Consider the following 248,828-nt stretch of genomic DNA (forward strand, 5'->3'; position numbering starts at 1 on the left):
TCGCCAGGGCTGGGGGTGGGGGCCAGGTCCTGGGCAGGGGGGCTCCCAGAGGCCCGGGGCTGAGGCTGGGCCAGCACTGAGCACTGCCGCCTCCTCATCCAAGGCCCCCGAGGGCCGGCGGATCTCCACGGGGGCCGGGCCTGCGGCCAGGCTGGGTCAGGGGTCCTCCCGCCCGACACAGCCTCGGGGACCCACGTGCCGCGTGATGACGCCTCAGTGAGCCCACCACCTCTCGACCCTCAGGCTGAGGGCCAGGGCCGCAAAGACACCCTCTGCACACCCACCCCACTCTCAGACCCCATTCCACAGGCGAGAGCCCCTGCCCGGCGTCCTCGGCACGGATGCTCTGCGGCGGGTCCGGGGCGGGGGGGGGGGTGGGGGGGACACTAGAGGAGGAACGGGTTGGTTGTGCCGGTGGCCTGAGCTGCCGACGGGGGGACGCCCAGGCTGCCCACCATGTTCACTGCAGCGGGGCCCAGCGGTGGCAGGGAGGAGCCGCCAGCCCCCAGGGCTGGGTGGGAGGCTGCGGACGTCATGGAGGCCACAGCCACGGGCTCCACAGCCGGGCCGGGCCCGAAGGACGCGCTGCTCCCCAGCACCGGGCTCCCCCGCAGCTGGTTCAGCGTCGGCGGCTGCGGCTGGTTCACCTGGAAGGGGTTGACCGGGGCTGAGGCCGCGGCGGCACCTGGCGAGAGAGCGGGCAGGGTGGCCGCGGTCAGAGCAGCAGCATGCCCGGGCCTGGGCGACTGCGGCACAGCAGCACCGGGGCAGCCCGCCCGCCCCTCTGGGCCTGGTGTTGGGACTGGGAGAGTCAGGCCGTGAGGAGCCCAGCGAGGGGCCAGGCTCGCGGGGCCCAGCTCCTCCTCCGGGCGGGCACCCCGGGCGCCCTCCCTCGTTCTCTCAGCCAGCCAGCCAGCCTAGCTCTGCGACCAGAGGGAGAGGGGAGAGGAGAGAGGTGCGGGGAGAGAGGGGAGCCACGGGGGAGGTGGGAAGCGCAGGGCGGCCCGCACCTGGGGACCCTGGCATAATAAAGGCTCTGAGAAGTCCTGCAGTCTAGAAGCAGATACAGCGCCGTCCTGCCCAGTGTTTCCGGAATTCCTCTCATACCAGAAACCCTTCCCCGAGTTCAGCAGAAACATCTACTGATACCCTGGCCAAAAACCACGGGCGCTGCCGGCACTGAGTCTCCAACTCGGCCCAGCCCCTGCTCACAAAGGCTGCCAGGAAGGCACCCCCAGGTCACCAGAGGAGATGCCGCCTGCTCTCCACGAGGGCACCCCAACGCTCTTGCATCAGTCGCTCCTCGGAGCCGTGGGAAGAGGGCTGTGCAGATCAGATCACCCCGGCTAGAGATGAGCAGACTAGACCACAGAGTAGGACCAGAAAGGGGAAGAGCCAGGAGGATGGCCCTGGAGGGCCGGGGGGCTGCCGGAGCCTCCTGCGTCTTGGCTGTAGCCCCCAGGCCCTGACCGGCCCCCCACGGCCTGGCAGTGGAGCTCCTGCAGGGGCCCTCGGGGCAGACCCCTGGCTGTCGGCCAGCTCTGCCCTGGAGCCACTCCCACTGGTGGCAACCACGTTCCCTACCCACCTCAGGAGCGCACGGCCGGGCAGGACCCAGGCGTCACACACACACCGCTTCTGTCAGAGGGTCCCCGACCTCAGCCTGCCAAGTCCTCAGGTCTGAGGCCAAACACCTTGAAGGTGACCTGTTCCTGCCCTTGCGGAGCCCAAGGCCTTTCTGGGAAAACTCTGGGGAAGGGCAGGGGCTTCCTCAAGGAAAAGGGTTGCCCGAAATGAGAAGCGAAGGGGGTTCCGAATCCCCAGCCCCGGAGAAGAGGAGGGAGACATCCCGGCAGAGGGAACAGGACGTGTAGCGGGGGGGCAGAGAGCGGCCCACGCAGCTGAGGGGCTGAGCGCACAGGGGGCTGGCGTGGGCGGGGGCACGGGACACGGAGGCCCTGGCCACTCACTCGAGGGCTGGGGCTTGTCCTGCAGCCCACGTGGAGCTCCTGAGGGTGGAGAGCCCACCGGCAGGGAGGACGGGCTTGGGGGCAAGGGTGAGTGCCAGCCCCAGATAAGGCAGAATCCAGCAGCAGGGGCGAAATGAGGGCTCTTGGGGTCCCTGGAGCATGGCCCAGCAGAGAGCCCAGTTACCCTCAACCTGAAAACAGGGCTGCTGGGCAGCAAACCCAGGCTCCTCCCCTCAGCCCCAGCACTGTCCGCCTCCAGCTGACCTAAAACTGGCGCTCGCTAAAGGGTCTCCCTGGCTGCTGGGGCACCAAGTCAGGGGCAGCTTCTGCTCAGCGGTCTCAACTGAGGACAGGGTTTGTTTTCCAGCCCCCGAGTCCCGAGAGGCGCGAGGGCTGGTCCAGGATGCCCGGCGCTCCGCTACTGCTCAGCTGGGGCCAGCACGCCCCGAAGCCTGGTCCCCGCCTGTGGTCCCCGAGGGAAGAGTCCCCCGCAGAGGTGGAGGGGAGGTCAGTGCCCACGGGCCTGCCCCAGAGCCGCTCTCAGGAAGGGCAGACGGCCAGAGGAAGGCCGGGAAGCAAGCATACCTGGTGCCAGGAAGGGGTTGAGGGACTGTGCCGGCGGGGCTGGCTTGGTCACCAGCGAGTCCAGGTTCACCAGGGCTGCGTTGGGGCCCAGGAAGGACTCGGGGGTTTTCCGGGTGCCGCTGGGCTTGCTTGAGGCCACGGTCGGGGCCTGGGACTCAAAGGGGTCGGGGCTGGTAGTTCCACTGTTCTGGGCCGGCGGAGACGCCGCCTTGGCTGCAAGACAAGGACACACACGGGCTGGTGAGCCTGGAGGGCTCACCCAACCCCGAAGCGTCCAGAGCAAACCCCGACGTCCCCGGACGCCGACTCGCCGGGGATGCGTGCGGCTGCCCAAGGAATGGGGCGTTCGCTGCAGTGCTACAGCCCCAACCTGGAGCCACGGTCAGCCACAGGGCAGGGCAAGTACAACCAGACCTGAGTCCAGGGACGGAAGGCGCGATGAGGAAGGAGCAGGGACAGAGCAGTGCAGCGCGACCTCCACAAATACTAAGCTGGCATTTTGGGTTGGTGGCCACACAGGAGTAGCTCACATTTTTTTAAATGTTTTCATTTTCTAAATTTTCTACAGTGAACATGAATTGCTTGACAGTAAGAAGAAAGCAAATGACTTTTAAAAGTTCAGCCAACAGAGGGTGTGCTGAGGCAGGCCGGGAGTGTGCCAGGCTGCTCTGCTCTGTGAGATGGTGATGGGGACACGGTCCCGAAGAACCATCGATTCTGCACTCAGCAGCCCCACGTCCAGGAACCCAGACTCGGGAGATAACGCAAAGTGTGAGCAGGGGGTTAAGCACGGAGATGTTCGCTACAGCATTATTTACTTTAGCACAACTTGAGATCAACTTAAAATGCCCTCCCCCAAATTAACGATTAAATATGGGGTTGGCCAAAAAGTTCGGGTTTTCCCGTAATATCTTACGGAACCCAGTAACTTGTCGCTGAGCCCTACAAAGAGATACTACAAAGCTATTTCTAAAGAATTTGTAACGTTGAAAGAATATGTTCTCAATCCGCTTTTCCACAAAAGCGGTGGAAAAAAAAAAAAAGTGGTGGGGGCAGGATTCGACTCCCTCCATCCGTAAGAGCTCAGAAAAAGTGCTGGGAGGGCGCACAGTGGCCACGTGTAGATGGAAGAATGACAGATGATTTTCATTGTCTTCCATACACTTTCCCACACTTTCTACAACGGGAACACCTCCAGAATTGGGGTAAATACGTCACAGGCCCAGGGAAGGGTGCTTAGGCTTCTCCCTGAGGGGTGGGGAGCGAGCAAGGACAGTTAGGTTGTACTTTGGCCTGTGTAAGAGACACACGGAATCTTGTTGCTTTTTTAATGCGGCAAAAGAAACCCGGGGAAGCAGCAGCTCTAAGTTGCTTCTGGGCCCCTGGAGCTGAGAGGGGCGGGGGGTGGGGGTGGGGGTGGGCGGTGAGGGGTGCCAGGCTGCTCCTACCTTAGGCCAGCCCAGCCCTGCCTGCTGGGGGAGGCGGGGGAGGGGCAGTGGGTAACGGGGAGCGGGGAAGCCAGGAGAGGAGAGAGAAAGGAGAAAAGTTGCTCGGTGCAGCTGGGAGGGGTGGCCCTGAGGAAGGCAGGCGCCACCTGACTCTGTCCCCAGCCCCACAGGCCTGTGTGAAGAGGGCATGCAGCCCCCTCCCTCTGCCCCTCGGGGCCCAGTCTCCCTCCCTGCTCCGACTCTGACCCCTCCCAGCCCAGGGGCGCTCGGGGAGGAGCAGGGTCTTCTGCAGAGCGTGCATGTGTGTGCGTCACAGATGCCTGCCCACACAGAGAGCCGGGTGGTCTGGAAAAGGGGGCGCCTTTGGGGAGCCGGGAAGAGGAAGGCTGGCGGAGACGGCAGGGCTGCGCTGGGCCGGCCGGGGAGCCAGGGCAGTGGGCTTCCGCCAGCGGCCACAGGGCCCAGGGCGCGAGGCCGAGGAACAGAGGTGGCTGGAGGAGAGGAGAGGGTGACAGAAAGCTCAAGGGCATTCCTGCCGCTGCTGCCCCGTGAATGTGAATCCCTGAGTCAGACCCCCGGCTCCCAGGTCAGACACGTGCACACGCGTGGAATCGCCAGGTTCCTGACTGTGATGCCTGCGGCAACGGGGCTGGTCAGGGGCACAGGACGGCACAGAAACCACCACCACCACCGCCGTTACGTACCTGCTTTTTTTGAAGTTCGGAGGTTGTCAAATTCAGAAAAGTCATCTTTAATTGTACCATTCAAATTACTGAAGAGATCAAAAGCCCCTGGGGAGAGAGCGGCAGTGGCTGTGCGGTGTCTCCACTTCTCTGCCATGTGCTTCCCCATCGTGGGGGACCAGAGGTGGGCCGGCGTCTGTAGCCCTCACGGGGGAGAACCCGGAGAGTCGGGGGGCAGCGGGGGTGTGGGGTCCCTGGGTGGGCAAGGTAGGCACCGGGAGGGGCCTCCCCATGCAGAGCAGGGCTCTCGGCTGCCCCTGCCCCACCTCCCCCTCCCCAAACTGAAGCCGAGGGGCCAGGGGGCGGGGGGCTCACCAGAGGGGGATGCGGGCTTGGCGGCCGACGCTGCGGCCCAGGGGTCAGCGGCTTTCCCGGCACTGGGGGCTGGCTGCTGCGGGGCGGCCCAGGGGTCAGAGCCCTTGGGGACGGAGCGTGTGCCGGCTCCGGTGGGCACCCCCCATGGGTCGACGGAGGTGGCTGGCTTGGCACCTGTGGGAAGGTGGGGTCGGTTCAGAGATGCTCCCAGAAAGGGCTGGGCAGCCAGGGTGAGAGGGAGAGGACCTGGGGCCACAGGAGCACCCTGGGGGGAGCCCCCGCGGCCTCCACCCCGGCAGAGCTTGCCCAGCAGCGTCCTCCCTGCCCGCACGCAGCACACACGCGGTGCGGCATGGAGAGGCATCAAACAAACAGCTGTGCGCTAACACGTCCACTCCCTAAAGGATGGGACAGACTCCAACGCCCGGGCCTGCGCAGGGGGGGGAGTGGGTCGTGCACGCGCGCGTGCATCCGTCCACCTGCACAGGGCACCCACGCACCTGCTCCCCCCGCGGACCATCTCAGACGACCACCGCATGGCCCCCACGCCCCACCCCAGTCGTCCACACCTCCCTCCACGAGCTCCGGTTTCGCCACGGAGGGGGCCGAGGGGGCGAGCGGTGCCGGGCCCCTGAGCCGTGTGCTACCAGACACAGCGTCGGGGTGCTCTCGGGGGCGGCTGTGTTCACGCGGAGGTTTATCCGGGAGACTGGGCTGCGCTGGCATGCAGCTGAAACGTGCTGCTTACTGCTGTCTGACACTTCACCCTGCGACAGAAGGCGTGGCTGGCGTAGCCGTCGCTGTGCTTGCACGCGCGGCCCTTCACCGCAGACACGGGCACCAGCCTGCCCCTTCCCAGGCCCCTCGCGCCTCCCCTCCCACCAGGGGCCTGGCCCCGTCTCTACCCTCCCCTCCCACCAGGGGCCTGGCCCCGTCTCCACCCGCCTCCCTCGGGTTTTTTGTTGTCATTGATTTGACGGGTTCCTTCCACGTCTGGGTGCTGATTCTCTTCCTTGAGTTCCAAACACCTTCTCCTAACTTGTGGCCTTTCCCTTCACTCTCCTCATGGAATCTTTTGATGAACAGAGGAGTTCTCACTTGGATGGAGTAGAACGCAGCAGGATTTCCCTCTAATTTGTGCTTTTCGGGACACGCAGGAACTCCACCTCCACACGCCCTCGCACGTGGCCCGGATCATACTTTTTACTTTATCCTTTATTTCCATGAGGGATTTATACAACTTTAGGGACTGGCATATTTTTAAAACTTCGTTTTCTAGTTACTTATTACTATGCAGAGAAACAATTTAATTTCGTATACTAATTTTTGTATTCAGCAATCTTGCTAAACTCTTAATTCTAATCATTGAAATACATCCTATTTATTCTTTTTTTCTTCTTTAAAATCTTTATTGGGTGTTAAAGAAGCAATGTATAATGGCTTTACATTGTTGTGTTAGTTACATCCTATTTATTCTCACAGTAATTCTAATAACTCTTAATTCCCATCACCTCATTTGCAGAAACTCTTTGGGAGTCTATGTACACGGTCACATGCCCTGAAAGCGATGACAGCTTAGTTCTTCCAAGTCCCTCATTTTCCCGCCTCGCTTTGTTGGCCAGGACCACCCGTCCCATCGCAGAGCAGGGGAACGGACTGTGTCCACGTTTTGCTCTTAAACGTATACCGTTAAATGGCACCATTTACCACAATAGGCGTTTTTCCTTTCAGAAGCTCTTTATCAGGTTATGGAAGTTCCCCCTTATTCCAAGTTCGCTAAGACTTCTGCGATAAAGAGCTGGTGAATTCTGTCAGCCTGTTTCTGCCTCTAATAGGATGATCACGTGATTTTTCTCTTTGGGCCTGTTCATATGGTACATTAATACATTTCCTAGTGATCTGGTCCTTGCAAACAATGTTCTTCATGAGGTACTGTATCATTTTTATATTTTCCTCGTTCCGGTTTTACAGTTGCTTCTTTGCTTAGGGTTTTTGCACCTATATTCCTAAGTGGGCCTGGCCTGACCTGTTTGCTCTCACACTGTGTATCTTCTGTCTGGTTTTGGTGTTAAGGTTATGCTAGCCCACAAAATGAGTAGGAATACTCCCTTTTCCCACCCCCTGAAGGAGTTTGTATAAAGTGGAGTTGTTTCTTTCTTTTTTGTTTTTAGTATTTATTTATTTAGTTTGGCTGCGCCGGGTCTTAGTTACGGCACGTGGGATCTTCGCTGCGGCACGCCGGATCTCTTAGTTGCGGCACGCGGGATCTAGTTCCCTGACCAGGGATCAAAGCCGGACCCCTGCATTGGGAGTGCGGAGTCTTAACCGCTTGGACCACCCGGGAAGTCCCTGGAGTTGTTTCTTGAATGGCTTGAGAACTTCCAGCAAAGCCCTCTGGGTGATTGAGGGAACGAGAGGGAGGTGAGTGACTTACTCGGCTCCTTTAATGATTACAGGACTTTCCCTATTTACAGGTGTCCTACTGTTCTTCCGCCAGTGTTCTCCGCTTTGCAGAGTCTTCTTTTTTAATTTACCCGTTTTATCTAAGTCCTCAGATCTGTCAGCACAGACTTGATCAAACACCTCTTACTCTGTGTGGAATCTCGGCAGGACCCGCACCTACACTGCTTGGCCTTTCCTCTTTACTTTTCAGAACTACTCTTGCCAGAGATTTCTCTATTTTATTCCTCTTTTCAGTGACCAACTTCGGGGTTTGTGGATATTACTCTGTCTGTGTTCTTAACTTGTTAGCTTCTGTTCTCCTCACTGTTTCGTTCCTTCCACCTGACTTGGGCGTGACACCATCCAAGCCTCAACACCTCATCAATCTTGTACCTTTCTTCTGGACTAATGCAAACATTAAAAGCTCTAAATTTTCCTCTTACTATCACTTCCATTGTCCTATGTATTCTGATGTGAAAATATTTACGTTATTATTTGGTTCTAAATATTTCTGTCACTGTAATTTCTTATTTGACTCAAGAATGTAGAAGTGTTTTTAAAATGTCAGGTGTGTGGAGTCTTCTACTTATCTTTTTGCTACCGACTTTAAACTTGAGTGTACTGTGGTCAGAAGGTGCGTTCTATGTGATCCAGTTTTCTGACTTGGCAGAGGCTTTTTGCCTAGCACGCAATTGATGCTTTGCATCTCGCGTGTGACTGGAAAGAACGCGTGCTCTCCAGTTGCTGAGACGACACCGTCACAGGCTTATGAATCACTCTGCTCCAACTTTCTCATATTCTTATTTAAACATCTTCTCCTGCCTAGTTCTGTATTCCTGATATTCTCCATTCCTTCCCGAGATCTGAGTTTCCGTCTGGTTGTCTTCCATGTCAGCTGGAAGAACTTCCCTTGGCAGTTTTCGTGGGGCTGGAAATGGTACCCTTTCACCCTCATTCCTGAAGGATACCTTTACCGGATGCAGGATTCTGGTGGGTGAGGTTTTCGGTGGTTTCTCTATCTCACCGTTGCTCTCAGGAAAAGGATGTTCTCCCGGTGGGCCCTGAGGACGTCATCCCACCGCCCCGACGTTCTCGTCACTGCTGGGACTCCGCCGCCGGCCTGACTGCCGCTCTTCCCTGCTCCCGGGGGATCATCTCTGATGTCCTCTCCCTTTGCTGTCCCCCAGTCTCCTGACTGCACGTCTGGGTGTGGGTTTCTCTGATTACCCTGTGTAGGGCTCACTAGGCTCCCCAGCTCTGAGAGGAAGCCCCTCGCCACAATTCTTGAAAGCCCTCCGTCGCTATCTTTTCAAACATTACTTTCCTGGAACTCCAAAAAGCCGCATCCCCATTCTGCCTGCACGCACCCCCAACTCCTCCAGAGCACTCTCCAGAAAGCTCCGTGGCTACTCGTTTATCAGGAGTCTCCCTGGGCAGCGAGCTCCTGGGGGCACCAGGCGGGGTGAAAAGACCGGGCACTGCTCCCTGACGCCCGTGGACTCAGCGCCCAGGGCCCGTCCCCAGGCAGGGCATTGCACGGGGCCCGGCCGTGAAAGGGGCTCCTTGGCTTTGAAGAAGACGCACCGCCGCCGGCCGGCCTCCCCCAGGCTTGCCACGGCAACCAGGACGGACGAGCCAGGGCAGCCTCACACCTGTCACCCACTGGCGGCCGGCCAGCTCTGGTGTGGACTTGGGGCTTCTCCAGCCGCCGCCCCCAAGCCCACAGCCCTCCTGAGGCTTCCAGAAGCTCCTCCGACCTTTCACTCCCGTCTGCCCAGTGTCTCACGCAGAACAACCTCCCCTGGGACGGACCCCACTCTCCCGGGCCCACTTCGGCCAGCGGGACACCTGGTCCCGGCTGGAGCCACACAGCCGGGGTGCGCCCTCGCTCTGCCCCCAACACAGCACCTCGGGGGCCTTGGTTTCCTGTCTCAACTGGAGGAAGCTGCCAGGGTGGAAACTGCGTCAGGGAGGGAGCTGAACTGCAGGTTAGAAGAGCTGGGACGTGTCTTCAGAGCTGCCGAGAGGCAACGGAGAGGACGCAGGATGGGGAGGTTGCAGAGGACCCGGACCCGGTGCCAGGCTGCTTCTGGCTCCCGCGGGGCCTCGACCTCCCCCGCTCAGCAGCGCCCGCGAGAACTGCGGGCTCACAGCTCACGTCCCAGCGCGTCTGTGCCCAAGGACCCGGACTGGGAGCCCTGCACTCCTCCCCTTCGCCTGACCGCTGGGCAGACGCGCCCCCATCGGGAGACGCTCCCTGGTCACCTTCCAGCACCCACCTCCTCTTTTCTGGAGGGATCCCCTGATCTTCCTCGGGAGAACTGTCCCCTCACCACTCCCTAGTCCCGGTCTGAGTGGGCGGACCCTGCGCTGCAACAGGGGAGGGTCTTCACCAGCCCACCCCCAGTCCCAGCTCCCCACTCCTGCATCCCAGAGAGGTCCATGAGGTCCAGGGAGATCCTCTCCATCCCCGGGCTGTGAGCAACCAGAGCCGTCACCCAGGCCTTGAGCTTCTGAGGCCAAAGGGAGAGGGGAGGGGCCCAGTGGGTGGGGGCAGAGCAGGGGGCCTGGGTCTTGGTGACACCGGCTCAGCCACTGGGTCGAGCTGGCCTGAGGGCAGAGCTACCCGTCCCCACTGGGTACAACATGGCGTCCTTCCCATCAGACGGCCTCCCCGGCCCGCTTGGGGGCACGGTCCCCACCCTGCAGCCCCCTCACGGGCACCTGCTCACGGGGGCCGAGCTCACGCCGCTCTCCCGGGCCTCAGAGAGGACCTGACACACCAAGGTGCTGGCAACTGGTGGGGCCTGAGGGACCCACAGAGTCTCAGGGCTGCGGGGACCCTGCGGTCACCCCGACTCCCACCATGGGCACCGTCGATGCTGGAGAGCACTTCTGGGAGGTTCCGGGTAAATGTCTGACTTGGGTGTAGAAACACATAGCTAGAGCTGCCCCGACTCTGCACAGCCCACGCAGAGAGTCTGCAAATGCCTTTGATTCAGAGGGATGCACTCACCACGCAGCTCAGGGGGCACCAGGCCAGCGGTTCTCAGCTGTGGCTCTTGGGAATCCCTTGGGGGTGTGAGTAGAATACTGACCCCCGCACACACAGATGCCAAGGAGGGCCTGGGCATGTGCATTTTTAGAGGCTCCCCGAGCAGCTAGGATGGGCAGCTGGTGCGGGAGAACCACCCAGCTCCTGGGCCGCTCGGATCACAGGCTGGATGGACAGACGGACGTCTGGTGCGGCCGGACCCTGCCATAGACAGGCGGCCCTCAGCACCACCTCGCTCCTCTGAGCATCGTTCGGCCCGCACGGCCCAGGCCCAGGCCCTGCCCTGCAAGAGGAACACGGCCCCGGCGACTGTACCTAGCATGCGGGTCACGGGCAGCCGGCGACCACGGGGAAGGAGGGGTCCTGAGGACAGGGTGACCCCGTCTCCCCGAGCAGGACACCCGAGCCATGTTTTCAAGCGCAGCCAGGCGCTCACTAGCCGAACAGCAGGACACAGCATCGCGTGAGGAGCCGGCAGGTACGGGGGGCCAGGCTGCCCTGCCAGGCAGAGGCCGGCTTGGAACTCCTTGGCCTCCCACCGCCCCGGGCCTCGGGCACTGCCCTCTCAACTGCACGTGGGACACGACGGACCCCGCTGTGCTCCGCCCACCACAGCCCGGCAGGGCCACACACCCGACAAACAGGCGCTTGTTGAGGGACTGAGAGGAGGGGAGGCTAGGACCGAGGGCCCATTCACAGGGAGCGTGCCCGGCTCCCCCCGAGCCCCACGACGAGCCTCCATGGGACAGGGAAGCAGTCACATGGCGGGTCATGGAGTGAGCGGGGGCGGGGGCTGAGCCGGCCAAGGCCGTCGGAATCACAGGCCGTGAGCCCTGCTGTCCCAGGCGGCTGCTTTGTGCCTGGCAGGTGCAGGAAGTGCCCTGCTGACCTGGCAGGCGCCGCTCTCCCTCCTCCCAGCCCCCAGCATTTCCTCCCGGGGCCCCTTGGCACAAGCTGGTAAAGGCAGGGCTCGCTACCGAGGGCGGCTTTCACAACAGCGCTTCTTTCATCCAGAGGGCGCATCCCACAGTGCTGGGGAAGAGACTCTGATCTTTCTAGCTGTTTCGGGGCAGTGGGGTGTTCCCCAAACACACACTGGCAGATTCTACCACAGACTAAGCAGTAAGCCCGACACTGTGTCTCGCTCCAGAGCGGTGTCTCAGAAGAAGGAAGCAAGTTCACGGTCACCACAGTCCAGTGAGCTTGGGAGCGGGGCTGAGGCCGCGTCCTGCAGCGCTGCTGAGGGCAGAGCGCTAGCACTGCCCACGGGAGCCGACGTCTAGAGCTTCGACTGATGCCTGGAAAGACTCCCCGTGTACGGAAGAAAGAAATGTCTACACGTACCCACGATGTGACCCCAACCACGTGAAAACACACAGGCCCAGGGGACGCAGAAAGCAGACAAGCTAACATTTTAACACCGGTTCTCGCTCCCTGTTGCAGTCTGAGGGGACCTTTCCCGGACATGAGCAACCACAGAAGGCCTTAGCGGCAGTCCAAGATGGCGTGATGACTCCAGGACTGGGGGCCACGAGCACTGAGCCTGCCCCTCGCTTGCTGTGTGACCTCAGAGGAACGAACAGCCTCTCTGGGCTTTGATGCTCTGTTTTCCCCAAGTCACTGGTAAAAATGCCAAGTGCACCAGAACCGAGGAGACGGCCCTGGGTTGGGCAAGTAGCAAAAGACGGCAAAGTGGCAAAAGACGGCAAAGTGGCAGTCCATGAACCAACCACACATGGCCACTGCAGGTGCATTTTGATTAGCTCCAACCATGTTCTTAATTTTTAAAATTCATTGTCAACATTTAAAAATTTGATTTCACAATCTCAGGTTTCAACCTTCTCTTACTGCTCAATGGTTATACAAAATGTGGTATGTCTATAAAATGGAATATTATTCAGCCATTAAAAAGGAACGAAGGAGGGATGTGTGCTATCATGTGGGCAAACTCTGAAAACATGCTAATTGGGAGTCACAAGGGCCATGTGTTGTGTGATCCCATGACAGACGTAACGCCGGACAGGCAACTCCAGAGACAGGAAGCAGACTGGTGGTGGGGGAGGGGCAACAGGGAGTGACTGCCTAATGGGAAGGGGTTTCCTTCTGGGGCAATGGAAAGTCCCGGGATCAGTACTGATAACCGCACGCTATCATGAAGGACTAAGAACCACTGAACTGCCCACTTGAAAATGGATAAGATGGCGAATTTTATGTCGTGTAAGTTTTATCTTGATTAAAAACAATTTAGAAGAGCAGAACCACGTGGGCGGGATTCCCATGTGACGTTCAGCTGCCTCTGGGCACCAGCCGCCTCTCCCCGGCCGCTGGCTTCCGCTGCCTGCAGGTGTGAGAACTCCAACCACTGGAGGTGGTCCTGCCCCACCCGCAGGAGACCCCCCCCAGCTCCCCGCGAGGGTCAGGTGCCTGGTCAGTCAGGACACCCAGCTCCAGGGCCCAGCCCTGTCCACCAGCCAATGGGAGGGCTGGGCAAACTTGCTGGTTGAAAACATATGTATTCCCTCTCTCCTGACCAGGTAATACTTACCCCTGGTAAATAAGTCAGACAGTTAAACAAAAAAAAAAGGTAGAGGGAAAAGCCTGTCTCTCTCCCACCACTGCGACCCCCAAACCCCTCCCAAAAGCAGCCGCTGACTGGACTCAGTGCTCCTCAAGCCCTCTGGCTTCACCAGCTCCTGGAGGGACCACGCTCTCTCCCCGGCACTGAGGAGACCGCCCATCTGCTTACTGACCCCATACGACTGTGAAAGGGATTGAGAGTCTCTCCTGAAGAACACCCCACCCATAACTTTACACAAGAACTGTTTTCAGATTTAAAGAAAAGTCCGAGACGCTGCCTGGAAGGGCCCGTGTCCCCATGGGCAGAGCCGAGGGGCGTTTCCAGCAGACCTGCCTCGTGTGGCCACGCGTGCTCCCAGGGGGGTGCACAGCACACAGGCGGGGCTGCTGTGGCCTCCAGTGAGCGACAGCTCTAGGGCACTGGCCTGGGTCTGCCCCAAGGCACAGAGGGCTCCCACCAAAGCGGGTGTGGGGCTCTGCCCAGCCCTGAGGCCAACAGCATCCCCCAAGGACAAGTGCAGGGACGCCCGCCTGGCCCTCCCCTTCCCCACCTCCACCCCTGCTGCCCATTTCACACCAGCAGGGCCCGAGCCCTGGGCCCACTACAGCACCGCACGGCCTCACACCTGTCATGAGCTGAGCCTTCTGCGGGAACACCCACGCCTCCTCGGGGCCCGGACACGCCTGCTCCTCCCTGAAGACTCCTCCAAGACGCACGCCTCACGCCCGCCGGACTGCTGCCCCAGGATGGACGCAAAGACGGCCCCCGGGGCCCTGCCCACATAGCATTGCTACTAGGCTGGTGGCCTGACTCGCCCACACCTGCCAGGGCCTGGAGGGCAGGGCCATTACCTGCTCCTGTCTGGGTCCCCGCACGGCAGGACAGAGCCTGGTATTCGGTGCACTTTGGCAAACTTCCAGGGAACCGAGCCGGATACAAAAGATGGTTCTGGTTTGGGGAAACAGAGGCCCCAAGAGACACGAGCAAACTGGCACAAAATGTACATTCGAGGTTGCAAGACAGGAAGTCCACGGATCAGCCATGGGCAGCAGGGTTGATGGAGCACCCGGGGGGCCTCCCAGAGCAGCAGGCTGGGTGGGAAACCAGCCCAAAGCCTGGAGGCCAAGCCCCGTGCCCAGCGATCCGGAAGCCCACGTGCCCAAGATCTCGGCCCAAATTAAACAGAGGGCGCCACACTCCTGTCTGAATCTCCTATCACAAGTTCACCTTGCATTTGGCATTAAACAGAACTTTAAAATATCCATTTAGCCTCGTAAACTGATTTGCTGTTGCTTAAATGACAGGTAAGAAGAATTACAGTAAACGTGCCCCCTTTTCATTAGCGATCACTTAAGCACGCCGTAATTTCTGGCTAATTACAGCACGATGATTTAGACGTTTCACGCTGTGTATTACGGTTTCTTAACCTGGGGTGCAATTCTGAGGCTGAGAGAGTTGACGCATGTCCCGGAGGAGGGACAAGCCCTCTCCGAGGCGTGTGGGCAGCGGAGAAGAAATCTCCCAAAGCAGAAAACCACTCACAACAGGACGAAGCAGAGCCCTGAACCGCAGTCCTCAGGGGGGCGCTCCGGGTCCTGCGGAGGTCTGGACACCCACCCCCACCACCCAGACCCACTCAGACCGCTGCCAGGTGAGAGGGAGCTGCGCGCCCTGCAGCCACTCCCCCGTCCAGCAGGCGGGCAGGGGAGACGTACGAGGGAGGTCTTTACCGAATGACGGCCAGGGGTCCGAAGTGCTGCTGGGGGCTGCCGGAGCACCCCAGGGGTTGGTCTGGCTGGCTGAAGCGGAAGGGCCCCAGGGCTCCGCCTTCGGGGCAGCAGGGCCCGCGCTGGGCAGAGCGTCCATCAGGTCCAACAGCGTGGTCTGCTGCGGGTGCGAGCCATGCTGTTGAGACGAGGACCGAAGACAGAGGACAGGTTCACCCTGCTGCCCTTGCGGCCAGTGTCCGCCTGTGCCCCTCCCAGTGCAGAGGCCTTCTGGGGGGCCCAGAGGACCCGGGACTGCGCCGCCCCACATCCCCGCTTCTCAGTAAGGACCAGGCTCCACCCACACCAGCTATTTGCTGTGTGCCAAGCGCCCGCCGTCTGTCGACAGGTCCTTGGGGCTTCCCAGGAGAACAGGGGGTTTGCTTCCCTCCGAGACACGGCCCCCCAGCTGCCAGCGTCATCCAGGCCTCTCTCCCGGGGGCCGTTACACCCTCCTGCTCCCACAGCCGGCCTGGCTGCCCTCAGGGACCCCGCAGCACTGGAACAGGGAGGCCACTGGAGCCCTGGCCCTGCGGGAGGGTCTGTCTCCCGACAGGATGACGAGGTTGTCAGGGGCAGAGCCACGTCCAGTTCACCTTTAGGTCCCAGGGAGGAAGCCCGGCATAGAGTAAGGAGGACGCCGGCTTACCCTGGGCCAGGAAACTGTCCCAAAGCACTTGACGCTTAGCGGCTTGTGGAGCAGCGACCGGAGCTGCGCGGGGTGGGGGTCGGGGGGATGGAACTGAGGTGGGGTCAGGGGAGGGCCCAGCCCCTCGGGCGGATGTGTGTGTCACCCGCCCTCTCCTCACTGCCGCTGGCTGTGACAGCCACTGGGGGTTGGGCTCAGGAGGGTCTCACACACTGACTTGCCCCCCACGCCCAGCCCGTGGAGCACTCACCTCTTTTTTTTTTGGAAATTTAACTGTGTCTCTGCGGCTTTCTTCCAAGGCCATCTGCAACCTGAGGTCATCTCCCCGCCTGAGGCGCTCTTCCTGTAGAGGACAATGGACCCTGAAGCTGGTGGTCACGGCAACGACATCCCCAGGAGCCAGGCCCTCCTGGCCAGAGCCGGAAACCAAAGCCGTATCGCACGTCACTTCAAAGGAGGGTCTGGGGACGACGTGGACATGAGCCTCTCCCACCCCAAGGTGTGCCCGATGTGGGGGGGGGTTGCCCACCCAGATGGCGGAAGGGAAATACTTGTAAAATACTTTTTCTCAAAATGAAAATGACTTCAAAATTCTTTCTAATTGTAGAAGCAATATGTCTCCTTATAAAACACAAACAACCCAGAAAGGAATTAGAAAGAAGACAGAAATCACAGGTCATTCCACCCTGCCCCCACTGTGTGTGCTTCCAGAAAATGAGTGTGTGTTTACATTTTATGATTTCTAACAGAAATGATTCGTTATATTTAATTTATATTTATTCAAGGCACAGTCAGCATATATAAAAAGACTGGGCCGACCTAGCTTTTTTATACAATACAATGATTAAATGTAAGTAAACACACTCACTGCGTCTTCTTTACCATAAGACAGGAGCAAGGAACTACAACGGGCTGGCCCGTCCGTCTGCCCCATTTTCCCCATGAGAGTTCTGCACCTCCCGTCGACGGCAGGCCGCACGTCCCGAGTGGACAGAGGGGCCCTGCCGGGAGCTGGCCGCTACATGGACCTCTGGGATATTCCAGTCACCGCGGGACCCACACCTGCCTCTTCCATCCGACCCCCCGCTGTCTCTCAACAGCACTGCCAAGGGAGAGGGGCCGCGGGCCTCGCTGCACTCCTTCGCCTTTTTTAACCAAAGGGCAGCAAGTCCGGCCTGAAAGCGGCAGCCAAGGGCCGACCCCTTTGAAGGCTGCTCCTTTCCCTTACTCTCCATCTCTTTTGTAAAAACCTGTTTTTTTATTAATTTATTGTTTATTTATTTATTCATTCATTCATTTATTTGGCCGCTCCGTGCAGCATGCATGTGGGATCTACTTCCCTGACCAGGAATCAAACCCGGGCCCCCTGCACTGGGAGCACGGAGTCCTAACCACTGGACCATCGGGGAAGACCCTCTCCTTCTCCATCTTAACGTAACGTGTGCTTATAAAAGAAAAACTGCACACATGCCCACATCTGAATGTCAGACTCTCATCTCCTGGGCGTTTCCTCCCAGCCTCTGTCTCATCCTTTTCTGGGTCCAGATGCTCTCGACCCACCTTGCAGATTGTGGTCTGCACTCGGCGATGAGGGCTGTGGACACTTGGCTTGGAGCCCAGCCAAGCGCGCGGGAGCGCTTCCAGGAAGCACCTCTGACCGATGCGTCCCCAGGACCAACTAGCGAGAGCCCCTCCTCCGTGTGAGTGCGCCCGGGCCCCGCCCCACGGGGGCGCGCGTCCCTGCTGGCACCCACCTGCTCGGCCACCTCTCTGCTCATGGCCAGCGCCAGCTGTAGCTGCAGCTCCTCTTCCCCGCTCGTTTGCGGCCGCGCCTGCTCCAGCTCTGAGGACACCCGTGGGGAGGTGGCTGCGGGGGAGGCAAAGTCAGCGTGAAGGACCAGCGCTCCCTGGCCAGCCGCCCGCTCCCACCTCACACCCACAGGGCCACCCTGGCTGGGAGACGGGGCTCTGCGAATACGCTGCGCGCACAGCCAAGGAACGTCACACGCCGCCAGCCACGCAGCGCTCGCCAGGACAAACGCCCTGGGCGGCCAGTTCAGGCCTCTCAGGGCTCAGAGCCTATCTCCACTGCACGGCTTCAAGCAGAGGGGCTGAGTTTTTACAACGTCGAGAGCACAGTTCTTGAAAAGCTGGGTCAAAGATCATTCAAAGAAGGACATGGCCTCTGTGGACTCGCTCCTCTCAAGAACCCCCCTCGCATGTGTAAGAATGTCACCGTATCTCCCGGTCCTAAGGACATGGAAAATGAAGACCAAACATTTCTGCAGTAACCCTGAACATTTTTGTTTTTTAAGTAAAACTGCATGTTGACTTGAAAAACAAAACACACACAGCCATTGTTTGCTTAAGTACTTATCTAGCTTAAACATCTGAAGCAGCACCTGCTTTGATGAAGCAGCTCTGATGAAGGGATGAGATGTGAATTCCCAGCTGGTTCCCAAAGAAAGGGGTCTTCGCACAACCCCACTGTGGCCAGGCTGGGCCCCACACGCGGAGAACGCGGGGCTTACGCACCATCACGCTTCCTGCGCCAGGGAGCCTGGGCGCCCGCAGAAACCAGACGTGAAGCTTCGGGAGCAGCAGCCCAAGAGTGCGCCACCCCTGCCCGCCGCCCCCCAGGACAGGAAATCTCAGCTTGAGCCCTGCCACCCGGAGAGCTGCGGAGCCACCGCCTCGGGTGCCCCTGCCCTGTCCTCCCTCTGGTCCTCCGGGGCCGGCCTCCCGCCAGCGCTGGGTCAGCACTCCCTCTCTCCCAGCACCCCTATTCTGCAGTTTGGTGGGTCATGTCAGAAGGTGCTCCTAGGGAAGGCCCAGGCTCGTCTTCCCACCATCACGTCCATCCGCAAAGTCTGACAAAGCAGCTGGCAAACACCCACTGCGTGGATAAATGGGCAGATGGGAGGGACAGGCAGATGGAGGATCCCACTGCATGGCCGAGGGGCAGTTGTTAAAGATGCTCTGGCTGTATATTCGTCTGCCCCCTTCTTCCATTACATCCCTTCCAGCAGACCCAGCCCCCAGCACTCACGCAAATGCTGCCTCTGCCCAAATCTCCAACCTAAGCTTGCCTCTTAGGACCTACCTCTTTGGGAGAGGGTAAACAGTGGGGAATGATGCCTGATACTGAGGTTTCTAGACGGCTGGGCTCTGGCTACAGTGAGTAAAACGGGAGAAGAGGCGAGATGCAGTTAGGGTCCTGGAAAAACCCACAGGAGAACAGGCGAGGCTGCAGGGGCAGTGCAGGGCGGGGGCTGTAATCGGCATCACTCTGTCCTACGATTTAGGAAAGACACGGCAGTGAGACTTCGTCTGGGACAATCACATGGCCTGAAGCACAGTGTCCACTGTGATTTACTGTCAACCAAGAGAAACATTCAAAAAAAAGCCAGCAACCAATTGCCTCATGTCTACTCTAAGCTAGTGAGCAGGTCGAACAGCAAAATGCTGCGGTTATCCAAAAAACACCAACATATTTTTCTAAATAAAATCAAGTCAAATCCCAGCCTAGTGCATCGCCCCAATTACATTTTCCGAAGCATTTCTTAGGAAATAAAGCTAGATGGTAACAGAATGTCCTCAAATCTACCTTAATAATTGGATTTCTTAACAATACAGCAAAACAAAAGCACGTTTTGGGTTGGCTTGTTTCCAAACCTCACCTCTGCCCGTCACAGGCAGCAGCTCTGGCTTCCTCGTGCCCTAGAAGCAACATCACCACCCAGGCTGGTGGGAACAAAGGAAGCTGGCCAGCCATGGGGGACAGTGTGGGGGGACTCCTGTGACGCACGCGGCTCTCCCGTCCAGGTCACAGCCCCTCAGGCCGCCCGATCCCAGCCTCCTTCCTGGTCAGAGTCTCTGAGGCTGCTTCACTAAGCCCTCGGCTTACAGCAAGCACGGCACATCCGACACCCTTCATTTGCTCCCAAACGGAAAGCGGGAGTGAAGAAAGGAGGAGACCTCAGACCCCATTCCACACCCCAAAAAGCCCCCTGAACAGAGAGCCCCATCTTGGCGGGGAAAGCCGAACCTGGCCTAACGGTGGGACCGGGATGAATGGGCCGGGCTCTGCGCAGGGCCTGCCAGAGACGTGGGGCCCCCCTGTCCCCCGAGCCTCTCAGCACAGCTGCGAGGCCAGCCCAGCTTCAAATGCAAACGTGCACGTCTGCACCCCACACAGCTGACGCTGCTGGAATAACGTGTGGCCGGCACACACGGAAATAGCTCACCACATCAGTATGGAAATTAGACAAAGGGTATTCCCCTAAACGCTGCGGTTTCCATAGGAGGAGGCGCGGCTCTCAGTCACGCAGCTGGAAGAATTCACAGCCACCAGCCCGCGGCGTCAGCTGAGCTGTGCACCGCGAGGGAGGCATCCGGCGGAGACGTCCCTGCCTTAGGGACAGCGTCTCGTCTCCACAGAGGGCCTCTCGTGCCCGAGGACAGGGCAGTGGACACAGAGGTGGTGCTGAGAGGGGCCTGAGTGGGCCCTTCTGACCCCCGGAACCTGGCCCTCGCCCCACTCTGACGATCTGAGGGTCTGAGGGTCCACAACTCACGGGGACAGTGGAAGAAGCAGGGGTTCAAGGGGCTGGCCGCTCTCGGGTCTCAGGCTGCTTTCTGACCCAGCACCCTCTCGAGGGAAGGCCGGCACCATGCGCACAAGCAAATCACTCCACGAGCACGCGTGTCACCACCCTTCTCCTGCAGCTGAGACGGGCCCGTGGGGAGAAGCACGAAGCCTTCATCTGCTCAGTGGGCCCCCCGTTCACCCTGTCCAGTCTGCTACCCTGGCTGAGAAAGCTCGGCAGGGGAGGTTGAACAGGGAGCCTACACAAGCCCAACAGCTCCCGCAAAATACAGGTTAAGATGAGAACCAAAAACCCCGCTGGCGTCTACTGCAGGGCCTCCCGACCTCACCCTGCTCGCCTGCTCCAGGGACCGGCCGACCCACACGGGTCCCCAAACGCGCCCCTAAAACAAAGGCACTTCAGATGGGCACGGTCGGGGAATTTCAAAAGAAGAAAGCAAAGCAGACAAGGTAATAGAAAAACAGGAAATTGCTTCTTCTCGCTGGCTACGTTTTTCAGTGTTCCTAGAAAGCACATAAGCGGTGTCTGCAGTCACAGACGCCGAGTGAAGGGCACAGACTCTGCAGACCCAGCTGGCCCAGAGGCGGCTCTGCACGGGGACTTCTCGTATAGCCCTGGCACGCAGGCTGTCGCCGGGGTACACGAGGCACATCTGACAACCTAGCAAGAATGCAAGGTCGCCAGGCAGCGGGGCTCCAAGAAGACCCCATCTGGATCCAAGCACTGCCACCACCCTAACAGCCCCGTGCCCGACAGCTGACGGGGATGCCAGGGCTCCCGTCCCGTCCCCACCCTAGAGCAGCAGGGGGACCGCACACGAATGGCCACCTCTCTGGGCTTCTGCTTCCACGTCTATGAAGTGTGGGGGAGGGAAGGAGAGTCAGAAGGACCCAAGACACAGCAGCCCCCCAACCTGGGGGCCAGGCCTTGCCCAGGTCACTGCTCTCCACTCTGTCCACAGCCACCAGACGGCCCCCTCCATCTGGCACGGCAGAAGCCAGGGACTGGGACGCGCTCTGGCCCCGGGCCTCCATGGGCAGAGGACCGTGGCTCTGGCGGCCGGGGCCTCCGCCCTCCTCTTTCTGTCGGTCTCTGAAGGAGGGGTTGGGGAGCCGGCACTGAGCCCAGGGCCAGCTTCTGCCCCCCAGTGACTAGCTCCCCGGTCCAGCTAGGCTCCTTCCTTGTTACTGAACTGCAGCGAAGGGCATACTGGGTCTTCCTCAACGTGGCGACAACCTCCTGTGTTCCACCAGCCGTTTCCCAAGTCACCGATGACCCTCGGCCACCAAGGACACTCCCACACAGAGTGGAGGCTTTTGAGCACGTTCCCCAGGGAGACCCTCCAGGGCCCTCCCTCTCCCAGCTCACAGGCAGAAGAGGAAAGACTGCTTTTAGTCAAGCGAGGCAAATGAGGAGAAAATAAGCTCAAATCACCCCAGGTTAACATTGAAAGAGAAAAAAACCATAAATACGTTGTGGAAAAGCCAAAGAGCTGCAAGATGTGAAGCGCCTAAAAGACCACCACAGCTGGGTGACCATCAGGACGGGGGGGTGGGGGAGTGAGACTTCATAACGGAGGGGGGACGTGGCCAAGCCCTGCCCGTCGCCCACCACCTGACGGCCCTGGCAAACCCCCCCAACTGGATTTCAATGCAGACTCCACATCTGATTCCAGTTCACAGAAGTACAGGGCGAGGACTGAGGCAGCAGGTGGACAAACCCAGACCTCGGGCCACTCTGCAAGATGGCCAGCCCAGCGGCTCAGCACATCAGGGTCGTGAGCACAGTAAGACTGCAGGGACAGGACCTCCGAGCGACCGTGCTGCTGGTGGTCTCGGTGTAGACAGTGGGCAGAAGGGCACGCGGGCGGGGGTGAGACAGTCCCAACGGCTGCTGTGCACTCTGCCAGGTAGGATGACAGACAGCCTGTCCTCACCGCCACGTTGATGGGGGAGGGGAGGTGCCAGGGCCTGTTTTAAAGACTTCAGCGTAAAAGGAAGCGAGGGCCACCCCTCTTTTCCTGCCCCCACTCCTCTCCCCAGAGGAAACAGCTGTTGACATTTTCTTGCGATTCCACCCAGAAAACACAAACATGTGCTCTTCCCTGGCACTCACCCACGGGCGTCTACTCACTGCCATGCACGGGCCCCACCCAGGGTGCTGTTTTGGCCCCGGGAGAGGGGGCGTCTGCGAGCATGGGCCCAGATCCAGGCCCTGCGGCTGCTCCATCCTCCACACCGCGGCTTCCTCACCTGCAGGACGGAAACAGAGTCCCCACCGCCTCGGGCTGTCCTGAGGATCAGACCAGTTCCTGTGGGAGTGCCTGGCACGTGACAGGTGTACCACACCTGGCGCCTCGCTGGACCCTCGGTCCAGGCGGGGTCCTGCCCCCCAACCCCCGAAGGCCAGGGCTGAGGCCCGGAAGTGAGGTGGCTCGCCAAGGTGCCCCAGCCACGAGGGTCGAAGGCTGATCTAAGGCCTTGCTCTGCATCATCGGTGCCTCCCACAGAGGAGGGAACCGGGGCCCAGAGAGGTCACAGGGCCACTCACAGCAGGAGGAGAACTCAGAGCCAGCCTCAGAGCCCACGCCACACCCTCTCAGAGCCCTGAGGTGCTCTGTGCGCTCAGTCGTTGACACTCGCACACGCCACGCCTGGCGCTTCTCCAGGCCTGAGGCCAGTCCCTGCTCTCCTGGAGCTTGTGTCCCAGTGAGGGGGACAAGACACACACACACAGAGGGGAGGTGGGTCAGGGTGGGGAGAGCCTGTCCTGTGCTCAGGTCTGACAGAGACACTGCAGAGGGGCCTGGGCGGCAGCAAGGACACCAGGCAGAGAGCAGGTGGGGGCTTCGCCTGGGTGCAGGGGGAGGGGCTGGCATAGGCAGAGCTCCCAGAGGGCCATGATGGAAGGGCCCTGGCGGTGCCGGGGGCTCTCGGAGGGCCTTCAGGAGGGTGCAAGCCGAGCAGTGATGCCACCTGACCGGTCCAGGGAGGATGGTGGGAGCTTGGGCCAGGGTGGCGGCTGTGAAGGAGGTGAGACGCGGCTGGTTTCTGGATGGGTTTAACTGAGATTCTATTACACCTGGCAACGTTCCTGGACCATCCGGCCCGAGGTCACGAGAGAATATCTGGGGCCCCGCCTGGCCTGGATGGTGCCGACCCCCGGCAGCCCAAACTCACCCTCCCACCGCAAGTGGCCTGTACTACCGCCCAGGCGGAGACTCGGCCCACAGAGAGCCTTCCCCTGACCCGGGGCGGGGGCACAGCTGAGCCCCAAGGCTGCGAAGTCCTGACCCCTGGGGTCGGGATGAGAGCTTATTTGGAAACAGGGCTGTTGCAGATTCATTTGTTAACGGTTAAGCTGAGGTCACACTGGAGCCGGTGGGCCCCGACATCCAACGTGACACGTGTCCTTACAAGAAGAGAAGAGACGCAGGGGTGGACACAAGGGGAGGGCAGCAGCATAGGCCATGGGACACCAAGGACGGCCACCACCAGCAGAAGCAGGGAAGCCGCAGGCAGGACGCTCCCCTGCGGGTTTCAGAGGGAACAGTCCTGCGGACACCCTGATTTGGGGTTTCCGACCCACCTCTGGCGCTGAAGCCCCGGTGGGCGTCGTCTCAGGCCCCGCCTCCCTGCACACAGGCCTCCACTCCCCAGGGCGGCTCACCAGCCCCTCCCCCGCACCTGGCATCTGCTCCGCTGGCCGCAGAGGGCCCTAGAGTCCTCCAGTTCCTTCCTGCTTTCAGACCACACTCCCACTCCCGCCCCCCCTGCCCCTCCCTCAGGGAGGAAAGAGAGCCTGGGTCTCCCTGCTCACCCTCCCCAGCAGGACGCTCTGTGGGCAGGGGTTCCTCTTGGACACCTAGAGCAGGGCAGGTGCTCTGCGGCCCCAGAATGGGGACCTAGGCCTTCTACACCCCAGACGCGCCTGCGGCCAGGAGCCTCCCCACCCTGGCTTGTTCCAGGCACAGAGCAGGAGCTCAGGCCCCTGTGTGTTCATTTTCTAGTGTAGTTTCCAGCGAGCACAAAGCTGTGACTCCCAGGGGCACAGCTCACACACGCGTCACCACCACCCTGAGACACGGGTGCTGCCACCGCAGCCCATGGACGCGGAAGCCAAAGCCCAGGGAGGAGGGAGCCAGTGCGGGAGACAGACAGTGGGGACGGACGGGGCGGGCACAGCAGAGACAAAAGGCTGCCCTGTCATCTGCTGGCAGGACTTAAGGCCCATCCTCTGCCTGAGAGAAAAGAGGGAGTCTGTGCTGCTCTCTCTGGGCTGCAGGTGAAACCCTCTCCATTACGAGATCACCAGCTGGCGAGGTGGGGAAGGGAGGGCTTGTCCAAAACAGCAAGGGATTGTTTCTCCTCACCCGTTTCCTGGGGGTCCCCATGGTCCCTGGTGCTCTGTCTACACCCATGGGAAAGTCGACCTTCACGGGGAGCATTGGGGTGAGGGTCGCACCCACAACTCCCCAGGCAGGAGCTCGGGAGGGAGGAGAGGGCTTGGAACACCGCAACTTCAACAAAGACGTAATTTCTCTCCTTCTTTATTCAATCATAAACTTAGGTTAAATGCCTACATCAGTTTCTTAGGGTAATACTTACAGACAGGAAAATCACTTTTTTTTTTTTTTTTTTTGCGGTACGCGGGCCTCTCACTGTTGTGGCCTCCCCCGTTGCGGAGCACAGGCTCCGGACGCACAGGCTCAGCGGCCATGGCTCACGGGCCCAGCCGCTCCGCGGCATGTGGGATCTTCCCAGACCGGGGCACGAACCTGTGTCCCCTGCATCGGTAGGCGGACTCTCAACCACTGTGCCACCAGGGAAGCCCGGAAACTCACTTTTAAAATGAGTGTTTTACTCTTGCACTGCTGGTGGGAATGTAAATTGATACAGCCACTATGGAGAACAGTATGGAGGTTCCTTAAAAAACTACAAATAGAACTACCATATGACCCAGCAATCCCACTGCTGGGCATATACCCTGAGAAAACCATAATTCAAAAATAGTCATGTACCAAAACGTTCACTGCAGCTCTATTTACAATAGCCAGGACATGGAAGCAACCTAAGTGTCCATCATCGGATGAATGGATAAAGAAGATGTGGCACATATATACAATGGAATATTACTCAGCCATAAAAAGAAACGAAATTGAGTTATGAGTTATTTGTAATGAGGTGGATAGACCTAGAGTCTGTCATACAGAGTGAAGTCAGTCAGAAAGAGAAAGGCAAATACCGTATGCTAACACATTTATATGGAATTTAAGAAAAAAAAATGTCATGAAGAACCTAGGGGCAAGACGGGAATAAAGACACAGACCTACTAGAGAATGGACTTGAGGACACGGGGAGGGGGAAGGGTAAGCTGTGACAAAGTGAGAGAGTGGCATGGACATATATACACTACCAAACGTAAAATAGATAGCTAGTGGGAAGCAGCCGCATAGCACAGCTCGGTGCTTTGTGACCACCTAGAGGGGTGGGATAGGGAGGGTGGGAGGCAGGGAGACGCAAGAGGGAAGAGATATGGGAACATATGTATATGTATAACTGACTCACTTTGTTATAAAGCAGAAACTAACACACCATTGTAAAGCAATTATACTCCAATAAAGATGTAAAAAATAAATTAAAATAAAATAAAATGCGTGTTTTGATGGAAATTTCCATCTCTTGAACTAGAAATGATCTTTCAAAATATTTCAGTACCCATTTTGGGCTCAGGGGCTATCGACTGAGCACAGTCGGCCACCCGGCTGGCGGCACTGCACCTGGGCCTGGCCCGTTGGGGAAACATTTACCAATTTCAAGAGACAGAATGATGCTCATACATTTTCCCCACTACTTTCACTTCTGGGAATTCTACATTGAAGACAATGAAGAATCTCAGAAAAGCAGGCGTTCTGCCCAAAGACGCTGACCACGTGGCTATTTACACTGTGAGAACCTGGAAACAACTGTGACTGGCGTGGGAATGGTGAGCGAGCCCTGTGAGGGGCGGCTCCCTCAGGCACGGCAGTGTGTGCAGCGCCCACATTAGCACAGGGGACACACAGGAACCCAGAGAGCACTGCCCCGTCCCCACCGTATGGACGTCTCACCTATCCAAACTTTAACCTATGTAGCAACACGGAAAATGCACGCAGGAAGTGAGGTGAAAAATATCAGTGACTGTAGTATTTGTCCTGGGAATCTGGTGGTAAGGAGTCAGCTAAGGGGTGACCACTGGGCCACTGCACCCCGTCCCACTGCACGCAGGGTTACAACAGCCTCGGACCTGCCTGCCCGGCCCCCTCGGAGCACTACACGTGTCGCACCGTGAAGGTGTCCGCCTCTCCCGAACTGGAAGCCCACGGAGCGCGAGGCCTCAGCTGCCGACCGTGAGCCCTCACTGCCCAGCGCCGGCCCCGGCACCCTCGGGCTTATGAAGTGAGCGAACGAATGCACTCACCTTCTGAGAAATGTGCTGTGGAAATGTCACGTGGTTATGAACAACACACGTGTAATGCTTTTCTACTGTCTGCACGGCATGAAACATGAGATTCCGTCTGCTCTCGTGGAACACACTTCACACCTGTGATCCGGATCTGTCCATACAGCCGCCTCCGGGGATGTGGGTCTGATCTGGCCTTCGCTTCCTCTTCAGAGTAAGGACCCACTGGCTTTGCTCACAGACAGACGGCCACGACAAAGCCGAACCACCACCCATTCCCACAGGCCAGGCAGCTGGGGGGTGACGACATCATGATACAGAAAGCAGGGACGCAAAGCTGCATTTACAACACATCTGCAACCCTAGAAAAGAAAATGCTTAGAAAAAATGCCCAGAAGGACATACACCCACATGGGAACAACAGCTGCCTGTGTGACAAGATTACGGAGTGTGTCTGCCTTCTTTTTGCATTTTCTACACCATCGGGAATGGACAGGCCTTATCTTTATCATGAAAGATCTAGCAGAGTTCTTATTTGCCGCCCAAGCCGCGCTTACCAGTTAGACCTGGAGACGCGGGCCACGGGGGCACTGGCCCGACGGGCTGGTCACCACACCGCCAGCTGCACCACGCTCCCCACCAGCAGGCCACGGGAGGAGGCTCAGCCCGCTGCAACACCCATTTTGAGCTGCTGAAAGTCGGTGAGTCGCCTGCTGACCGTGACTCTCTGAAACAGCGTGGCCGCCGGTGGTCAGCGGAAGCGACCGGAGGAAGGGCCCGCACTGACCAGGCCCGGAGCCTCCGGGGAGCTTCAGCGCCATGCTGCCCGCGCCCGCCCGAGGCTCCGACCTGTCAGATGTGTGCCGGGGCTCTGGGACACCTCGGGGGATTTAAAAGCTCCCGGGCAGTCAGCTGGAGCCAGTGGCTTAGGGAACAGAGAAAGGGCAGTTGGCAAAATCGGGAACAGCATTTTATCACCAAACAAAATCTAACAGTTAGGAATCACACTGTTCTAAACTCAAAGTCTCAAGATACGGGACAACATTTCCACATTTCTGGAAAAGCCCACAGAGTGTATTTGCAAAAGGCTAACAGAGGCAGACACCAACGGAGATGAGCACGTCACATCAAAACACCACCAAGAAAAAGAGAATTCAGGTCGATTTAGCATTTGTTCATTCACTGCTTACTGAGCACCTCGTGGGTCAGGCACTCGGCCCTGAGCACGGGCTCCTGCTCTGTCAGTGCAAGGAGACAAAAGATAAAAGAGAAACATACTCTGAAGACAAACACAGAATATGCGATATACAGAGATTATCCATAAATTATGGGGTCTACTTTCCAACACAAAGAAAAATTAACCTTAGACCTTCCCTCTTATTTTTATTTATACTATAATTTTAAATGCCCCCTTCCTTCAAGCTGGCCATGGCAATCTGGCCACCACGCAGCCATGAATCAGACATGGCCCTGCTGTGTAACTCTTACTGAGCCTGACTCAACCCCCGCTTTGCTTTTTTCACATCCACTACTGACAGTCTATAAAACGACACTTTGTGTACCTACACTTTTACGAAGGATGCTTTAAAGACGAAGGGACAGGTGTAGCTATTGCAGCCACACCTTCCATCTTCCCTGGCACACGGCAACATCAATAGCCTAACTGACAACCGACCCCCATCAGCAGCTCTGACAGCTGTTTCAACCTCACCCTCTCTGACAATCAGAGGGCCCCGTGGAGTAACCAGCGTTACACGAGGTGGACCACACAACCGTAAAATTGCCAGGGCTCTGGGTTCAGATCCTGGCCTCACTGCTGCGACTGAGTGGATCTGGGGGGGCGAGTCCATCTCAGTGTCCTTGCCAATGACCCCCGCCCCGCCGCCTCCTACAGGAAGTGAACGGGGACCGTCAGCCTCCGGCTGTTGCAGGCACTGCAGCCCCGAGCAGCCCAGACACGCGGAGGCCTCTCCACGGCACATTCAGACCCTGCTGGGGGCCCAAGTCCAAGAGGCAAGAACGAACACCCTTGACATTTGCCGCCTGGACAGACGTGTCACTACAACTGCCACCTCCGAGGGTCTGCTGGCGCTACCAAGCAGCCTCCTCTTGATTCGATTTCCCACCTGAAGACGGGACGGCCAGCGCCGGCCTCTGCCGGACACGCACTGCCACTGAAGATCCGGGCTCCCGCGACGTGCAGAACACACCGGCTCCGACGAGACGGGCTCCTGAGTGAGTCCCGTCTCCCGCCAAACTCCTCGCCCAACCCCTTTGGGAGCAATCAGCCGACATGGGGCCCAAAGCCGGGTGGAAGGCCCCGGAGGTCTGGACACACTCCCCACCAGCTGGCTGGCCCTGCCTTCCCGATACCGGGGACCACTGGCTGGCAGCCACCAGCTCTCAGCCCTGGGCGCACCCACCCCGTTCCTTTAAAGTGTGCCCAGGCATCCTCAGTCCCATCAGGTCCAGCACCGTCCTCTCCCACCTGGGGAAAGGCAGGGGTCTCCCACCAGCCTCCCTGGGCCCGCCTGGCCCCCCACACAGCCAGAGGGTCCTCGTGAACCTTCTCACCCTTCAGCAGGGTCCAATCCCTCCTCGGTTCCAAACCCTCCCCTGCTCCCAGCTAACTGAGTAAAAGGCAAAGGGCTTTCGATGACCCGGAGGCCCTCCACCCATCTACCAATGTGTGGCCGCTCCCCGTCCCTCGGGCCCAGCCTTGCCACTGCTCCAGCCCTCCGCCCTCCACCTGCCTAGGATGCCCTTCCAGACCTTGCACAGCCCAGCCCTCCTCCAGTCCAGGCTTGTTCTGGGCCTTCCCAGCACTCGGACCACCCTCCCCACTCCTCACACGCTGGGCTGTGTTGGGTTTGGGGTTTCCAGAGCATTCATGGTGCAGCATGCAGTATAACGCTGACCATTCACTGTCTCTCTCCCCGTTAGTGGGATGGGGGCACACGACAGAGGCACACGGTGGGAGCTCAAAACGCCCTTTGCTGAGGGAATGAGGGACTGTGGGTGCCCCAAGGCCGGCAGCAGCATGGTTAACCCGGCAGGGGGAGCTGTCTGTGTGTCCAGGGCTCTGGGCTGGACCCTACAGGGACCCCTGGGACGGAAGGGTGCTCTCCGCGAGCCGGGATCAGGGCATCGTTTCTAAGAGGGGGATGGGTAAGCAGGGGGAGGCTAAGAGCAAGGAAAGCAATCTGAAAGCGGGCACTGAACTGCAGCCACGCGCTGCAGGGGAAGGAAAGAACTCTACAGCTGTGTGCGGGAGACCCGGAGAGGATCCGACGGGCACAGCTCAGGACAGGAAGCCCTCCTCAAACACGATCACGGTGGGCAGAGCAGCAGCTGAGGCCAGGAGTTGGCACCACGCCCAGCAGGCCTCCCCTGTGGGGCCTGGGGTCCGACCTGGGCCCCTCACGAAAGTCTGCTCTGAATCACAGCCCGCATTTCACGAGACCAGTTTCCAACAGCCAGGTCAGTGGGACTCTCCGTGCTGGATTCCGAGCCAGTGTGTTCAAAGCAGAGCCTCCGTGTGCCCACGTCAAGCCCCCACCTTATGCGTGGCACTCAGGTGAGGGCTCAGCAAGGAGTCACGGGACAGCCCCCCCGCAGCCCCGCAACAGGGAGGGTGTGAGATACGGAGAGGAAAGCACTCAAAAGAGTGACACCACGTAGCACGCGTTTGCCTAAAACTCATTCAGGGTTTGAGAAACTGCCTAAAAACAAAGTCGCTCACCCATTTTACCCTTAATTTCTCAAGAGCTGAAGGAAAAGAGAACTCCGCGTGGGCTGCGGGCCGAGCAACTTGCCAACGTGCGTATGCGCGGGTGCCGAGTGGGGGGACCCACGGGCCCAGGCGCGGGGCGGCCCGGGCCTGGGCTTCACGTGCAAGCGTCCCAGGAGAGCTGGGGGCCAGAGGGACACAAACAGACTCCCTCAGTTACTCAACGGGTAGGTCCCGGGGGCACTGGTAACTGCGGGCGCATCAGCGAGCCTTCCGGGGAGGCTTTGCAACACGCCTGCCCGTCTCCCAACAGTGCAAAGCCGGTCCTTCCTGTGGAGTCCAGTCCAGGCCGCGAGGGGAGCACAGGCGCGAAGGAAACATCCCGGAGCTCAACAAGGCGATCACACGGGCACCTGGGGGCAGGGGTGGGGGGCGATGTGTGTGAGGCACGATGAGCGGAAACCGTTTCCAGGTCGTCGGGAAGCGGCACAGAGGCGCCTCGCTGGCGCCCCTTCCGGTAAGAGCAGAAGAGAAGGGAAGACTTTCTTCTCTGAGGCGGGGCCCCTGGGGACTGAAGGCAGATCAGACCGAGAGCATTTCCTTGTGGGCAACGCTGAGAACTGTTTTCAGTTTAACCTGCACCAGCTGTAGACTGTCCGGGATACACCATTAATCAATCCAAAGAGAAGCCTCATTTTCGTTACCCATTGAGTTAGGGACCTTCAAACACCATGACCTAGAATCGCAGCAGAGCGAACTCTGTTCCCCACGGTCACAGGGATCTCAGGAAGGACGGCAGTTCGCCGAGAAGCAAAAACCATCCCATTTTGTCCTCCACCCGGCACGTGTCCCTGCACTGCAGAGATGGCTCCCGGCCACCGGCGCCAAGGCCCGGGTGTGCCTGGCGGGGCGAGGCTGGAACCACGCACTGCGGCCAGGCGGCCCGGTCTTTCCCACGCCCGGGTCTGCGGCCAGCATGACCCCCTCCAATTCCTCAGGGAGCGGGACGCAGGGAGAGCCCAGCGGTCCCCTGGCCTTAGGTGAACAGCACCCCCCACCCCAAGGCCCTGAGCGCACAGAGCCGCAGGCCAGGCCACGGGCCCAAGTGAGGCAGGGCTGGGCCCCGGATCCAGTGCAGCAGGAGGGCAACCCCGGGACGGCGGGCAGGGCAGGAAGGGCGGGCGCTGGCTCAGTACCAGCGGCTCCTTGCTCTGACCCTGCGGGGCCTCTGTGCGGTGCTGGGGACACAGCAAGGCCTCCGGTGCTGTGGGTCACAGACACACATACACACACACACACACACACACACACACACACACACACACAGTGACAGGCCGTTAGAGGGACAGGCAGAGGCAGAGGCCGGGCTCAGCGAATGGACCCTGAACATGCAGCTCAAGCTCAGGGTCTCAGGGGATGAGCCAGGACCACAGCAGCGCCGGGATGGGCCGGGGAGGCCAAAGCCGGTAGGACCGGACCCGAGGCCCCACCCACTCCTCCCTGCCCCGGAACACCCTCGGACCGATGGACGGGCCGCCGCCTCACCTAGATGACAATGAACGCAAAAGGCAGGCCAGAGGAGCAGCCCCCAGCGCCCATACAGCCCAAACGCGGCCACTTCCCCAAGAGGAGGCCTGGGGCCCGGGACTCAGCCCACCTGCAGGGGCCTTTCTCAGGTGGAGAGGGGCTCCCTGAGGGTAACACACAACTTCGCTTCTTAAGGGCAATCTTCCTTTTATGGTGCAACCTAGCGCAGGGGCAGCCCCTAGAGCCCCTGGGGTGCAGGTTCCATTTCTTTCAAGGGGTTTCACGAAGGTCACAGACTTTGCCTAAGCAGAGCCGTTCAAACTAAGTGGGAAAACGACAGGAACCAGAAGTGGGACAAGAAACGCTGACCTCTCTGAGCTTGACAATCACTGAGAATTCTTAGAGGCAGGGAGTCTGCCCTTACTATGCAAATCCCCTATTTGACACTTCTCAAGACGCTACTGAAACCTGCTGAACTAAGCAAGGTCCACAGCGGTTTGTCAAACTGCAAACAACTGCCTTAAAAAAAAAAGTTTTATGCTGACAGTGTTACTTATTCCAAAAACAAAGGGTTCGGTGACCTGCACTTTTGTTTTCACAGCAGGAAGAGACAGTTTCTGCATCCCCCAGCCCGCAGGCCGCCCAGACCCCCGCCTCGCCACCACACTGCAAAAGCAGAGAGGCGCCATTCCAGGGACCACGTCGGCGAATGACAAGGATGCCAACGTGGCTCCCGGACCAGCTTCCGTCAGGCCCTGAACCCCACTTCTATTTTTTGAGGTCTCCTCCAAACGCTGGGCAAAGACCCAGAGTCATCGACACGCAAAACGAGAAAACAGAGCAGGCCCTGCCAGCACGGACCCAGCCGTGCGACCGAACGACTCTCGATCACTGGCAGGGAAGGCCTCGCCCACGCCGGCTACTGCAGAGGCTTCTGCCCTCTCCCTCTACAAGTGAGGCAGACACACGCCACCTCACCCCAAGATGCTCAAGCAGAACAGACACTGAGCCGGTCAGGAGCCCCACAGCCCAGTCATTAGGAAGACACTGAACATGAGGTTAAAGCAAGCAGGTGGTCCAGAACAGCCAACCCCCGTTGCTAGGCAGCAGGAGCAGGCCAGGCCCTTCGCTGCAGACCTGCCCCAGGAGGAAGCGGCGACTCGGCCTCCACGTCCGCCTCCCCCCACCACCCCCGGGCCAGCCCTGCCCACGCAAACAGAGTCAGAGCTCAGAGCAGCAGAGGCTCTCAGGACCCCCGAGCCAGAGCGGCCCGGGGGCCCAAAGCGCCTCTGGGACCGCAACTCCAGGCGGACTGAGGGCGCTGCCGTCGGCTGCCAGCAGCGAGAACGGAGGGGCCGCGAGCTCTGGCTCAGCCCCGGTGCCCAGCTCTCGGCCACTACTCACAGCCGTGGTAGGAGGCCGGCGACCCCCCGGCCTTGCCGTACTCCTGCTCCGAGTAGCTGGTGGACAGGTTGGGCTGGCTGGAGCCCCGGCCAAAGGTGAGCTGGCTGCTGCCCATGCCGGTGGCCACCTGGGCCATGCGTTCCTTGGTCTTGAGCGCCTGGGCCCGCTCGGCCTTCAGCCGCTCCTCGTCCTTCAGCAGGGCCACCAGCTGCTTGGCCTTCTCACGTACGTTGACGCCCTGGTCCTTGCCGTCGCGGTCGACGTACTGGAAGTCCTTCAGGGTCTGGATGGCGAAGATGTTCTCACGGCACTGCTGGGCCACGCGCTCCGAGCCCGTCTTGATGAGGTAGTCGAGCAGCGTCAGCGCCTTGTACACGTGCCGCCAGTTCTTGCCGTGGTCGTTGAGCCGCTTCCACACCATGCTCATGATCTCCGAGAAGGCCACCACGTTGTAGGTCAGGTCCGCGATCTCCGTCATCAGGGAGCTGGACGGGCCCCACGGGTCGTTGGAGGTGGCTTCCCGGACTTTTATTTCGGCTTCCGAGTAATTGTTCACGATGTTTTTCATCTGTCGTCTGATAGACGAAGTCGTCATCTTTACTTTCTCTGTGACAAATGTAAAGCCCTTCAAAGAGAGAAGCTTCCCTGTCCCAGGCAGGTTCGCAGCCCGTGAAGGTTCAGTCTCCGTAATGGGTCTGGAGCAGGGTCCCTGATGGTCATTTCCTCTGTTGGAGCCTCAGGTCCGAGAAGCTGGAAGCCATGACCTAGAGAAAGAAGACAAACGTTACTGTGCACGAGCCCCCCACCCCCGGGATGGCAAGCATTTTGCAAACAGCAGGCACTGGTCAGCCGGGGCGGTGAGTGGATGTCCTCCAGCCCCCAAGGACAAAAGAGATGCCATCTTCCCTTCAAAACTAAGATGAGATCGATATTACAAGTTAAAAATGAATAAAGTTTGGAACCTCCCTGGTGGTGCAGTGGTTAAGAACCGCCTGCCAATGCAGGGGACATGGGTTCGAGCCCTGGTCCGGGAAGATCCACATGCTGTGGAGCAACTGAGCCCGTGTGCCACAACCACTGAGCCTGCGCTCTAGAGCCTGCGAGCCACAACTACTGAGCCTTTGTGCCACAACTACTGAAGCCCGCGCGCCTCAATGAAGAGTAGCCCCTGCTCGCCGCAACTAGAGAAAGCCCACATGCAATGAAGACCCAACACAGCAAAAATAAATAAATTTTAAAAATGGTTAACTTTAAAAAAAAAAAAAGGAATAAAGTTTAAACTCAAGTTTAAGCCTCTGGAAGGAAAGCAGTAACACTGTAGCTATTGCTCTATTTTCAAAACACGTCCACTGGATCGGCTCTGCTGCGCTTGTGTTTTTTTTATAAATTTATTTATTGATTTGATTTGATTTATTTTTGGCTGCGTGCGGGCTTTCTCTAGTTGTGGAGAGGGCGGGCTACTCTTCGTTGCAGTGCGTGGGCTTCTCATTGCGGTGGCTTCTCAGGAAAGTCCCCGATTGTATTTTGATTGTATTTTTCTTCCACCACCAGGCAAAAGCCAGCTAGAACAATCTAACGTCTGTCTACACTGGCTTGGGCACCATGCTTCTAACTGCGGGGGATTCTCCGTGACCACCTCTTCTGACTTCTTATAAAGGCTCCCAACTCCCCTTCTAGGGCAGGGCTCGGGCCCTCCACCGGGCTTTCAAAAGCCTCCGGCATCTGGCCCGAGCTGTGCAGTACAACCTTACAAATAATCTGTTCTACCCCAATTTCCTCACTTCCCAGAGGAGAAAACTGAGGGTTACACATTCACAGGACACCCAGCCCTTTGCCACAAACACACCTCTCCAGGGAAGAAACTTCTGCGGAGCTGGAGTGAGGTCCACGCCTCTGGCCATGGGCTCTGGTCCAGAGTGTGGGGATCCCAGCTGGCTTGGTCACCAGTGAGCGCCCAGCACTGTGCCTGACGTGGGTAATAAACACTGCTGATAGATTTATGAAACAGATTAGAAACAGGGTCCCTTCCCTCAGGAAGGCACAGTCTGGCAGGGGACAGAGGTGAGCACAAGGCATCTGAGGATGCAAATCCAGAACAACTCGGCCGGCTGCTGGGGCCGCAAAGGCGGGCATGGAGAGCACTTTCTGCACAAGTAACCTGCAGGGAGGTCTTCAAAGGGGGAGACTTCCGGGAGGTGGCAGGGGAGTGGCTGCTGGGTGATTCCTCTCCTCCAGAAGGAGAAGCCAGGCCCAGAGCCCGCAGGGGCCGCCAAGGACAGAGCAGTGCAGCCGGGCGGGGACAAAGCCAGCAGCTGCCCCACACCCCACCCCACCCCAGCCGCCTCTGGGCCTCTGGCCTGGGAAGGAGCCGGGTGGCCTCGGGCCCGGCTGTCCACAAAAAGCCTTCCAGGTAAGGATCGTTCCGGCCCTGGTGCAGACGGGGAGCCCGGGCCCCCAGGGAGGACCCGCCGCCTCGCCGCAGCCCCTACGCTGGGCTGCTCCTGCCAGAGGGACGACTGACGGCCCCCACCGGGCCCCATCCACAGCCTCAGAAGTGAGGGAACAGAAGTGTCAGGAGGGGAAGCCGCGGGAAATGCCCAGTCCGCACAGGGTGCCAGCGGACAGGGGGAGCACAGAAGCCCACCCTAGTGACAGTCGTACACGTGCCCCTCAGCAGGCCAGGAAGCCTGCTTCCTTCTGAAGCCACAGAGTGTACGGGCTTCCGCGTGGGTGGGCACAGCCTGCCCCCCTCACTGACCAACCGGCTCTCACAAGCCCTCTACCGTGTGTCCCAGGACCAGGGCCAGGCGCTCTGATGGGGACCTGCGTGCGTGATGTGACCAGGCTGGCCGTCCACGCCGGCGAGAGGACGGGCCTCCAAGGGGAAGGGCTCCAATGTCCCAGAGCAAACGCTTGCCAACGTCACACCAGTCACCCGAAGTCCCCAGGGCCCAGGCCCACCCGGCACTTTATCTGTCACCCACGGGGTGCTCGGCAGGCACGAGCGCCCTGCTCCTGGGAGAAGCAGGTGGGCTGGAGAGACCCCGGCCGCCTTCCTCCAGGTCAGGAGGCACTCCGAGGAGGCATGAGAGCAACGGTCCTGGTAAACAGGCCTCAAATGGTTAAATATGTAATGAAAAGAAACCACGTCCTGGGGGAGAGATGCTGCATCGGGCTCTGCTGCCCATCCTCTAGGCTGGTGCCCTCCCGGGGTAGGCCGCGAGGCCCAGCCAGGGCACCCCCCGAGCCTCCCAGGCCCTTGGTGGCAGAGAAAAGGCAGCCGTTCCCGCGAGCGAGGGCTGGGTGCCTCCGCCCTCCCAGACCCAGGCTGGGAAAGGAACCCGGACAGCTGAGAAAGAGGGGCTTCGGCCCAGCTTGCAAGGACACCAGTTAGCAGTCTCTCCGAGATACTTCGGCTTTGAGAGGGGAAAAGCTAATGAAATACTTGTTACAGTCAGAGAAAGCATAGGAATGTGCTGTGAACAGCTGTGTGCTGTTTTCCTAAAGCTACAGAAAGGGCGAGATGGGGGTAAGCAATTCCTGAAGGGGAAGGGGACCCAAAGGCGCCTCCGAGGAACCATCCTCAGGGCCCACCTGCTCCGTGCCTGCCTCACCTGAGACTGCAGGGGAGTCTCTGACGCTGTGAGGGGCCTCCTGGGCCCTCAACGGAGGGTGCGGGCACTGTGGGTCCATCCCACTCGCCCCGCAGACCTCAGACCTCATTTTCCCATTTTAAAACCTCCCCCCTCCACCCCAGGATTGCCTGTAAACACCCAGACATCTTCCTGCCAGCAAACACCCGCTGGGGCTGCCCTCAGAGCCCCGACACTCCCCAAGTGCACACCCAGCCCTGAGCTCTGCTCTCTTCTTGCTCTTTCTGAACAGCTCGCAGGCCCCACTCTCCAAACCTTCCTCCTCGGTTTGCCTTCCTTTCCCAGCTTGCTGAGCCCGCAGCGCAGCAGGCAGGAGCCAAGGATGGAGCCGGACAGGGCAGGACACTGCCTGAACCTGCGGGCCCACCTGGGCCCGAAGCCCCGTACCCTGCGCTTCACAGCTGCAGGAGTCCTCGCGGCCACGTGTAACCGGCAGCCTGTGCGCTCCGTCCTGGGCAGCGGCCAAAGAGCACACTCGGAGCCTCCAGGACAGGTGTGGGGACTCCAACCAGGCCCCCAGCCACAGCTGACCCGCAGCCCAGGCCGACCGAGGAGCTGCATCCCTTAGTCCTCGACACGCAGTTATCCCAGCCAAACTCTGGGATCATCACTCTTTTCCAAGAGCAGCTTATAATGGTGACCGTAAAGTAACCACTGGATCACATTTGCCGAGGACAGGCTAGGGCAGAAAAATTCTGGCATATCTGAAAACACGACCAGAATTCCACTGACAGTGGAGACTAGAAATAGACTGAATAAAACAGCAAACAGAACAAAACTAAAAAAAAACAAACAAAACATTCCAAGGCTAGAGTGATGCCCCTGGAGGCAGGAAGAATTCCATAAAAACATGCTCCGAGGGCCTGCAGAGCTGGGTGGGAAAATTCCTTCCAAATCTGGAGTCCCGGACCAACTGTGGGAGGCAGAAGCTCTCCGTGGTCCAGCAGCCCAGGTGGGTCCCTGGTCAAAGCCCACGTGTGCCTCGGCTATCGTGCTTCTGTGATGGGGCACGGCTGGCCAGGCGTGGAGAAGATGCAGTCGGTCGGGGTTTCCACCAACCCCCCACGGAGATTTCGGGGGCTTTTCAGGGATCAGGGATCATTATCAGGGACCAGGACCAGCTATGAGGGAAAGGCAGCAAACGCCTCTCGCCTCCCCAAACCGAACAGTCACAGGCCAGGCCAGTCACGAGCAGTAGATCCCACTGAATGAATGTACCCCAGACGGTAGCTCACACCATCTGCATCTGGCAGCCTCCTGCGACTTCCTCAAGGCAGGTGACAGCCTTCACACCCACAGGGGGAGCGGAGGGCCAGCCAGAAAAGGAAACGTCCGTCCTCCTCACTCACTGAACATGGCATCCATATCCCAACGACTCCTCGCTGGGTAGAGAAATCAAATTTTGTATCTCTATCCCAAAAGCGGGCTTAAAGAAAACTTTGCATTCATGTACTGAAAGAATTGCAAAAACGAACGTGACACTTAACTTCCAGATGATAAAGCAGGTACAGGGAAACCGCCCACACAGGAAGAGCCCCGGGGTGCCAGTGAACTGGCCGTAGTGCGGTCTGACGGCCCTGCCCCCATGCTGGATGACCCCTGCCCCCTCTAACCACCCCCCTGCAACGAGCCACCTGGGGGCTTCTCCCAAGACACGACAGTCGCGGAACAAGCAGAGGAAAATTCAATGTCAGACACCCTCCTGTGGACTTTACCTGTTCTTGATTTTTCTAAAAGTAGAAATCAGTACTGAAAACACACATGAGGAATTTCGTTTTTCTTTATCAATGTGGCCAATCATTCAGTCTCTGGGAAGAGCAGCCCTGGGCGCAGATTACACAGGTGTGGAAACGTGGTCATTTTAAAGGATGATGTGAAGCAAGGACCGGAGTTGGGAGACATGGTTCTGGCCATCCGACAACGCAGTCACTTAGAAATGGGGGTGTGACAAGCTGCACCTCCCTCACAGGGTCGAGGATCAAACACCCTGACGGCTGGACCACGTGGATGCACAAACGTGCCACAGAGGACAGAGTCCCTTAGCGCTCCCCCACCTCTGCCACTCCTCAGAGTAGCTTTGCAAATGACCAACCACAGACAACATTCTTAAAAACTCCGGCCAGCGTTGTCTCCTTCCTGACTGTCCTCTGTGGTTTGTCTGTGAGACCTGCTGATAGCAATAAGTCTTCAGGAAATGCCAAAATCGGGCACCGTGCCCCCCAGTTCAAAGATATCAGCCCATCTGACTACAAAGGAAAATAAGTTGTGTTCTTCTTTTACCCTCTTGACTTCACCTTTGTGTGCCCCACGGAGATCACTGCTTTCAGTGACGGGGCAGAGGAACTTAAGAAACTCAACTGCCAAGTGATTGGTGCTTCTGTGGATTCTCACTTCTGTCACCTGGCATGGATCAACACACCCAAGAAACAAGGAGGACTGGGACCCATGAACGTTCCCTTGGTATCAGACCCCAAGCGCACCACTGCTCAGGACCATGGGGCCTTAAAGGCCGATGAAGGCATCTCATTCAGGGGCCTTTTTATTATTGATGATAAAGGTATCCTTCGGCAGATCACCATAAATGACCTTCCTGTTGGCCGTTCTGTGGAGGAGACACTGAGACTAGTTCAGGCCTTCCAGTTTACTGACAAACATGGGAAAGTGCTCCCAGCTGGCTGGAAGCCTGGCAGCGATACCATCGAGCCTGATGTCCCGAAGAGCAAAGAATATTTCTCTAAGCAGAAGTGAGCGCTGGGCCATTTTAGGGCCAGGCTGCAGTAGGTGGCCATGAGAACAAAACCTCTTTTGTACTACTGTCATGCTTAAAACACAAGACCTTCCACTCAGCCCTGATGTGGTGTGGGACAGGACAGGCCTTTCCGGCAGGGGTTGGGGAGGCCAGTCTTTCTTCCTCTGGAGGGAATGGCCCGAGCAGTATTATGGGGCAGGCAAACTGATGTGTATAGTAGTAGGGTATCACTTTTGGTCTTTTGTAGTTTTATTACACTTGAGCTGAGGAGAAAAAAAAAAAAAAAAATCCAGCCAGAAAGCGAACAGCGTGGAGCGGTAGAGCACACAACCAGGAGCCGGGAAAGCGGGGATCAGGCCAGGCCCAGCCTCCCGCCCCTAAAGTGACGGGCAGACCAGAGCAGACGAGCTGCCCAACCCTCCCGTCCCCAGGCCCTCTTTCTGACAAGTGGCTCAACTCCCTGCCGTCTCCGTGGTGTCACGGGCGGCCCCTGCCCCAGGTCAGCCACAGAGAGGCTAGAGTTCCGGCAAGAAGCCTAGCGGTGGATGTTTCTTGGGCCTGTGCGGCTTCCTGGGGACCGTGGAGTATGAAGGGCAGCCCTCACAACACGGCCCCCCTCCAAGGAAGGCAGCTTGCACACGTGTGACCCCCGGGCCAGAGCCTCCATTCTAACATGCTGTGACTCTGCTACCAGAAATACCCACTAATGGTAGGTGGCAATGCCACCCAGAGACTGGGGGGGGCAACCGACGGCTTCAGACCCACCCCACCGGGCAGGCCCGGCGCTGGATTACAGTCCGATCAGTAGAATCTTCCAGCTTGAGCCATTTGGGAAAAAAGAAGAGCTACATGGGAAAATTTAGAATTCCCATGATTTCATGCTTAATTTAGACCTGGCTGGTCACTGTGGTGGCGCTAAGTGCTGGGCTGTCACCATGTCCTGAGGAGCCCGCGGGAGAGCGGAAGCCAAAGGGGGGGCTGTGGACCCCGCAGCCAGAATCCTGGTTTCAGGCTCAGCAGCCACCTGACACTGTTCTCAAAAGGAGCTCAAGACGCTCGCTCAGAGGAAGCCCGCGCAGGTAAGGAACAGGTGCCTGCACGCTGTGTAAGTGCAAACCAAGGCCGTGAGAAGAAGGGGCAGTTGCTCACCTCGGCCCTTAAACCAGCAGGGCCGGGAGGTCATGTCCGACTCTCCCCACGCAGCCGTGCAGGAACGGGGCTCCCACGGCTTCGGGGAGTGACGGCTGATGTCCACGGGTCCTCACAGGCCCAGCCCAGGCCGCGCAGGGGGTGAACCAGAGCCCCAGAGACCAGAACACGGGCGCACTGGGAAGGTGAGCTCTTCACGTGCCACCCACGTGCTGCGCCCTCTTCCCCATCATGTCCCTGGTCCCTGGAACTTCCTGCCTCTACCTGCTGTCTCCTCCACCTGCCGTCTCCCCGCACTGCCGCTACACCGGCTCTTTCTTGTCAGCTTAGACCTCGCCTCCTCGGGACCACGCGTCACTCTCTCAAGTCACCACCTTCCACGTGTGGCGGAGCCCCCCTCTCTGTTGGACAGCTTCCTGCTTATGCCCCGTTTGTCTGCTCCCCCTGCGAGCGCCGGGCCCTGCCCCTCTCTTCACCGCTGTGTCCTCGGCGCCGAGGACGGAACCCGACCCCGGGAGCGCTCTGACGTGCGCTGAGTGAATGAGCACAGAAGGAAAGAAAGGAAAACAGCATCCCCGCCCCCCCCACTCAGACACCGGGGTTCACACCTGGGGCCAGTCTCCCACTCAGTCTCCCTCGGGATCTCTGTCACTCGGGGCAGAACAGCTGCTCTGCTCACCAAACACGCAAAACCAAACTACGTGGTTAAAAGCTCACGACGCCAGACCTGAGGACAGGGACAGACAGCGTGCACCGAGCACACGCCAAGGGGAGTGGAGGCCCCGAAGCCCCACCAGCCTGGCCTCAGGAGCAGCAGCCTGGGCAGCGTGCGAGGCGAGGGTGGACGCCTCCTGTCTGGCCACAGGGACCTACAGCCTGCCTTTCCAGCGGTGACCGGAGGCCAGGGGACGCAGTGAGGACGGCCGCTGCTCAGCGCTGCATGACAGGGGTCCAGACACCTGCTTGCTCCCGGCTGTGCCAAGCTGAGTGTGTCTCTGAGGGTGCTTCTCAGCAGCCCCCCGAGTACAGCCTGGAGACAGCATCCACGGCGGGGGAACAAGCCTACAGAAGCAACCAGGGCCCAGGGAGAACGCGCTGGGCAGGAGGTGCCTGACCACACGCACAACCTTTAAACACGGGCACCGGCTCCAGCTCCTCTCCTGTGTGGCTGGCATTTCCAAGCAAGGTCTCAGATGTGCTAACTCTCTGATACTAGCAGTCATCGTAAGAGAACAGGCTTAGAATAGAAACCGAAAATAGAAGAGGCTCTCTAAACAGAAACTGGAGAATCCTGACTGAGCCCTGGCTGTATGCCAGGCGTACCTACTCCCTGAACCTTGTAAGAACTCTACAGGGAGTAATTATTCTTCTTACCCTCATTTCATGGGCGAGGAAGTGCAGGCACAGAGAGGTTAAGTAACTGGCCTAAGCTACAGGCCAGCAACTGGTAGGACCAGGATATGATCCCAGACCTCTGGCTTCTGGTCCCACCCTCTTAATCTCTATTCTTATTCTGTTTAGCTTCAGACAAATCCAATGCTCAAAGTCACGAGAACAATGAATTTTTACTCACTGAATCCAGAGGCCTAGAAGGGCCCCTCCTGTCTAGGTGCTGAAAAGGCCAAAAGATGACAGAGAAGCAACTGTTTTCCTACCCCCTGTTCAGCTGGCCACAGGACATCCTGTCCAGCTCACCAAACGAAGAGGGCAGGAGCAAAGATGCTGGAACTGGAAGGGGCCCAGCCCCCGCCCACGTGCGGACGCTAGTTCTGAGCTGTGTGGTGCTGTCCTGGGATCGAACCCTGGTGTTCCCAGCTCCTTCCAGTGCAGCCTACAAAGAAGGGGGCCTTTAACGCTCTCCAAGAAAGCTTCACCCTGGGACATGTCAGGTCCCACAGACGGCAACACGACGAAATCCGGCAGGGTAGGAGCCTCGGGTGCCAGAGACTCCAAAACGATTTAAAAATTAGCCCTTCTGGAGGACTTCCCTGGTGGCACAGTGGTTAAGAATCCACCTGCCAATGCAGGAGTCACGGGTTCGAGTCCTAGTGTGGGAAGATCCCACATGCCGCGGAGCAGCTAAGCCCATGCACCACAACTACTGAGCCTGGGTGCCACAACTACTGAAGCCCGTGTGCCACAACTACTGAAGCCCGCACACCTAGAGCCTGTGCTCCGCAACGAGAAGCCACCGCAATGAGAAGCCTGCACACCTCAACAAAGAGTAGCCCCCGCTCAACGCAACTAGAGAAACCCCACGTGCAGCAACGAAGACCCAACACAGCCAAAAATAAATAAATTTATTAAAAAAAAAAATTAGCCCTTCAGAACTCACACCCTTAAGAAATGGTACCTCTTTGGCTATAACCGTGTCTTCTGCTAAATCAGCCACACGGGCTGTAACAACCCGAGAACGCGGATTATTCCTTTAAAACAGCTGCCATCTGAAACACCACCAGGAAAAACCGGGTCTCGGTGATGAAAGGTAAGCTTCCTCTTTTGGTTCAGAATAAAAGTGCAACTTCCCTCCTTCCCCTCTGCTGGAGACCTGCCCAGGGTGTTACTCTGCAACACTCAGCGGGCTCTCAAATGTCACGGTCGGCCCAGAAAAGGCGCACCCGCCCGAAGCTCTTCCTGCCGCTCCTCTGTCCTCTTAAGTGTTTGTGACATGCTGTTGGGCATATACAAAAGCAGACGCACCAACCACATGTGGGGCCCAGACGAGGCACCCCTGTCACCCAGGCCCCTTCCCCCTCCCCCACCCCAGCAAACAGCTCGGGTTCTGAGTTCCTCCGTCCCTTGCTTTTAAAAAAGAAAATGATCTTACCACACATGTTGTACCACTGCCACAACCTGCTCCGGCGTCGACACTACGTGTCTGAGACTCGTCCACACGTGTGGCTGCGGGTCTGGGGTGGCTCATCCGCGTCCCTGCTGTATGGCAGCTGCCTGTGCTCACATGTAACAGTCTCCCCACTCATTCTCCTGTCCGTGGACACCTAGACCGAGCTCACCTTTTCACCATCGTGAACAGTGCTGGTGTGCGCATGTGTCCCCTGGGACTCGTGCACCCAGTGTTCTAGACCACGTCCCTGGGATCAGAACTACTCCGCAGGGTGTACGAGTGTCCTCTGAACTGTGTTTTGAAAATGCTTCTGCTCTTATAACATCATTTCATCATCACAGCGCAAAGAGAGATGAACGGTTTAGCTGATACTAGATTCAACAAGCACTTTTCACACACTCGGTGCTTAAGGACCGGTGCTCACAGGGAAACAAACATACGACGCGGCTCCTCATCTGGGTTGGGACATCCGCGCAACCAAGGCAGAGCCGCGGGAGGGTGGGGGGACCGCAGGGCACGAGGGAGGCGGTGATGAGGCACTGATGTCTACGGGCCTCACTCGGCGCGCTAAGGGATCCGGACCTGCCGACCTCGGTCACTCACCTTCCAGATCTCTGCCAAATCCTCCAAGTAACAGTAATAATGGTTAACATGCACAGGATGTCTCCAATGTGCCAGGTGCTTTCTTAGGAATTCTCTCCAAGCTGCACCATTGTTTGCTTAATATTTTTCTTCAAATCAATTTCCTTTTTTTTGGTCATGCCTTACAGCTTGTGGGATCTTAGCTCCCGGACCAGGGATCGAACCCAGGCCCTCGGCAGTGAAAGTGCTGGGTCCTAACTACTGGACTGCCAGGGAAGTCCCTAAATCAATTTACTTTTAAACTCAAATACCTGCATTAAGTAATAACGTGCATGAAATCAGGTATCACTGTTATGGCATTTGGGGGAGGGGTTGTTTTTCTATTGTTTTGTTTTTATATTTCTATTTGTTTTTATAGATATAAAATTCACCATTTTAAAAGTGTACAATCCACACTCAATTTAGCACCCTCACAGTGTTGGATAACCGTGGCCGTGGTGGGCATTTCTCATCCCTCCAAGGAGACCCTGCATGTCGGCAGTCACCACCCACTGCTCCTTCCACCCGGCCCCCGCAGGCGACCAGCAGCCTGCTTTCTGTCTCTGTGGATTCACCTATTCTGGACATTTCACATACACGAAATCACACAGTATGTGGCCCTTTCACTTAGCGTGTATGTATATATATATATATATATTTTTTTTTTTTTTTCCTGATATGCGGGCCTCTCACTGTCGTGGCCTCTTCCGTGGCGGAGCACAGGCTCCGGATGCGCAGGCTTAGCTGCGGATGCGCGGGCTCAGCCGCTCCGCGGCACGTGGGATCTTCCCGGACCGGGGCACGAACCCGTGTCCCCTGCGTCGGCAGGCGGACTCTCAACCACTGCGCCACCAGGGAAGCCCCATCACTTAGCATATTTTAAAGGTTCATTTACACTGCACTATCCATCAGTACTTCATTCTTTTTTATGGGGGAGTAATTTTCCATCGTATGGATAGACCACATTTTATTTACCCACATGTCAGCTGGAGGACACCTGGGTTGTTTCCATTTCTTGGCCGTTATGCACGCTGCTGTGAACTCTGCGTACAGGTTTTTGTGTGAACGCGTGTGCTCAGTCCCCCCGGGCAGATACCGAGGGGCAGGGCTGCTGGGTCCCGCGGTAGCTCTCTGCTGGGCTTCCTGAGGAGCCGCCGAGGGCACCACGGCGTGTTGTAGATAAAGAGCTACTAAGACAGTAATGTTCAGCTGCTACCACTTAAAATTATTCTGAGATACACTGCTAAACCCACTCCTCAAAGCTACTGGAGTGGGTTTGCTGTCCGGGGGCAGAGAGGTGGCGCCGTGGAGGCGGGGCTTCTGCAGCACTGATGGAGCCGCAGCAGGCGGACGGCGGGGCGGGGGCGGGGGCGGGGGCGGGGGCGGCAGCACACGGACGCCCACACCAGAGGCCGGCGGGAATGGCAGGGACACAGCGGCACCTTTCACAGGATGTCAAGGTGCGGAGGGTGAGCCGGTTTCAGGAGAAGGTAAGAGGCAGAGCAAGCAGTTTCATTTCAGAGGAACGTAGCTGGAGGTGCCGGCAGGACAGGCACGGAGGGTGGAGACGGCCAAGGAGCAGCTAGTACTGAGGGCTGGGCGGGGCGCTAGAGGAGCCCAGGAGAGCAGGGGTGAGGGCGCAAGTCAGAGGAGGTGAGCGGCCATCAGTGAAGTCCAAGAAGGGCCAGGAGCGGGGCAGAGACACAGGAGAACCATCCAGTGCAGGGGAGGCAAGAGCTGAGGGTCTCAGGGAGCGGTGTTAACTGACAGGGATGCAGGGAGTCCAGAGGATGTGGCAAGAAGCCAGCCTCAGGCTGGGAGAGCTGCACGCGTCCCAGTTACGCCGACCAACAGCTCAGACACCCTTGTGTGGGAGCGCACGGCCCGCCCAGGCCTGCTGCGTGGAGGCCCAGGCCCCCGTGGCAGGACACTGAGCCCGGCGCCACCACCTCCCCTTCCCTGAGCGCCCCCCGCCCGCGCGCGGCCGGCTTCCGGCCCTCCCCCGCCTCTCCCTCCTTCCTCCCCCCCCCCCCCCCCCCCCGACCTCTGGACTGCGGGCTCTCGGGGGACAGAGGCCCCGACTGTCTGCGCACTTGGCTGCCTCACAGGGCCTGGCGCGGAGCCGGGCACACATCTGCCGCGGGAAGGAACGACTCGACCCCACCTGCTCACACGCCGCCCCCGATCTCGGCGGCTCTCCCCACCCTCACCTGATGCCCAAGTCCAGGACCCACAGACGTCTTGCGGAGCAGGACACACGGCCTACGATACTGCTGCGGTTTAAAAACAACAGCTGGTCGGAGCGGAAAGATGGCTGGCCCCAGCGTCACGGGTGGTCACCTCCTCCGGGAAGCACAGTGGCTGCCTTCGAGGCCCCACAGATGACGACCTGAAAAAGCTGCGTGGACAGAGGTGGAACCCTCCGCTCCTCCTACGGGTCCGCAGTGCGTCTCTGCCGGACCCTCCTTGGCCCCGCGGTCCCCCGCCACACCCTCCAGGAGAGGCCGAGGTCAGGCAAGGCGGGCACCGGGTCCATTTCACACTAAGTGAACAAGCAGAAACAAACCGCGGTTTCCATACCGTATGATTTTTTCCAATTCTTAAAAGATGAGAAGTACACTGCTAAATGTCAAAACACAAAAGCCAAAAAGAAATTAAAGTTGTTATTTTCCTTTCGGTTTTATCTCCATTAGCCAAATGCTTCTGTTCAAACAATGTTTACATTGCCTTTGTGCTACTTTGTTTAGAAAAATAATAATAAAGGAGTGCGCTTCCAGCACTGACCACGGCGCATACGCAGGTCTGTCCAGAAAACACTGCATTTTAGGGGAGAGCTGTCTACTTGCCCCAGAATACTCACTGGCCACCGGCCTCCTCCTCCCTCAGCCAGCCTGGGGTCACCAGGGGGAGGACAGGGCGGTCCTTCGGCACATCCGTGCTTCCCAGCGAGGATGGACCAAGACCCGGGGAGGCCGGGCCCATGCACTCAGTGACCACAGGCTCCACTGCTGCTGGCCAAACTCACCAAGGTGACAGCTGCCTTTCGTAACAGCCCACTGTGTGCCACATCCCGCAAGGGAGGCATTTTACAGGCAAGAAGAGAGGGTGGGTGAGCTCTGCGCTGCCCCTGCTGAGCCCCAGCGCCTGCCGGGAAAGCTCAGGGAGCCCGGTCCTCAGCCCGGGAGCCTAACGTTCCTTCCGTGAGGCTGCCCTTGTCCTCTCCAAGACCACCACACACTTCTAAGCTGCTCCTTGCAAGACTCAAGGTCTCTCCACCAACCAGCTTTCAAGGAGGACCCATCAGTGACAGGTAACTCTCACCCTGGAGCTCCACCTTGCTAGTGACCCCTCCAGACAGGATCCTTCCCCTCGGCCCCCGGATGCCCGCTCCGCCTCTCTGCAGTCATTAGTTCTGTGCACCAAACATTTCTAGTCCGCGGCTTCCAGGGCCTGGGACAGAACTGCATTCCCCACCCCCGTTCTGGGTCAGCCACGGCCCTGGCCAGTAAAATGTGGCAGAAGTGACGTGTGTCGCTTTGTGTCCAGCACTTTAGAGGCCAGTGTGCATTTCTCCACGTTCCTTCCCCAGCGTGGGGGTGGTGCAGGCCTGTGTCTCTACCCAAGAGAAAGGACACGGTGCCCACGGAGCTCACAGCAGCATCGCTCTTAACAGCCAGAAAGTGGAAAAAGCTTCCCTTCAACAGATGAATGGGTAACTAGAATAATAAAACGTGGCATATCCATACAGCGGAACAGCATTCAGCCTGAACACGTAAGGAGGTGCAGGCACCTGCTTCCACACAGGGAACTGGGAAAACACGCCGAGGGAAGCACACACGCAAGGCCACACATCGCTCCATTTCTACCAGTCGTCCAGAGCAGGCAAGTCCAGAGACAGAAAGCAGACCAACAGCGGCCAGAGGCTGGGGGACGGGGGGGAAGGGGGTGACCGCTTAGTGGGTACGGGGTTTCTTTTGGGGCTGATGGAATATTCTGAAGTAAGATTACACGGATGGCTGCACAACGCCAAATACACTAAAAGCTTGTGAACCATATATTCCCAACGCGTGAACCTTACTGTGTGGCACATAAATCACCTAACCACAAGGCTGTGAGTAACAACCAAAAGAACAATGGCCTTCCATCAGCCGGCTGCACGAATGATGACGGTGGCCACACACCCTGGAAACGCAGCCGCCGCGCAGAGGCAAACACATCCAAACCACACTGTATGCCCATGCTGAAAACCTGTCTGGGGCCAATTAGCTTCAAGTCCTGGAAGGAAGCCGAGGTCACGGTTCTGTCCCAATAGGACCAGACTCCATCCCAAGGCCACAGTCTGAATCTTTAAGAGGAGATGGGGGGAAAAGAATCTGGCTAGATTAGAATAATTCCTAGCCTGAAAAAATATTTACATGGACTTCCCTGGTGGTCCAGTGATAAAGAACCCGCGCGCCACAACTACAGAGCCCACGTGCCCTGGAGCCTGTGTGCCACAACCAGAGAAGAGAAAAACCTGCACGCCACAGCTAGAGAGAAGCCCAAGCGCCCCAACAAAGAGCCTGCGCGCCGCAATGAAAGATCCTGCGTGCCGCAACTAAGACCCAACGCAGCCAAAAATAAATAAATAATAAAATTTAAAAAAATATTTACAGCTCATTACACAATGAACCAACCTTCCAAAAACATAAAGAACTCACAGAAATTGAGAAGTAAGCAACCAATAACTCAAGAGAAAAATGGGAAAAGAACTGTCCACAAAAAAATGTAAGTGGTCCCTAAGCATATGAAATGATCAGCTCACATTTCAGAAAAATGCAAACTAAAGCTACCTCGAGGGCTTCCGTGGCGGCGCAGTGGTTAAGAATCCACCTGCCAATGCAGGGGACACAGGTTCGAGCCCTGGTCCGGGAAGATCCCACATGCCGCGGAGCAACTAAGCTCATGTCCCACAACTACTAAGCCTGCGCTCTAGAGCCCGCGAGCCACAACTACTGAGCCCACGGGCCACAACTACTGAAGCCGGCGTGCCTAGAGCCCGTGCTCCGCAACAAGAGAAGCCTCCGCAATGAGAAGCCCGCGCACCACAACGAAGAGTAGCCCCCACTCGCTGCAACTAGAGAAAGCCTGCACACAGCAACAAAGACCCAATGCAGCCAAAAATAAATAAATCAAAATAAATAAATCAAAGAAAAGTACATTGAGATACTCTTTACATCCGTCAGGTTGGCAAAAATCCAAATGTTTGACTCTACCTTCTGCTGGTGAGGCCCAGGGGGAAACGGGCTGGTGGGAGGGCAGGGTGTGGTAACCCCTGTGGACGGCTTTGGCAAAATCTATCAAAATGACAACTGTGTATTACCCTTGGACCCAGCACTGTCCCTGGGGAATGCTACCTGCAGATCCACCTGCTTACATGGGGAAGGACATGTAGGTAAGATCGATCCTCTCAGGAATGTTATGTAACAGCACGTGAGGAACAGCTGGAAGCTGCCGTACACGGGATGGGATTTAAAACAGTACAGGTGGGCTTCCCTGGTGGCACAGTGGTTGAGAGTCCACCTGCCGATGCAGGGCACACGGGTTCGTGCCCCGGTCCGGGAAGATCCCACGTGCCGCGGAGCAGCTGGGCCCGTGAGCCGTGGCCGCAGAGCCTGCGCGTCCGGAGCCTGTGCTCTGCAACGGGAGAGGCCACAGCAGTGAGAGGCCCACGTACCGCAAAAAAACCCCAAAAAACAGTACAGGAGGAGAGCATCACAGCACTACGCTCACAGAGAGGACATGGCTCTCCAAGTAGTGACACGGAAAGTCTCTAGGCTACGCTGCAAGTAAAAAAGCAAGGGGTAGAATGTGTACAGGGTGCTATCTTTGATTTAACACAAAGGGAGAAATAAGAATATAAATTTGCTTTTGCTTTATTTGCATAAAGAACACTGGAAGGCTATTCAGATACTAAAAGGGGTTGCTATTAGGGAGAAGGGGGTGGGGCAGGGGAGGTCAGAGGTAAAGGGGAGGATTGCTCAGAATGTATTTTAACACCTTCTCAGTTCAGAACTATGTGGATGTATCGCCTATTCAAAAGCTCATATATTTAAGAAAAATAAGCCCCATCCTCATTTGGCCAACAGGTCCCTTGGCCAGTGCTGGGACAGCACCAGCACAGGCATCAGCCAGGGCTGCATCCTCCCCCGTGAGCTGTCAGCGCTCCACCGCCGGCCGGGGCAGCTGGAGGCCACACAGGCTCGCGTCTCCCCCTTCCCACCCTCAGCATCCACAAGCCCACCTGACCCGCTCCCCCCGCCCCCGTCTGGCTGGTTGGAGTGGCCCTTCTCCCCACCCTCCCCAGCGTGGCCCAGTCTGGCCTCACCCACCACCAGGTGCGGCACCTGTGTCCTCCGCGCCGCCAGATGCAGCCCCTGGCTGCAGAGTGCTCGCGTGGACACAGGTGGATGGCGCCCCGGGCAGGAGCCTCCGGGCCAGGCAGGGGCGGCGTGCGGGCGGAGCCCGCTCCCAGCAGGACAGCTGTGACCACAGCCCGCAAGCACAGAGAGGGGCACTCGGGGTCGGCCCTAGAGGCCAGCGACAGAACTGCACCCTCCCATGGGGCCCTCCCCCGGCCTCAGTGAAACTGAGAGAGACACAGAGCTGCGGGGTGAAGGAGAGGCCCTCAGAGCATGACAGCACTGGTCTGGGAACTTCCCTCTGAAGTGACCTGATGCTCAGAAGGCGCCAGATCAAGGGATGCCGTGCTCCTTCCATGTCACCTCCTGCGAGGAGAGACACCTTAGGGTGCCCAACTCCAGATTACATTCTGTGAGCCTCGCGGGGCAGTTTTTTCTTTTAAATCTCATTTCTGAGAGCTTGATTCAGAAGCAGTGTGCTAAAGAAGTGGGTTTTTTTTAAAAGAAGACAGTATTTGTTTCCCTCTTCCTAGTTTGAAACCAATTTTCTTTTTCTTCCCTTGCAGCGGCCTTTAAATTTCCACTGCAAGGATTTCTTCACCATCCACCGGCTGGCAGAGCAATGCAGCACTCAAATCGACGCACACCTCCGTGTGACAAGCGCGCCAGGCCTCCCCCAGCCCGGCGCTGCGCTGGCCCTCACACGGCAGGCCCGCCGCCCTCCCGGGAAGGGCGGCCTCGGGGGCAGGCTGACATCTCCTTCCTGCGGTGACTCTGGGACCAGCCAGGCGGGCAGGGAAGCGGGGACCTCTCCCCAGCGCGGCAGAGCTGCTCACAGGGCAGAGCTGCTCACAGGGCCTCTGGCTGGGCACCAGCTGCGTCCATGCCAAGGGCCCCAGAGGGGGCTCACTCGGCACTGACTTGTCCTGGGTCACCCTGAAGTGACCCGTGGACACACAGCCTGGACTGGAGCAGGTGGAGCCCGTGAGCCTCGGGCAAGCACATTCCTGAGGAACTGGCCTGTTTTCTCCCCTGGAGACTCCCCAGAGGAGACACATGAGCAGGTTCATTCAGAAACACCAGAACCACGGCGGCCCGGAAGTTGCTCTCAGACACAGCACCCTGGCATTCCGGGCCTGGGAGGCCCTGGATGTCACACAGTCCCACTCTCTGAGCTACATCATAAAGGGGAACCTGGGCCCAGACAGCAGCAGGTGACTGCCCAGGGGGCCGCCGGCCTACACGCCCCATCCCTCCCTCCCTCCCCGTCAGGGTGCCCTCTTCCCCCCAACATCCGACTGCTGAATAAGCCCCTCGTTCCCCACAGCCTCTCCCTCCCGCCCTCCAGACCCCACCACCCACAGCAAGGGAGGAGGGGACAAACCACAGGGGGCAGCTGGCCTCTTCCCAGCGTGGCCATTCGAGGGTAAGCTCTGTGCCACCCCGTGACAGTCACACAGGCCACAGAGACCCCTGGGCACTAAGCAAACAGCGACTCAGAGAAAATAAACCAAAATATTAACAGCGATCACAGTGACAAGGCTAGTTCTAGTTTGGTCCTTCCTACTTATACGAACTTTCCAAATTTTCTTACATGACCATTAAAACAGGCGTCCTAAACATTCCCCCTGAGACTTGGTACAGAAGAGACACCCCGCTTGGAAATCCTATATTGGAAATCCTATATTGTATCATCTATTTCGGTAGAGCTCACTTTAGTCTTTGGAAACTACTGATAATCAGATGGTAAAGAGGAAAAAGAGTTACCAAGATTTTTGTTCAAAGTTAAAAGAACTAAGTGAAAAAAACCTGGGATTTTTTGGCGGGAGGGGGAAGAAATAATAAAAGGTTTGGTTTGGTTTGTTTAAAGAAACATTTGTTTCTCTTCCTTCAAATGTTAAAACCTACTAACATCTTGCAGTCAGGTTAGATAGTGATTTCTTGTGCTACTTACTTTATTCTTTTCTTCTGCCAATAAAGTATATTTTTAAAATCAAGAACGAATGTATTTTCTTTCATAATTTCTTGTTTCTCTTTAAAGCAGGGACAATGCCACTCTAACGCACAGGTGGGATCAGATTAGTTGCGAAGACCATGTTCTAAATGCTCTCCTTATACACTGGGTCTTTTCTAGAACTACATTCTATAGCAAATGGTATTAAGCATGACTGGGTCCCATGCACGGGCTTGTGTCCTGAATGGCCCGTAGACGTTGTCACAAAGCCGTGCTCCCACCAGGCAGGCCCAAGGCCCTCAAAGCAAGATCTCCAGTCGCTCATCCCCAGCCTGTCCAGGAGTTGAGGCTTCTGCAGCGCTGGCCAAGGAGAGCTTTCCCCCTGGTTCCACTGGCAAGAGAACGACATGATCCACTTGACTCGGCTTCTCTGAGCTCAGACCACCACCTCTGGGTCGGCTCTCCTCCGCGACTCCATCCTTTTTGTCTACTTATCCTGCCTTGTTGCTAAAAAGATGTGAAACGGACAACAGCGGTGGCCCCCAAGCCCAGCCACATGCTTGAATCTCTGGGGAGCTTTGGAAACACACTTATGCTCAGGCCCCATCCAGCAGAGTTAAAACAGAAGGCGGTACAGATCCAGCATTTGAGAATTACTGGCCGAGAGAAAGCCAGGGAACATAGTGAAAGCGAGTAAATGAAGAAACCCAGGCAATAGGGAAACAGAAGGGGAGGAAAAGAAAGCTGGGCCGGAAGGCAAGATCAGAACCCAAAGTGCAGAGACCACACCAGAGCTGGGACAGATGACTGGCTCTGCGCTGAGCTTCCTGGTGGACAGAGCAAAAGTGATTCACACTGCCCACAAGACAGAAAGAAACCAGATTCACAGGAGAAGCTTCTCCTTGTCCTGGGACCTGAGATGAACACCTCTCTCACGTCCTCCAAAAGCACACACACAGCATGAAGAAGATGAAGGCGTGCTCCCAACACCAGGACTGGAACCACCTATGAAGCGGCCAAGGGTCCCTCTGCCCCCAACACAGCAGCCCTTGACCCACACTCAGCAGCTGGGCTGCCCACTGACCGCTCGCCGGAAGTAACCTCCTACCAGCCATCAGCGCCCACATGTACACCTTGCTACCGAGTCACTGCATCGTGCAGCCGACCGCCAGGTGCGTAACCAGCCATCCTGAGCTCAGCACGTGGTCACGAAGACACAAGGGCACCGACTCTGACCAGCTCACTGAGGAACATGAGGAAAGGCGCCGACCCCCGTGCCAATGGCTCTCGTGAGAACACTCAGTCTGTCCCCGTCACTCGGGGGGCAAGTCCCACACCTGCCCAGCACTCCCCTCACCGCCATGCTCAGAGAGGCCACCGTTCACCCCCAGACCCGCGGCTGTGGCCACTCAGGTCGGGAGGGGCAGGGCCTGTCCTCAGACGGCAGCCTTCTGAGCGGGCCTCGAGGCCACCGGAAGCAGAAGACGGCCACGCGGGCCTGGGCGCCCCGAGCACGACGCTGCGTGCGGTGCGCTTCCCCGATCCGTGTGTCACGCTCAGCAGTGAGCTCCTTTAAACGTGTGTGTTAAAATCAATGGAGTCAAGATTAAGTCACCCTCCTGCCCACTCATAGATGCCATTTTCTTTTTGATCCACACACCACATTTCAAATTAAGTACTGACAAGCTAACTATTCACAACTACCAAAGGTGGAAACAAACCAAGTGTCCATCGACAGATGAACAGATAAACAAATCGTGGTCTATCCACATGATGGAATATCATCCAGCCATAAAAAGGCAGGAAGCGGGCTTCCCTGGTGGCGCAGTGGTTGAGAGCCCGCCTGCCGATGCAGGGGACGCGGGTTTGTGCCCTGGTCTGGGAAGATCCCACGTGCCGCGGAGCGGCTGGGCCCGTGAGCCGTGGCCGCTGATCCTGCGCGTCCGGAGCCTGTGCTCCGCAATGGGAGAGGCCACAACGGTGAGAGGCCCGCGTACCGCAAAAAAAAAAAAAAAAAAAAGGCATGAAGCCACTGACACTTGACCACAGGGGTGACCCTGGAAGACACGACGCTGAGTGAAAAGAAGCCAGACGCAGAGGGCCACGTGCTGCGTGGTTCCAAATATGTGAACTGTCCGGCACAGGCAAGTCCACGGGTGCCGGGTCGGGGAGGGGAGGGAGAGGGAATGACTGCTGATGGGCACAGGTTTCCTTGGGGTGACGGAAAACTCAGAAACTAGATGGTGGTGATGACTGCACAACACCGGGAATGTGCTTAATGCCACTGAGTTTTTACACTTTAAAACGGTTACCATAGTAAATTTTATGTTATATGTATTTTACAAAAAAAAAAAAAAAACGAAAATAGCAAAATTCTCATTGTTTTGCCTTAATAGAAGTGCTAATAAAATTCAACCCACACCAGGCTTCCCTGGTGGCGCAGTGGTTGAGAATCTGCCTGCTAATGCAGGGGACACGGGTTCGAGCCCTGGTCTGGGAGGATCCCACATGCCGTGGAGCAACTAGGCCCGTAAGCCACAACTACTGAGCCTGCGCGTCTGGAGCCTGTGCTCCGCAACAAGAGAGGCCGCAATAGTGAGAGGCCCACGCACAGCGATGAAGAGTGGCCCCCACTCGACACAACTAGAGAAAGCCCTCGCACAGAAACCAAGACCCAACACAGCAAAAATAAATTAATTAATTAATAAACTCCTACCCCCAACATCTAAAAAAAAGGAAAAGGGAAACCTCAAAAAAAAAAAAATTCAACACACATCCAGATTTTGTATAAATATGATCATTACTCTACAACCGAAAAAAACAGCTTCAAACTCACAGGGTACGAACATCAGAATAGGACTGCTGGTGGTCAGTCCTCACATAAAAATAAGTTTCCAAAGAGTCCACATCTGTGAGCGATACACATTGAGGCACTTATCAATGAAGTCAAGTCTGGGATTTGCTTTGAAATAATCTGGGGGCAGCGGAGAGGGGGAAGAGCCTACATTACAACAGTCAAAGCTGAGTGATGGGGGTTCACTGAACTATTCTATTTTTATAAGTTGAAAATCCTCCATAACAATAAGTCTTGCTTTGTTTTCAAGCAAATTTCCAAAGATCTCTGACCTGCTGGATCATATTCTGTGTAGACAAAAGAACTAGATGCCCCTAAGCTGTCAAACCCCAGGGGCTCAACCCGGCACCCTCCACCTGGGCCCCACAGCACGGGGTCACCTGGGGGCAGCCCTGGCCACAAGAGGCCACACAAAGGACTCCCCGAAAACAACCAGAGCCCCAGGTCAGACCACCGGGCAGCAGCACACAGAGGCGTCCGTTCTGGTCCTTCACACTGCCACCCAACATGCCATCTGGGCCCCGAAATGCCTGCCCCAATTCAGCTGTCAGCTGGGGTCCAGGCGACGCCTGCCAACACGGGGAGCTTCCACTGCAATGCTTTTGCTGGAGCCCCGGCACCTCGCAGCACTGCAGACGGAGCTCGCCCCCAGGCCAGGGCCCGAGCAGCATGGTGCTGCCAGACCTCCCTCCCGAGACGCAGGAGGAGGCCCAGACTTGTCTCTCTTTCTCCCTCTTCTAGAACAAGGTCTGCAGGGGAGGCGAGGCAGGTATCTGCCTCCACCTCATCCCGCATCATATTCCCAGTGTCTAGGAAAGCACGTGGCACATGGCAGATGTTCAACTAAATGCTGCTGTGTCGTCCTGACTCGATGGATACGGCTCCGAAGGTGCACTGGAAAGACCTGCTTTTCACAAACGCCAATGCAAGAGATAGGATGGAAGGCACCAGGATGTACCAGCGTTGGGCGCCAGAAAAGCAGGGGACAGGAGACGAGGAGTTATGGTACAAACAATACCACCTAAAATAGCACCAGAGATGCTCTGGAATGTAGAGCCTGGTGGGGGGGGTGGAGAGGACGGAGGGGGTGCGGGACAGGGTATGGAGGTGGGGGAGGGGAGTCTCGCAGGGACAAGGAAGAGGACACGGCAGAGGGAGGTAGGAAGCTCCACCACCCGGAGCACGAGCCTGCCATGACGGGACTGTGTGAGGCCTTGGGTCCCCAGAGCAGGGCCCAGGACACGAAGGGAGACGAGTGGGCACGACGGGAGGGGTGGGGGCTGCAAAGGGCTGGCGCTCACAACCCCATCCAGAGATGGCGCCGACCCTGGCACTGACCCAGTGTTGCCAGGCAACAGTGCAGGCCCTCGGCCGCCAAGTGTTCTGATTTGTCAGTGAAGCCGCAAGTCTGGACTGCTATGTAAGATCTCCTGATTTTCACGTCAGCATCGGGGTAGACAGAATAATGGCCTCCCAAGATGCCCAATCTTGATCCCAGTTACATGGCAAAGGGGAGTTACAGGAGCAGATGCGATTAAGGTTTCTAATCAGCTGACATTAAAACGGGGGGAGGATCCTGGATGATCCGGGGGCACAGTGTAACCACAAGGGACCTTAAAGTACAAGTGGGAGGCAGAAGAGCCCGTGTCAGAGGGACGCGGTGTGAGAGGGACAGGACTGGCTGCCGCTGGCTTTGAAGAGAGAAGGGACCACGAGGCACAGACGGCCTCGGGAGCTGGAAAAGGCGGGGGAACAGGGCTCCCCTAGAGCCTCCAGAAGCAGCTAACCCTGCCTACACTGTGACTTTAGCTCCCTAAGAGCCGTGTGGACTTCTGACGCATACAACCGTATTGCTTTAAGCCACTTCGTGTGTGGTAGTTTGTTACAGCAGCCATAGAAAACCAATACAGCAACCAAGTTTAATTTTTAGCAAGAGGCACAGTACGACCCAGACGGAAAGCATCGGTGGGCTGCATCGAGCCCAGGGACCACTTTTGCCGAGGGCACACTTGGAGGGCTGAGGGCCGGGCCATCCCTGGGTACCCAGCACCAAGCCTGACACACAGCAGCCTCTCACATGCACCTCAAGGTACGGCCGGGGTCCCTCACCTGTGACAATCTGGTCACAAAGGTGTCCAGGGGTTTCTGGAAAACAGAGCTGCTTGGCTGTCAGGAGGCCTTTGCCCAGGGGACCTGCTCACCAGGCGTGAGGGCGCTGCCTCGGCCGTCCCCCCGCCCCCCGCCCTGGGACCTGAGGAACCAACCTCCAGTACAGGTGGGGTGGCTGAGAACCCTCTCCAACCCCACCTGCTGCGGCAAAAGAAAGGAGTGTGGACGTTTCGGGTACCCAGCCCGCCCCGGCACCACAGCAATGACATCACCTTCGCTTGTCTCAAACCACAGAGGACCTCCTCTCATAGGAGCCTTTTCAGCTCCCCAGGCGCAGACAGAGCAGAGCTGCTCTGAGCACCCACGGCCCGGCCGCTCACTGCCAAGACTGTGTGAGAAGCACGGCGGGCTCCCAGCCCACTCCCGCCGCCTGGGGCCCTCTGTCCCCCAGAACGCCCGCTCTTCTTTCAAGACTCTACTTATGTACCATTTCCTCTCTGACACCCAGGTGCATTCTCAGTGTCTAACACCACTTTCTAGAGGTCTCTCTCTCTCCCGTGTCAGGAGCCACCCTCTGCATCTTGGGGCTGACACTGTCCCATGTCAGCAGCCACCCTCTGCAGACCATCAGCTACATGAGGGCAGGAACTTACTTTTTTTTTTAATTGAAGTATAGTTGATTTACAATATCATGTTAGTTTCAGGTGGACAGCACAGTGATTCAGGTGTGTGTGTGTGTGTGTGTGTGTGTGTGTGTACTTTTTCAGATTACTTTTCCTTCTAGGTTATTACAATATATTGAGTATAGTTCTCTGTGCTACAGAGTAGGTCCTTGTTGGTTATTTATTTTATATATAGTCATGTGTATATGTTAATCCCAAACTCCTAATTTATCCCTCCCAGGTACTTACCTCTTGTATGTATTCCCAACGTACAGTACATAACATATATGTGTTCAATAAACATTGAATAAAGATTGAATGAACTGGACTGTAAACTAATCTTTTCTGGAAATATCATAAATGATGATATTGTGGTATGTGTTAAATACACCAGGTAAAACCTCACTTCTGATCTTTAATCAATAAAGTGAATCTACCTCAATTAGGAGCCTTAAATTACAACTACCTTTACTGTAGTTACTTTAAAGAAATGTAGTCTTACATTTTACAAGTAGTGTCTGTTGCAGTCATTACAATCAGGGGTGCAGGAAGGAACCTGGCTCCCAGGCTGGACTGGCCGGTAAGGACCGGTGGTGCCTGCTCCACAGACGTGGCTAAGAGCCAGGCTCAAGGAGGTCACCAGACTGGTGGGCCACAGTCTCTTCTGCCCTCACCTTGCTGGCACACTGCTAGCCCAGCCCCGCCCTCCCAAGGTGGTTCAAAGGCAAACCTGGTCATCCTGCCCCTCCTCCTCTGGCACATTCCACCTAACCTGCCCCCTGCCCTCCCCTGCCCTCCGCAGCAGCGCAACAGGAGCTCCGGGCCCCAGCACCCCACACACACCTCACGACTACGAAGGCCTCCTGCTCTCTCTGGCTCCAGCCTCCTCCCACCTCCTAATCCCTGGCACTCCCAGAAGCTCCCTGAGCACACAGTTCAGCCTCTCAGCCCACACAAAGCATCTGAATCAGCTGGAGCACTTCTAAAACACCACTGGCTCCCACTCCACGGTCTGGGGCGGGGCCGCATCACAGGCGTCCTGAAAAAGCTTTCCAGGCCATGCGATCTGCAGGTGCAGACAAGGATACGAACCGCAGGCTGGCGAGGCGTCGCAGCCACCTTCCCGGCCGCAGGAAGGCCCCGAGGTCCTTGCCTCCCCCACTCGCTCTGACACACACCCTGGGACTGGCTCCGGGGCTGGGGCCCATCCAGCCCCAGGAGGCCAGCCTGGCCAGGCCCTCACCCACGGGAGCTATGCCACGCGGCAGGCCCCGCCAGAGGCCCCCTCGCTCGGGTCCCTACTGCCGCACCCCCCAGTCCCAAGGTCGTGGCCTCATCACAGCCAGTGGCCGCCTGGCCACCTCGGCGCTCGCTGCTCTCAGCAGGCATCGGCCCAGCAGAGCTGCTTCCGGAGCCTGCGCCGCCCACCCCCACCCCCGGCCCCGCCCCAGGCACCCACCCACGCCCGCGCCCTCTGCTGCCTTCTCCCGGACGCAGCTCCCTGTCCTGCCAGGTCCAGCTTCAATCCTACCTTCTCCCTGACTCTTCCAGACTTTTCTCCATTCCTGACTTCCTGACCGAGAAAATCAACATCACAACTCAACAAACCACCAGCTTCTGTCTCACTGATGCTGACTGTCTTCTCAGTTAGACTGAGCTCCTGGTGGCGAGAGCCATGGCACCTCTCAAACACCCAGCCCTCTGACCCTAGAGACTACGTGCCGTATAACCCCAAGGCTGACGCTGATCTCAAATGTCAGCCCTATTGTCAAGGAACTGCCCTTGATTTGTGCCCACGCTTCTACATCAACCAACGGCCTCTCATAAAGTGGCCCAAAAACTATTTCTCTGACCATCATTTCCCAAAATTTTGGATCCAAAGTACACTCGTTATACCCCATGACAGCTCTGGGTATCAAATGGGCACTCAGGGCTTCCCTGGTGGCGCAGTGGTTGAGAGTCCGCCTGCCGATGCAGGGGACACGGGTTCGTGCCCCAGTCCGGGAGGATCCCACGTGCCGCGGAGTGGCTGGGCCCGTGAGCCGTGCCCGCTGAGCCTGCGCGTCCGGAGCCTGTGCTCCGCAATGGGAGAGGCCACAATAGTGAGAGGCCCGCGTACCGCAAAGAAAAAAAAAAAAAAAAAAACGGGCACTCAGGGAGGACGTACTTTCAAATAAAAATGTGACTTCTCAGCCTGTCAGTATTCCTTTATTGCCATGACTTTGGGGGAGGGGGACACAGAGAAGCGGGCAGACTCTGGATAGCAACTTTTTGCTCTCATGATTTAGTCACCTCAGAGTCTTAAAGAGGTTACAGAACAACAAATTCGAGTCCAAACCTCCCGGGCCTCCCAAGAGGGCAGGGCACGTACTGACACATAGCTGTCTATCAGCCCTTGCTGGGGAGCTGCAGGCAATCTTCAAACCTTGGGAAAGTGAGCACACCCCAGCCTCCTCACCCTTGGTACGACCAGAAAAATGACCCATTTGCTAGAAGTCACGCATGAACTGCCTGCTGAGGAAGGAGATGCTTCACGTTTTTACTTACACGTGACGTTTTAAAGCTACCGAGCTCTTCAGCGTGAATCTGATCACATTTTAACAGCATTACCAGACCATTCTTTAGTCCTAAATTCCCATGTGTCATGTTTACGGAACAAATGCGCAGAGCTTCACGATTACAGAGCAAAAAGAAAGAGCCCCTTCTCTCAAAGAGCAATTTGGGCAATGATTTTAACACAGCTTTGCAAACACAGAAACCCTTACCAGCCACAAAGACTTCCTCCCGCAAGCCCAGCTGGGGCTCCCCCAGGGCCGTGCTCTACACACCCAGGCAGCTTCGGGTCTTAGAACTGACTTCTGCAGCCCTGGGCCGGGAGGGGAGGTGTTGCCACAGAAACAGCTTCCTGAGCTCCAAACTCAGGCCCGCATGGGACTGAATGCAGGTCCTGCCGGGCACTGGGTGGGTGCATGTGAACAAGTCCGAGCCCTCCGAGCCCCAGCTCTGCTCCCCTGCGAAATGCCTGCGGGTTTGCCGTAAGCGTACACTGAGGTAGTGGGAGCCTAACACGGCTGCGGGCCGAGGCCATGGAAATAGTGTGGTTTTCAATCTGACACTGGCGGCAGCAAATACCAGCTGGGGCGCTGACTGGCTGTGTGGCCTGAGGCAGGCTGCTGAACCTCTCTGAGACTTAGTTTTTGCACAGGCAAAAAGAGCAGTGGTGACAGGTCTTGGAGGATCACAATGAAAATTAACTACTGGGCATAAAAGGAGTCACACAGGGCCTGGCACAAAGGAGACACTCAAAGACCATCAGGGCTCACACACACCCACGTGTTTGGTTTTGATGGACAAGCTGATAATTACCTACTGGAGGAAATTAATTTTTTTTCCAAACTCTAAACACCAAAGAATATGAAATCACTAGGAATTGTTGGAGGGAGGAGTGACTTCCATTAACACCAGTGGCCGCCCCAGTGGCCCCGTGGGAGTCTGCTCCATGCCCAACGCCACACCCCCTGCCCTTTCCCAGCTGCATTTCTAAAGGGCCTTGACAGTGAACATCTCGCTTGATGTGTGGGAATGAAGAACCAGCTTTTCAAACAGGATCCTGGATTTACTGCCTCTTTGAAGGGCACTGACATCTTACGTTCCCTTCATGAAGGAAAACATCCCAACTAACCCACAGGGTCACGACGCCTGTGACCACAGCCCAATTACAATCACGTAAGAACAAGTGAAAACATTGCTTTGAGAAAACCAAATTCCCTTCGCAAGGGTCATGCCATCATCTGAGCGATACACAGAAGCACCTGGGGGGCAGAACAGGTGAAAACATCGCTTTGAGAAACCAAATTCCCTTCCCAAGGGTCATGCCGTCATCTGAGCAATACACAGAAGCACCTGGGGGGCAGAAGGGAGCCGCTGTTGGTGAGCCTCCGGCACAGCTGGCCCTCGCAGGCTCCCCACACGCCTTCTCACTCTGTCCTCTGGGCCACGGTTCCCAAATCTGGCCCCAGAACCAGCAGCATCAGTAACACCCAGTAACTGGCTGAAAATGCCCATTTTCAGGCCTCACTCCAGACCCACTGAATCAGAAACTCTGGGGGAGTTTCTGAAACTCTGCGCAATGCCGATGTGCACCAGCGTCTGACAAAGACCACTAGTCTGTCTGCAAAGTGGTTATTATTGGCCCTCTTTAGAAGCAAGGAAACCAAAGCTCAGTGATTAAAGTGCCCGAAGCCATCCAGCCAGGAGGCCAATTTGTGCCCACATCTGATTCCAAAGCTACTTGTCACAAGGCCTTAGTAGCCAAACTATCTGTACCATTTGGTGTCCTCAGCTACAGAGCCACCGAGATGTGACGATGACACTTCCTTAAGAGGGGAGGGTGGGAGTGAGAGGCGCGACGAAGCCTGCGCTCAGAAGTGATGAATTATAGATGCTTTTAAATCCACATCATGCATCAGCCCTGGATGGTCAGCCACCCCGCAGGGCAAGCCTGCTTCTCCCTGCTCCACTTGTTAGCTGGGTGCCATGAAGAGGACACAGGGGTCCCTCCACTGACCTCTGTGCCCCAATTTCTACCACTGCTTTGACCAGAGAGAGCAAGAAGCTACCCTCCCTGTCTCTAGAGGGCTGGCGCATTCCGCCCAGATCAGGACTAACAGGAAGGCACAAAGCAGCTCCAGCACCTGGGTGGGCCGGGGCTGAGTCACCAGAAGGAATCCCATGCACATGCAGGGGGTATTATAACAGTGCCACAGATCTGCTTCAAAGGAGCCAGGCCAATTTTTAAAACCGAACCCTAAATTTTGCTGCGATCAAGCAGTCCACGAAACTCTTGATATTCAAACCTCAGCACCTTCACAGATCCTAAAGTTAGGAAAAAGACAGACATCTCCTCGTTCACAACTCCCAACCTTCTAAATAAACTTGATGACTTTCAGATCACAAGCTTATCCTTCAACTTAAGTGAGTACTCATCGTCACTGCTTTCTGCAGTGGCTGGTGGAGTAGCAGGGACCCAGGTTTGGTAATCACACAGACCTGAGTTTGACTCCTGGCTGGGTCAGTTCCTCAAAGGTTACCGAACCTCTCTGGGCCTCAGTTTTTCCATTCATGGATGGGTGACAATCCCTGTGTTACACATGGATGTAAAGACAAAATGAAATTATGTTCAACAGCAACAACAAAGTCTGCTCAAACAGCTTTGTATTTTAAGACATCAAAATCCTGGAAGATAGGTGTGGTCAAACGGCCCGTGGACAGATGCTACTCAACACACCCTCTCAGCTTCACAGACACTTACTTCATTGTGTTTGTTTTTCTAAGTTTCTATTTTTAGACACCTTGAACAAGCTAACTAAGACCAAAGAAAATTCCATTGACAAACTTATCAGAAAGCCTGTCAATTTTCAAAAACTCAACAGATGGGGATAAACAGTCATTTCACAATGCATCTGACAAAAGCAAAACCTGCTCTCTCCCACCTCAGCAATCTTAATCAGGTCACCCCACAGTACTCCGTCCTCCTCCAACTCACAGCTGGGCCTAGAGTGCGTCTCTTCACCCCAGTACTCAGTTTCTCAGATGAGGTAACAGGTGTCATAATATTTGGGGATCCAACAGCCAATAGGTGAATCCCAGCCCCATCACCTACTGGCTGTGTGACCTTGAGCACAGGACTGACGCTCCTGGGCCTCGGTTTCCTCACCTGTAGAAAGGAGATAATACCCACGTGACTGACATAGGCCTGCTGGGCCACCAGCAGCAGTTTTTGCAAGAGCAAGACAGAACAATGGAGCCTACAGCAGGGATGGGTAAGTGTGTTCCCTGCCCGCCCCCAGGACTCCTTGCACACCTCACATCTTCGTGCCTGCCACACACCAGAGACTGAGCTGGTGCTGGGGAAGGAAAGGCAGGGCGATCACCGGCCTCAAAGACTTCACAGTGTCACAAGAGCCCCAGATACACAGACAGCGTGCTAAGTACTCCAAAAGAATGCCTGGGGTGGTGAGGCTCAGGGAGCAGAGCTGGAGGGGCCCAGACGCTGGGGGAGCTGGCTGGCGAAGGCTGGACAGAAGATCTGTTTAAACAGAATGCTTGAGTGGAAAGCCCAGCAAACAAATGGGAGGGTAGGACTAGATAATTCCTCATACCCTCCCAGACTTCACTCCCCCAAATCCAAGCCCTTTGATTTCTCCAAGGCTCAGGGTCAACAGGTCCTCATGCCATAAAATGTCAACAACCACATTCATCCACACCCCACCAATCCAACAGGAAGATTCTGGGGAACAGTGAGAACAGCTCTCAGAAAGCTTTGAAAACTTTAACACGCTTCACAAGAGTATGACAATGGGGGCTTCCCTGGTGGCGCAGTGGTTAAGAATCCACCTGCCAATGCAGGGGACACGGGTTCAAGCCCTGGTCCGGGAAGATCCCACATGCCACGGAGCGGCTAAGCCCGTGTGCCACAACTACTGAGCCTGAGCTCTAGAGCTCACGAGCCACAACTACCGAAGCCCGCGCACCTAGAGCCCGTGCTCTGCAACAAGAGAAGCCACCGCCATGAGAAGCCCGCGCGCCGCAACGAAGAGTAGCCCCCGCTCGCCGCAACTACAGAAAGCCCGTGCGCAGCAACGAACACCCAATGCAGCCAAAAATAAATTAATTAATTAAAAAAAAAACTCAAGAAGCAAATAAGCTTTAAAAATGTAAAATAAAAATACAGATATTGGGCTTCCCTGGTGGCGCAGTGGTTGAGAGTCCGCCTGCCGATGCAGGGGACACGGGTTCGTGCCCTGGTCAGGGAAGATCTCACAGCCAACAGAGTGGCTGGGCCCGTGAGCCATGGCCGCTGAGCCTGCACGTCCGTCCGGAGCCTGTGCTCCGCAACGGGAGAGGCCACAACAGTGAGAGGCCCGCGTACCACAAAATGAATAAATAAATAAATAAAAATACAGATATTAAAAAATATATACAGATAAATATGAGAAGATCTTGGCAACTTCTCCGACACAATCACCTGTCCCAAAGATAACTGCTGGAACAAGTACCATTCAGAAACCTGCAGGCCCCTTGGCTGTTCACTTAAATACAGAAGAAAACTTAATTATCAGTGCAAATGCAATCACTGCTGTGAGGGACTGGGTATATGATTGGCCAGCACCTACCATCCATATCTAGAGCTACAGGAGACACAAGTTGTCTGCCAAATCTTCATTATCCTACATAACTGGGGGAGTGCATGGACAATTAAAAACTAAAATTCACCTTTTCAATCATTTTAACCTCCTGTTCCAATCCCTTCTTTCACAGGGCATTTCCTGAGGTGGAAAGGAAGCACTCACACTTCTCATCTTTTCCTGTCCATTTTCTTACGTGAACGTTGAAAAGTGGAAGGGGATAACCCTAAACATCTCTCTAAAAATATTCTGAAACACCCCGGAGAGTGCCCTGGAACCCAAGCATCGAGTTCTGGCACTGACACTGTATTGCTGCATGACCTCGGGCCAATCTCTCTGGGCCTCAGTTTCCCCCATCTGAACCCTCACGATGGTTAAGCCCCATCCTCCTTGCAGCACAGACTCAGATGCGTCCGCAGGGCAGCAAAACAGTGAAGGGCCCCAGACGGAGCCCCTGGGCGGAGGAATGGGTTTCCACAGGCCCCTACCGGGGTTTCTGGGGGAGCAAGCTGCACCTCCCCCGCCCCCCCCCCCCCCGCCCCCCGCCAAGCCACCGGACCAACTCCGATCGCAAACAAAAACCTGTTGGCACGGACTCCTCTAGGAAGGGCCGGCCTCTCCCAAGGCGCTGGGCTCCTGGGGAGCCGCCCCACGGGGAGAGAGAGGAAGGGTCTCCTGGAAGACGCGGCCCCGCGCACCCAGTCACCCACCCGACCAGGCCGGCAGAATCGCCGGGCGGGGTCTCTGCCATCCCACGCGGAACAAAAGGCAGCTGGAGCCTGGCTCTGCCGCCCCCGATCCCGCTGGGCTGTGGGGCGGGGGCGGGGAGGGAGAACCTGGTCCCTGGGGAAGGGAGGGGACCCGCGGCAGCCCAGAGAGGGACGGCCGGCATCCTGGACGGGGGATCCCTCCCCCGACTCCCGGAGGGAAGGGCCGCCTGGCCCGGGGAGGGGAGCAAAGTGCCCCGGGGAGGAGGCGCGGGGTTGTTCTAGGCTTAAAGGTAAACGGTGAGGCCTGGAGGGGCTCCCGGATCTCGGGTGGGAGGAGGGGGCGCCCCAGGCTCCGAGGATACGAAAGGAAAAGCTCCCCGAGGGGAAATGGGGGGGGTCTCTGCAGCGGAACGAGGGATCCAGATGGGGAGGGGGCCGTTCTCCACCTCGTGGGACGGGTAAGAAGGGGTCCCGCCTGAGGTGGAGACACGGCTGGGACTGCGGGGGTGCATGCTCTGGGGGACGGCTGGGGGGGCAGCGCTCTGGGGGCGTCCGCCCGGGAAGGGGCAGGGTCCGCGACCTGGGCCCGCTCCGGCCCCCGAGCCCCGTGGCCCCAGCTCACCTGCGCTCCTCCGGGCCGACCCGGATGCGCGGCTGCGGCCGCCAGTAGCGTTGGGGAGGCGGGAGCGAGGGGAGCCACCGGAGACGCCGGCGCTTCCAGCTCCGTTTGACACCCACACACCAGCCAACATGGCGGCCGGGAGGGGGCGCGCCGACTGCGTGCGCGCGCCCGCCGCCCCGCCCCTCCGCCAGTCCAGGCCCCGCCCCGTGTCCCCGATGCCCCGCCCCTCCGCTCAGCCCAAGCCTCAACGAAGCCCCGCCTCGCGCTCCCGAGGCCCCGCCCCTCCGTCCAGCCCAGGCCTCGCAAGGCCCCGCCAGGTGCCCTCTGGCCCCGCCCCGCGCCTGCTGGCATCCCACCCCGACCCAGCCAGCCCAGACCCCTCGTTCCCCGACCCCAGGGCCTCCACCCGGATACCCACGACCCCACGCAGACTACCCAGCCCTCCCACCGCGCCCCACAGCCTATGCCCCAATACTCTACAAATAACTCCCAAACCCCACACACGCGTCCCAACGACCCCAAACCACCACACAAACCCTGGCAAATTCATATCTGAATCCTCGCACACGGCAAACTTTACTCAGACCCCACAAATCTCCCCACGCCTCAGGCACATCTCACAGCTCCACACACCCTCTCCACCCCCCACACACGCACAGAGCCCCCAGCCTGAGCTAAAAACACGCTTCCCCTTGCAGTGTGCACTTGTAAACATCACCAGGTCCAGGAGGTGGAGCTGGACGAGCGGGGGCTGCTGGGGCGCTGGGTGCTGGAATAGGTGTGTTCCCTTTGTGAAAATTCACTGATGTACACTTTAGATGTGTCACTTTAACGTACGTGTTCTACTTCAATAAAACACACTCAAAAATGATTCTGAGGATGGTGCACGGGCTTTGCTAAACTGCTAAAGGGGTTGTGGCACTAAAAAGGTGGGGCTCTAGGGTCACCATCCTCCCGTGAGGGGCTTATAGACCCCCTGATTCAGGATCACCCCTTCACAGGGCCTTGGGCTCTCACACAGGACCCACCTGTCCCCTTTGGTTCAACCAGTGCCCACGAGACACCTCCTGTGTCCCGAGCACCATGCTGGAGGAGGGGCAGACGCTGGAGAGGTGCCCAGAACCTCACAGCTGCCCAACCTGCTCCAGTCAGGGTGGGGTCAGCAGAGACCCCCTCACAGCAGGGTCTGGGGACAGATCAGGGCTTGCTAGGTTGGTAGACAGCACCATCCCTGTGGCCTGTGTTCCAAGGAGGGCCTGTTTCAGGGAGGCTGTTTCCAGAAGTCCCGCTCTGCCCTCACTTACAAAGACACCTAAGGCAAGTCACTGCACTTCTCTAAGCCTCGTGTTCCTGCTTCCTGTCAGGGAGCCAGATGCAGGAAGGCATCCTCTGTTCTCCAAGCTGGGATCTAGACTTCCCTTCTCTGGCAACAAGTAAGAGAGAGAGAAGATGGGGGGAAGGAGAGAGGAAAGGGGAGGGGAGAGGGGAGATTGAGAGAGAGACACTAACACATGTGCAAACCCATGGCCATTATTCCTTTGAAAAGTCCAACGCTGGTACTTCTAAAGGCTAGAAACCCCTTCCTGCAGTCTGCTGCCCCACCCCAATGCTCGGTGCTCCTTCTCCACCAGGACAGTGAATTAAGCCCTACGTGCCTGCCTTGAGGCAGGAACCTGAGCTCCCCATTTTGAACTTGGTCCACCCCCACCCCGGAAAAGCCCCTCTACCAGTGCAACCCTCCTTGGGAGCCCCAGCTCTCTGCTAGACCTTCCTGGGTCTGCAGGAGAGCAGAACTTTCCCTGAGATCACGGCCCCTGCCCTCAAAGAGTTTGCAGCTCCAGATGAACTTATGCCAACATGTAGCGGGTGCCTAGTGCAGGCTTGAGCGCTTTCCATAGATTGTGCAAACCAGCACTGCCGCTAGAACTTCCTGGGATGATGGAAGTGTTGTCCAGCTGCGCCGTCCACGTGTAAGCACTTGAAACGTGGCCAGCGCACCCGAGGAGCTGCTTTTTTAAGATCTTATTTAACTTTATTTGATGAATTTGAATAGCCACATGTGGCTAGGAACAGCCCTGGCCCCAAACCTCACCACAACCCCTCAGGATGAGTCTTCTTACTGTTTGCATTTTACAGGAGGCAACTGAGGTTTGGAGAGATGCTGGGCTGGGTCACTCAGGCAGAGCCCAATCCCTTCCCCACGCAGCTTGCAAGTCTGCGTAAGATGCGGGTTTAGGAACGAGAGAACTGGATACAGATAAAGAGATGATGAGCCAACCACAGCCCAGGAAGTGAGTTGGACAGCAATTCAGGGTATCGAGCCAGGCTGGGGAGTAGGGGAGGGCCTCCTGAGGCCGGAAGACCATCTCAGCCTTGCAAGGTCAGAGGGGACATTCCTGCATTCCTCGAAGACATTTCTCCTTCCTGCACCCCCTTTGAAGCCTATCACCCTCTTGCACTTCCCTCTCTCGATTCATCCCCCCATGAGGAGCCACTGAGGCCAGCAGCGCTATTCCCATTTTACAGATGAGGAAACAGAGGCAGGACACAGCAGTGCTGGGATTCAAAGCCAGGTTCTACCGAACCCACAGCATGTAAGTTGTCTCGCAGAGGAGGATAAGCCACGTGCTTTGTCCAAGGCCAAAGCTGACCCGGGGCACAGGCTGGAGCAGGCATGCCCACCTGCCCTTCCTAGGGTTTGGAGGCCGGTTTCAGATAATGAGGCACAGTGATGGGGGCTGCTCAGGGTGGTGTGTTTCAGAAGCGGAAAGAGATGGCTGTGCAGACGGGGATGTCTCTGGGGTTGGGGAAGGAGGGCTTCAAGGGGGAGGCACTACGGGCAGAGAGAGATGGCATGCTGTGAAGACAGCATGCACCTTCTCCTAGTGAAGAGGCAGCGGGTCTCAGGGATCTTCCACCAAGGTTTGAACTCTAGATTCAAAACCACTTGTCCAGCAGGAAGAGCCTATGCTGGGAGCCCCACAACAGCTAACTTCCTGTCCACCGGTTCGTTGCCTGACCTTGGCCTGTTACTCCCCCCAGTCCTCAGGTTCCCCATCTGTGAAGAGTAATAATCCCTCCCACCTTGAGGGATTGCATTAAAGTTCATAATGAAAAAGCAGAGTAGGAAATGCTTTGGAAGCTGTAGATGGGCGTTAGCAGTGGTTCTTATTAAGATACAGAGATAAAGCTATCCTGGTCCCTCCAGGCGCTGGAAGTCTAAAAGAGCAGAGGAGTCAAGAACACAAACTGAAACTAAAACGCTGAAGTCACATAGGAAATCATAAGAGAAAGGGCTGTGAGAGCTGAAAAGGAAACTTCCTTCTCTCTTGCAGAGAAGGAGCGATCAAGGCCGACTTCCTGAAGTAGAGGTCCTGGAGCTAGGAAATAGCAATAATAATAATAACACCAAAGCAGCAAGCACTGTGCAAACGCTCTGCATGGATTATCTCATTTCCTGTTCATAACAACCCTGAGTTTTAGACCATCGTTATCCTTAATTTACAGTTGAGGCCCAGAGACATTCAGCGATTTGCCCATAATCACACAGCTAAAAAGTCGCAATGCTAGAAAAGTCAGGCCTGATTCGAAAGCCAAACTCTTGAGAGGAATTTGAGTAGACTGAAGGGAGATATCCCCTCTCCCCTCCAGCTCCAGGTACATTATCAAGGCCAAGCCAATCAGTGCATCTCTCCTGGTCATAGTGATTGATTCAGCAATGGGCATATGACTTAAGATGGGCCAGTGAGACTCAAGCCCTGGACTTCCACAGAAACCATTGAAAAAGAGGAGGTTGTTTCCCCGCCCCATCGCCCCCATCCCCATCAGGCAGCTTCGCACTGGGAGAGCCAGGCTGAGAATGAAGCCAACACAGAGGGGTGAGGGAGGAGAGAAAAGACAGATTTCTCCTGACATTGTTTGAACACCTGGAACCAGCCATGCCTGAAGTTTTAACCCTGGACTTTTTAGCACATAAGCCAATACATCAGTTACAACTATTTCAAAAGAAAACCCAGCTCAAACTGGCTTAAATGATAATCGGTTTTAATTGGCTCATTTAACTAAAATCTCCAGAGCTAGAGCTTCAGGTGATCAAGGTTCTGGCTCCATTTCTTTGACATATACCTCCTAAGCATGTCATACTTTTCCTGGGTTGGTGTCTTGATTGGCTCTAAATTGGCTGTAGCAGATCCATGCCTCACATCCGTAGCCAGGATAAGACAGTGTCTCTCTCTCCAAACCAGAAACTAATACCTGAGCCTTGCTCTGATTGGAAGAACTTGGATCACCTGCCCATCCCTGAGCCAACTGTGGGGAGTTCGATGAGGAATCAGGGTGATTGGCTTAGGCCCATCAGGGCTCCCCCCTGGACTTGGGGGGACAGTTACAGGAGGGGAACACACACTGGGGAGGTGGACAGCACGACCACCACTCGGCTGAATTCTCTTTTCTCCCTCAGCCAGTTGACTTGGTACCCAGATTCCTGACAATGACAGTCATCAACCCCATTTCCAAAGAGTTTTCATTTTTTGACGGCTCTAGGCTTTTTTTTTTTGGCCATGCCACACGTGGCATGCGGGATCTTAGTTCCCCGACCAGGAATCGAACCTGTGCTCCCTGCATTGGAAGCGCAGAGTCCTAACCACTGGACCACCAGGGAAGTCCCTCCAGGCTTTTATATTTGCAGTATTTACTGATAATTCTGTTGAGATTTGCATAACACCTTTCTTCCAAACCTCTCATCATGCCTCAAAAACAAGTTTCTATGAACTTCCTCAGATTTCCTCCCAAGGGCATGAAGTGTAAAAATAAAAAACAGCATCAGCTTAATATATAGTTTTCAACCTATGACCCAACATTTGTAGTTTTTATTGGCCATTACTCTTCAGGCTTTTTCCCCTATAGTGATGAACACTGCAAACAATACAGGCTTTTTTTTTTTTTTTTGCCACACCCCACAGTATGTGGGATCCTAGCTCCCCAACCAGGGATCAAAACTGCACTCCCTGCATTGGAAGCACAGAGTCTTAACCACTGGACGGCCAGGGAAGTCCAAGACAGGCCATTTTTTGGGGGGTGGGGGGCGCGTGCTGCGTTGGGTCTTTGTTGCTGCGCTTGGGCTTTCTCTAGTTGCGGCGAGCAGAGGCTACTCTTGGTTGCGGTGCACAGGCTTCTCATTGCGGTGGCTTCTCTTGTTGCAGAGCACGGGGTCTAGGTGTGCGGGCTTCAGTAGTTGTGGCACGCGGGCTCTAGAGCACAGGCTCAGTAGTTGTGGCGCACAGGCTTAGCTGTTCCGCGGCATGTGGGATCTTCCCGGACCGGGGCTCAAACCCGTGTCCCCTGCATCGGCAGGCGGGTTCTTAACCACTGTGCCACCAGGGAAATCCCAACAGACCATTTTAAATTGTTTTCTTGAATCTACACGGACTGAAACATCTTACATGCATTATTTCAGTAAACAGTCACCACTGCCCTGTGAGATAGGTAGGCACTCTCACCATTTTACAGAAGAGCAAAGTGAGGCACAGGGAGGGGAATAATAACTGCTGGCCCAGCTGAGGAGTGGCAGGGCTGAGCTTTTCACCCAAGTCCAAGGGAGTCAGGGACTGGCATCTCCTACAGAGCACCCCTTCCTTGGAAATGTGCATGATATCTTTCTGCTAGAGACTGGCTGAGTGCCCTGAAGAGGCCATAGCTCTTCTCTGGCCTCAGAAAGGTGCTGTTTCTCCTTCCTCAGAAAATTTCCGGATGAGTTGGATGGCCTCCACCTTCATAAAGCTTTCAGCTTGGATCAAGAGTTGAAACATAATCACCCAAAGTTATAACTCAGAGACATCTGCCCAGCCAGCAGCATTTGAGCTGGGACTTTAAGGGTGGCTAATTATTGGTTATGAGGAGAGCAAGGAGAGCAACCCTGGGAGGGGCAAGGTTGAGCAAAGGACCAAGCGGCAGGCATCACGGACCAGTGGTGCGATTTAGCTGGACCGCGGGCGGGATGCACAGAAGAAAGCAGCAGGGGGTGAGTCAGGAGAGAATGGCTGGAAGGAGCCTGGTCTCACGTATTTCTGCTAACTCTGCAGCTGCTGAGAGCAGCCTTCTCCATTAGCAGTCAGGGGCAGGCGTATCCCTGGCTGGCCAATGAGAATTTGCATCTCCATGGCCATAGTCATTGGTTCAGGGCTGGGCATGTGACCCAAGCCCAGCCAATAAGAGCCATCCCCAGGATTTTAGCTAAAACCATCAGAAAAGTGGCCCTCTCTGCTTCTGAGATTGTGGGCACCAGGAACCATAAAAGCTGGAGCTGCAAGGAGCCCTCTCTGTCACCTCACAGACACAATTCTTAATTGTTCAGACCAGTTCAGACCAGCCCAGAAAAAAGAGCTGTTGAGTCAGGCTGGCGTCATCCTAGCTTTCTTAAAGGACATCTCCACTGTTGCCTCAAGCAAAGTTTTCTTTTGACAGAAACCTCAGTCTTTCATTCCTTTTTCTCTTCTTTCATCTATTCTCACCCTCTCTTCCTTCTCTCCTTCCTTCCTTCCTTTCTCTTTCTTTTCACATCTCTTTTTCTCTTTGTTCCTCTCTCTCTCTTCATTATTTTTTTATTTGATAAACATCTTTTAAAATAATCCTTAAAAAATGCATGCACACATTCTACAAATACCCGGCCAGTATTTTTCAAAACTGCCACTGTGTGAAACACAAGAAAGACTAAGAAGACAGACTTGAGGAGACTAAGAACACAGGACAACTCAATGCAATGTGGTGCCCAGTCATACCTGCTTCACGGTACTGAGATGATGGAGAAAGCATTTAGTCCAGGGCCACATGCAGAGTGGGTCCTCATCCGCTCAGGACTCAGCATTGCTGGAAGAATGCCAAGGGGGCTGGCCTCGGCTCAGGAAGGGGCCCTGGGCCAGGGCTGATGGAGTGGCGTGTCCGGATCTACCAGTCTATCCAGAGACCTGGGAACACGGCTCACCTCTGCTCATTCATGCAACCGTCCTTTTCTGAGCCCCTCCTAGTGAAGCTGGGGCTGGGGCTGAAGCAGGCTTGTGCCAGGGATGCCAGGCTGTGGAGAGGCTGACACAGACACAGCAGTTAAAAGGCCAGGACAGAGGGGTCCCAAAAAAGAGGGCAGGAGGCCAGTGACTCCAAAGGGTGAGACAATGCAAATATAGGGGCCACTTGGACCAGAAAAAGGCCAAAAAAAAAAAATTCTCCCAATCCTTTTCTTCCTTCTGCTTCTTTCTCTTCCGTATTTTCTTCCTCCCCTCCTTTCCTCCCTCCCTCCCTTCCTTCTTTCCTTCCTTCCACTTTTTTCTTTAATTTCTTATAAGAAAAAAAAAAAGGCGGGTACATAAAGCAACTCTGTTATCAATTTTTGCAAATGTGCCTAAGAGGTACTGAACGGAAAGATGAGAAAATTGCATCTTTGTTCTCCTCATCTGAGTGCCGGTTGTGAGCTGCCCACACACCCAGACAAGGGCGGGAGGGACAAGTGGCCAGCTGGGACCTGCCAACCAGCCTGGGCCCTCCCAGGCCTCTCCCCATCGCTGGCCTCTCTGCTTCCCTGTGCTCCGCACTGGGTGGACGAGGATACTGAGCTCCAGGGGACGGGAGGGGCTGCCCTCTCCAGGCTCCTCGGTGGGCACGGCTCCCCCAATCCTGCACTGCAGACCCACCCATCACCCGGGGTTCCCCAGATGGCCTGCATTTGCTGGCCTCTGAGCATCCGTGTGTGCTGTTCCCTCTGCCTGGAGCCCCCTCTCCACCTTTTGGGATCCTTCTAGAAGTCAGCCTGGCTGAGTGCCCATAGGCTTTTAGGATCCAGTGGCCACCCTGCCCTGGGAGCCTTCCTGGATGCCACAGGCATCCTGGCACCTGCCTCCTGGACGGTGACAGTGTAGGTTCTGCACCCTGTGGTCAGCGGCTTCTTGGAGAGGGGGAGCTGGGACTGGCCTTTCTTACCTGTGTCTCCTCCCCCTGCACAGTTCGGGCATAATTATGCTCAGACAGAGCATAATGTCCGAGTATGTTTGTTGAGAGTAAACGATGGAAGACAGGCCGTCCCTGGGGGAAGGCACTCCGCAAGCCCAGGGGTATCTGACCGTGGTCAGGGGGTGGGGGGCACTTGTAGCCGCACCCGGCACCCCGCACAAAGAGCAGTTTTGGGAGCCAGAGTCCAGCCGCCGCTCTGTGCTGGTGACTCCAGACCAAGGCAGCACACAGGGACCCTCAGAGCCTCAGCTTCCTCAGCGCAATTCGGGGGCGGGGCTGCCGTGCCTTGCTGGCAGGGCTGCTGGGGAGACCGAATAGCGTCACCCCTCCCAAGCCCTCCAAGGACTTTGCAGCACACTTAGAATCAAATCCACAGCTCCGCCCCACCGCGGCTAGAAGGCCTTGCCCACCCTGCCCCCGCCCCATTCTCCCCTCACTGTTCACTGTTCCCTTTGCCAGGAATGCCCTTCCCCACACACCCGGACGCCCCGTGCTCCATCCCCTCAGTCCGTCTCCCCAGCGGGCTTCCCCGGCCGCTAAAATGGGGCCCCCTCCTCACCTCCAACCCCGAAGCCCGCTTACCCTACACGCCTGCCCACGTTCCTGCAGACTTGAGTCACAGCCTGCCCTGTCCACGGGGGAACTCCAGGGCTGTCTGAGCCAGCCTGGCCTGGGTTCCGGTCCCAACACCACCGCTCACCAGCTGGGAGACTCTGGGCGACCTCCAAGCCCACCCTGCGAGTCTCCCATCTGTGAAGTGAAGTGTGAAGCACTGCCTGACAGGGCGACTGCAAGGATGGAGCAGGTCTGGGAGGCCACCTTCTCTGGGCAGGACCACTGCACACCCACATGGACACCACCACGGCGGGCCCCTCTCCTAAGCACTTCCCTGTTATCTCCTTTAACCTTCACACCGATCCAATTGGAAGTCACCCTCAGGATCACATTTCACCAATGAGGAAACTGAGGCACAGGAAAGCGAAGTGACACAGCTAAGAGGCGGCAGCCGGGGGCTTGGAACCCAGAGTCTGTGTCCTTACCCACTCCCTGCACAAATGGGGGCTGTAAATAGCATTTAGAGCCTGTCCTGCGTGCATGGGAACTGTGCGCACGTTCAATCACGTTCGAAGACTCACTGACCAAATGTCTGCATTTGGCGCCCCAGAAGCCCAGCTAGAACAAGGATTCAAATGGAAGCTGTTCGTTTGGATGTGACCCCAGGAATCACCTTTAGGGGCGTGGGGAAATGAGACAGGGAAAGGGAGGAGCCCACAGCTGTGGGTGCCTGACACAGCCCTTTGCTGTGTGGTCCTGGACCAGCCACCATCCCTCTCTGAACCCAAGTTTCCTCTTCTATAAAGGAGGCCGCAGCCACCCAGGAGATAAAGAGTGGGAGGTCTCCCGGGACTGAGAAGGGTCCCGGCTCGGCTCCCAGCCCCAGTCCGAGCTCCAGGAAACAAAGGGTGCCCCAGCGAGGGCTGTGTGTGGGCGCAGAAGCCACAGGAGGGCAGGCACAGCGCCCGGGCTGTTACCACAGGGGCTGCAGAGAAACCACATCACAGCCACCACAGCCTCCACCATCCCACGGCGACTTCCGCTGCTGCCTCTCTGAGGGAGCGTCTCCTCCCGGCAGTTAGCTGTCCCCTCCATCAGCACCTGCCCCAGGTGGCCCAGCAGCCTTACCAAGGAAGGCTGGCCGCTGTTCCAGAGGCTGTGCTGCTGCAGGCCCGCTTTAAAAAGTTACGGACACTCCTGCGGTTGAGCTCACGTCCCTGCGTTCCAGCGCTTGTGACCTCGGGCCAGTCACTTCCCCGCCCTGTCCTCAGCGGCCTCCTGACCTAGTCCACTGTCCGGCAGCCGAGCCTCCTGCAACCTCTTGACTTTCAGCCTCTGCACTTGCTGTTTCCTTGTCAGTCGTGCAATGCCCTTGAGCGACGGGGCGGGGGGGGGGGGGGGTAAGCCCCCACTGGCCACCCTCCTCAGACTAGCTCGGCACCTTTCGCCTCCCCTCACCTACCCTCCCTCAGTAGCTCTGAGCCAAGGTTGTGAGGTAGTGCTTACCCCTTCGCAGCCTCTGACTCCCCCACTGCAAAGCCCATGAGAGCACAAACTTATCTTGCCTCCTGCCAGACCTCAGGGCCTAGCACAGGGACTGGCATACAGCAAGTGCTCAATAAATGCTCATCAAATATATGAATTACTGTCTGAAAGACCTGTCCTTGGTCAATGGCTTGGTCTCCCAGGACCAGACTTAAATGTCACCTTCTCCAGGCAGCCTTCCCTGATTGCTTCCGTGATTCCTTTTCTAGGTTTTCAGAATCCCCCGAAACTTTTTCCATTTTCCAAATCACAGTCGCCTAGCCTGTCAGGCATTGCCACCCAGTTACCGGGACCCCAGCCTGCCCCCCATGCCCCCTTCTCCAAGCGAGGAAGAGAGAGCTGGAGGGAGAGGAGGGAGGAGGCGCAGACTGTGTAGGAGGTGGCGCGGGTGGCCAGGCACTGCCCAGAGTGGAGAAGTGAGCAAGGCCCGCGGCCGGAAGGAGGTGGGGGAGGGGCGGGGAGGTCGGTGGTGGCGTCAGGCCCGCCGACGGCGTTGGGGGGTGTGTGTGTGTGCTGGTATTTCCTGAGGCTGCCCGGAAATGCCTGGGGCCGACCTGGGGCCCCAAGAGGGGGTGGCCGGGGAGGTCCACACCCTCCCTCCACGCCAGCCAGGCTTAGATCACTGCGAGCCTTCCAAGCAGCCGCAGGCATGTTGCGGGCGTGTTGTTCGGTGCCCGTCACAGACAAGAGGAAACTGAAGCCCAGAGGCCCAGGCTGCGCCCTCCAGGCACCACACCGCCCCGCGCCCCGTCAGGGCTGCCTCAGCCCCAGCCCCTTCATCCCACCAGCGGGGAGGGACCAGACACGGAGGTGGAAGGGTTGTTGGTTGCGTGGCTGAGCCCTGGCCTGCTGGGCCAGCAGAGGCCAGCTCCTCGCGCTGGTACATCTCCGCCCCCACCGGGACCACAGAATGGCAGGCTCCCGGCGCACCCCATTTCACACGGAGACTGAGGCCCCAAGAGGGCCAGGTGGAGGAGTCAGAGTCCATCCTGGGCTGGACAGCTTCTACCTGAGTTCAAATCCTGTTGCATCTCCTGTAGCCGTACGGCTGGACAAGCTGCTTTGCTTCTCTGAGCCGCGGTTCCTTCCCCTATGGTGGGGATATAGCCGGGCCTGGCTCCGAGGACTGCAGTGAGAAATAAGTTGATCTGTGTAAATCGCTGTGTAGGGCACATAGTGTGTTTTCAGTAAATGCCAGTTATCATAGAAACATGATCAGGCCTCCCCCACCTCCAAAAACAAAGCCTCTCCCCTTGACCTTTACCCTCCACAGACTCCTGCCTAGCCTCTCCCTTTCCCATGTCTTCTGAGTTCTATCAAATACACATCTTCTATAAACTTAAGCATGTGTTTGACTACAAAAAATAGAAAACAGATCAGAGTGGCTCAGACAAATAGGAGTGCATTTTCCCCCATCCCAATGAGCTTGGAGATCAGCTATGGCTGGCGTTGCTTTACCAGGCCAGTGATGTCAGGGTTCATAACTCTGCAATTTCTTGGCTTTTCCCTCTTGTTTGCAAGATGGCTGCTAGTGCACCTGGTGTTGCACCTGCATTCACATTTAAGACAGGAAGGAAGAGGAATGGTTGAGTTTAGGGTGAATTGAAAGCATTTGTCCCTTTTATCATGAAGAGAAATAATTTTCCACAACCTACCCCTACCCCCCCCAACCCACCGACTCCTTAGATCTAATCAGCCAGAACTGTGTCACATGACCACTCCTAACTGCAAGGAGACTGGGAAGGTGAGTCATTTCTCCTCTCCAGTCTCTTAAGTGGAAGGCAGCAGGGGAGCGGGTGTTGGGGATGGCAGATAGGTCAGTCAGCTGAGGTGGCTGCCACACTTTCCCTCCATCTCCCTCTAGCTCGGCCACTCCCTAGGCCGTGCTCTCCTAGTCGCCCTGACCGTCTTCCTCATCCAGTGGCCACCCCATTTCCATTTCTCTTTGGAAACTGGAAGCTCTGACAACTCTGGGTCTGCCTGCACTTCTGCAGGGCAGCAATCTGCTGACGCTGAGCAGGGCTGCCCCTTTAGGTAGGATATGACTGTTCACCTCAGTCTCCACCACTCCCTAATGTCTCACATGTATTCATATTTCTTGTCTAGCTCTTGTTGGTGTTGGAATTTGCACCCCTGAATTAATGTATTCATTTTCCCCTCCCTGACCTTATTTCAGGGAAATAACACACAAAAACATCCTTTTAGGTATTTCACAGGTGTGCAGCAAGAAGTCTCCTTTCCACCACAGACCCCAGGCACCCAGTTCCTCTCCTTAGGGATAATCAATACCTTGTTTAAAACTTTATTGATATTTTATACACATACAGGCAAATCTACCTATATTTCCCATCCCCCAACCCCTTTTTCACTCAAATGTGAGCATATACTACTACACGTGGTTCTGTGCTTGGTTTCCCCCCAATTTACAGTATCGAACAATATCACTTACAGATCACTTCCTGGAACTTCCCTGGCGGTCCAGTGGTTAAGACCCTGTGCTTCCACTGCAGGGGGCACGGGTTTGATCCCTGGTCGGGGAACTAGGATCCTACATGCCAAGCATCAGGGCCAAAAAAAAAAAAAAAAAAAGAGAGATCACTTCCTATCTACACACAGCCACCCTCTTCATTCCTTTTTCTGGCTGCAGAGCAAGTGCCTCTGTTTCTTCCTTCATAGAGGGGGTCTGATAAATAATACCAACCCCAGAGGACCAGTGGGAGAATTCAGAAACATTGGTTTATGATGTCTCTGAGTCTGGGAGGCCAGGTTTATTGCATACCCTGCTGAATGTGAGGTGAGAGTTTCTGGAACCAGGAGAGTCAGAGGCACCCAAGGGGAGCCCATGGAAAACCAGCAGTCAGGTGCTTTATGTGTATTGTTTTATCTAATCCTCACAGCAATCTTCTAAAGGAGGTGCTATGATCATCTCCATTCTACAGAAGGGGAAACTGAGGCACAGAGCAGCTAGGTGACTTGCCTGGAATCACACAGCAGAGAGGGGTACAGTTAGGATTTTAACCCACAGCTGCCCTTCCAGTGCCAGCACCCAGGCAGCTGGGCACCATCCCCTGACCCAGGGCTGACCGCCCACATCCAGATGAGCAGTCCCCAGGCTGAAGGGGGCCCTCCAGGTCACTCTGCCTGGGGGGAGACGTCTGGAGCCACATTTGTCTCTGTGCTCAGAGCAGGCAAGGTTCAGGGTCTCTTTATCCGTGGTATGGGGCTGGGTCACTCAAGTGACCTTAGGGACCCAGAGGCTCTGGAGCCAGACTGCTCCATCCCAGCTGCGTGGCTTTGGACAAGTCACTTCCCTCTCAGAGTCTCAGTTTTTTCATCTGTAAAAGGGGACCAAAAATTGCTCTTCAGTCATGGTATTGTTGGGAGATAACTTATCTAATAAATATATTCATCATTTAGGAAAGTTCCTGGAATATAGAAACATCAAAAAAAAAAAGCTTATTATTATTATTATTATTATTGACAACACTGTCCCTGGAAGCTCTTGCAGCAGAAAGTGGGAGGGTCACCCAAGGAGCCAATCCTTCCTGCTGGCCTTGGACCCAGGACCTGGAAGGGGCTTCAGGCCACCCCCTGACACCCCGTTCTAAGGGGATCAGACTCAGGCCTGGGGAGAGGCAGCCTCGGTGAGGCAGGCCCGGTACCGGTACCGGTACTGTAGGCACCCCCCTGCCGGGACCCCAGGCCCCCTCCTGCCTGGCCCCCTGCCACCCCTCCCCCATCTCTCCAGGCTCTCAGGATGAGGTCACCTCAGCTTCTCCCCCAGTGACCACAGACCTTCCAGCCGTGCAGTCATCCCCTTGACCTCTGACCTGCAGGGACTCCAGGCTCTGACCTCAGGCTGTGACTGAGCAACGGTTCTGCCCTCATCACCCTTCCATGCGGAGCAGGCAAGAGGGCGCTGTGTGGGCCTTGGGGACGCTCCCTGGCAGGAGGTGGACCCCACTGTCCAGACCTTCCCCGGGAAGGGGAGCTGGGGCCTGGGGGGGTGCCAGCAGGGGGGCACCCCCGTGGGAGCACCCATGTCCCCATGTCCACGAGCACCGGAAAGGCTAAGCGCTGCGCCTACCCCCGTGCCTCCACCCCTTGGGGCCTGAGCACGCATCAGCTCCGGGGGCCACTCCTGCCGTCCGCCCAGATCGCCACGCTCCGCCATTTGCGCGCTTCCCCAGTCTTGGGGGGCCTCCCGGGCCTTCCCGCCCCTCCACCGGCTCCACCGGCACCCCCGGCCCTGCTCCAGCCCGCCACCCACTCACTTTGCGGGACAGTTAAAAGGTCACCTCCTGGGAAGCCTGCCCTCATCCTGCTTCCCTCCTCAGGCTGGTAAAGGTCTTCCTGTTCCGGGAAGCCCGCTCCGGCCGGATCTCCCCGCCCCACCCGGTGCGGACGCTCGGGTCCTCTCCCGCGGGGTCAGCGCTCCAGCTCCGGGCGCCCTCTGGCGGCGACTCTCAGATCGCAGCGCCCTCCGCCCGCCGGGGACGCAGCCTCGGCACCTCGGGGTGCCGGTGCTGAGCTGGGCCCTGGGATTCGGCAGATCCGAGGATGAGCAAAGTCACCGCCTCAGGACGCAGACAGGGCCTCACGACAGTCAAGCCTCACAGGGTGCGCTATAAAGGCAGGAGGGGGACGGAGCGTGGCCGAGGAGGTGCTTCGGGTGGGGCATGCCGGGGGCGGCCTCAGAGGGAGGGGAGGACAGTGGTGTCCCCGCCTCGGGCTGTCGTGGATGGCAGTGTGTAGCACACGCGTCCCTCACTGCCTGCAGTTCTCCGGGCTCCTCGGCTGGTTCCTCCTCCTCTTGCTGGTCTGTTCATGTCGGGGCGCCCCTGGCGCACCCTGGGCCTTTTCTCTGTCTACCCTAACTCCCCGGGGTGACCTCAGTCCAGAGTCTCTAAGCACCAGCTATGCCCTGACATTTCCTAAAATATCATCCTCGGACCTGGCCTCTACCCTGGACTCCAGGCTCATGCATCCAACACCCCCGCATCTGGAAACAAGCTCCCCGTCTTTCCACCCACCAGCTGCTCCATCTCTAAGACCTCTGTCCTGCCCATCGCTCAGGGCAAGAACTCTCTCTCATTCCCTGCGTTGGGTCCACCAGCGAATCCCATTGGCTACCAGCAGAGGGTACCTGGAACCTGACCCTGGCCCCCTCCCCGCCCCCAATGCCGGTCACCTGGACTACGCAGTGCCCTCCTCACCTGCCTCCTGTCCTCCACCCGTGTCCCCAGTCTGATCCTCACCCCTAAGTCGGACCTCATCCCTCTGCCTCTCAGGACCCTGTCTGGGCTCCCAGCTCGCTTGGAGTCTTACTGTGGTCTGTGAACCACCCTCAGGGCAGGGCCAGGTTTTGTGGGGCCTGAAGCTTCTGTAATATAGGAGGCCTTCTCTATGAAAAATAATACAACCTTACAAATACAAAACGAGGGAACCTGGGAGGAAGGGGGAGTCAGAGTGGCAGAGATGTTAACATTAACATTAACCAGTTGTGATGAAGACAGCTTGCTTGTCTGGTACAGGCTCTTCGGAAAGCAGAATCTGCATTGTGAGGACTGAGGAGGGTGGTCACCCCGGGGACATGCTGGCAGAAGCAGGAGGCGGGCAGGGAGCTGGGCCTCTGTGGACACTCCTCGAGCCCCTCGTTTCTGACGTGGGCCCTTTCCCGTAGGCATATGCTACTTCCGTAGAAACGTTTCCTAAGAGGATAAAATGAATTAAATACAGGAAATTAATGAAATAGTATCAAAGGAAACATATTACATCTCCAACCTGGGTTTCTTGCAAAATGTTTAAATTGCCTTTTTTAATGGTTTGCTGTGAACTACGCGGAGCTCCAGGAAAGGCACTTGCACATTTTACAAAAGCTGTGACTACGTGAGCTCATTGCAAGGTCCCTGCCAGTGCCTTGGACACCTGGGCAGCTGAGGGGACTGCAGATTAAGCCTTGTCAGCTTCTCGGTGAATGTGCCCCCATCCCCCTGCCTGTCGCCTCCTGGCTTCATCCCCCACCCCTCACCCAGCGGCCTCCTCGCTGCTCCTCAAACCCCCGGCACACTCCCACCGCAGGGCCTTTGCACCTGCTCTTCCCTTTGCCTGGAATGCTCCTCCCCCAGGTCCTGCTTTGGCTCCCTCACCTCATACTGTTTGTGAGAAACAGTATCCAACACCATTTCATAACTGTCTTGGTTTTATCGTAGTTTCCTTGTTATTATGTGTAAAGAGACACTAATTTTCCACTTAAGAGTATCGATGTGCAAGTTCCCCCTTTCAATACATTTACTGACATTTTAAAAGACGTCCTCAAAAAAAAGTCATCTGTTCGTGGAACCGTTTTCAGTTTTATTAATTAGTATTAATTCAGGGAGGTGGGGTGCAAGTCTGAGAGTTGCACGAACGACGTGAGGGAAAGGCCGCCGGTCCTGGCCTGGCCCCGCCCCGGTGGCTCGGCCCCCGTGGGACCCCAGACCCCGCCTCACTTCTCAGACAGGAAGGCGGCCTGCAGTTCCGAGAGACGCCGCGGGACGGCAGACGCGGCCGCCGACCGAGGGATCCGGGCAAAGAAGCTGCGGCGCCCGGAGACCTGGGTTCGATCCCCGGATCCTCCGCTACCCAGGCTGCTCTTTAATCCCTCCCCCGGTAAAACGGGTTCCTGCAAAGGTTAAATACCGTGACTATAACATATAGTTTCTGAACCCGTTTTCCCCCCAACTTCATCTCAGATCGGAACTGCGGACCTCCCGCAAGAGCTGGGGGAGGCCATTTAATGAGCTGGAATAATTTAAGGAATTTTTATTTAGCTGGTGTGTGTTACGGAGAGCGTGGGAGCAGAGAAACGACGTGATTAAACAATGCAGAAAAAAGAAAAGAGAGAAAGAAAAAGAAAAAAAGAAGAAACTGCACTTAAAGAAAGCTACCTGTAATCCTATTTCTCATCAATACGCATAAGGGTATTGGTATAAAGCTTTGTGGTCTTTTAAATTTTTTAAACTGCAAACACACAAATATAAATATATGAATATTTGCCCACAGACTCAGGGGTGCAAGAAATGTCACGTTAATTCATTAAAATTTTTTCTTTAACTAATGACTTGTTTTTATAAAAGTAATACACGCTCAACAGAAAGAAATCCAAGCAATCTAAAAGTACAAAGAAAATAAGCAGTAGAAAATCGTCACAAGTGGGACTGTATATTTCATGAGTATGTTATAGAACTCTCCCTACCCAGCTTCACTCACTTCTACAGGATGAATGAATAGATGGACAGATGTGACTATTAAGACTGGGGTGGTCGTGATCCATGTTTGTTTGTTTTTTTTTGGGGGGGGGCGCACCACCGTATGTGGAACTTCCCCCACCAGGGATCCAGCCCGTGCCCCAGGCAGTGGAAGCGCACAGTCGTAACCACTGGACCGCCAGGGAAGTCCTGTGTGTGTAGTTTTAAATTAATTGATAGATTGGGGGTGGCGGTTTTAGGTTTATAGAAAAATTTAACAGAAAGTACAGAGAATTCTCATATATCCCCTCACGCTCCCCTCCCCCATTTTCCTATTAAAATTTTGTATTATAGCGTGGTGCTTCTGTTGCGGTTGACGAGCCGATATTGATATGTAATTATTAAATAAAGTTCATAGTTTACATTAGGGTTCACTTTTTGTGTTGTACTTTCTGTGGATTTTGACAAATGTGTAATGACATGTATTCACCATTATAATACCATGTGGATTAGTTTCACTGCCCCCCAAACCCCTGTGTTGCATGTATTCATCCCTCCCTCCTTGAGCCCCTGTCAACAACTGACCTTTTCCTGATACCTTCTCTGTAATGTCATATAATTGGAACCATACAATCATCTAGATTTTCTCCTATGATAGCAGCCTATGCTGCTCTTAAAATAAAAGTCTTAAAATTAATTTTATTGCAATTTAGAATATGAAGAAGAACAGTGAAACTGAATAACTTCTGGATTTGCGATCAATTTTTTTAACCATAAGAAATGTGAGTTCCAAAACGAAAATAAAATGAGAAGGGGGAGGGAGGGGAGGAGAGGAGAAAGGAAAGAGAAAAAAAGTGAGTTCCTTCAAAAGGATCCCTGTATGGTTAAGATAGAGTTTGTGAAATTTATTAACACATTGCAGTGCTTTTTTTTTTTAACCATATATTTAAAATTTAAATATGAGTGTCTCTCTGCAACAAAAGATAAGGTGACTGGATTTTTTTTTTTTTACACTGAACCCTGGCAACTTCTGTTGCTTTCACTTTGTTAACATTTATAACATGTTCACGTTCCGTTCTGCAGCCCTGAATCTCCCAATTTTGTTCTCGTTCTGTGTTACAAGAGATTCAGTACTCACCTTCAGTCCTTTTCTCGTGGCTTTTCTGTTTCTGAGTTCTTTATTTCAATTCCTCATAGGTTGGTCAGATTTCATTACTGAGTAGTTTTTTCAAGAAGGTCCACATGGTGCAGGATCTGCTGAGAGTAGCAGTCATTCCCCAATTGCCTCCTGAAAACTAGCCTGCCTACAGTTTCACCTGTGTCTTGACTCTTCCCCTCTATGCGTTACCTCCCCGCAGAACCGACACTGTTCTTGAGAGACCTTTAGGCTTGAATTTCTTCGCTCTCTGTTGCAAATGAGGTCAGTCCCTTCAGGAAGAGAGTAGGAGCTATCCGTTTTATGGCCGGTTTCTATCCCCAGGCAAAACCCAGGGAAGCTGCTTTCTGAGTAACACCCCTGCTTCAGGACCTGAGGTCAGAGGGGAGGGGGGGGCAGCAGCCCGAGGAGCCATGAGGGATCACCAGGGTGGTCAGGGTGCCAGGAGGCCCAGCGCACTGCACTCAGGGTGGAGCCCTGTTCCACGAGAGGGGCGCCTGCCCGCCCCCCCCCCACCCCCGCCCACCGCAGTCTTAGCCTCGGCCAAGAGTAGCATGAGAAATGCTGACACCCTGCTCCTCCCAGGAAGAAAGGCCTACTGGGAGCTGGGGGAGGGGCCCTGTGTTCTGGGTCTGGGGGAGGGGCCCTGTGTTCTGGGTCTGGGGGAGGGGCCCTATGTTCTGGGTCTGGGGGGAAGAGCTCTAAGTTCTGGGCAGGACAGTCTGGAGCGGAGAGTTAACTCACAGAGCTGGGAGGAGACTGAAGGGAGGCAGTGGTTTTGGTTCAAATATCACAGACTCTCACCTTTCTTATCAAATTTTCATTAACTGTTCTTGAACAGATGTTTCTTCATTTCTGTTTACCCTGTGGGCCATTTCCAGAAACTTTGAATATTTTTTTCGTTTTTTTCCTACTTTTCACCAGTTTCATGAGGAGCAAGTCGGTGGACCTCTGGAACTTGTCCTTCAGTGTTGGTCTCTGCAGGCAGAGGTCCTGGCAAGGGTGCGTGCGCAAGTCTAAGCTGGAGCTGGGTGCGGGGGGAAAAGGCTTAGCAGCAGTTCTCCAGTGAACGGGTTTTCTCTCAGTTCTCCTGGTAACCACCCCTCCCCTCAACAGAATGGAGCCCAGGGAGGTGCCTCGGGTGTTTCAGTCAGCGTCTGATAAAAAAAGCCCCCACCAAGCCTCCCTAGAGCATCCGAGGGTCTGGTCCAGTCTCATAACTACTGAGCCCCAACTTCACTGCACTGCGGTCCCCCGAGCCGCCACCCCAGCTCTGGGCCTGTGATGGGAGGGGGCGGTCGATTCCTGCTCTCTGTGCTCATGGCCTGGTCTCAAGCTTCCATTTCTGACTCACCCCGGACCAGCGCGAAGGAGGGGGGAGTGTTTGCTGCGGCTGCTGTGATGGGTCACCACAAGCTTCAGTGGCTTCGCAACATGAGATCATTCTCTACGTTTCTGGAGGCCAGAAGCCCCGGCCCCGCACCCCTGGGCCCAGGAGAAGGCGTGGGCAGGGCTGGCTCCTCCTGGAGCCCCCCGGGCAGAGACCCTTCCCTGCCTTTTCAGCCTCCTGAGCCGCGCTCCTCGCAGCCCTCGGCTCCCGGCCCGTCGGGCGTCTCCCAGCCAGCGGCCGGGCATCCTGCTTCGGCCACGGAACCTGCTGCTTCTGCCTGCCTCTCGCGGGACACTGGAGATCACATTTCGGGCCCACCTGGGTATCCCGGGCCCACCTCCCCATCTCGAGATCCTCAGCGTAATCGCGTCGGCAAAGTGCCTTTGTCATCTGCGGGAACGCTCGCAGGCCCAGGGGGCCGGCCCTGCAGGCCTTTGGGCCTAAGGACTGAGATAGGCTTATGTGGCCGGTTCCACCACGGCCTGGCATGTGGCATGGCCGGTGCCTGACAATGACTTCTCCTCCTGGGTGTGGCTTTTGACGGGCCTCCCATGGAGACCCGGCTGCAGCCCATGATGGGGCCCGATGCCCTCCCAGCTGCCAGCTCTGCCCCCCGCCCTCATTCTAGACCCCAGCATCCACCCTCAGTCGGGGTGCCAAACCCACCAGGGGTCCTCCCAGTCAAGCCCCACTTGCGGGGTCCTGGGTGGTGTTGGGGGTTGGGCGCACGTGCCCTCCTAGCAAGATGTGCTGCTTGCCGCCCACCCTGGCCCCGCGGCTCTCCTGACGCCCTGCAGCGGCTCTGGGCCACGTTGCACAGGGCTTCCGGCGCTGCCGCCTACTAGCCGGAGCCCCTAGGGAGACCTACTCGCCTTCTTGTACCTGACTCGGCACAGAGTAAGTACTTTGAAAAACAGAAAATAAGCCAGTCCCCAGGCCCTCAGGCCCCAGAGGACACACACTCAGCTTCAGAAGGGGAGCCCTCCCCGCTCTTGCCTCCAGGCACCTCAGATTTGGGGCGGGGTGGATTTCCCCCCCCTACTCTCACTGCACCATTCTGAGGCTTTGAAACCTCAGCTGAAACGGAGTCGGAAAGAAGTGCCTGCTAACATCCTGTCGTCCTGGGGTCTGGGCTGACGGAGCAGGGGGTGCTGGGGGAGAGGTGAGGATGGGCCCTGGGCCGAGCCTGGGCTGCTACCGCCCCCACCCCCCGCCTTTTGGGGGGCTCCAGGAAGGTGACGGCTTCTGCAGTCTTCCTCTTATTTTCCCTCAACTTTTTTGTTTGTTTGTTTTAACTAAACCTTTAATTTTGAGATCTCTGTAGGGTCACATCTATCCTACCAACTTTGTACATGGAAAACTTTCAAACCCTCAGAAAAGCTGTGAGAATGGCATGACAGCCATATACCCCTCACCTGCATTCACCGATTCCTATCTGATGGAGTTCATGGTTTTTAATCTACTGATCTAATCTAATATTATCCATAGCTATATAGATACACATAGAGATAGACACAGAAATATGGACTCACTCTGTCCACTAGGAGACAGGAGATATATTTATCAGTATTATTTTTTAATTTGAGTATCGTTGCTTCACCGTGTGGTGTTACTTTATACCGTCCAGCAAAGTGAGTCAGCTACATATATACGCAGAGCCCCTCTTTTTTGGATTTCCTTCTCATTTAGAGCACTGAGTAGAGTTTCCTGTGCTATACAGTAGGTTCTCATTAGTTATCTATTTTATACATAACATCAATAGTATATATACATCCATCCCAACTCCCAGTTCATCCCACCCACCCCTTTCCCCCTTGGTATCCATACGTTTGTTCTGTACGTCTGTGTCTCCATTTCTGCTTTGTAAATAAGATCGTCTGTACCAATTTTTTCAGATTCCACATATATGCGTTAATATATGATATTTGTTTTCCTCTTTCTGACTGACTTCACTCTGTATGACAGTCTCTAGGTCCATCCATGTCGCTACAAATGACCCAATTTTGTTTCTGTTTATGGCCGAGTATACAGGAAATATATTTCTAAAAATACAAATACATATATATATAATGAGTTTATACATATATAATGAATTTGTGTATATATATATATAATAAATTTGTGTGTGTATATATATACATATAATGAATTTGTGATATACATATAAAATGAATTTGTGTATATATATAAAATGAATATGTGTATATATATATTATTTTATTTTATTTTATTTTTTCCTGCCTCTGTCTGCGGAGAGGGCCTGGAAACAATGACACCTCTGTACTGATGGGCACACCTAACACCAGCTAAATCCTGGGTTCTAAACACCATCCTCCACTGAAAATACCATCTTCCACCCCTCAGAGATGCCTGGTTCCAGGGCTGGGGCAGAAGTCCTGGAAGAGCGTGAACCTACCGTCAGAGAATGGTGGGGACGTGTCAAAAGGACAAGGGGACATCTCGAAGGGGGGGTCCCACTGGCCAAATCTGGGACAATGTAAGCATCAAAATTAAATAATAATAGTAATAGAGCATAATTCATTGACTAAAATCGGAAAGCATGATGTAACCTTATTGATATAAATGAAGGAAGAAAAACTCTTTTTTTTTTACAGAAAAAACCCAATCTGACTTCACGCTGATTCATCCAATTCTCGTCCAACAACACAGGGCTCTTCCTCGCCTTCCCCTTCTAGGTCCAGGTCTCCCTCCTTCCCTGGAGAGAACCCTGGTTCCAAACAGCTTTGCTGTATTTAGTCGTTTATGGGGTTTCCCACGATACTCACACACTTGTCCCAGAATTGCCACACTGATTCCACTGCCCATAGAAAACCTAAGCAAAGGTCAAGATTATCTTCAGTCCTTGTTGACCTTAGGATTGCCATCCCGCTGAAGGTGCCCGGTGTTTAAATCAGAAGAGGCATCTTCTGAACTGGGCTTTGATGGATGAATAGGAGTCTCCTGGGAAGTGAAAGGGGAAGAGAGCACCAGGCAGAGGGCCTTGCGTGTGGAAAGGCTGGAGGACGAAATGGACATGTGGGGTGTCCCTCGGCCGTGGCTGGAGCCCGTGTTTGTTCAGACAGTAGGGGAGTAACAAAGGATGAGTCTGGAGAACTGGGGGTGGGGGCAGCGGCTTGGAAGGGCCCTGGTTGTCAGTCAAGGAGCGTGGGGTCGATGCAGCAGGCAGTGGGAAGTCACAGGAGGCATCGGAGCTTAGAAACTGTGGAGGGGACATCGGCAAATGAGGGGGCGTGGCTGGGACCGCAAGACACAGTGTCTGAGCTGGGGATGGCTTTGCAGCGTTTCTGCTCTGGGTCCTCAGTTTTTATCATCTGTAATGTGGGTGCAGGAGGAGGACCCACTCCCAGGGCTGCCCGGGGACTCCCTGGGGTCTGAGGTGGGCCTGCGGCTCACACGCCCTGTTCTGGGACATCTCTGCTTCCTGTTTCTCCTGTCAGGGGAAGTCTCGGTCTCAGCTTCAAAAGCACAAACACGCTCTCAAAACAAAGGAAGACGGTCCTCGACTGCAGAGGAAGCAGGAAGCTACTGGCCCTGCTCAGAGCCCGGCTGCCGGGGCTCGGGGACGGCGGCATGGAGTCCGTGGCTCTGTACAGCTTCCAGGCCACAGAGAGCGATGAGCTGGCCTTCAACAAGGGGGACACACTCAAGGTAAGGTGGCCAGAGCCGGCTCAGCTGGCCTCGCATGGGATGGGGGGGGGGGTGCTTAAAACCAGGGCCCGGACAGCCCCCCAAACGGAGTTCAGTCTCTGGAGGAAGACGGGCCCGGCTTATCCAGTTATCAAGTCTGTGACTCTGGACAATCCACCTCCACCCTCTGAGCCTCAGTTTCCCCATCTGAGAAATGGGGAGATAGTTAGTGATCCCTCCTTTGGGGGCCGTTGTGAGGGTTCAAGGAGACATCAGCCTAGAGCCTGGCAGGGGTTGAGTCAACACCGTTTCCCAGGAAAGAATTTGAAAAGACAGCTGGGGACAGAGAGAGAGAGGAAGAGGCAGAGACGGATGCAGAGGGACAGAGAGAGGGTCTTGGGAATGAAGTACACACACTAACCTATCGGGGCTAAAACAACTCTGATTAGGGGTCCAGACGAGCTTCCCTGCAGGTGAGAAAGGGGAAGATAAGCCTCACCACCGCTCAGCTCCCTTGTGTGGCCTCTGGAGGAACACACGCCTTCCAGGGCGACCCCGGCAGATGGGCTCCCGGGCTCTGTCTCTCAGGAAATGTCCCTGCTTTCAAGTCTGCATCTGGAAGCAGAGCTCAGGGCCCTGATTTGGGAGGGGCCGTGCCACAAGTCGGGCGCTGGAGCTGCCACCAAGTCACGCTCAGGAAGCCCCTGCCCTTCCCTGGGCCTCGGTCTCTGCACCGGCACGGTGGGCATGAGGCTTCCAGTCTGAGCCGGGGCCCAGGAAGGGACAGGGCCTCCGTGTGCCGACCCCGTACAGAGCCCCGGGTCCGAGCTCAGCAGTGCACATCAACACCCATTTAAGCTGCTGAGGCCCCATTTCACAGGTGATTAAATGAGGCACGGGCAGGCGCCACCGCTTGCCTGGTGTGGGGTCAGAGGTGAACCCCTGTCCTTTGACTCTGGAACCTGCATTCGGAACCCCGTGGCACTGAACAGCTGGGCTAGGTCAGGAGGTGGACGGTTCCAAGAAGAACCGCATCTTTTTGAGGATGTCCCCCTTTCTCTGTGCTGGGATGCCAGGCCTGGGCCCCCCTGAGTGGCTGGTGGGGGGACCTGTGGACGTGTGGCCAGCTGGGGATGGGGCAGGCTTGACACCAGCACCACCTAGCCAGGGCACAAGACTCTTGAGATCCAGGTCTGTTTCAGAGGCCTCGTTTGCCGATCCAAGAGCAGTTTGGGGTCTCTAGTTCCAGACTTTGGGGCTTGAGAGGCAGTGGAGCAGTGGGGCGCTTGGAAATGGGATGACCGGTGGGTTCTACCTGAGGTTCAGAGGGATGAACCAGGGTGGAGGGAGTAGATCCGTGGGGTCCCCCAAGGCAAGTGTTGTAAAGACGGTGACACCCCCGCTTCCCTCCTGGACGCCTGTGCTCACCCCTGCCCACCCAAGATTGGCCAAGTTTCCCACTAAGCTTTGATAGAGCGTTGGCCGACTCCTGCTGTGTTTGCTTCTAACCGAGCCTCCTGAGGGCAGGGACATAAAACAGTGCCTGGCACAGGGCAGGCCCTCAGCAAGACACGGGGGTGTCGAAGGAATGAAGGAAGGAAGGAAGGAGATGTTAGCCGAGATCCTGGCTAAGACCCCAATAGGATTTGCTCCTAGTGTCCGTGGAGACCCAGGAGGGGACCTTTCAAGGAATGACAGGCCACCGGAGGGGCTGCTTTTTCTTTCCTTCATTCAACAAACCCTTGTTGAGCCCTCGAGTACCTGCTCAGCACCAGGCCTTGTCCTAAGTGCTGAGGACACAGCAGTGGACGAAGCCCAGTCCCTGCCCTCCCGGAGCGGACCTTCCAGAGGGTGCGTGCTGTCAGGAGGTGACAAGTGGGTGGAAGAAATCACCTGGGGAGATGGAATGGAGAGGGTGGGTGGGAGGGAGGGGCAGAGGGACAGCTTTAGATGGCGGGGTGGTGGTGGTGGTGGTGGTCAGGGCAGTCTCTCAAAAGAGACGACACCTGAGCCGAGAGCTGAAGGATGAGCAGGACACAGCCATGCAAAGAGCCGGGGGAGGAGAGTGGTTGGAGAGAACGCAGCAGGTGGGGCTGTGGGGCGCGGGCGAGTTTGCAGTGTGGACGCACCCTAGCTACCTGCCCAGGGGCGGCACAAAATATCACACACCCTCTAAGAATGCTCTTTGGGGAGGGGGGCGTTTAACGACGTAAAAATGCTCGTGAAGCAACGTCAAGTGGCAAAAAAGCAAAATGCAAAGGAACATGCGCAGAGGTAATCAATAATAATCGATAGATATTATTAGCTTTAGGGATGGGAAACTGACATTCATGCGTTGGCTTTGCGCCTAGAAAAAAACACCAGAAAGAATGTCTTGAGGAGCTGGCGGTCACTCCTGGGAGGCATGCTGTGAGCAAATCACGCTTCCTTGTTCACACGTCTGCCTCTCCTCACAGGACAGAGATGAGCAAGTGATCCTTCCAGGGCCAGACGTGGAGTTGGGGGGGGGTCCTTCCTCTCACAGCTGTACAGGTGCCGGGTCAAAGCCTGCCTTGACTTAAAATTTTTCTTTTAATTTAAAAAACATATAAAAAATTTTTGGCCAGGCTGCACGGTATGCAGGATCTTCGTTCCCCAGCCAGGTATTGAACCCGTGCCCTCTGCAGTGGAAGCTTGGAGTCCTAACGACTGGACCCCGTGGGAAGTCCCTGATTTAAGAGTTTGATGGAGTTTTTCGCACTAAATTTTAAATAGACTATTTTTAAGAGTTAATTAATTTTTGGTTCCGTTGGGTCTTCGTTGCTGCGCGCGGGCTTTCTCTAGTTGCAGCGAGCTGGGGCTACTCTTCATCGCGGTGCGCGGGCTTCTCATTGCGGTGGCTTCTCTTGTTGCGGAGGACGGGCTGTAGATGCGCGGGCTTCAGTAGTTGTGGCACGTGGGCTCAGTAGTTGTGGCTCGCGGGCTCTACAGCGCAGGCTCAGTAGTTGTGGCACACTGGCTTAGTTGCTCCACGGCATGTGGGATCTTCCCAGACCGGGGCTCAAACCCGTGTCCCCTGCATTGGTAGGCGTATTCTTAACCACTGCGCCACCAGGGAAGTCCCTAAATAGACTCTTTTGAAAACAGTTTGAAATGTACAGAAAAATCGAGAAGATGGTACAGAGGAATTCCAATCTGACACCCTGCCGCCCCTTCCCACCGCCCACACACACTCGCACACCCTTGGTAACATTTTATATTATTAACCTGGTACATTTGTTACATTAATGGAGCAATATGGATATATTATTATTAGCTAATGACCATATTCAGAAATTTTGATTTTTTAACATATTCCTTTAAAATATTCTTTATCTTGATTCCTGACTTTTTTGGAGCTCCCTTAAAGTTTGTACCCAAAGTGCCTCACCCATCCCACGCTAGTCCAGGGTCTCATTTCTGTAACCATAAAAACGTGGCTGTGATGTCACCCTGTGTCCCCTCTCCCTCCCCCGGGCCGGGGACAGCGGGTGGGACTGGTGGCTGAGCTCCACGACCTGTCCCTTTGTGAGCATGTTTCCTGCGCGCTGGCTGTGGGCCAGGCCTGTCCCAGCCCAGCAGGGACCGGCGGACACGCAGATCCCAGCCTCTGGGAGCCAGCAACGATGCTACTCTTCCAGTCTGAGCTCTGCTCTTAGACGAAAGCCCGGTGGCACGTGGACCCACTCTGGACAAGGGGCCCCAAATGTCACTTCCCTGGAACAAAGCCCCCCTCGCCGACGGGCAGGCGTTTCTGGGTGCACAGGACCCCGCTGCTCCCCACTGGAGGAAAGATGTGGGTGGCGGCTTCACCTCCACCTCTTCACTCACAGCCTGGCCCCCAGGACCCAGACTCGGGGAGCCCACGGCCTCTTGGCATTTCCCCGGTGGTGGCCGGTGCACCTCAGGCCCGACCCAGCCACCCTGAGCTTCCCCACCTCCTCTCACACCTGTTGCACAGCAGCTGACGGTCACGACCGCCTGCCGGCGCTCAGGCCCACAGCCTGGGGTTGTCTCGGCTGTTTCCTCTCCGTCTCATGTATCTCGCCTGTCAGCCGCTCTGCCAAAACCTACCCCAGATCTGACCACGTCTCAGCAGCCCCAGTCCAGGCCCCGTTCACCGCTCACCTGGGCCTGCTCTTCACAGACCCCTCGTCCCCCCGAGTCCTGGCGCACAAGACCTTCAAGCTCTCACCCTCCCCGTTCAGCTCACAGCACTGCCCGCCTCAACCGCAGACACAGAGCTCGCTCCCACCTTAGGGCCTTGGCACTGGCTGTTCCCCCTGCCTTGGACACTGTTTCCCACATCTTCTCATGTCTCATTCCTTCCTGTAATTTGGGCCTCAGCTCATGTGCCACCTCCTCAGAGAGGCCTTTCTTGCCCGCCCCCACCTGTCCCCTGTTGACAATCCCCCTGCCCCCAACCAGGTATCTTCCTTCTACGTCACCCTGACGTATGTTTTCAGACCACGGAGCAGAACATTAAATTACCTTGTTTACTTGTGTCCTTCCTGTTTCTTGTCTGCCTCTGCCACTAAAACGTGACCTCCTGCTTCCTGCTATATCACCGGGCTGGGTACAGCGCCTGGCACGCAGGAGGTGCTCCGTGGCCGCACTGGCCAGGGGACGGTGGCACAAGACCGCACCCAGGAGAAGGGCACTGCAGGGGCAAAGCAGGGGCAGGCCGAGGTGTGAGCCTCACCAGGGAAGGTCGGGAATTCCCATGTCTCAGAGGGTCTGGGGGCTTTGAACAATGTTAACAGCAAGAATTCAGCTAATACAACCAATCAGAACATTTCTGGGTCTTTCCTTGGAGGGGAGGTGACAGGAAAACAAAACCAAAACAAAACTGGGATAGATTAGATACATCACATCCACATGTCCACACAGGATTTTGCAGGTCACAAAACACTGCCATGTGCCATGTAGGCCGTAGATGTGCCCATTTTACAGATGTGGAAACTGATGCCAGGGCTGTGGAGAGAGTCAGCGACAGGCAGAGTGGTCTAGAGCCCGAGGCCCCCAAGAATCTTCACCGAGTCTGTGACCCGCAGGCCCTAATTTTCTCATTAAGTTGGGGGAGTTTTTTGTTTTGTTTAGTTTTCAGCAAAAGTTATCCTGAGTCAGCCACCTGTTTCCGGCTTTCCCTGGGGACGCTGGTCTGGCCCAGACTGCGGGGGCAGGAAGGAGGGGCTCAAGGGACCTGGCAGACAGACGAGGGAGGGGCCAGGCCTGGGCCCAGGGGGCAAATCTCAGCTCCTCTTGGTAAAACCAAACCACCTGAGTTGCTGTCGCAGCCTTTGCTCCCATGGTGCTCCCTGCTTGGGCTGCGGATCTGCGTCTGATTTTTTGTCTCAACCAATTATCCCCACTGGGGTTGACCTGACGTGGGGACCTGTTCTGGGACTTAGGGGAGAGATGACCCCCGGGTTGGGGTCCAGAGACAATGTGGGAGGAGGCACAGGGTGAAGACCGGGGCGGGGGGGACCCGGTCCTAAGACCCTGCCGTGTGGCCCTGCTCCCCTCCCGTCTGGGCCTGTCTCCTCCTCTGTGAAGTAGCCTTTGGTGAAGGCGGCCTCGGGGGCTGGTGTGAGAACGGGTGACACATGGCGAGCCCGCCCAGGGAGTGGGGAGGGAGCCCAAGCGTCCCACTCGCCCGCCCGTAGCGGACCCCCCACCCCGCTCAGGTTTCGGTTCCCCTCGGCCCACCTGCGAGGCGAGGGGGTGTCTGTGATCCGAGCAGCCAGGCCTCGGCCCCGCCGCAGCGCAGAGGCCTCTCGTTCGCTCCCCGGTGTCTGAAGCCCCCGTCTGATCATCAGCCCTGAGCTCAGACGTGAAGCTTGTAAATGCAAGTGACCCCCGTGACCACCGCTCGGCGGGGCCTCCGCAGACCTACCCCCGACCCCCGGCTCTGTGCCTCGTATCAACTGCTGTGGGCCCCCCATGTTCAGGGCCACAGCTCAGGGACTGAGGGGCCCCAGATCTGTCCCCCAGCACCCAGGGGTCTGGGTGGCACGACCTGAGAGTCGCGCTCCAGCTCCCCCCGTAAGCTCAAGCCACCAACCAAATTCTCCTCTGTGACCCCTGGACCGTGGAGTCACCCTGCGACCTCGCTCTCCTCCGGAAATTGGGCCCCAGGGCTGGTGTGGGCCTTCAGCAGGGGACAGCTGTCCCTCCTAGGTGACCAGGTGACCGTGTCTCTCCCGCCCGCAGATTTTGAACATGGAAGACGACCAGAACTGGTACAAGGCCGAGCTCCGGGGTGCAGAGGGGTTCGTCCCCAAGAACTACATCCACGTCAAGCCCCACCCGTGAGTGGCAGGCCCCCCCGCCCCCGCATGTCCTCAGGGCCCCCCCTCACCCCCAGCCCTGAAGCCAAACGTCCACACCCAGCCTGGCCGAGGCTGAGCTGAGCTGCCTGCAAGTCCTCAGCCCGGCCTCCCGCCATCTGTCTGGGGACCCCCGTCTCTTCCCCAAGCAGAGGTGGAGGACAGAGATGTGAGGACTTGTCCCAAGTGGTGGCAGTCGGGGCCAGCCCAGGCCACGACACTAGGACCTGGGACACTGGAGAGCATCCCGGTAGGGGCCCTGGATAGGACAGGGCCCTGGGCGCTCAGCCAGCAGGGCCCCTGGCTGCTGTGTGGCCTCAGGCAGACCCCTGCTCTCTCTGTTCCTCAGTTTCCCTACCTGCAACACAAGGAGGGCCAAGGCTCCTCTAAGAGGCCGACTCAGCCCTGCGCTGGGGTGGGGAGTGAGGGGTCGTGGAGGGACAGGAAGGAGGCAGACCTGTGGGCAGGGGAGCTGACATGGGCTGAGCAGGGTCTGGGACAGGGCGGAGAGGGAGCCACGAGGAGCCCAGGTATCCTCGGGCTTGGGACCAGCTGTCCCAGGGAAGCCCCCGTCAGACTTCCAGTGCTGAAAGCCCTGTTCTCGGCCCCGGAACAGGCCTAAGTGGCCAAGAATCTGGGAAAAACCAAATGGATATTCACAGAGTGGTGGCTGAAGTAGCCCCAAGTCACAGTCGCTCGCTCGGTCATTTGCCGAACACTGGCCACTGCCTGAGGGGACTCACCTGGGTGATGCTGGGGACACGTGATGAGATGCTGGGGTCAGAGCAGTTGTGTCCTGTGGGAGAGACAGGACATAAAGAAACTATGACAAGGGAAGGCGGTCAGCATCGAGATAATTAACCAGGGAGGGCTTCTCAGAAGAGGTGGCAACAAGTGAGGTTTTGAAGCATGTGTGTAGGAGTTAGCTAATGAGAAAAAGAGAAGGGCATTCCTGGGAGCGGGAACGAGAACCCCTGGCAGTGGGACCAGCAGGAGAGCCTCAAACGCCCGGTGGAGGGTGGTGGGAGCCATGGAGGCATTTGAGCCGGGTGGGGAGTGGAACTCCTGCAGAGGTGAAGGCAGGTCAGGGCCCGTGTGTGGCTGTGGGGTGGACGGGAGGGAGGTGCAGGGCCAGGGTGGGGCCTGGAGGTCACTTCCTCTTTACCGGTCTTCGAGTTATTTCCAAAGCTGCCACCACCTCGGACCTCCTGTGTTGGGCAAGGGCCCGACCCACCCAGGTCCCCTGCCTGGGCTCCAGGCCCGCAGGGTCCCTCTGGGCTGTGTGACCTTGGGCAGGGGCCTGTCCTCCAGCCTTAGAGGCTTTCTGTCATAAAGGGAGAGAGACAGCGAGAACCCGGCCAGGGCCAGGCCAGTGGAGGACACGGGGGGAGCGGGAGCCTCTGGGGGGAGGCTGTGACACGGTGAAGGCCAGGAGGTTGGGAGGTAGGAGGCCGCTGAGAAGCCCAAGCAGTGGCTTCTGTTTGCTCAGGAGGAAAGAAGAGCTGAAAGGTTTTGGGGCCACGCCCGTCGGGGCAACGCTGGTGGTTCAGGCAAGCCTCCACCAGGGCAGCTGGGAGCCATGGAGGGTTCCCGTGTCTGACGGCCCTGGGCTCCCTGGGGCTGGCTCTGGCCGCATGAGTCTGGGACAGAGTAGGGATGGGGGTCAGGCCGCATGCTCACCTGCCTGAAGCCGTGCCCAGATGCATCCTTGGCTAACCTCAGCCCCTGCCCTGGCCCCGAAATAGCAGTGGGGAAAGTCCAGCTCTGTGCCTGACTCAGCCCGTCAGGCTCCAGGGTGTGGGGCGGGGGCAGGGCAGGGGTCCCAGGGGGCCTCGTGTCTACACCAGGCCACTCCTTCCCTGAGCTCCACCATCACCTCCGCCTGCCCAGGGAGCCCACGGAGGGGGGGCCGTGAGCCTCACGGGCAGGGGTCACCGAGGCACCTGACGCAGCCGCGTGGCCGGTGGGCGTTGAGGAGGGCTTCCTGGAGGATGGCTTTCTGGAGGACGGCTTCCTGGAGGACGGCTTCCTGGAGGAGGGCGTGGTCTGCTGGGCCCGGAAAGTAGAGTAGAAGTTTGTTGGGAGGGCCGCAGACAGGCTAATGGGTGACACGTGGGAGGAGTTCACAGCAGCAGCGGTGAACACCTGCAGGCGGCAGCGCCCTCCTCCTCCCAAGGGCCCTGCGAGCTGGGTGCTCTCGTCAAGGTCTTGTGGGCAAGGAGGTGGCGGCACAGAGAGGTTGAGTGGCTTGTCCGGGGTCACACAGCTGGCAAGAGGCAGAGTGAGATCTGCCGCCAGTGCTGTGGGCCCCGGCTGTGCTCACTGGGAGGGGATGGAGGAACTGTTAAGAACAGCTGGGGGAAGGGGGTGGGCTGGGGGAGAGTCGGAGGCCAGAGAATTGCGGAGCAACTTTTGGGGATCCCTGCCCTTCCCTGGGCCTCAATTTCCACATCATTAAAATGGGGACTAAGCGAGGCGTCCACGCGTGGAGCCAGCTGTGCTCTGGGGCATCGGGAGTGCTGCTTTTCTGGCACCCTGTCCCCGAGCCACCGAGGACCTGGTCGGGGCAGGGCGGGCCTCCTCGAGGCTGTGGTTGCAAAATCCTTTGAGGGTGACAGCCGCCCACACGCTGATGCCTCCTGTGGAGTTTTGTGGGTTCTTTGGAAACTCCCACGCAGGGCCCTGTTGGACCCCTGTTCCTGTGGCAGCACTGCACCTGGGGCCTGCTGGGGGCTCCCCAGAGGAGCGCCCTTCCGGGGCCCCCTGAGCTCAGCCTCTGGCTTGGAGGCCTCATCCGGGACTCTCAGACTCCAGAGACCCAGGCCGAGCTCTTGGAGGTTCCCTGGAGCCCCGCCTTCGGCCCCCACCTCCACTGCCTCCCCTCCACCCGCCCAGAGATGGGCCTACGGTCCCCCCCATTTTGGGGGTCAGCGATGGGCTAGAACCTCACTTCTGGGTGGGGGGCTCTGAGACACCATGTCAGGACCAGGACTTTATTTCGGACTGGAAAGCAGGCAGAGAGGGAGCCGGTGGCACTGCCACTACTGGCGGCCCCGGGCAACAGGCTCTCCCTGTGGCCAGAACCAGGGAGCCGGCACCCGAGCTTCGTGTCTGTCCTCCTGCCCCCGCCCCGTCATCACCTGAGAACATCCGGGGGCCCAACCTGCCCCGCACACAGGCCAATCACGTTAGTAAAAAGCCCTCGGAGGAACTGCAAGGGCTCACACGTGGCTGGCGGGTGGGGTTCCCGGCAGGACCCGGTCTGTGTGCACCTGAGCCTCTGTGCTGGGCCTGGAGGGCTCGCTGTCAACATCCTGATACAACAGGAAAAGTTCTGCCTCACATCCGCCCGGGGCCACCCTCAGACTCAGGAAGCTCGGTTGAAGGAGGGAAGGGAAATTGTACAGGGAAGGGAGGCTCCGGCGGCCCTCAGGGCACCAAGGTCCCACCCGGGAGACTCCACCTGCTCTGGGCCTCAGTTCCTCCACTAAGGGACTGGGCTCAAATCCAGGGGCCAAGAAGCCAGCCAGAGACCACCTGGACCCTCCGAGGGTGGGCGAGCCCCAAAGAGCACAGTGGGCAGGGCTGGAAGAGAAGCTGGATCCCAGCCTCTCACCCCCAGGCCCTGCCAGACCCTCGGCATTTACAAGGCACCTTCTGTATACCCAGTTCTGTTTGGTCAGAAAGAAAAGGGACTTGAACCTGTGAGAAAAAGTCCAGGTGGCCTCAGGCCGTGCATCTGTGAAATGGGTACAGGGAGAGACCCTTCCTCACCAGATCAAAGCTGCTATTTTGGGGGGGGGGGTCATCTTTTAAAATATTTTTTTACTTTTAAGAATCTGAAATGGAAAAGCCCAGCTGGGGTTGGCTGGGTTGGGGTTCACCGAGGTGTGTGTTTGCCTGGTGTGGTGGGAAATGCTTGGGCTCAGGAGCCAGAATGCTGGGACTGGGCCCAACTCCTGCCTTTCACAGCGCATGACCTTGGCCTCCCTGGGTAAAGTCGGTGCCGTTGTATTTCCTGTGTCTCGGGACTGCTGTGAGGACCTGGCAGTGTTGGGTGGCTGGCATAGGGGCAGGGTAGCCTGGCCTCCCCCGCCTCACCTGCCCCCTCTCTGCAGGTGGTACTCGGGCAGGATTTCCCGGCAGCTGGCAGAAGAAATTCTGACGAAGCGGAACCACCCGGGAGCCTTCCTGATCCGGGAGAGTGAGAGCTCCCCAGGGGAGTTCTCCGTCTCTGTGAAGTGAGTTCTGACCCAGGGTATGTGGAGGAGGGTGGCCAGGGACAGGCCTGCAGGGTGTGGAGGGAACCACAAATGCCTGGAAGCAGGCGACCCTCTGGGGGTCGGGGATGATGCAGACCCCAGGGTGTGGCCCGGAGCAGGAGGGTTCCACGTGGCTTGGGCTGGCTGTGAGGCCTCGAGCGCCGGGCTGAAGGCTTGGCCATTGTTCTACAGCAGCAAGTCACCAGGGGAGATTGATGTGGTGGGGCTGGGGGTGGGAGAGCAACAGGGCACCCAGGGCAGGTGTCCAGGATGTGCTCCAGACAGGGTTCCCCTGTGTGCTACGTAGTGGACAGGATGGACCCTGGGGCCAGGCTGCTTGGGTTCAGATTCTGGCTCTGCCATTTCCTGACTGTGTGACTTTGGGCAAGTCCCTTAACTTCTCTGTGCCTGTTTCCTCACATGTAAAATGGGTTATTGCAAAGAATATATGAGTCATTCTATTTAGAGCCATTAGAGTAGTGGCTGGCGCGGAGGCAGGGTGGCAGCCTCTGGGCAGCTCAGGACCCAATCCCAAAGGTCACAATCGGGCAATGGAGGAATCCAGGCTGGAAGGAAGGGGCAGGAACTGGGGTCGGGGGTAAAGGGGTCAGGGCCCCAGCTGGTCTCTGTCCTTCCTACTCCCAGCGCCTGGAACAGTAGGATCTAGGTGCAGCAATTCAAGGAATTGTCACTGAGCTACATGCCACGTGCCAGGCTGTTCTAGGGACTTGGGAAATGACAGTGAAAAAAAACAAAGTTGCTGCCCTTTGGGGTTTATATCTTAGTGGGGGAGGCAGACTGAACACATGAAAAAAGGAGACAAATGAATATAGCAGGAGCCAGTGGGCAGGGATCTGAACCTGGCGGTGGAGGCCGCCTGGGGCCCAGGAGTGAGGATCCGGAAGGAGAGGCTTCCAGGCAGAGGGAACAGAAATTGCAAAGACCCTGGGGTGGGAATGCGCCTGGGGTGAGTGGGGCAGAGCCAGCAACGGGGGGTCACAGCCAGAGAGATGGGCCTGACAGGTCCCGATGGGAAACCCCAGGGCAACAGGGCCCTGCAGAGGGTCAGCCCAGGTGGCTCAACCTTTGGGTGTGTGTGTGTGCAGGACAGGGGAGGAGTCCCCGAGGGAGCGGGGGCCCAGGGTCTCCATGACGCCCGACTGAGGGAAGTTCAGTGGCAGCAGACACTCCACAGGGTGGAGGAGGTGACATCTGAGCTGGGCCCCGAAGCATGAGTAGGAGTTTGGTGCACAAAGAGGGGAGAGGGGATGCCAGGCCCAGGGAACAGCGTGTGCAAAGACCCAGAGGTGGGGCAGAGAGAGGTGGGCTTGGACAGCAAGGCATTTGTCTGACCAGGAGGGGAGACAGGCAGTTCTGCGGAGCCAGCACCAATGCTACCTTGGGAAGGGGCTGTGGGAGTGTCCCTCTGAGAAATCCCAGCACATGCCCCCTCCCCCCCACACCCCAGGCATCCTGGCCAGGCCCCCTCCCCCAGCTCAGAACCGGAACCTTGGGCCCCAGGGCTGTGGTGTGCTCACAGGACCACCAGGTGGCGCCCTCCAGCTTCGGTTTCGTCCCCCGGGGCCGGGACCGGGTCCCGCCCCGACTCTGGTCCGTCGTCTCTTACGGGGGGCCTTTCAGGGCCCTTGGAGGGCCACTGGGCAGGGATCAGAGCAGGAAACAGACTCAGGGCAGCTAGGAGGGGGGATTTTGAGCAAGAATCTCAGCTCTGGTACTTCTCCTGTATAACCCTGGGCAAGGTACCCCAGCCTGTTTCCTCGTCCGTAAAATGAACATCTGTGTAAGGTTCTTAGCGTGATGCTGGCACACGGCGAGTCCTCCCCAAATGCCAGCTATGTAATCATCACCATGTTGACCCTCCCAGGGCCACACCGCGCCTCCTGGCCCACGCCCCAGGGTCCCGGGCTCTTAGCAAAGGGCCAGTGGCCACGTGGGGGCGGGGAGCCCGTTTCTCGTCCTGGCCTTGCCCTGGACCTGCTGCGTGACCTCAGCAGATCCCGTCCCCGTCAGCTGTAACGGCCTCATCTGCAACGTGGAGATAGTAGCCCTGGACATCATGAAGACCAGTGACCCGATGGCCACCCTTCTGGGTGACGGTCACGCAGATCCGTGTGTGAGAGCATTTCCGCCCTCGCTGGCTGCGCTCCTGGGGACTCTGACCGCGTAGGCGTGGCGCCTCCTACACGCTCGTGCCGAGCCTCATAAAGCTGTCAGAGGTGGGGTTCACGGGCCTTGTTCTGCCTCACGGAGTGATGGTGGCCGCGGCTGGCTGCCCTTTACGAGTTTCCAGGGGGCTGCCCCCTCCACCTCTGGGAGCACGTCTGAGCTGGTGGCCAGCGGGCCGGGGCAGGGGCACACTGCCTGGGCTGTGTTACTTTTGCCCCACACTCTGATCCAGGCTGCCGTGGACACATTTCTGTGTCAGAAATGATGGTTTGCTCCCAAGTGAGATGTTTTACTTCTTTTCAGGCCAGGGGTGCCCTGGAGTCAATGATGTGTTTGCTCTGCTGCCCTGGTCGCTGAGCCCCTACTGTGCGCCAGGCCCTGTGCCTGGTGCTGGGGATTCAACCACCAACAAATCGGACGAAGCTCCCTGTCCTTTAGGCACTCACGTTCCACTGGGGTGACTCACAATTTTATACATGTATGTATGTATGTATGCATATATGTATATATATATATAATTTGCTAAATGATTAGTAAAATATATAAATCTTTGAAGATGATAAAGGCTCTTGGGAAAATGAAGCAGGAAAGAATGGGGGGGCACAATTTTATGCCCTCAAAGACAGGGAGGAAGTGACCCTGGAAGCCCAGTGTGCAGGTAAGGAAACAAAAGCTCAGAGACGTGCAGTAACTTGCCCAAGGTCACACAGCCAGAAAACAGTGGAGCTAGAGCCCACTGACCCTCTGTGACCTGAAAGACCAGGTCTACCGTTCCACTCTTCTTCCCTGAGGCCTAAAGACCCAGGGGGAGTCTGTCCCCACCGGCAGTCCCAAGGTCAGTTTGATTCTATCTCACGTTGGCTGCTGGAGAGGGAATCCACCCCCTCCCTTTTCACAGACGGGAAAACTGAGTCTAGAGAAGGGCCATGCCTAACGGAGATCACCTAGCGGGCAGTTAGCACCCTGGCCTCCACCCCGGGGATCCACAGGCCCTGACTGGGGGTGGGGGTGCGGTGCTGGGGCTCCTGACCTTACCCCAGCCTTGTTTATCTTCCCTGGGCTGCCGCTGCCACTCTCACCTCTGCTGCTGCCGCCACCAAGCCGGAAGAACCTGCTGGGCAGGACCGGTGGCTGCTAGCATCAGGCCCGAGTTCATCCTTGGGGTCTTCCGACAGCCCAGGGGCCAGGCCCAGCCCTCAGCCCCCTGGGTAGGTGGGCATGGGGGTCACACATAGAGACAAACACACCCATGGCGGCTCAGACAGGGATGTACACGTCTGGTCCCTCCCACAGAGCAGGGAGAGACACATGCACACACCCCAGGCTCTGCCCACTGTGGTGCACCAGCTCCAGGTGCCCCCTCTCCTGGCCGCGCCCGGGCCAGCCCACCGCCCCGTGACCCGGGTCCGCCCTTCCCTCCAGCTCAGGAGGGCTCACCCCGCAGGGCCATCCTCCTTGCTCAGGGGCCATCTGGACTCAGACTCGGGCCTGGGGAGGCGGGAGACAGGCTAGCTGGGAGAGGGAGAGACTGCCCAAGTGCTGGGTCCTCGGGCCGGTCACATGGAGGCGGGTCACTGGTCAGGCCAGGGGCTGGGGCAGCAGGACGACCACACCCGCTCACAGATGCGGCAGCCCAGCTGGGCCCCGCTTTCCCACCACGAGCCACGCACAGGCTGGGGGGCTGGACCACGAGAGCATCCCAGGTTTGAGAATCTGCCGATTGTCAGGTTGCAAGGTTCTAGAACTCCTGGGTCCCTTGCCCCCTTCCCAGGTCTCGCCCCCTGACCTGGGTGTGATCAGGGAATGCTCCGTTCTGGGTGACCCTCTGGGTAAGATAAGCTTTTGAAGATAAACTTCAAACACCAAAGTGTTCAGGGTTGTGCTCATTTGGGGCTGAGATCTTTTCAAACCTCCCACACTCTCGTCCGCCTCTTACCCAGAGGACGGGGGCCGCCCGCACCCCGGGCTCCTTCTCGGGGCCGGCACGGAGTCAGGGCCTTCTGCCTCCCAGAATACGGTCCAGGGACCGGAAGAACCCTGAGCCCGCCGGAACAGGACACTAGGGAGTCCCAGGCTCGGGGGCGGCCCCCAGGGCCGAGGCTGCAGCAGGCCAGATGGGGCGGGAGGCACCTGCCTGCCTGGCCATCCTCCTCCCATCCCGGGACGTGGACACGCACATCCCACAGCCGACAGAGTGGCGGCTTAGCCATCTGGGAACCATGCCTGCTGACGGCACACGAGCGGCTTTGTCTCGGGCTGGGGATGATGGCTGTGTCTGGTCACAGAGTCTCAGGCCTTCTCTGGCCTCAGTTCTGTGCAGGGAACTTGCTGCCCTGAGAGTGGACACGTGTTAGAGGGGCTGGGACCGCAGCTCAGAGCCGGGAGGGGAGGGTCCAGGAACAGTGCAGCCCATGAGCACTGACCCCTCGGGCCATGCTGCTTCGCCCCTGAGCCCAGCCTCTCCAGACTGGGCTAGAGCTGGGCCGCCTCCCGCCTCCCTGCCTCTGGGTGTCTGTGAGCAGCGGGTTACAGGCAGGCTGTACAAGGGGCCGAGGAACCCAAGGAGTCCCCGGACTCTGACTGAGGGCACCTGAGGCAGCTTGCAGAGGTTGGGCCATTTTATGCGGGCCTTGAAGCATGATTAGGAGTTTGATTCAAGTTTGGAAGAAATAGTGTGTTTTTCAAGCCTGGAGGCATGCTTGAAAGTGGAGAGAGAGGTTCTGTGTGGTTTGGATCCTTGACTTGGGCAGGGTGGGAGGATTCCCCCGTCCTCCCACCCCAGACACACACACAGAACAGAAGGTATTTACCTGGAATAAATCTCTACCTTAAATCTTGCATCTTAATCTTTAACAAGGCAGCACACCAGCCCCAGGGCTGATAGGTGGAGGGAGTAAGCCACAGGCAGGGATGGGCAACTGGGGGGATGGACACCATACTCCTGTCCACGCCCTAGAAACACTTGGACTGTGGGCCTGCAGGAACTCAGGCTGCCCCAAGCCTGCACAGCCCGTCCTGGTCTAGAACGTGCTGTGTGTTCCAGGCAGGTCCCTCTGCCCTGCTGGCCGGTCTGGGAGACACAGGCTATCCCCTCTGCTGGGCTGGAAGGCGCTTGGTGGTGGTGGGTTGCAAGGCTGGGCAAAGGCTGGGAGAGGAGGCATCAGAGAGTATTGGAAGGAAACGAGGCTGGACGTGTCATCAGAGCCAGAACTTGAGACTGAGGTGTTAAGATTTTGCCCTGAGGGCAATGGGGAGCCATAGAAGGTTCTTGAGGTGGGGAGAGAATGTGGGGCAGGGAAGGACAGGAAGCATCCCACAGGCCTGAGCTCCTCTCACACCGGTGGCAGGATGGTCTTAGGACTCACCCCTCAAGGGACTGTAAGGGCTGGGAGGGGACGAGGTTGGGGAGGGAGAGGAGTGTTCAGGCTGGGGGACGTTGGAGAGAAGAGATGCTGGCTGACCACCTCTCTCAGAGAACCATTTACTGTTGCCAGTACACGAGCACTTCCCCAGAAGGGAGGTATTACGAGGAAACCGAGGTTCAGAGAAGTTAAGTGATTTGCTTTAGGTCACACAGCAAGAAAGTGGCCTGGTCCAAGGCCCACATCCTTTACTCCACACTCCACTGCCCGGCGGGGACTCACCGTGTCTTTCAAGGAGCCGGTCAATGGGGCCTGGGACCCCCTCCCCCCGCTCCTCTCCTCCTGACTCCAAGCCTCACCTGGAGAGAAAAAGGCCTGGTTGCGGGGGGCAGGGACGGGGGGAGGGCCCCAGCCGCCTTGGGCCCCTCTGAGGTGGTCTGTGTCCTCTCCCCTAGCTACGGGGACCAGGTGCAGCATTTCAAGGTGCTGCGTGAGGCCTCGGGGAAGTACTACCTGTGGGAGGAGAAGTTCAACTCTCTGAATGAGCTGGTCGCCTTCTACCGGACCAGAACCATCGCCAAGAAGCGGCAGGTCTTCCTGCGGGACGAGGAGCCCCTGGCCAAGGTGGGCGAGTGCGGCGGGCGGGCGAGGGGGCCTCTCCGCAGGGCCCCGAACCCCCTTCCCACGTGGCGGGAGGTGGGTCCAGCCCTGCTTCTAAAATCCGGCCCGGGCACTGCAGGGAGACAAGCAGGGCTGGGAAAGGGGAGGCCCGGGGAAGGAAGGGAAGGGGCAGGTGGAAACTCCCCGGGTAAACTGAGCCTGCTGGCTCTCAGCCAGGAGCGGTGCGTGGTGCCCAGTAGGTGCTCAGTGGTTGTCTGTTGACTGAGTGAAGGTACTGACACCGGCTGAGCCTCCTGGCCCCACCTACAGGTAGGACACTGAGGTTCAGGGAGTGATGTGACTACCCAAGGCCACCTGCCGGGTGGGGTCCGTGCTGGCTTCTGCTCCGTAGGGCGCGGGGCAGTGTGAGTGCTCGTGGGCAAGGTCCTGGCCGGGTGGAGCGGGGTCCGGCCGCCCCGGTCCTCATAGTAACAGCGATTTGCCGGCCAGCTCTTTCGTCCAGGGGCCCCGGGGACCAGCTCTCACGCTCATCAGGATGACGACACCAGCCAGTGGGCTTATTAGCCCCGACGTGCACTTCTACTTGGGAGGGGGTGTCGGCAAGGCCTGGGGCTGGAGGTCGGGACCCTGGACAGCCCAGTGAACTCGAGCTCTGCAGAGGACGGTGGGCACGGCTGTGGCCAAGGCCTGGGGAGGGGCTGCCGGGTCGCGGCTCCGGTCCTGCCTGTTCCTAGACTCCACCGCCTCGCCACGTGTGACCTTAGGGCCAGTTCATCCCTCACCTGGGCCTCAGTTTCCTCTCGGCCCGGTAGGGTGAACCCTGGGATCTGATATGTTGGGGAGTAAACAGTGTCTCGGGAGGAACCCCTGCCCGCACTCGGCCTGCTCTGCCCGGCCTGCCCCTGGGGGCCGGGCCAGCTCTCAGCTCAGTCCCAGGGGCTCTTCGCTCCAGTCCCCGCTGGGCCTGCCTCTCAGACCTCCATCCCCTCCCGTCGCTGCCTGGGCCAGCTCTGCCCTCGGCAAGTGTGAGGGGGCCAGGATGGAGCTGGGGGCTGCCGGAGGGCTCCCCAACACCCACCACCTTGCTCTGGCCTGGCCCCGGGGTCACCGGCCCTGCAGGGCGACTCCAGAGCTGGCTCAGTCCCCTGGGACCCACGCCCCCTCTTCCTTCCTGGGCAGAGAACCGCTAATTAGCCTGTCCGTGATGCTATGGCCCGTGCCGGCTACGATTCCGCAGGCTTGGGGCAGAGAGCCTGGTGGGCAGGCCGGGCCGGGGCACTGGCTGTGACCCTCATGGTGATGTGCCAGCAGGGGGCCCTCGTCTAGCTGCCATCTGAAGGGGGAGGCAGGGAACCAAGGCCCCCAGAAGGCAGGGACTCACCCAAGGTCACCTTGGGGCATAGACGGGACTGGAACCAGGCCTGAGAGAGGAAAGCAGTGTAAAGTGACATCCTTGCCCTCGAAGCCTGGCCAGGGGCAACAGCAGTGAACTGCTCGTAGCTACACATCACTTTATGTTTATAAGGCCTGTTCCTGTGGTTCTAGGGCCTGGGGTCAAAAGTTATCACGGCTGCTGCAGAGCGTGGGAAGAGATCCCGAGACGGGCAGGGTCCTAACCAAAGTCCCACGCTGAGGCCCAGGACTCAGTGGCCCTTGACCACTGGCCCTGTGGTCCCTACTGGGCCGCCAGGACACTGGCTGTGCCCTGCGTAGACACAGGGTCTGTGCCGCAGACATGCAGGGGGTGGGCAGCGGGAGGCCCACGGGCGGGGTGGCCATCGTCTGGAGCTGGATACAGAGCTGAGTTTGACCCCAGTTCTGCCCGAAAGACCCCTTTCCACCTGTGGGAAATCGCTTATCTTGGGGCCTCCGTGGGGACAGCCCGGCGGGGGCTCCTGAGGGGCCCCACTGACGGCTTCCTCTCCTCGCAGCCTCCCCGGGCCTGCTTTGCCCAGGCCCAGTTTGACTTCTCAGCCCAGGACCCCTCCCAGCTCAGCTTCCGCCGCGGTGACATCATCGAGGTCCTGGAGCGCCTTGACCCCTGCTGGTGGCGAGGCCGTCTCTGCGGGCGCATCGGCTTCTTCCCGCGGAGCTACGTCCAGCCGGTGCACCTGTGACCCAAGTGGGCCCAGGGGCAGAGCCAGTGGACCGGCCATCCACCGGGCACTGAGGTCCAGAGAGAGGACACAGGCACCCCCAGCCCAGGGCTTTGGACTGCAACGTAGGCCTCCTGACTGTCCGGCCGGCCTCCTGTGCTTCACGTCAACTGGGACGGGCCCAGCGCCCCGGAAAGACCGCCTCATTCAGGGCCCCTGGGCTAGGGGAGCTCCGGGGCCTCTGCCAGCCTCTTCCCATTGGCCATCAGCTGTGTGATGTTACAGGGTGGCCGGCAGGGCCCGCTCACTCCAAACACCAATGGCACCACCCCCAGGGAGGGCTGAGGACGCCTGGGTTCCACCTGCTGGGGGCTCAAGCCAAGGAACCACGGGCTGGGTGGGTGAGCACCCGCTGGGCCTGCCATCCCCTCCATCCAAAAGCCCCAAAGGCTGGCTACCGGGGAGGCGGCCAGGGCCCCGCACACCTGTGCCTGGAGTTGCTGGACAGACTCGGAGACTTTGGGCTCCACCTGGGATCCAGCGCCCCCGCCCACCACAGACACTTCGGGGGAGGCTGGAGGCCCTGAGGGAGGGTGGACAAGGGTGAAAGAAACGGAGGCTGCTACTCCTCCGCTGGCCCCGCGGGACGGACAAGCTCTGAGGGGCCGGCCCTGGACGCGGCCACCTGGGAGACATATTGTGCAGGCCCAGGTTCTACCCAGACCAGGGCCTCGGGGAGCGTGGGGGACTACAGCCCAGGTGGGGAGTTGCGGTCAGAGCTGGGCTCTGAGGGCCAGCAGCATCCAGAACGGGGCGGGCAGCCTCGGTGCAGCCCCAGCTTGAGGAAAGGCAGGGTGCCCACGGGGAAGGGGCCATCAGCGCAGTCCCAAGCAGGGGAGCCTGGGGCCCTCGGGGCGCAGGCAGACCGAGGGGGCTCGGAAAGGGCTTTGAATGCCAGGCCGGTGGTGGAGGGGCGGTGAGCAGGGAGAGGGCGGCAGGTGGGATGGGGCCGGAGCCAAGGGAGGGGGCGGAGAGGGGCTCCCTCTGCCCAGCGCTGGCCCGAGACCCTGGAGCCCTGAGCTCTGGCAGATTCGCTGCTCACGACCTGGGCCCATGAACTCAAAATAAAAACAGTAGAAGAGTAAAAGGATGCTCATCAGAAACCTCATTTTCTTTCCAATTACGACTGCTGTTTTTGAAACATCACACATTCTTTTTTCCCATTTCCTCCCTAATTTTTCAGAGCTTCTGCTTTGCGGGCTCAGCCAGCCCCTGGGCACTGACCTGCCCTGTGGCCACGAGGGGCGCCACCCTCCTCTGGGCCTCCGTATCCTTGGTGGGGAAGGGGGGCGTCCGGGGACGGTGTCAGGCGAAGTAGGCGTAGAAGAAGACGTTGACACACACGAGGAGGATGGCGTTGAAGCCACAGACGCGGGCCCAGAAAGCATGTTTCTGGGATGCTCGGGGGTCACCTGGAGGGGGCGGGAGGCGGGAACAGATGAGGGCCACAGGCTCCCACCCGGGGCCCTTGCCTCCAGCCCCGCCGTGGGTGGGAGTGAGAGGGAGCGCCTTAGGGTCACACACACACCTGTTTTGGCTCCCGAGGGCAGGTCCTGAGCCAGGGTCCACCAGGTAAGGTTCTCGATCTGCAGGGAAGGGCGAAGGTGAGGGTGAGGGTGGCGGGACGGGGGTGGGCCCAGATGGGATCAGGGGTCAGTCAGTGATGGCGAGAGGGCAGCCAAGTTCAAAAAGGGCCAGGAACCAGGGCCAGATGGGGTTACGGGTCAAGAGCTAGAAAATTCCTGAGTCGGAGAGGGTCAGGGGTCAGGACAGGCTCACCTGGATGCCCTGGGGGGCTGGCGTCAGCAGGCTCCCAGCCACCACCACGGCCCCGCTGAGCACGAAGAGAGCCACGGCGAAGTGCAGGTAGTGGATGCTGTGGAGGATGGCAGGCCGGTCCTCGGGGTGGCCGCAGGGTGGGGCCGGGTGCAGGAACTCCAGCACCAGCCTGGTGGCGCCCACAGCCAGCCCCGCCATCAGGCCCCAGAAGGCCCCCTGGGGGGAGGAGGCAGGGCAGCTGGGGCCTCGGGAGGAAGGCCAGGCTTCCCCCCGGCCCAGGCACACAGGCGGCAGGGGGAGATGTGCGCCCAGCCCCACCCCAGCTCTCCCCAACCCCACCTGCTCGTTGGCCCGCCGCCAGAAGATGCCCAAGACGAAGACCGCGGTCACCGGGGGGGCCAGGGAGCTGGTCACCGACTGCATGTAGATGAAGAGCTGCCCACTGTTGGAGCCCTGCAGGACCGGGATCCAGGCCACACTCACGCCGATGAGCACCACAGTGACCAGCCTGCGGGCGGCAGCAGGCAGGCCGTCCCTCGAGACCTCTCCTCAGCCCTGCCTCGCCTCCCACTGGTCCCTAAGGCTTGCTCTCCATCTGTCCCCTGCTGCTCCAGCTCCAGCCTCCTCCCTGGCCCCTGTCCACTCCTCCAGGGACGTGGCCGATCTTGCCCTCTCCAGACCCTTCCATGGCTCCCTGCCGCTGGCAGGAACCGCCCCTGACTCAGCCTGTGTTCTCACGCTCATCCCTGGGGTCTCACAGTGGCCCCCGTGGCGCCCCGGTTCTCCTGCCCACCTTCAAGGCACCGTCCCAACCTCTCTGTGCTTGCTGTCCATCTCCCACTCGCGGCGGCAGCAGCCCCATCCTGCTAGTTCACTGCTGCATCTCCCGGCACACAGTAGGTGCTCAATACACATCCTTGACTGCATGAATGACCCCCTGCCCTCACATTCAGGCCAGACTGACCTCCCAGCGTTCCTCTAACCCTGGTGGGCCTTTGAAGGAGCCGTGGTCTCTGGTTGGCACCCCCCACCCCCCACCCCCTACAGCCCTTGGCTGTGGACTCAACATCCACTACTGGGCGACCTCCAACCGGAGTGCAAGGTTTGGAGCCCAGCGGTCTCAGCTGCGAAGCCCGTTCCCTGGCCCACCCTGCGTGGAATCCTCCTCTCAGCTCCTGCCTGCCTCCCGCTGGGCGTGCTCCCCCCCCCCCCGCCCCCGCAGCAGGGACACCCTTCACGAGGCATTCATGAGGAACCCACCGGAGAGCAGGGTGTGGCTTAGGGACCCAGACTTGGTGCCGAGCAGGCCTGGTTCCTGCCCAGCACCCAAAGTGGAACAAAGAAAACAGATGAGCCTGTTATCCTGTGCTCAGGGCTGTGCTGAAGGAGCCCGGAGGAAGCATCCATCCAGGAAGGCTTCCAGGAGGAGGGGACCCTGCAGCTTTGAAGGGCTGTGGAACCTGGCTAAGGGGACAGAGCTGGGGCGAGGTGTCCATATGCCTCTCCCTGGCTGAGAGCCCCTCGGCTCTGTCCTGGGTCAGCTGGACGCCCCTTACCCTCAGAGGTGGGTGATGCGTGAGACCCCCTGGAACCCCGGACAGCACAATAGGAATGACGGAGGCCATGTGTGCAGCTGGGGCGGGCCCGCCTGCCTCCTGTCCTTCCCTTCCCTTCCACGCCAGAAGGAGAGGGTGGAGGAAGGAGGCACCCCCTTGATTAGGGCTAATTAACCCTCCGCCTGGCAGGCAGCCAGCGCTGCCCGCTTCAGAGGCACAGGCAGGCTCCACCCTGCCCTCCTCCAACAGGCCCCGCGTCCAACACCAGACTCAGCATCTCTTGTGGGGCTGGTCCTCTCCAGCCCGGCCTAGAGTGGGGCCCTGGCCCTCTTACTGCCCTCTTGGGTTTGGTCTGATGACTCAGCTGCCACCAGGCTGTCAGAGGGACCCCAAACCCAGGGGCTGTTCCTTCTGCCTGGAATGCCCTTCTCAACTCCTCCCCGAGCAAAACCCCCTTGTCCACCGAGGCCCAGCTCAAGAACCTCCTCCTCCAGGAAGTCTTCCTGACACCCTGCCCCCCCCCCACTCTGCCGTCAGGATGACTGGCCCCCTCCATTGCCCCTGGGCTGCAGCCATGGTTGCAGGGGAGCCCCTCAAGGGCTGGGGGGGCTCTGAGACCTCTCTGGGTCCCCTATGTTGCCCAGTTTGATGCAGGGTCCCAGGGAGGGCCAGCAGTAGTGGACTGAATAACAGAGAAGGGTGGACAGAAGGGGCTGCAGGGGAGGACCGGGGAGTGGGGCTGGGGGCTGGCAAAGATCGGGGCCCCAGGCATGAGGTGGTCATGGCCCCAGGCTTATGATAGCTCCTCTGGCCCCCCCAACCTGAGGAGACCTGGGTGGGGGTTCCCCAGCGTCCCCGTGATGGCCTCATCCCAGGCTCAGGGTGCCCTCTGCTGCCCTGCGCTCTGGGAGTCCCATCTCTCCTTGGACTGAGGCTCCAAGGATCCAGAGCCCACACAGCTGGAAACACAGCTTGAACAGCACTGTTGGGCAGGGAGCAGGCTGGAGGCGCTGGGGGCTGTCCTGGTGCTTCAAGACGGAGGCGTGGTAGGGCTAAGCCCTGGCCGCACACCCAGCACTGGGCCCTTTCCACCCCACCGACCTGGCAGCTGAGATAACTGGGGCCCAGAGAAGGTGAGCAGCCCGGCCCACATCACACAGCCGGGTGCCCACAGGCAGGCTGGCAGGGCCCGGGGCGGGCTTACCTGGGTGGATGGGTGAGAAGGAGGGTCAAGGGTGCCCTGTGGGGGGCTGAGCTGGCATAGAGGGAAGACCGGCTCAGGACTCTGGCTTCAGGTGGGAACGGGAAGCTGGGAAGTAGCAGGCAGGGGACGTGGAGCCGCCAAGGGGGGACTGAGGCTACCAGTGTCCAGGCCAGGGGGCCGAGGCACACCCTGGGCGGCAGGAGGACGTCTGGGCCCCAGGTCCCGGGAAGCCGGGGCTGGAGGGGCTCAGGGAGGAGCTGGTCCAATAGGGGCTGGGAGGGGTGGTCCAGGTGCTGACACAGAAGCCGCCGGGGAGCCGAGGGAGAGGCTCCCTGTTCTGGACGAGGTCTGAGCTGTACCTGAGCTCACACCTGCCAGCCGGCATGTCCCGACAGAGGCCGGCTGCTTTGCATCACGGGCTGACTGCCTGGAGCTCCAGGAGACCCCACCCTGAGGAGGGGCGCCACAGGCTCCCGGCTGGAGGGGGCACTGCTGCCAAGCCCAGCACCAGAGGGCCGGGTCCCCCTCGACCGGCACAGTGGGGGCTGCATGGCTTGGAGGGAGACAGGCAGGGTGGGACTCCTGAGAGGGCATCGACTCCTCTTCATCCATCACTGAGTTTCACCCCTAAAGGACTCCCGGATACTCGGCCAAGCTTGGGGATGGAGGGCTGTGCCAGGCACAACACCCCTCCCCCCATGTGGAGGGGTATCGGGACACCAGTGGGACCGACAAGGCCTACATGTGCTATGGGAGCGAGGCTATAGTTCCTGTGGGAGGCTTTGAGGGGAGGGGGCTCATTCCTTGGTCTCAGGTATCAGGGAGGGCTGCCTGGAGGAGGGGCACTTGAGCAGAGTCTAGAAAGATCAGGTGAGTCATCGAGGTAATAAGGAGGGGACAAGTAGGGCTCGGAAGAAGTAGGCAGAAGCTCAGTGGGGCCAGGGGCACAGGGGCCAGAGGGACAGCTATGGTGTGGGTGTGGCTACACCTGAGTGCTGGCTCTGGCCCTCTCTGGGGCAGCTGGGAACCGTCATGGGGGCTAGAGGCTCAGACCTGGGGAAGGCAGATCTCTGCGTGGTTAGGGAAGGGGGCTCTCCCTGGCAGATTCCCTCAGAGATTCCGCTTGGGGTAAGAGATGCCTCCAAGATGGGGGTTGTGGCCGTGAAGGGGTGGCCAGGAGAGCAATGTGGAAGGTGGGAGGGGTAGAATGTTCTGGTCTCTTCTCTCCTCTCCTTCCTGGTGTCATCCTTTCTCCAACTGGCAAACTCCTACTCATCCCTCAAAGCCCAACTCTGCTGGGGCCTCATGGGCTGGTGGTGTGGCTGGGGAAGCCCTCCTCTCAGCCCCTCCTCCATACCGTCCCACCAGCAGCAGCTCCCGCTCCCTGGCACGGGGCCGCAGCCACTTCCAGATGTCCATGGTGAAGAGCGTGCTACTGCTGTTGAAGATGGAGGTCAGCGAGGACATGAGAGCGGCCATCATCACAGCGATCATCAGCCCCCGCAGGCCTGGGGGGACAGGGGCCGCTGTGACCCTGCCCGGGCCGCGCCCCCGCCCCCGGGAGCCCTCCTGCCCAGGCCCCGCCGTCTGACGCCCCTCCAGGTCCCTGCAAGTAGAGGCCCAGGAGGGAGGAGGTGGGGGGGCTGGAGGTGGTGGGAGAGAGACCCTGACATGGGAGGCTGGGGACAACGGCGGGGCTCCCGCGTCTGCTGCCTGAGCCTGCGGGCTGCTGGCAACGGGGATCTGTTCTCAGGCTCTCGCTTCTACAGAGCTTCCAGTTGACAGAGCACTTTCACACCCAGACTTCATTGGTCAGTGAGGAGGTGGAAACTCAGAGAGGGGAAGAGAGTTGCCCAGGGATGCACAGCAGGCCAGCGGCAGAACTTAGGGGTGGGGCGGGGGAGTGAGGACAGCCTGGACGGGACCCTCAGCCTGGAGGCCCCGCCCTGGGCAGGCCCAAGGGCCCAGGGCCTGGGGTTTCCTGCTACTTCCTGTGCGTGGCCACACTGTCTTGTTGGCTCTGTGAGAGAGGAGATGTGGTTGCCCAAAGAGGAGACAAAAGCCGCCTCGGTCACGGGTTGAAAACGAATAAGGGGCCCCCACCGAGGTGGGCGAGGCCCTGCTGTGCAAAGCCTGCCGGAGGTCGTGGGCTTGAGTGGGGCTGGGTGTGCAGAGGACTCAGTGATGTGTGGCTTCAGGCTGGTCGCCTCCCCTCTCTGAGCTTCAGTTCGAGTCTGTCTCCAAGGCTTCCTGTGCTTTTTCTTCAAGTGTCTAAGCACCTCCTCCACCTCTGCAGATTCCCTGTCTGTCCTCCACACCCCTTTCCGCCACCCCAGGATAAGCCACCTTCCCTGAGGGCTCAGACTTGCAGGTGCCATTGCTTGCCTGGCCCTGGTTCTGCGTCTGACCTGCTGTGTGACTTCCAGGCGTCCCATGGCCCTCTCTGTTCACAGGCTAACTGAGGTGGGGCCCAGAGGAAAGTGAGTTAAATCATGGTTTTCCTGCAGACATTTCTCCAACCTCCTTCCCTTGCTCAGGGAGGTGGATTAACTTGGGGCTTATTCTCCTCCTATTTCGCACACAGGGAGCTCAACGCCTGGAGAGGGGTTATGGCTCACACGGCTGGGTGTCAGTGAGCCCCCAGAACAGAAGGGGCAGACGAGGCCCCGGGGTGGGAAGACACAGTGCAGCCAAGCCCCGTGCCGGTCAGTTTCCCCGTGCGGCTGCGTTTAATCCCAGCAACCATGCTGAGGGGTGGCCCGGGACAAGTCACTTTCCTCTCTCTGTGCCTCAGTTTCCCCATCTGTAAAACGCAGCTAAGAACTCTGCCTCATAACCTTACATAAGAAGCAGTTTGTGGGCTTCCCTGGTGGCGCAGTGGTTGAGAGCCCGCCTGCCGATGCAGGGGACACGGGTTCGTGCCCCGGTCCGGGAAGATCCCACGTGCCGCGGAGCGGCTGGGCCCGTGAGCCATGGCCGCTGAGCCTGCGTGTTGGAGCCTGTGCTCCGCAATGGGAGAGGCCACAACAGTTGAGAGGCCCGCGTACCGCAAAAAAAAAAAAAAAAGCAGTAGTCTGTGAAAGGGCCTGACACCCAGCAGGCCTGAAAGAGGAGACAGTGGCAGCCTTTCTGGAGGGACAGGCCAGCACCGGATGAGCCTTGGGGGCAGACCGCCTGAGTTCAGAACCCAGCTTTGCGGCTCACTTGCCACGTGACCTTGGCCAGGGCACCCTGGGTCTCAGTGTCCCCATCTCTAAAGTGGGGATGATGAGGGACTTCCCCGGTGGTCCAGTGGTTAAAACTCCACGCTTCCACTGCAGGAGGCACACACGGGTCTGATCCTTGGCCGGGGAGCTAAGACGCCACATGCCGTGCAGTGTGACAAAAAAAAAAAAAAATTAAAGTGGGAATGAAGGTCACAGCGCCCAGGGTTCCTGAGAAGAGGACGCGAGTTAGCCGCATGTGACGCCCCGGGCGTGGCACCTGGCGCACGGTGGGTGCCCTGGGTGTCTCCTATTATTACCACTTTCCTCACGCTATGCTCAGCCCACCTGGATGTCACACAGAGTCACGCTGGATCCAGAGTGGGCTCCACTGCCCCCAGGGCTCCTCCCCGGACCCAGCTGGAGCCTCACCTGTGGGCATCAGCTCCATGACCAGCTTGGGGTAGGCGATGTTGGAGCAGCCGATCTCGGCCCCGCAGGCCCGCAGGCACTCAGAGGGCACCACACAGCCCACGTCATCTGCGCGAGAGGGATGCCTAGTGTCCCCCGCCCGCCCCTCGCCCGCCCTCCCTGGGGTGGGCAAGCCCCGGGCTGAGGACAGGAGCCTGGCCGCACCCGCTCTGTCACCATCTGCCACCAGCGGCTGCTCGGCCCTGGGCCTCAGTTTCCCAGCCTGGGTGACAAGGCGGGGGCCGGCCTCAGAGACTACTCTGGCCCTTGACACCCTCTCCTCAGGCCTGCTGCCCATCCCATGACCCCAGCTCCCTGGCCCACACCAGGCTGGCTCCCCTGCAGGGCAGCCCTGCCCAGGTGAAGCGTCCGGTCTCCTTCCCCCCACCTCCTGCCCTCAGCCCTCCTCCCCAGAGGGGCAGGTGGAGGCCCCCCACCCGGGCTGACCCCTCAAACAAGAAGGGAGCCTAGAGCTCCGCACAAGACCCTCCAGACTCGCAGCTCCTCGGGCCGGTCTCCTTCCCTGCCCCTCTCCCCACACCCCAGCCTCCTCCCACCCGAGCCTTTGTGCTGGATGCTGCTCTCCCAGGCCCTCCCAGGGGCGGCTCAGAAGTCATCGCCTCCATCTGAAATAACCCCCCTCCCCCATGACCCCCTCCCCCCTCATCGCTCGTTTTCAGCACGTCACCTCCCCTGGACAACTGGGGCTGTCGGCACGGGAGGTGGTTCTGCTGCAGACCCTCCCCCGTGGCGGGGGCAGCGCCCACTGCTCGCCCTCTGAGTGAACAAGGATTGAGTGGATGGCCCAGACCTGGCCTGAATCCGAAATCCCAGACTCCCCACCAGCCGCTGGAGCCTGACCCTGTTCAGGGCCTGACGGAGGGGGGCCTGGCTCCCGAGCCGGCGGAGGTAACAGATAGGGTCGACCCACGTGCTGTTGTTCCTCTGGGAAACACTCTTTAAACACCTTTGGCCCCTGCCCCCTGGATTCTCAGCAGGGCCCGCAGAGGAATGCACAGAGCAAGCAAACACAGAGACACAGAGATGTGGGGATGCGATTGTGGGGAAAGTTCAGGAACAGCAGCCACCGCTCAGCCGCGCGGGCACAGGGGCCTGTTTGGGGGGTAACGTTTCCACGCGTGGGCATTGATGTTTCCGTGACTTGGAGCCCCTGCGCGGACCGGGCACTCCTGGGTTAACGCTGCTCCTTAGATGCCCAACCCACCGTCGAGGGTCTCAGGCCCCCTCCCCGGGGCCAGAGGGGCTGGAGCGGCATCGTCCCCTCCCCCATGACCCGCGTCCCTGAGTGCCAGGCTTCCAGGGCATCTGCCCCGCCAGGCCCCCACCCCTGGCACCTCCGGCTCAGTGTGTCCCACTGTCCTCCCTCCTGCCACAAGGTGGGCACCAGCTCCTCACGGCCTCCCTTCCATCCTCTCCATCCTAACGAAGTCACCGCTTGGCTCACATCACTTACTTCTCAGGAACCCCCTCCCCGCCATGACATTTGAGGCCCTGGACAACTGGTCCCAGGTCCTGTCATCCCAGCACCGCGCATTGGCCACCCTGACCTGCTTGCGGTTTCTCACACACGCCCAGCATGCGGACGCCTCTGTGCCTTTGCAGATGCAGTCTACTCCTGCTGCTCTGTCCCTACCCTCGCTCACCTCCCTCTTCATGGCCTGCCGCGAAGGGCTTGCTCTCTGAAGCCTTCCACAGCTCGTCCCCACCCGCTAAGGCAGAGTAGCTTCCTCCCAAGGGCTCCTAAAGCCCAGGGTCGAATCACAATTGTTTGTTTGCATATTTTACGCCCTCCACCAGACTGGGAGCTCCGCAAGGGTGGACACTGGCTTTGAATCATCTCCTCTCCCAGGTGTCTCCCTGTCCAGGGCTGGGCCCAAAGGAGATGCTCTGTGAACAGTTGTAAATGAATGAATGAGTAAACAAGTGAATGGTTGGGAACAAGGGGAAAGGCACAGAAGGAGAGGAGGAAAGGGAGAAAGGACCCCACAAAGAGCTATGGAGGAGTTCAGGCACTGTTTGATCCAGCTGCCCTACCCTACCACCTCCCACCCACAGCTATGCATATGAGAGAACTCAGGAGCAGAAAGGGCATAGCTTTCCTAGGACACATAGTCAGACCCGGGACAGAGCCTGGGGTCCCACGGTGGGACTCTGGGGCCACTGGGGTTCAGGTGGGGGCAGGTGACAGGTCCCTCGTGACAGGTTCTGGGCTTGGACTAGCTGGCTCTGGCACCGGGAGGACTCAGCCCTCCTGGGAGGGACGGGTGATGCGTCACGGCCACATGATGGCTCAGAAAGGCCAAGTCAGGAGATTCTGCCTGGGTTGCAGCCCATTCCAGGCTGCCAGGACGGGGCCTGGCCTCTGGGCGCCTCGGGCTTGCCAGCCTAAGCAGCAAACAAGAACCACCTCTCCTTTGTGACAGCAGCAGAGATGCTGCCACCTAAACGAAGTCTCCCACTTGTGCCAACTCAGAAGGCAGCAGCCCCAGGCCAGGGGGACCAGGGGACTGGGCAAAGGGCCTGGCCTTGCCCGAGTACCGGATTCCACGGACCTGGGAGCTCCCCGCTGGGCTCCACCTCGACATCAGCACCCCTACCCAGCCGGGGCCCACGCCAGAAGCCTGAGGGCTGCCTCTCTCCTTGCCCCCCACGTCCTCCCTCCCTGCGGCCAATGCCAAGTCCGGCCACTGGGCTTGGGGACCAGGGGAGCTGCACCACCTCCCCCCTCTAACCCACCTCCCCTAAAACCGTGACTCTGCCCACCATCCTCCCTGCTCACAGCCTCCTGTGGCCTCCATCTCCTGCAGGAGGGATCAGGGGACTCTAACTGTGCACTACAGCCTCTGCCCACTTGGACCACTGCCAAAATTTCACCCTCAACTCTGGGCCTCTGTACCCTCTCCCTGGAACACCCTTCTCAAACCCAGGGAGCTCATACTGATTCCTCCCAGCTCGTTGTGGATGTCTGGGCTCTACAGGCTTTGAGGAAACACCCTCCACGGCACCAATAACTCTGTGACTCGTGTCCTTCCTGCCTCTCGATAGACTGTGACCATGAGGCCCATGGAGAAGCCCGGACTCCAACAGCGCACGGCACAAGCCAATGGGTGGCAGGGTCTGCCTGTGTTTGTTGACTGACTAAATGACCCTCTTCCAAGCTGGTCATTGGACACACCACCCCGAGGGGTAATCAAGGTGCTCCCCACTCCCAAGCAAGCCTGGCTTATCCCTGGGAGCCAGTTCAGATGCTGATATCACAGGAGGGAGCACACAGACCTGGCTCTGAGTCCAGTTCTCCCAATCCCTTACTATGTGATCCTGGGTATTTATTCTCTGGGGCTATTTCTTTCTCTGTAAAACCCTTCTGGGGACATCCATAGGCCAACAAATCAACTTCAATTTAAATTTCATACCTTACACAAAAAAATTAACTCAAAATAGATCACAGATTTAAATGTAGAACTATCAGACTTCTAGGGAAAAAGTAGGAGGATATCTTCGGAACCTAGGGCAAGGTGAAGAGTTTTTAGACTTAACGTCAAAAGCGTAATCCCTTAAATGAGAACTTGATAAAATAGAACTCATCAAAACTAAAGCTTTGGGACTTCCCTGGTGGTCCAGTGGGTAAGACTCCACACCCCCAATGCAGGGGGCCCGGGTTCGATCCCTGGTCGGGGACCTAGATCCCCCATGCATGCCGCAACTAAGAGTTCACATGCTGCAACTGAGAAGTCCGCATGCTTCAACTAAAAGATCGATCCCGTGTGCCGCAACTAAGACCCAGCACAGCCAAAATATAAATAGGTAAATACTTATTTTAAAAAACAACAACAACTAAAGCTTTTGCTCTGCATAAAACACCTGTGGGAAGGATGAAAAGAAAAGCTGCAGAAACAAATTCAGTAAAGTTGCAGGAAACAAGATCCATACATAAAACCAGCTGTGTTTCTATACACTAACAATGAACTATCAGAAAAAGGAATTAAGAAAACAATCCCATTTACAGTAGCATAAAAAAGAATAAAATACCTAGGAAAAAATTTAACCCAAGGAGGTGAAAGGTTTGTACACTGAAAACTGTAAGACGCTGAAAGAAATTGAAGAAGACACAAAAAAATATTCCATGCTCATGGATTAGCAGAATTAATATTGTTAAAACATCCAAAGTGATCTACAGATTCAGTGCAATCGCTATCAAAATACCAATGAGGGCTTCCCTGGTGGCGCAGTGGTTGAGAGTCCGCCTGCCGATGCAGGGGACGACGGGTTCGTGCCCTGGTCCGGGAGGATCCCGAATGCCACGGAGTGGCTGGGCCCGTGAGCCATGGCCGCTAAGCCTGCGCGTCCGGAGCCTATGCTCCTCAATGGGAGAGGCCACAGCAGTGAGAGGCCCGCGTACCGCAAAAAAAACAAACAAACAAAAAAAACCCAATGATATTTTTCACAGAGGTAGCAAAAACCATCCTAAAATATTTGTATGGAGCCATAAAAGATCCTGAGTAGCCATAAAAGATCTGGGACCTTAAGAAAGAAAAACAAAGCTGGAGGCATCACACTCCCCGATTTCAAACCAAATCACAAAGCTATAGTAATCAAAATAGTGTGGTATTGGCACAAAAACAGACACACAGATCAATGGAACAGAACAGAAATAAACCCCTCGCATATATGGTCAACTGATTTACGACAAAAGAGCCAAGAATATACAATGCGGAAAGGACAGTCTCTGCAACAAATGGGTGTTGGGAAAACTGGACAGCCACAGGCAAAAGAATGAAACTGGACCCCTATCTCACACCACATGCAGAAATCAACTCAAAATGGCTTAAAGATTTGAAAAAAGACCAGGAATTGTGAAACACCTAGAAGAAAACATAGGTGGTAGCTCCTTGACATCAGTCTTGGCAATGATTCTTTTGGATTTGACACTAAAAGCAAATGCAAAGGAAACCAAAAACAAACAAAAAAACCCCAAAACAAACAAGTAAAAAACAAGTGGGACTTCATCAAAGTGAAAAGTTTCTGCACATCAAACGAAACAATCAACAAAATGAAAAGGCAACATACAGAATGGGAGAAAATATTTGCGAATTGTGTGTCTGATGAAAGGTTAAGATCCAGAATATGTAAAGAACTCATAAAACTCAGTAGCAAAAACAAAAACCCACGAACAGACCCCAGAAATCTGATTTAAAGATGGGCAGAGGAACTGAACAGACATTTTTTCCAAAGGAGATGTACAAATGGCCAACAGGTACATGAAAAATACTTGTACAACATCACTAATCATCAGGGGAATCATCACACCTGCAAGAATGGCTATTATCAAAAAGACAAGAGATAACAAGAGTTGGCCAGGATGTGAAGAAAAGGAAACACTTGTACATCGTTGGTGGGAGTGTAAATGGGTGCAGCTACTATGGAAACAGCATGGAGGTTCCTTAAAAAATTATAAATAGAACTACCATATGATCCAGCAATCCTGCATCTAGGTTACATATTTTAAGGAAATGAAATCACCACCTCACAAAGATATCTGCACTCCTGTTCACTGCAGCATTATTCACTATAGCCAAGATATGGAAACAATCTAAGTGTCCTTCAGTACTTATAATAAACGGATAAAGAAACTGTGACGTTTACATATATAAGAAAATATTATTCAGCCATGAGAAGGAAAAACATCCTGCCATTTGCAACAACGTGGATGGACCTCGAGGGTGTTATGCTAAGTGAAATAAGTCAGAGAAAGATAAATACTGTTTGATATCCCTTATATGTGGAAGCTAAAAATGCCAAACTCGTAGAAACAGAGACTAGAATACCATGGAGTAACAGGCAGCAACAGAAAGGAACACAGCCATACACACCAACCCGGATGAATCACCAGAGAACAGATCAGTGGCGGCCAGGGTTAGGGATGGAGGTGTGGGTTTGGCTGTAGAGGGACAGCTCTGCATCTTGATTGTGATAGTGGTTACAAAAAACGTACACATGTGATAAGGTTGCACACATCTACACACACGCACAGAAACAAGCACACGTAAACTGGTGAAATCAGAACGAGATTTCTGGCTGTGGTATTACTACACTATGGTTATGCAAGATGACACCATTGGGGGAAACTGGGTGAAGGGTGCATGCAAGCTCTCTGTTGGTTTTTTTTAACAGCTTTCTGTGAATCTATAATTATGGGCAGGCAGCTGGAGGGCTGGAGGCCCTTCAGCCCTGAGAGCCAGGACTCCCTTCATGAGCCCCAGGGCCTCCGTGCAGGGGAAGAAAAAAAGGAGAAGCTGAGGCCAGAGAAGGTCTTGTCTGGATCCCCAGTGGCAGAGGCTGTAAGTCAGGCTTCAGGACTCCCAGGGCAGTGCTTGGCCCTGGGATCACCTTCCTCCCCCTTCTGACCATGTGCAGGGGCGGGGGCGGGGGGATGCAGGTGTGTGTGCATGTACCTGGGAGGGGCTGGGGGCACTATGTTCAGACACATTGTGAAGCCCCCGGGCCAGGGTGGAGTGCAGGACTAGAGGGGTCAGCGATGGGGACCACAGGCATGCTGGGGCTGGGACACCACATCACTGCTCAAGGCAGCAGACCCAGGGAAGACGCTGACAGGCAGATGGATGGTGGTGAGGGTCCTGGGGGAGGGGGGTTCATGGGCCCAGGCCCAGTGACATCAACAGCTGGCCCTCGGCAGCAAGAGAAGTGTCCTCGGGGCCCCAATCCCAGGTGAGCACAAAGCAGCTCCATGCAGGGCAGGCGAGGTGATGGTGGTGGCAGGACTGGGCCAGGTGCCTGGCTGGCTGCCCGTGGCACGCAGCGGGATGCGGGCCGTTGTCAGGCCAGGTTTCGTGGGCTTTGCTGTCCCCACCCTGGCAGCCTGCTTTCAGATGTGGTCCCCACACGCCCCAGGACGCAGGGCAGAGGGCTGGACCTGACCCCAGCCCACAGCCGCCCTCTGAGGCCCTCCCTGCCCCCGGGTTCATCATGCGGGACCAGTCCTGGGTGGGCGGGGCTCCCAGAAGGCAGCGGGGCTGGGACCGAGAACTGGGTACCTGCTCTATCCACACCAGGCTCTTTGCAGGCTCCTGAGGTCGGGTCAGACCTGCCCCACCTCTGCCTTGGTGGCTCCCAGCCCGGTCCCGACCCTACTTCCGCAACTGGACAGCTGAGCATCTGCATGGACTTCCGTCCCACTTGGGAAACTGGACACAGTTAGGGTGGGACCAGGGTTACCAACAGGCTGGGGGCTGGGTGTGCTAAGGCCGTTGACTTGCTGTGTGTCCTCAGGAAGAACACTGCCCCTGTCTGGGCTGCGATGTTCCAGGAGCTCTTGGACTTGGGTCCCTGAGCCGTTCAGAATTCGGCTACCTGGGGCTGGTGGCAGCGGAGGAGACAGACACACACCGCCCAACGTCTGTGTCCGTCGCGGGTAGGGGTGAATCGGATTCCGGCTCCGCCCCCGGTCTCACGTCACCGCAGGTGGCGGCAGCGGGGTGGGCGAGGCGGCACTGAGTCACAGGCAGCCCTGTGCACCCGCTCCGCCCGCGCCGCCCGGTAAGCGAGACCTGGCCCGCGCCCCCGACCCCGGGCCCCCCGGCGACCCGCCCGCCGGCGCGCTGCCCCGAGCCTCCTCCGCACAGGCCCCTCGGGCTGCCGATCGCGGCGCCGGGGGCTTTCGAGACCCCATCCCATCCCGGAAGCCCTCGGGATGCGGGGCGCCGCCGAGCAGGGCCAGAGGTCGTCGGAGAGCGGACGACCTCCTGCTCCTCTAGGAAACTTCTGGGAAGTCCCCTTCCTGGCCTAGTTCCCCCCAGAGGTCGCCCTGGACCTCTGGCAGCTCCAGAAATCCTCTGAGACGCCGGCCCCCGTCCCCTGCAGGTTCCGGCACCCGGGGCGGGAGGCGTGCCGCCCACACACACACCCCCGCCGGCCCCTCCTCCGCGCGGCCGCCCCTCCGCGGCCCCGCCTGCGCTCTGACCCGACCCTGCGGCCCGCCCCTCCCGCGGGCTCCCGGGGGCAGAGGATCGGCGGCGGCGGCGGCGGCGGGAGGCCCCAGAACGCGCTGCGCCAGGCCGGCGACCGGGCTCCAGACCTGCTGAGCGTGCGTCCAGCCCGCGGCAGAGGCGCCCGCCATGGCCTTCTCCCAGGTGCAGTGCTTGGACGACAGCCACGTCAACTGGCGCTCCAGCGAGGCCAAACCCGAGTTCTTCTACAGCGAGGGGCAGCGGCTGGCGCTGGAGGCCCTGGTGGCCCGCGGCCCCGACGCCTTCTATGAGGTGCTGAAGCGGGAGAACATCCGCGACTTCCTCTCGGAGCTGGAGCTCAGGCGCATCGTGGAGACCATTGAGGTGTATGACCCCGGCTCCGAGGACCCCCGGGCCAGCGGCCAGCCCCGGGGGCCCGAGGACGGCGAGCTCGGTGACGGCGAGGAGGGCAGCGGGGAAGGGGGGGCCCGCACCGAGGCCGAGCCGCTGCCCTCGCTGGAGTACTGGCCCCAGAAGTCTGACCGCTCCATCCCAAAGCTGGACCTGGGCTGGCCGGACACCATCGCCTACCGGGGTGTGACCCGGGCCAGCGTCTACATGCAGCCCCCCATCGACGGGCAGGCCCACATCAAGGAGGTGGTGCGCAAGATGGTCAGCCAGGCCCAGAAGGTGAGCCAGCGCGAGTCCCCGGAGAGGAAGCGGCAGCCTCGCCGGCGCCGAGCACACTCTCACTCAGAGCCCAGCCTGGTCTGTTGGCTGCCTCCCCTCCTGCCTTCACGGGGCTCCTTGGTTTCTTTGCAGAGGGGTAGGGCCCCTGGGTCCTCTGAAAGGTGACAGCGGCCGCCCCATCTCAAAGGGCCTTTGTGCATTGTTGGGGGCTGCTGCTGACTTCCCCAGACCTGGCGAGCAGGTTCCCCAGACGAAGGTGCTGCGATGGGGTGGGGCAGGGAAGATCACGCGGCTTGCTCTCACTGCTTTCTCTCACTGCCCCTCGGGATGGCTCTGATTCACACCTGAGAAGCAGGAAGCCCCCAGGCACACGCGCCTGCATGCCGGGAGCTTTCTGGCGACGCTTCTGTGGGGTGGCGGAGAGAGGCTGGGGCGGGAGGTAGGCATGGAGACTAAGAGGTAGCCTGAGTCCGTCTGAGGCTGGCTTGGAGAGCCAAGTTCAAGCGTGCCTGCTTCCTGGCCGCGCTGGGTGACCCTCCCTGAGCCTCTCGGTGAGCTTTGCAATGGCAGAACCTTTCCAGGCTGGGATGTGAGGGATGGCGATGGTGCGGACCTCAGGGGTGGGAGCGGAGCGAGTCCAGATGAGGGTCGTTTGCCTGGACTGGAGGACCCTCAAGCGTTGTCCGGACCTCCCCTGGAGCGACCCCTGCCGAGCTGTGCAGTGTGCCGGCGCGGGTAGCCATTCGTCCGGCACACCGACACGCGTTCTGAGAAGGGGTCTCGCCCCTGGCAGACAGCCAGGCCTTGGCTGGTGAGCCGGTGCTTCTTCACGCTTCCGTGGTTTCAAAGCACATTCTGAGATGACTGATAAGGCCTGCCTCGTGAGCTGTGTTGAGGAGGCTTCTGAAGCCAGGTCTGGGCTCAGGAGAGAGCAGTGAGTGCCTTGGCTTGTGGGACGAGGTATTTCTAGCAGAGTTTAACACTTTCAGTCTTCTGGGTCTGCTCAAGACCCAAACGGTGGCTTTGGGGACCGTCCTGGAGGACAGACAGGGGCCAGGGGAGCTCTTGGGCACAGAGAACAGAAGTGGGTAGGAGCTGACAAGGTGGCCATGGCTTAAGTTTCCAGAAAGGTGGAGTCCCTGTCCCCCGAAGGGCCTGGCCGGGTCGGATAGCCTGTGTTGGGGAGCCTGGCCCTTGGCCTGGTCCCAGGCAGCTTTGGGGCTTCGGGTTTCTGGTCTGTAAAATGGAGGTGGCGAGGATGAAAGCTGTGAGGATGGAGTCCGGTGACTGAGTGAGAAAGAGGTGGAGGAAGGCGGGGAGGGGCCTTCACCGTTTTCAGGCTGAATAACCCGCACCACTCCTGCTGTGGGCTAGGACGGTGCTGCTGACGTGGGCGCCTGGCTGGAGGTCACGGGACCCAGTCCCCCGGGAGGGCCTGTTGGGATCCCATTACCCAGCCTCCTCTCCCTTTTTAAAACTGGGGAAGTTGAGGCCCTGGGTGGGGACTTGACCTGCGGTGCCCGGGCTCCTCCCCTGCCCCCATGGCCCTGCTCCCCACCAGGAGTAGGACGGAGGCAGATCCCAGATCCCAGAAGGCACAGGAACAGCTGGAGAGTCTAATCTCCCCCAGACAGAAAGACAGACGGCCTGGCCCAGTGATGGGGCCAGATAGGGGAGCCTGGGGCCATGCTGGGCACCGGGGCCTCCTCCCTACGTCTCTCGTCTCTATGGCCGGAGCTGAGACCCAGCCACCCCATGCAGTCCCGTGCCCCCCCATAACTTAATATGCTCCCCACAAAAGCCCCCCAAGATTATCGGCATCACCTGTGTAAGGTGACAGCCAGGAGGAAGTCCATCCCAGGTCTGAACCCCGGTCTGTGTGGTCCCAGTTGGTGCTGTCCTGCAGCCCCCAACAGGTGGGACAGGTGGGCATTGCCCCCTGCTTTCATCCCTCCTAGAGGGAGGCTCACTGATGCCACCCCTGCCCCTACGCTCAGACAGCAGGGAGCCACAGGCCCAACAGGAGGGGCCTCAGAGGCCAAGTGCCTCCTCTCAGACGGGGACGCCAAGGGCGGAGGACGGGGATTTGTTCACATCTGTCCCCTGCTTTCCAGCCTGCATCTTCCCTGCCATGTCCACCCTGGGGCCCATGGCCAGTGTGGGGTGTGTGTGTGTACGGGCTGCCCTGATAACCGGAGGTGCTGTTCATTGAGTGCCGGGCACTATATAATCTCGTGTAGCGTCATCTGTTCCATTTTTAAGATGTAGTAACTGAGGCCGCACTGGTTAACCCCTGCCAAGGTCCCCTGGTTAGCTCTCAGGTGGAGGAGTGGGGAGGGACCAGACCTGTGTTGTCCTCAGACTCTAGGACAGGTCCCCTGCCTGTCCTGCCCTGGCCTTGGCAGGATGCAGTGAGAGGCAGGGAAGGGAGGGGCAGCTCATCCAAGCTACCTGCAACCCTCCCATCTCCCCTGCTCTGCTGCTTCCCAGGCTCCCAGGGGCCGGGCTGTGACGCTGACGGATGCTGACAGGGTGTTTTGCCTGGGCTGCCCGCCTGTCTGCAGGGAGCTCTCCCTACCTCATCTCTCCCCGCGAATCACCTCTTTTCCCCTCACCCCCGCATCCTCCTCTCACCCCCAGTACCAGTGCAGGGACAGTGGCCTCTCTCCCCCACTGGGATGGGGATCCCGCTGTCCAGCTGCCTGGACAAGATGCTGGCCCCCTGCCCACCAGGGCGCCTGGGCTGGAACTGGTGGCGCTGAGTCAGGGCGGCCCAGCCCACTGCCTCCTCAGCCTGGCCTGTCGTCAGCACAGCGGGCCGACCCCGGGGCAGGGAAGTGACACAGCACACATTCAGCCCGTCCCCGCCGGGAGCGGCTGTGTTCCCATCAAGGCTAACGCCGAGTCCCCCCATTTCCCAGGAGATTAGACTGGAACTAGTGGGCCACAGTGCCAGGAGCCAGGGGTGCTGGGGTCAGGTCCCTGCTCTGCCTCCACCACTGTGTGACCTGGCACAAGCCCCAGTCATCCCATCTGTAAAATGGGTATAGGCACTGAAGCCTCTTAAGGATCCCTTCAGCTCTGACACCCTGCTGCCCTGTCCTTCTGGACTCCTCTGGGACGAAGACCAGGGGGTCCAGGGTCTGACTCCACTGGCTGGGTGGCCCTGAGCAGGCCCCAGAGATGGAAGGTCATCTGCTTGCCCCTCCCCCAGCCCCCGGGAGCCAGTGATTTATCCAGGGAAAAACCTGCCGTGGGGTTCCAACTGCATACCAGAGGCCGGGCCTGTAGCATCACGCCTAGGCTGTTCTAGCCTCTGCAAGAGAAGGGTGAGGCTGGACTGGGCTGGGCTGGGCTGGGGAGGGCCTGCCTCGGCCAGAAGAGGGGGCAGATGCTCTAGCAAGCTGTTGGTCCGGGACAGGCTAAGCACCGCTCCACCGGCCCCGAACCCCTCCACCAGGGACCCCAGGGGCAGGGGTGGATCGCGTGCGCGTGAGGAAACTGGGGGAGCGCGAAGCAGAGTGAGTGGTGAAGGCTGGACCAGAACCCGGAGCTCGTGCCTGCCAGGCCAGGGGCATTAAGTTTCTTGTCCAGGGCCACACAGCAGGAAGGGCCTGGAAGCAGGTTCCACAATGCCCGCCTGGCCCCACGTCTCTCCTGTCAGGCCCCTGCCTTCCCACACTGCAGTCCTGGCTCACGGCTTGGCCCCAGGAGAATAAAAGAACTTAATGAGGCATTTATGAAATACCAGCTGTACGTCAGGTGCTGAGCGGGCACTTTACCTGCCTGGGTCCTCCCAGCTCCATGGTGTCAGGTATCGTCCCTTCCGTGCAGATGAGGAAACTGAGGCTTAGAGGGGCTCACAGAGGGCATAACTTGCCGCCGAGCCGATCCCTGGAGGAGCTGGCCCAGAGCCCAGCTCTGAGGTCAGTGAGCCCCCGTTTCTCTGGAGAAGCAGCGTCTCGGATGTTCTTTTTGAGCCCTGCGCCTCTTGGGAGCCGTGGAGCCTTGCTGCGGGCCCCCAGCTTGACTCAGGGCAGTAAAAGCATTTTCACGAGGCTCCTAGACTCTGGCTCCGGCAGGGGCAGAAGTCTGACCACACCAAGGCCTGGTGAGCACAGGGTCATGGGGGGCCAAGGCCCCTGGGACCAGGAGGGGGGCTCTCGCTGTCCCCAAGCAGGCGGTACCAGCACAGCCTCGACGCCCTGAGAGGTCCCAGGGGCGGCCCAGTGGACTGTTCCCAGGGACACACCAGAGCCCAGAGGGGCAGCGCCCACGCAGCCTCATGCAGTGGGTCTGGGGAGCACTTCCCAGCCCGGGGCCCCACCTGCCAGGTGGCGAACCATCTGATAACATAATCCCAGGGGTCGGCCTCCCGTCCTCTCCAAAGGCTTCCTACCAGCGGTGTTTGTGTCTTAATTGAGTCTGGGGAGTCAGAAGCGGCTCTGCCAGCAAGGAGGGCTGGCACCTCTGGGCTGGGTGCACGCCAGCCTCCTGGGGCGCCCAGGCGGTAGCCCCACCCCGGCCGGCGCTGCCCTCCCTCCCACGACCCCGGGAGGCAGGGCCTGTCGTCACACTCACATCACAGATGATGATAGCGAGGCTCAAAGTGCGCCAGGGCCTGCTGAAGGTCACACCAGAGTCTTGGGTGGCAGGTCTAGACCGAGCTCCTGGTCTCCTTGGTCCGGCGGGCTCGCCCTGCAGCCGAGGGTCCTCACCCTGGACCAGCAGAGGCGGGCAGTCCTCTCAGAGGCCCCTGGTTCACCCGGCCCCTTGCCGCATGACCTTGGGCCTCACATTCTTCATTTGTACAATGGGGACCGGGCACTTGTCTTAATTAAGGCAGGAACAGTCATGACGATGCTCAGTGCGGGGGCAGGACTGAGCCCCATTGGGACCATTTCCCACGTCCAGGCAGGCCCAGCCGGTGGGCCGCACCAGCCTTCTTCGTGAGGCCCTGGTGACCCGCAGGCTCACGCCCTTCCCAGATTAAATGCCACGTGGGGCGGTGGTGGGAAGACAGTCTCTCTCGTATCACAGGACCCCGGCCACGGTGCCCAAGTTAGCCACTCCGCCTCTCTGACCTTCCGTCCTGTCCTCCTCAGTGCCACGTGATGCCAACACCTGCCCCAAAGTTGCGGCGAGACTGACATGGAAAAAAAGCGTGGTGTCTGGCACGGATTCGGTTCTCTTCCCTCTGTCCCCATCCATGGCCCCTCCGGGAGTAGTCTGGCTGGAGAAGTGGTGAGCCCCCCATCCTGGAGGGTTCAAGCAGGGGCTCGGGAGAATGCAGCAGAGAGCCCATGGGGCTCCAGTGAGCCAGGAGCCTCTGCCCTGCCGGCTGGCTCTGTGACCTCAGGCAAGTCCTCTCCAGGTCGGTCCCTGGGGGTTTAGGGTGCTCCATGACCCCACAGCGTCTGTTGCTCTTGGATCCTGGAGAAGCTGAGCTTTTAAACATCTTCGAATTTGTGAATCTACGATTTTCCAGTTTGAAAATCCTTGGCTCCTGCCATCCTCTGAGACTGTGGGCTGGGCTGGATCCTGCGCCCGGAAGCTTGGAGGACTCCGAGGCCCCGGGGCGGGGGGGGGGGGGGGGGGGGGGGGGGGGGGCGGGGGGAGGGCTGGCGGGAAGAGGGAGGGGCTTCTCCTCTTGTCTCATCCGCTGGGCACAGCCCTGGTCAGCTGACCCCATGCTCCGCAGCCTCTGGTCTCTGCAGCATTCCTGAGCTGTGGTGAGGAGGCTGAGGTATCTGGGGAAGGCCAGAGACTCGCCACTGGGCTGGGTGGGACTCGCTTGCGCTTCTTGACCCCTTTCCCGCTGCAGCTCCTTTAATTGGCCTTAATGGGGCTCCTGTCTCAGTGCAGAGGGAAGGTGCCAGAGCTGATAACCGTCAGAGGGGTGGGACTACAGGTCTTCCAATCTAACTCCCCCGTGACTGAGGAGAAGGGAGGTGCTTTGCCACAGACCCCACCCGCCCGTAAGGTGGGGCAGAGCCCTGGGCACTGACTCTCCAGGCAGTGCTGAAGGCCAGGGCTTAGTTTCAAGAACCAGGATGGCCTCTGGGAGGTAGTGGGTGGAGTCACAGCTAGAACTCCCTCCAAGACAGGAGCCCAGGAACAGGAAGCCTCTGCCACCAGTGGATTGTGTGGCTCTGGGACGGTGACTGCCCCCCCCACCCCGGGAAAAGGGACAGCTGTACCAGCATTAGCAAGCTGGACCTGGCTTGGGTCGGCATTGTTACCATGTACACAGACTCCCTCCCCATCTACCCAGGAGGCTGGGGCTCCCAGGAGGCCTCCTCCCCAGGCCATTCAGGTCCTGCTAGCACCAGGGTGGGGTGGGGAGTGGGGCCATGTCTCAGTGTGGGAAACTGAGGCACAGCAGCCAGGTCTGCCCAGCCCTGCTGCTGGAGGAGGGGGCTGGGGGCAGGAGGGGTGCTCTCCCTGTCTCCGCTCCATACCCCAGTGAGCGAGGGGCAGCCTGAGCCTCGCTGCACCCTGGGGGCACGTGCAGCCCCTGGGGCCTCAGCCCCTCTGTCTGTGCAGGGGTGGTGACAACTCCAGTGCAGGTCGGCCTGTGTAAATTCTCTCAGCGTTTGTGTCCCTGAGGAAGTCCTTATTTTCGCCTTTGGTTCTGAAAGCTGTTTTCACTGGGTAGGGAATTCTGGGTTAATCGTTGCTCCATTTAGTCTGCTTATCTTTGTTCCTCACCATTCGATGATCTTTTCCCTTCCGGCTGCTTTTAAGATTTTCTCTTTGTCACTGATTTTAAGCGATGTGATTATGATGTGCCGTGGTCTGTTTCTTCACGTCTCCTCTGCTTGGAATTCATCGAACGTCCTGGGCTTGGGGATGAATAGTTTCCATCAAATGTGGAAACGTTATGGCCATTTTCTTCAAATGCTTTCCTGTCCCCTCTCCCCCACCCTCTGCTTCGGGACCTCCTGAGACTCCAGTTACACATACTCTAGACCTGTGAAGTTGACCCAGGTTCACTGATGCTCTGGTCTCGGTTGTTCAGTCTCTTTTTCTCTGTGTTCTACTGATGGGTCTTCCGGTTCACTAATCCTTTCTTCTGTAGCGTCTAATCTGCTATTAATCCCACCCAATGTATTTGTCATCTTAAATGCTGAATTGTTTCACTTCTTGAGTTTCAATTTGGTGTTTGTTTTAAAAAACCTTCCATGTCTCTAAGTAACTTTTTGAACATACAGAATTCGGTTACAACTGTTTGCCCATCTTTGTCTGCCAGTTCTAACATCTGTATCCATTCTGGGTCCACTTGGGTAGACTTTTTTCCTCATGTGGATCATTGTTTTCCTGTTTCTTTGTGTGTCTGGCAATTTTTGATTGGATACCAGACGTGATGAAAATTTTATGTTGTGGGAGTTTTGTTTTTTCCTTTAAACATTTTGGAGCTTTGTTCTGGGATGCAGTTCTTGGAAACAATGTAACACTTTTGAGGCTTGCTGTTAAGCTTTGTGTGTGTGTGTGTGGTACGTGGGCCTCTCACTGTTGGGGCCTCTCACTGTTGTGGCCTCTCCCGTTGCGGAGCACAGGCTCCGGACGCGCAGGCTCAGCGGCCATGGCTCACAGGCCCAGCCACTCCACGGCATGTGGGATCTTCCCGGACCGGGGCACGAACCCGTGTCCCCTGCATCGGCAGGCGGACTCTCAATGACTGCGCCACCAGGGAAGCCCTGTTAAGCTTTATTACGTGGGACCAAAGCATATTTGGTCCAGGGAAGGTGTTGGCAAACTATGGACCAAATCTAGCCTATGCCTGCTTTTGTAAATAATGGAACGGAGATGTATACATTTGCTTATTAGCTGTCTGTGGCTGTTTTCAGAGTTGAGAGGTGTGTCAGAGCCATGTGGCCTGCAAAGCCTGAGACATTTGCTATATGGCCTTTATAGAAAAAGCTCACTGGCCCCTGGTCCAGGGCCTGTTTGCCCACCATGTAGGTCGTATCCTTCTGAGAATCCTCCTGTGTGCCCTGAGTGTTAGAGGGGCCTGCGCTCTGGCTGTGGGGACGTAAATGACTCCTGGTCCTGTGTGAGCACCGGCCGTTGCTCCTTTCCAGTGGGCCTGTCCCAGCCTCGGTGGCATCTTCCTGTTTGTGTGCTCCTCGGTCTCCAGCTGAAGCCTCAAGAGGCAGCTCCCTGCAGGTCTCTGGCCTTTGCTCTGTGCAGCCCTTTCCTCTCCTCTGTCCTGAAAATTCTGGCTGCCAGGCTCTGAGCAGACTTCGTCTCCTCAACTCAGGGAGCCCACTGGACTCGGCCGTGGCCTGGAGGTGGCTGGGGCGGTCCTACAGCTGACCTCGCTCGTCTCCCTTCTGCCAGGGGTCATTGCACTTGCTGTGCTGCCTGTTGGCCGTGGCTTCATAGACTCTGCCTGGTGTTTATTGCTAAGGCAGGTGGGTAAGTGTAGGCTCCGTTATTCCGTCGTGGCCGGAAGTGGCATCCCAGGTCTTGAAGGCACTGCCCCCACCTCAGGACAGTGTGCAGCATGCCCTATGTGTTCCTGTGTGTCACTGCCCTCCAGCTGGCACAGAGGGAAGCAGGAGACGCTGAGGTGATGACCCCTGGCCTGTCCACCCCGAGGGCACTGTGGGTCAGTGAGGAGGCAGGAGAGCCACCGCTGCCGTCTGCTGAGTGCGGCTCCCGGGCCCGAGCGGCTTCCCAGGAGGACAGTCTGGAGCCCATGGTGCCACCGTCCTGTGTCCATCTGAGCCTTAGGGTCAGACAGACCCAGAGATGCGGACCCACTTCCTGCTTTTCCAGGTGGTGAAAGTGGCCCAGTGAGTGCCAGGGACTTGCCTGCTGTGCACTGTGTCTGCGGTGACCTCTGGGCGCCAGGGCGGGTGGGGTGTGTCTCTCCCCTTCTGCTGGGGAGCACCGTGAGGGGAGAGACCCCGGCCGGCTCCCTCTGGGCCTCCTGCAGGCATCTCCGTGGCCTCGGAGGGTGGGACAGGCAGGACAGGTACAGAGGGAAACTGCCCACGCCGACCTGGGTCTCAGGGCCCGGGCCTTGGGGAGACGGCATGCCACTCGGTGGGGTTGCTGCCGTTTCTCCAGAAACACAGACGTGGCACTTGCTCGTGGCAGCATTTGAGTCAGGGCTTGGAGGACGGGAAGGAGTTACTGGCTTGGAGGAGGAGAGGGAGGCACCCAGCCAGGAGGACTGCGTGTGCGGCCGCAGCGGGGTGTGGGGTGTGTAGGGAGGGCCCGTACGGTCAGAGCCCCTGTGGGGTCAGGGCCACCGGGGAGAGATGCTGCTGCATATGCTGGGCCCGTGGCCAGTGGTCTTCCAGCTGCGTGCAGACCCCCGGCCACCTCACCCCTGCGCCTCGTCCTCCAGCCCTGCTCTACCCACTGGTCCTGTGAGCATGTCTCTGCTCCAACATGGATTCTGTGGTCATGGGGAAGGGGTGCCTCTAAAGCGGCTGTAGGGGCGCCGGAAGCCTCAGGCTGAGTGTCAGCCTGGCGAGGCGGGAGCCCCAGGTTGGTGGTGCAGAGGGAGGTGGGGTGTGGTGGTCAGAACTGCCTCTCCCAGACCCCTAGACACAGCCAGGTGCTCCAGCCGGCCCAGACAGGCTGTGCGGGGCACCCGGGCAGGACACACGGACTCAGGGCTCCCTTGGCAGGGACAGCCTTGGGTATCACATCCACCTTCCTCCCCATTTCACAGATGAGGAAACTGAGACCCAGAGAGGATGCAGCTCACCCAAAGCTAGACCCCAGCCTGGACCCCAGAGCTCCAACTCTGTCCTTGCCTGGGCCCTGGGGAGGATGGGGGCACCCACTTCAGCAGCCCTCACCCCTCCACCAGCACCAGCACCAGCAGCGGGTGTTACAGGGCTTCAGGCTGTGTCTGCTGGGGCGGCAGCCACAGGTGGGGGGTTGCTGCCCCATGCACTGGAGCCCCCCAGGAAGCACCTGGGCGATGGAGGTGCTCGTGGCGGGGCATCACCATGAGTCTGTCACCTCACTGTCCATCACCTGGGGCCGGTCCCCTCCCCTCTCTGTGCCAGCATCTGCATCTCTCACGGGTGGGGTGTCCACCATCCCAAGGAGATTTGGGGGATTCTGGAACCATCAGTGGAAGGATCGGTGGGAGGACGCAAGGAGGCCGCAGAGCAGCCCCGGCTGCACAGAGCGAGGCGGGGGTTCGGGACCCACGCGGGAGGCAGGGTGGAGAGGCCGCGGAGCTGTTGGTGGGGGGGTGGGGAAGGGAAAGGGAGGTGTGGGCGCCGCTGGAGGGTCACGTTTTGAGGGCCTGCCCATCCAGCACACCCCCAAGACACACACGGGGAGGGCTTCGGGTCTGAGGCACGTAGAGCTCGGTGCCTATGCCAGTCCCTGCCTGGGCCCCTCTGCTCTGGCGCCACCCGGCCCCGCGCTGTCGGCCCCCTCCCGGCACGGCCGCCCTCCCACAGCCCCACCACCCTGCTGCTCCGTGCGGTTAGAACCAGGAGGGTTGTCGTGGCTGTGTGGCCCCTCCTGGTTCTGTGGCTGCACCTCTGAGAGGGCTTTCACTTCAGGCATGCACAGGGACCACTGGACTCCCTCCTTCCCTCGGGAACGGGGCTGGGGGGCTGGTGCTGCGACGCCGGGCTGGAGTGCGGGACACACACCTGCCTGCCGTCCCGCCCCTGGGAAGCGGGCATATGGTCCGGGCGCTCACACGGGCGAGCCTCGGGCTGCCCGCCTCGTGCCCGCTGCGGTCTCCTGACCCACGTGGGGTGGGGACATCCCCAGATGCCAGCCTCCCCGCTGTCTTTCCCGCAGTCTTGGCCCTGGCCTTGCCCGGGGCCTCCGCGGGATACGTGTGGGCTGGCGTTGTCCTCTGGGCGGAACTAGTGTCTGTGCTCAAGCCGCGGATGTGTGAGCTGGACAGAACACAGGAGCGGGCCAGGCGGACACCCCATTTGGCAGATGGGGAAAGTGAGGGTCTAGGAGGGGCTGTGGCTTCTCCCAGGCCCAGCCATTTGGCACACTGAGTTGACAAGCACTCCCGAGGCCGCCTTAGGCCGGGCCGCGTGCCGGGCCAGGGCGGGGGCGCTGTCTTTGAGGACCTTGCGGAGTCACGGGCGAGCCGGGCCACCCAAACAGGTAATTAGACAAGGGAGTGAATCCCTCCGTGCCTCAGTTTCCTCGTCTGTAAAATGGGAGTAATAACCGGTACCTCGCGGTGTTTTTGAGGACTGGACGCGGTAGCGGTTGTCAGGCGGAAAGCTCTGCGGGCAGGGCGCAGGGCCCTGGGTTCTAGTCTGGAGTCTCTGGCCCCGGGGACGGGCACGCAGGGCTCGAGGCCTCTGAGAGACCCTGTGGCACCTGTGGACAAGCCGTGGGGGCCCCCCTGGGAGCACCAAGCCCCCTCCTGCCCCAGCTCAGCTGGCACCTGTACAAGCCCTCCTCTGACCCTCAGCACCGAGCCCAAAGCCTGGGACCCTGTGGGGCTCCACTGTGGGGGGCAGGCCCCGGCAGTCCCAGTCCGACAGCAGGCGGCCTGGGCTGGGCACCCTGCCTGCCTGGGCGCCGCAGGGAAGGCTCACATGGGGCGGGTCTCGCTGGGGCACGTCCCCCAGCCCGGGCCCAGGGCAAGTCCCCGTCTGCCACGGTGGGCAGAGCCTGGAACCAGGCCTGCTCCCAGGAGAATTGTGTCAGCTGAGCCGTCTCCAGGCTGGCACGTGAGGCTGTGGCCTGCAGGAGGGCGGGAGTGGCTGTAGGCCTGTGAGGTCCAGACAAGAGGGTCCCTGCTGTCACCCCTCCCCCACCTCGGGGTCCCGTCACCCTCGACCGGTGGAGCCCAAGGGCGTTGTGAGCCCACCAGCTCTGATACCGTGTCTCATCTGTCCTCTCGTCCACCCCCTCAAGCAAGCTCTGGCCTTTGCACACGTCCTGGGACATGGAGCTCACTTCCTCTCGAGACCCGGCCGATTTGGGGTCAGAGAGCATACCCCCTCCCCTGGTGCTGCCGTCCACCTCCCTGCGGCCCCTGTGCCACCGCAGGCCCTGCACAGACTATACCTGCTCCCCCTGCCCTGCCTGAAACATCCCTCAGAGACTCAGACAGCGAGCTATTTTCCCCCAGGGGTCAGAGAAGACCCTGGGCCTCAGCACCGGGGAGTCCTGGCTGGTCCCACGTGAGAAAGTTGGGCCTGGAAAAGCTAGGTGTCTGCTCAGGGTCACACAGAGACCCTGTCCGTGGAGGGCAGGGCAGGGAGGAGCCCCCAGAAGTACTGGCTTTGGTGCCAGATGTGTGACCAGCGTCAGCAGGGGCCCGGGGCCCAGGGGGAGCCCAGAGGGACCTGCAGGGGCCAGCTGGGTGAGCTCACGGGAGTGTGCAGGCACGTCCCTGGCAAGCCCCAGGCCACCTGCCAGGTCACACTCCTAGCAGGGGTGGGGGTAACCCTGGCTCCCTGGCGGGCCTGGGTGGGTTCTAGCCTGACTGTCCCCAGCTTGCTTTGTGGCCCAGCGCATGACCCCTACCCGCCTCTCTGGGTTGGGCTCCTCTAGGGGGTTCTCAGACCCAGGATGGGGCCCTGGCGCCGGCTCTGGCGGGTGGGAGGGCTGGACGTCTGTTCGGGTCAGCAGCGTTGGGCCCTGGTCTGCTGTGTTCCCCTTTGCTGCCCAGTGGGACGGGGAGGGGAGGGGAGAAGCGAGACTGAGGGCCAGGGCCTGCCGGCCACTGAGCCCGCTGACTACCGCACCCCCTGTCCCTGGGCTACGTGTGCCCCTTCCCTCCTCGTGCCTTGGCTCAGGCCAGGGCCCTTGCCTACCAGGCCTGGGCATATCACCACCCGTGCTGGGCAGTGGCTGGGCTGGGCTGGGGTAGATGTACTCTGACCTCTGGGGCCCCACCCTAAGCCAATCCACAGGCTGAGGGCAGCTGTTGTGGCCCAGGTGTGGTCAGATGACAAGAAGAGCACATGTAGTGGTCTGGGGTGTATCCAAACCAGAAGGAGAGGTGGCAGCGAGGGAGCCTGTCCAGGGACCCAGGGGTGACCTCGGTGGGCGGCCCCAGCTTCTACCTTCCTCCCTGCCCTGGACACATCTGCTCCATCTCAGCATCCTGGGGTAGCGGGTGGAGGGCATGGTGCGGCCTGCCCGGCTCGGGAATGCAACCCAGGAATAGAAACAGGGCTCCTGGACAAGCCCTGAGCCCCGGCAGAGGCGAGAGCTGCCCGGGGGCTGGGGGTGGGGGCAGGCGCTCAAATCTCAGGACGCGCACCCTTCCCACTCCTCCCGCGCTCCTGCTGCAGCTTCCCCTACACATTCCTCGTCTGGGTTTTGTTTTCTACGGTCTTGTGTTACGGAAACAGCAGCCCACGAACTGTGCCTCTCTCCATTCCCTGCCGCCGGAGAGCGCAGCCTGCGCCACCCACTGGGCATCTTGTACCCTGAGCGTCCTTCCTACGCCTGCAGCTTCAGGGCCAGGAGAGCCGGCACTTCCCAGTCCCGAGGGAGCAGGGCCAGGGTGGGCACCCGAAGAGGGTGGTGGGCGCGGGAGGGCCAGGCGTCCTGGCGAGGCACCTGTCTCCCCGGCCGCGTGCCCTGACGGCCCCGGTCTCCCTTCCTGCTCACAGGTGATCGCTGTGGTCATGGACATGTTCACCGATGTGGACATCTTCAAGGACCTGCTGGATGCCAGCTTCAAGAGGAAGGTGGCCGTGTACATCATTGTGGATGAGAGTAACGTCAAGTACTTCCTGCACATGTGTGAGCGGGCCCGCATGCACCTGGGGCACCTCAAGGTGAGCCGGCTCCTCACTCAGTCGGTTGACAAACACTTGGAGCACCTGCCTTCTCAGTCCGGATCTGGGAACCTAGAGTTCAGTGTCCTAGAGCCACCCACCGAGTTGTCACGCGGCCTCTGCTTCAGTATTAGGGGACAGGACACTACCTGTGACCAGGTGCTGAAGCCCACGTGAGGTGCTCCCTCACAAGTGTTTGAGAGCAGCCCGTGCCGCAGTGGTTCTGTCTTTGCTCACCTCCAGTGACAGGGTGCTCAACCCCCTGGCTCTGGCAGCAAGCCCCAGCTGGACAGCTCCAACTCCCAGGAAGCCCTTTCTTGGTTTTAAACCAAAATCTGTTTCTGTAAAATGTCCACGCACGGGCTTTAGGATCCGGCTCCAACAGAGGAAGCTCACTCGGGCTGAGTTCAGGGAGGGCTTCTTTGGTGGCTGCAGAGTTGAAATGGACTTGAGGAGTGAGCAGGGACACTGGGGACAGAGGTGGAGTTGTCAGGTTGGGCCTGGGTTCTCAGCATTGCTTTGCTGTGTGTCCTAGAGCACGTCACCTCCCCTCTCTGGACTCCAGGATCTCACTGGCCCAACAGGGGGCCTGATGACCCGTGTGACCGGGCTCTTCTGCTCAGACACCCTGGCATTTGGTGCCTTGCTTGGGAGTGGAGGGAGCCCTCCGTCCGCCCAGCCATTGCTTGCTACCTACTGTGTACAGCTCGTGCCTGGAGCACAGATCAGTATGCGTAACGATGGCTTCCACAGCTCCCGTCCCAGGCACTTGACATGGTTAACTTAGGTACCCTCACGGCAGCCGGTGGGAGGAGGCAGCTGTCCCACTTTACAGATCAGAGGTGTCACTTAACGTTAGTAAGCGAAGGATAAGGGGCGTGGGGGCCAGCACCGAGCCCTCGGGCTGAGCACAGGTCAGAATTCCTCGGGGCAGCGCCAGCCTGGTTAATTAACAAGGGGCTGGGCTCCCGGGCCCGTCAGTTGTCGGCGTTGTCAAGTGATGCCCAGACCAGCTGAGACCCTTCAAGTGGGTGTGAGCTCTCTGGGCTGCGAGTCTCTGGCTGTTGGGACATGTTTATGTGGCCTCTCCGGTGGGTTGACCCCCAGCCCCGTACTCGCCCGCTGTGCTGCCCTGCCTGCCGTGTAACTAGCACCGAGAGCCAGCTCCCGGGGCAGACGGCTCAGGCCGGGAGGCCCGGAGTGTGGAAGAGGCGTCTTTTCAGAGGTGACTGCAGGGGCCTCCGCCGTGCGGGCAGCAGAAACTCAGGGCTCTCCATCCAGCCCTCTGCCGTGCTCAGGAAGAGGCTGACGGGCCCACTCCCCCTGAGCCCCTGCCCCACGCCCGGTGGGGACCCTGCACACCTCGCGTCCCTCTGCCCGCAGGCATCCCCCCACATGCGGATGAAGAGGCAGGGAGGGGGCTTGTCTGTGCTGAGAGGGGATCCAAACCCTGCGTGGCCGCTCCAGAAGCCTCTTCTTAGTGGGGAAACCCTAGATGCCAGGCTCCTGGGAGGGTCTGGAGCTCCCGGGAAGGGGGGCAAGAGGGGCAGGCCGTCCAGACCAGGTTTCCACAGGACACCCAGGAAAACCGAGGCCTGAGGGAGCCTGTGCCTTGCCCAGAGGCATTCCACCAAGTCGGGGCTGAACCTAAAAGCCAGTAATGGGAAGCTGGCACAGACGGGGCCACACAACCTTGGTGCCCAGTGCCCCTGGCTGAGGCCGCATCTAACAGCAGGGCCACCCCAGTGCTGCCCGCACAGGCTTCCTGGCTGCCAGCCCCCTGACGCCGGGCCTACCTCTCTGAGCCTCCAGGGCTTTGTGACCACAAGGACGCCTCACCAGGTTGTTTGAGGGTGAAAGCAGAGGAGACAGTGGCTGTAAAAGCGCTCTGAGCTAAGGAGAGGCGCACGGTTGCGGCAATAACAAGAGTTATAAACCCCGGGCCCTGGGCGGAGGGCGGAGGGCTTGAGCTGAGGCTACAGCTCGGGGCATGGCCCAGCCTGCCCTTCTCGCCACCTCCCTGCTCTGGGGAAGATGGCAGGTCCGCAGGGTGACGTGCCCAGGAGCCGGATGCTGTGGGACGGCCAGGCGTCTTCATGGGAAGCAACGTGTGACCCTGGCCACCTCATTCTCGCCTCCGAGCCCGCCCACTCCCAGCCTGGGCAGGTGGCCAGAGGCTCCTGTGGGCCCAGTCCTGGCCAAGTGTCACCTTGTCTAGAGCCTGCCTCCCTGCCTGCAGGCAGGCTGGGCCCAGACCTGTCTCGGGAGCACTTCCTTTACTGGTAATCCCTGGCCCCGCCCTCGGCGTCCGCTGCCCCTGCCCAGCTCTGCAGCGACCTGCCTTCAGGTCATGTGGGCCCAGGGTGTAGGTTGTGCCTGGTGGGGTCATACTTGTGACCAAGGGGGTGCTGGGCGCTAGGAGCCAGGCCTCGGCCCCAGCTCGGCCCCTGCACCGTAACCTTAGGCAGAGACACTGAGGTTCTGGGCCTCAGCCTTCTTGTCTGAAAAATGGGAATATCGTCATTTATTTGGCAGGGCTGCTGTGAAGAGTCAAGGAGGCTACGTGGGGGCAGGGCACTCGGTCACGAACTCCCTTCCTATCTGCAGGTGGGGCAGCTGCGGCCCCTCCCGTGAACCCCCAGCTCTGGTCTGAGTGCCAGGGGGCTTCCCTTCCCTCTCTGAGCAATGGTCTGGCTGGGGACCCCCCCCCCCAGTCTCCCCCTCCGGGCAGCTCCCCAGCCTGAACCCCTGAGCTCACACAACACATTCTGGAAATAGCCGCAGTATCGCTTGGGTCGACTCCCAGTTTCCAGGTGAGGCCGGAGGACAGAACCTCCCTGACGCGAGGTTCCCAGCTGTCCCGAGCGTCCCCACCCGCCGGCTCAGCTGGGCCCCGACTCCCCCAGGCAGGGAACGTGGGAACGAGTGCCCATACTACACGCGGGAACGGGCCTTGAGAAGACGACCCAACCCTCTCATCGCAGGGCCCGGGGCAGGCCACACCTGGGGGTGACACTGGGTGCCGAGGGATGCCCAGGGCCGGTGGGAGGCAGGCCTCGAGGCTCACAGCGTAGCACGGGACCGGAGCTGTGAGATGCCTGGCTGATCCGAAAAGCTAGTCTGCTTTGTGTAGCTGAACTGGAAAAACCAGCAGCCACTTGGGCGAAGGCTGGACCCATTTCTGATGAACAAAGAATCCCCAGGCAGCGTGGTCACGGGAAGGCGCTGGGTGAGGATTCCGGCTCACGCTAGACAGGCCAGCACTGGCTCCGATCTGGTGCCCGGGACTCCTCCTCTCCCGACCTGCCTTCTCTAAGCCTGGCCTGGCTCTGTAATGGACTCAGGGCACTGCCTCTCAACGTTTGGCAACGTCTAGAGGTGTTTTTAATGGCCGTGACTACGAAGGTACTACGGGCATCTGGTGGGTGGCGGCCAGGGATGCTGTTCAACGGCGTACAATGCACAGGACAGCCGCTAACAGAGAACCACCTGGCCCAGAACGTCACAGAGCCAAGCGGCCTGGCCCAGGGGGAGAGCCAGGAGCCCCCAAGCCCTGCCCTGCCCCCTGCCCCCAAGGCTGCTTCCCATCTCAGCTTCACAACAGCCCGGGGGAGGCCAGGGTGAGTATTGGTCTCCCTACCCCATTACAGAGAGTGAAACAGGCCCTTTAGAAGAGAGCAGAGGTTGGCTGGCACACGGAGGCACGGCTCTCTGTCCCTGACCTGGCCTGACCTTGCTGTCAGTGCTCAGGCCTGCTCAGGATGGTCTCTGGGCCTCCCCACTCTCCCTCCGGCCCAGAAGGTGCCAGCAGACCCCTGGAGGGTGAAAGGGCCACCAGGGTGCAGCTGCAGGCTGTCCTCAGTCCCAAGGGGCCAGACCCTGTCCACTGGGAGGCCCTGGGGCAGGTCACTTCTCTCCCCGAGCCGCCTGACCATTGCATACGGCCGACAATCCTGGCCTCCCTGGGCCTGAGTCCACACCATTCCAGATGTTCTCCTGTCCTCAGTGTCGGTCCCTCACTGGTCCCCCACCCGCCCCCCGAGAGGCAGGGATCACACCCCCGTCCCACTGCACGGCACAGCCCCCTCGTCCCCTCTAGTTTAGGGAGCAGCCACTGAGTGCTGGGCCCCTTCCCGGCCCCTCCCCTGATGCACGGAGTCTTCACAGCAGCCCTGAAGCCGGGGGTGGGCAGGCCCATTTCACAGACGAGAACCTAGAGGCGTGAGGAGGCCAGGTTGCGTTCATTTGCACCAGGACTGGAGCCTTGTTTGACCAGAGCTCGAGAGCGACCCACCTGCTCCAGTAGGGGCCTGGGCTTGTCCCCCCAGCTCCCACCAGCCCGGTGTGAGCACAGGAGGCCCCATGGAGGTGTGGGGACTCGCCCACCCCACTCGTCCTCCCCCTGCCTGCCACGTGCTCTGCTAGGGGCGTTCCAGGCTCAGAGACAGTGTGGCTTTGTGGGATCCTCCAACTCGGCTCGCCCGAGCCCTGGCTCCTGAGACGTTACCTCATCTGGGCCAGGCCCCACGGGGCGGTGTCAACCGGGAATAAACAGAAGCTGCAGAGCTGGGCTGCCGTTGGGCACAGGTGACAGGGGAAGGCCTCCCAGGATCTTTGCTCAGGCTTCCGGCCCCCAAGCATGCTGCGCATTCAGTACAGTCACAGACACTAATTGTCCTGGGCCTCAGCCAGCTTCCTGCTGTGCAGGCTGTGTGCAGACAGGCAGCCTGGGGAAGGGCGGGCAGGGGAGCCAGCCTGGGAGCAGAGGCTTATCTGCCTTCTGGGCCGGGCCCCACGGCCAGGTGGGCATCCGTGGGACCTGCCCCTCACCCTCTGTGGGCACTGCCCCGAGGCTGCCCCGGCTGAAAGGTCCGGGACCTGTCACAGGCGGGACGGGTGCAGGAGCACCGAGGGCTGTGGGCTGGAGCGGAGATGGCCTCCAGTTCTCTCTTTTCTCCCCTCTGCCCCTGCCCGGACTCACATCCCTCAGGTGCAGAAGCCCCTCCTGTCCTCTTCCTCTGCTCCCTGTGTGTTTCATGCACATTCCCCGCTGGACGCCGGGACTGGACGGCTCCGACCCCTCACTCCCTGCTCTAAGCCCTCTGTGGCTCCCTACTGCCCCCGGGCCCCACCAGGCCCCTCAGCGGCCGTAGGGTCTTTCCTCGGCATCTGTCTGGGCCCGCTCTGCTGGCTCCTTTGCCCGCCCCCCTTCCCCGAAGTCCTCCCATGTCTGAATCAGGCCTTTGTAGTTCTGGGTCTGGGGTGCTGCGTCCTCTTCCCACCCGGCCCGCTCTTCCTTGTCTTTCACACGTCAGCCCAGACGCCAGCCTTCCCGGGAGGCGCCCCACAGCTGGGGTCGTTACTTATCTGCTTCCCCCCTCTCCTCCAACGAGGGATCTGTGTCACAGTCATGTCTGTGTCTGCGCTGGGGACCTCGGCAGGGGTCAGTGAACGAGTTAATAAGCTGGGGCCGGTGAGTGGGTGAGGGTCAGGGTTAGGGGATGTCGCAGAAGATGTAACAGACCAGCACCCCCCGCAGGCACAGACCCCTCTGAAGGGAGTGAGGCTCCCGTCACCGGGGCCTACAAGGGGTTTCTGTCCTGGGCACGCGTCAGATCACTGGGGCTTATGTTAAAAATGGAATTCCTGACCCCAGTCCCCCCGAGCCGAACCTGGGGCAGCTGCGAGCCTGCGTTTCTAACACACTGCCTGGGCGGTGCTTGCACGCCCTGAGCCCAAGTCTGCTTCCTGCCCTGAGGGTCTACGTTGGGGTGCCCTCAGCCGTCCCCTTGACTCTTGGGGGTCAGCCAGGCTTGCCCCGCCCATCCTGGGGTCCCTCCACCACAGGCTTTTCCCACCTGCCCCTCCCTCGGAACGAGAAGCTCTCTTGATGAAAGGGGAGCCAGCCCCTGGCCCACACACATCCACAGGCTTGCGCAGAGAGGGAGAGCCCTGATGCCCAGAGAAAGGCAGGAGGGGCCCAGCTTTGACACGGGCCGTGCGGGGTGTGCGTATGACGCCTGGGAGACCACCCCCCCACCCCGCTCCTCCTGCCTCTCGGCTCCCCTTCCGTGGTTTTTCAGGGCCTTTCCCTGCTCCTGAGCCGACGGCGCCAGCACAGGGAGGAGGGATGTGGCCATTCCCTGAACTGCCCCTGGGTCCCAGGCAGGGGTCTGGCCCACGGGGAAGTAGGGGAGTTTGCCGGGATCCCTGCCCACAGTGCGCAGGGCTTAGGGAGACAGAGAGACAGCAGTGCGGGGGAGACCGGGGAAGAGGCCCGGCTGGTCACCCGTCCTGGCAAGGCCACCGATCTGCCCAAGTGCAAGACCCAGATTCCCTCAGGGCAGCCCCTTCCCCTTCCGAGCTGCATAGCCCCCCAGCCATCAGGGGGACCTTCCTAAAATGTGTCTGCATCCCCCTCCTGCTCGGGTCCCTGCAGCAGCATTCTCCAAGCTGGCCCGCACACGGGGCCTCTCCGGCTGGGCTGCCCTGTGGACCCCCTTCAGGCCACACCGAGACCATCCTGCAGCCCTTCATCTCCAGCCCCCGCCCTCCTCCCACCCCTTCCCACCTCGGCGCGTCCCCACATGCACCGCCCCTTTCCCCAGGCCTGTCGGCGATCCCCCGAATCCCTCCCTGAGCCCGGGCAGGGTGGTCAGTGCTGGGTCGTGTAACTCTGCCCCCTGTCCCCCGACACAGAATCTCAGGGTGCGGAGCAGCGGAGGGACCGAATTCTTCACGCGGTCGGCCACCAAGTTCAAGGGTGCCCTGGCCCAGAAGTTCATGTTCGTGGATGGAGACCGGGCCATCTGCGGCTCCTACAGGTGACTCTGGCTTTCTGGGGGCCAGGGGAGGGGCGGCTCCAGTTCCCAGCTGGTTTCTGCCCTTAATCCTGCCTTGTGACACCCCGGTTATTCCAGTTGACTGGTCCCCAGACTGCTGAGGTGTGAGTGGGGCTGGGCATGCCCGCACGCTGCCCGCCCGTCTCGGAAGCAGGCAGAGCGACGCTTTTATCCGTGAGACTGTTGTTCCTGCCTCGAGGTGTCAACAGCCAGAGGTGGGCTGTGGGCCAGGCCGGCTGCGTCCTCCCGGGCCCACAGCGCGGTCACTTGGAGAGCTGCTCTCAGGGAGGGGCCAGGACGAGGACGGTGCGGTCTAGCTCTGCCAGCCCTGCCACGCAGGGGGCAGCAAGGCAGGGGCCATCCACGGCCACACGGGGTGGGCACAAGTCACTGTGCCGACGACCCCCGCTGTCCAGGCTGCACATCCGCAAGGAGCTTGCCACACAGGCGCTGCCTGAGGTCCCACACCGGGCCTGACGCTGGGGCTCGGGCCCCGTCGGGCCCCGTCCTCTGCCCCTGCTCGCTTGTCTTTAATCCCTTCTGTGGCCACGGTCTGATGGACGCTGGCCTGTGCGTGCACGGGGGTGGGGGGCTGGGGGCTGCTCCCTCTTCCCGGGCCCTGGGCCCTGCGCCTGACCAGGCTGCCGCCCTTTGTTGCAGCTTCACGTGGTCGGCTGCAAGGACGGACAGGAACGTGATCTCCGTGCTGTCGGGCCAGGTGGTGGAGATGTTCGACCGGCAGTTCCAGGAGCTGTACCTCACGTCACACGGCGTCAGCCTCAAGGACATCCCCATGGAGAAGGAGCCCGAGCCCGAGCCCGTCGTGCTGCACTCTGTGGTCCCGCAGGTGCCCTCGGGCACCACGGCCAAGAGGCTTGTCAACCCCAAGTACGCGCTGGTCAAGGCCAAGAGTGCTGACGAGATTGCCAAGTTGTCCTCCGAGCGGCAGGAGGCCTCCAGGACCCTGGCGGTGGGGGACACGGCCCTAGCCGAGCTGCCGGGAGACCTCCCCGAGCCGCCCCTGCCCATCCACCCGGGGCTGCTCAACCTGGAACGGGCCAACATGTTTGAATACCTGCCCACGTGGGTGGAGCCGGACCCGGAACCTGGCAGCGACATCCTAGGCTACATCAACATCATCGACCCCAACATCTGGAACCCCCAGCCCAGCCAGATGAACCGCATCAAGATCCAGGACACATCCCAGGCCAGGACCCAGCTGTGGAGGCAGAGCCAGGACTCCAGCCCCGCCCCCCAGCCCAGATCCCCCCAGGACGGGGTCCCAGCCGAGAACAGCCTCCCCCAGGGGGACACCGAGCCACGGCCTCCTGTGCCCAAGCCCCGCACAGTCCCAGTGGCAGACCTGCTTGCCCAGGAGGGCGGCGGTGTTGGCTGGGCCCTGGCAACCCCAGAGGGGCAGGCACCCCATAACCGGACGGACCACGGGCTCCCCAGGACGGCAGGCCCAGGCCATGCCCCGCTTCAGTACCAGCTGTCTATGACCCAGGATGACCCCGACGGCGGGGGGCCGGTGGTCCCCAATGGGCTGGAGGGGGAGGAGGAGGAAGACGACGACGACTACGTGACGCTCAGTGACCAGGACAGCCTCTCGGGCAGCTCCGGCCGTGTCCCTGGCCCCGAGCGGCCCTCGGTGGTCTCCTCATCCGTGTCAGAGGAGTGTTCTGAGGTGACGGAGCACTCGGCCGCCCTCCGGAGTGGCCACTCAGAGCAGGTGGCCAACGGGTCAGCCCAGCCCCCCCGCCAACATCTGAGCACTCCCCACATGACCCGTGGGACCTTTGGTGGACCCCTGGGTGGCTCCTCGTGGGCCCAGGGTCAGGAAAGAGAAGAGGCAGGCGCTCTGAGGATGCAGGCCCCACACCTGGCAGACAAGGAGGCACAGGTGGGTCGGGGCCCCCGCGCACCAGGGTCCTGGGAGCCCCTCCCCCACGCGTGAGCACCCAAAGGTGCCGTCTGCTGGGCAGCCGCCTCCCCAGGTCATTACCCAGCATCCCATAAAGGCAACCTGAGCCAGCTGCCAGGATCCGAAAGGAAACACACAACACACCCAGAGGTTTCAGGGGTGTGGTGTTATGTGGGTGGTCTGCTCCCTAGTCTGTGGATGAGGAGATGGCGGCGGCACAGAGATGTTCCTTCACACCCTGAGATCACACAGCAGTAGGTAGTCTTTGCCCGGACCTTATGTCAAGCCACCTCCGTGGCGATCCCTTTGACTGTGGCCCTGGGGACCACTCCCCTCCCCGCTCCCCCAGGCCGGGAAACAACTTGCCCCTGTCCTCGACCTCTCCACCCTGCAGCCAGCCCAGCCCCCAGGGCCCGTCCTACCTGGGAACAGCACGCGGCTGATCATGCCCGGCATGAGGATCAGGCCCATGGGCAGCATCTTGAGGTAGCCGGCCAGGATGGAGCCCCCCTTGGCGTGGTTCAGGTCCCTGGCAGACAGCGACCGCTGCACGATGACCTGGGGGCAGGGGGAGGCGGTGAGCCCCAGCCTTCTCGGGATTTCTCGCCCCTGGGCCTCAGGGAGTGTGTGAGATAGGTGCTGACCCACTAGCCCGAGACCGGCCTGAGACGACCGCGCCCACCCTGACACCCAGCAGCATCCCTGCCAGTTGTCTGAGCACCTGGGGCCAAGGTTCTCTCCGGGGACTCAGTCTCCCTATCTGTCGAGGAGGGAAGGTGTCGGTCCTGACCAGCCCGTCACCCTGGCAGTTGTCAGGGCGGGAGGAGACCCTGGGTGGGTAGGTTATCAGGGACACCCCCCCACCTCCCGCACCCTCACGAGAGGCTGGCAGGCTCACGCACGTGCCAAGAGCAGACACTGGTTCCAACTGTGTCGTGTCCCTGGCAGAGGTCTGGAGTTTTAGGACCTGGGTTTGGGGAAGCTTGCGCTTCAGTAATGGAAGGAGCTAGAAGCTGCAGCATGAGGGCAACTCGTCATGTGGCCTCAGGCAGCTCCTGCCCGGGCCTCAGCTTCCAGATACGCAGAACGGGAGGAGAGTGGTTGGAACTGATGGCATCTGAGATCCCTCCCAGTTCTGACACCATGGTTCTACTTTTTTAAAAAAGAATGTGGGACTTTAAAGAGCTTTACTGAGACGTGACTCACGCACAGCTCAGCCACGTAAAGTGTACACCTCCATGGTTTTTAGATCAGGCAGGGATGGGGTCACTTTCAAAGCTCTCAGGGTGCAGCCCACTGAATCCACTAGAATATTCCTTGGTGTCCATTGGGAGACTCCACCCTCCCCGGCTCATCCTCCAGCACCTTTTCATCAACAGGAGAAAATAACCTGGGTTTACATCAAAGCAAAGGGGCTCCAGGGCATTCTGGGAAATAGTGGCTTGTAGCCTGTTCTCCATCAGAGGACCTCAGATGCTTTCTCTATGTGGTCTTTTCCATCTTTTCCCAAGGTCTTACCTGGCTGAAGATAGTCAGTACTTAATAGTCGTGGACCTAGTGGGCCATGCTTGATCTAACGTCTGACGCCTAGGGAACAGTTAACATCCAACGGAACAAATGCAGACTCATTGTGTCAGGAGTAGGAGTGGAAACAGCCTTTGTTTTAGGAGAAACCTGTTTCCACCACTGTACTCGAACTCCCTCCACTTTCACAAAAGTGGTTTTTGTAAAGGCCCAAAATTGCGTGTGTCCATCTCAGAGGCCCCTCAGTGCTCATTTGTGTTTAGGGTCCTTAAGAGAAACTGTCGTGTGCTTCTTCAGAGGCCCACCTAAGTGTCTCAGAGAAAATGAGATGAAAATTGTACTCCTGTAAGGGAGCTCTGGATCAGAGGTGATTATCCCTCAAAATATAGGCTTCTGAGCAGTTTGTAATATTCACCTCAAGGTCCAGAAGCGAAGGCATGTCCTTGGAGGTGTGCCTACTCGCACTTACTGTGGAGCGCAGTCCCACAGAGGCCGAATAGCACTTGGATGTTGGCTGGACCGCGTCTAAAAATAGAACTCTGGGACTTCCCTGGCAGTCCAGTGGTTAGGACTCTGTGCTTTCCCTGCCGAGGGCGTGGGTTCAATCCCTGGTCGGGGAACTAAGATCCCACAGGCCCCGTGATGCAGCCCAGGGGAAAAAAAAAAAAAAGAACTCTGACCTGCCCGGGAAGCCACCCCGTTACGTACAATAAACAGCTCTCGGAGCCACACAGGAAGGCCGACGGTTATCTCCAGTAACCACTGAGGAGGCTGCACGATGACTGCTCTAACAGTTAGCCCCAGGTGGCCAGGACCTAATCAGTAACTGACAGCATCTCTAACTTTTGTCCCCTACTCGCTTCCTACCCCCGCCAATCACACGGTCGCCCCACCTCCCGTGTCCCCGGGCCGCGGCCTCCCATCAGGGTCTCCCATCAGGACCTCTGCAGAGCTCCCTGGCTCATCTGCCTGCCTTTCAGCCTCGGCCAAATGTGAGGGATGGAAGCTGCCTCCCGTTTGCTGTAGCTCAAAATAAACTGCCTTTGCTTTTCTTAATAAAAAAAAAAAAATGACAGGGTGCCCGGGCTGGCGGCGCGGGGTCTACAGGGCAAGCTGATTCCAATCCTGCCTCTCCGCCAGCTCCTGTGACGTGCCTAAGTCCTTTCCTCGCTTTGGGCCTCAGTTTCCCCGTCTAGACAGTGAGGGGGTCAGACGTGCTTCTCTGTAGACCCTTCCCCTGTGATGTTCTGTGATTACAAGAGCCCAGGGCCGCGCTCCCCACGGGAGAGAAGAGTTTCCCTAAATTCCTCCGTGTCTCCCTTATTTTGCTCCGTGCTCTTGGCGGCCAGCCCCGGGAGGTGGGCGGGACAACCGTGGTCGCCCCATTCTACAGCTGGAGAAGCTGAGGCTCGGTGCCCCAGCAGGCAAGGCCGGGGCCTCCCCGGCAGCATCGTCCCAGTGCCTCTCTGCACAGGCCCTGCCGGAGGCCAGCTCCCTCTCCCGGCCCGGCCACTGGACCTCCCCGAACCGCTCTGTCCTCGCCTGCGAGATGTGACACGACCCCCGACCCGCAGGGTTGCTGCAAATCCTGGATGAGGCCGCGTGTGGACGGCCAAGCCCGTGCCCGGGTGGCCGGCTGCGAGTCACCAAGTTTAGGCGTTCGTCAGGGCCACCTCGGGGTCAGCTACGGCCCTGTGCCACCCAGGAGCATTTGGGCCCCTTGGCTGTGAGATGGGGACAAGAGAGCCCACGGGAACACGGGGAGAAACGAGGTGACGGGGCCCACGCACTTGACACTGCGCCTGACCTGCACAGGAGCCTGAGAAGTGGTGGCCGCCGTGAGGGCTGACCCAGCCGCTGCCTGAAAGACAGCCCGCGGCAGGTGACGAGAGGAGCGCCGGCACCACGGGAGCGGGCAGGCCCCAAGGACCCTCTGGTCTGTGCGCCTCCTGGGGGTACTGGCTGAGCAGCTGAGGTCGGGGAGGGGTGTGGCAGCTCTCTGCCCACCGGGCCTCTGCCTCCCGTTTTATTGGATTTGTTGGGCTCTGATGTCACCTACGCACTGTGGCTGAGCTGGGAGACACTGAGAAGCCTAAAGAAAACAAAAAGCGCCCGTGGCCCCAGCACACAGAGCTGCCGCCTGCCGCTGACCACACCGTGGGTGTCCCGGGGGCTGAGTAGAGTCCTGCCAAGCCCCCAGGACCCAGTAGGTCGGTACCTGCGTGGCGGGGGTTCTGGTCCAAGGCCCAGCAGTCGCCCAGGCAGACCCAGCCTGAGCAGGACGATGGTGGGGGGGGAAGGCTGAGGCCAGGCGCGGGCCCCCAGTGCCGGTGGCACTCTGGACCACCTTGGGGTCAGCTGCCTCCTTGTGTGACCTTCTTATCCAGGAGAGAAGCCCAGTCCAGCCCTGACCTCCAGGCCACTCACCTGGCCCTCATGGGAAAATCTCCTGAATGCTGCCCCACCCAGAGACGCCAGTGCCACGCCAGGCCATGCTCAGTGCGGAGGGAGCGAGAGGTGCCCTGGGGCAGAGGGGCCCCAGCTGGCCCACAGGGCAGTCCAGACACTTCCCCACACGCCCTCCACCGCCGGCCTTTCAACCAGCCCCTCGCTCACCCAGGCCGGCGGCCCCCAGGCCTCCCAGGGGTGCTAGGCAGACAGACACCTGTGGTGGGCGCAGCCTACAAGGGACTCTCCGGCACCATGTCACAGATGGGAAAACTGAGGCCCAGCCTCCCAGGGTTCCTGGACCCTCCCAACATAGATTGCCTCCCGCCGTCACAGCCCAGGCAGGGTCTCCCAGCGAGCACACAAAACACCTGTGCTCGGGAGCTGCAGAGCGCTCCTTGCTGGGCAGGCACTCCACCCTGGGTCTCAGTGTTCTGGCCTGTGGATGGGGCCGCCAGGCCTGCCTCGCAGGGAAGCTGCCCCCATTCACCCCACAGTGACTGGCTGGGTCGACTCTCGGGCTGGCTGCCTCACTCCTGGGTGGGGCCCCCGAGGCCATGGGTCCAGAGGCGAGGACGGTCATCAGGCCCGTGCCCGCCGAGGTTCTGGTGCTCACGAGGCCCCTTCCCGCCCAAGTGCCACCTGGAGCTACCCGTGGCCCTCGAGGCAGGCAGGGCGGGGGCATCGTCTGCTTCCGCCCAGAGAGGGAGCAGGGCCGCCTGGTGCCACCTGGTACGTGCCCAACTTGGGAAGGCCTAGAGTCAGACTCCGGAGGAAGACCTAGCTGCCACACTCACCAGACACGCGGGCGCAGGGGGAGGCACTGTCTCTGGCATCCCTGTCCGCCCCTCTTACAGAGAATGTGGAGGAGGGGAGAGGGGCATGGGGAAGAGTAGGCGCTGGCCTTAGTGCGACCTCGCAGGCGGACCGTTCCCCTGGGACACGTGGGGAAACCGAGGCACGGGGGCTGGAAGACACTCGTCTAGGACCACCAGCTGGTGAGTGGCAAGGCCAGGAAGCAAACCCAGGTGTGCCGGCTGCAGCCTGCCTGGCAAGGGCCCCTCAGGAAGGGGCAGAGCTGCCCCAGCCCCTGGGTCTCACTCACTCTGCTCTCTCTCTCCCAGGGCCAGCGGTTCCACCACTACCAAGTCCCTAGGGATAAAGATGCCTTCCCGCAGCCGTCGAGGACCCTGGGACCCCCGCGGTACCGCCCCGCCGCCAATGGCACCCAGAGCTCCGGCAGGAAAGTGGGCCTGGCTGTGGCAGCTCCCCAGCACCGGCAGGCCAAGGGTAGCCCAGGGCCCTGTGAGCTGCCGGGTCCTGGGACCCCAAGACTGGCCCGAAACGCCAGCCCCCAGGCCGACGGCAGGGCCGCCGAGGAGCATTCCAGCCCCCTCGGAATTCCGTACTCCAAACTGTCCCAGTTGAAGCACCTGAAGGCCAGGATGGGTGGCGGCCAGTGGGCTTCATCCGACTCTAAACGGCAGGCCCAGGCCCCCCGGGACTGCAAGGACCCCTAACACCTTATGCCCGGGCCTGAAGCCACGCCATCCACGGCTTCCACCCCAGCCCGGGCTCACCGTGCAGGTGTTCCCTGGCCGCCCTGACCTCCAGAGCCACCCTGGAATGCAGGAAGGTAGGGAGGGCGGTGACCTCACCTGGTCAGTGCACCAGTACCAGGTGGCCGTGACGGTTAGGCCGAAGGTCATCCCGGTCCACGGGAGGTCCCCCGTGTAGGGGTCTCGGAACATGTGCATGGCGTCTGCCCGCGGCATGTGGCAGGTGGTGTTGGAGATGATCCTGGATGGGATGGCCCGGGCGTAGGCTGATGCCAGCTGATCATACCCGCCGATCTGCTCGAAAGCTGGAGGGGGCGGGCGCGACAGGCACAGTTGGTGGCTGGTGGCCGTGACTCCCAGCCCCACTGCCCTCATCTCACGAGTAACTTCTTGATGCATGAAACTCAACTTTTTCCCACTTCACCTTTTCCAGTGTCTGGAAAGGTATGGAGGTAGAGGGTTTTAAAAAAGGTGAATTCAAAGGACTATTTTGTTTGTATTTAAAATGATAATATTAAATGAGCATTCCACACGAGGGCACCCCAGTGTCCTGCCGGCCTCTGGACGCCCACCAGCCTCAGGCGAGGAGCTCTCTGCCAGGCTGTCGACCCAAGGAGGCAAACGTGTCTTTTCTTGGCGTTCGAGGACCTTCCTGAGCAATCTGAAGGGCTAACGTTCTGACCCAGGGGCTTCCAAAGGACGTGACTTTGGCAGAGCTGAGTATGGCTGGGGGATGTGGCACTGAGAAGGGACACAGAGTCCCCAGAGGGGCAGGAGCGCCACCAAGGTTACACCGCCAGCCGGCCGGCACAAGCCAACCACGTTCACCCCCTCACTGCTCCTGTCTGCCTCGGGGTCTGGGCCCACCTGTGGCTTTTGCTTTGCCTGTGGTCACTCCCCCGCCCCGATCCAGACCAGGCCTGGCTGCCTGGGTGCCTCTCCCGCAGTGGGCTCTGGGTACACAGGCCCCTGGTCTGTGAGGAGGCTGGGCAGCCACAGGTCCCACTCCCCCGCCTTCCCCAGCAGGCGGCCCGCTGCCCGGACTCTGGGCTCCCGGCATCAGTGCCACCTGTAGCCCAGGCCAGGCCAGGGTGAGCGCTCAGAGAGAACGGATGAACACTAGACACGGGTCGGAAACTGCCCAGCCACAGGGTCCTAGAGCCTGAGTCTGGAAGAGACCGTTTGCTCTCCGTGGGATCCTCCTGGCTCTGCTTGCATACTTCCCGGGATGGGGATCTCACTACCTCTGGGGCATCCCCCACCCCGAGCTTCCTCCCTGTTCCCAGACCAGGAGATCCAAACCCCCCTTCTCTCCGCCTTGCCTTTGTCCCGCTTGCTTCTTAAGATCTTGGACATGCTTTGAAACAATGGGGGCAGATGTCCAGGCAGGTCTGTGGTCACCCACCTGCAGCCCTGCTCCCATTGAGCCCCGAGCCCGCGTGGGTGCGGACAGCCCTGCCTCCTGAGTCAGGTCCGCAGCCAGATGCCATACGGCCTGGAGCTGGTGACAGAAGTGCTGCTGGGCAGCAGGGGTGGGAGGGGAGCAGGCCTCCGTCACCCAGGGGAGGCCGGTGGGGGGCTGACTGCCTCGTGGCTTGACCTCGTGAGGCCACCGACCCCCAGTACGGACACCGGGGCCCTGACAGGGCAGCACCCAGACCCCAAAGGGCTCGCTGCTGTGACAGCCCCCATGGCCTCTCACCTTTGACCGTCAGGATCACGGCTCCCACCACCATGATGAGCGTTTGCAGGGCATCTGTGTAGATCACAGCGGCCAGGCCCCCTGTGGGTGGAGACGAGAGAGCTGGAGGGGCCCTGGCCTCGACGGGGGAGGGAAAGGGAGGTGAGCAGAGCTCCGGGAGGGACAGCTGTTCCACATCGACGTCCCCTGCCCTTGCACGGGTGGGTGAGCTGTGGACGCAACAGCCAGGCCAGCGGAGACAGCTGCAGAAGCCCAGGTGCCTGACACGAACTGGCCAGGTCCCAGGCTGTGGGAGGGGGCGGCCCCCTGCCCCCCACCAACCGCTCGGGTTCCCGTGCGTGTCCACAGGCCTCACCTGCCACCCGCAGGCGCCGTACCTGCGATGGTGTACAGGGCCGTGACGGCGAGCATGAGGATGGTGGACAGGTAGAAGTTCCAGCCCAGGCAGATGTGCACGAAGAGGGCCCCCGCGTACAGGTCGATCTGGGGACGGGAAAGGGGTGTGTGCAGGGGCCCGAGGTAACCGCAGGACCCGGAGCGCCACACACCCGACGTGTGGCCTTGATGCCCTGTAGAGGAAGAAGGGGAGACCCCCCCCCACCTTCCAGGGACTGTTCTGAAGGGGAGGAAGTCCTGGCTGTGGACAAGCAGTGTGCAGGGGACGTTGCTGATGTTAATAAAGTCCTGAGTGGCCTCTGCCCACCAGGGAGCGGTGTTGCTGTTCAGTCTGGCCCCTGCCTGGGGATGGAAAAGGGAGTCCGGGAGGGCTTCCTGGAGGTGGGGGGGTCCAAGAAGACGAGTGAGCCTTCATCTCCAGACCCACGTCTGTCTGGGTCCCTGTGTCCCTGTTCTCTGCTCCCTGTTAAGCAGGGCACCCCAAGAAGAAACCAGATATGTGCCAGGGGTGGGCTGGGGGAACAGAGGGGCCGTCTTGCTTATTGACCCACCATGGGGTTTACACTGAAGCCAGGACCACGGCTCAGGCCGAGGCTGCTTTCTAGGGCCGAACTGGACACAATCCTGCCATCCCAGGCCCTGGGGCAGCACAGAGGCAAGAGTTGAAGCCCTGGGGCGAGTCTTCTAGCCTCAGCGCTGGAATGGGCCTTACGGACCACAACTGCCCGCCCCTCCCCACTGCGCAGTGGGTGCCCAGGTAAGGAGAGAGGACCCGATCCTGCGGGACCTAGGGCTGGGCCAGGGTCCCTCCCCACCGCAAGTTTCCGAAACTGCCATTCTGGGCTTGCTTAATGGCAGGGAGATAACCCAAAATACAGCCTTTGGGGCCAAGAGGCTCCTCAGAGAGCTGGGCAAGCCCGCGGGTTAGCTGAGCTTGCCGAGTGGGGGACAGTCTGCCCGAGGCCTGGGGCACCGGCCGAGCTAGGAGCTGCAGCCCTGCTAGGAGTCAGGCTTGTGGAACCCCTGCTTCCCCCAGGCTCCTCCCCTCCCCTCTCCTGGAGAGGGCAGCTGCCAGCGTGGGCACTCAGACAAGGTATTCTCGGGAGTCGGCGGCCCCTCACCCCCACCCCGGCTGCGAGTCTGTGTGTCCACCTCCAGCCCAAGCTCAGAAGCCCAGAGCTGCTGGATATCAGAGCAGGAAGGACTCTCCAAGCCCCCTGCCCCGTCAGACCAGGGACAAACTGAGGCCCATGGAGGGCAAGCGGCCTCTTCAAGGCGAGGCTCTGGCAGGTATCAGAGATGGAGGGGACTGGCGACGGAGCAGGGGGGCTCTAGAAAGTAGCAGCCCCTCCTCCCACCTGACTGTCCTCCAGCCACTGCTCAAGACCACTCCCTGGACCCCATCTGCCTCAGAGGACAGCCCTGGCCTGTGCGCCCAGCCTCCAGGCTCTGGCCACGCATCCCTTTAAGCCCAGGTAAGTCTGGTCACGCCGACATTCCACGCCAGGCACTTTGCTGCCTCCAGGCCTTGGCCCGCCCAAGTCCCTCTGCCCTGGGACCTCCCATCTCTGCATCTCATCGCTCAGGACTCAGCCCGCCCCGACGCCCTGCTCCCCGACTGCTCTACTGCTCAGGGACTTCCAGGGCAGCAGATCTGAAGAGTGATGCGCGGGCAGCGGGAACAGCACAGGCACAGGTGTGGAGGTGGGACTTTAGCCGCCATCCCCCCTGGGGACCCTACGCAGCTGCCGCTGGAGGCCAGCAAATGTGCGGTTGCCTGCCGGCTCTAAAGGAGACCCCACGAGGAGCCTCAGACGACCCCCGGGCAGATCTGACCTCTCCTTCTGCCGACGGAGCTCCCTCTCCTGGGGCCCCAGGTGAGCTGCAGCCTGCTAGAAGCTAAGAGCCCCGCTCGGACCTGGGTCTGTGTCCCTGGTGAGCACGTCGCCTTACCTCCTGAGCCTCTGGGTAAAGCGTGAGTGCAGATGTGGAGAAACACAGGGACTTGTGCTCGGCCCCCTCTGGCCCTTCTGGCCTCTGCAGGCCCTGCGCAGGGCAGGCCGCAGAGGCGCAGGCGGGACCCCTGAGGGAGCCGCTCCACTCCACAGAGTGGGGCACGGGCGCAGAGGCACGAAGCAACTGGCCCAAAGCTGCACGGTTGTGAGCAGGGCTGCGGGCTTTAGGGATGACCCCCGGGGCCCCTGAGAGGGTTGACCCCCCACTCCCGGCACCATCCCATGGGCTTGCAGGGGCCATGAGCCCCGGACATGGGAGGGAGCTGGGCTGAGCTGACCTGCAGGCTAGGGCTGATCCGCTGGCTCGTCACAGCTTCTCAGTACCCCGAGTTCCCCACAGGCACGTGCCCCCTGGCTGGGCCCTGCCCTGTCCTGGCCACCTTCCTGCATGGGACCCTACTGCCCCCTCCCTTTGTGGGTAGCAGAGAAGCTGGGCAGGTCCCTGCACCAACATTTACCACGAGTTTACCCTAAATCATCCCGTGTCCCCGACCCCCAACCTCGCCCATCCCCACAGAGGCCGTCACTGTCCCTTCAGTGTTCTGGACACGTCTCACCTTTGCCACACTCCCTGCACCCAACCCACTGGCCACGGCTGTTGATTCCCAAAGTACTCCTGCCCGCCTCCACTGTCCCCACCCTGGGCCCCATCCCTTTGGAATCCCCTTGCTGGCCCCTCCTGCACGCGGCTTCTTCAGAGGGCCCGCCGAGGTCTCTGCATCTCCACTCACGCAGAATGAAACCCACCTCCTGGCCCAGAGGCCCTGCACGCACCCTCTCCCCAGCCCCATCGCCTTCCCTCAGCGGCTGGACCACTGTCTCCAAAGCAAGCCTGTCCCTTGCTCCTTCTCTTCCGTCCAGATTTCAGCCCTGCATTTGCTACACTGATCACCCTTGTACCACTCAGTGTGGATGCACTGCTCTGTTGACTTATCTCATCTGCCTGGAAGGAAAGGTCCTTGAGAACGAGAAATGGGTTCACCATGGGTGCCCACCCAGGGCCTGGCACACAGTAAGTGCTCAATAAACAGGCACGTTTGCATAGACCAGGGGCTGGCACACTACAGCCCACAGGCTTGATCCCATCAGGCGCACTGGTGTGTCTTTCAAACGCCAACAGCAAACTTGAGTGGTGTGTAAGTGGCATGCAAAGCTGAGCACGCTTTCTATCTGGCCCCTCATGGAAAACCCAGCCGAGCCTGACAGAGATGATTCCATTCAGTCCCATGAGGTGTGCCGAGCACCTAGTACCACTGGGGATACACCAATGAACAGAGAAAAAATGGGAGAGGCAGACTGTGGCCATTCTAATGAAATCATTCAGCGTAAGAAGGTAGCACGTGTGTGAAAGACAGGGGGCGCAGGTCTGCACCTGCGGGGCAGCCGAGGGCCTCGCTGAGAGGGTGAGCTGTGAAAGACCTGAGAGGCGGGGGCGTGAGCCACATGGATATCCAGGGGAAGAGGCTCCAGCCAGAGGGCACAGCAGGTGCAAAGGCCCTGTGGCAGGGTCATGCCTCGGGCGTGCTCGGTGTAGCTGGAGTGATGTTTGCGTCGGGAGAAGCAGGAGAGGTGAGGGTCTTGCTGGCCACGGTTGGCCTTTACCCTGAGTGGCCTGGGGTGTCAGGTCGGGTTTCTCTATTTCCCAGAGCACACGGTGATGGAGCTCGGTTCCCCCCAAGCCCGTGTGAGGCCCCCTGCCACCCATGGCTTGCTCTCTCTGCAGACCACTGTCCCCACATGGGGGCTGGCGGCAGGCGGGCCCTGTGGTCTCTGGACAGGCTGCAGCTGGTGAGGGTCCTGGGCATGCAGACATGTGGGGGCGTTCTTGGGGCTCCACCCAGTGAGGTCAGGGCCTCTGGGGGCCGGCTGGGCACACACACTGCAAACAGCTTCAGCCCAAAACATGAGCTGGGGGGCCCCAGTCCCTCCCAGACCCAGCCCGGCAATCCGCATTCCTCCTGCTTCCCTGTCCGCTTCATCCAGGCAGCCCCAGCCTTGAGGTTCCCCATTTTATAGGTGGGCAAACTGAGTCATCCCATCACAAAGTGGAGTCTGAAGTGCCACGTCCTGGCTCCTTCAGCACCACACGGTAGTGGTCGGGCCCGCTGGGCTCTAACGGTTGTCTCTGCCCGATTCAGCAAGTGGCGACCTTGAGCAGGTGGTGACCACTCCCTAGGTCTCAATCGTCTTGTCTGTAAATAGGGCTGCACACGAGGTGGCCTCTAAGGATTCCCCCACTTTGGCCCCCAACCCCGACATTCTGGACGTCCTGCCCAAGCTATGAGTGTGAGGTGTGAGCTCTGCCTCAGAGCCACCAGTAGGATGAACAGGGGGGTGGGCGGAGAAGAAACCCCTTCGACCAGGGGTTGGCCTCACCAGACTGCCCCCGGCCCCCCGTCTCTCGCCCCTGTCCCCTCCAGTCCATCCTCTGGGGGTGCCGGTGGCACTAACACAGACCTGACCGTGTCACCTCTGCTCAAAGCCTCCAGGGTCCCTTGGGCACTCCTCACTCATCTCTGACGGAGCCCCCTGGGCCAGGGCGGGAACTGCCACCCAAGAGCCAGCTGCAGCCCTCAGGTCTGGCTCGTGTGATGGCTGGTCCGCCTCAGCTGCCACCGCTCCCGGTCACCTCCCTCCCAGCTCCTCCTCTGCTCCCGAGGCGCCTGACCCCTGCAGTCTGGGCCTCCGGACGGGACCACCCCACACGCGCCCTACGCCGTGCACCTCTCTCCTTGGCGTTTGCACCCCCCATGCCGTGCGTACCCCCTTCTCCACTAGACCCCAACCAACGCAACCTCAGCAGGCACCGCCAACCCCTCTTCTGGGTCCGCACTGTCCCCCCCGGCCACCGTGACACACCTGCGTCCCCCTGTACTGAGGCCCTGCTGCCAGGGAGGCGGCCGGCACGGGGGGCGGGGGGGGCGGGGGGGGAGGAGCCCGCGTGGGAACTGGGCCTGGAGAGCAGCGGCGCCGTCCTGGTCGGTAGAGCGAAGCCCCAGGGGAGAACTCTTAGGATCTGTCCAGGGAAGAAGGCGGCGCCTGCTCTCTAAACACCCCGAAAGCCACCCAGAAGGAGACGTGCAGACGTGCAGCTCCGGTGAAGGCCCGGCCGGCCGAGGCTCCCGGGGCTGCAGGGGCCGCGGAGGAGGAAGCCCCGGCCACGCCCTCAGAAGCGCCAGGCCTCACGCGGGAGGAAGCAGGCTGGGGCTGGGCGGGCTCGCTCGGCCGGAAGCAGGCCGCCCAGGACCCGCCGTCCACCTCTGAGCCCTCGCAGGGGCCGGAGCTGGAGCGGCTGGACGGCCTCAGGGGACCGGCAGGCACCGAGGACTCGGGAGGGAGAACCCGAGGCCTGGTGCTGCCGCGGAGTTCTCGCGCGCCGGGGACCAGCTCCCCGCCCTCCCGCCCTCCGTCTCCCTACCTGTGAAACCCAGGGTGTGGACAGGACGCGCCCCACGCTGGCCCTCCAGCGGGGCCAGGCCAGGCCCGCAAGGGAAAGGGGGCGCCGCGGGGTCAGCCTAGCGGAGGACTGACAACCAAACGGCATCACGGGCCAGAGACCTCGGGCTCTGGGCGCCCCCTAGTGGGCGGTCCCGGCTCACCCGGTGCCGGCCCTTAACCGTAACCCCTGACACCCCGCATCCAGAACCTGGGCAAAGCAGGAGTCACGGGGCCTGCGTTCTGACCCCAGATTCGCCGGCTGCTGAGCCCAGCCCCAGGGTGCTGGGCCAGCTGTGTGACCCTGGGCAAGTCGGTGTGCCTCTCTGGGCCTCAGTTTCCCCAGCTGTTAGACAAGGCAGAGACAGATCAAGGGATGTCAGGTCCCTTCGAGGACCCCAGAGCAGGGATGTTCCAGCCAGAAGCCGGGGGTGGGGCAGCTCACCGATATCTTGGTGAAGACAGACAGCAGCAGCGACAGGACAGACAGGTACATGCGTATCCGTTGGCCTCCATAGCGCTTCTGGATGTATTCAGGCATGGTGACAATCTGGCGGGGGCATGGGGGCAGGGGTTAAGCGTGCTGTGAGACCACAGCCCATGTTCAGGACCGGGAGCTTCTCACACTCCCAACGCCAGGCCTGGAATTCCAGGCTAAGCGCTCTGATCGCATCCTGAGGGGCTGAGGCCTGGGTGTGGCAGGCTGAGACAGGAGGAATGGATTCGGGGGACTGTGCCTGGGGGCACAGGGATGAGTTTGGAGGCCGTGGTGACAAATCCGGTGAGCTTCGGCTGGTTGGGGAAGCTGGCTGTGCCAGACTGAGACAACCAGGAAAGGGGATCCCCCGGACTTAGTGACAGCCCAGCTGGGGCTGAAGGAGTGGTGGAGTCAAGGACAGTGTCCCCTGGGTGTGCCACCCAGGTGTGCAGACCAGGTGTCTCACCCAGGTGTGCAGCCTGTGTGCTCGGGTAGATGCATCATCCCCCAGATGCAACACGCAGGTACAGTAGAAACCAACAGACGAGGCCCATGGGCTGAGGTCCGAGGGGACCTGTCTTCGTGGGCTGATGGGAATGTTAGCTGGACTAACGACAAACCCAGAACTGAGAGTTGTGGGTTCACTCGCCTTGTGAGTGAAGCCAGGGGTCCTGCCCATCACCACCACCCACTCCAACCAAGGCCCGGATGCAGGCGAGGCTGTCCTGAGGCCCCAGGAGCAGACTCACCTCCGAAGAGATGTAGATGGGCACGAACACCCACGCCAGGGCCAGCAGCACGTACGTGGCCTGAGGAGGACAGAGGCAGAGTAAGGACGGCAGATACCAGGGGTCTGGAGGCCTGAGTTGCCATGAGAACCTGGGGCAGCCCCGCCCCCGCAGCCCTATAAACAGACGGCCAGGCAAAGGCTCACGGCTTCCCGCGGCTCTTCAGCATTCTGAAGACCCAGCTTCCCCAGGAGCGCCGCCTGCCTGGACGCTGGCCACCCCGGTTGCTGGGAGCTGCCCCTCTGGCCACGGAGGGGTAGGCTCTGATGCAGCCCCATCCAGCGTCTCTCAAGGTTGCTGTGCTTCCTCCCACGGCCCCACACAGCCTGGGCCCGCCTTCCAGGAGCTCACATGCCACTCGAAGCCTGCCACCGCCAGGCCTCCAGCTGCGCCCGAACCCGCCAGTCCGATGAAGAGGCCCGAGCCCTCGCTGCTGGCAAACAGGGAGGCTCCCATCTGGAGGAGAGAGAGGAAAAGGATCTAGCAAGAGGCCCACCCTGACTCCGAGCCCCACCCTTGCCACGTTTCCCAGCACCCCAGCTTGGGGAACCCCTGCCTGTCTCAGCCTGCCCCATCACTGCCTGCTTGGGCTGGCCTGGGGGGTGACACTGGGTGAGGAGGACATACATAGTGACCGCAGGGATGCAGATGAGGGCTGACCTAGAGGTCAGATGCGGCCCCACCGGAAGGAGGGGCGGGAGGAGACAGGGTGTACTCACCGGCCCCCATGTCATGTCCCGGCCTGCCAGGAAGTAGCCGCTCACCGTGTTCCTGCTGGCCCTGCATGAGGACTGCAAGGACAGAGGTGGAAACTGGAGCCCTCGCGTGGCTCGCGCCGCTGCTGCGGAAACAGTCCGCTGGCTCCCCAAAGACTTAGACACACAGATTATCCCGGGACCCAGCAAACCCACTCCCAGGACACAGAGAACTGGAAACAGGTGCTCGAGCAAAACCTGTACTCGAATGTTCACAGCGGTGTTATTCACAACAGCCAAAGGGTGGAAACAGCCCCAATGCTCATCAGCTGATGGCGTTAGGAGTAGACAGGAGGCGGCCCTCCCCTCCGTGCAGGGTCCTGGGGTTCACTGAGCAAGTCCCTGTCCCCTGAAGCCCCGGGGTTCACCTGTAAACGGGGCTGGCCTTTGGCCCGGGGCTGTGGGAGAGTTAGGGTGATGTGCACAGTGCCTGCATAGAAGGGGCCCCGCTGCTGCCTGTGATGACCAGAATCGCTTCTCTCCTATCAAAGGTGGGAGAAACTGGCTTATGAACTAGGCTAGGCTGGTGGACACGGAGTTGTCAAAACAGAGACTCCCAGGTCCTGCGCGTCCCTCCCCGCCTCTGGATTCTGGCCCAGCTGGTTTGGTGCCGCTGAGAACCCCTGTGATTCTATCGTTCAGGGCGATGTTCGCCCAGTGAGTCCATCTGACATCGGAGGCGAGACCAGGAAGACGGCGTGCTGTGCCCGGGCCCCCAGCGTGTCAGCCGCATAGAAGGCCCCGAGCCTCGCACTCGGCCTGCCCTTAGAGAGACGTCCTATTCCTCACTTTAGAGACTGAGAAGCTGCTGCCACAGAGTGAAAGGGGCTCGGTCAAGGTCTCCGACAAATCCCCCCCGGGGCTGGGAGGAGGGACCCCGCAGGCACCAGGCCTCCAGGGAGAGGATGCAATGCCCAGGGACGTGCCGGCCGGTTCCCGCACCCCACTGCCCACCCCAGCTGGTACCACCACCGTCCTCTCACCCATATGCCCACGGCCACGTTCAGGGCAAAATACACGGTTATGATGGTGATGTCGACCACGCTCAGCTGCGGCCCGGGGGCGTTGGGACCGCTGGTAGAGTTGTCCGCAGCCATCCTGCAGCAGGGCCAGCTCGAGCGGGAGGGACTGAGGCCAGACCAGGGCAGAAAGGGCTTCCCGGCAGGAAATAAATTGATGATTAAACCGAGCCGACGGTGCCATCTCCTGCCCACGGTGCGGCCGCGTGCAGGGAAGCTGCTTCAAAGTGCAGCTACATCTCCTCCACCCCCAGTGGGGATCGAGGTAGTGGGGAGCACTCGGGGGAGGCTTGGGAAAAGTAAAGGGAGCCTGGTGGATCCAGAGGCAACCAGAATCGTCCCAGAAAGGGGTCGTTACTGAATGGGTGGCTGAACCTGTATGTAATTCGGATAAGAAGCACGGGGGGTTGGGGACAGATGCCCCGCTTCTGGGGACACTGCCATGACGGCAGCCACATCCTTCTGCACCCAGCAGGCCGTGAGTGGACTGAGAGGGTCCTGGGATCGTGACTTGCGTCACACGGTTCACTTCCAGCCACGGCAGTCCTGGTCCTAGGACACCCTTCGCTGGACAATAAAGGCCTGTCACCAAACTTCCTGCTCCCTTTTCTAGACCAGTGATCAGGCCAAACCATCCCATCCTGACCATCCCCTTGGGTCCCCAGGGTCTCCCAGGACCACAGATAACTGGGTCCTAGTATCCAGCAAGCGTCTGCCAGGGGCTGAGAGCCACCATGCTTAGCTCTTCTGCACACTGTCCCCTTTTGCGCTCAGAGTAGGTGGTACGGGTCACAGTCAAGGGACGGAGGCAGGAGGCTGGCCACCTGTCCCTGCACGGCCACTTGGAGGGCCAGAGCTGGGCTTCAGCTCCACATCTGACCCCAGATGCTCCCTGTTGGTGGCAATGATGTCTCTGGTTCCACTGGGTCCTTCCTGCTCAGACTGCTCACTAATTAAATCAGTGTGTACAGCCGGCTGGGTCTCAGTGTGTGACATTTGGAGTTTAACCAGGACACGCAGCCCCTCCAGAAGTGTTAATGAGTGAACGGCTGGCACTGGGAACACACTGGCCTGCAAAACCAACTGTGCCTGTTACTCGGTAACCGAGGCAGAGGGTTTAAAGATTAATCCCCTCACATGCGGCACTAGACAGGGAAGAAAAAGTAAGTCACTGCTTACAGTCAGGCAGGCTCAGACCGCCCCTCCCCAACTACCCTCACCTTCAACGAACTAGCCTCTCAGGTGGTTTTACTTCCCAAGCCATTGCTAGAAATGTATCGTGAATCAAAAGATCACTTTGTACTGGTCAGAAGGACACAACGGGATATAACGTCCAGATTTATGAAACTGGTCTCCTAAAGAGGCAGTAGCTGAAAGAACAGTGTTTGGTCCCCGCTCCACAGCCTGGGTCTCGGAAGGAAATAAACCACTTAGAGACAACACTGCCACCCACTCCACCTTCTGATCAAAAGGCCTGGGGAAAGGAGGCCAAGAAGAGCTGATGGATGGGGACAGCGAGAGGGCGGCAGTGGAGGAAATGAAGGAAGCCTTTATGTCCTGTTTACAAACACCACTTCTGACACCAAATGTGTGTGGGTTTTCTCCACTCCGACCAATTCTCCCTCCCTCTGGACACCAACTGGGTGTCCTGTGACTCAACTCAATTCTGACATTATCTGCGAGTTAGCACAGACCCCACAGGCTAAGGGCTCAGTCCGGCAAAACTGCTCCCACTTCAGATGCCAGGTGCAAGTCCTGGGCCTCCCGTACTTCTGCTGAGCGTCTGTGAATTGGGAGCTCCCCATACCCCTTCTTCAGGTTTGATAATTTGCTAGGATGGCTCACAGAACTCAGGGAAACACTCGATTACTTATGATTATTATAAAGGATGTTTCTACAGGATTCAGATGAAGAGGTCCATTGAGTGAAGTCCAGAAGAGTCCTAGCACCAGTGTGTTCACCAACCTGGGACAGTGTGTTCCCTTCATCGTGTGGGGTTTTTATGGAGGTGTTATCACCTAGGCATGATGGATTAGATCACTGACACTAATAATTAGCTCAAGACTGAAAGTTTCAATCCCCTCATCATGCCTTGGTCTTTCTGGTGTCCAGCCCCCATCCTGAAGCTCTCTAGGGCCCACTGGATTGTACACTTTAAAATAGTTTAAGTGGTGAATTTTATGTTATGTGCATTTTACCTTGAGGATAAAATAAATAGGCTTCTGGAATTTAAAAGGCTTTAGAGGTCTTGGCCTCCTGCAGAGATGTACTGAACCAAGGTAGGACCCTGCACCTATTAAGATTTTCTTCAAATAAACAGCAATACAATAACAGTAGGGGACTCTAATGCCTCACTCTAACAATGGATAGATCATCCAGACAGAGAAGCATAAGGATACAGTGGATTTGAACAACACTACAAACCAACAGACCTAACAGACATATGCAGGACATTCTATCTAATGACAGCAGAAGACATATTCTCAAGTGCATATGGAACGTTTTCTAGAATAGACTATATGTTGGGCCACAAAAGAGGTCATAGCAAATTCAGGAAGAATGAAATCATACCAAGTATCTTCTTTGACCACAGAGGTGTGAAACTAGAAACCAATAACAAGAAGAAAACTGGAAAATTCACAAATACATGGAAATTAAGCAACACTCTCCTGAACAACCAATGGATCAAAGAAGAAATTACAGGGGAAATAAAAAAGTTTCTTGAGATAGATAAAAATGGAAACACAACATACCAAAACTTATAGGTTGCAGCAAAAGCAGTTCCAAGAGGGAATTATATAGCAATAAATGCCTCAATTAAGATGCAAGAAAGATGCCCCCCCAAATTACCTAACACTATGACTCAAGGAACTAGGAAAAAAACAAATGGAGCCCAAAGTTAGCAGAAGGAAGGGAATAACAAAGACTAGAGTAGAAATAAATGAACTAGAGAACAGGAAAACAATAAAAAAGATTAACCAAACTAAGAGCTGGTTCTTTAAAAAAAATTTAAAAATTGAGAAAACTTTAGTTAGATTAACCCACGAAAAAAGAGAGGACACATATCAACAAAATTTTAAATGAAAAAGGAGACATTACAACCGATACAACAGGAATACAAAGGATGACAAGAGGCTACTATGAACAATTATATGCCAACCAACTGAACAACCTACAATAAATGGAAAAATTCTTAGAAACATACGAACTACCAAGATTGAACCAGGAAGAGATAGAAAGTCTGAACAGACCAATTACTGGTAATGAGATTGAGTCAGTAATCATAAATTTCCAAATGAAGAAAAGCCCAGGACCAGATGGCTTCACTGGTGAATTCTGCCAAACATTAGAGAATTAATGCCAATCCTTCTCAAAATCTTCCCAAAAACATCAAAGAGGAGCTTGAACACTCTCAAGGTCATATGACAAGGCTAGCATTACCCTGATGCCAAAGCCAGAAAAGGACATTACAAGTAAAGAACCAATATCCCTGATGAATTTAGATGCAAAAATTCTCAATAAAATACTAGCAAACCAAACTCGGCAGCACATTAAAAGGATCATTCACCATGATTAGGTAAGATTTATACTGGGATGCAAAGATAGTTCAACATATGGAAATCAATGTGATAAATCACATTCATAGAAAGAAAGAAAAAAAATCATATGATCCCTCAATAGAGGCAGAACAAGCATTTGACAAAATTCAACATCCATTCATGATAAAAACTCTTAACAAATTAGGTATAGAAGGAAGTTCCTCAACATAATAAAGGCCATGTATGAAAAGCCCACAGCTAACATCATACTCAGTGGTGAAAGGCTGAAAACTTTTCCTCCAAGATCAGGAACAAGACAAGAGTGTTCCCTCTCCCCACTCCTATGCAACACAGCCCTGGAAGTCCTTGCCAGGGCAGTCAGACAAGAAACAGAAACAACAGGCCTCAGAATTGGAAAGGAAGAAGTAAAACTGTCTCTACCTGAAGATGACATTATATGTATAAAAAATCCTAAAGACTCCACCAAAACAAAACAAAACAAAAACAAACAAAAAAACCCTGTTAAATCTAGTCAACAAATTCAGTAAAGTTGCAGAATACAAAATTAACATACAAAAGTCAGTAGCATTACTATACACTGACAACAGATTACCTGAAAAGGAAATAAGGAAAATGATCCCATTTACAATAGCATCAAAACCAATAAAATGCTTGGGGATAAACTTAACCAAGGAGATGAAAGATCTCTACTCTAAAAACAGTAAGACAGCGATGAAATTGAAGAAGATGCAAATAAATGCGAAGGTATCTTGTGTTCACAGATTGGAAGAATTAATATTGTTAAAATGTCAATACTGCCAAAAGCCATCTACAGAGTCAATGCAACTCCTATCAAGATTCCAATGGTGTTTTTTAGAGAAGTAGAAAAAAACAATCCTAAAATTTACATGGAAACACAAAAGACCCCAAATAGCCAAATCCTGAGAAAGAAGAACAAAGCCGGAGGCATCACACTTCCTGATTTTAAGCTATATTATAAAACTGTAGTAATCAAAACAGTCTGGTTCTGGCATAAAAACAGACAAATAGACCCATGGAACAGAACTGAGAGCCCAGAAACAAACCCAAGCATGTACAGTCAACTAATATTTGACAAGGGATCCGAGAATACTCAATGAGAAAAAACAGTGTCTCTAATAAATGGTGCTGGGAGAATTGGAAATTCACATGTAAAAGAATGAAAGTGGACCCCTATCTTACACCACTTACAAAAATTAACTTGAAATGAATTAAAGACTTAAATGTAAGACCTGAAACTATGAAAAACTCCTAGAAGTAAATATAGTAAAAAAAGCTCCTTGACATGGGTCTTGGCAATGATTTTTTGGATATGACACCTAAAGCACGAGCAATAAAATAAAAAAACAAGTGGAACTATATAAAACTAAAAGATTTCTGCATATCAAAGGAAAAAATCAACAAACTGAAAAGACAACCTACAGAATGAGAAAATATTTGCAAACCTGTATCTGGTAAGGGGTTAATATCCAAAGAAAGAAAGAAAGAAAGAAAGAACTCATACAACTCAATAGCTAAATAAATAAATAAAATTTAAAAATCTGATTTAAAAATGGGCAAAAGGCCTGAATAGACATTTTTCAAAAAATGATATATGAATGGCCAACAGGCACATGAAAAGATGCTCAACATCACTAGTTGTTAGGGAAATGCAAATCAAAACAACAATGAGATATCGCAAAATGAAAATTTCAAAACATTGCTGAAAGGAATTAAAGACCTAAATAAAATGGAAACACACCCCATGTTCATGGACTGGAAGACTTAATATTGTTAGAATGGCAATACTCCAAGTATTTCATTCTTTTGGATGTTATATTCTTTGGGGGGGGCAATACTTGATATATATCATACATTTATTAGTGAATATCCCTCTGAAATCAGCTACAATATTAAAAAAATAATGATTGCACTATTTGGTCAAGCAGAACCAGGAACTTTCATTAAAAAAAATGTCCAGGACTTCCCTGGCAGCACAATGGTTAAGAATCCGCCTGCCAATGCAGGGGACACAGGTTCATTCCCTGGTCCGGAAAGATCCCACAGGCCGCGGAGCAACTAAGCCCGTGTGCCACAACTACTGAGCCTGTGCTCTACAGCCCGCGAGCCACAACTACTGAAGCCCGCGCACCTAGAGCCCGTGCTCCACAAGAGAAGCCACTGCAATGAGAAGCCCGCACCACGACGAAGAGTAGCTCTTGCTCACCGCAACTAGAGAAAAGCCCGTGTGCGGCAACGAAGACCCAAGGCCCAACGCAGCCAAAAAGAAAATATAAATTTATTTTTTAAAAGTACAAATCTGTTAAAAATTTCAATTATTATACACATATATATAACATACTAGTTATGCTACATGCTACAAACCAAGGTGAATCCAATGGAATGGAAAAAAACATACATTTTCTTTTAAAAAAATATTTATTTATTTGGCTGCACCGGGTCTCAGCTGCAGCATGCGGGCTCTTAGTTGCGGCATACAGGATCTAGTTCCCCGACCAGGGATGGAACTCGGGCCCCCTGCACTGGGAGCACAGAGTCTTAATCACTGGACCACCAGGGAAGTCCCTCAAAGTATTTTCTAATTCACCTTCTGATTTCTTCTTTTATCCCGCTGGTTTTTAAAAACTGTTTTCTAATTTCCAAGCATTTGTGAATTTTCCTGATTTCTTTCTGTTACTGATTTCTATTTCATTACATTGTGGTCAGAGAAGACACTTCGTATGATTTCAATCATTTTAAATTTATTGAGACTTATTTTGTGGTTTATCATGTGGTCTATCCTGGAGAATGTTCTATGTGTACTTGAGAAGAATGTGTATTTTGCTCTTGTTGGGTGTATTTTGCTTTTGTTCTGTATATGTCCATTAAGTTGAATTGGTTTATACTCTTGTTCAAATCCTCTGTTTCCCTATTGTTCATTTATCTAGTTCTATCCATTATCTTCAGGGGGCGCTGAAGTCTCCAACTATTATTATTGAATTGCCTATTGTCCCTTCAATTCTGTCAGTTTTTCCTTCACATTTATTGGGGGCTCTGTCGTTAGGTGCATGTATAATTTTTATATCGTCTTAATGAACTCTTTTATAATAATATAATGTCCTTCCCTGTCTCTTGCAGGAATTTTTGTGTTAAAGTCTATTTTTTCTGATATTTGTATAGCCACCCCAATTCTCTTTTGGTTACTCTTGTTTTTTAAAATATTTATTTTTCCTTATTTTTTTGGCTGCGCTGGGTCCTAGTTGTGGCACGTGGGATCTTTCGTTACAGCGCATGGGCTCTTCTTTGCAGCGCGTGGGCTTCTCTCTAGTTGTGGTGCACGGGCTCCAGAGCACGCAGGTTCCCTAGTTGAGGCGCACAGGCTCAGTAGTTGTGGCACACAGACTTAGTTGCCCTGTGGCATGCAGGATCTTAGTTCCCTGACCAGGGACAGAACCTGCATCCCTTGCATTGGAAGGCGGATTCTTTACCACTGGACCACCAGGGAAGTCCCTCTTTTGGTTACTCTTTGTATCAAATATCTTTCCATCTTTCCACTTTCAACCTTATTTGTGTCTCTGGAGACAATTCTTTTGCACACAGCATATAGTTGGATCATTTAAAAAAATTTTTTAACATTGTGTAAGTTTTGTTTGTTTGGCCACACTGCATGGCTTGTGGGATCTTAGTCCCCTGACCAGGGATCAAACCTGGGCCCTAGCAGTGAAAGCACCGAGTCCTAACCACTGGATCCCCAGAGAACTCCCAGTTGGATCTTTTTTTTTTTTTGCGGTATGCAGGCCTCTCACTGTTGTGGCCTCTCCCGTTGCGGAGCACAGGCTCCGGACGCGCAGGCTCAGCGGCCATGGCTCACGGGCCTAGCCGCTCCGCGGCATGTGGGATCTTCCCGGACTGGGGCACGAACCCGTGTCCCCTGCATCGGCAGGCGGACTCCCAACCACTGCACCACCAGGGAAGCCCCTGGATCATTTTTTAAAAATCCATCCTGCCAATGTCTGCCTTTTGATTGGAAAGTTCTATTCATTGACATTAATGTAATTACTGATAAGGAAACACTTCTGCCAGTTTGCTATTTGTCTTCTATACGTCATATCTTTTCTAGTCCTCAATTCCTCCACTACTCCCTTTTTGGTGTTGCATAGATATTTTCTAGTTTACCATTTTGGTCCCCTTCTCCTTTCTTTTACTATGTATTTTTTACTTATTTTCTTAGTGGTTGCCCTGGGGATTACAATCAAGATCCTAATACGATGGTTAGTTTTACTAGTCAGCTTGGCTAGGCTATGGTACCCAGTTTTTTGTCAAACCAGTCTAGGTTTTCTTTTTTTTAAAGACTTTATTTTTTTAGAGCAGTTTTAAGTTCACAGCAATACTGAGCAGTAGGTACAGAGATTTCCCACATGGCCCCAGCCCCCAACATGCACAATTTCTCCATTATCAGCAACCCCACCAGAGTGGTACATTTGTCACAACTGGTGAACATACATGGACACATCGCCACCACCCGAAGTCCACAGTTTACATTAGGGTTTACTCTTGGTGGTGTACATTCTGTGGGTTTAGACATATGTATAATGACATATATCCAGCATTATAGTATCATACAGAGTATTTTTCACTGCCACAAAAATCTTCTGTGCTCTGTCTAGTCCTCCCTCCATCCCCCCACCAACCCCTTGGCAACCATTGATCTTTTAGTCTCCATAGTCATACAGTTGGCGTCATATAGTATTATAGCTTTTTCAGATTGTCCAGTAAGACTCATTTTAGTTTCCTCCACATCGTTTCACGGATAACTCATTTCTTTTTGCTACTTGAATAATATTCCACTGTCTGGAAGTACCACAGTTTATTTATCCACTCACTTACTGAAGGACATTTTGATTGCGTCCAAGTTTTGGCAATGATGAATAAAACTGCTATAAAGTTCCATGTGCAGGTTTTTATGTGGACATGTTTTTGACTACTTTGGGTAAACACCAAGGAGCATGATTGCTGGATAACATGGTGAAAGTGTTTAGTTTTCTGCCAAAGTGGTTATTTTGCATTCCCACTAGCAATGACGGAGTTCCTGTTGCTCCACAGCCTTGTCAGCATTTGGTGGTGTCAGTGTTCCAGATTTTGGTCATTCTAATAAGTGTGTAGTGTATCTCATTGTTTTAATTTTTAGTTCCTTGAAGACATACGATAGAGAGCATCTTTTCATATGCTTATTTGCCATCTGTATATTTTCTTTGGTGGTGTCTGTAAGGTCTTCAGCCCAATTTTTAATCGGGTTATTGTTTTCTTATTATTGAGATTTAACTGTTCTTTTTACCAGTCTTTTATCAGTTAAGTGTTTTCCAAAGATTTTTCTGTCTGTGGCTTGTCTTTCACTCTCTTAACAGTGCATTTCATAGAGCAAAAGTTTTTAATTTTAGTTAATTCCAGTTTATCAATTATTTCTTTCATGGACCATCCCTTTGGTGTCATATCTAAAAAGTCACTGCCATACCAAGGCCATCTAGGTTTTCTTCTTGGAGTTTTATGTTTTTGACTTTTACACTTAAGTCTACATTCATTTTTTTTTCCATGTGAATATCCAGCTATTCAAGTACTACTTGTTGAAAAGATTATTTTTGGTCCACTATGTTGCCTTTGCTCCTTTGTCAAAGACTGGTTGACTACATATAGGTGGGTCTATTTCTGGGTGCTCTGTTCAATCGGTCTAAACGTCTTTAGTTTTAGAGTTGTCTTGAAGTGGGGTAGTGTGAATACTCCAACTTTGCTCTTCTCCTTCAATACTGTATTGGTGATCCTGAGTCTTTTATCTCTCCATGTAAATTTTAGGATCAGTTTGTCAAAATCCACAAAATAACTTGGTGGGATTTTGATTGGGATTCCATTGAATCTTTTTATTTACTTTTGGCTGCACTGGGTCTTTGTTGCTGCGTACAGGCTTTCTCTAGTTGTGGTGAGTGGGGGCTACTCTTCGTTGCAGTGCATGGGCTTCTCATTGCGGTGGCTTCTCTCTGTTGCAGAGCATGGGCTCTAGGTGCACGGGCTTCAGTAGTTGTAGCTCGTGGGCTCTAGAGCACAGGCTCAGTTAAGTGTGGCGCATGGGCTTAGTTGCTCTGCGTCATGTGGGATCTTCCTAGACCAGGGCTTGAACCCATGTCCCCTGTACTGGCAGTTGGATTCTTAACCACCGCGCCACCAGGGAAGTCCCTGGGATCGCACTCAATCTTTAGATCAAGTTCGAAAGAACTAACATCTTGACAATTAGTCTTCCTCTCCATGAACATGGACTATCTCTCATTTAGTTCTTTGATTTTTCATCAGTTTTGCAGTTTTCCTTATATAGATCTTATACATGTTTTGTTAGATTTATACCTAAGTATGTCATATTTGTGGTGCTAATGTATATGGCATTGTACCTTTATTTTCAAATTCCACTTGTTCGTTGCTGGTATATAGAAAACCAATTGACTTTGTATCCTGCAATCTAACTATAATCACTTATTAGTTCCGAGTTGGGGTGGAGGCATTGTTACTCTTTCAGATTTTCTACACTGATGATCATATTATCTGAGAACAAAGCAGTTTTATTTCTTCCTTCCCAATTGTGTACCTTTTAAATCTTTCTCTTATTGCATTAGCTTGGCTTTCCAGTACAATGTTGGAAAAGAGTGATGAGAGGAGACATCCTTGCCTTATTTCTGATCTTAGTGGGAAAGCTTCTCGTTTCTCACCACTAAGTATGATGTTCACTGTAGTTTGTTTGAAGATATTCTTTAACAAGATGAGGAGATGCCCTCTCTACTCCTATGTCACTCAGTTTTTATCATGAATGGATGTTGGATTTTGTCAGATGATTTTTCTCCATCAATTGATATAATCATGTAATTTTTCTTTTTTTAGTCTGTTGATGTGATGGATTACACGAGTTGATTTTCAAATGTTGAGACAGCCTTGCATATCTGGGATAAACCCACTTGGTTATGCATAATTCTTTTTATACACTGTTGGAATTGTTCTGCTAATATTTTGTTGAGGACCTCTGCACCTATGTTCTTGAGATATTGGACTTTGCTTCATCTTTCTTATAATGTCTTTGTTTTTTGTAGTAGGGTAATGCTGGCCTCAGCATGAGTTAGGCACTATTCCTTCTTCAACTGGAGGAGGAGGAGCTTGCAACAATGGGGGAGGCGAGGTAACAACGGCTACCAGCCTCTTTGCACTTCTGTGATCAGAAGCCGATATCAGCTATCAGAGCACAGATTCCTGCTATCTGGAGGATGGGGCCTTTTTGCCTATCCTGGCTCCCACAAGCTGGTGCAGACTACTCCTGGAGCATGTGCAGAGCTGCCTGCCACAGGGGTGGGAGTGGGGGCCGGGTATCTCCAACTGTACTCAGAGTTGGTTTTGACCAAAATTAGCTATAATCTACTGTCCAACACTTCCCCGGGAAATTGCAAACCTTCAATAGACTCCAGAATTCCAAAATCAACAGATGTATTTGCCACTGCAACTGTCTAGGTGGAGAGACAGATTCCTGGTGCTTCCTACTCCACCATCTTCCTCAAATCCTCTCTGTCTGGTTCATTTTTATTATTTCTCTCTCCTTATTGATGTTCTCCATTTGGTGAGACATAATCCCCATGATTTCCTTTGGCTCTTGAGCATGTTTGAAAGAGTTGACTTAAAGTCTCTGTCTAGTAGGTCTAAAGTCTGGGCTTCCTCAAGGAAGACGCCGTGTATGCGCCCAACCTTCTTGTTTCTCTACATGCCTAGGAATTTTTTTCTTGTTGTTGAAAACTGGTATTTTAAATATTATAATGTGAAAGTCTGGAAAGCAGATTCTCCTCCCCCCACAGGGTTTGTCGGCATAGTGGCTTTTCAAAACTGATTTTGTAAAGTCTGTGTTCTTTGTTGTTTGTGGCGACTGAAATCTCTGGTCAGCTAGCTAGTGAGTCATCACACACTTCTGTAAAACCCTGAGACCAAACAAAAAAAAAAAAAAGAGAGAGAGAGAGAGAGAGAGAGAGAGAGAACAACTCTCCCAGTCTGTAGATGGGCTGTGTGTCCTGGGGCATGCCTTCAACCCAGCCTTGGCCCTCACTTCTTGCTCACACAGAACCTCAGGGCAGCCACACGTGCAAGCTTAAAGGCTTTCTCAGGTCTTTTCTGAGCATGCACTCAGAAAGCAAAGGTTTAAGGTCTTTTGGAAGAAGAAGTAATCTTAACTCTTTCCTGCAAGAATTGGAGGGGACTGCCATTACATGACCTTAGTGGCGTAACTCATGGGACCCCAGTGTCTCACAGCCTGATAAATTCTAAGGTAGAGTTCTGAGTTCTGAACTCTGACAGACAATACTAGGTGCTTGACACTGACAAGGGTCACATCGCTTGCCCTCTGTAACCCCCTCCCCGCCAGCATCTCATTTTCCAGAGCATGCAGTGCTGCATTTTGTTTAAACAAGGAGCAGAACAAAGATGCCACGCCAAGGAGCCACGCCAAGATGCAGATGGCTGCTCACGCCAACTCCTGACCTGCCCCAGTGGCTCACAGCTGGTGTTCCAATTCCTCTCCTGCTGCAGTCAAGTGACTACGCGTCGAGAACGTGCAGGGTCCTGGACAAACAGAACAGGGAACATTACATCCCGAAGAGACTACTGTATCACCCCAAAGCTGCGGAAATCTCAACAAGCTGAGGAACATTCCCACATCCACAGCATGTATATTCAGCTCTCATTTTATTTTAGTTATAAAACAATTGCCAAAACACAAAATTAAAAAAAAAACACACACACACACACACACAGATACAGTTTTTATTCCTTCTTTTGTTGCAGAAAATAAATAACGGTCACATATTCCATATGCGTGTCTATAACAGCATTTCTAAAAATGTAATTTACTGGACTTAACAGCATCATCTTTTTGGCTTTTCACCTGCATTATCATACAGTATATCATTTTATTTTATTAACTTTTTAAAGCACCTGGGCTCCAGCAACTTTGGGAAAAGGTTGTTTGTGAGCTTAAAATTTTTTTTCCAAGTTTTTTTTTCAACAGGTAAACTGAACACAACCAGGTCTTAACTTATTTTATTTAAGAGGAGAATATAGTTTTTCTTTTATAAAAATTGCCCCCATGAACTCACAAACACCCAAATGAAATTAAAAAGTAGGTCTATCTTCATAGGAATTAACAAAAGGAAGGAACAAGACACAGACGGTCGCTGTGAGATCGTCAGTCAGGCACACGCCTCACAGTGTTTATTCTTACTATTCCAGTTTGGCCCTCGAGAGTTTTAAGAAAGGAAAGCTGTTCAGTCATCTAAACCTATGTTTCTGAAAAGGTAGGACATGGACTCCCCATTGTGAATCCGACGGATGGCTTCTGAAAGGATCATGCTTATATCCACAGTTTTAATTTTGGGGCACTGGAGCTTCTGGATTTCATGTGGAATTGTATTGGTAACCACCACCTGCAAATCAAGAACAAAACAAGAGATCATAAAACCAAGTAGCCTCCTGGCTCGACCTGAAAATCGGATACATTCTCACATCTCTGAAGTGGGTCTACTGTGCCTTCAGCAATGTTTTCAGTCAGTGTGAATGCTACCTGTACCTTAGGTTAAGGTTTGAAAACCTTACACCCACTATGACAGCTACAGGCAAAAAGACAGATGACAGCAAGAGCTGGCAAGGACATGGAGAAACTGGAACCCTCATTCACTGCTGGTGGGAATGCAAACTGGTTCGGCTGCATTGGAAAACAGTCTGGAGGTTCCTCAAAAGGTTAAACATAGAGTTACCGTGTGACCCAGCAATTCTCCTCCTAGGTAGACACCCAAGAGAAACGAAAACATCTCCATTTGGAAACATGTACATGAGTGCTCATGACAGCATTATTCACAACAGTCAGAGTGGAAACAACCCAAATTATGAACAGAGAGCAAAAAAATTACAGGCATGCAGTGAAATACTACATGGCAATAAGAAGGATGAAGTACTGACACCTGCTGCAACACGGATGAACTTTCAAAAAACATTATGCTAAGTGAAAGAAGCCAGAGATCCAAGGCCAGATATTATATGATTCCATTTATATAACATGGCCAGATTAGATAAACCTACTGCAGAGATAGAAAGCAGATTAGTGGTTGCCTAAAGCTGAGTGGATTGAGAAGAAATGGGGAGTGACTGATTACGGGTCTGGAGTTTCTTTGTGGGGGGATGAAAATGTTCTAAGCGATTGTCGTAGCGGCTGCACGATTCTGTGAATATACCAAAAACTACTGCAGTATACACTTTAAATGGGTGAATCATACGGCACGTGAACATCCCCCACAGCCCCCACTCGAGGTTTCACTTTCCACAGTTTCAGTTACCCACGGTCAACCTCACTCTGAAAACACTAAATGGAAAATTGCAGAAATAAATAATTTATACGTTTAAAATTGTGCGCTGTTCTTAGTAGTGTGACGAACTCTTGGGCCGTCTCACTCCGTCTGGGATGTGAATCGTCCCTTTGTCCAGCAGATCCCGCCCGTCAGTCACTCGGCAGCCATCTCGGGTATCAGACCACACTGCTTACGTCCAAGTGATCCTTATTTTACTTAATTTTACAAAAGTAGTGAGGCTGGCAATTCAGATATACTAAAGAGAAGCTGTGAAGTGCTTCCTTTAAGTGAAAAGGCAAAAGTTCTCGACTTAAGGAAGGAAAACTGGGTGCTGAGATTGCTAAGATCTATGGTAAGAATGAATCGTCCATCCATAAACTTGTGAAGAAGGAAACAGAAATTCATGCTAGTTCTGCTGTCACATATCAAATTGTAAAAGTTGCAGACACAGTACGTGAAAGTGCTTAGTTAAGATGAAAAAGGCATTAAATTTGCACAAGAAGGTATATTGCCATAATTGTTCTATTTTATTATTAGTTATTACTGTTAATTTCTTACTGTGCTTAATTAATAAGTTAAACTTTATCATAGATATGTACGTACAGGAAAAAACAGACTATACGTAGGGTTTAGTACTATCCGTGCACGGCTTCAGGCATCCACTGGGGGGTCTTGGAAGGTATCCCCTGTGGATAAGGGGGGACTACTGTATGTCAATAAAGCTGTTATTTTTTTTTTTTTTTTTTTTTTTTTTTTATGCGTTACGCGGGCCTCTCACTGCTGTGGCCTCTCCCGCCGCGGAGGACAGGCTCCGGACGCGCAGGCTCAGCGGCCATGGCCCACGGGCCCAGCCGCTCCGCGGCACGTGGGATCCTCCCAGACCGGGGCACGAACCCGCGTCCCCTGCATCGGCAGGCGGACTCTCAACCACTGCGCCACCAGGGAAGCCCAAAGCTGTTATTTTAAAAAGATTTGATGAAAATCAAAAAAGGGGAAACATGCATTTTTCAACAGCTACAAATGGAAAAAAAATACTCAGCCTTCTTAAAAAAACAGATGGGAATATTTTTAAAGTTATTATTTATAATACATACTCCCTACTTCCAAAATAAGCCTCAAGACAGCTTATAATAAAAAACGTACATACACCATGAGATTGTTGAAACAGACGGATGATCAGGAATCATTCAGAACCAGCAGCAGGGCCATGAAAACCCAGCCCATCGTAATTACTGTGTGACTCCTTTCCTTTTTTTTTTTTTTTTAGCGGTACGCGGGCCTCTCACTGTCGTGGCCTCTCCCGTTGCGGAGCGCAGGCTCCCGACGCGCAGGCTCAGCGGCCATGGCTCACGGGCCTAGCCTCTCCGTGGCACGTGGGATCCTCCCGGACCGGGGCACGAACCCACGTCCCCTGCATCGGCAGGCGGACTCTCAACCACTGTGCCACCAGGGAAACCCGTGACTCCTTTACTGTTTGATCTTCCTGGTAACTAAGGCAAACGTGGGAACATGAAGGGTCATGTAAGTCTCATGACCTGTAAAAGAACAGCTCCCAAAGGAAAAACACCTACCCACTGGTATCAAACACAGAATTTTCTGCCCCATCCACACGGCATCAGTGTGAAGGGCGACCCAGGCAGGGCTGCACCTGCTCTGAGCACAATGCCTCGGGGACGGTGCCCCCAGGAGGGACTGTACCACCTGGTCACCTTGGAGGGTCAGTTGTCTCACTAGATAACCACCCTCAGTCGGGAATGAATTTTCCAAATGTATTCTAACCACTTTAAAAAATAACAGCTTTTTGGTGATATAATTCAGATACGATACAATCTGCCCATTTAAAGCACACAATTCAATGACGTTCAGGATACTCAGAGTTGTGATTAGTATCTCCCCCCGAAGAAACGCTGTACCCCCTTCGGCCACTCCTCATTTCACCCTTCCTCAAACCCCCCCTGGCAACCACCAATCTACTGACTTTATAGAGGCCTATTCTGGACGTTTCATTTAACTACCTTTAATTAAAAAAACAGAAAGAAAAACACTTCAAATCTTGATTTATCAACTCCAAGCCCTCCTTACTGGCTCCTCTTCTGAGAGACAGGGAAATCAGCCTCTCTCCTCTTCTCCCACCTCCCACCCTGTCGATCCTGCTGTTACTTTCACATGGTTCATAGCTTTATTATCTACTGGGCAACTGTGCTTTGTCTACAGGCCTATATGGAATCCCGCTTATCCATCAGTTACCGACCCAACTCCCCGGTATGGGTATCAGTGACAGAGCCCCCCTGCTGGCCTAGGATGTGCGACCTCCGCGTCCGGGGCTTCACGCGTCCTCTCCAAAGTCCACTCTGTTCCGAGGGACTGGGTGCAGCAGCCCCCCACACGCTCTTGCTAACCTGCCCACACAGAGCACCCGTGAGAACCCCGCCTAGCGCCACGCGGACAGACCAGTGAGCACCGCCGTGGGCCTGAAGTCTTCCCGCCTTGCGTGTGTTTCGTGCAGCGGAGAAAGGAGGCCGGATCGAGCTAAGCCGTGCGAGCCTGGCTTTCTCTCTGTGCTAAAGCATCCTGAACCCATCAGAGATGATGAGCATGGGCCAGGCTCAGGGAGAGTGACTGCTCAAGAGGAAAAGTGTGGGCCTCAGAAAAGTTAAAGGAGTCCGACTAGTTTAAGATTCAATATCCAGGAATATACAGGAGACAGCATTTCTGCTTCTTAAAAGATAATAAGAACGTGATTCACACAATCAACCCCCGCAGCTAGCTGGCCCCTGGAAGGAGGGGTGGACAAAGGAGGGCGAGGAAACCTGGCTGGCCTCACTTCAGCCACTCTGGGAGCTGCAGGCAGTTTAGGAAGGTGGCCCTGTGTGCCCTCCTCTCCCGACGTCATGCCACGGGCGTCTGTACCAGGAAGAGAGCTGGGCTTTAGCATCGGGTAAACTAGGGTCTGAACCCTACGAGCTTGGGCTCGTAGCTGCCTGACCTTAAGAAGTCACTGAACTTTTCTGGTGCACAATTTCTCACTCTCCCTGCAGGGCTGTGCCGGAGCTCAGGGACGGCATGTGCCCAGCATCAGGCAGTTCCGTCAGGGCCAAGGGCTCCACTTACGAGAGTCACTAAAACTATCACCCACTGCCACGGGCAGAACACAGAGGCTGCAGGCGGTGACACGCAAACAGAACTACTACCACTCTGAACTACAGAGCAGCTCACTCTCCACCTGCTCCCGTGACCACAGGTCGGGATGGGCACGGGCACCAGGCAGCTGTGCCCACACTCAGCCCGGCTCTGTTACCTCATCGATGGCAGATTCCTCGATCAGTCGAGGGGCGTCGGAGGATAACAAGCCGTGAGTCGCCATCACGAAGATCTTATACGCACCCCTTTCCTTCAGGGTCTCTGCTGCAGCGAGGAAGCTGTCCACATCATCAATAATGTCGTCCTGGCATTACAGATTCAGCAAAAGACATGAACACTTTTGTAAAGGTGGGTCTAGACCACGGGGAAAAAGGCTGGACTAATTCTACTGTGACACACCTGCTGTCCACGTTGACGTGTCCAGACAGCGAGGTCACCGGGCTCCCGCTGCATTCCCTCCGGGCCTCCCACAGCGCAGCACAGGCGCCCTGGGCCTATAGTTCTCTATCCCTACCGTCTAGGGCTACACCCCACAGGCAGGTGCTCCAGAAATACTCACCCTAGATTTTTCTAATGCATAGTAAAGCACCTGTTAGAAGATGCTTTTGACTCTAGGTGGTTCTTTCCGCTTTTCTTGCTACTTTTCCTTATTTTCTAAATTTTCTGCACGGATGGGAAATGTGTTTTTTCCATATATTTTTATAATGGGAAAAATAATAATAATTATTATTTTAACAAAATACTCAGTCCAGTGGTTTCTAATCTCGCAGACTCCCAGTATGAGATAATAGAAAATATATACATTGGTCTCTTCTAAAGCCCTTTTACATGTTTTAGCGGTAAGAGCACTAGGGAAACCTCTTGTCCTGATGAGATGACTCTGGGTGGGCTCCTGGATGGGCACTGGCCACCGGAAAGACCAGGGAAGCTTGGAATTTGCAGCACCCACACGGCCGGCCCCAACTCCTCCACAGAGGGGAGGGGGCTGGAAATGGGGTTAATGATCCATCAGGCCTCCAGGAAGAAGCCCCCATAACATCCCAGTAGCATGGGATTTGGGGAGGGAACCAGGTGGATGAACATTCCACATCGAGTGGGTGATGCACCCCAACTCCACAGGGACCCTCCCCAGCCCTGCCCCGTGCCTCTCTCTCTCCATCTGGCTGCTCATCTGTGTCCTATGTCACATCCTTTAATGACCTAGTGAACCTAAGTGTCTCTCTGAGTTCTGTGAGCTGCTCTAGCAAATGCTCCAGTCCAGGGGGGTCCTGGGAGCCTCGGATTTGTAGGCAAGCCGGACAGAAGCTGTGGGTCACCTGGCGAGTCTCAATTTTTGGACCAAAGCAGACATTCAGCACAAGGCGCCCGTGAGACCTACCTGGCACCGTCCCCAGCACGACTGGCAAGCCAGCCAGCAAAGCACCAGCGGCAAGCGCGACAGAGTGACAGGAAGAGAGGCCTGCGTACCACAATGACGGCGGTCCTTCCTCCCACGTCACCGACCACTGTGATCGGGGGCTTCTCCTTGGGGATGAGCACTGCCCAGGACAAAACACGCACACGTTTCTCGGTTAAGAGCCCAGCCGAGGCCTTAGCAAGTCACTGTCTCATGACAGAGGCCCAAGAGACCAGCAACAGAAGGGAGTTTCCCCCACCCGATAAAGGGCAACTACGGAAAAATCACTGCTAACATCATACGGGATGAAAGACCTTTCCCCTAAGATCAGAGACAGGACAAGGATGCCCACTTTCACCACTGCTATTCAACAGAGCACCGCATGTGCTAGCCAGGGCAGTCAGGCAAGAAAAAGAAATAAAAGGCATCCAGATCGGACAGGAAGACTTAGTACCGTTAAGACGGCAATGCTCCCCGAGTGATCTAGAGACTCAATGCACCCCGTCAGAATCCCAGCCTCTTTTTTTGCAGAAATAAACTGACCCTAAAGTGCAAAGGACCGCAAAAACAACGCGAGGGACTCACTGCCCTCGGGAGCGTTCTGCTGCCACCTTTTCCCCATGTCTTCCCTCCAGGGAGCTTCGGTGGTCAGGGTGGCGTCCTTCCTGGCCACCCACGGCCACACACAAAGCCCAGCCCCTGCCCCTGCCATCCTGTCCCCAGTTGAACCCATGCCTGAATGCCTTCAACGTCCACCTCAGCTAACCGGGATCCACAAGGCCCAGCTGCAGTCTCGCTCCTTCATGGCCATCCCAGGACCGTATCTCCTTCTCTGAGGTTTTTTGTTTATAAACGAGCAAACTCCTAGGCAACGTGAGAACCCGAAGGGGTCCAGAGTACACCACAGCGGCATGAAAAGTATTTTAAGCTGAAGGCATTTGAATTCCTGAAGTCCCTTATCTGCCTAAAAGCAGAGCTCCCCAAAGGAACTCAAAAGAATTCAGTTGTCCTAAACCCCCTCCCAGCAACAACCGCAGGAAGACTGGCTCTCATCACCCAGACCAGAAGTCGGCACCACTCCTGCACAGACACTGTCACACACCGTCCTGTCTCCCATCCATCCTCCCTATGAGCCACTGGCCCTCCCATCAGCGCCCTTCCTCCGCTTCCCTTCCCCTGTGAGGACCATATACAAGCCCCGAATTGCAACCTCCTCTTAAAGCCTTATCTTTTCTCTTCTTGATCTGTCTTCTGTCAGTTTTATTTGCAACCTCCTGAGCACTGAAGCTACAGAGGGTAGAGGAAAAGTCTTTTCTCCCCGGCAGACTCAAACAAAAGCAGTATTTTTTTTTAACTGAGAAGATGTTATTAAACCTTGAGGGAAGTTTCTTAAAAACAAAAACAAATTCATGCATAACTCTACCACCCAGTCACAACCACGTTCATCCTTCATATTCCCTCCTCGCCCGGGCAAAAGACAGGCCTACACTCTTGTATTCTCCCTTATTCACATACATTCCATAGATTTTTCTCTTGCTTCCAGGGTCTTAATTATTTCAAAGGGCTGCATAATGAATTGTGCTGATACGACATTCTTCACCAAGCCCCGCCCTCCGGTGAACCATTCAGACTTTTCCAGTATTTTGCATTAGAAATAACACTACAGTGAATAACTTGTGCACCAAAAGCTTTCTGCTTGTGTTACACTTTACTTTACTCTAGGACATGTTAGTGAATGAACAAGTGAAATCCCTGACGTGCCACAGATGCGTCTAAACTGAGCATGTGCATAGGTCTTGGTATGACCAGACAGACTGCTTCTAAGAGGCCACCAGAAGTGCACTTGCCACAGCCAGGCCACGAAAGGTATCAGTTTTTGCCAATTTAAAAAACAAAAAGAGAAGTAGCACTTCACATTCGAAAAAAAAATTAAGTCAGCCTTAAAATCAAAGAGGAAAGCGACCCGGGGGCAGCACACTTACTGGGGATCTCCAGGCTGGGGTGGATGGCGGCGGCGCTCCTGACCATGGGCGGGGAATGCCGCCCGTCCACCAGGTCGGACTCGGCGTCCTGCGCTTCTCCGTGAATCACCGCGATGCCCAGTCGCAGGCGCTCAGCAAAAGACTGTGCCCTGGAGGAGAGCAGGAGACCCGTTCACAATCACGCAAAGCTGGTTTCTGATAACATCTACGGAGAAACATCACGGGAACTTTAAAAAGGTAGTTTCCAAAAGCGTTAATGAAAAAGGAGAATTAATAATCTTAGACTCTCAGAATCCAAGACAAAGTGTGGAGACCCCACATGACCACACATCCCCCTGGCACTTGGCCAGCGAGTGAGCCCGTGTAAGTTATAAGTTAGTTCACCTCCCCTAAGCCTCCGTTTCCTCACTTGGAATTGTTAATTAATTCTACCTATCTACCTAGTTAACAGTGAGAACCAACCACGTGATTCAAAGTGCACTAACTACTCATCAGAGTATAAAGCATCAAGGTTTCGTTGTGTAACTGAGATACGAGACACTGAACACACCTAAACCGTATGATTTCATAAGCTCAGATGTATTTCTGTATCTGTACAACTGTCAGCACAACCGAGTCACTGAAAGTATCTACCCCTGCCAAACGTCACCTGTGCCCCTCTGCGATCTCTCCTTCCAGCATCAGCTACCAGTGAGCTGCTTTCTATCACCATGGTCTTACGTTTTCTAGAATGTCGTAAGTGGAATCGGAGTCTGTAGTCCTTAATTTGGTCTTACTATGTTCACTCGGCCTAACAGTTTGGAGATTCACCCACATTCATCAAGAGAGCATCCCTTACATCGCTGAGTAACAGTCCACGGTGTGGGTCTATCACTATTTGTCCATTTACTTGTGGATGGACTTTTTTTTTTTTAAAGATTTATTGTTTACTTATGTATTTCATTTATTTTTTGGCTGCATCGGGTCTTAGTTGCAGAATGCGGGATCTTCACTGAGGCACGTAGGATCTTTCTTTGCAGGGCATGGGCTTCTCTCTAGTAGTGGCGTGTGGGTTTTCTTTCTCTAGTTGTGGTGCTCGGGCTCCAGAGGGCGTGAGCTCTGCAGTTTGCGGCACGTGGGCTCTCTCATTGAGCTCAGCAGTTGTAGCACGTGGGCTTAGTTGCCCCACGGCATGTGGGATCTTAGTTCCCTGACCGGGGCTCGAATCCGTGTCCCCTGCATTGGCAGGCGTATTCTTAACCACTGCATCACCAGGGAAATTCCTGGATAGACTTTTGAGTTGTGTCCAGTCATGAGTTGTTCCAAAACCGTGTGAACACTCATGTACAAATCCGTCTGGACTCATGTTTCCTTTTCCCTTGGTGTGACTGGATCACACATTACCATTTCCCAAAGTGGCTGCCACACGCCCACAAGCCGTGTGTGAGCACTCGGCTTTTCCACACCCTCGCCAGCACGGGCCGCTTGTCAGCCCTTTCAATGTACCCATCCCAGCAGGATGCACTGGGTCGCTGTGGTTTCAGTTTGCATTGAACCCTCATGACAAATGGCGCTTATCTGCCACCTATATATATGCTTTGGTAAAGGGTCTGTTTCTCTTTTGCCAATTTTTTAGTTGGGTTGTTAGTTCTCTTAGTAAGTCGGGAGAATTCTTTATATATTCTGAATTTAAGTCCTTCTTCAGACATATGCTTCACAAATGTTCTCCCCCAATCTGAGCTTTCCCCTGTTATTCTCTTAACGATGTCTCCTGAAGAGCAGTTTCAATTTTCATGACATCCAATTTAACAATTTTTTCCTATCAGTTGGGCTTTTAGTGTCATATTTAAGAAATCTTTACCTAAACCAAGGTCACAAAGACTTTTTTCCCTCTGTTTTCCTCTAGAAGTTTTATACTTTCAGGCTTTACATTTAGGTATATGACTCATTTGAAGTTGATTTTTAAAAATGATGTGAGATATGGCTCAAAATTCATTATTTTGCACACAAACATCTGATTATTCCAACACTTTTCATTTGTTAAAAAGACTAGCCTTTCCCCATTAAGTTGCCTTTGCACATCTGCTGAAAATCAGTCTTCCAGATACCTGTGGGTCTATTTTTGGACTCTATTCTGTTCCACTAACCTATTTTTTATCTTTATTCCAATACCACACAATCACGATTGCTTTAGCTTTATAACAGGTCTTGAATTCAGGTAGTGTTAGATCTCCAAACTTTGTTCTCCTTTTTCAAAGTTTTTTTTTTTTTTCCGGGGGGGGCATTATTCTAGTTTCGTTGCATGTCCATATGAATTTTGCAATCAGCTTGTCAAATTCTATAAAAAAAAGGCCTGCTGACATTTTGATCGGGATGGTGTCAATTCTACAGACCAATGTAGGGAGGAGATACGCTATCTTAACAATATTGAGTCTTTCAAGCCACAGACACAGTATATTTCTCCATTCATTTAGGTCTTTAATTTCTCTAGGCAATGTTTTATATTTTTCAGTGTGCAAGTCTTGAACACCTTAGGTTTATCCCTAAGTGTTTCACTTAGTTTGATGTTATTTGGGTTTTTTTTTTTTTTTTTGCTGTACGCGGGCCTCTCACTGTTGTGGCCTCTCCCGTTGCGGAGCACAGGCTCCGGACGCGCAGGCTCAGCAGCCATGGCTCACGGGCCCAGCCGCTCCGCGGCATGTGGGATCTTCCCGGTCCGGGGCACGAACCCGCGTCCCCTGCATCGGCAGGCAGACTCTCAACCACTGCGCCACCAGGGAAGCCCTAGAATTTTTATACCTAGGTTCATGAAGAATATTGATCTGTTTTCCTTTTCTTGTAATGTCTGTGTCTGGCTTTGCTATCAGGGTAAGGAATGCCTCATAAAGTGAGCTGGGAAGTACTAGTTCTTCAACTTTCTGGAAGAGTTTATGTACAGTTAGCATTATTTCCCCCTTAAATGTTTGGTAGAATTCACCATTGAGGTCTTACTCATTTTTCCATCTTCAGCACCTAGTGCACAAAAAAATGTTCAGGTGCTTGAAGATCCAACAAGTTCTCCCAACCTTGGTTTTCAAACATCAAAAATTCAAAAAAAGTTCCTTACGGCCCACAAGAACAGCTAAAAAGAAACAAAAACAAGGGCTGTGGTCATAAATTAGGGATTTCACAGAACCCCATCATCAGGACTACCTGCACTAGACACAGCCAAGGCATTGCAATGCCACAGGGAGGCACTTAAAGGCATGACCGTGCTCCCTGGCGGAACAGAATCTCCCCTGTGCCACGTTTCCCGTCTGCACTCCACGACCAAGGAGAGTTTTGTCACAGTGCTTGCAATCGGTTCAAGAAACTTAAACGGATGCTACATCCATTGCAAATTACTTTCTACAAAGTTACACTTCCCCTCAGTAGGAGATGTCATTACGCAGCACACGCAGTTCAGTCTTCTGTGGTTTTGAGAAAATCTCAAACGCACAGAAAGAAGCGCCTACTGGTCTGGCCCTTCCTGCAATGAATCCAACTTATATTTCCAAGGAAAAGACAACAGACTTCACAGGAGCAGAGCTGTACTGCATAACCTGATCCAGAAAAGTGTATCTGTGTGTGTGTGTGTGAATATTTTTGCTTAAGGAAAAGAGGGAGAGCCTCAGGGGGAGAACATTTTTAATAACAATTGCTGAAGATCCTAAGAGTTAAGATGTAGTATTTGCATAACTTTAAATTCACCCTTTAAAAAAATTCAAAACAGTTTTTAAAGAAGTCCTCAGAAAAAGATATGTTCAGACAAAGACCACGGCAGAGCCTTCACTGGCTTCTGCCCCACGCTAACCTCACAGCACCACAGAGATTAAGTGCTCCTTCAAATCCAAGATTGGCTTCACAAACAAGATTACTGTCAAAAGTCCTGAGCTCTCAATTGTCCTCTAAGGAAGTCTTTTCCCATCAGGAATTCGTAGAGGTTTGCCAATTCCTAGAATAATGCTGTTCCAGCACTACTAACCGACTATAACACTACCAACTATAAACCACAGTACCTTCAAGATAAATAAAGCGTTACCTGCACAGTGACGTTAGTTTCTGATACTTCATAGAACAGTAACGTAACTTGGGTTCCCACCTGATTCCAAAAAAGGAATCAGGATTGTTCCGGTAGGTCATACTGCTTTAGACACTGACGGTCACAGAGGAATTCCAAAGCAACTCAGTCTCGCTTCTGGTTGTACTATGATGAGGGTAAATGTACATCATGGGTCAGAACAAAACACAGGATCTCAGACTTTTTTTTTCTATTCACTCAATTATTCCAGGAAAACAATTCCAAACAACTTGCTCACTAAAGCAAGTTCTGTTTGTTAAAGCAACGTTATGTTCTCAGATGACCTCTTTTACTCAAGACAACAGCTCACTGCCAAAGGGCTGCTCAACCACAGCTCTGCCCTCAACTCCACCGAAAGCTGCAGAACTGCAGGGTGCACCGTGCTGCTCAATCTGTGAAGTTTCTCCCACCTTCTTCGGCACACGCCGCTCTGTAAGATAAGCAGTGCAGGCGTCACCCCCCACTCTGCCGACGAGGAAATGGAGGCCTGCAGAGAGCCTGGACCGTGGTTCTCAGCTCTCTCACAAAGACTGGGTAGGCACCAGCTGGAAGCCGGCGTCTCTTGACTCCTAGTTTAACTATCTTCCTGCTGCCTTAGGGTGTCTCTTAAATGAACTGTAACAGTTTTCTAAGGTGAGGCGCCAAATAAAAGACTTGGAGGAGGAAGCCGGAAACAATCAGATCAAAACCGGCGTGTTGCTGAGCTGGAAATGCCATCTCAAGCCCTAACTCTGGATGAGTATGCAAATCAGGATGTCAAAACGAGAGGAAATCACAGCACAGCGCTGTGGGAGATGCCACGGCAGGTGCTACCGACCAAGAGCGCTCAGCACACCTTTGATGCGGGGTGCAAAAGCCATAACTACACTATTTTATACCCTCATCCCCTTTGGAGCAACCATCTCCGTCCTAAAACATTTATTGAATGCAGTGTAACCTACTGTGGACTCCATTACAGAAGGCGGGAAAAAGAGGCTCGATCCTTCATCCCAACCTACCTAACAACCTACTGGCCAAACAGCACACGGGGTGATCTGCGAGCCCGAGGGGAGAAGCGGGCTGTACTGCTCCCCCCTTAGAAAACGGCTGGCACAGCACACACGTACCGAGTGAGATGGACTGAATGGGCAAGCCAACCTCAAGCCTATTCGGCCCACGCCCAAATCCCAGAATCACTGGTGGGGAAGACACTCTAAGAAGTCATTAGCTGGCACTTCCCTGGTGGCGCAGTGGTTAAGAATCTGCCTGCCAGTGCAGGGGACACAGGTTCAAGCCCTGGTCTGGGAAGATCCCACATTCCGCGGAGCAACTAAGCCTGTACACCACAGCTACTGAGCCTGCGCTCTAGAGCCCGTGAGCCACAACTACCGAGCCCTCGCGCCTAGAGACCGCGCTCCGCCACAAGAGAAGCCACTGCAATGAGAAGCCCGCGCACCGTAACAAAGAGTAGCCCCCGCTCACCACAACCAGAGAAAGTCCACGCATAGCAACAAAGACCCAACGTAGCCAAAAATAAAAATAAAAAATAAATTAAGAAAAAAAGGAGTCATTAGTTGTGCTGCTACCTTCCTGTAAACAACACAGCAGAATCACCTTGGATCCGTTTCCTCACCTCCCTGATGTGTCTCCTCACCTGTGAGAGGGAACATGCAGTGGTGGGTCCTCCCATCTGTCTTTCTGCCTCATTACCCCAGGCTCACAGCTGTGCCCAAACAAAAGCCAGACCAAGGAAGGGGCAGCCTCACAAGCCAGGACACTTTAAGACAAAAACTGCGCTACTCCAGCCAAACCCCACAGGCTTTTGGGGGCAAAGAGCAGTTCAGTTTGGGGTATGTTAAGTTTAGTGGTCCCTCAAAAATGGAAACATACAATTACTATATGACCCAGCAATTTCAATCCTAGATATATATCCACGAGAAATGAAAACATGCCAACACAGACACTTGTACACAACACTGCTATTCCTCACAGCCAAACGGTGGGAACAACCCAAATGCCCATCAACAGATGAACGGATAAACAAAGTGAAGTACATCCCTACAATGGAATAGTATTCAGCCATAAAAAGGAATGAATTACTGATATATGCTACAATGTAGATGAACCTGAAAACATTATGCTCAGTGAAAGAAACCAGACACAAAAGGCCACATATTATATGATTCCATTTATATGAAATATCTAGAATAGGTAAATCTACAGACAGTAAGCAGATCAGCAGCTGCAAGGGAATGGGGGAGAAGGGACCTGAGACTGGTCACTCAGTGAGTTCGGGGTGGTCTTCTGGGATGAGAGCAAGTTCTGAAACCAGACAGAAGTGGTGGCTGTACAACACTGTGAACGCACTACATGCCAGTGAATTACACACTTTAAAGAAGTTAAATGTATGTTATGTGATTTTCAACTTAATTTAAAAAAGCACGTGTATCAGAGAAAAGGAAATTACTAAATCAGCATTAATCCAGCCTTTGCACAAATCTCTGGAAAGGCTGTTTGAAATGTTTATGTTCCAGCATGAGTCCCGGTGTACCTGACTTAATCAAACGGACACTATGGGGCTCCATGACAGAGCTTCTCGAAGGAAGCCTGTGTGGGCACAGCCCTGGCTGACTGGGAGGCTGGTCCCACGAACATGGCAACTCCATGGCTTTATCACAAATGCCAACTTTATTTAATATACTAACTGCTATTCTTACTTTGTAATGGAAAACCACTTATCCTAACACCTGTGAAGTCAAGAGCTTACGACGTGCAAGCTGCCCTCATCCTTCCACATTAACAACGGTGGGTACAGGATGGAGGCACCTCCACTCTCTCACTCCATGGGCTCAACAATGATCCAGGGAGCAAAGGTATTCGATTGTGGGAAGTTATTTTAAAAGAGCATTTTTAAGAAAAAGCCTTCATTCCTACGTTTGATTTTGTTCTTTCCCTCCCCAACAGAGCGGCTTCTCCAGGGAACATTAGTACAGGCAGACCTCGATTTACTGCACTTCGCAGACACTGCACTTGTTACAAGTTGAAGGTCTGGGACAGCCCTCCGTCCAGCAAGTCTATCGGCGCCATTTTTTCCAACAGCATCTGCTCACTTCATGTCTCTGTGTCACGTTTCGGTAATTCTCAAGGTACTTCAAGCTTTTTCATTATTATTTTATTTTTTATAGTGATCTGTGATCACTGATCTTTGATGCAAAAAGATTACAACTCACTGAAGGCTCAGGTGATGGTTAGCATTTTTTAGCAATAAAGTATTTTTAAATTAAGGTATGTACAATGTTTTTTAATACATAATGCTATTGCACACTTAACAGACTACAGTATAGTGTAAACATAACTTTTATATGTGGTGGGAAACCAAAAATCCATGTGACTCACTTTACTGTGATATTGGATTTGGCAGAGGTGTGGAACCCAACACACTATCTCCAAGGCCTGTCTGTGTGTGAAACCCTTTCAATTCAGACACAACTTTAGGTTCTGTGTCCCTGAGTCATCAGTTACTCCAGGTTACATGTAACTCTAAGCACTGCCCCATTTGCACACCTTGTAGTGTTTGTAAATTTTGTAAAATGTCACCTTTTAACACATACCAATCCAGCCTCTTGGCTGGATACAATTCTGTTAATAAATTACTGAGTTCTCTGAATAAAAGGCAGTAAACAACCTCAAAATACATTCACTGGTATTTGAAATGGCAGATCTGCCTAAGCACTGGGCTGGGATTCCCCAGCCCTGGACAGCTTCTGGTAAGAAATGTGATGGTAGTCACAGACTGGGACTGGAAAGAAGGGAGGAAAATAAATCATCATCACTTAGCACGTGGAGTATTAAACTATCAGTTCACAGGATAAAAAATAAGAGACACAGTGGGAACCGCTGAGATCGAATCCAGAGCACCTGGGATCCGACGGGGCTGGGACCCCAGGTGTGGCTCGGAGGAGCTCCCACCTACCTCTTAGCCGAGGCTGGAGACTTGGCCACGATCACTGCATTTCTGTAATCCGGAATCTGTGACAGAGGAGAGGTTGGGGATTACTGCCATGTCTCCACAAGGCTATTCACACCAGTACCCGGTAACTGATAAAAATGAACATTCCAACAGACTCAAAAATGTCTTCGGGTCACTTCAAAGTTTTCCAAAAAGACAAAAAGTTCAAAGTAAATTTCCTCTTTAGAAGATGAAGAAATGCCTACCTAGGAATAAAAAAAATTATTATCAAGGCATGACTCTCATAGACTTATTTTAAGAAAAAAGTAGGGTTAGTCAGTAATTAGCTCATATCTATGTGGCAGCAAAGGTGTTTTTATGAAGTCAACAGGAGGTACTCTCATGAATCCCAGTTACATGTAATTTCACAGGGCAAGGATGACATTCATCGAATCTGAATTCAAGGCACCTGTTGAATTCCAAGTAAGTGCAGTCCAAACAAATAACTACTTAATGTGTCTCTGTCACAGCATAATGAAGAAACCAATTTGTTAAAGGAATCAGCCCGCCTAGCACTGCTTCATAAAGATATTAAGAGCCCTTAAGAAAATAAGCAAAATATCAGTCTACTTTGGAGTTTTACTTTAAACATTTGAAGTGATCTGTACTAGGATAATTACAGTTGAAGATACACCCATTACCAACTTCTGAGAGTTTAGAAGACAGAACTACTTTTTTTTTTTTTGCGGTACGCGGGCCTCTCACTGCTGTGGCCTCTCCCGTTGCGGAGCACAGGCTCCGGACACGCAGGCTCAGCGGCCATGGCTCATGGGCCCAGCCGCTCCACGGCATGTGGGATCTTCCCGGACCGGGGCAAGAACCCGTGTCCCCTGCATCGGCAGGCGGACTCTCAACCACTGTGCCACCAGGGAAGCCCAGAACTACTTTTAAGCTGAGCAGTAGTTTGTTGTTTCTGATTTCATCTTGGCAATATTTTCAAATTATGTTCTTAAAATTTAATCATTTCATTAAATTATATTATTTCATTCAAATATATCCCCACTGATTTCTCACAATTACGCTAGATTAATGAATTTTAATAAAAGCACTTAATAACATCTAGCACCTTGTACAATACCTAGTACATGGGAAGCACTAAAATAATCAATATTTAGTAAACAAAAAAACTGATTAGTTTGAACAAGGCTCTATTATAGATATATCCATATGGATAAGAAATCTCTACATCTGATCCATCTATACACATAAAAAGCCTAACTTATCCAACATTATCAGGGAGTAAGGTAGCAAAAAGTATTTTCATTTAGGCGTTTTCCTTATTTTTGCTGGAAGTCTTTCTAAACTGCTTTATGCACTTCTTGCCTCATCAAACATCACCAAACAGCACCAAACCCAGCCAAGAGAAAAAAATAACAAATGAAGAAACAGTTAATAGAGCAAAGAAAAAGAAACTTTAAAAGAAAGGACTCTTTAATAAAAACAGGTCTATTTTCTCCTCAGGAGTCAAAACAGGAAATCATACACATAAAGAAAGAACAAGTTGTTATGAAAATGAACCAAAAAGAAATCTAGACGGTGGAAGTTATTATGGTGCAAATAAGAAACTCAGCTGGCTGAAGGGCAGGAGGGACACAGCTGAAAAAAAAAAACCGTGGGTGAGATTAAGCCATGGAATTTTCCCACCAGGCAGCATGTAAGAATGCAAAACTTGAAAAAAAAAGTTAAACAATATACAGACTAGATCCAAGATTTTCAACTTCTAACAGTTCCCAAAGAAAGGAATGAAAAGATAGAAGGGATGAAATACTCAAACTATAGCAAACAAAATTCATAGAGAATGAAAGGGACCCACTGAGCATCTAGTGAGGTGAATGGAAAAAAGATCCACCTGGACACACTGTGCTGAAATTTCAAAACCACAGCAAAAAGATAAAACACTGTTTTACATGGGGAATTCTGTCCAAGTGTAAACAAATACAGCCCCTTCAGACAATTGCAATTTTTGTAATATCTATTAAAATATGAAAAATGTAGATACTTTTCAATTAAGCAATTCCACTTCCTAATATAGCTCAGAAAAACACTTGCGTAAGTACTCAAAAGGGCAGGTACAAGAATTTTCAATGCAACATGACTTAAATATATTTTGAAAATAAAATATTTCACTTAAAAGAGTGAAAAATTAAAACAACCTAATATCCAAGCAACAGGGAAATGGTTGAAAAAACTGCGGCTCATTTAAACTTGTGCTTTAAACATCTAAACAGGTAGCTATTTAAATTTAAATTAATTAAACTTAAATAAAATGAAGGATTCCATTCATTCTCCAGTCACAGCAGGCACATTTCAAGGACTCAACAGGTATGTGTGGCTGCCGTTCTGACAGCAGACAGAACATTTACACCATCACAGAATGATGATGACGTACTACGTCGCAATCATGAAGAAAGAAGTAATCCTATACAGCTGAACGTGGAAAGACCTCCAGACACGAGCACAGGAAAGGAAACAAAGTTACAGAACAACACAAACAATATATCAATGTGTTTTTTTGTTTTTTTTTTTTTTTCAAAAAGCCCCCACAAATCAATTTCTGTAACTAGGTGTACAGAAATGGGAGGTAAATCAGAGGCAAAGGTCTGAGAGGATTCAGGACATTACGCAGGCTGGTAACCAGGGTGAGCCCTGCAGAGGGCCTGGGCCCAGGCTGGTGGTCCAGGGAAGCTGCTTGTTTCATCACTTCTGTCAGAATTTCCCTAACTGCCACTGTAAACATAAGTTTTCATTTTTCACATTTTCGAAGATTATTCTTATTAATCTTATCAAGTGGAGGGGAAAACACACCACATGTCATGCAAGTCTGACTTCCAAACCCTGTAGTAATTTCCCCGGAACTATTAAGGGAAAACACCACCAGGGCCACTGTGGGACCACAGAGAATCAAATTGCCTGACACCCACACTCCTTTGCTACACCCCTGCCTGTGTCCCTGGTTTTCCATTTCTTGCCAGATCTCATTTCTCTGACAGTGAGAGTGAACTGGTATAAAGACACTAAGAAGAACACAGGGGGGAAATAAAGCAACTCAAGAATCAGAAACAGGATCACTTTATAAGTTCCTATTTTAAAAACTGATGGGATGGAATCTCTCGATACACCACAAAAGTACACTTGGTAGCCTCCCCTCTTCATAATTTCCTTGAAAAACCCTGGTGCAGACCAATGATTACTAGTACTATCACTATAATACTTAGTCATTTTTTTACACTACACTGAATCAATACCCAAACCTCTTTTGGGTTATATTTTATTATGTCTACAACTTGGATGCCTTACACTCCGTGCTGCCTTACAGCCGCTGTCAGCCCCACAGCAGCTGCACTGTGTGCTTTCACCCCTTCGCGCGCATGAAGGTGGCCACGGTGTTCCTATGTCCTCCATTCACATGAATCACAGGCACTGTTGGTTCTCTCCGGGCCAGGCTTAACTGCCATTTAAAATGTCGCCAGAGGGCTTCCCTGGTGGCGCACTGGTTGAGAGTCCGCCTGCCGATGCAGGGGACACGGGTTCGTGCCCCGGTCCGGGAAGATCCCACATGCCGCGGAGTGGCTGGGCCCGTGAGCCATGGCCGCTGAGCCTGCGCGTCCGGAGCCTGTGCTCCGCAACGGGAGAGGCCACAGCAGTGAGAGGCCCGCGTACAGCAAAAACAAAAAAACAAACAAACAAAAAAATGTCGCCAGAAAAAATAAATAAATAAAATAAAATAAAATGTCGCCAGAAAGAGCTCACTATGATTCAGCATTAAAATGACGAGTTACCATGCACGCAGAAAGACACAGGAAGAGGGCAGCACGATGTAAATTTCATATTCATGAATCAAGGGTCATCACTGGAGGAATGACCACAATTCCATACTTTCTTGCAAGGCAACAATCAAATGCTTTCTGGGACCTACGAAAGGAAGACTCCCTGCCAGGAGGTGAAGCTGTGGAAGGACTAAATCTGAAAAGGATGCTTAACGCACGCACAGCAACACGGCCAAGGCTGCAGAACAGTTTCCAGGCAATGAGCACCCATTAGCTGAACGCCCACTTTTGGCACAAAGTGCTCAAATTCCCTTGACAACCCAAGAAAAACAGAGGGTGAGCTGTCAAACAGAGGGTGAGTGTCAAAGCTTGCAGAATAGAGCCACCAGGTGACACGAAGGCAATGCCTCACAGCAGGACTGGCAGCGCTGCCTTCTTTCTTGATGACATGAATAACATAAACCTTAACTGACGGCAACTTAGATTCAGTAAAATATGGTGAATCTACCACCTGCCTGAGAAACTCTAATGCATGAAAACAAAAGGTATAAAGCAAGTACATATACTATAAAAAAGTAAACAGTGAGCTCCCATATAGTGTTTCATTTTCTATAGGCTGTTTTAATTTACCTCTATGAATGAAGAACAGAGAATTTAAAACTAAAACACTTGAGGTTACCACTGTTAGCTCACCGTCAGAAACAAGGACCCCACTTCCCATATCTGCTGAACCATGAGCAGTTTAAGAGGGTTCAGGTCCGACTTATTTTCAACAATGAAACCTAAGACGGGATTCTTCAAGTGGCAGGCAGCCTTGCACCAAGGCAGACGCCTACATGAAGGGCAATGACCTTGCCCTGACCTCTGGATCAGCGCCAAGGGTGCTGTGGCCTTGACTCACCAGGCCCACAGGGGCCTCTCAAGAGTCGCTCTTGCCATGTACGTCTCTAGATGTCAGCACACAGCACTCCTGGTGTCTTGAGAGGAAACATCCGCCAGACCAAAAGATGAACATTAGCCTATAAAAGTGCACACCGAGGGCTTCCCTGGTGGCGCAGTGGTTAAGAATCCGCCTGCCAATGCAGGGGACACGGGTTCGAACCCTGGTCCGGGAAGATCCCACATGCTGCGGTACAACTAAGCCCGTACGCCGCAACTACTGAGCCCGTGCTTGAGAGCCGGCGAGCCACAACTACTGAGCCTGTGTGCTGCAACTACTGAAGCCCACAGGCTGCAACTACTGAAGCCCATGCACCTAGAGCCCGTACTCTGCAACAAGGGAAGCCACCTCAATGAGAAGCCCGTGCACCGCAATGAAGACCACTCGCCGCAACTAGAGAAAGCCTGTGTGCGGCAACGAAGACCCAACGCAGCCAAAAAAATAAACTGATAACATAAATAAATTAAAAAAAAAAAAGTGTACACCGACTGCTCTATTTCTTCCAAAACTAGAGGCATCACTGAGATGGCTCTTCCTGGGACCATGCTGTGTGAAGCCCAGCCTTGCCCTCACGCTCCTCCCTCTGCCTGGGCCCTTTTCCTCCTGTGAGGACAGGAGCTGCGCTCTCGCACCCTTTCTCTCTCAACTGAGAATCATATTCAAGTAAATTACATTCATATTGTTTTTTGAATGTATTAGAGTTTGTATGTTTCTTGTGCATAACTTTAAAAAAACAAGTAGAATATTTTCTAGTGTTCCCTTTCAAAAATACTTCAACCCATTTTCACTACTGAGGGCCTACGTTAGTTTCTGGAGGATGGGGAAGCCCTGTACTCTTGACAGAAAGAAACTGCTCAGAAATCTACAAACTGCTCTCTTTTAAATACTGTTAAAAGCGTTCTCTGGAAAAATTATTAAAGAGACAAATAATTCACGTGAGGAAAAGAGTTCCTAAAAAAGCAAAATAGCTAAGTGCATTATAAGTTAACATTTAAAAAGGCTTCTTAAATAATGAGTCACAAAAGTGCTATTACATCCAAGAATAACAAATGTAACTATATTAAAATTATATATGTTTGATTTGCCCCAGGAACACGAGTGATTCAAAATGAGAAGAATCAATCACTGTAATATATCACATTAATAAAATGAAGGAGGGCTTCCCTGGTGACGCAGTGGTTGAGAGTCTGCCTACCGACGCAGGGGACGCAGGTTCGTGCCCCAGTCCGGGAAGATCCCACATGCCGCGGAGCGGCTGGGCCCGTGAGCCATGGCCGCTGAGCCTGCGCATCCGGAGCCTGTGCTCCGCAACGGGAGAGGCCACAGCAGTGAGGGGCCCACGTACCGCAAAAAATAGATAAATAAATAAAATGAAGGAAAAGAATCCACGTGACCATCTCAAATGATGCAGAAGAAGCCTCTGATAAATCCAACACCCTTTCATGATAAAAACAGAAAACTAGGAATAGGATACAAGGGCACTTCCTCAACGTAATAAAAGGCATTAATGAAAAACCTACAGTCCACCTCACACTTGACAGTGAAAGGCTGAAAGCGTTCCACCTAGGAGCAGGAACAAGACACAGATGCCCACATTCAACACTGCTACTCAACACTGTACTGGAAGCTCTAGCCACAGCTATCAGACAAGAAAAACAGGTTCCCAAGTTAGAAAGGAAGAGGTCAAACTGTGTCCATTCACAGACCATATGATCTTACATGTAGAAAACCCTAGAGAATCCACATACAACACAAAACACTATTAGAGCTAATAAATGAGTCCAGCAAAGGTGCAGGATCAACACACAAAAGTCAGTTTCATTTCTATTTACCAGCAGTGAACAAGCCAAAAGGAACAACTCCATTTACAACAGAGCCAAAAAGTAAAATACCTGGGAATAAATTTAACCAAGGAAATTGAGAGAAAGATGAAACAAGATTCAGGATAGTGGTTCCCTTGGGCAGAAGGAGGCAGGGGGATGGGACACAAAAGGACCACACGTGTGGACCTAAGTGATTATGATGGTGCTAGTTTTCTTGTTGGGTGGTAGGATCGCAGATGCCGACGACTACAGGTGGATGGACAAAGATAAGGCAGGAAGAGGGACACATAAAAGAGGCCCAGGACCACCCATGGACCAATGATGACAGTGAGATATTTGTCACAATCACGACTAGGTGACTCTAGGCACCTGACATCCAAAAGAAAAAAAAAAAAAGCAATTTTAACCGCTTAGCAAAAGAAATAAATTGCAGATTAAGAATTTAAAAATACACCGAATTCAGTACTTTGTGACCACCTAGAGGGGTGGGATAGGGAGGGTGGAAGGGAGACACAAGAGGGAGGAGATATGGGGATGTATGTATATGTATAGCTGATTCACTTTGTTGTAAGGCAGAAACTAGCACACCATTGTAAAGCGATTATACTACAGTAAAGATGTTAAAAAAAAAAAAGCAATGGTGTGTTAGTTTCAGGTGTACGGCAGGGTGATTCCGTTATGCATATACAGGTATCTATTCTTTTTCAAATTCTTTAATTGGGAGCTTGGGATTGACATATACACACTACTGTATTTAAAATAGATAACCAACAAGGACCTACTGCATAGCACAGGGCACTCTGCTCAGTATTCTGTAATAATCTAAATGGGAAGAGAATTTCAGACTGAAAAAAAAAATACACTGAATTACATTTATAAAGTAAATAGTACTTTAAGCAGAATACATCAAGTTTTAATCCTTCATGGACAGCCCAAGGAAATGGAAATGCATCTTTCAACCTTAAACAGAATGTTAAAAAGTTTGAGCTAGCTCACCTCTTCTTGAATATACTGTAATAAGAAGGGAGATGCTCTTAAATTATCAACAGGAATATTGAAGAAGCCCTGAATTTCCTTCTGGTGTAAATCCATAGTAATAAGATGAGTCAGACCTTTGAAAAGAAAGCAGACACAGACACACAAATAGCTTCATGACCAGTTGCACCGTATGAATAAGTACTACATAAAGCAAGATACCAGGTGTAACAAGTCACTATTAAAAACTGCTCTCATCAAAAACTCAGCATCTTTATTTCTCAGATTTTCTTTTAGTACAATGAGATTATGAGATAAAAGAAAATATAAATATTGGTCTCTGCCGCCCGGTTCCCAGCACAGAGCTCCTAAACCCTTGCCATTCCCTCAGTGCGAAGAGCACCAGGGGCATCTCTTATTCTAATATCTGGTCTTTGACCCCACCTCTGACACGGAGCTCCTGAAAGCCTTATGAATTCCTTAGTTATAAGAGTACCAAGAGTATCTTTTGTTCTAATGAGGCGACCCAGGATGGGCTCCGGTCACCACGATTTTCAGGCTCCCCACCCCCACTCTCGAGAGGGGGGACGGGCTGGAAATGGAGCTAATGAACGAGCACACCCTTGTGAGGACACCTCCATAAAGTCCCAACAGCACGGGCTTCAGGGAGCTTCCAGGCGGGTGAACACGGGCATAAGCCCCTCCCCATACCCTGCCCCACGCACCTCTTCCACCCGGATGCCCACCTGGATCCTTTATCATGTCGTTTTATAATAAACCGGTGAACAGTAAGAAAACAGTGATCCCGAGTTCTGTGAGGAGTTCTAGTAAATTAATCGAACCCAAGAGGAGGTCGTGGGAACCTCTGATTTATAGCCAACTGGTCAGCACAGGTGACAACCTGGACTTGCAGTGAGCGTCTGGGGGGTCAGGGGAGCAGGCACGTGGGACTGAGCCCATAACCCGTGGGATCTGACGCCATCTCCAGGTACACAGTGTCAGAGTGGAACTGTACGACACCCAGCTGGTGCCCTGGAGAATTGCAAGGTGTGGGGAAAACGCCTACACATTTGGTGACAGAGGTGAAGTGTTCCCCGCGAGGAGTAAAGGAAACTCAGAGGAGGTGGGGAACTGGGTTTCCCCCCTCAGAAGGGAAAGACTGGGTGGCTTTTCTTACACAGAGGTGCATGGTTTTCACATCAATTTAAAGTCTTAAAACAGCCAAGGTCATAGCAATGAAGAAATGTCTGATAATTCTATGAGAGTGGATTTCATCTCCCCGAAGTCTTCTCAATAGGCATGACAAAGCCATATTAAGGCAAGTATTTGTCTTAATATATTAAAACAAACTGCACAGGCCTGTCTGTAATTCGAAAAAATGAAGAATCTTCATCCCATTGGCTCCTTAAAGGGTATTTCAAATGGAAATATATATATATATATATATAAACATACATATAATTCAACTGGAAAATTTTTTTAAAGCACAACTTGCCCAAATGAACAGGAAAGCGGGCCCGGTGGCACCCCAGGAGCAAGCCTAGGGGGGAAGGGCAGGCCTGCTCCCTCCAGCAGAGTCTCAACTGGGTGTGCTCTTCAGGTTGCTGGAGTTCAGGTTTATTCATTTTTTGTTTTGGTTTTGCCTTCTTTGAAATGCTACAGTAGAAAATTTATTCTGCAGTAAATGTCTGTGTTAAAATGTAGTGATATGGGGACTTTCATTCTTTTCTCTCTGTGCAAACGCTCTGTGACATGTGCCTTCTATAATCATACACACATACACAGGCACACCCGTGCACGTGGGCGCAGATGCGCACACACACACACACACACACACACACACAGAGTAACAACTCTGAAGATTATTTAGAAACAAGGAGAAGACACTTAGGATGTTACCTAAAAATGCACAACACAAAATAATTTGTATAGTCTGCAAAGTATGCCAGTGTGTACTGGGAAAGGGAAGAGACGAAAATAAAAATAGCTGCTGTTATTAGAGTTGTTGATTCCAAATGCCTTCTTCCTCGTTAAAAACAACCTAAAATATGATTGTAACTTGTCATTTCAATATTAATTTTTTAAACAAAGAATTTAGGAAAAAATAAGTTGTTCTCATCAGCTTTGTGTTTAGGGAGTTGGGAACAGGAGAGAACTCTCTCTAATTACAAATTAGCCATCTTAAAGCTGTACCACTATCTCTACTCTGTTCAACATTCTAATTTAGTTAAGACAATGCTTTACAATTTCTCAGGTAAAAATAAAACTCCCAGACCCCCAATAAACCATCAAATATCTGCCTTTCTTACCAGCTTTGCACATCATGGAAGCTAGCAGTTTAGAAACAATGGAGCCTCTCTTTCTCATCTTGCACTGTTTGCTGTAAGGAAAGTAGGGGATCACGCCGATGATGCTTTTGGCACAGGAGGTCTTACACGCGTACACCATGATAAGGAGCTCCATGATGGTGGTGTTCACATCCCTGGAACCCAAGGACAGAAACCAGCAAGGAGAAACGTTATATACACGATAACCTCTCTTGGTTCCAACTAAGTGTCAGCCATGTGTCACGCCCGCCTCGACCGAGACAGGCTCTAGACACAAAAAAGAAACCACGTCCCTCTCTTCTAGGGCCTCCATCAGTCGCCCCCATGCTGCCTCTCAGCCGATGACCCTACTTCCTTTTCCACTGAGAAAGGCACTGTCAGAAAAGAGCCCAGGGCCCCCACTGCCACATGCGCGTGCAGCCCCCAAGTCTGCCTGCCCCGAGCCATTAGCCAGAGACCAACTTTCCACACCAAAGTCACTCTAAAATCAGCCCTCCCGTGACGCAGGGATCCCATCCCCCCTGCCCACTGAAGCAGGGCTCCAGCAATCCCCCCGGCCACCCCATCAGTGTGTCACTCTGCCCTGCTCATACCGATGGGCCATTTCTCCCATTAACAGCAGCTCAGGCCACTTTCCCCACTGCCCCATTTCTTGGCTCCCCTGGGCAGCACATCTCAAGACGGTCGTCCACACTTGCTTCCAACTCATCTCTCTCATCCTCTCCCACACACGCTCCGATCCAGGTCACAGATGACCTCCACGTGGCCAAGGCCAATGCTGGGTTCTCACTCCGCCTCTCTCCATCCTCGCCCTGACACACTCCATCACTCCCCCCCGCTCCCCTCCCGCCCCGCTTCGTTTCCTCTGCTGCTTCCTCTCCTCCCCAGCTTCCTGCCCCGACACCTGATCATTTGTCCTCTTCTCCTCTCTCCTCCCTCATCCCTCGCTCGGGCTTCTCATCCAATTTCAGAGCTTTGTAAATGCTGGAGACTCAAATTTATAGCTCCAGCCCAGGCTTCTCAAGTCCAGACTAACAAATTCAGCTGCTTCTTGACAATTCCACTAGAAAGCCTTGCTAAGACATCTCAAAACGTACCCCAAACTGAACTGCTCTTTGACCGGCAAAGCCTGCCTCGCCATAAACCTCTGCTATCTCAGCTGACGGCAGCGCTGCTCCTGCAGTTTACTCAGGACAAAACCCCCAGAGGCGTCCTTAACTGCTCTCCTGTCCACGGTGACAGCAACCCACCACTCCACTGCTGCCCTGGGGCCGAGCCTCGACCCCCCACAGTGACAGCCCCCACGCCCCGCAGTCCCTCTGCAGCCCACCCTCTGCACAGCATCCAGCTGGAGCTTAAAGTCCAGGTCAGATCACGCACTCTGCTCAGGAGCTAGCGATGGTTTCCCGCAGACGCCAAGGCCCTGCAACAGCTCCCGAGGCCCCTTCAGGGTCTGGCCCCCGCAGCTCTGCCCTGCGCTCCTCCTCCGTGCCCACCCGAGGGCCTTCGCCTCAGGGCTCCCTGCCCCGCCTGGAGTGCCCTCGTCGCCAGCTGGTACCTTCTTGCAGCGTTTGTCAGATGTCACCCCCCCAGCCTGCCCTCCCTCCATCCTTTACCACCGTCACGTCCGACTCCTTGCCAGGCTGTTGTGGTTTGGTCTATTTATTCATTATGTTACCTGCATGTCCTAGAACACAGGCTCCATGAGGACAAAGGATCTGTGAACTACTTTAATCCTTCGCGCATCTCACACACCTGTAACAGTGGCTGGCACATAACAGACATTCAGTAAATGTCTGTGAATGAGCGACTGCGTGCAAGAGTGAGGGAAACATGGAACGTTTGGGTGAGTAGGTTCTCTGTCGACACCAAACAACAAGCTTGACATGGGAGGAGTTAAAGTCACCTTTCAGAAAGCATTCTGTGTGGGGGGTAAGAGTAGGGGAATCAACAGCGGATGTAAAGTTACACCAAGGTCCCAAACTATACTCCCAGGAACACCATTTTTCTGTGAACTGGTACAAGGCTTTCCATCACTAAATTCAAATAATAACTTGTCTGAATTACAGGAAAAGTTAAGTTAATGAACAGAATTTTCTTAATTTAAAATTTTTCTTATACTTTTAGTGCCTACCACCAGTCTACACTAAGACAAGGTACAAGGTGTATCTGACGACACCAAATCTCAGTGTTAACTGTTTCTTAAAGAACACAATATCTAAGCTTTCTGCAACCTGGACAAGATAAGCCTATGGCACAGTCTGGAGCACTCCAAAATGAGGCATGTATAGAAAATTAAGGGAATGATTTTTTGTTTTGCGGTACGCGGGCCTCTCACTGTTGTGGCCTCTCCCGTTGCGGAGCACAGGCTGCGGACGTGCAGGCTCAGCGGCCATGGCTCATGGGCCCAGCCGCTCCGCGGCATGTGGGATCTTCCCGGACCAGGGCACGAACCCGTGTACCCTGCATCGGCAGGCGGACCCTCAACCACTGCGCCACCAGGGAAGCCAAGGGAATGGTTTTGGCTAGAGGAATAAGAAACTGACGAGAGGCAGGGGCAGAATGAAAAGAGTATCGAAATGTCCAAAAATAAATGTAAAGGAAGGAATGAATGAATGAATGGAAAGAAATGGAAGGTATAAAGTACTGCAAACACCCGAGAGCCAGAAGGAAGTCAGCTGTTCTGCGCTCTGCACTTTCCCCTCCCTGATGAGGGCGTGGGCATGGAGAGCGCTCTACCAGCCTGGCGTCTGGCCCGGGAAGGAGAGTGGCAGCAGGGGCAGCACGAACTCTCGTCCCCACAGCCCAGCCCTGCTGAGGGTCCTAAGCGGAGGGAAGACATGAAGCCAGGGCCCCGCCGCAAAGGCCCCGCCGCAAAGGCCCGCACACTTGCGCTCCAGGACGATGGGATGCAGTGACAGGTCACCTTCGGCTCCTCCTGCCAGAGGAGTCAGGTGGCTTCGAGATTTCATCCCCATGAACCAAAGACCAGGACAGAGATGTTCAAACTTTAGGTGAAAGGTCATGTGTTCCAAGTCTAAATTCTCCCAAAGTTTGGCTCGTCTTCACTTTCTTTGGTATTTGCTTTACCTGTAACCACAAATTTAGCTTGCGGCAATTTTTGGAATCTCTAGGCTAAAAACTGTTGCACTACACAAACCGATTTCTAGACATTATTAAAAATTGTACTGAGTTAAAAATTTCATCTATAGAGGCCTCGAGGGACACCTGTGGACAGAGTGGCATTTGATCAAAGAGTGGTGCAGACACCCTCGCTGCACTGAATCTTCTATCCCCAGCGTACACATTTGTGACCTCGACAATTTCCAGAACACGCGGCTATCAAATGTCACAGGAGACAGGAACACACATACCTTCAACACACCGTCTATCTTCTCAGGTCCTTTAACTTATGCAACAGGACAGTACGTTTAACTTATCTGCAGGAAAAGCTTTAAGAACCCCAAATAAGCAAATTCCTCTCCTCTCACCTGTTTTCTTTTTTGGAACTAGAAGAGCTTCCCTACAAATTTTATGAAATTCCGGCTACTGAGAGCAAACGTAATGGGCTCTCTTATCGTTAAGCGCCTCCATCCCAAAACTTGGTTATTCCCACCCTTGAGAACACTGAAAGAACACAAAAAACGTCAGCAGCTATGTCAGAAAAATTAGCAGAGTGAGATCATGGCAATTTTAAAACAATCGTAATTCTCCCTGTCTAGGCAACTCTCATTATTCTAAACATTCATGCCCAAACAGAGACCAGAAAGCAACATTTCTGTTGGATAAGTTACTCACTTTGAAACAGTCTGGATGATGAAAACATCTTTCCCCCTCACAGACTCTTGAATTTGTACTCTTGTTTCTGGCAGGAGAAGGGGAAAAGAGAAGAAGGGTGAACAAGGCACATAACTTTAAAAAACACACAAAAAAAACCCTGCAGCATTCCCCAATATTGTAAAATATGGAAACTGGAACTGTTTCAACATTCACTAGGTTTTCAGTTCTATGAAGGATAACGAACACAGTTCGATTAATCACACCTTTTAAACATGTTAAGTTATACGACATGCTTAAGAAGGAATCACATTTGTCACTTAAAACAAGAAAATATCCCCTCCTCACTTCCTATACATGAACAGCGAGTGCTGGGGCTGCTCTGAGCCCTGTATCCTTACAGGAAATGATAGACTCATTCATTCAACCAGCAACAATTAAGAACCTATTAGGCACAAACGTTAGAATAACATTGTGAAAGTAAAGATAAATAAGGCCCAGTATCCCTACTCTCAAAAAACTTGTGATCAGCCACAAGGAAACAATTAGACAAATCCAGAGTGGGAAATTCCACAAGACAAACTCTTCAAAAAGTCAGTGCTGTGGGGAAAAAAAAGAAAAGGTGAAGGGACTGCCCTAGTCTAGAAGAGAATAAAGAGGTATAAAAAACACCTCACTTGGGCTTCCCTGGTGGCGCAGTGGTTGAGAGTCCGCCTGCCGATGCGAGGGACACAGGTTCATGCCCCGGTCCGGGAAGATCCCACAGGCCGCGAAGCAGCTGGGCCTGTGAGCCATGGCCACTGAGCCTGCGCGTCCAGAGCCTGTGCTCCGCAAAGGGAGAGGCCACAGCAGTGGGAGGCCCGCGTTCAGCAAAAACAAACAAACAAACAACAACCAAAAAAAAACAAAAAAAGAACACCTCACTTGAACCAAGAATCCTGGTTTAAAAAACAAACAAAAGGGACTTCCCTGGTGGCTCAGTGGTTAAGAATCCGCCTGCCAATGCAGGGGACACAGGTTCGAGCCCTGGTCCAGGAAGATCCCACATGCCGTGGAGCAACTAAGCCCATGCGCCACAACTACTGAGCCTGCACTCTAGAGCCTGCAAGCCACAACTACTGAGCCCACATGCCACAACTACTGAGCCTGTGCTTCTACAGCCTGCAAGCCACAACTACTGAGCCCATGTGCCTAGAGCCTGTGCTCCGCAACAAGAGAAGAGAAGCCACCGCAATGAGAAGCCTGCGCACCGCAACAAAGACCCCACGCAGCCAAAAATAAAAAAGCAAATAAATTTATAAAAACAAAAACCAGCTAGAACAACTAGGAAAATTAGAACATACATTAGCTATTAGATGATAGAGAATTATCATTAATCTCTTTAATGTGACAATGGTAGCGTATCTGCATGGGAGAAAGTCCTCCTTAGGAGACACGTGGTCAAGTATTCAGGGGTTAAGTGTCAATGTCTGCAACTCAGTTCCAAATGGTCCCACAAACACACATTCATACAGCAAAGTGCCACCTGCTGAATCTGGGTGGTACTCATTCACATGGGTATTCACAGCACTACTCTTTCACATTTTTTATAGGTTTGAACATTTTCATTAGAAACATTGGAAAAAATAGAGTACATGTTTACAAAAAAGTGTGGTACCATGGAAACAAAATGAGCTTTAGAGACAGGGAGATTGAGCTTTGAATCCCGACTCTGTTCCCTCTGGGGCCTTGATCCTAACGTCACCCCTGAACTCAGCTCCTCAGTACCTGGTAATGGTAAGGACTCTAGAGACGTTAGCTCCCTGCTTCCTTCCCCTCGTTCATGAACCCGGAGGGTGGACAGGCTCCTCCTGAGTCTTCCGCCACCAGCCTCCCTCAGCCCCCTTCTACACTAGACAAAGGACTTCATCCAATTCCTTTAGCAGCAAAATCTTCTCCAAACTCCCTGTATATTTCCCTCAATTATACTTTTTTCCCACTGAAGCCACATGGGGGATATTGGGAGACAGGGAAGAGGAGGCAGTAATGGAGAAATAAATAGGGGAAGAGCAAATTTGTGCCTCTTCATCGAAGTGTCTTGTAAATTCTCTAATATTTAAGTATTAGACAAAATCCTGCAGTGGAAAAGGAGAGGGAACCAGTGTTTACTGAGTGCCTACTATGTGCCAAAAACTGTGTTAGGCACACAAATTGTCCCACTTAATCCTCAGAACAGCCCGAATTATTTGCAGTTTAGACAGCTAAAATAACTTGCCAAGGAGAAGTTTTCTGACTCTCACACCTATGCAGGTCATCTGTCGCTCCTGCTAGAATAACTTCAAACATCCGCCATTTCTACAGAAAGTACAAAGGCTAAATAACATGTGATTTTCACAACTTGAGGTGTTTATACAACATCATAAATCAGTTAGCAAAAAGCACTTCCTGACATGACATCATGGAGTCTAGCCCAAGGCAGTGCAGGTTGGGGAAAAGAACACCCACCACCTGATACTGTGGCTACACAGGGCATACGCCCCCCGCCTAAGGTGACGGATTCAACCAAGCGCTGCGCTAATGCTTCCTTCAGGTGAACAGCTTGTTCACGCACCCACGCAGTTGTTATCGGATGACGTCTAAGGACTAGACTTTAAGCCCCCAGATGTGACTGCCCCAGAATTCCCTATCGAGCTGGTATTAGTGGGAACACCGCACTCGCCCACCTTGCCTGCCTGTCTTCCCGCTGGCAGAACTAACTGGACACTGAGGCCGACTGTTTCAGCTACGGAGGATGGGGGACTGGGCCAGCACGGCACGTACCACAAAAAGGCCACCGTCACGAAAGCACAGGATCACTCACCTCTGTCAGGCTCCTGGTAAACTTGCACTTTGCCCATCTCCACCCCTAGCCGCCTAGAGAAGAGAAAGACGGAAAACGCTGAAAAAGTAATAGAACAGATGCAACAGCTTTACTATTAAGGATGATTTAGAAATTGATAAAAATAAAACAAATTTTTAAAAATAGAGGTATTCCTATTACGAGATTTAAAGTGGACGTAGAATTGTTCGGTCACCTAACCCATCACATCCCCACCCTATGCCAACCCAAGAAGGCCTCTCAACACTGTCCTGGTTCTCCAGGGTCCTGGGCTCCCTGCCCTCCAGCCACATTCCTGCTGTTCCCTCGGCCCGGAGGGCTCTGCCCCAGCCCTTCACTTGTGCCTATTCAGGTTTCTCAATTCACATTCCATCCCCAGGGTTTAAAGGCACGTGAGCACGAAGACAGAACAACCTGCCCTTGCCTCTCAGTTCTCCCCGCTTTACCACCATCGGAAGTGACCTTGTTTGTTTGTTTGGCTGACTCGCTTCTTGCCTGGCCCCTCTACTAAAGAAGGGAGGGTTCTGACTGGCTTCTTCACTGTTACTCCCCAGTATCTAGATCAAGGTCTGGTACACAGTAGGGGTTCAATATTTATTTAATAAATAACTAAAATTATACTGAACTGTAATCTATAAAGTACCTTCATATAGTATATACCCTTCATTGTTCCTTATACTCAAATAATTCTATACATATGTAGCACCTAACACAATCTCTGGCACTCAGGAGTCACTCAATAAATGTCTGCTGAAAGAACGTGTAGGAGTGACAACAGTTTACAAGAAGGTGAGCCTTTAATACACAGATGATGAGCAGATTAACTATAAAATATCTGCTTTCAAATTTAACAATCAGTGCCAATCCGTTTATCAAATGTAAAACACCACGTAATGAGTACAGATTTTAATACTATCATTATACTCACTCAGCGATTTTCTTTGAAAGCTCCATACATGATGAATTAGAATTTGCCGAAAACAACACCAGACCCCCTTTGGTTATGTTCATCTTGGCTTCTGATTCAGGTGGCGCCACACAAAACATCAAAACCCTCTTGGTTTTCCAATTCTCAGAGCCTGGAAAGATACAAAATATATTAAGAACCGGCATGTGATATGAAATATACCTGAAAATTTTTTAATAGCAAGTGACTTAAGCTGAAGGAAATTAGTTTTTACCATGATGGAGTCTTTTATATTAAACATGTATATAGACAAATAGAAAGTCTGTTGAGTTTTAGGGTCCCAAATTTATGGAAAGGTGCTATCACATGACTCAATTATTTTCATGACCACTGGGAATAAATGATAAACTTACAAGAAAGGTGGAGCTGAAGAGCTCAGTGTTTTACTGTTTGCTGCTTAAAGTCAATTATGACAACCTCCTTTTAGTCTCTGACAACAAAATTCCTCCTGGATTAACACACAGAAAAATGGCAAAGCCATTAGCAAGGACAAGGACTGACCGATCCTTAAACAATGAATAAAAAACCCGTCCATGCCCAGCTTTCCTTGTAATGCCTGTTCACCATGAAACCTCCCCCTGGCCTTGCAGCTGCCCCAGGTCCTGTCTAAGCCTGACCTTGTCATCTGCATTCTTCCTCAACTGGAACACAAGGTTGACCAGGTAACAATAACCTTGAAGGAAAGTGACTCGGCCAAGCAGGGCACAGACAGAAAGAGCCTGGCCTGGGCTTCCCTGGTGGCGCAGTGGTTGGGAGTCCGCCTGCCGATGCAGGGGACGCGGGTTCATGCCCCGGTCCACATGCCGCGGAGCAGCTGAGCTGGGCCCGTGAGCCATAGCCGCTGAGCCTGCGCGTCCCGAGTCTGTGCTCCGCAACAGGAGAGGCCACAACAGTGAGAGGCCCGCGTACCACAAAAAAAAAAAAAGAGCGAGCCTGTCCTACAGGTCATCAGAACCCTCCATGCTCTCCTCCTCCTCTGGGCACTCTCTGGGCTGAGTGTCCTCATGGAGAAAGGCAGGCACGGGTTAGATGCAGGAGCAACAATCCACTAGGCCTTCGGGGACGGAGGCGCCTTCCCAGCAAGCCCACTGCATTTCCCCAGTCATATGTTTACGTGGGTGGCTCTGGGAAGGCTGGTGGACAGGAGCAAAAGGCTGAAGCCAATTATCTTATTTGTTATTCTTAACTTTTTTTTTTTTTTTTTTTTTTTCGGTACGCGGTCTCTCCCGTTGCGGAGCACAGGCTCCTGACGCGCAGGCTCAGCGGCCATGGCTCACGGGGCCCAGCCGCTCCATGGCATGTGGGATCCTCCCGGACCAGGGCACGAAGCCGTGTCCCCTGCATCGGCAGGCGGACTCCCAACCACTGCGCCACCAGGGAAGCCCCTATTCTTAACTTTTAATTACACAATAAACAAATACATTCTCCTTGTAAAAAAAACTGAAACATGAGAGTTTAGGCTAATGTCACTAGCTCCGATCCCAGGCTCCTTCCCACCCACGTCCTTGGACCTAACAGTTCTTATTATTAGTTTGAAAGAGACACCATCAGGCTGTTACACGTTCACACATGTGATCCCCATAAAAAATACATATAAAAAATCATTTCTAACATAAAAAGGGATCATCGTACAAATCTACTTATAATCTGCTTTTTTAAAAAGCAATATATTTTAAGATCCCAGGTAGAAAGTATAGACCCATCATGTCCTTTTTAACAGCTGCCAGTGTTCCCTGGTGCAGGCACGCCACACACTTTGGCTTGGTTGGGTCACCAACCCAAAGAGGCCTCCTTATGCGTGTGTCTCTCTCTGCAGTAACCGCCAGGGGGGGCCAGTGGGTCACTCACGGTCCCCCACGCAGGCTAGGAGAGCACATTTCCTCCTCAGAGGCATCGCTCAATGGGAAACACAGGCCACCCCAATGCACTTGACCTAAGGCCTATGAATTACAAACAGAAATGTATGAACAGCTGGCCAAAGCCCTAAGGAGACCAAGAAGGACCACTGGTGTGTACCGTGGAAAGTGGCTTTGGAGCAGGGATCGGCAAAGTACAGCCCACGGGCCAAAACAGGTTATTTCTGTAAATAACACTGTACTGGAACACAGCCATGCTCACTGGAACACAGCCATGCTCACTGTCAACAAGTTGTCTGTGGATGCAGTGGTAGAGTTAAGTATGGGCTGCAAAGCCTAAAATACTACCTGGCCCTCTACAGAAAAAGTGTGCCGAGCCAGCTTTACAGCATAGCGTGGGGCAGGGTGACTGGTGCAAAGGAAAGAAATAATATTTAACCATCAACACTCAGAATCGGAGGAGATCCTAGGTGTCTTCTAACACCACCTCTCAACTCTTCTATGCCTGTGTTTAGGAACAGAGTCTGGAAACGGAAACCACCACAAAAATAAAACTCATTCTCCTGTAGTTATGAATACAGGCTTTGGTGTCAAACCCAGGTTTGCATCTCAGCTCCTACTTCCCCTTAACTCACTGTGAGGCCTCGCATAAATTAGTCACTCTCAGCTTCCGCCCCCTCATCCATGCAACTGCGGATACTGACCTTCCAGGGTCACTGTACGGCACTTAACACAGTGCCCCACATACAGGACACGCACGGTAAATGGAAGCTCTGATGAGTCAACTCGTTAATACTTTGGTTATCTACCGAACGAGGACATAATATGCACGGGATGGCCACTTTTCTACATCCCCTAACCTTCAAATTAAGAAGCTTCTTAAAGGACAACAGTGTTCGTTCTTGAGAGGACGCTCTTGAGAGGACGCTCTTGAGAGGACGCTCTTGAGAGAACACTGAGAATCAAACTATCTGAGGGGAAGGAAGAGATCTTGGAAGTAACTCAGCCCATCTCTAGGACTCCTACCAAGGAGCCACTCCAGATACCTGAACGGCCCCGGGCCTGATGCCCACATCCTGAGGGTCCAGCCTTAGAACACGCAGATTCCTCTCCCAGCAGTCTCCCCATCCCGAGCCTTGTCCTTTCTTTGAAGATTTACAGGAAACCCCAAATTCCTTCTCCCCAGGGCAGTCCTTGACCTGCCTCTGTGTATTCTCTTTTCCTGGAACCTTTCATTAACGGTCATGGTTTAAATGTCCTTCATCACTGACTATGGTCTCTAGGGTTTCAGTCTCCAGATACCAGGTTTCAATAATGGAAACCTAACCTAAGACCTCAAAATGGCACAGGCTGGGAGTCCCTTTGGAAACAGTCATCAGTATAGTCATGTTCTGTGACTACCCATCTCACAAGTCGGTCAAACAATAAAACTAGTTGCTAGTTTTAGTTCTCCTTTTCCTATTGGAAATTCAAGTTGTGCTCTTTACCAAGCTTTAAGAAAAGAGTTTTAAAGATTCTCCTCGTAAACAAGATAGTCACCAGCATGGGGCTGGCAGAAGGCTCATTACTGCAAGGCTATAGTGTGAAATGGAGAGTAAAGAGAACATTCCCATTTTCCCCCCATAAACTACAGTTGCTTTTACATTTATCCTAAATTCACTCTAGAATGTGTGAGAATTATATACAACACATGAAACCACAGCCTTTTCAGAGAATTTCAGAACCTTACGAAAAGTCTCATGAAGGAAACCACTCTGAAAGACCACTCGCTTTGCAAGTGCTGGCAGTCATTTCAAAACGACTCACGCACATCTCAGATGAGTAAGGCTGGCATCAAAGTGGGTTGCTTTCCATCTAGTGCGTCTGCTGTGTAAATAGCTGCCATCTAAAGATGGCTGGAGTCACAGTGTGAAGACCTGATTTGCCTCCCCTGGTTACCAGCTACGAGTCCTTGGCCTTCCCCTTCCCGACAGCAGAGATAGATGCTTGGTTAAAAACAGCTTCCCTAAAAAAAAAACAAACAAAAAAAAAAACAGCTTCCCTCACCAGAATTTAAGGTCCAGGACAGCAGAGATTTTTTCCACTATTATTTTCTCTGCTGTACACCCAGGGCCTAGAATAGTACCTGGCAGAGGGAGAGGCTTAACAAATGTTCGTCAAGTAACAAATGTTTGTGGAATAAAGCCTGACCTCACTGAGTTGCAATGATTAACACATGGAGTTGAAAAAAGTCTGCAAACTAAAAGGTGTCAGAAAGTATAAAGAATTATTATTTTTATTAGTGATGTACCTCACTCAAAGAAAATTTGCTTTTCGGGAGTCAGTATTGAAGAGAATTAGAAGGGTGAAGCCTAGATGTAATTAATCCTCCAGGCCTCTATGACCCCAGGCACCTGGCTATCTCTTCATCAGAATGTTTTCTCTCAGCTACATACCATTTTCTGAGCGCTCTGAATTCTTATGACAACTCAATAAAGCAGGTACTACAAGTCCCCTTTGAGACACGGGATAAGTGACGCTTGAAGATGAAGACACCTCCTCAAGGCTGCCCACCTGGAAGCAACAGACAGTCTCCCAACGCCACGGAGAGTGACCTGACACCCCCGCATTTCAGGGGGCAAGCCCGACAAACACCCAGATTTAGAAAAATGTGCGTAGTAAACACGCCTTGTTTGGAAAACAATTTATATCACGTGTCAAAGAAAGAACACATAACTCTGATTCAGTATTTCCCCTTTGGAGAATTTATCTTACAGAAAGAAAGGAAAAGCTCAATGACGGTCACTGCATGGTTTTTCTAAGAGGAGGAACACTGAACATATGCAAAAGTTACATAATGGGGTAATTAAGTAAAACTCTGAATATACATTCAATACAATAAAAACGGTAAATATCCGGGACTGTACGAAAGTGCTTACGTTAAGTAAGAGCAGAACTGCATCTCCTCCAACCCAAGCTGGGTAATAATGGTACAGTCGAGGTCGGGATAGGAATACGGACAAGAAGGGTAGGACTTCGTGGGGTTCAATAATGTGGGTGAATCACTTACATTTGTGCATGGAACAGTTTTAAACATTATAAATCACATTTTCTCACACCCCAAATCCCCATCCCGAAATTCCCATTCCTTGCAAAAGCTAAACACCCAAACCGCGTCAATATTAATAAAAGGTGGGAAAAGTCGGTATCATCACTGTGCAGTACTGCTGGAAACCATTTAAAAAGCAGAAAAAAGCCTTAGAGCTACATCCCTGTCCTCACTCAAGCTCCGCGGGGCAACAGAAAGGCCCGCGCCGCAAGGCCAGCCCAGCACCGCCAGGGATGTCAGTCTGCGCGTGAGGCTGGGCTTCCGCCCGCAGCCGCAGGTCCCGTAACGGCCGGACGGGCCGCGCGCCAGGCCCGCGGACGCCTACGAACCGGACCGGGCTGAGGGCTGCGCGCGGCCGGGTCCCCGCCGAGCCCCCCGCCCCTGCACCTGTGCCCCGCAGGGCCGGCCCGCCGGCCGCGCCACCACCGTCGCCGGCTCCCGCCCGCCTACCTGGCCCCGACCCCAGCCCCGGCCCCGCCGCAGCCTCCGCTGCCGAATGAGGAAAGCGCCGGGGCACTGGCGGCCTCTCCAAGAGCAAAATGGCGACTCAAACCCGAGAACTGCGTCCGCAGCGACTGCGAGGCCTGTGGGCGGGGCCGCTCAAGGGGGCGTGGCCGCTCGAGGGGGCGGGGCCTCGGGAGGGACCATCCGTGTGAGGGGCGGGGCAGGGAAGGCGCCCACAGAGGGGAGGCGCGGGGCCTTCTAGTCTAGCTGGAATACACCAGGCCGGACGAGGGGCGGGGCCATGGGCGGGGCGAGGCCATGAGTGGGGCGGGGCTGACTGGAGGGGTGGGGCCAGGCAGGGCGAGGGGCGGGGAGAGGGGCGGGGAGGAGTGGGGTTGGGGTTGAGCCTCGAGAACCCGAGGGCAGACTTTTTTTTTTAAACAAATTTATTTATTTATTTTTGGCTGCGTTGGGTCTTCGATGCTGCGCGCGGACTTTCTCTAGTTGCGGTGAGTGGGGGCTACTCTTCCTTGTGGTGCGCGGGCTTCTCATTGCGGTGGTTTCTCTGTTGCGGAGCACGGGCTTTAGGCATGCTGGCTCAGTAGTTGTGGCTCTCCGGCTCTAGAGCGTAGGCTCAGTGGTTGTGGCGCACGGGCTTAGTTGCTCCGCGGCATGTGGGATCTTCCCAGACCAGGGCTTGAACCCGTGTCCCCTGCATTGGCAGGCGGATTCTTAACCACTGTGCCACCAGGGAAGCCCGCGACTGCGAACTTTGATGTCTGGAATTACAAATGTCTGGGTTCAAGTCTTTACTGGCCTGTAACTTTGGGCAATGTCACTTCACCTCCCTGAGCCTCAATTTCCTCAGCTGAAAAATGGAGATGATAGTAGCACCCATCTTAGGGGTTGCTGTGAGGATTCAGTAAAATAACACCTGCGGAGCTTCCAAAACAGTTTCTGGTAAACCCTCAGTTGTTATTATTACTATTATTTGCTTTGTTGCTCTTTCTTCTTTTATCACAAAGTAAGGAATTGGTGCTTGCCTGAATTCCTTATATTTAAGTATGTTTAATATATATATAAAACATAATAATAGAAACACGTATGGAGCACTTACCATGTGTCAGGCCAAGTGCTTAACATATATTAACTGTAACTTATTTAATCCTCACAGAACTATGAGTTAGGTGTTATTATTATCTCCATTTTAACAGTTGTGGGAACTGACACCCTGACGTTAAGTATCAATATTTGCCTAAGGACAAACAAACATGGACAAGAACTTCAACCCAGGCACTCTGGCATCACGGTCTGCACTAAGCTAGACCCTATACCACATCGCAGCTCCAGTTCTCCTTTGGATTTTTCACTAGAGTGAGGCTTGAAATCGTTCGTGAGAGGTGGCACGGCCAGCTAGAAGCGGCCGGACTCAAATGGAGTCATTTAAGACATTTCCTTTGCCTGACAGCTTCACGGGGTCATACCTCTGTGAAGAACAAGCCCCGTGAGCCCACAGACAGATTCGGGTACAAAACTGAACGCCCTTACTTCGGTAAGTGGACTTTGGTTTCACCCACTGCTTTTGCGCAGACCCAACCCTGACACACCCGACCTCCTGGCTTCAACCTGCGTTGGCTCCACCCAGCACTCCAGGTTGCACGTGACTGGACCTGACCAATCAGGGCCACTCATCCCTTTCAGCTCGCTGATTCGCTCCAAGGACAGGCCGCTGAGCCAATGGGAGCCCAGAAGACGCAATCTCGCGCCGCAGTGGGCTACGGAGCCGGTAAGTTCCTTCCCTTCACTCTCTGAAGCCAGGGGCCTGCGTGTTGTCCCCTTGCTTACTTCTCGTTGTTCTTTCCCACCAGCCTGTTCCTCCATCCCTGAACTGTAGGGCACGTACACATGCTGTTCCTGCCTCCAGGAATGCTTTTCCTCCTGCTGCCCTCGCCCCTCATTAACTCCTACTTAAACATCTAAGCACAATTGTCATTTTTAAGCCTTCTCTAAACCACTCACCTTCTCAAAAAAAAAAAAAAGTACTTTTCCTTCGTTAGGCTTATCATGATCGCTAATTATGTGTTTATGTGGATGGTCATTTTATAAATATCCCCACCCCCACCCCTATAGACTATAAGCCCCTACGAGCAGGTCCTTTGTCTCTTTTGCTGATCCCTGTTTGCAGGTACCCAGCACAGTACCTGGCACAAGTGTGGTACTCAAGAAATGTCGGTACCATGGGGGATCTCAGAATTACCCCCCACCATGGAAAGGAGGAAGGCAGTAGCACAGAATTGTATAGTATTTTCACCACACAGGGACAATATTCCTGATAATTTAAAAATCGTCTCCGCTGAGCCAGTATGAGCTAGCTCCCACATACCATGCTCCCATCATTTGGCAATGAAATTGTTAGTTTCTCAATCAATCAGTTTCTCCTCATTGGAGGCACTTAGCTTACAGTTTCCCTTGCTCTATTACACCAGATGCCACTTCTCCATCCACTTTCAATTCTCCAAAGACTCTTTTGAAATCCTCCATAGGCTGATGTCTCATCTCCCTTCCTCTTTATCCTTGGGGTTTAGGCCATGGGAGTGAGCCATGGTGGACATCCAGCCCAGATGACCCACTGGTGGCTGCAGCCCCAGTCACTACCTGACTGCAACTCTATGAGAGACCCCAAATGAGAGCCACGCAGCTGAGCTCAATCAAACCACAGAAGATTGAGAGATAATAATAAATATTTGTATTAAGGTGCTGAGTTTGGAGATATCTTGATACACATCTATGGGTAATGAGCAAGAAAGGAGCAAAACCAGAATCTAAAGACTGGGGTCAGTTTCACTCTAATGCGGTTGTGGTTAGCCTATTGCTAAGCTTGATAATCCCCTGCCCACTTGGAGGTTTGCAGGGTCTGCATATTATGGGAATGCTCAGTTTGCCTGTACCACCTCATTGACCATATTCAAGGGCCAAACTGCTGCACATAGAATATGAATTAAGACACCTGATCCTAAGACATTTCCCTTCAACCTTTTTTTAAAGGAAGGAAGAGCATCTTTGCTATAGTTTTTTTTTTTTTTTTTTTTTTCCTGCGGTACGCGGGCTTCTCCGGTTGCGGAGCACAGGCTCCGGACGCGCAGGCTCAGCGGCCATGGCTCACGGGCCCAGCCGCTCCGCGGCACGTGGGATCTTTCCGGACCGGGGCACGAACCCGTGTCCCCTGCATCGGCAGGCGGACTCTCAACCACTGCATCATCAGGGAAGCTCTGCTATAGTTTTATAAAGGTTTTTAGTGGAGTGGTAAGCCAGAAACCCCCAGTCTGTGTCCAGCCTCCTCTTTGCAGAAATGACCTCAGGTGAAGGCACCTCTTTGAGCTTCAGTTTCCCCATCTGAAAAATGGGCACTGAGATCAGCAGCTGCATGGAGATTCTGGGTGGGAATGACTTTTCCGTGGAATCAGTGAGTTTTGCAGCTGCCTCTCTGCCTTCGTGTCTCTGGCCATCAGGAATGAATAAACAAGGCTTTGGTTTTCCTGCAAGTGGAGGAGGATGGCAGCTTGTCTGGCCATTGGAGGCTGCAGAGGCCAGGGGCCTGGTCACTAGACAGGGAAATTGGGAAACACATTGTGTTCTTTCCCTCATCCTCCGGATTTTCTCCTTTTTTAACCCCCCCCCATTAGAAAAGCTTCATTATCTTTCATGATGAGTAATATTTACATGTTATAAAAAATTCAAACAAACATGAAGAAAAAATTTAAAAGATATTTGCCATTATCTCACTATGGAGAGATAAGCATTTGACTTTTTTTAACCTCCCTATTCCACTTAACAATTTATTTATTATTTTTAAATTTATTTATTTTTGGTTGCATCGGGTCTTTGTTGCTGTGTGCGGGCTTTCTCTAGTTGAGGCGAGCGGGGGCTACTCTTCCTTGCTGTGCTCGGGCTTCTCATTGCGGTGGCTTCTCCTGTTGTGGAGCACGGGCTCTAGGCACGCGGGCTTCAGTAGGTGTGGCAAGTGGGCTCAGTCACTGTGGCTTGCGGGCTTTAGAGCGCAGGCTCAGTATTTGTGGCGCACAGGGCTTAGCTCCTCCGAAGCATATGGGATCTTCCCGGAACAGAGCTCGAACCCGTTTCCCGTGCATTGACAGGCAGATTCTTAACCACTGCGCCAGCAGGGAAGCCCCTCCACTTAACAATTTATTGTGGACACGGTTCATGTTAATGAATTAGGTCAATGTCATCATCGCACGTACAATGGAGTAAAGAGCAGAGACTTAGGAACCAGACGGCCTGTATCCAAATTCCTTTTCCTCTACTCACTGGGTGTGTGACCTCCTTTACCCCTCTGCACTGGCTTCCTCACCTATAAGATGGGAATGACCACAGCTTCCACCTTACAGGGTTGTGGTGATATCCAAATGAGCTGTCACCTGGCACACAGGTGCTAACCTCTAACTACAGCCACACTTACCGTGAGCCGTTGTGATATGGAGGCACCATGACATTTTTAACCCATCTCCAATTCTGGGCACTTTTTACTAATAGACACACCTGTCTTTGCACCTTTGCTCAAGTATTTTCTCTCAAAGACAGATACCATGTGATATCACTTATATGTGGAATCTAAAATATGGCACAAATGAACCTATCTATGAAATAGACTCACAGACATAGAGAACAAACTTGTGGTTGCCAAGGGGGAGAGAGGGTGGGGGAGGGATGGACTGGGAGTTTGGGATTAGCAAAGGCAAACTATCATATATAGGATGGATAAACAACAAGATCCTACTGTATAGCACAGGGAACTGTATTCAATATCCTGGTCCTGGGATAAACCATAATGGAAAAGAATACGAAAAAGAATGTATATATATATATAAAACTGAGTCACTTTTCTGTACGACAGAAATTAACACAATATTGTAAATCAACTATACTTTGGTAAAAATATACATTTAAAAAATTTTTTTAAGTATATTCTCTCACTAAATTTCTAGAAGTGAACTTGCTTGGTCAAAGGATATGCCTTTTTACAATTTTGTTCCCCAGAAATTTTGTACCAATTTACATTCTTGCCAGAAAGGTGAAGAGTGCCCTTTTCCCCTCATCCCCACCGACACTAGGCACTAGCCATTCTTTCACTTGGCCGAGTGGATGGTCAATGTTTCCTGGGCATTTACAATTATTTCTCCACATCCAGCTACCTGTAGCTGCCCTGGCCACCTGGCTAGGTGAACTTCATCTCCATTCACTCACTCAGCAAATATTGAGAACTTAGTGCATGCCTGGCCCAGTTAGAGCCGGGCTACAGCAGAGACAACAGGGCACCCCCCTCGGGAGGTGGGCCACCACATGGTTATAGCAAAGCCTCTGCTTCAGTGCCCAAGAAGCTGTGCCGTATAGGTGAGCTCTCTGTACATAAATAGAGAATGTACATTTTGTAAATATGTGAATGATATTACTATTATCACTATATATGACTCATTATCATTATACAGATCATGATAATATTGGATATTATCATGATCATTTTCAGCCGTAGGACCTTAGAAATCACTTCTCCTCTCCAGCCTTCCATTTTCTCATCTGTAAACAGGCACAGCTGAGAGGACGGGGTGGGAGAGTGTGTGTTCAGAGCCTGGCAGTGAGGCTGTAGCAGCCTCCTCCTGCTGGCCATGCCCAGCCCAGGCCTGGGACCCGAGCCTCTTGCTGGCCTCCCACTCTCGGCAGGTGTTCCCCTCAGCACGTGGCTGGCACTGAGCTGAACCACGGCTGCACCCTAGCTGCCAGGACCGTTTTAAAACATTACCCCCGTGATGGAGAGTGCGGAGTTGAAGGCTGATGATCTGCCACGAGCCACCTCCCAACTCAACTCCACTGGGTCCCTCCCAGCCTGGAGTCACAACAAACACTCCCCAAACCCTATTTCTCAGGCTCAGCCCTCCAGGTCCCTCCCTCTAGGTCCAGGAAGGGATATCCTGAGCTGCGTCTTAGGGCCTCCTGACCCCCTCCCCCACCTGCCCTGCCACTGCACCAGCTGGAGACCCCCTTTGCCACCATCCTGCTGGCAACTTCTCCTCCCCCTTCACTAGAAGCCCCTCCAAAGGAAACGGAGGGAGGGGGCCCACCTGGTGGTGCTACACCTGCCTCGGTGCCCTCACTTCCCGGTGCCTCCCTCCCAGGAGTGAAGCCGGCCACCTCCTTCACTTCCTCCTGGGCTCTTGCCACGCATTCATGTTCTGTATTTGATGGAGGTGGAAGCAAACAGAAAGAAGTTTTTCCCCATTCGCATCCCATCATAAGTGAAACACGAGTCACACCAGCTACAAATAAAGGAGCAAGGACTGATCGGTTTATATAACTCAAGGGCCCAGGGTGAAGGTTCAGGTATGGCTGGATCCTGGGCTCCACGACCCCAGAGTTTTGTCTTTCTCTATCTTGAAGCTCTGTCTGCTCTCTTCACTTCTATGGCTTTATTCTGAGACAAGCTCCACCCATGTGATGGCAACAGGGCTGCCCTCACTTGCAGGCTCATCTAGAACTGGCCTCAGTGGGGGAGAAGTCCGGGCTGGTCCAGGGTCCTTTCCAATCTATGATGAGGGACTCCAATGTCACACATACACACAGACATCACACACGCTCAAAGGTCCCCCACGTGGATGGCACACCCAATCATAAGTCGCACACTCACCCTTACACAGATGTGACTCAGTATTCACATGGATGTCTCACACACCCTGGAATCTTTCCCATTTAGATACTGTATTACAGTTGTATAAATGCCCACCCATGGAAGGCTAACTCATTTACATTTCATTTATGTGCCACTTTTTCACATACCTCTTACATAAAGCAGGCTGCAATAAGTCTGATGTGTGTCAGAATGAAATAAAATAGTGCAGAGTCTTTGTAAGGATTTAATACATTCAATTAAAAAACAAACAAAACCCTGCCTATCATCAAAAGGCACAGACTGAGAGGAAGTATTCACAATACGTATATGTGACAAGGAACTTACATCTGGACTATATAAGCACCCTTAAAAATCAATACTAAGGTTCACTTCACACCTGCTAGGTTGGCCTTAATGAAAGTACTTTAAAAAAACCAGAAAGGACTTCCCTGGTGGTGCAGTGGTTAAGAATCCACCTGCCAATGCAGGGGACATGGGTTTGATCCCTGGTCCGGGAAGATCCCACATGCCGCGGAGCAACTAAGCCCGTGTGCCACAACTACTGAGCCTGCGCTCTAGAGCCCACGAGCCACAACTACTGAGCCCATGAGCCACAACAAATGAAGCCGCGAGCCTAGAGCCCGTGCTCTTCAACAAGAGATACCACCACAATGAGAAGCCCGTGCACCACAATGAAGAGTAGCCTCTGCTCGCCGCAACTAGAGAAAAGCCCGTATGCAACAATGAAGACCCAACACAGCCAAAGATAAATAAATAAATAAATTTATTTTAAAAAGATAACAAGTATTGGTGAGGTTGTGGAGAAATTGGAACCCTTCTACATTGCTGGTGGCGATGTAAAATGATGCAGCCATTCAGACACAGCTTGGCAGTTCCTCAAAAAGTCAAATATAGAGCTGCCTTGTGACTCATTGGTTGTGCTCCTGGGCATCTACCCAAAAGGACTGAAAACAGATGCTCAAACAAATACTTGTATACACACGTGAAAAGCCGTATTATTCATAATAACCAACGGGGGAGAAAACCCAAATGTCCATCAACAGATGAAAGGATAAACACGTGTGGTGTCTACACACGAGGCAATATTATTTTTTAATACATTTAATTCTTTATATTTGCTTTTATTTTTGGCTGTGTTGGGTCTTCGTTGCTATGCGCGGGCTTTCTCTAGTTGCGGCGAATGGGGGCTACTCTTCGTTGCGGTGCGTGGGCTTCTCATTGTCGTGGCTTCTCTTGTTGCAGAGCACGGGCTCTAGGCACGTGTGCTTCAGTAGTTGTGGCACGTGGGCTCAGTAGTTGTGGCTCGCGGGCTCTAGAGTGCAGGCTCAGGAGTTGTGGTGCACGGGCTTAGTTGCTCTGCAGCATGTGGGATCTTCCCGGACCAGGGCTTGAACCCATGTCCCCTGCATTGGCAGGCAGACTCTTAACCACTGTGCCACCAGGGAAGCCCCCGCACAAGGGAATATTATTCATCCAATAAAAGGAAGAGACTACGACATAAGACACAGCATGGATGAACCTCAGAAACATGAAGCTCAGTGAGAGAAGCCAGACACAAAAGGCCACATACTGTATGATTCCATTGACATGAAACGTCCAGGATATGTAAATCCATAGAGACAGAGGCAGATTGATGGTTGCCAGGAGCTGGGAGGAGGGCAAAAGGGGAGTGATTGCTTAATGGCCATGGATTTTCATTTTGGGGTGATGAAAATATCTTGAAACTAGACAGAGGTGCTGGTTTCACAATACTGTGAAAGTACTAAATGCCACCGAATTGTACACTTTAAAGCGGGCCATGATGGAATACATGTTATTCACATTTCACCTCAAGAAAATCAACAGTAAGGAAGCAAGGGGCTTCCCTGGTGGCGCAGTGGTTGAGGTCCACCTGCCGATGCAGGGGACACGGGTTCGTGCCCCGGTCTGGGAAGATCCCACGTGCCGCGGAGCGGCTGGGCCTGTGAGCCATGGCCGCTGAGCCTGCGCGTCCAGAGCCTGTGCTCTGCAACGGGAGAGGCCACAGCGGTGAGAGGCCCACATACCGCAAAGAAAAAGAAAAAAAAAAAAGAAAGCAAATAATCCAGTTTTCAAAATAGGCAGATGACTTGGACAGATGCTTAAATAAAGAAGATGTATGAGTGGCAAAAATCCCCACAAAAAACAACACATGAAAAAATGTTCAATATCATTAGTCTTCAGAGAAATGTGAATTAAAGCCACAATGCTATATCAGTAAACGCTCACGAAGATGGCTAAAATTCAGTTTAACAATAGCAAATCCTGGTGCGGGTACAGAGGACCTAGGACTCTCACTTTGCCGGCGGGGATCTAAGCCAGTACAACCACTCTGGAAAACACATTGGTGGATTCTTACAAAGTTTAACGTAGAACTCGCATAAGACCTAGCCATCCCATTTCCAGGTATTCACCCAAGAGAAATGAAAATGAATGTCCATCCAAAAGCCTTGCACATGAATACTCACAGCAGCTTTGTACAGAGTCTTCCCAAACTGGAAGCAACCCGCACATCCCTCAGCTGGGGAATGGATAAACTGGAATCCTGCTCCTGGGTGAGTCTCAAAAACTTTGTGTGAGTGAAAGAAGGGAAGACAAGAAACTGCAGACTGTGTGATTCCTTTCGTAGGGAATTCCCAGGAAAGTAATCTAAGGGGACCCGAGGCAGGTGAGGGAGGCCTGCGAAGGGACAAGAAGGAACTTTTCACAAAGACGGAAAAGTTCTATTGTGTCCTGTAGCCCGGCAGTGGTCCGTACAACGATTACGTTGTATTTTATGTAGATAACAGCTCCGTAAAGTTTATTGGTAGCAACCGGCCTGGCCCTGAGGGCAGATCCTGCATCCTGTGTGCCAGTCCCTGTGCGCTTGTCCGCACTCATTTCCTGCCTCTTTCCCTCCAAGCACCACTCCCCCGACCTGTCCCTCACCACCGCCCCCCCCCCCCCGCCCCTGACCGTGTTCAGGCCTCTGTGTCTTCACCTCTGCTGTTTTGTTCATGCTCTTCCCCTCCCAGCTCTGCTTGCTGAATCCTGACCCCACTGACACCCAGCTCTGCGAAGTTTCCTCATCCCACCCGCTTCCCTGACATGTGACTTTCGCTTCTCTTTGGGCACTTAGAGGCATAACCTGCCAGCCAGGCCACCCATGGCGAGGCGATGGATGGGGGCAGGCGAGGGAAGACTTAGCTGAGAAGAGGCTGGACTGTAACGGACCCAGAGTCAGGGGCACGGAGGGACAGTGCAGTAACCGTCTCCTCAGCCCACTGTCCAGCAGGCGGGTGAGGGAACAAGTATGAACCCAGGAGGAGGGTGAGGAGGCAGGCATGGGCCAGACTTTAGAACTCAGAAGAGCCAGAACAGGGGCTCCTGCTGATTCAGCCTTTGATCCTGGCAAGGCGACCAGGGTGGTGCATCAGTTAGAACACAGCCACATGTAACAGAAAACTAAGTAACAGTGGCTTATGTAAGACAGAAGTTTATTTCTCTCTCATATATGGCAGCTTCACAGGGTCCCAGGGACTCAGGCTGTCATTAGCTCACCGCTCCACCATCCCTAAATATTAAGCTTCACCCTCGTGATTCAAAATGGCTGCTAGAGCACCAGCCATTACAACTGCATTCCAGGGCAGCAGCTGGAGGAGAAGTCCAAAGAAGGGCCTCTTCCTTTTAAGGACACTTCCTGGAAGATCCAACACAATATTTGGTCCACATTTAGCCCCATGGCCTCACCTAGCAGCAGAGGAAATGCTGGGAAATGAAGTCTTTTGCTGAATTCATTGTGGCTCTCAGAGAGTATTGGCAGTGGTTCTTTTTTTTTTTTTTAAATATTTATTTATTTTTATTTGGCTGCATTGGGTCTTAGTTACGGCATGCGGGATCTTCGATCTTCGTTGTGGCATGAGAACTCTTAGTTGCAGCATGTGGGATCCAGTTCCCTGACCAGGGATTGAACCCGGGCCCCCTGCACTGGGAGCCTGGAGTCTTAGCCACTGGACCACCAGGGAAGTCCCGTGGCAGTGGTTCTTAAACTTGAGTGGATGTCCTAATCAACTGGAGGGATTGTTAAAACTCAGAGTGCTGGGCCCAACCCCAGAGCTTCTGACTCAGTAAGGCTGTGGAGGAATCTGAGAAACTGTGTCTCTAACAAGTTCCCATGGATGATGCTGCTGCTGTCACACTTTGGGAACCACTATCTAGGACCGCTAGGATGAAGGGTGAAGGACGATGGGATGTTGGGGAGGTACTAGCCATCTCCATCACAGGCAGGGCGGGGACCCGACTGCATCCCACAAAGGGCCACTAGCAGCGTCACCACCTCCTTGCGGTCGCTGGCGTGTCCTCCCGCCTCTCGCCCTTCTGCCCACTCTCCATGCACCGCAGTGGAAGAAGGATCGTCCACTGGTCATCCATAACGACTCTGGCACGTGCAAAGCTGGCTTTGCTGGGGATGACGCGCCCCCAGCCGTGTTCCAGTCCATGGTCAGTCGTCCCCGACACCGGGGCGTCATGGTGCACGTGGAGCAGAAGGATAGCTATGGTGGGGGAAGAGGCCCAGGGCAGGCGGGGCATCTTGACCCTCAAGTACCCCGTGGAGCACAGCATCATCAGCAACTGAGAGGACACAAGGGACACCTAGTACCACACCTTCTACAGCGAGCTGGGAGTGGCCCCCAAGGACCACCCGGTGATGCTGGCCGAGGGGGCTGCCACCACAACCACAAGGCCAGCCATGAGATGACCCAGATCTTGTTCGAGACATTCAACACGCCATATAAGTGGCCATCCAGGCCGTGCTGTCCCTGTGCGATGCCTCTAGCTACACCTCTGGTATTGTTGTGGACTCGGGGGCTGGGTCACCCACATGGTGCCCGTCTCCGTGGGTTTATGCCCTGCCCCAGCCTTCCTGCGTCTGGACCTGGCTGGCTGGGACCTCATGCTGCCTGGCTACAGCTTCACCACCATGGCTGAGAGGGAAATCACATGTGACGTCAGGGAGCAGCTCTACGACGTGGCACTGGACTTGGAGCAGGAGATGCCACCACATCCTCCTCCTCCCTGAGAAGAGCTGTGAACCACCTGACGGTCAAGTGCTCCTCATCAACAAGGAACGGGTTCTGTGTCCACAGGCGCTTTTCCAGCCCTCCATCCTGGGTTTGGGGTCCTGTAGCATCCACGAGACCACCTTCCTCTCCATCATCAAGGGTAACGTCCACATCCAGAAGGACCTGTCCGCCTTCAATGGTGCTGTCTGGTGGGACTACCATGTACCCCAGTATCCTGGACAGGATGCAGAGGGAGATCAGGGTCCTGGCTGCCAGCAGGATGAAGATCGAGATGCTCACTCCCAGGACTTCCCTGGCGGTCCAGTGGCTAAGACTCTACGTTCCCAATGCAGGAGGCCTGGGTTCAATCCCTGGTTCCACATGCCATGTGGCACAGCCAAAAAAAAAGATGCTCACTCCTCCCGAACACAAGTACTTGGTGGGGATCAGGCTTCACCCTGGCCTCAGCCAGCAGGACCCGGCCTCTCCATCGTCCACCACAAATGCTTCTAAACAGACCGCAAACAGATGCCCAGCATTTGCTGCGTGAGTTCATTTAGAAGTATAAATTTGCCCGGGCGAGTGTACGCAAGTCGTGCCAGCCTCCTGAAACTGGAATAAACCTTCGAAAATTGTCCTTGAAGTTTATATCTGAGATTGTAGAGCTCGCTGCTGATTTTGACCTTGTATTCATTCAATTCTTGCCTTGGTGTATGTTTACTACCCTGTGCATAACTTTGATCTAAACCCCTAGCTACAGGCGGCTCTGTCATCTCGTGGCTGAGGTGAGAAAATATTTATGGAAGAGAAATCGTTGGCTGGATGAGAATCTGTGAGACTATGAATCTCCCGATCTGTGCAGGGTATTAACATGTCAGAACTGCCTATTCCAGGATTTCTCTAGAGGCTGGCAAGAGTCCTGAACCACCTGTCATTTCTGTCTTGCCGGCCTGATAAAGTCTGGGGAGGTCCAAGCCTTAGGACACGCTTTCCTTTCTTACCTGATGTTTTCCTGCCGATACACTGTGGGTTGTTACTAGCCTTGCGTTAGAAAATGGTTTGCATTTACACCTGGACATTTATTCATCCTTTTAATTTATGTAAGATTTTTGTACACAATTCTCAGTTCTTTAAGAGGTGACGAGAAATTTTGGTTTTATATTGTCACGTGAGAACATTAGGCCCCAGCAACGCATCATTGTGAAGAAAAGTGCTGCAGTAAACCGAAAAAACAAGAAACAAAAAGCAGCAAACAAATAAACATACAAAAGACCCTCTTTAAAGGCTTTCCCTTTGGAGGCCCACTCCATATCCCCTGTTGAATATATAAAAAGGCACCCACATATCACAGAAAATATAATCCTTTGCTATAAAATTTGAAAGGATTTTTATGGTTTTGCTTCTGAAAATATTTGGCACAAGTGGTTCACTCAACTTATGATTCACTGTAGTTTCTGAGCAATCATCTTTCATCTTACTTTGTGGGGAATTCTTGCAAAATGAGAAAATCTAAGCCACATGTTTTCTGCTGTCCTGAAAGTTTTATGAACATGAGATTTAATGATGAAGAAATTGACTGTAACGTTATATTTTGTAGGCATTTAATTAAACATTTATTAATCTTGGTTTTACAGGTTTTGAAAAAATTTTTTGGATGTAACAAAATGAATTTTTAGATGTCAAATATAAATGAAGGCCCTTGAAACAGTCATAAGTCCTGGACTTGGTGCCAAAAGAGCTTGCCAGACAAAGTGGGAGCTCTTCCTGGAAGCTGAGAGTGTGGACCCTGCAGAGGCTCCTTCACCTGTAAATCACTGCAGGCTGATCCCATGGGAGGGAGGCAGCTGGGCCCCATCCATGGCCGAGGCTGGAACTGGGGCCAAGGCAGAGGCTGCAGGGAAACAAGTTCTCAGCCTTAGGAAGCTGGTCAGAGCTGCCAACAGAAGGACTGTCCTGTCTGGGAAGCACCACTGGAATGGAAATAAAGATTTCTCTGTAGGTCAGGAGAGGCTGGGTTCTGTTGCAGTAACAAATGAGCCCCAAACCACTAGGCTTCTACCAACAAAGAGTCCTTTCACATGCTATGAGTCCATCGTGGGTCACCTGGGAGCACTAATCCACATCACCCACACTTGATGCCCCAGCCTGAAGGAGCAGCCCCTGTGCGGGGCACGGTCCCCAATGCAGCAGAGGAAAAAGAGAGAACTGTTGCTAGTTACGCATCAACCAGTAAAGCTTCTGCTGGGAAGTGACACATGTCACTTTTGCTCGCATCTGACAAAGATTCTCTCCTTGACCAGACTCCGCTCAGGCTCCCCTGAGTTCTTTTTCAACCAGCCTTCGACTTTTAGACTTCAGCGTTCATCTCTGTGTTGTCCAATTTTAGCAAGAGTCTTGCTAAGTCTGTTTAGCCAGAATCCCCCACCCTCTGTTACCTGATCACCCTCCATATCTAATCCAGTTCTTCATCCTCCACCAACCCCAGGTGATGTGCAATCTCCCTGACCTCTCTCCAGCAAAGATCTTGTTTAGCCAGAATCCTCCCTTACCCCTGTCTCCTTTTATCAATTTTCCATCCACGGACTCCACCCTGCTCCTAGGTTATAAATTCCCACGTTGCCTCGTCGTGCTCGACGGCGAGCCCAATCCCTCTTCCCCACAGCAAATCCCCACTTATCCCCATGACCCCTCTTGAATAAAGCCTGCCTTACCAGTCTTTAACAGGGGGCAGGATGAATCATCTTTTCTTTAATGCATCCATTGGCCAGAGGAAGGCAGGTGACTCAGAGTGCTGTTAACGGAGCAGGGCCGGAGAGGTCTGCTGCAGAAAGCGGCAGTGCATGCTTGTGAATAATAACGCAATCCTCCACCACTTTCCTCTGAGAGAGAACCCCACAGGCAACTCTCTGTGAAGCAGACCCCACCCAAGACAGCTGTCTTGTCTGTTAGGTCTCGTGCAACCACGTCGGGAAAGGGCATTTTATGCGTGAATCTCGATGAGTTCCTTTTTAAAAAATATATTTTCACCATGCCATTTGTTTGCATAAGTACCTGTAATGGCTTCCACCTGCCAACCTTGGGGTCTAGTCTGCACTCACGTCCCCTCTGCCAGCCATACTCAAAGGCGGTGTCAGTTTCCCTCGGGATACAAAAATTGGGGTAATAGTAGGAGGGGAAAATGGGTGCTTGGAGAGCAACCAGCAATAGCCATTAACGTTTACCACTGTGATATGCCCTTCCTGCAGTAAAAACAATGCCTCACGCAGATAAATTACCTGTCCCAGTTTCCTTCTAGTGGGACCGTGTGACAGTGTTCTGGACAATGGAATGTGAGCACAGGTAATTTACACCGCTTTAGGGTTTGGTCCATAAAAATCTCCAGTCTCACAACGTCAAAGAAATCCAGAGCCTGCCAGTAGTTAAAGTGGTAAAAGTAGGTTTTCCTTAACTATTGCAATAGGGGGTGTCAACTACAATTGGCACTCACCATTGGCGCTTGCCATCGGTAATCTACAAGGGTTAAATTAAACCATGTGCTCTGCAGCTGCTGACTTTCAACACCCCCCGCCCCCCAAAGGAGTTCAGGGTGGAGAGCTGAAATGAGGTCCTCTGTGCTCTGGGAAAAACTGGCAGAACAGGTCTTCAGAGAGTTAAATATTTTCAGGAGCTGATTTTATGAGCCCAGTTCTTGTATCTCCTCATATCTAGAAAAGCACTAAAGTCCTTCATGGTGACGACTGCTCCTCGTGACTAGCAGAAACCTGCTGCAAAATAATATGTGCTCAACTGCATGGACTCCACCCTTTGCCCAAATCACATCTATCCTGACCTTCCCCGCTGCCTCTTTGGAGCAGTTTCTCAGAGCTATCTGAAATGCTGTCTCCCGGGCTGCAGCCCTCATTTTGCCCCAAAGAAAACTGAACTCACAACTCTCACGTTGTGCAATTTCTTTAAGTCGACAGGGGAAAAGGGGCCACACGATAAGACCAGGCTCAACTCTGAATACAAGGAGGAAACATGGGAATACAACAAAGGTGGGGGTCAGTGAATGGAAAATTATTAAGGAAACATCAGGGATAAGGGGGGATTCTGGCTAAACAAGATTTTTGCTGAAGGCAGGCCAGAGTGATCCGTCATCACTTGGGGGCAGTGGAGGATGAGGGGTTTGGTCAGATATCCAGGATGATCAGATATCAAGGCGGGAAATTCTGGCCAAACTGACTTAGCAGGATTCTTGCTAAAACTGGGCTCGTGGAGGATATGCCCAAGGACGGGGCCAAGTTGGACTCAGAGGAGCCGGAGTGAAATTTGGTCAAGGAGAGAATCTTTGCCAACAATCTTCCATTGGATCCTTTTTTTTTTTTTTTTTTTTGCAGTACGCGGGCCTCTCATTGCTGTGGCCTCTCCTGCTGCGGAGCGCAGGCCCAGCGGCCATGGCTCACGGGCCCAGCCGCTCCGCAGCACGTGGGATCTTCCCAGAGCGGGGCACGAACCCGTGTCCCCTGCATCGGCAGGCAGACTCTCAACCACTGCGCCACCAGGGAAGCCCGGATCCTTACTTTTAAACAGCAGCTATAATGAATACTTTGGGGACAGTTGAGGAAACTTGAAAATAGACTGGACGTGAGGTGGCATTATAGAATTTAAAATTTTCTTGCATGTGATAATGCCTCTTTCGCTGTGTAGGATATCCTTATGTTTAAGAGACGCATGCGTAAGTACTTAGAGGTGAAACTCAGGCGAGATCTCAGCAGTGGGTTTGGTTTAGGCCAGACGATCAAAGTCACACTATACAATGCTCACACAGCACCTAGCTGACTTAGAAAGGATGTGAAACAGGAAGCACAGCAGTACTTCATACAGCTCTGCATCTCCCTGATCCCTGCATATGGGGCAGGTTCTAGTCCCAGGGGATTTCAGCAGAGGAGCCACTGGTCCCATGGGGCTGGTCCCGTGGGCCTGTGAAGGTAAGAGGCCACTTGCAATCTCCAGCAGAGCTACAGCCCATATATTTCAAGTTGTGCCAGGATAGCTAAGGACAGCAAGCCGAAGGATGGCCTTCGGTCGGTTTAAGAGCACACCCAGGTCCTGCAGGAACCTCATCTAAGTGCAGACCACAAGTCAATTCTTGAGGCTGGAGGAGGGATTCACAGGTAGCTGTGAAAGTTCTCCCTCTAGTCATGATGTCTGCGCCTTCTTTTGAAGTGGTTGAACAAAAAAGTTAACGTAAATGTGACAAAAGGCTGACACTTGTTGAATCTAGGTATAATGAGTTAATCAAACTATTCTTCCAGTGCTTCGGTGGTTGAAAATTTTTATTACAGGAAATCAAAGGAAATAAAATCTAAAATGGAGGTGTTCACCTCCTGCTTTCATTTCCTGTGTGGTTTACTGGTGAGTTGATTCTGCCTGTTTAAAGCTCCCTGATCTCAAGTCATCGTACAGATCTCCCCCCTTTCGCACAGCACCCCGCCCCTATCTCCTGACTACCGGATCGGCTCCATCGCTCCCTCCAATCCAAGTACTTATTCTTCTGGAAGCACGTGCCATTAGACTCTGTTGCCTTCCTTCAGGCACAGAAAAAAAAAAAGAAACTTTTCCACAAAACCAAATAGTGCCGTGTCAGGAAGGCTTGGACCCAGGGGTCAAAGCATGCGGCCAGGCCCCATTGCTCTGGTTCCATCACTTCACTGCTGCTCCTCGGGGCTGCTTGCCTTCGCAGAACATGCTCCGCGCGCCAACTACCAGCTCCCGAGGCTGCTGCTTCCGTGCAGCAGCCTTTGCCCCAGCATGCTCAGGGATAGTCCCAAGGCTTGCTCTGATTGGCCAGGCTTAGTCACATGCCCACCCCTGAACCAATCAGGGAACGTCGGCCCTGACTGGCCCGCTTGAGTCACATGCTCCACACCTGGCCCTGAGGTGAGTCAGCGACCGCGTCGACCCGGCGAAGGCGAAGCCTCGGAGGCAGGTGACTCTGGGGCTGGGGTTCTGGCGTCTGTGAGAGACGAGACCGGAGATGGGGGTGCCTGGTTGGTGACCTGGTCCAGCCCACTTCAGAGGCCGTTAGCGTCCTTGCTGGTTCTGAGCGCTTTTTCGTCCTGTGAGGCCCGGGCGTGGGTTTTGGACGCGGAAAGGGCTTGGCTGATTGGCTGGACTTTTCTTCTCCTGAAAGTCCTGGTGAACCTGCTTCCCTGGCGCTCAGCCGCCTTGTCGGGAGCCGCGCTGCTGGGGCTGTAGTTCACAGAGCGGCCGTCAGGTGGCGATGGAGAGGCAAGAAGCCAGTCTCCAGCCTGTTCTTTGGGTTTTGCTTTTTAACTTTGTCGACTTAAAAAAAAATGCACAACGTGAGAGTTGTGAGTTCAGTTTTATTTGGGGCAAAACGAGGACTGCAGCCCGGGAGACAGCACTTCAGAGAGCTCTGAAAAACTGCTCCAGAGAGGTAGCGGGGAAGGTCAGGATAGATGTGATTTTGGTGAAGGGGGAGTTGCAATCGAGCACATATTTTTTTTGCAGCAGGTTTCTAATAGTCACGAGGAGCAGTCGTCGCCATGAAGGATTTTAGTGCTTTTCTAGATATGAGGAGATACGAGAACTGGGCTCATGAAATCGGCTCCTGAAAATATTTAACTCTCTGAAGACCTGTCCTGCCAGTTTTTCCCAGAGCACAGATCGCGTCATTTCTGCTCTCCACCCTGAGCTCCTTTCGGGGGGTGTTGAAAGTCAGCAGCTGCAGAGCACATGATTTAATCCTTGTAGAGGTAGATGGCAAGGGCCAATTGTAGTTGACAGGGCCCCCTTGCAGTCATAAGTCTGACCATGCTTTGGGAGGCATTTCACGACCAATTCGTCCCGCAGTGCTAGGAAGGCTCATTCCTAGGTCTGGCGAAGACTTCGCTGAGAGGCCATTCAATGTGCTGTTACTGGACTAGGTCTTATAAGCAATAACTAAAGACTCTAGACCACCTGTCTTACTAATGTATTATGGTCCAGGAAAAGTTCCCTCTTGTTGTATCTTCCCGTATCTAGAGTTACACGAATACAATCATTGATCTCACACGGAGCTATATATTTTTGTCGGTGGCTCAGTCACACATTTGGTAATGCAAGAAACAACAATCTTGTAAAACAGGTAAAATACAGATAACATAGCTAGCAGTATTATTCAAGTCGTAAGTGAGAATGAAGCCAAGTCGTAAGTGAGAAGGTGCAGCCCAGTATATCCTCAGGTCGTCTGACTTGGTCTGTACTGTGCCAATCCTTAGCTTTCAGGGAAATGATACATTGGCACTGTCCGTAAGACCGCCAGCCCAGCCCAACTTCCTAGTGTTACTAGGCTGGTTATCCTTAGTATAATTTAATTGTTCCCAAGATAAAAAGGGGCCTTAAAACTTAAATGACCAGAGTCTGGTGTTAACCACATAAATCCATCACATAATTATAGGAGGTTTTAGGGGCTTCCCTGGTGGCGCAGTGGTTGAGAGTCCGCTTGCCGATGCAGGGGACACGGGTTCGTGCCCCAGTCCGGGAAGATGCCACGTGCCGCGGAGCGGCTGGGCGCGTGAGCCGTGGCCGCTGAGCCTGCGCGTCCGGAGCCTGTGCTCTGCAGTGGGAGGGGCCACAGCAGTGAGAGACCCGCCTACCGCAAAAAAAAAAAAAATTATAGGAGGTTTTATTCCTGGGCTGAAATTTTGCTGTTGCTCTGATTGAGCTTGAATAACTTTAGAGGAGAATTCATTTTTTTGGCCAGGGTCAGAGCAGGTATTATTAATTGGCTAGGTGAGGTGATCCCATCTAGTAATATCAAGAGTAGCCTGAACAGGACTGAACTTTCTTTCTTGTAAAATAAATGTTCTAAGGGCCATCCAATTAGAGCCTTGGAGTGGAGAAATCCACCAAGGTAATCCAGAAGGACTAGACACAGGTAATTGGCCACAAACCCAACAATTGGATTGATTTTTCAGACTAGCATAGGATCGTGTCCATGATAGAAAAACATCTGATTTATATGCAAGGGTCCTGGAAGACAAGAAAACATTATAAATGATCCTACGAATCAGGTCCAGCATCTTGGGTAAGCTGTCTACTTCTGATGTCGTCTTCTTATCATCCGGCTGTGAGTGTAGAGTTTCCTCTGTTTGAGCATCATTTTAAGATGAGTTTGAGGTCAGCAGTCCTCTCTATAGACCAGTCCGGTGCAGGGGCCCTTCGTGAGTAGAAATTAATCCAAGAATCAATTCCCTTCAGTTTCGCTGTGCATGAGCTAGTTAAAAGTACCAGATAAGGGTCCTTCCATCTAGGTTGGAGATAGTCCTTTAAACTATGTCTTTTCCAGTATGCATAATCCCCTGGTTGCATGTCGTGGGACATCTGATCTTCATCCAAAAATAGATTACTGAGATAGGCTTCAGAAACAAACTGAGTGTCCTTTTAACAGTTCAATTAAACTTTACATTAATATAACGTAACAGCAAGGAGCTATCTGGAAAGTGAGTCTTATTAAATACAGACCTCCGTTAACAAAACTGGAACTTAATATTCACTGAAATATAATCCTTTTCTCTCTAAAACTACCCTCATGTTTACCAAATATAACCAAATTAAGACTAGTTTGTTTGCAAAATAAGTCTGGTCTCAATTAACTTGGCCTGATAATTTATATAAACTATCATTGATCATACAGGCTTTTTGCTTTGCTGAAACTTTTATAAGGAGTCTCACACTGAACTTTTAAAAGACCTCTCAGAGCTAGGAAAGTCACTCCAAGGGCTTATCACAGATTTCACGTAACAGATCTAGGTGAATTCCTCCCTTTTTAAGGGAGGAAATACCTTGAGCCTTCTGTACCTGTTAGTGAGTGGCCTTCCTAATTTATCTGGTAAAGCTGCTAGGAACCTAAGAGTTTACAATCTCTGGAGGGAGCAGTTAGAGAAAAAAGATATGTTCCAATCCTGCTTACAAAGATATAATTTACCAAATTACTGTAAGTCATAATGAGTTTGAGGGAAAGGTTTCCTAATACCTGGAAAACACAGATTTAAACAAGTAATTTTTCAGATAGAAACCATAAAAACTATAACCATATTCACCAGTTCACTCAGTCTTATGTAACTATTTTTGTTAACAGTTTCTCATTAGGATTCTTTAATTTCTTACCCAGTTCAGTATTATGGTCTGAAAGTCAGAAACTTGTATTTGTCCAAAAGTCCTTTTTATAAATCTTCTTGAAGAGGAAACATTTTTGCAAAGGCATCAGAATAAAACCATAACTGTCTATAATGATGAAAGACTTGAGGCATGTTTAGATCTGATTACAATGCAACTGACAAAGAAACTTGGTTACTGCTGTGACATGCAACACTTTCAGATAATAACTAGAATTATGACTGACAACATTTTACCAGGACGTATCAGAATTTTAGGAACTCCATATAATTTCTAGGATATCTATATTAGTAACATTTACCATACAATATAACCTAAGAAGATTTATTACTCATTTGACAATACTTCCCATGTAATTTAACATACCAAATGAACCCAGTTAGTTTAATATCTCTCTTTGGGATGTTTCAGGTGCCCTTCGAAGCATCCCAAAGTTAGCTAAAGGACTTCACTGGAATTTGATTTAGGAGGTTTTTTTTTAAAGCTTTTATTGAATTTGTTACAATATTGCTTTTGTTTTATGGTTTGTTTGTTTGTTTGTTTGTTTGTTTTTTGAGGCATGTGGGATCTTAGCTATCCCACCAGGGATTGAGCCCACACCCCCTGCATTGGAAGGTGAAGTCTTAACCACTGGACCGCCAGGGAAGTCCCTGATTCAGGAAGTTTTGTGAAAAAAAATATCAAAAAGGGTTTAGAACACTCAGGACAACAGGTCACTCTGAAACAATAGTTATTCACTTAGGCAAAGTAACAATAAAGATTTCAAAGGCAAATACAGAACAAATCACTTAAAAGGAAAGAAACTTGAAATCTGTTATCAAAGGCAATTCAACATTTTAAGAAATCTTGTCCTCTTAAGAGAGAGAAAAACAAAATTCAAGTTTTGCACCCGCTTGCTTTTAAAATTCATTTACTCAGATTTTTAAAACTTAATTTATTTTTTATTTTTGGCTGCATTGGGTCTTCATCGCTGCGTGCCGGCCTTCTCTAGTCGCAGAGAGTGGGGGCTACTCTTCATTGCGGTGCGCTGGCTTCTCATTGCGGTGGCTTCTCTTGTTGCGGAGTACGGGCTCTAGGCGTGTGGGCTTAAGTAGTTGCAGCGTGTGGGCTTCAGTAGTTGGAGTGCGTGGGCTCAGTAGTTGTGGCACATGGGCTTAGCTGCTCCGCGGCTTGTGGGATCTTCCCGGACCAGGTCTCAAACCCGTGTCCCCTGCATCGGCAGGCAGATTCTTAACCACTGTGCCATCAGGGAAGTCCCTACTCAATTAAATTTATTTTAACCTTAGTCAATCCTGACCATGCACATAACTCTTTTCTTGGGGTCCACTTTCCACAAACGTTTCCTTACTTTCTGTATCCAGCATTTTATTTTCCCATTCAGAAACAGCCACCTGTAAGTCAGACCTACTTCCTTTTCCCTTAATAAAATGTAATTCCATTCTTCATCCCTTCTTTACTGGAAACACACACCCTACTTTCCTACTGTTGACTGAAATGTTTCATTTATTATTTCTATTAGCTTTAATTACATGTTTAAGTTAGAATCCTCAGCTCTTAAAACCTTAATTTCTTGTGAAAACTAAGAAGTAAGCAATTATGAACTGTCCTTTACATTGGCATTCTGTAGATTGGTGAACATAAATACCAGTGATATTTTCTAAAAATATTTGCTTTCTTTAGAGAACGTGACACCAAACATATTCATTAATAGTCCTAAATACCTTTTGTTTCTCTGTAAAAGGAAGCCAATATTCAGTAATTAATGTTTTGGTATATTATTTTATTTGGGAATGCTAGCTATTCAATAAGCTTCCATCACTTAATTTAGCACAGTTCTAGAATTTCAAGTTACCAGAATCTGGAGAGACTATTTTATCTTATTTTATTTTTTAATTAAAATACTGAGTTTAGGCCGGCCAGGGCCCCGGCTGAGCTGCGCTTAGCTCTGCAGGGGCGGGCAGGGGTATGCCCAGGGGACCATGGGCCTCGGGCCCTGAAGCCTCTGGGGCCACATCCCTCTGAGCAGCGAGTAGGATCTGGGGCGGGGCGCCGGGCGCGGATGGGCCTGGAGAGAAAACAAAAAAAACCCTGAGTTTATTTCACATGTATATTTTTGTCTCCCCACCATTTCCATTTGTGTGACCACCACTACTACTATGTCCTATCATAACATTCCATACATACTTAAAACCAAGCAAAGGGTGGAGTTCCATCTTTAAAAACTAAACAGGCATTTTGGACAGCACATTCTTGGCAATGGAACCTGGACAACTATCAGACACGGTAGGGAAAGTTCTCACTCTGCACTCTAAAAAGGACAGCCAGATAGCAACTGTTACAGAAATGAAATAAGATGGGAAATTTTAACAAACTGTTTAAAGTATTTTCTTAAAGAGACTTCCTCCACTGCCAGAGATCTTGAATAGCCTCCTGGTCAGTCATCTGCAAACAGTTCTTCACATAATTGATGAATTTGGCTTCCACTTTGGGAAGGGAACCGCCTTTTTCTATACTTGCTTGTATTTTTGCTTTAATGTCTTCTAAGAGCTAGGTCCTTCCGGTGTTTTAGGAGTTTTTTTCTGTTTTTTGAAGGATTCTTGACCTCTTGATCTTGGTGTTGATGGTTTTGAGTCTTTTCCATTCTGGTTTGATTTTTGTTAACTTTTGGCTGGAGTATCTCGTACAGATTTCTTTACTGGAGCTTCTTCTTCAGCTTCCTCATCATCGTTGTCATCCATCTTCAGCAGCAGCAGGTTTTACTTTTTTCTGTGGAAGCTTTGCTACCGCTTCCGGGGCAGAACGCTTTCCAGATATACTCAGGAGTGTCACACCCTCCTCCTCTTTGTCTTCTGGCTCTGCATCTTCCTCCACAGCTACTAAGTGCTCTCCACTAATATGCACAGGCCCTGAACCACACTTCAACCATCAGACCACAGGTGGTGTTATTTCAAAGACCCCAAGGGAATCGGTTGGCTGCACAGACATTTTCAAAGTTGCCAGCGTTACTTTGACTGGACTGCCTTCATAATTCATCGCCTGTGCTTCGACAACGTGTAGTTCATCCTTTGCGCCAGCCCCTAAACTGACCGTTCTTGAAGATAACTGGCGCCCATTTTCATCATTATCCACCTGAAGGTGATCATCTTTGTCGGCCTTTAGTTCACAACAGAAAAGATAGTTCTGGGGCCTCAGGGGCCTCATGTCCATGTCCATCGAATCTTCCATGGGTTGGTGGCACGTACTTAGGTGGGAGAGAAGGCGGACGGAGAAAAAAAGACCACTGCTCCAGGGAACAGGTGCACAGGACGGAATCACACCAGGTGGAGAGGCTATTTTAGATGGACATTCCTAAAGCATAATTATTCTTAATAGAGTTTATCTAAAAGCTCTTATCTCATTTATATTTTCTTTCCTTAAAAGTTTTTTTCACATCAAATTACTTTCCTTGATGACAAATTTGTAACAGATAATAACAGGATTTTATTTAGCTTATATTAAACTGAGGCATAATAAAGTATTATACTTAATGCTGATGACTCTAAAGACATGTCTATATTAATTAGATCAACAAACAAACATTAATACCAGGTATTAATTTAATACTATTTCCCAGTTCACGCGAACCTGAAATTCATTTAGCTTAATTTCTCTTGCATTTAGAATTGTTTGATTTGTAAACGCTTACTTTTCTTTAAGCCAATTAAATAGAGCTTATTTACAAATTAACCACAGCGATATTATCCAAAGACAAAGACACATACTAAGACATACATATATCCAGACAGACACAACAAGAAATCTAGCTGCATTTTCTAAACTTAGTCATGAATCAGATATTACAATATAAAACTCACTAGTTTATAAACAACACTTGGAATAAGAAAAAAATTTAAATTTTTTTTTTTTTTTTTGGTCCTTTTTATCCCTCAGTCTCAGGAATTAGAGATGGTCTAGATAAGGTAAGTGATCCCGAGAGCTCTGGTCTCAAGGCACAGGGAGAGAAAATCAGGCTTTCCTAGTAGAACTCATTCCCTCAGGGTCAGAATTCTGAAGAGATTTTTTTCCTTCAAGCTAGCTTTCTCTACTGGTTGGGAATTAAACAGGGGTTGGTTAACCTTTGACTGGCATTGTGTACTTAATTGGCGCAATTGAAGGTTCATAATTTTCGTAGATACTCCCTTTTCTTTCTTTCCCTTTTTTTTTTTTTAATGGTCTTCAAAGGTTGGTCAGCCAGTGTATCAAAGGTGTCTGTATGTAACATGGACCACCCTAGATTGTGTTTTTGACTAGAGTAGATAAATCCTCATCTAAGCCTTCTAAAAAGGCAGAGTTAAGCAGAGGATCATCTTGGTGGTTAGAGAATGACTCAGGTGTCAAGCCAGAATGTTGCTTAAAAGTTTTTTTTTTCCCCTCAAACCTTTCCTAATAGTCCAGAATTCATTCATCCGATCTTTGCTTGCACTGTTGAATCTCTGTCCAGTCTACGGTTTTTGGAAAAAGCTCTGGGATAAATTCAAGTAATTTCTGAGCTAATTCCTTGTATTCAGTGCAAGCCTCTGGACTATGTGATTCAAAATCCATTAAGGGGCGTTTCCATCCTGCCTTCTCTATCCATTCCCTTGCTTGGCTTTCAGAAACTAACAGCTGGATTAATTGATATAGATCTGGAAACCCGCTCCAGATAGGGGGTAGGCCGGATGGTTAATTCAAGTTCCTTAGCAAATCCCAATGAATCCTGACTTGGATCGGGAAATTCCTTAGCCAAAACTCTAAGTTCTACTTGGGTTCAGGGTGTGTACGTAAGCACCAAGGACGGCTCACCTCTCCCTGTAATGAGTTTCTCCTTAAAGGGAGCTATAGGGCTTCCCTGGTGGTGCAGTGGTTAAGAATCCGCCTGCCAATGCAGGGGACACGGGTTTGAGACCTGGTCCGGGAAGATCCCACATGCCACGGAGCAACTAAGCCTTTGCGCCACGGCTACTAAGCCTGCGCTCTAGAGCCCGCGAGCCACAACTACTGAAGCTTGTGTGCCTAGAGCCCACGTTCCGCAACGAGAGAAGCCACCGCAGTGAGATGCCTGCGCACCGCAACGAAGAGTAGCCCTCACTCGCTGCAATTAGAGAAGAGCCCGCGCGCAGCATCGAAGACCCAGTGCAGCCAAAAATAAATAAATAAAATAAATAAATTTATTTTTAAAAGGGAGCTGTAATCACTTCTGATTTTTTAGTCCTCCTTTGCTGGGGAGAGGGCAGCGGCTGGAGGCAGAAGAGTTGGGAGAGAAAAAGGAGATGTCATCTGGACCATTCAGATAGAAGAGGCCACGTGGAAGGAGCAGAGGGAGAGACGGAGTCAGAGACAGAGGGCCAGCAGCCTATTTAGAAGCTTCTAGACACCAATCAAAGTAAGCATTCCATGCAATCTGTTTGATCTTATGGAGGCTTTTTCTAATTCTGTGCACAAAACAGCGATTTTGGGATAGCAGAAGAACCCCAATTTGGCCATTTTATGTTGAGATCTCCTTTAGTATAATTTCCCCAATTACGTAGGTACTTGCATGTATAAACCTGGCTGAGGTGTTAGCCAGAGGCTGGCTTTCTGATGCCCCTTGTTTCTGTGTTTGAGAGGCTCTATTTCCCATATTTAAAATATTTATTTATTTATTTGGTTGCACTGGGTCTTAGTTGCGGCAGGTGGGCTCCTTAGTTGCCACTCGTGGCTCCTTAGTTGTGGCATGCGAACTCTTAGTTGTGGCATGCATGTGGGATCAAGTTCCCTGACCAGGGATGAAACTCGAGCCGCCTGCATTGGGAGCGTGGAGTCTTAACCACTGCGCCAGCAGGGAAGTCCCCTATTCCCCATTTTAAAGTAGAATTTGTTAGGGATAAAATTTACTGGTGAAACTGTGTGGCTGCCAGTGTGCTGCTTGTGAGCTTAACTCCTCTAGGCATCCCCCCAGAGTCGTTTCAGCCCTCCTACATGTCTCAGTTTCTCCTTTTGGTGGTCTAAGACCACCACAGGTGCTCGCTGAATGGCTGATCCTTATCTGCGACCCCTGGATGAGCAAACGTTTTAATTAACGAGTGGGCTTCCCTATGGGACCATTGCACGGTATGAGGACTCTGCCTCCAAGCCGTGACCAGCCGGGAGGAGTCTTGTCCCTTTTCTTCGGAGCAAAGCTCTCATGTAATATCTTCACTTTTATCCCAACAAATTCTATTAAGGCGGCCAAATTGAGGAAAAGCGTCAGATCAGCCTCTTACCTAACCACTCAGTGCAGACCACTGTGTCTTCTACAACTGAGCAAACCCTGGTATCTTTCAACCAAGCCCCCCGCACCCCAGTATCTTTCAACTGGGTGGGTATTCCCTGGTATCTTTCATCCAGGCCCACCCCCCCCAAGTATCCTTCAACTGGGAGGGGTCAGATACCTGCTATACACCCCCAAATAAAACTCAGGATCATCTACCAATACGGGAGATCTGAGAACCAGGAAAGACTCACCCAGATTCATCTGGACTCTCCAAGGTGGCAGATGGGCACAAGGGGCCTCTGCTGGTACCAAGGCTCTGGTTCCTCATAGAGTTTCGGTGAAGGAGAGAAGTCCATTCTGGATCCCTTCGTGGTTGCCATAAAAACTGTCAACTAAAAAAATTCACAGGGCTTCCCTGGTGGCGCAGTGTTTGGGAGTCCGCCTGCCGATGCAGGGGACACGGGTTCGTGTCCCGGTCCGGGAAGATCCCACGTGCCGCGGAGCGGCTGGGCCCGTGAGCCATGGCCGCTGAGCCTGCGCGTCTGGAGCCTGCGCTACGCAGCGGGAGAGACCACAACGATGAGAGGCCCGCGTACCGCAAAAAAAAAAAAAAAGAAAATCACAACATGAGGGTTGCAAGTTAAGTTTTTTGGGGGGCAAAATGAGGACTGCAAGCCGGGAGACAGCATTTCAGATAGCTCTGAGAAACTGCTCCAAAGAGGCAGCGGGGAAGGTCAGGATATATGTGATTTGGGCAAAGGGGGGAGTACATGCAATCGAGCACATATTTTTTTGCAGCAGGTTTCTGCTGGTCACGAGGAGCAGTCGTCACCATGAAGGACTTTAGTGCTTTTCTAGATCCGAGGAGATACAAGAACTGGGCTCATGAAATCGGCTCCTGAAAATATTTAACTCTCTGAAGACCTGTTCTGCCAGTTTTTCCCAGAGCACAGAGTCCTCATTTCTGCTCTCCACCCTGAGCTCCTTTCGGGGGTGTTGAAAGTCAGCAGCTGCAGAGCACATGGTTTAACCCTTGCAGAGGTAGATGGCAAGGGCCAATTTGTTGTTGACACTTTATAGTGAATTATAAACTATATATGGAAAAGCATATCATGCAGTCAATAAATCCTCACAAACTGGACAAGCCTGCGAGGCCAGCGTCCAGCTCGGGAAGCAGACTGTGACCTCAGGAGCCCCCCTTGTTCCCAGCCACTCCTCCTCCACTCCCCGTCCTGACTCACAGTTTGTCATTTACACTTGTGCCACTTTACAGTTTGGGCTTCTTGTGAGCTTCCTCCACGTCGTCGTGTGTAGTCGTATTTTTGCGTGAACAGAGCTAACTTCCCAGGTTTCTGTGGTTCCTGCGTTCATTTGTCTGTTTTACTACTGATGGGCATCTGGGTGATTTCTGGTTTGGGCCTTTATGGATAAATAATGCTGCTGGGAACCTTTCACATGTTTTGATAGACACCTACGTACACATTTTTGTTGGGTGTATACGTATGAATGGGCTTGTTGGGACACAGGTTGTACAGATTTTTGAGCATCAGCGGATACTGACTGCCATGCCCTTTCCAACGTGGTTTAGCCGATTTACACTCCCAACAGGCCCAGTTGCACTGGGTACTTTGTGTCCTTTCCATGTTAGCCATTCAAGTAGATTTTTAAAAAACGGCGTTGCTGAGGTATTAATCTACATACTGTGAAATTCATCCGTTTCTATGTGTACAATTCAGCGATTTTTAGTAAACTTACAGAGTTGTGCATCCACCACCATGAACCAATTAGAGAACATTCCCATCGCTCCCGGACCCCTCACGCCCGGTTTAGTTTGGTTTTTAACCTCATTGTTTTTCAACAGCCTTTGGGCGCTTATTTGATGCCAGGCACTTTGCTAAGCAACATGAATGATTGAAAAATCAGGAAGACCTGGTCCTTGTAGCCTAGAGAGAGACAGACGTGTAGCCCAATCACTGTGATCAGGTGAGGCACAGAGCAGGCGTGGCATGTGTGGTGACCCAGAAAGAGTTGAGGGTCTGCGACGCTTTAACTGCAGTTGTGTGAGTGTGTTGGGGGTGGTGGTGGTGGTGGTGAGGTGACAACAAAGGAGCATCAGCTTGGCCACCACCTGGGAAAGTGTTCCTCCAAAGGAGAGCTCAGCTTTCCAGGCCTTGGGTGGGCACCTCCTCCGATAGGACTTTCCCGACCACGTTAGGAAGAGGGGTTAGGGGTCTCAGCCCTTTACCCCCAGAACCTCCTGAGCTTTGGTACAGGTCTGCCTCCCTCCTGGACTGAGAGCTCTGAGGACAGGATCTTAGCTTTCTTCACAACTGTGTCTCAGGCTCAGAGCAGCATCTTAGCTTCCTGGGCTGCCATAAACAGTGCCCCAACTGGGGGGCCTAATGCGACAGAAATTTATTCCCTTACGGTGCTGAAGGCTCAAAGTCAGAAGCCAAGGTGTTGGCAGGGTCCTTCTCCCTCTGAAGCCTCAAGGAAGGTCCTTTATCTTTATTTTTATTTTTTGGCACAGGGAGGTTTTGTGTATGTGTCTCTGTGTCTCTCCCCATCTTCTAAGTACACCAGTCATACTGGATTTAGGGCTCCCCTACCCCAATATGACTTAATCTTAACTAAGTACCTGCAAAGACACCGTTTCCAAATAACATCACATTTTGAGGTTTCAGATGGACATGAATAGGGGGGCACTATTCAACCCAATCCAGTGCCCAGAAAGTTTGTTGGAAAATGCCTGCCATTCCCTGTGCTCTGAGCCGGCGCCCACCCTGGAGCCTGCTGCTGGCTTTGGCGTGACAGTCACTTTGGTGGTGGGGGGGGTCCAGGAAGTCTGTTAGATCATGTCTGCTACACACAGCGGTGTCCTGGGTGTTCAGTATATTTTCTCCTAGCATCAGCTCCCCTGGGACGGCTCTGGATGCAGTGAGTCACTACACCCCAGCTTCCCTCACCTATTCATTTCAAACATTTTTTTAAAAAATAAATTCTTTTATTTATTTTTATCTTTGTTGCTGCGCGCAGGCTTTCTCTGTTTGCGGCGAGCAGGGGCTACTCTTCGCTGCAGTGCACTGGCTTCTCACTGCGATGGCTTCTTGTTGCGGAGCAAGGGCTCTAGGCACGTGGGCTTCAGTAGTTGTGGCTCGCGGGCTCTAGAGCGCAGGCTTCAGTAGTTGTGGCACACAGGCTTAGTTGCTCCGCGGCATGTGGGATCTTCCTGGACCAGGGCTTGAACCCATGTCTGCTGCATTGGCAGGCGGATTCTTAACCACTGCGCCACTAGGGAAGCCCTCAAACATTTTTTTCAATACACAGATAACGTGGTGATTTTTATAAACTTAAAATGTTTTTGTTTTCCTTTTTTTTCAGACATTTCCTTATGTATTCACAAATAATGCATGCTGATATTTTTAAAACTTTTTTACCTTTTTTTGGTTTCATTTTTCACTTCAAACATTGAAAAATAAGGCACGGTGTTGTGAAATGAAGACAAGTGCGAGGAGATAGCACAAAGAGATGGCTAGTTGCCAACCCCAGGATCTGTTATTCCCATCTTAAAGCCCCTGATTTTCAGCTGGTCAGTTGGTCACCTGGAGTAGGGCCTACACTTCTCACTTCCTAGGTGGCGGGGGAGGCCGCATGAATAAGTTCTGGTCAATGGGATGAAACACAAGTGTTCCATGATGGTTTCTAGAAAGCTTCCTCAAATGACAGCTCCTGGGTGCCCTTCGCCCTTTCTTCTCTGTTGCTTAGAAATGGGATGTGGTGCTGGCGTGCCTTCTGGGATTATGAAGTCAGGGATGCACCCTAGGGATGGGAGAGCACAAAGCAAAGTCAGCCTGAGCCATGGTTGTCTGTGGAGACACCATGGCCGCCCTGGGCTGTTCACACTTGGCCTCTGATATGTAGGAGACACCAACTTTTGTCTTGTTCAAGCCATTTCTATGTGTTTGCTGTGGATCGCCGCACGCGGGGTGGCCTACAGCAACAGGCATTTATTATCTCACAGTTCTGGAGGCCAGAAGTTTGAAGTCAGCATCGCTGGGCCACGTCAGGTCAACAGGGCCTCTCTCCCTCCCTCCAGAGAGGCTTTAAGGGAGAATCTGCTCCTGGCCTCTGCCAGCTTCGGGGGCTGCCAGCCTTTCTTGGATTGTGGCTGCATCACTGCAATCTCGGCCTCAGTCTGCACACTGCCTTATGTGTGTGTGTGTGTTGAATCTCCCCCTGCCTCTCGCTTAGAAGGATATGTGACTACATTCAGGGTCCACCTATGTGATCCAGGAAAACTTCCTCATCTCAACATCCTTAACTTGATTAGATCTGCCAAGACCCTTTTTCCAAGCAAGGGAATATTTACAGGTTCCAGGGATGAAGACTTGTATCTCTGTGGGGCCATTGTCCAGTCTATTACACCACTGTTATTCATGTCCCTGTTACTTAGCACTGAAGGGAGACCCCAGTGAATAGAAAAGAATACATGCAAAGGAATGTTCTGGGCAGCAATCTGTGTTGTAGCGAAAAGGATGGACATGATCTCCATGATGAGCTGACTGGGGAACATACGAACAGATCATGGTCTGATATCATGGGGCCTTATACAGTAATGAAAAGGAATGAGCTGTGGCTACATTTATCAACGTGGATAAATCCCCTGCAGAAGGCTATGCTGAGCTCCGTGCTGGGGGTTGAGGGCCAAGAGTTGAATTGGACCCAGCCCTCCCCCAAAGGAGCCCCCAGTCCAGTGATGGACCCAGACCCAGAACCAGACATAACAGCACAGTGTATATACAACGGCAGTGTGTCCTGGGACCTGTGGTTGTGCTGGGAGCTCAGGGAAAGCTTCACTGAGGAGGATACTGAAGGATAACTAAGTTTGCACCAGACGGGCTTGGGGGAGGGGCATTCCAAGTGCGGAGGAGTCCAGGGGCAACGGTGTGGCTGTGTGAGAGGAGTGAGGGGAGCAGCTGCAGGCAGGGTGTTGTCAGGGTCGGGCAACAGAGCTCCCAACAAGAGAGGGGACTTCCTGGCCCAAGTGACTGAGTGTCACGAGTGGTGTGACCAGGCTCTGCCCACCCCTCCAAGTGTCAGCGGTCACCAGGGTGACCACCTTCCTCATTCGGTCCAGGGTGGAAAGACGTTTCCACAACCAGGGATGACAGCCCTGAATTTTCCCTGTGTGCAGCTGTTTTCCCTTTGCCATGCGCTTCCCTCCCCCAGCGACCCAGTCATTCCCCACTGTTCTCTGCACGGCTCTGCATCCCAGTAGCTACACAGGTAAATACAGAAGCCACTATTCTTGCATTTTTGGTTGGTAACTCCTCTCCATTTTCTTATCTGAAAAAGACAACTACATCAAGCAATAGTTAGAAATCCATGAGGATGGGCACGTAATGTATAAAGATGAACTTTTTGACAGTAACAGCATGAAGGGGGGAGCGACTGCAGCTATTTAGGAGCAAAGTTTTAGTAAACCATCGAAATGAACATTAATCTTGAAAACATTA

General features: G+C 54.5%; 6 protein-coding genes and 2 pseudogenes across 14 annotated transcripts; 4 read left to right on the forward strand and 4 right to left on the reverse strand.

Annotated features, from left to right (window-relative positions):
* Nucleotides 1-386: 386 nt before the first annotated feature.
* EPN2 (epsin 2) lies at nucleotides 387-66,937 on the reverse strand. Of its 3 annotated transcripts, none has more exons than XM_065896865.1 (12): nucleotides 33,264-33,858; nucleotides 31,503-31,596; nucleotides 30,174-30,186; nucleotides 23,455-23,474; nucleotides 22,827-22,844; nucleotides 17,306-17,447; nucleotides 15,802-15,894; nucleotides 14,867-15,041; nucleotides 5,062-5,235; nucleotides 4,708-4,794; nucleotides 2,556-2,768; nucleotides 387-685 (listed from the first exon to the last, which is right to left on the reverse strand). In XM_065896865.1, exons 1-12 carry the CDS (start codon nucleotides 33,856-33,858, stop codon nucleotides 387-389), a joined length of 1,923 nt encoding a protein of 640 aa, XP_065752937.1. The 3 variants fall into 3 exon arrangements, with proteins under 3 accessions (XP_065752937.1, XP_065752938.1, XP_065752939.1); XM_065896866.1 differs by lacking the exons at nucleotides 22,827-22,844; nucleotides 23,455-23,474; nucleotides 30,174-30,186 and adding exons at nucleotides 18,479-18,497; nucleotides 21,842-21,859; nucleotides 21,947-21,968 and having other exon boundaries at nucleotides 17,306-17,418; nucleotides 31,491-31,596; XM_065896867.1 differs by lacking the exons at nucleotides 22,827-22,844; nucleotides 23,455-23,474; nucleotides 30,174-30,186; nucleotides 31,503-31,596 and adding an exon at nucleotides 66,780-66,937 and having other exon boundaries at nucleotides 17,306-17,418; nucleotides 33,264-34,027.
* On the forward strand, nucleotides 35,395-39,664 carry LOC136139194 (peroxiredoxin-1-like). The gene is given in 4 exon segments (XM_065898077.1): nucleotides 35,395-35,416; nucleotides 35,499-35,673; nucleotides 37,202-37,409; nucleotides 39,140-39,664. Coding segments are annotated over 4 exon segments (930 nt in total).
* Nucleotides 66,938-90,243: 23,306 nt separating the features above from the next.
* GRAP (GRB2 related adaptor protein) lies at nucleotides 90,244-109,196 on the forward strand. Its single transcript, XM_065897615.1, has 5 exons — nucleotides 90,244-90,321; nucleotides 96,532-96,629; nucleotides 100,766-100,888; nucleotides 106,914-107,082; nucleotides 109,011-109,196. Exons 1-5 carry the CDS (start codon nucleotides 90,244-90,246, stop codon nucleotides 109,194-109,196), a joined length of 654 nt encoding a protein of 217 aa, XP_065753687.1.
* Nucleotides 109,197-110,325: 1,129 nt separating this feature from the next.
* Nucleotides 110,326-164,873, reverse strand: SLC5A10 (solute carrier family 5 member 10). Of its 5 annotated transcripts, none has more exons than XM_065897272.1 (17): nucleotides 164,733-164,846; nucleotides 163,714-163,785; nucleotides 163,346-163,450; nucleotides 162,956-163,015; nucleotides 162,174-162,278; nucleotides 156,260-156,365; nucleotides 155,883-155,963; nucleotides 154,280-154,485; nucleotides 149,072-149,207; nucleotides 138,855-138,865; nucleotides 134,437-134,456; nucleotides 117,410-117,534; nucleotides 115,132-115,282; nucleotides 111,354-111,522; nucleotides 111,015-111,230; nucleotides 110,764-110,821; nucleotides 110,541-110,647 (listed from the first exon to the last, which is right to left on the reverse strand). In XM_065897272.1, the coding sequence occupies exons 1-17, from the start codon at nucleotides 164,844-164,846 to the stop codon at nucleotides 110,541-110,543; spliced, it is 1,842 nt and encodes a 613-aa protein (XP_065753344.1). The 5 variants fall into 5 exon arrangements, with proteins under 5 accessions (XP_065753345.1, XP_065753344.1, XP_065753346.1 ...); XM_065897274.1 differs by lacking the exons at nucleotides 155,883-155,963; nucleotides 164,733-164,846 and adding exons at nucleotides 113,276-113,296; nucleotides 114,582-114,619 and having other exon boundaries at nucleotides 111,354-111,549; nucleotides 115,086-115,282; nucleotides 163,714-163,728; XM_065897273.1 differs by lacking the exons at nucleotides 134,437-134,456; nucleotides 138,855-138,865 and having other exon boundaries at nucleotides 110,326-110,647; nucleotides 117,410-117,517; nucleotides 164,733-164,873.
* On the forward strand, nucleotides 125,602-154,668 carry FAM83G (family with sequence similarity 83 member G). Its single transcript, XM_065897271.1, has 5 exons — nucleotides 125,602-126,123; nucleotides 139,716-139,883; nucleotides 146,583-146,707; nucleotides 147,386-148,628; nucleotides 153,746-154,668. Exons 1-5 carry the CDS (start codon nucleotides 125,602-125,604, stop codon nucleotides 154,139-154,141), a joined length of 2,454 nt encoding a protein of 817 aa, XP_065753343.1. The 3' UTR covers nucleotides 154,142-154,668.
* A 12,190-nt stretch (nucleotides 164,874-177,063) lies between the features above and the next one.
* PRPSAP2 (phosphoribosyl pyrophosphate synthetase associated protein 2) lies at nucleotides 177,064-216,237 on the reverse strand. Of its 3 annotated transcripts, XM_065897789.1 has the most exons (12): nucleotides 216,147-216,237; nucleotides 211,106-211,200; nucleotides 210,714-210,864; nucleotides 209,768-209,820; nucleotides 206,950-207,016; nucleotides 203,134-203,306; nucleotides 200,846-200,961; nucleotides 193,284-193,339; nucleotides 185,254-185,402; nucleotides 183,343-183,413; nucleotides 182,033-182,179; nucleotides 177,064-177,816 (listed from the first exon to the last, which is right to left on the reverse strand). In XM_065897789.1, the coding sequence occupies exons 3-12, from the start codon at nucleotides 210,830-210,832 to the stop codon at nucleotides 177,658-177,660; spliced, it is 1,110 nt and encodes a 369-aa protein (XP_065753861.1). In that variant the 5' UTR covers nucleotides 210,833-210,864; nucleotides 211,106-211,200; nucleotides 216,147-216,237; the 3' UTR covers nucleotides 177,064-177,657. The 3 variants fall into 3 exon arrangements, with proteins under 3 accessions (XP_065753861.1, XP_065753863.1, XP_065753862.1); XM_065897791.1 differs by lacking the exons at nucleotides 206,950-207,016; nucleotides 209,768-209,820; nucleotides 210,714-210,864; nucleotides 211,106-211,200 and having other exon boundaries at nucleotides 216,147-216,230; XM_065897790.1 differs by lacking the exons at nucleotides 206,950-207,016; nucleotides 209,768-209,820; nucleotides 211,106-211,200; nucleotides 216,147-216,237 and having other exon boundaries at nucleotides 177,658-177,816; nucleotides 210,714-210,832.
* On the forward strand, nucleotides 215,134-228,450 carry LOC136139195 (actin, cytoplasmic 2-like; annotated as a pseudogene).
* Nucleotides 228,451-239,450: 11,000 nt separating this feature from the next.
* On the reverse strand, nucleotides 239,451-240,287 carry LOC136138167 (nucleophosmin pseudogene; annotated as a pseudogene).
* Between the last annotated feature and the right edge of the window lie 8,541 nt (nucleotides 240,288-248,828).

This window comes from Phocoena phocoena, chromosome 19 (genome assembly GCF_963924675.1).
Source record: "Phocoena phocoena chromosome 19, mPhoPho1.1, whole genome shotgun sequence".
Lineage (NCBI taxonomy): Eukaryota > Metazoa > Chordata > Mammalia > Artiodactyla > Phocoenidae > Phocoena > Phocoena phocoena.

Excerpts from the sequence above, each read along its gene's own strand:
- SLC5A10 (XM_065897272.1), bottom strand. The coding sequence starts at position 164,846 with ATGGCTGCGGACAACTCTACCAGCGGTCCCAACGCCCCCGGGCCGCAG. Across the intron at positions 163,451-163,713 it reads GGGACATGACATGGGGGCCG|ATGGGAGCCTCCCTGTTTGC; the intron begins GTGAGTACACCC and ends TCTCTCCTCCAG. Across the intron at positions 156,366-162,173 it reads CTGTCTTCACCAAGATATCG|ATCGACCTGTACGCGGGGGC; the intron begins GTGAGCTGCCCC and ends TCCCGTCCCCAG.
- EPN2 (XM_065896865.1), bottom strand. The coding sequence starts at position 33,858 with ATGACGACTTCGTCTATCAGACGACAGATGAAAAACATCGTGAACAAT. Across the intron at positions 15,042-15,801 it reads AATTTCCAAAAAAAAAAGAG|CATGGCTCGCACCCGCAGCA; the intron begins GTGAGTGCTCCA and ends TCGTCTCAACAG. Across the intron at positions 4,795-5,061 it reads CAAGCCCGCATCCCCCTCTG|GGGCTTTTGATCTCTTCAGT; the intron begins GTGAGCCCCCCG and ends CTCTCTCCCCAG.
- PRPSAP2 (XM_065897789.1), bottom strand. The coding sequence starts at position 210,832 with ATGTTTTGTGTGGCGCCACCTGAATCAGAAGCCAAGATGAACATAACC. Across the intron at positions 200,962-203,133 it reads TTCCATGATGTGCAAAGCTG|GTCTGACTCATCTTATTACT; the intron begins GTAAGAAAGGCA and ends TTCTTTTCAAAG. Across the intron at positions 183,414-185,253 it reads CCCCAGCCTGGAGATCCCCA|TGCTCATCCCCAAGGAGAAG; the intron begins GTAAGTGTGCTG and ends TGTCCTGGGCAG.
- GRAP (XM_065897615.1), top strand. The coding sequence starts at position 90,244 with ATGGAGTCCGTGGCTCTGTACAGCTTCCAGGCCACAGAGAGCGATGAG. Across the intron at positions 96,630-100,765 it reads ATCCACGTCAAGCCCCACCC|GTGGTACTCGGGCAGGATTT; the intron begins GTGAGTGGCAGG and ends CCCTCTCTGCAG. Across the intron at positions 107,083-109,010 it reads ACGAGGAGCCCCTGGCCAAG|CCTCCCCGGGCCTGCTTTGC; the intron begins GTGGGCGAGTGC and ends CTCTCCTCGCAG.
- FAM83G (XM_065897271.1), top strand. The coding sequence starts at position 125,602 with ATGGCCTTCTCCCAGGTGCAGTGCTTGGACGACAGCCACGTCAACTGG. Across the intron at positions 126,124-139,715 it reads TGGTCAGCCAGGCCCAGAAG|GTGATCGCTGTGGTCATGGA; the intron begins GTGAGCCAGCGC and ends TCCTGCTCACAG. Across the intron at positions 139,884-146,582 it reads TGCACCTGGGGCACCTCAAG|AATCTCAGGGTGCGGAGCAG; the intron begins GTGAGCCGGCTC and ends CCCCCGACACAG.